This window comes from Girardinichthys multiradiatus, chromosome 8 (assembly GCF_021462225.1).
Source record: "Girardinichthys multiradiatus isolate DD_20200921_A chromosome 8, DD_fGirMul_XY1, whole genome shotgun sequence".
NCBI lineage: Eukaryota > Metazoa > Chordata > Actinopteri > Cyprinodontiformes > Goodeidae > Girardinichthys > Girardinichthys multiradiatus.
The window spans coordinates 36,551,920-36,835,451 of NC_061801.1; the positions used below are offsets into that span (position 1 = coordinate 36,551,920).

The following is a 283,532-nucleotide window of genomic DNA, read 5'->3' on the forward strand; positions in this document are numbered from 1 at the left end:
TTGATGTTTGTTGAGAATTATATAAAAAAAGCACATAGTTTCCAACCTAATGAAAAATAAATAATCTAAAAAGAAAAACCTGGTACTTTTAGTGTCATTCTGTTATGGAAATTCAATGCAATTATTTCATGAAAACCCTAAGAACTGTGAAAACCTACATGTTTTTATATTTATATCTAAAAACATTATTTTTTGCCAAAGGTATTATGAGCAATTTATTCTAACACATACGGCGGATCTGAAGTGTTCGCTTTTAGCTCTGGCTGCACGTTTAGGGTAGTTGTCCTTCTGGTCTCTTGAAGCCTCTCACAGGTTTAGCTCCATCTATCTTCCCACCAACTCTGACCGGCCTTTATGTCCCTGCTGAAGAAAAGCATCACCACAGCATGATGCTTCCAACACCATGTTTTACCTTGATGTGTAGTGTACATTGTTAAAGATTTTGTGGCAGTGGTGGCTTTCATTCACAGTTTCAGACAGGAAATGGGGAAAGAGACACAGATCCTGAGGTTAGGGTCTAATAGCCTCCATACTGGAGATGGGCCACCAGTAGAATCAGTAGAACAAAGACCAAATCTGCTGGTGGACTGACCTAAATCCAATACCAAACCTCAGAGAACATCAAGTCTGATAAAGTGAATACAAAATATTATTTGTTTCCCAAAGTATACAATTCACCTGTAAGACCAGCACTTCCGCCATCTAGTGGCCGTTGTCAGTATGCCTGGTCCTTGCAAATTGAACCATTTGGACCTCATCACTGCAGGTCGCCATGTTTACCTTTTTACCTTGAAACAGGCCAATTTTTCTGTGTGTTTGCTACATTATAACTAGGAGTGTAACGGTTCGGGACGCAGGTGTGCCAAACAGACCCAGCATTGTTCTTAAGTCAGTCAGTCATTTTCTACCACTTATTCCATAGTGGGTCGCGGGGGAGCTGGTGCCTATCTCCAGCAGTCTATGGGCGAGAGGCGGGGTACATCGTGGACAGGTCATCAGTCCATCGCAGGGCAACACACAAACAACCATGCACACACTCATTCATACACCTAAGGGCAATTTCGAGTTACCAATTAACCTAGCAGGCATGTCTTTGGACTGTGGGAGGAAGCCGGAGTACCCGGTGAGAACCCACACATGCACGGGGAGAACTTGCAAACTCCATGCAGAAAGACCCCCGGCCGGGAATCGAACCCAGGACCTTCTTGCTGCAAGGCAACTGCGCCACCGTGCAGCCCGTGTTCTTGTTCTGAAGTCATGCAGAAAAAAGCAGTAGTGCACAGACATGTGGTCCACTGCAGACCGGGTTCTGTCCCAGGAACCACGACAGACTGCTGTTTAAGGAACATTAGGGTTTCATTCAGCTAAAGCGAGAAGGGAAAAGGAGGACAGAACCAAAGCTTTGTCAGCATTTTTCAACTTAACTAAATGTAAAAACCACTGGTACTGGAAAAAAATATTGCTATGGTCCAAATCCTGCTGCCTCTGATAGAATTCAACCAGGCCTAAAATGCTGCACAACTTTTAAGATGCATTCAGGGACAACTCGTACACTGGATAGTCTATGTATTAAGAGCTTCAAAGTGATGTAAACATGTTTTTATTCTCAAATATCAGCGCCATCTTATTCTAGAATTCCTAAAAAACAAACTCGATCGTTCTCAGGTGGTTTTATTGTTGTGTAATTTATCCAGGCTGAGTCTCATTATCCTTAATTAATTAAAAAGAATCAAACCAGCTCTCCAGGCTGTTCTTTACTGGCAACAATTTGAAGTTTTAAAAGATGAAAGTATTTTCAGAAATTTGTCAAATTAATTGTTCACTACTGAATAAAGTAAAATATTTGTTTCTCTTGATCAAAGCGCACCAAAAACAAGCCAAACTGTGACCTTTGAACCAAGGCATGCAGTGAACCTTCATTCTAGTGCACCTTTACACCCGATAGCATATTTGCAAATGTTAGAGCTGATGGAAAACAAGAAACATTAAATTGTAGTGCAAAACATTGAAGACGATCTTTATTGTTCACAGTTAAACACAAGCCACTGCTTTATGAACTTCCTTTTTTTTTGTCGTTTTGTCCCAGGTTATTTCTCCAGCTCTGCTCAGAGTCCTGGTTGTGCTGATTGTACCTTCTGTTTGGGGTTTCCTGGACTTTCTACAGTTGGCATTTAAAGAGGATTGTTGAACATGCTTTAGATAGCGAGGCAGAAGGAAATGACAGCAGGAGATCCCAGTGGACAACAGGCTTTATGCAACTTTCATAATCAGTTAAAACTCAAATAAATGCAGGAAACCCATTGGACCTGATGTTTGGAATTGACATTATTGTATATGTGGAAGAATGTAGAAATGTTGTGTACCAGGGAGTATAAAACAAAACAACTGAATCCAGGAAAAGTGGGATATAGGTTTGTACATTCAGCTTGCTCTCAGGATATTTTGGCAACATTTTCTTCCTGACAATTAAAGCTAGCATGGAAATGTTTCAGATCAGCTCATTAACACTCCTACATCTTCAGAGCCAAGTCTGACAAAGCCAGAAGAGTCAACATTCGGAAAACCTTCAGACAGAACTCCTCAGGGAAGCTCAAAAGTTGTCGTCATGGAGATAATCGCGATCTCTGAAATGAGAGACCAGTTTCCTCCGGAGAGTCGGATCAGGAACTGTGATTTTTAAAAACAAAAGGCAGATTTCATTTCAGATTTTTTAGTTACTTCATTATTTTTTTTTAAAATGATAAATCCAACCTGAGCTTTCTTCAAGGAAATTTAAGAATTCCTTAAGTTATTCCCGGTAACTAAGCTTTTCCTGGTTGTATTTCAGCATTTTACTACACAAATGTTCTGCATGTTTTACAGATTTTTTACGGGAATGCTTTTTTTATTGAAAAGAAACAAGGAAAAGTGAAGCAGAGAAATCCTGTTGTCCACTCAGAGGACAAATAACACTGAATGCCAGAAGGTTGCAGACATTTGACTCTTCTGCTGATGTGTAGCTTTTCTCCATGGTTCGGTTTTAGTCTCTCAGTCTGTCCTCCGCCCCAGCTCAGTTCTGCGTCTTTAACTGTGCTCGTGATGCGTTTCACTGTAGTCCATGATCTTAAGCGGCTGCTGCGGAGGGCGACCTGACCCCGCCAGGCCCCTGCCACCGCCCGGCCCCGGCTTCCTGCGGGGGCTACCCTGGCCGGGGGGTCGCAGTCTGGGCTCAGACGGCAGCTCCTTGACGTGCACAGTGACGGGAGCGGCGTGGGGTAAACTCGGCTCCACACACAGCTCAGTTTTCAAGCTGTGGGCGAGGCCGGCGAGGCGTGGTGGCGGCTGTTCATCGTCGCACTGGCTCTCACTCTTGTTGCGGAACAGCTCGCGCGCCTTCATGCCCAGGAAGCTCTTGGCGCTGGGGTACGAGCCCACGGTAAGCGGTGCGTCTGTGGCCGGCAGGGAGGCAAGCGGGTTGGCGTGGGGGCAGGATGGGGACGGCTCCATCAGCCGGGGCGGGGTCAGATCCTGGCCTCCGTTCATGGAGTTGGCTGTGGGCTTGGAAGAGCTGCTCGCCTTTGGTTGCCCCGGAGATAAAGTGCTGCCGTTGGTCCCCCGAGGGGAATCGTGAGGTGATCTGATTCTCGGCTCCTCGTTGATGTGAACTCCACCTGCACCGGTGACACTGCAGGACAAAACCAGAAATCAGAAGGATCAGTTTTGACTAAACAACAGCTCCTCTTCTTATTTAAAGCCATTAAATGCCTTCTTTGGGATTTTTTTTTAAATCTATACAATAGAATTAAGGAATAGTTCAATTTTGCTTGTTTTCATTGTTCAGTTGGACTCTCAGTGAAAACATTTTGGAAAAGTTCAGTTTAAGGAAAAAAAAAGTTCATTTGAGGTTTTTTTCCATGAATTTTAATGTTTCAAACAAAGTTTCATAAACAGAAATGTGCCTTCATGAAGATAAACTGATCAGAAGAGCTTGATTCAATTAATTAACTACACGCAAAACAAAAACACAACGACAACGTAAACGACTTCACCGCAACCGAAGAAACTGTTCACTCACCGCTCACAAGGTGGGACACCTCTAGGTGGCGTTTGAAATCCCTAATGGTGTATTTAACTGTTAATTATACTGCTCGTTCTAGCAAAGCACAAGAGTATATGATGTAATGACTTGCCGTATATGTTTTTCTGTTTCAGGTCAGTTAAGCTTAAAATTATTTCTGTTTAATAAATGTTCCAATAATGAGAGACTGAATTTTTACTTTACCGTCACCATGGCAACAGAATACTAAGGGTGGCAGGATGGATGCATCCATCCAATGACTTGATAGATTAACAGATGATAGAAGGACGAATGGATGGATGGACGGATACATGGATATACTTAAACCAGAAATGTACAGTTTTATTGATGAAACGCAGGATTAAAACCAGGCTGACCTGAAGTCTGCATGAGTACGTGTCTTAGCTCTGCCCTCTGGTGGTGAACTGCTGCTGGTGGCACTGGACGGAGCTGCTGGAGTCTCCATCTCCACTCGGCTGTAGAGCTGCAGGAGCTCGGTCTGCAGCAGCTGAGTGATTCTCCTTTGAGCCTGAAACCTGCTGTCTGAAGCCTGCAGCTCCGCCCTGCAGAGAAAAACCGAGAAAGAGACAAGGTAGAAAGAAAAGGTGTAAAAAACGCTGCAGACTGACAGCACAAACATGCTCAGGAGAATTTTAAAATATGATGTCCCTTTGATTTACATCACATTAAAAGGTTCCTTTAATTACAACACATATAAAAGTGTCTTGTAGAAAGAACTCAGGATCCTGGCAGACTAATGCTCACTTCGCTTGGCATTTCACATCCTCCAGGAACTTCTTCTGCTCCGCGATGAGGTGCTCCTTCTTGGACAGGTGGGTCTCCAGCTCGGCCACTCTCTGCTGCGCCGCCTCCAGTTTCTGCCCCTGAGCCAGCAGACTCTGCCTCAGTGTGTCCATTTCTTTCATGTGGGCGATCTGCAGCATCTGGTTCTCCTGGGAGGTGAAGAACGCCACAGCAAAAACCAAGACATGAAGTAAATCGGCTTTGAATGTGCTGCTTCTGTAAATATTAAATAGATTTTTTAACTGGATGTGTCTTCGAGTGTTTCTGTGGTCAGACTAGTGTCCTCTAAAGAGACACAGAAAAGGGTTTGGTTTGAAAGGAAGTCCACAGGAACCACGTAAAATGTCCACAATGATGGTTCAGAAGATTATGAAGAAAAAAAGCTTTTTGAAAGCTGAAATCATGGCCGAGCAGTCAGGAGATCCTTAGTCAAGGATGCATAAGTTCATATCTTTTACTTTACCATAAATGGGATGATTATACCAAAATCTCATATCCCAAAAATAACGTGAAACTAACCAGAAATCAGAAAAGAAGCAAAGTCACAATCAGGAGTTTCCTCCTACATGGAACGCAGCTTTAAAGGTGAGCTTCACTGTATTAATTAAACTGGAGGCTACATGTTTATTTTCTCATCTATAAATGTTTAGTAGCTCATGCAAACCTAAAATCCAACAGGTTACTTGTCAGGATTTTCCAGAATTAACAAGCTACTCTCCCAGAACTTTACCGGAGCTTACAGGTAACTTTTTTCCAAACGTACCGTCTAGATTCCCGGAACGAACAAGATACATACCAAAATTTACTAAATTTACAGAACACATTCCAGATTCGCTTCAACTTACAGGCTACATTCTGGAATTCACAAGCAGTTTTCACAAACATTTCAGAACCTTACAGATTACAGTTCCAGAATGTATTGGTTACCATTGCAGAACATGCAGGTTTTGGAATCTACTGCCTATTTCACACAAATAGTTACTTCCTCTGAACCTTCCAAGTCAAGTACGTTTTAAAATGTGCAAGCCATTTTTCCAATCTTACAGCCAACAGCCAGGGGACTTACAAGTTATATTCCAGGTGGCTACAAGTTATAATCTAGAACTGGCAGGTTACTTTACTGATTTTCAGTCTACTTTCCAGAACGTAAAAGCTGCTTATTAAAACTTACAGGCTACATTCCCTGGAACTTAAAAAGGCTACATTCTAGGACTTCTAAGTCATTATCCCAGGTTCACAGGCATACAGATTACTATTCCAAAAGCTACAGGTTACATTCTGGACTTACAGGCAGCTTTCCCAGAACCGACAAGTTACTTGGCCAAACCTACAGGCAACCTGTATTTTGTATGAAGTTTAAGACATTGGGAAAACAAATGAAACCTAAAATCTGTATCTATAATTACTTTAAAAACATATCTAAAATAAATGAAGGATATTTGAGCACTTTTAACTAAATACTGCACTTTGGTTGGATATACCTGAAGTGATGTTAAATTGATTTGTAAGAAAAGTAAAATATTTATTTTATCCCAGTTCTCTGCATCTGACACACAAACACACTTGTGTCCAACATACCTTTGTGTTACTTGTCCCTGCATGCTGGGATTCCTGCATTGACAGCTTATGTGCCTCCCCCAGGAGCAGCAGCTGCTTGTTCAGGAAGCTCATCTGCTGCTGGGTGCTCTCGCTGTTGCTCAGCTGAAGGACGAAGGAGACAAGCCATAAGATTGAAGGACAAACAAGCAATTAGGCTACAAATAAAACCTGCCGAACTGTAACGAGGAATGTGTCGACTTTAAGGATGAAAACATAACTAGTTATTTGGTCGAGGGCACATTAACGGCTCTCTAAAAAGAGCAAACCTTTATGCACAAGTTCTGGGCTCTGAGACAACAATGCATGTTGAAATAGATCATTCAGGGACGTCAAGCCATTTTACAGAGTCTTAAACCGCTTTCTCTCTGTCCAATTGAGTTGTTGACAGGATTTCTCATAGAATAGTTAAAGAAATGGGACCAAACTGTGTCTCTGCAACTTTACCTTGACAGTCATCTGGTTGAGAAGGTGCCCTGTGTGGCAGACTCTGTTGTTGGCCCTCTGAAGCGCCGCCTCCAGGTCATCCATCCTCTTCTGACACTCCTGTAACTTACTCTGTGAAAACCATTCAGATTAAATCATAAACAAGGGATGTGATGCAAAACTACATTTATTTTGTATTATGTCGGTGCTAAAATACTCCTAGTGTTTTGCACCTGAAGCTCCTGGTTCTTGGTATAGTAATCGTCCCGGTTCTGCTGCAACTGTCGGATCTGACTGTGCAGCCTGGTCACCACCGTCTCGCGGTCTTCCCACAGCTGCCGGTACCGCTGCTGCTCCACCTGCAGGCTGTCCCTCAGAGACGTGATGTCCACGCTCTGCAGGTTCAGCTGATCCTTCTGCACAGGTGGACCCAAAAGCATGCACACAAATCCAAGCAGAGAACAAATGCAGCAGTTAAAATAACAGAATGGTGAATTTTTTCAGTACAACAAGTTAAAGTCATACATTCATTGAAGAGCTACAGGCATATCCAGAACATGGTCTACAGCTGATTGATTCCTGTAGACTGTGTGGCTCATGAAGAAGCAGTTATTAAACTGGGATTGCTGCACAATCTAGATTACCTACAGAGCTTTCATGTAAAATTCCAGAGTTTTCCAGGCTCAACTTTCCAGAATACTCAGTCCTTTATGTTCATTTACAACTAAAAAATACTAAAGCTCTCCATGCAGCTCATATACTACACTCAGGCTTTAAACATGGAGCCTGTAAAAAACAGAAACTAGAAGGAAGTAAAGTAAAAAGGAAGGACATAAGGTTGGAACGCACAACCTAAGAAAAGAAAGAAGGATGCAAGGGAAGAACATAGGAAAGACATAAGAAAGTAGGACAGCAAGGATGGACGGACACAGGGGACAAAGTAAGGACACGAAGAAGAAAAAACAAGGATCCAAAGGAGGATGGAAGGACAATGTGAAATAAAAAACAAAGGACACAAAAAGGTACTGAGGTAAGAAAAAGGGAAGCAAGGAAGGACAGGAGAAAGAAAGAACACATGAATAAAAAGGAATGGCAGAAGGAAGGAAGGAAGGAAGAAAGACTGAAAGAAAGAAAGACTGAAAGAAAGAAAGAAAGAAAGAGAGGGACAGAGGAATAATAAAGGATTGAAACAAGGAAGGAAAGAAGGAAGGAAAGACATAAGAGAAGGAGCAAGGACAGAACAAGGGAGGAAGGACACAACATTTAGGCCAGGAGTGCCCAAGTCCAGTCCTCCAGAGATACAGACCTCCAACGTTTAGATGCATCCCTTCTCCGAAACACCTGAACCAAATAATTAGCTTGTTACCAGACCTCTGCAGAGCTGAAGGACATTTGATTCAGGTTTGTTGATAAAGGTTGCATCTAAAAGCTGCAGGATGGTAGCTCTCCAGGACTGGACATAGACACACGAGCTGCAGCTCTAAATGCATCAGAAAGAGTTATTATTGATCATCCTGATGAACAAATAGCGGTTATTCCTATGTTTTACTTTTTAGGTTAGGTTTCTTGTTTGTAGGGAAGCAGGTAAAAAGTAAGGAAAAAAATGACGTTAGTTGCCACTATGGTGAAACTTGCCATGGCGTTGTTCTGCTCCTCCAGCGCGGTGGCGTTGATGATACGTCGGAGGAGGCGTCGGTTACGGATGGCGTGCTGCTCCCTCTTGTAGCGCTCGTACAGCAGCTGGTTGTGCTGCAGGAGCAGCTGGCTGCGCAGCGTCTGGAGCTCCTCCATAGGAGCCGAGCCTGAGAAAAAGTACGAAGCACATTTGTTGTTATTTAAAGAAGAGGACAGCAGGCATAAGACCAGGATCAGGAGGCTGAAAGGGTTTAGGTGGAAGACAGGAGCTTCGCTGGCCAAAACATTAAAGAACTATCTTCTACATTTTTTATCTACCTGTTTATTTTTAAGTCTGGTCTGCTTAATTTTAGACACTTTGTTACATTTTCTTCCTCTGCTGGTGATGTTTTCTCATGCTGAGCACCTTCTCTCCTTCCATATCAACCGGATTACAGAACCCTACAAAGAGGGTGTCCCTTTTTGTTGGATTTCTGATAGAAAAGGTGGTCCTGTTTTTGTTTCGACATTGTTGGGGTCACGGATGACGGGTCAGTTGGTGAGTCAGTCCCATCCATCCATTCCATGGCACAACTGCTATTCTACCAAAACATGCACATCCACCTAAATTGACAGGGCATGCAAGGAGAGCATCAAGGACAGCTGCAGAGACCCAGAGCTAAGGTGGGAGAATCTGTCCTCAGGACAACTATTAGTTCACTCCACAAAGTGTCCACAAATCTGGCCTTTATTAAGAAGCGCCCAGAAAAGGTCCTTATTAGGAGAAAGTTAAACAAAAGGCTATTTTGCAGCTTGCCACAAGACATTTATGGGGCGCCGCAGACATGTGGAAGAAGGTTTGCTGGTCAAATGGCATTCAAACCTTTTGCCTTGCATGCATAACTCTGCAGGTAGGAAGACTAACACTACAATCAACCTGAACGCACCATGCTCATGGTGAAAAGTGGTGGCACTATCTTGCTGTGGGGATTTTCAGCAGGGATACAGGTCAGAGTTGACAGGATGTTGGATGGGGCTAAATACGAGTCAATTCTTGAAGAAAACCTGCAGAAGCCTTGAGACTTTGACGGACATTCACCTTCCAGCAGGACAACAACCCAAAACATGCAACCAGAGGTATAATGGAATTATTTAGATCTAAGTATATTCATGTTTTAGAATGGCCTAGTCAAAGTTCACATCTAAACCTGTTCGAGAATCTGCAAGAAGACTTGAAAACTGATATCCACAGATGCTCTCCATCCAATCTGACGTAGCTTGATTCTCACCCCCTCAAATACTATTTTACAAATAAAATCCAAATAAAATACAGTAAAGTTTGTTTTATAGTGACAAACTGTTGAAAACATTAAGTGGGTAAGAATACGATTACAAGGCTGAAACAGCTCCTCACCTGCAGACCTACAGCGAAGAGAGCACACCCGTTTAGGTTCGGTAGAAATGACATGACTTCCACCAGGAAAACCAGGGATGGTTATTAAATTCCAGAGGACTAATTACACACGGGCAGAGAGTTTCAGTCTCTCTTTTTATTTTGTTCTGGGCTGCAGCAGGAGAAAATGAGATTCTTGTGGCCTGGCATCTAAACAAGAGATGCAAATGAATCTCTAAGTGTTTTTTTTCTTCCATTTCGGAGGTAGAGGGATTCATTTGGACTGTGGGATCTTTGTTTTGATAAACCTCAGCTGAAAGAAAACCTCCCTGTCCACCTTGGTGACATTACTGCTCATGTCTCAGAGCATGTGACAAATCACTGGTCCTCCTCTTATAATTCTCTAAATTCAGACCATAAAAAAACCTTTGAGTTGTGCATTAAGAGGCAAAGCGAATCACTTGAGCTAAAGGCTGAGGGTTCGGCTCAGAAAAGTCCTGATTTTTTTTCGATCAGTGAAGGTAACTCACACCTCTGCAGCTATGAAACGTCTTGCAAATCATCTATCTTCTCTTTCTTTTTCTTTCCTTCATTGCCTCCAGTAGGAGTAAACTATCCAACAATGTCAATAATGCAACCGCAATGCATTAGGAGTTTTTAGCGTCAGCGTTGCTCATTATCATCGTCAGATAAAAGTTTCTTTTCTTGAGAAATCAAACTCTACTGATCACCCTCCACACCTCTCTGGGGTTTAACTGGCATCGTTATCGAGCGTTTAAAGAGCATTTAGCTTTAAACAAACAGTATGAATTTACATTTAGAAACAATGTCGTTTTCATATTCAGCCATATTAATTGGAAAGTTGAGTGGAAGGAAAAAGTGTGGAAGAAAAAAAGATATGCAAGCAGCTGTCTACCTTCCCTGTGCTTACAACATGCCCAGATTGCCAAAAGCACCAATACCTGCTTCATGTACCATATTCTGTGGCATATCCGTATCTGGTGTGACCGGAACCCAATAGAAATCTATGGAGTATTGTCAAGAGGGAGATGAAAGACACTAGAGCCATCAATCCAAAGCAGCAACCTGGGCTTCCTGAATACCTCAGCAGAGCCACAGGCTGATCTCCTCCATGCCAAGCTGCAGTGATGCAGTAATTCATGTAAAAGGAGCCCTGACCAAGTACTGGGGGCATATACTGTACAGTACATAGATACAGTCGTTAATAGGCTGTCATATGTGGTATTCTAATTGACAGATGGACTTTTTTACAGATTAATCAAATGCATATTGAAACTTGTAACAAAAATGATGAAAATAATCTTAATTTGAGGTTTTTGATCCACTTTCGGCCTAAGGTGAGGATGGTCCTTTCCATTCAGCGCAGATGTCAGCTGGCCTCACCAGGTCCAAGAATGCCACCTGGATCATGAAAGCAGGAGTGACTACACATCCTCACAACATCCAACAGAGCAGTGGTTTAGTGCATAAAAATGTGCCGCTTCATTCTCAATACGTCACACAAGGCCCTGCAGGGGATAGTGAGGGGAGCTCCAAGGGCTGCTGGAGAGTCTCTACCCTCTGTCCAGGATGTGTTCAAGAGCCAGCACAGGAACTTTCAAACTGCTGCCATCAGGCAAACAGAACCACAGCATCAGAACCAGTGTAGTACTTCTTAGCTTGAGGCAGAAAGCTGTGAAGAACTGTGCTGGTTCTGCTAAACTGATTATTCCCTTTATATTTGGATCTATTTGATCCTTTTGAACAATGATCCGTTGAAGATCTCTGAGATGTTGCAGTGCCTTACCTCCAAAGTGTGTCCAGTCAGCTGACTTACTTGGCAAAGGTAATCTGTAAAAGGAGGACAAAACCAAAACAAGTTTAGAGTTTGATTGAATCCCTTTTTTTCAGTTTACATTCACTACGTCTAGAATAAATAAAACACACACAGCAGTTATTGATTTTGAAGCAGCAGAGGGACTGTTTAAAATAAAATAAAGGTACTGTGCAAAAGTCTTGGATGTATTTTATCTTCTCTATTATTCTCTATCACTATTTTCCTTCCCTGGAGGACTGGTTGTGCTGCTGCATCACACTGGTCACTGTGCTGGTCCCCCATGCAGGGTGGTGTACTGCATGTGGTTGTGGAGTTGGGTCCAGGGATGATACTTGGGACTTGGAGGCAGAGTGGCTGTGTTGAATCGGCTTGGGAGGACCTTCTGCCCTTTGTTCTTACTGGGATAGTGGCCCTGTGGTGGATTTGCTCCGGTGGTTGGGCAGAGTTGCCCCGGGTGTTTCGCAGCTTTAACAGTCGGGGTTCGCTTCTTGCTCAGGGATGTTTGGGGGGTTTAGTGAAGGGTGGGGGGTAGGTTCATTGTGACAGGTTCTTTGGGCTTTCAGGGGAAGTACATGGGTGTCTCCTGGCTCTGTCAACCTCGAATGGTGGCATGGGTGAGGTGGCCTGGCTTGGCAGGATGGTTGGCTGTCATGGAGCTATTGTGTCCAGAGGGGGTATGATCTTCATGGGGTGATGATTTTGAAGTGGGTAGGTTGAGGATGCGGACAGAGCCTTATTGGGTTGCCTGGTTCTTTGACCTGGAGTGTGGGGGCGCTGTCAATCTACTTGTATAACCTCAGGATTTTGGATCTTTTACAGGGGGTTCAGGACTGGCCTTGGGTCCTGTTGGGTCTTCTTTAGGGCCGGCACTGTAACCGTTTTGTCCATGTCTGTGACATTAGAATGCTGGTCCCAGGCTTACTGGCAATTTTAAAAAGGGAGCAAAGTCTCTTTTTCCACCTTTTGCGGAGCAAAGTCGCTGTGGGATTGGCTTTTGGGGCCTACTGGGTTTGGGCTTTGACCGACCCGCAGCATATGCTCTGTCTCTGGATCTTCCCCACACTACAGCTGTTTTGGTCCACTTTTGCAATCTCAGAAGGGCTTTTCCCGAGCCTGGAAGCCATTGTTCAAAAGGACAAATATCTCCTTTCCATCTTTGTGAAACAAGCATTGGGATCCTTCGGGGCCTTCTGCACCCTGGTCAGTATCCGATGCACAATGCGACCGTTTATGTCCATGTTTGTGACCTCGAGCACTGTTCCCAGGCTTGATAGCAATTGTGCAACATGAGGAATATCAAATTCTTGCTTTTTTTGTAGAGCAAATCTGTAACCGACACTAAAAGGCAACCAGACCCAACATACCGTTGCCTAAGCTGCCAGAACAGGACAGACAAAAAAAAAAAAAGACTGGACTGAAAATCTTGAAAATAAAATTTATTCTGGTTCTGTGATAACTGGCTATGGAAGGTCAAACCAGTTCTGTTTAAGCAAAGAACCTGTTTCAGATTAACACCTACTGCACAGGAACTGGACACTACAGCTTTTAACAAATAAAAACAAGCTGTTCATCTGCATCATAAAACTAACATTGATTCTTTATATTAGTTTGCAATGATGCACTAAAGATGAAAATCCTCAGCTGTGTCAATGTGAAGTGTCTCACCTCTTGAGAACTTTATCATGGGCATCACTCCCCTGCTGAACAAGGCGATCCAGCACCTCCAGTGGTGAAGCTGACACCACCCCTTCCTCGTCCCCGTCCTCCAGACCCTCCTCCTGCTGCAGCAGCCTCTCCACTGCTGCCTTTTGGACTGCCTCGGATGTTTTTTGGCCCACAAACAGCGAGGCAGCCCTTGGCAGGGCCAGGGCAAACAACGACTCGTAGGGGACTGGTGCCACTGTCTTAGTGCATGGGCTTGGCGAGAACATCTCGAACTTGGGTATCTCATCGTCGGGGGCCGAGAGGCTCCTGTGCAGGTGGTGATCGATAGGGGTGAAACCGGACTGAAAGGACCAGGACTGCTCGATGGTGGAGCTCCGGCTTTCCACACCTGCTGCTGCTACTCTTTCACTACCAACGCCGCTGCTACTGCTTGCGGTGTTTTCAGCTCTGTCCGGTGTCGATGCAGCGTAACGGGCTTCTCTGACGGGTCCTCCTGGGTGGGCGTTGGTGGAGGGCATCTGGTTTTGTGTCTGGCGGCCTGTCAGGGTCTCGGTGGTATCAAAGAAAGGAGAGTCATAGCCCCTGAGCCCTGGGAAATCCTGCTTATCTTCAGTGATTTTCATCAGTTCCTCTGTGATGGCAGCTGCAGCAGAAACACATGAAGAGGCTTATGATTATGGACACAAATAAGAGCAATCCTGGGCGGAGAGACGAAGGTTTTTTTTTCTGTTTAAACAGCCTCATTTAGAAAAATCTTTAAATAGTTCCTCAGAGTCGCTCTTAACTCCCTAAATGTCTTTATTTGCAGTAATACTGAGAAGCATACCAGAAATACGGAGATCCTACAGATTAAAAACCTGCTTTTCTTCTTTACTTTAAAACTAATTACCTTACTATAGAAAAGTCCATTTAATTTCAGTTATTTATTTCACACTAATGCTTTGGAAGATTTTAGTCAGGCCTGGGTGTTTTCTGTATTCTTCATCCAGATATATGGAGATGTTTTGTTAACCTTTCTCCAAACTATGGTTTTAGATAGAGGATATATGTAAAAACAGCAAGAAAATGTAAAGCATAACAATAAAGGACAGTTAAGCTTTCATTCAAATTAATCACGTGAATTCAGGAAGGCTGGAAATCTAAAATAACATTTTTGCTTTACTTTAAAATTTATGACAGAAATAATTTGTCATGGTCGCATCATTTTTTGCAACATTTCAACTGAAAACTCACCTTCTTCTCTTTCCTTCTCCGTTCTCAGCTGAAGGTCCAGCTCCTGCTTCTTCAGGAAAACCGACAGCTCCGTCAGTGTCATGGAGACATTCGCTGCACTTCCTGCGTCTGATGAGGAACAAACAGAGGTTTCAAGAAAACGCCTCCAGAAAACACAACAGGAATCTTATGGTTCATTTTACCAACATAGATGAGATCTCAAATAAAAACTCCTGATATCTACAGAAGTTTGGCCAAACAGACAGGTTGGCAGTGCTCAGTTCGTATGGGGTTCTACATGCTTCTCGGTACCCTGACCGGGTTGGATTTGTTACCCTTGTTTCATTTATTTTTGATGGATCTGGGATCTGAACCACCAGTGAGAACCTATAAAGAGTTTCACCTCTGTGTGTCGCTGCATCTCCACACTTCTCCGTCTCTCTGACTTGCTCCTGTCTCACCAGTCCAGGCTTGCTGGTTTCTCCTTGTCGACGATCCTAAAACATGTTCAATTTTTATGACTTCCTTTTAGTAGAACAATAACACTTTTATTACCTTTATTTCTACACCAATAATTATAGACAGCAACTTATAGAGTCAAGGACCAAATGTTTTGGCTGAATTGTAAAACACTGAGTTCTGATTAACTGTGTTTCTGGTGTATAATACATTTAATGGGTTTTATAACAAAACATTTAGCTCAGGTTGTGGAGTAGTATCTTGTTGTCAGTGTAGAGCTTTTCAAACACATTATCCATATTCTTCAGAAAACCATGTAACATGTACAAAAGAGCTAAACATTTTAAAGCCACAAAATACTTGTATCCCTGTCAAAACCTTTGGTCATGACTGCATTTCTGTTCCACAGACCCCTTTATAAAACAGACTGCAGTTATCATACTTTTCTCGGAGGACTGGACTGGACCGTGTTGGCTGGTAAGGAGATTACAGGGAAGTCATCTGACATAGTGGGAGGTGGGGATGAGGTGGCTGGAGTGCTGGAGGCAGGCGTTCCTTTTCCTCCTACTCAAGACGAAACAATTCACAGTAAACAAAACACAGCGAGGAACAGAGTTACAAGATTAAAATCAATGAGCGCAGTAACGTGGCCTCCATATATTTAGCCTGTACCTGATGTGCAGTGGAAGCGGCTGGTAAGGTGTGAGGCACTGTGGGAGAGCTCCAGGTTGGGCGACATGCCCCTTGAGGAAGGGGGCGTGGCCATGCCGCACAGCGAGGAGGGACTCCACAGAGGGTCCTTTCCCCCACAGGAAGAGTTCAGTTCACTGTTTGAGTTCTGCACAGACAGAAACGGGCCCCTGGTTTGACTCCAATAATAATTACTTTTGTAATAATATAACCCATAAAAGAGTGAGAATTTTATTTTGAAGGGTCTCGCTTAGCTTCATTTTGGAAGTCAAACTTTTTTCCATTACTGGTTTATACCTGTTAGTAATTTGAAACCAACTTTTATAATCCTCTAACATATGAAAGAGCAGATCTATGAGCTTTATTTTGAAAGGCAAGCCTTTTTTAAGGCTGGTTTAGCTCCATTTAGAACCTAGAGTTGTAAGAATGTAACTCATTAAAGGGTTAGACTATTATTTAAAAGAGTACCTGTGTGTTTTATTTTAAAAAGGACAACATTTCCCCTTTTTTTTCCCGTAACGAGGTCCATTAGTGATTGGAAACCTAGTTTTGTGATGGATTAAATAAACAACAGTGTATTTTAAACAGTATCTATGAGCTCTACTATGAATTTCAAACCTAATTCCTTTTTCACCATTAGGAAATTTGAACCTACTTTTGTAATAATCTAACCTACTGAAGAAGTAGGTTAGATTATTACAAAAGTAGGTTCAAATTTCTCTTATTCTCTTATTTTATTGTACTCTGTATCTTTAAGCATTACGTTCGAAGCCCAATCTTGTTTATATTGCTAGTTGAGGTCCATAAGTGATGTGGAATCCACTTTGACTTTTATTTTGACTAGTACCTTTAAGGGTCGTTGTGAAATCCCATTAGGGATGATCTCACCTGCCGTCTGGAGGTCTGTGGGCTGCGGTAGGACGAGGAGGACTGTGTCCCTGAGAGGGGTGGCAAGGACAGGGGCGGGGGGAGTGGCTGCCGCGGGGTCGAGAACGGGGTCGAAGAAGAGCTTCCTGTTAAGAAAGAACAGTATGGTCAATCTAGACATAAACGCAGTTAACGCAGGTCAGTGTCAACAGCTTCTTGTTTCTAATCCCTTAAATTGACCAGGCTTCGTGATCAACACCTACTATAATCTCAGATGAAAGAAACTTCAGAAGACTTCACTATGTTGATTTTATACATACAGGAATTGGCCCCTAATTCTTAGATTTTCCTTCCAAGCAGCCGCACTTTCTTCATCAATAGATCATCAGGCTTTTTGATGGTCTTCCAAAGTTATTATGCTTTATTGAAATCACCCTTGTCATTTAAAGAGCAAAATCCTATTTTAAACCCATAAACAATGAAAGCATAACTTAAAAAAATTATAAAAGGCTTCTCTATTGTCTTTAAAAGCAGATTTGTAATTTTGCAGCTTTTGGAACCACCACCCTCTAAAACAGAAAGCTGCTACCTGCATATGACCAATGAGCCTGACTGTCTATTGTAGGTAACAGAAAAAAAACACAATACTTGAAAAAAAAGGAATGGGTGTGTGGACACTTATTGGCAACACAGAAACGTTTGGAGTGAGCACTATTACTTTCCTCAAACTCCACACAGGAAAAGTGGGTCGAGATGCATGAAATTACACAGGTGACAAGGACATATTTCTCCTCATCCACCAAAAACAATCTTTTTGCCCTTTTTGCCCCATGGTTATAAAACAATATGTTAGCCTCAAGGGAACAAACAACTCAAAGTTTAGAATCAGAACCAGCTGTATTGGCCAGGATTGTGTGCACAAACAAGGAACCTTGCTTTCAAGAGCTCACAGTGTACAGACAAAGTATAAAATACAGAAAAAAAAACTCAAAACACTAAGTATGAGTGAGCCTAGTACCGAGGCGGCCATCCGCAGCTCCATCTTAAATGTAAGTTTATTAAGTGAAGAAGAGCCGAACAGTTTGTTGCACAGGGATGAGAGTCAGCAGCCAGACTATCGAGACAACAGTGGGTGTTGTTTGTGAGCATAAAGTTTCCTGGGTAAGAAAATATATTTTCCTTTTTGATCCCTAACCACTCAACACCTGCAAACTTCAGGAGTTTCACAGACAGGTCCACTGAAGCTTTAAGAGAAACTGTATATCTTAATTCTGGACTGGGAAATAAATACAAGTCTGGGAGGATACATGCATGAGCAAAATTCAGCAGGAAAATGTAGAAAGATGTAAAAACATCCATCACTGCTTGCAGTGTCGTATGTGGAGTTTTCTCACCATAGCTGCTGTGCAGGTCTGTGTAGGGGCTTGAAGTAGAGTCTTGGGGCCGCAGGTGGGTTTGGGGGTAGAAGTTCTCAGGCATGGTGGCGTAGCCCTCCTCACAGGACGCCTCCTTTGGGTCTAGGGACACTTTGGCACATTCAATGACGATATCATGGATTTCATACTTTCTCCACCTGGTAAGACAGCAGAGTATCATCAGTAAAAGAAAAAATGAAAAATACTAAAAGAGAATATTTTCAGGGAGAACAGGATGTGTTTACCTAGTCGGGTCGAGCTCATGGTCCTTGGTTCCCGTCACCAGCTCAGGATGTATGCGAACATGTTCAAGCATTGGCTGAAGGTTTCATAAAAAGTTATTAGAAGGTTTTCCACAATTTTACACAAGTAGCAGCAGCATCAGTCATGGTCTCACCTTCACCACCTCCTCAAAGGTTTCCATGTTCTCCTTCATGCTGTAATGGGAGCGAAGGTAGGACACGAAGTTACATGGATACATCCCATAGAGCCTGTGGAAGAGGGAGTAGACGCTGGCGTGCAGGTGGATCAGGTAAACCTCGGAAACATGGCCTGGATGGGAGGAAAATAATCAGGAATGTTAGCTGGATGAAGCAAACCCAGAGAGCAAAGAAAACGTCAACGGCAGTCTGTCCAACCTGGATTCTTGAGGTTCCACGATGCCAGACGGCCGAAGATATCAAAATACTCCCACAGGTGTTGCTTCCCGGCTTGAGGGATCATGGGAAGCAGGGTGATCAGCACCAGCACTCCAGTGATAAGTACTACTACATCTGTATCCGTCTGCAGGGAAAATACAAGTAAAAAGTACAGAATTCAGAGCTTGGAGACACAAGGCACCATTTTCTTTCTTTCTTTCTTTACCAAATTAGGGAAACAATTAAACAAGGTAATAAATCAGGTTAACTAATTAGTTATTAAAATGTTTTAATGGAGAAAATTTAGAGGCAGTAACGTCCGTCTCTTCGTCCATCCATCCACCCATCCAATCAGTGAATCTCACCATTCATCCAGCCATTTATTAAATCAGTCTATCCATTTATTCATCACCTCAGCGGACCTGTCTGATCCGGGACCATGATAATTCTGCATAGGGGGATCATCATGGCTGACCTTTCCTTCCATCCAAGACTTTTACAGGTCTAGGGTCAGGAAAAGGGCAGCTAAAATCTCTGCAGACCCCACACATCCTGGACACAAACTTTAGACCTTTACCTTCAGGTCGGAGCTACAGAGCACTATTTGTAAAAACCAGCCGCCACCTGATCTTCCCCCAGGTTGTCTCTCTGATGAACACAATAAACACCTTACAGCCTGTGTAGTCAGCTACTCGGCTGTGAAACAAGAATAGGGATATTTGCACTGTTCCAACCCGTCTTCAAAACATGGACGTACATTCACATTTGTACATATTTGTTCCTTTTTTTATTTATTTATTTATATTTAATGTCTGTATTAAACAGACATTAAATAAGTGTAAGTGTGTGTGAAACTGAAGTCAAATTCCTTGTTTGTGGACACAATCTTGGCCAATAAAGCTGATTCTGATTATACAACCCTCTGTCCTTCTTCTGTTCAATCAATTAATCCATCCATCCATCTATCCACTCATCTCTCCTTCCATTTCTCCCTGTTTATCCACATGTCCATCCATTGGTCCATCACTCAGTGTATCCATCCACCCATGTGTGTGTCCATTTATTCATCCATCACCCTGCAGTTGGCAGGCTAAGAAACTGACTTTAATAAAAGTGTCTTAGAGAACCAGGACTCTACAATTTGAAAAAAACTGGAAGGAGTGAATTGCATATTTAAATCAGTGTAAAAGGTGGACAGGGGGACACTCATTGCTACCAAAAATACATAAATCCGTGAGCGATTTGGATCATCAGTTACAAAAACTTCCAAACAGTCTCTGACTCTAACAGAAACCACTCCGGCTTTGTATAAATATGGCTGGTCACCTTGAGGCATTTCAGCAGAGAGAGTAACAGAGGGTAACGAGCGATCTTGTGGATCCAGGACGGCTGCTTGCGAACAACATGACCGAGCAACATGAGGATGGGCAGCCGGCAAGCTGGTTTGGCCATACAGTCGTTCATCTTGTCTAGAAGGTGCTGTGGGGCACGGACAGCAAGGTTGGTTATGTGTGCAACACGTTAGAAAATGGGGGAAAAAAACAGTTTTTTATTTCAACCAGGTAATAAGGTAGTTGGTTAAAAAAATGGGCTGGTTCTCACCTTATCATGTGGTTCTCTGACTGAAGAAAGGATATGCAAGGCCTGGGCGGAGTTGGTTTCCAGAAAGTAATCCACCAACCCGTTCAGCAGCATGGAGCCTCGCTCTGTAAGGAAAATACCAAGGACATATTTAACTGGCTTTATGGGAGATTATTTTATTTACTTTAAAAGGTTCCGTTTGACCAAGCCACATGTGTCTACCAGTGCTGAGCTGTTCGTTGATAAGGCTTCGGATCTCTTCTAGCTGTTGGAGGTCAGAAGTCTCCAAGAGCGGGAGGAGATCCCCGACGTTGGGCTGCTCCCTGGCCATGGTGGCGATGGTGGCAGTGCTGGAGGTGGAGGCTGCTTTTCTCTCACAGTGTCAGTCCCGGCTTGCCTGGAGGACTCCTGGGGGCCGCCCACCAACACAGTCTCCAGGCACCTCTGCCAATTCAGAAGGAATATCCAGAATTAGCCAATAGTTTAGACCAGGGACTTCTACTGATATGTAATTCTTCTTCTTTTGTCCTCCACTGTCCTCCTGTCTTTAAGTACACACATTTACAATATGCTGTAAAGGAAGGGTAAAGGACTGGACAGAAAATAACTGAAACACCTTCAAACACTAAGAACATTAAAACTAGAACAAAAAACTTCAGTTTTATTTAAAAATCTAAATTCAATTTAATTTCACAACACTTTAAATGTGGTGTACAATAAAGTTTATTCTCTATTACATCATTAAATTATTTTTAATAAATGATCCACCATGATTTACTGCAAGACAAGTTTAGCATAGTTTAAATATATCTTGTAAACAGTGAACGTGTTGTTTTAACTGGCAAGAAATCATCACTTTGAAAAAACAACCGGTGTACCCCAAGGCTCCGTACTTGGGCCACTTCTTTTAAGTTCAAACATAAATGATTTGCCTTGTTTGTTCCAGGTGAAAGTTCCCAGATGTTTGCAAATGAGAACGTTTCATTTGTAGTACAATGATTGATTTTTACATGTAGCATGTCAGGACTTTGAATTTATCTCAATACAAATGTCTGAAAGACTATTAGTTTGGAAAGTCATTCTTCACTTCAAAATTTTTAAAATAAAACCCATCAATCAGCTTCACTTCGAGGCCCTGATGTTTGCATCTAAAGATCAACTGCCACCTTATCAAATTAGTCTGAGACTGAATATCTTTGAGTGACATTTGACTGTCATTTAAAATTTGACAAGAATCTTAAGATATTAAGCAAAGTTGCAAAAGCCAATTTAAAATATAAATGACTATATTACTTCTTAGTCACCAGCAGCATCTACGGGAGCTAAGCCAATGAGGATGATGTATACAGGTCCTTCTCAAAATATTAGCATATTGTGATAAAGTTCATTATTTTCCATAATGTAATAATTAAAATTTAACATTCATATATTTTAGATTCATTGCACACTAACTGAAATATTTCAGGTCTTTTATTGTCTTAATACGGATGATTTTGGCATACAGCTCATGAAAACCCAAACTTCCTATCTCACAAAATTAGCATATTTCATCCGACCAATAAAAGAAAAGTGTTTTTAATACAAAAAACGTCAACCTTCAAATAATCATGTACAGTTATGCACTCAATACTTGGTCGGGAATCCTTTGGCAGAAATGACTGCTTCAATGCGGCGTGGCATGGAGGCAATCAGCCTGTGGCACTGCTGAGGTCTTATGGAGGCCCAGGATGCTTCGATAGCGGCCTTTAGCTCATCCAGAGTGTTGGGTCTTGAGTCTCTCAACGTTCTCTTCACAATATCCCACAGATTCTCTATGGGGTTCAGGTCAGGAGAGTTGGCAGGCCAATTGAGCACAGTGATACCATGGTCAGTAAACCATTTACCAGTGGTTTTGGCACTGTGAGCAGGTGCCAGGTCATGCTGAAAAATGAAATCTTCATCTCCATAAAGCTTTTCAGCAGATGGAAACATGAAGTGCTCCAAAATCTCCTGATAGCTAGCTGCATTGACCCTGCCCTTGATAAAACACAGTGGACCAAGACCAGCAGCTGACACGGCACCCCAGACCATCACTGACTGTGGGTACTTGACACTGGACTTCTGGCATTTTGGCATTTCCTTCTCCCCAGTCTTCCTCCAGACTCTGGCACCTTGATTTCCGAATGACATGCAGAATTTGCTTTCATTCGAAAAAAATACTTTGGACCACTGAGCAACAGTCCAGTGCTGCTTCTCTGTAGCCCAGGTCTGGGGAATGCGGCACCTGTAGCCCATTTCCTGCACACGCCGGTGCACGGTGGCTCTGGATGTTTCTACTCCAGACTCAGTCCACTGCTTCCGCAGGTCCCCCAAGGTCTGGAATCGGCCCTTCTCTACAATCTTCCTCAGGGTCCGGTCACCTCTTCTCGTTGTGCAGCGTTTTCTGCCACACTTTTTCCTTTCCACAGACTTCCCACTGAGGTGCTTTGATACAGCATTCTGGGAACAGCCTATTTGTTCAGAAATTTCTTTCTGTGTCTTACCCTCTTGCTTGAGGGTGTCAATAGTGGCCTTCTGGACAGCAGTCAGGTCGGCAGTCTTACCCATGATTGGGGTTTTGAGTGATGAACCAGGCTGGGAGTTTTAAAGGCCTCAGGAATCTTTTGCAGGTGTTTAGATTTAACTCGTTGATTCAGATGATTAGGTTCATAGCTCGTTTAGAGACCCTTTTAATGATATGCTAATTTTGTGAGATAGAAATTTTGGGTTTTCATGAGCTGTATGCCAAAATCATCCGTATTAAGACAATAAAAGACCTGAAATATTTCAGTTAGTGTGCAATGAATCTAAAATATATGAATGTTAAATTTTCATCATGACATTATGGAAAATAATGAACTTTATCACAATATGCTAATATTTTGAGAAGGACCTGTATTTGGAAGATTAAGATGGCCGACAGGAAGCCCATCAGCTCACATCACTGTCAAGTTCATGAGAAACTAAATATAATGAACGACTATGAGATCAGGGGGGGCCAAAGTGTGGTCCAGGGCCGTTTCCGGCCCCTGGGCTGATTTTGTGCGGCCCCCTACACTAACTCAAGAATGAAACAACTGTGGCCCACAAGGACAGGTGGTTGATGCAAATGGAGACTTTTTCTTCTTACTTAAAGCAAAAATTATTGCCAACAAATTAAAATCTTCTTAAGATGGATTTCTTTTGGTACAAACACAAAATATTTGTCTTTTATTAACCAGGCTTTCTACATTATCTCCAACTTCATAGTAAATAGGACCACATCTAGTGCATCTAAATCTACATTTAATTATTTTAGTAAATTTGGGAGCTGGAAGTACTTTTGACTAGATGATTCTGACCCACGTGGAAAAAGGTTTGGACACCAGTTCCACTCAGAATTACTGGTGGAGCGTTCAGTGGGAACACGGATGTGCCATTAGGCAAAGGTTCTCGAGGGTCTGACTTTTAAGCAGTTCACATTAAAACTGAAGCTGTTCCTTAAAAACAAACAACTATGTTGAACGTTTTTGTGTTTTAGAACCAATTAAATTGATTTCCAAAGTTATGAGTTTTGTTTTACTCTGCTTTGTATTAATATTTTTAACCTAATATATTTAATTTACCTAAAACATCTGCTAGAGAGATAGGTATTGCAAATTAGCTAAGACTATAACAGAGGAAGTGAATGATATCTTAAGACACCCCCCACAAATAAACGGATAAATAAACGAAGGCCAAGAATTGATTTTCATTCCAAAACATTCATTTTTCTTGTATTTAATTGCCAAATTTATAGTGTATTTTCTCTAATTGACACGGACTCCACTGTGGGACCCAACCTGTCTATTATTTACAGTATTATGATAATCCAGACCTGGACAAGGACAGTCAGGAATTCCAAACTTTTCAAGGCTGCTGAGGAACCCTGTTGTTAGCACAGCTGTTTCTTTACCGCTAAACTATTGCTGCTCGGTGGTGCAGTGGTTAGTGCTACTGCCTTGAGGCAAAAATTTCTCAGGTTTGAATCCCAGCCCTTCTGTATAGTTTGCGTGTCCTCTCCGTGCATGCGTGGGTTCTCTCCGATACTCTGGCTTCCTCCCACAGTCCAAAAACACAACCAGTTAGGTGAACTGGTTTCTCTAAATTGTCCTTAGGTTTGAGGGTGGGAGCAAGGTTGCTTGTCCTCTGTGTCGCCCTGTGATGGACTGCCCGCCGCCTTCAACCCAATGACTGCTGGAGATAGGCACCAACCTCTCCACGACCCCGCGACCCTTAAAGGATAAGCGGGTACAGATGATGGCTGGATATAGGTTCTACTTTCATCCTTGGAGTGTAACATCCATCCCAAGCTGTAGCCTTGGGCTATAGCTGGATATGAACATCCAGGACATTTACAGGGTCCAATCACACAGCACATCTAATGCTCCTTTTAAATTCAAGTCTCACTCAGGAGCAGTGATGGAAACTTAGGAGAAAACGAACCTATCTAAATGATCTAAATAATAGCCCTGAATCTTTCCTAAAAACAGCAAAGATGAGATATGATTGTTGTTCCAAGCAAAGGAGCTCTGCAAATCTCCGTCTGCAGCATATTTATAGTCTAATCCTGATGGGCAGGTCATTAATTCCAGGGTGTCTGCAGCCAACCTGGAACAATGAATCAGAACAAAGAGATTTCCTCAGCTCTTCAGATCTCACTTCAAAGGTCTCGCTGCAGCAGATAAAACTTTGGTGAATCTGAGTCTGGGCAGAAATATCTGCTTCAACCACACAGTAATAATAAACAAGACACTAAACAAAAAATGTCTTCATCTGGTGAAAGATGAAGCAAAACAAGTATTCATGCAACATAAAATTCCAGTCCTGTGATAGGAAACACACAGCTGTACTTCTTCCATTCCACTGATCCAGAAGTGTCCACAGCACAATTGTTCCACTGTTATCAATCAACTGCTGGCTCATGTGGTTGGACGTCAGGGTGTGGGAAGCAGACAGAGAGCGTCTTGCAGTCGCGGGACACAAATATGAGCAACATTCGACGTGATCTCAGGCAGGAATGCTCAGGACCGCACAAAGAAGCTTTATGCAGCCCAGGCGCTGCCATGTAGGCGCTGGAAATTACATTTATCTGTGTGCGAGATGTCATCTGTTACAGCCCGCTGTGCTCCTCTGGAGATATTCAAAAAGGAGCATCATAAAAAAAGATAAATAAGCTCGTTTGGGAATTTGAATAAAACTGCCCGGTTACTGAGCTACCAGCAAGCTGTTGCAGTGTAAGGGACACGATACTAAGGGAGCCTGAACTAGAGGTTCACCGATCGGGCCTTCTCTGGCCCGTACTAAGTTCTGTTGTAAGTCTGATATGAAATGCATCAAACCACATGTTTGAAATATCTGACTCAATACCCCCAGAAATACTCTCCTGCTATGTTAAGATGCACCCCTGGACCAACACGCCTCCTCAGTTGTCCTCATGTTCTGCAAAGGCCTGCTAATGAACCCTTTTTTGGACTCAGGTGTGCTGGAGCAGGACAGTGGCTGTGTTTGGCTGGAGTTTGAGAGCCCTGATTTGGATGCACATCTCATTTTCTCTGCGCCCGTGTGTGTTGATGTGCAGACTTTGTGCAGCAGACCACATCAATTTTACTTCATTCGATTTTGATGACATTAAACGGTGTAGATAACGTTAATATCTAAATGAATCAAATTAAACCAGACAGAGAATCCATTATATTTTATGGCTTTAACAGAAACAGATTCTGTATCCGTTTGAGTTGCACTCATGACCGAAGTCTATTTCTGTTTATTTCCAGGTTAATCTCATCAGTTTGAATTTTCAGGCTTTTTTATTTGTAAATACAGAAATAATGAAGGATTCATTTGATTTGCTTTTTTCATGCCGGAGGCGGCGATTTCTACGTATATTTCAAACTTTAAAGTGGACATCATTGCTTAGCTTTTATTTAGCGCCGTTACAGAAGTACATGACGTTTATGATAAAAAAGCGTTTAAATAAAATAACTTGTTTTAAATAAAAATTAATAAATTAAATTAATGAACTAAAGCTTAGGCTGTTTTCTTTTTCATTTTTATTGGAGGGGGGTTTAACGCTCTAATAGCAGTCCTAATGATATATAACTACACCCTCATGTTGATGTTGAGTCAGTTGTTTCATTTGCAGCCAAAACTTTCATTTATCAACGGGATATTCTGGTTTTAAAGGATACAAAAATCAAAGAACATCTTTGTTTTGGATCTTAAAGTAAAATAAATGTGGAATCAGTGTAATTTGCACGTCTACAACGAACACCTACACTAGTCTGTGGAAAGGATTATAAAATCTCCTTCAAGAAGGTAAATCTGCACAGAATGTGGCCAAAGATGCTGGTTGTTGCAAGTCAGCTGTGGCAAACATTTGGAGAGGTCCAAACAAATGGAAACATCCAGTTAGACAAAAGAAGGCATCAAAGCCCCCAGACAGACAAGTCAAAGCCAAGTGGCTTAAAATAAAAAATGAACGACAAAATTGTTAAACTGGAGTCAATGTTTGGGAGCAAACTGTATGAAATCAGCTAAAAACATTGGATTTATGTGCAGAAAAGCTAAAATACAAACAGTAATGGCAGAAAAGGAGGTTCCAGAGCTAAAGATACACAGCTATAGATTACAGATTGAATCTGATGCATTCATCCTGCAGAGCTGATCACCAAGAAGAGATCATTGGAACCTCTTGGATCAAGAATGTTTTCCCGAAAGGGACGTATAAACCTTATTGAGTTCATTAAGTTGACATTGCTGTTTGAAATCTCTTCTCCATCTTGTAAAAATGCTTAAATGATGGAAGCTCCACACGTTGACGTTTGGGCTAACATGTTACCTGTCCTTTTGAATTTTAAAGCCTTCATTGTTACTGACATTTTCTGTTTCTTGATAGGGGTTCATCCTGTAACCGGTGGGTTGCCGGTTCAAACCCCTGCTCTGTCTGTCTCAATCGTTGTGTCCTTGGGTGAGACACGCCCTGACTGCTGATGGTGGTCAGAGGGCTCGGTGGTGCCGATTGTATGGCAGCTTCACTTTTGTCAGTCTGCCCCAGGGTAGCTGTGGCTACAGTGTAGCTTACCACTCTCAGTGTTTAAATGGGTGAGTGACTGATTGTAGTGGGAAGGGCTTTGGGGTCTTTGCAGGCCATTCACCATCTGATAAATTATTGAGTATTGTTTTATTGTCCAGACCTAGTGATTCCAAAAGTTGAGTGATTCTGTAAAATTGACCTGATATGAAACAAAGCTGTGGCATTAATTACAACCTCATTTAAGGTTTTCTTTAACTGAGTCAGTATATTCAGCTGTTAATAGTTATTTCCTTCCAGTAAATGAAAAAGAACCAACTAAACCTCCATCTAAAGCATCGATTCAAGAGTGTTTTTCCAGGAACTGGAAATATCGTCAAGACTCACCCCGACGTGGACAACCTGCTCTTAGCAACCCAGCACATTCGGATTATTTTGTTTTTAATAACTCAAACATCTTGAGCGATGTTTTACAGTGTGCACAGAAGCACGTCTGAACGTTTCTCCGACATGCACCTTCCAGTGTGGGATTATGGGAGTTTGAGTCCTCAGACTGCAGTTATTACCAGGTCACTGACTGTAATCTCCACTGGAAATTGTTAACAGGTGTTGTGGACATTTGAAGTAATTCCAGAACAAGGGCAGTGTTGGGCCCAGCCATGAGAGGGAACAAGGACTGAACTTCACTCTAGGGTTTTCACGATACAGAAATTATAAACTCGATGCGATGCTAAGAAAAATACTCAAAACCCATTACCATGTACGATACCGCGGCAAGAATTTTTAAAGATACAGGATTTCTTCTTGTTATGATGATTAATTACAATTTGACAATGTTTTAACTTGCTTCATTAGGGCATAACCAATAAGTAGGGAACAATTCAGCCCTCCTTTAGAAAAAAACATATAACTTAAAAGTGTTTTGCAAAACAATAGACAAGATAACACGCAGTATAGCTGTTAATGTCCTTTATGGAAGTATGTACCTTTGACCCTTTAACTTTGTCACGTTACAAACACAAACTTTAGTGGATTTTACAAAGAAGGAGAAGATAAAATGATGTGCATTTTCTATATATTTTATTTACCAACAAAATTTTGGATATGCATTTTCTAATCAGAATCAATACACTATAGGACCAAATGGAGACAACTACATCTGCAGGTGTTAAGGGGTATGTCTCTACCAACTCTATACGTCTGAAATCTGAAATTTCTGCCCATTTGTCTTGACAAAGTAACTCAAACTAAGTCAGATTGGATGGAGAGAGTCTGCAAACATCAATTTTCAAAGTCTTGCCACAAGTCCTTCATTGGATTTAGGTTTGGACTTTGACATGGCATTCAAACACATAAATATGCTTTGATTAGTGTAGGTTTGGCTCTGTATTTAGGATCAGGGTCTTGGTGGAAGCAACCTCTCTCTCATTACATTAGGAACCTGCTGAACTGCAGCAGATCTACGTCAACTGGGAATGTTCAAAAGCCCATTCCATATAACGTCCTTTGCCCAAACGGCTCTATCTGCCAAAAGGAGGAAAACTCAAACATTCCCTGCTCAGGTCAAAATTATTGTAAAGTTGATTCTTTTCAGGATATCTAGCATGGTTTGGTTGGCCCTGACAACAAATGAGCACTCAGGTGCAGTTTTAAATGATTTTTTTATGTCCTTTATCCAGGTTTAGCATTACTTGAAAGCTGTATTTTTTCTTTTAACTTTTGTGACTTTACAGTTTAAAGTTGTGTGTATTTTGTCTCTTTTAGATGCATTTGGTAACATGTTAGTGGTTTAGTTTATTGTCCATTTTAAGAGAAAAACCTAAACAGGGACTGGGTCTGCAAATCAGCAGGTGGCTAGAAGGCAAAGGTTACTTTGTAACACTGACTGCGTGCTAACCCTGACCAAATGAATGACTGACTTAACTACTTGCACTTTATTATATTAAAGGGTATCACAGAAAAGGAAACTGAATACCAATCCATGGCACATTTCTATTTTGGCAAAATAGCAAAGCTACAAAGACATTGACGTCCATCTAACCTGACCATCTGGACAAGGGCAGCATGATTCAGAGAAGCAGGTTACTTTGGAGGTGCTGCAGAGGTCTACAGCTCAGGTGGGAGAATCTGTCCAGATGGTACTCTATAAATATGGTCTTTATTGAAAAGTCAAAGGAAGAAAGCAATACAGAGGACCCAGTTTAAGAGCCATTTGTCTAGTAGAGAGCCCTGATCTGATAGGGTCAACTTATCTAACAAACCCAAAACAAAACCCAAAAATTGCCTGTTTTTCTATTTTAGATTAACTTATTATATAGTAATATATATATATATATGAACAGGGGTTGGACAATGAAACTGAAACACCTGTCATTTTAGTGTGGGAGGTTTCATGGCTAAATTGGACCAGCCTGGTAGCCAGTCTTCATTGATTGCACATTGCACCAGTAAGAGCAGAGTGTGAAGGTTCAATTAGCAGGGTAAGAGCACAGTTTTGCTCAAAATATTGAAATGCACACAACATTATGGGTGACATACCAGAGTTCAAAAGAGGACAAATTGTTGGTGCACGTCTTGCTGGCGCATCTATGACCAAGACAGCAAGTCTTTGTGATGTATCAAGAGCCACGGTATCCAGGGTAATGTCAGCATACCACCAAGAAGGACGAACCACATCCAACAGGATTAACTGTGGACGCAAGAGGAAGCTGTCTGAAAGGGATGTTCGGGTGCTAACCCGGATTGTATCCAAAAAACATAAAACCACGGCTGCCCAAATCACGGCAGAATTAAATGTGCACCTCAACTCTCCTGTTTCCACCAGAACTGTCCGTCAGGAGCTCCACAGGGTCAATATACACGGCCGGGCTGCTATAGCCAAACCTTTGGTCACTCATGGCAATGCCAAACATCGGTTTCAATGGTGCAAGGAGCGCAAATCTTTGGCTGTGGACAATGTGAAACATGTCCACATCCTTCTCTGATGAGTCCACCTTTACTGTTTTCCCCACATCCGGGAGAGTTACGGTGTGGAGAAGCCCCAAAGAAGCGTCCCACCCAGACTGTTGCATGACCAGAGTGAAGCATGGGGGTGGATCAGTGATGGTTTGGGCTGCCATATCATGGCATTCCCTTGGCCCAATACTTGTGCTAGATGGGCGCGTCACTGCCAAGGACTACCGAACCATTCTTGAGGACCATGTGCATCCAATGGTTCAAACATTGTATCCTGAAGGCGGTGCCGTGTATCAGGATGACAATGCACCAATACACACAGCAAGACTGGTGAAAGATTGGTTTGATGAACATGAAAGTGAAGTTGAACATCTCCCATGGCCTGCACAGTCACCAGATCTAAATATTATTGAGCCACTTTGGGGTATTTTGGAGGAGCGAGTCAGGAAACGTTTTCCTCCACCAGTATCACGTAGTGACCTGGCCACTATCCTGCAAGAAGAATGGCTGAAAATCCCTCTGACCACTGTGCAGGACTTGTATATGTCATTCCCAAGACGTATTGATGCTGTATTGGCCGCAAAAGGAGGCCCTACACCATACTAATAAATTATTGTGGTCTAAAACCAGGTGTTTCAGTTTCATTGTCCAACCTCTGTATATATATATAGCAAGCCCAATGCAATCTGTTTCTCACTGTGAACATTAATGTGAAGAGTACACTAACACTCACATTATTGGAAATTCACAGGCTTGTTAGATTTAATCCACAAATGACCAAATTCTACATTATTCCACACGGAAATATCAGATATCAAAAAGAACATATGTTGGTGAATGTTGTGATGATCATAGGACTTGTCATAAATAAGCAAATGCCTAACTATATTGTTATAAGGCATTTCTTTGTTGCATTCCCTGCAAACATAGACCCCAGATATTTGTCTCTCCAGAAACTGGGAAGAAAATAGATGAAACATAGTCCTACTGAAAATCCTCACCTGCTGCTTTGGTAATAAAAACAACTAAGCTGCATAAAATAACTCAACCAGAAAGTCTCAATATATTCCAAAAACAATTTCTGCTAAAAGCATCACCAAATATATTACTAAAATACAAAACATGAATGCATTGTTAATATTTATTGCAGTCTAAGAAGTTATATTAATATTGCAAAAAGGATACATTTGCAATTTATTGTGCAGCGCTACTTCCACGCATTACTGTTCATTTCATTGTTATAGGTATATCCAATTTGACAATTGTATCCAGAGCATAAAACTTAAAAATAAGGCAGTTGCTGCTCTGGATGAGAATCACTTAAGATTCTGGTTTGAACCAAAGCATGTCCATTAGTTTGAATGGCCCAGTCAAAGTCCAGGCTTAAATCCAATGGATGATCTGCAGCAAGTGTGGAAAATTGACTTTCACAGATGTCCTCCGTTCAATCTGAAGAGGCTTGAGATATTTTGCAAACTTGTCTGTGTCTAGATTTTCAAAGCTTTTATTGACACACCCCAAAACACTTGCATGTATTATTACAGTTATGCACTAGTTTGTGTTGGTCTATCATTTCAAATCCTACAAAAACACATTTAAAGTCGAGGTTGCAACGTGATTGCTTTTGCAAGGCACTGTAGTCTCCATGTAGGAGTCAAGCAAAACAAGCCTGATAGAAATGATGGGTTTAACTTAACTGTTAGCTGATTGCATGTGCAAGATAAAGCTAAGCACTAAGATGCATTCAATGCAACATGAATCAGACAGGCAGAGGAGCAGCTGCTGCATGAAGACTGACCACTGGCTGCTGCTGCAGCTGCTGCTTGTCGTAAACAACTCGCAGAGAACAATGGGCAGGGTTGGCTTTACTTTACCCGCTTCTAACATCACAAACACTTCTTTTCTTTGCTACACCGATCAGCGCGTTTACACTTTCATAAAAAAATGAGATAAAAATCAAGATCCGATGTGTCAAACATCAACTCTATCCATCATCGGGTCTGTCCAGTAGGGAAAAACACAAGTCAACCCCAGCGCCGACAGCTAACGTTAGCTGGGAGCAGCGACCCACACTCGGAGCAACATTTATTCATCATGTCAGTCCGGCTCGGTCCAAGTTACCGCGCCCAGATCAGCTCAAGATTAACATAATACACCATCTGAGCTGGAACCCGCTGATAACAAACCGGATTATTCACAAATAAGTGGAGCTGTTTACCTGTTAGAGTAGATTCACTCCACAGGGCGCCGCCATCTTGAATACCTCACAGCCCATCCCACCGCAGTCAGCCTCCGCTGTCAGGCTGCGAGCAAACTAATCCCGCAAATTGAACCGCGTACGCGCCTCACAGCTGTGGCTTTTTCACCAGCCCCTCACCGGGACAGCTTATAAAAGTCATCGTAACCACGACACCTTAAACTCGCTTCGCGTTTTGTACACGAAGAATGGCTGATTTCTATCTCCGCCGCGCAGCTAAACTTTGTTTTTCCATCGCTGCTGGTGGAAGGCTAAACGGTGTGTAATACGGCTTCGCGTGACCCACATGCAGACAGCGCACGCGCAATTTGGTTTTACTCCCCCCCCCCCACCTAACATATTAGGGAAAATATGTTGATTTACATATTATATAATAAGAAATTAACTGGATTATAGTTCATAACTGACTCATAATTAATTTGATCATTGGAATGTGTTGCTTCACTAAATACGTTTTTATGTTCTTGTTTATGAAACAACATATTATACCCTCACAAATAAAGAAAAATAACTACCTGCGACCACATTGGCAGTTTTAGGAATAACATACATTCTGTAATTTATTTTACTAGAATTTTATGAGACAGACCAACACAAATTACTGCTTTGGTTTGTAGTGGAATTAAAATGTTTTACATGTATTTATATACAGCCACTCTGAGTAGAGACTAGGGATGCACCAATATGAATCTTTGGGCTGGTGCCAATATCTAATATTAATATTGCTACTATGGTCGATAGCCACAGTTGGTAGCACTGTTTCCTTGCAGCAAGATGGTCCTCGGTTCAATTCCCGGTGTGTCTTTCTGCATGGAGTTTGCATGTTCTCCCTATGCATGCGTGGGTTCCCTCCAGGTACTACGGCTTCCTCCCATAGTCAAAAAAAGCATAACTGTTATGTTAATGGTTGTTTGTACTGTGTGTCTCTGTGTTGCCCTGTGATGGACTGGCAACCTGTCCAGGGTGTACCCTGCCTCTCGTCCATAGACTGCTGGAGATAGCCACCAGCTCCCCCGTGACCCTATGTGGAAGAAGCAGCTATGGATGGATGGATGGATGGATGGAGCACATACTCAAACAGTAACAAGATGAAAATAAACATTGATTATTAATATAGACCCAGTTATACTTATCAGAATGATGCCGATATGTTAGAAATTGACAAACATCGATGCCGATATATTGTGCATCCCTAGCAAACACTTTGTGAAACTACCGTATTTTGCAGTTACAGCTGCCAGTCTTTGGAAGTGTGTCTTTGCCAGGTTTGCACATCCAGAGACTGTAATATTTTCCCTTTCTTCTTTGCAAAATTGCTTAAAATAATTCAGATTTGACTAATCTCACCACAAACTCTTAAATAAGTTTTTGGTTTAAACTTTGACTGGGCCATTCTTACACATGAACATATGTTAATCTAAACCACTTATAGGGTTTCTTCCATGAATACTCTATATTTAGCTCCATCTAACCTTCCATCAACTCTGCCCAGCTTTCCTGTCTGAGCACAATAAATAATCTCAGCATGATGCTGCCACCACCATGTTTGGGATGATGTGCAGCATTAGCTTTCAACACACATTTTGCATGTGTGCCTAAAAGTAAACTTTTGGTCTCATCTGACCAGATAGCTTCCCAACATGGCTTGTGGAGTACAGGACCAAAAGCTGTCCAGTCAACAGATGCTCCTACAGAGTTTAGGTGGACAGCCCTGTCTTGGTAGATTTGCAGCATTCCCATATTCTTTCCATTTTCAGATGATGGATTGACCAGTACTTTGTCAGGTGTTCAAAGCTTGGAGGAATTGCTATATAACCCAACCCTGCTTGAAACCTCACCACAACCTTCTCCCTGATCTGTCTGTTGTGTTCCTTGGTCTTCATGATGCTGTTTGTTCTCTGATGTTCTCTTAACAAACCTCTGAGGCCAGAAACAGAACAGCTGCATTTATACTGACATTAAATTACGCACAAATGTTCTCTACCTTCTGAGAAAGTGATTCTGAGGGCAACAGGTAGCAATGGATATTAGTTAGGGGTGTCAGAGTCAAGAGGGTGAATTACATTTGCACATCACATTTTTAGATTATTTTTGTGGTAAAAATCTTTGAATTTGAACCTAATTTTTTTTTCACTTCATCAGTATGCACTACTTTGTCTTGGTTTATTCACGTGAACTCCCAATAAAATACATAGAAATGAGTTTGTAATGTGACAAATGTAAAAATATGTAATTAATGTTTGCACAAATTTCAATAAACAGATCATAAAAAGTCAGAAAATACTTTTCTTACTTCCTGCTGCAGATAGCTGCAGATTGAGAATATATGCTTGAGGGACTGCTCATCCCTCCTGGTTTGGGAATGCCTGAGGAAGAACTCAAACTGAGCTGGACAGCACTGTTGGTGAGAGGGATGTCTGGGCTTCCCTGCTGGACCCGTTGCCCCACATTTAGCAGTTCCTCACTGGAACTGTCTTCCTGATGTACTCCAGGAGCTCACCGATCCTTGTCCTCCCTTCTTTCTGTAAGCACACAGTTCCGGGGCGCTGGACTTAGGTGGGAACTTTACTTCCATTGTGAGCACCTTTCCAGTCTTGACATCTGTTATGACTGGCTCAGGGCTATAACAGAAATGGGAGACCATGCCATAGGTAAAGTGCAGGAAATAAACATTTATTTAAGCATAAAGACAATCAGGACAAACTCAAATGTGCATGGTTAGGATGAGACACGGCCCAGCAGCAGGGTAGCCCACACACGTGCATCATGGCGCGTGGAGAAGACAAGTAGAGAGAGAGAGACCCCTTCCTGTCTCCCCCAGAGTAGAAAACAGACAGCTTATATACCCTGTGCTTCGGATCCACAGCAACCTGCACAGTGGAGGAGCAAAAGGGCAGACAAATCGCAACACACATAACCCAGCCCACAAGGCCCAAGGCCGTAACAATAACTCTTTCTTCTATCTGCCCCTTTTATTTTGCAAATTTTGTAAACGTAGATAGGGCAATAAAGAAGACACAGTAAAAGTAAAAAAAAAAAGTAAGATATCCAATAACATCCTGTATATTTTTATTACGTTTGGAGATGTGTGCATTTCATATCAATTTTGACAAAGCTGAAAAATTCAAGAAACAAAGATTTCTGTAAAATGTAATAAAAAGATAAGAGCTAAATCAGGACACCCTCACATTTCCCACCTGAAATAGCTACAATCCCACATCCGGCGCAAATGAAAATAGCATTATTACACCTGTTTAAACATGAGACATTTAGGTTGGTGTGCTTCTGATTGTTGAAGTGAGAGAGAACACCATGATGAGATTGAAAAAAAACTGTCTGAGGTCTTCAGAAAGAAGATTGTAGCAGCTTATGGGTCTGGTAAAGCATTTGAAGAGGATTCAACAGAATTTGAGATCAGCTATAGGAAAAATAACTTAGCTGTAGGAGAAATAACTTACAAGTGGAGGACATTCAAAACTGCCAACATGGCGGTGTTCTGACTGACCAAGAAAGTTCATACTCTCAACCCTAAAATGTCCTACAAAGAACCTATAAGTCTAACTTTAATTGGAGGGATGCAAAGAGGAAACCTTTGATGAAACATGAAGGCAGACAGAAGATTATATTGATTGTACTGAAGATTATATATATATATATATATGTATGTATTAAAAAGTTAGCAGCGCATATAAAAGCCTTTAAAGGGAAATTTTAATTCTTCCACAAGATGTCGCACTTGCACTCAAACTTCATCTTGTCTTTCTGACACCGAAACTCTATGTAATGATGATGATGAGACTAATAATGATGACGATAATTTTTAAATAAACCTTTCTTGACATTGACTGAATTAATTGTCTTTTTGTGTCACCAAAGCAACCGCCGGTGCAGTCAGTCAGGTGTGTATGTGCTTAGACAGCAGCGGGCCACAATGGTCTCTGTAAATCTCCCGGACTGGTTTGGTGTGTGTGTCTTTGGAGGTGCTGAAGTCACGAATATGTGAAGCCTTTAGACTTTTAAATCTTACACACAACTTTACTTTGTGTAAATCCTGTAGATCAAACAGAATGCGTTAAGGATTTTTAGTTACATTAAGGTTTTTTTGGTATGTTTCTGCATTTTAATGAATTATTATTACCCATATACATACAGACTGTTTTTAAATTCGCCTTTTTATGTAATTCGCGCACGATGCATAGAAATATAATGCAAGATACGTTTTCTGCCGTATGGCTCAGTCTCTCTACCCCGCAGAGTCCCAGCTGTTTTGTATAACTGTTCCGAGGGCCGCTGTTTTTCTAAGCAAATTTCTACCTGTAACTTGGCTCTTTCATTGGCTGAAACCACAGTCAGATTCCCCTGCGAAGTTATCTGATTGAAAATCAGGGAGGGGAGAAAAAGACCGAGCAGCCAGTATGATGATGCTTCTTAGTCTGCTTTGCTTCTCTAACTTTTAGGAAACGGATTTCTTTGTTTTTTTCCTGCGACGCAATTCAGATGAGACTGACTTCAGAGGGAATACATTTAATTATTTCTGTTTTAATTCGTGAGAGGACGACGCTCAGCTAAAAGTGAGTAGATGCCACCTGTTGCACTTTTTCATAAATTTTCTAGTGATTTCATAGAAAGCGCTGCAGCTAGTTATCATGCATCTATTAGTGTTTTTTTTTTTTTTAAGTTGAGAAACAATAAAAAGTCCTTTAAAATAATCCAACCTTCACATTTAACAATCTAAAAAAACACATTTAAATTTTTCAACTTTTTTTTAATTATAATTTAACAATTTAAAACCTTTATTTTAGTTTTTATCTTAAAAACTAATAGAAAATGTTGTGTATGATTTTTTTCGATGCAGAATCAACATGCCGCGGTCATTTTTGGTAAAAAACAAAAGATGCGCCTCATATAATATTCATCGCACATATGTGGAAGAGCCGAAGGCCTTTGAAGACGCTGGTAAGACTTTAATCTATCTGAATACGTGGGGAAAAAAAACTAAAATGCATGACTTTAACCTTTGCCAATGTTTAACAGACATTAATACAGCTGTTTTAATTATTTAAAAAAAAAGGGCCCTGACGTTATTTGTTTGTTCAGAAAAATGTGTTCAGCTTGCATGAATCCCACTTTTATTTCAGAAGTCCCATCTCAGCTTCAGAGCACAGACTCATCAGAGGGGCCTCTTTCTGAGGGGCCGTCCCCCTCTGGGTGCTCACCTCAGCAGGATTCAGAGCCTCTGTGTCCCTTACCTGTTCGCCCAGAGTCAACCAGCCCACCAGGGGCCCCCTCACAGCCCTACTACCTAACAGGTTAGTAGATGACGCAGGCCAGCTTTACATTAGACATCCACAACAGATGTTGAACTTGTTGTCTCTGTGTATTGTACCCTCATTAGACCCCCACATGGCTGAGTTCCCACCTTACTACAAGCCTACATACACCTGGAAGCCGGTGTCCTCCTCCTACGAGCTCCGGCAGCTGAGTTTTAGCCCCACGGTGCTGCAGCACACCAGCAGCATGTACGGCGGCCACATCAGCCGCAGTCCACCCCGGCAGCAACCCCTGGATTGCAGCACACACTACTCCCCCACCTCCAACACCTACCACTGCATCACCTGCAATAAAGTAGGCAGCCTGGCATGCAGCTTTTCTGAAAATTACAGGATATATCTTTAAAATAAAAAATAAAATGAGAGGCATAGAGCTGTGGAAATGTATTTACCTGCTTACAAACCTTTGCTTATTTTGCTTTTTTGTCACCTTTAAAAGATTGAGATCAACAAACAAAATTTTAATATCAGACAAATATAACGTGAGGAAATACAAAAAGCAGATTTTTAATGATGATTTAATTTATTAAAGAGCCAATCCAAACCAACCTGGCCCTGTGTGAAACAACTGGTTGTGCCACCCTTCCCAGCAAATGAATAAATATGTTTTAATGACAAGAACTAAAGAGTCAGGAACTGACTCAGAAGTGCAGGCTGTGGACAACATAGGATCTCACATGGAGTAACTGAACCAAGGAGTATTTATACTGGGGAGCTTGATTGCTGAATGGTACACAGGTGAGTAATTGACCAAACTGAGGCTCTAAGGTAAATGACTAACACTAATTACAGAAAAAAACCCATGAAAACACTGAAACATAAGATTTTACAAAGGGACCAAAATTATCACACTAAATTCCAACAAATCATGATAGCTGCATAACCGAAGTACACTGGAACTTAAAGTCTAAAACCAATGGCCGGTATTCTCCTTCAGGATTTCTGGTTGAAAGCAGAATTCATGGTTCCATTGATTAAATCACTTTCCAGGTCCTGAAGGAGCAAAGCAGCCCCAGAACATCATACCACCACCACAATCTTCTGACTGAAATGCTGAAATAGATTTGTGCCAGACATAACTGGGCACACACCTTTCAAAAAGTTCCTGTTATCTTGGGAAAACATGTCTATGTGTTCACATTAGTTGGTCCTGGTCTTTGCCTCAGAGCTCTCCCATGGATGTCAGTCATGAACGTTGAGGTGCAGTGGTCTGCAGCGCTCTAGATGTTGTTCTAGGTTCTTTAGTGACCTTCTGGAGGATTTTATTTTGGTAGGCTGGCCAGTCCTGAAAACATTCACCACTGTTACTTGTTTTCTACATTTGTGGATGATTGGCTCTGAATGCCTTGGAAATGGCTTCGTAACCTTTCAAAGTTGATGGATTTTAGTTACTTTGTTTCTCTACTGTTCATGAATTCTTCAAATTGGGGCATGATGCGTTGCTTTTTGCTTCTTTTACACTACTTTGTATGTCAACAGAAGTTCTACTTAAGTAATTAATCTTGCAGGTCTAGCCTTGGTTTGGCTAGTGACACTGAACCAAATAATGTGGGTAATCACAGTTAATTCTTGATTAAACAAGAGCCACATTGGTTTGGGTACTTTTTTCCCTCAATAATTGAAATCATCATTTGAAAACTGCCTTTTGTATTTACTAGGGTTATTTTGTTCGATATAAAAGAAAGTGTGATAGATGCTTTTTCAAAGCGATGTAAGTTACAATCCTTCTTGTGCAGGTTTTTTCAACTCCTCATGGACTGGAGGTTCATGTCAGGAGGTCACACAGTGGAATGAGACCTTTTGGCTGCAGCATCTGCAGGAAAACCTTTGGGCATGCTGTCAGCCTGGAGCAGCACATGAACGTTCACTCTCAGGTAAACATAAGCCCAAATTTCTTAACGATTCAAAGGGATATCACTCTTTATGAGGACTGATCACACTTTGTAATGCTTACTATTGCTCTTTTAGTGTTTTAATTTTATGTTGACTTTTATGCGTACTTCTTTCTAGGTCAAAAAAAAAATCAATTGGAGCATTAAATAAGAAATTGATTTGAGTTTATGGATATCTTATTAAATCAGGGGCATACAGAAAACTGCAACATCTGTTAGTGAAAGTGCTTATTTAAACCCCTATAATACAAAGACGCATAATCAGCCTCATTCATTTATATGGTTTTAATGCACAGTCCATTTTAAGACAATGATCTAGTTGTAAAAATATATTATTTCTAAAATAATTCAAAATCTACATTAAAGTGTGAACACCAAACTACAAAGCTTCCACCATATGACTATTGAAATTTAAAGTGGCTTAACAAGGCTTGGATTTGAGTTAACCAAATTAACCAAAACTGTCATATTAACAATAACTTTGACAACTGAAACCGGATTTCCACCTTCTTCCTAGCGTTAGCGCTAGCTGCTAACATTCCCTTCCTAGCTAAAACCGAGGAAAACAGTAAATAGTTGCCACACTCCATGTAGTCCAGAGGTCAGGGATCCTTTGTTTCATATTTAAAAAATCTATCTGATTTGACCCATCTAAAGGGAAATTTCTACTTAAAAAATAGGATGTTTTGAAGCACTTTACAAATTGATGACTGTCAACTAAGGGCTGTTCAGCAACCTCTGACTTTCCCAGTTGGAATTCCAACATCATGGGTGTTCCTGCTGTGTATCCAGCTTGAAACTTAAAAAAAAAAATCTAACTTCCAAACACAACTCCAGCAATTAAGAAATTGTTAATTGTTTACTGACTTTCAACAGGAACATGTACTGCGTTCAATTTTAGCTTGAAGTCTAATTGTTGATGGCAAAGTTAAATGATTCTTAGCAAGGCAACCTCTAAATTCAATATGGTTGCTGTTAGCATAAAACACAGTGATAAATGCAGTAATCAAGTCTTTATTTACACTCCTGAGAGTTTCTATATCATTAATTCAGTCAAACACAGTGCAGTTCAGTCTCAGTTGGTGAAAGTGATTCTAAACCTCGTACTCGTCGTCTTCTGCTTATCTGGGACCGAGTCGCGGGGGCAGCAGACTCAGCAGAGACACCCAGACGTCCCTCTCCCCAGACACCTCCTTCAGCTCCTCCAGGGGGAGCCCAAGGCGTTCCCAGGCCAGCCGAGAGACATAGCCCCTCCAGCGTGTTCTGGGCCGTCCCCTGGGCCTCCTCCCGGTGGGACGTGCCTGAAACACCTCCCGAGGAAGGCGTCCAGGAGGCATCCGGTATAGATGCCCGAGCCACCTCAACTGGCTCCTCTCAATGTGGAGGAGCAGCGGCTCTACTCCGAGCTCCTCCCGGATGGCCGAGCTCCTCACCCTATCTCTAAGGGAGTGCCCGGCCACCCTACTGAGGAAGCTCATTTCAGCCGCTTGTATCCGTGATCTCGTTCTTTCGGTCATGACCCAAAGTCCATGGCCATAGGTGAGGGTAGGAACGTAGACCGAGTGGTAAATCGAGAGCTTCGCTTTTCGGTTCAGCTCTCTCTTCACCACAACGGACCGGCACTGCGCCCCCATTACTGCGGCAGCCGCACCGATACGTCTGTCGATCTGCTGTTCCATACTTCCCTCACCCGTGAACAAGACCCTGAGATACTTGAACTCCTCCACTTGATTCTAAACCTTTGAATGCATAAAATATTTCGACATACATTATCCATTGTCCAGTGCGGCTAACCGTAATGATCTGTTTGCAGTGTGATAAGTCAGCATTTTGGCACATATTCGTTATAGTGAAACTGTTTGCAGAATTTGTGTTGCTGATGAAATTGCTGTAATATTTTTCTGATTAACAATCATCATGATAAAGGTTCCTTCAACAAAACATGCTGCCATTCTTTGTAGAATGTCTTGTTCTATTAAAAGGTCATGTTTTTAGGCCAGCACAGTGCCAGAGACATTTGCACAAGGAATATATATACACTGCTCAAAAAAATAAAGGGAACCCTTAAACAACACAATATAACTCCAAGTAAATCAAACTCCTGTGAAATCAAACTGTCCTCTTAGGAAGCAACACTGATTGACAATCAATTTCACAGCTGTTGTCCAAATAGAATAGACAACAGGGGGAAATCTTTGGCGATTAGCAAGACTCACTCAATAAAGGAGTGGTTCTGCAGGTGGGGACCACAGACCACTTCTCAGTATCTATGTTTTCTGGCTGATGTTTTGGTCAATTTTGAATGTTGGTGGTGCTTTCACACTCGTGGTAGCATGAGACGCACTCTACAACCCACACAAGTGGCTCAGGTAGTGCAGCTCATCCAGGATGGCACATCAATGCGAGCTGTGGCAAGAAGGTTTGCTGTGTCTGTCAGCGTAGTGTCCAGAGCCTGGAGGCGCTACCAGGAGACAGGCCAGTACACCAGGAGACGTGGAGGAGGCCGTAGGAGGGCAACAACCCAGCAGCAGGACCGCTACCTCCACCTTTGTGCAAGGAGGAACAGGAGGAGCACTGCCAGAGCCCTGCAAAATGACCTCCAGCAGGCCACAAATGTGCATGTGTCTGCACAAACGGTTAGAAACCGACTCCATGAGGATGGTATGAGGGCCCGACGTCCTCAAATGGGGGTTGTGCTCTCAGCCCAACACTGTGCAGGACGCTTGGCATTTGCCAGAGAACACCAGGATTGGCAAATTCACCACTGGCGCCCTGTGGTCTTCACAGATGAAAGCAGGTTCACACTGAGCACATGTGACAGACGTGACAGAGTCTGGAGACACCGTGGAGAGCAATCTGCTGACTGCAACATCCTTCAGCATGACCGGTTTGGCAGTGGGTCAGTAATGGTGTGGGGTGGCATTTCTTTGGAGGGCCGCATGGTCCTCCATGTGCTCGCCAGAGGTAGCCTGACTGCCATTAGGTACCGAGATGAGATCCTCAGACCCCTTGTGAGACCATATGCTGGTGCGGTTGGCCCTGGGTTCCTCCTAATGCAGGACAATGCTAGACCTCATGTGGCTGGAGTGTGTCAGCAGTTCCTGCAAGATGAAGACACTGAAGCTATGGACTGGCCCGCCCGTTCCCCAGACATGAATCCGATTGAGCACATCTGGGACATCATGTCTCGCTGTTGTGTGTGACTCCAAATCCAGGCCTCTATTGGTTAATAAATTTGATTTCCATTGATGATCTTTGTGTGATTTTGTTGTCAGCACATTCAACTTTGTACAGAACAAATTATTCAATGAGATTATTTCATTCATTCAGATCTACGATGTGTTATTTGAGTGTTCCCTTTATTTTTTTGAGCAGTGTATATATAGGATTTCCTTTTAAGTTAATTTATTCAAAATCTGAATTCAGCCTAAAGTTGTTTCCCAATGCTCCAACAGGATCCAAAAGAGATCCTGAAAGGACTGAAAACATTAAAAAAACAACAGAGAGAACAATACAAATCTTATTAATATATAAACTTCAGTTCTATTATCAATAAACCAGTTTATTGTCTATAAAAACTATTTACTGGATGCTAAACTGCTTGGAACTGATTTTTCTGGTTGTAACTTTTTATTCTCAGGAAAAAAGTTTTGAGTGCAAGATGTGCGGCAAATCCTTCAAGCGCTCCTCCACGCTCTCCACGCACCTCCTCATCCACTCTGACACCAGACCCTATCCCTGTCAGTTCTGTGGGAAAAGGTTCCATCAGAAGTCAGACATGAAGAAGCACACGTACATCCACACGGGTAATTATCATGGACATTTCAGATCCTCCTCAACATCTTACATTTTGGACTCAACTTATAGCTGCAGTCTTTGTGCCTTGCCAGCCATTCAAACATCAGCCATATTTTACTTTTATTTTTTTTTGTATCTAATTTTCAAAATATATTTATTCCTATTGAATTTAATAGGGCAAACTTTCAGAAAATTTAAATACTTGGGGCTTTTGGAAGGTTACCTGCTTCCCTTTACTTTCAGCTAAAATATCATTCAGACTTCAGCGGTTACCAAGTGCTTCAACTTTTTAACATCCTTACCGGTTTGTTTTTAAAATCACAGTTTAAGTTTCATAAAGTTTTCAATCAAATATTGTCTTTTCCTCCCTAATAACAGATAAAGACATCATGTTCAGCTGAGCTCCCATAGTGTCAAAAACAGTGTTTGCTCTCTGAAATATTTCTGCTGTCCTGATATTTATCCCGAGTAAACACAAAAACATTGTTTTTTAAATAATGGGTTAATTCGTAAACCAGGAAAGACCACTCATAACCAACCTGACCGTGTGTGAAAACGTACTTTCCACCTGAACCTAATAACTGTTTGTGCTACCCATGCCTGCAGCAACTGCCATCAAGTATTTGCGATAACATTTGCGTCGACATTGAAGAGGTTTAGCCCACTTTTCTGTCTTAAGTTTTTGAGTATGAATGGTCTGTTTTAGGGGATGCCACTCCGTCTCAGTTGAATTCATTTCAGACTTTAATTATGCCACTCCAAAATCTTTATATATATTTTTTCAGCCATACAGAAGTGCCCTTGCTGGTTTGGGTTGGATAATTATCTTTCTACGTTACCTAAATGATAGCCAGAAATGGCAGGAAAGGATTTTCTGGTACACAACAAAAATTATGCTTCCATCAATTATGGCAAGCTGTCCAGTTCTTGAAGCAGAAAAGCAGCACCTGAACATTACGCTACCACTGTTATGTTTGACTGTTGGTGTGATTTTTATGTCTGAAAGTTGCAGTTTTGTCTTGCCAGTCCACAGAATAATCAAAATGGTTTTTGGCAAACGTGAGATTGGTCTTTGTGTGTTTTTTAGTTAGCTCCAGTTTTCACTGCGGGACTTTCCCATAAATGCCATTTCCTACAATTGGTTTCCTCGATGGATTGTGTTTGAGCTTTTGAAGTAATTTTGGTAGATCAGCCACTCCTGGGAAGGTTCACCACCCTGCCATGTTTTCTCATTTTTGGATACGAGCTCTCACTGGGGTTCACTGGAGTCCCGCAGCCTTAAAAAGGGCTCTTTAACCCTTTCCAGACTGACTTCAGCCTTTAGATCTGGACATTACGTGTTGCTTTTTGAGATGTTTGAGACTCCTTCATGTTTTCAGACAGATTGTATTTTTATTTCTTGATTCTACTGATGGTAACAAAGCCTGGAGAAGTCAGTAAAGTGACGCATTCACGCTGGGATTTTTTAGAGCAAATGCTACATTTTCTAGTTTTCATGTGATTTACACTGTGGAGCTTGTGTCTAAAGATGCACTTGCTGGTATCGGCTACTTTCCAGGTGCAGCATGGGGGAATTGTTTCCAAGGGTAATATAACTGCTGATAAATCAGAAAAAGTAGCTTAAACAAATATCCAGTCAATTTACATGTCTGGTTTTCCTGCTTCGCCCTGAGCTCTATAAAAGGAAGTCTGTTCAGTTGGCATTTATTGACAGCATAGGTTTGACAAATCTGAACAATGGCACGATTCTTTAGGACCGGCTACTAATAGAAACTTTGACGCAAAAACATCTGATGCTGTTTTTATTGATGGCAACTCTGATTTTGCAGCCAAAAAACAAATAATCAAATCAGTTGAAAATCATACAAGATTTAGCTGCATGATTTTATTTTCTTCTTTTATTCCACAGGTGAAAAGCCTCACAAGTGCCAAGTTTGTGGCAAAGCATTCAGCCAGAGCTCCAACCTGATCACCCACAGCAGGAAGCACACGGGATTCAAACCATTTGGGTGCGATATTTGCTCAAAGGGCTTCCAGAGAAAGGTGGATCTGCGCAGACATCATGAGAGTCAGCACGGCATGAAGTGAAGGCGATTCGGGCGACCGAATGTTTGTACATATTAGATTTCTATTAAAACAATAAGCAGTCACTGAGTATCTGGTGTATCTGAGATGGTCAGGCTCATTCAGACAAACTGAAATGTATATAGGAAAACATCTTTTAAACATATCTATATAAATGTGAAAAATAGGGAAAACTCAAGTTGAAGTTTGTATTTATATTCGGCTGGGATGATTCAGGTTGCTGGGAATAATAAAGGATTTGATAAAAACTGTCATGTTGGAAAATCTTCGTTTCTTTTTGATACAGTAAGCAAAGTAATCTGGCTTTCATAACCACATGTGGCCTACTTGTTTTGTTGTTTTTTGTGCCACGTTCCCATCTAAAACAGGATGTGGAATTACTACGGAACTGTTAAGTCAGGTGAAAATCTGTTGCGTGACCAGAGTGATCCTGCAGTCAAATAACACACCTGGAGCGCCATGCAAATCAACGCTCAGGGCCTGATAGTGGACTAGAAAGCAGCTGGAAAGGAAAGCTGAGAAACCGTTCAGAAAATGTATCAGCACCAGCAGAACTAGCTCTTTTGCCTGTTGACATGTTTTACTGGGATTCCAGGGCTTAATGTGTGTGTGTGTGTGTGTGTGTGTGTGTGTGTGTGTGTGTGTGTGTGTGTGTGTGTGCGTGGGAAAAGGGATTCATTACTTTAGTTAACTGCCACCCCACCCTTCCAGGCTGTTGGATTTACTTACTACAAACAAACGTCAAAAACGCCACCTTCCTCAAACACCAAACCTGTTGGGACATTAAGTGGCTGGAGGCAAATCAGATCATTACATATGCCTATTAAATCTGAAAAGGATGATGGTGAGCATGTTTCTGAAACCAAGGGCAGAAACAGTGTTCACATTTTAACAATGTGGCTTCAGTAGGAGTGTCAGAAGGGAATGCTTGTCACTGTGTCTTTTATATGACCTAAGGAGTCACAGAGAGCTGCTTATAACATCTTGAGAACACACTGGAGGGTTTATGTGTGCCCTTTGGCCAGGGAATGTCCTAGGAACCCTGGCAATGAGATGGGAAGAGTAGCTGGGGCATGGTATACCTGGGTCAACATCCTGACCTTGTCACCTCTGTAGTCCAATCATGGAGAAGCGTAAGACAGTGGAAGACCATTCAAATTTTCAGATTACAGCCACAAACTTCCAAGTATTTCATTAGGAAGTGCAAGCAAAATGAAAAATTATTTTTTATATTTTGTTAGAAATGTTTTGTGCATTTGTATTGACTTTTCAGTGCATTTACAGCTGCAAGACTTAATGGGCATGTCTCTATCAGCTTTGAACATTTAAAGATGGAGATTTGTTTCCGCTCTTTGCCAAATAACTCATAGTTTAGTCACATTGGATGGAAAGTGTTTGTGAACATCAATGTGCTTGCCACAGTTTCTTGACTGGATTCAGGTCTAGACTTTGACTAGGCCATTCGAACACATAAACATGCTTTTATCCAAACCATTCTATTGTAGTCTTATGTCTTTTTTAGTCTCTAATATGTTTACTTTCAGGTTTCACCAGCTTCCCTGTTCCTACTGATCAGTAGCATCCCTACAACATGATGCTGCCACCACCATGTTTCAGCATGGGTATGGTGTGTTCAGGGTGATTACAGTGTTAGTTTTTCACCCCACAGAATGTCTTGCATGCAAGCCAAAAGGTTCAGTTCTGGTTTCATCGGAGCAGAGCCCGTTCTTCCACATGTTTGTTGTCCTCCCTGCACTTCTTGTGCCAAACTGCCAACATGAACTTTTTTGACTTTCCATCTGAGCTTTGGATTTCTGCAGCTCCTCGTGGCAGGGTTACCATGGGCCTTTTGGTTGCTTCTCTGATAAATGCTCTCCTGTCAGTTTAGGTGTCTTGGTGGGTTTACAACTGTGCCAAATGCTTTCCATTTCTCAGATGATGGGTTTGCAAGCTTACAAATTCTGAATGGATGCATGTCAATAGTAGAAATGAAACTAACAAGATAGAAACATGTAATATTCAGAGTTTGCACAGATTTTTTGTTTGTGTTTTTAAAATGTACAGTATTTGATTTGCAGTGCGGAGGAAAATCCTAGTCGATTTAGCAAATCTAAACTGAACTGTTTTTAGAATATCCTACAATGATACTAAGTTACAGTTGATCTTTTCATAGCTGAACATGGGTTTAAAGTAACAGGCCACATTTCTACAGGGTTAAGCTTTGCAAGTTACAATAAAAGGATACCAGGTTGCAGTGTAAAAGTGTTTGCACGACTGCAAACTACTGCTGCAGAAATCAGAGAAGAGAATGGACAGGAGGGCTTACTGTCTGACAAACAAATCCGAGGCCTCTGTATGCAAAATGTGTTGGCAAATACAGGCCATCGGGTCAGGGTTTTTATCCTCCAATACAGTTAGATGTGCTGCTGCAAAATCCTGGTGTGAGGAGACGGATCAAATCAAAACGGTGCACAGGTAACAAACAGAACAAGGCATAGGATCCTCCTGGGTGGGACTATATAAACAGGACGTAAGTCCTGGAAGAGGAGGGGCATTGCTGCTGGAGGTTGCCTGGGGAAAAATGGGAAAAACTGAGGGAAACGGGCTCCTCAGATGTTCCTTCAGGGTTAAAAGGTATAAAGCAGGTTTAAAACGTCTAGTTAGGTAAAATGATTGGTGATATTATTTAGATTCTGTTTAAAATGTGAAAGCTCAGTTTTGTGTTTTCAGTCTAAATACATCTTCTTTGTTGTTTTTTCAGTTTTTCAGAAAATGTATGTCAGAAACTACATTATTCTCATAAGAAAAGGACGTTTAAGATCAGCCAAACCACAAATATGACCGAAACCATCTCAGCGCAGAGAAAAACAAACACCACCCAAGTTTTGCTAAAGGCAAACTTTATGTTCTTCTATCTGGCAGAAACAGGTAAAGAGATAGAGCAGGATGGGCGACATTTGTTTTGCAAATCTCCATGCAAATGAGCCCCAGCCAGTACTTTGGAAACAGTGCAGGATTTGAAGGGTATCTGAACAAATGCCTGAGGCATCAATGATGCATTCATGGAGATTAGGATGGGAGATCCCCAACAGGAGCCGTTCTCCCTGCTGAAGACATCAAAGTCAGGCCATGGGAATCACTGTTTACTGTTGTAAAGCATCTGTCATCAAGCAGACCTTTCTGTCACAAGTTTCTATATCTGATTATCTCTGTTTTTCTTTTTTAGAAAATACATCCTGTGTATGAAAAACATTCTCCTGTTTTCAGATTTTTTTTCTTCTGTTTCTACAGATTCTAAAATGATTTCTGAGCTGATTTTCATTTGTTTGTTTTTTTCCAGATTTTGTACAAACGTCCAGACTTTTCTCATAATCTAATTTTTAGACTGATTTTCTACAAAACCAGAATATAAAGGTGTATCCCATGAAATCAGATTGTCATTGAAAAGCTAATTAGTTTCAGTAATTCAGTTTAAAAATGAACAGTCATGTCTTAAACAAATTTTTAAAAATGGATTGTAATAATGAAATGTTCTTTTATGGGCATATAATGGCCTACAGTACCATGGGTTGATTGCTGACCTGACTGTTGTACAGCAGACATTAACACATTCATAACAGTCATTAACACCCTCCTCAATTAAGGTAGGCCACCAGAGGTCATTGCTAAAAAACCCGGCTGTTCACAGAGTGATGTATCTAAGCATACATGGAAAACTGAGTGGAAGGAAAAAGTGTAGTAACGCACAAGCAACTGGGAATTCTACAGGTTTAAGAAGACTTTAAAGCAAAAGCAATATTAATATTTTTTTTTGACGACACTTGAGCCAGCAATGCAGACGAGCTTTAGGATGGTCTTAAAGCAACCTGCGTTTCCTTGACGCCTAATCAGTGCTGCTGCCTGATCACCTCCGGACCATGCACACTGGACTGATGCGGTGATTTATGCAAAAGGAGCCCTGACCAAGTGTTGAGTACATGGAGACACTTTTGAGTGAGTCAACATTTCTGTATTAAAGTGTACCTAACCTTTCACATAAGACCAATAAAAAGGCATTTACTGTAATAGTGGCCTTCAGCTCATCTGCATTGCTGAGTCTGGTGTCTGACATTCAACTTTTAAAAAGGCTATGCTTCTAAATCCTCCCAATGCTTCAGTTATAACTGTTGCTTGTGCCCCTTTTTTCCTGCCACACCTTTTCCCTCCACTTAATTTTCCAGGTTCTGATACAGCACTCTTTGATAAGCCAGCTTCTTTAGCAAGAACTTTCCGTGGCTTACTCTGCTTGTAGAGGTTATCAGTGAATGTGTGCTGGATGGCTGTCAAGTCAGCAGTCTTTCACATGTTTCAGACCAGTGACATATTCTTGTCTTATTTCGTTATTAGGTCATGTTATATTGAATTTTGGATTTTTATTAGTTGTCAGTCATACTCATCAATATCAACAAAACAAATGCTTGAAATATATCACTATGTGTACTCAAGCTATAGATCTAATATATGAGTTTCATGTTTTGAATTGAATTACTAAAACAAACTTTTCAATAATATTCTGATATTTATATTCCATAATTTATTGATATACATCTTTTAATGTGACTTTCAGCAAAAACAGAAGACTTTCTGAAATTTAAATCCATGAACTGTAATTAGAGGGGAAAAGCCCAGTAATTCCCAAGAATAATCTCCATCAGTCCATTGCCTATACACACTTTTCCATTTAGGGTCACAGGGTCCTGGTGGTCATGTGGAGAGAGGCAGGGGAGACACTGGACAGGTTGCCAGTCCATCACAGGGCAACACGGAGACACACAGGAGAAACAGTCCTGTTTTTGGACAGTGGGAGAAAGCCGGAGTACTAGGAGAGAAACTGTGCATGTACAGGGAGAACATACAAACTCCATGCAGAAAGACCCAGGCCAAGATTTGGAACCAGGACCTTCTTGCTGCACAGCAACAGTGCTACCAACTGCGCAAGCGTCCAGCCACTAAGAATAATATTCAACCCCTAAACCACAACAGAAGCAAATTTTTAAGTATAAAAATTTAAATTATAGAAAAAAAACACGAAATTATCTGATGTTAATAGCACAGATAATTAAAATTGTAAAAATAAAATGAGAGATAGCTCTAGATAAACAACAAAATGCAAAAAGTCTCAAATGATATGCCTGCAATCCATCACTCCTAAACAGAAAAAGTAACTGTCTGCAGATTTCCTTTGCATGACTGATCACAGGAAGATGCAGAATGATCAGTGCTGCTGCTGTCACACAGTACGGGGGTGTGATACAGTTTGATTGCCACAAACACAGTGTTGTGGTTCTGCCTTGCTACAGATAAGTGCAGTGGTGACGCCTGAGTGACGCAAACTAATGTCCACGCCTGAGTTGGACTGAAAAAAAGACAACAAAAACTAAAACTATCAATCATCATCTGTTAGTGATGGGTTTTCTTTAAAAATTAGCATCAGTTTTTGAGAGGTATATATTTAGGTATTGTAGCATAAATTAAAAAACAAATACAACTCAAATTAATTATGGTTTGTTAAGTTTTGATTGCTTTTTTTCAATAAATTGAGGCAAATGCATGTATAACAGAAATCCGTCTTCCATCTTGTTTTCTAGCAAAATATGGTCCTATCTATGCATCAAGTTAATATCAACAACAGCAGAATATGTGCATCCTTTTCTCTTTTTTCTCCACATAAGACCATGTCATAAAGGCAACATAAACTTTTTTTTTTAGGTTGCGTTGTTTAAGTAGGCCAGCCTGATGCTGTAAACCTCAACCATTAATGATGTTTTCTGTGTTCTTGGAAGCCAAAATTTCTGAGTTCCAAGTCAGAAAAACCAAGAACGCCTTCAAGGTAGGTATACAAACTTGGAAACTTCGAGTTTTCTAACCAACCCTGACTTCAAAATCCAATATGGCTGCCATACATGTAACAACTGTGAAACCAACAGTAGTAAAACATTTATTTACATTTCTGTCAGTTAGCATCTCATAAAATCAGTCACAAAAATATTACTTTATAACTCCTGCATGTGAAAGTGTTGCTGTGCAGTGCTTCAATGTTCATGATGCCGAGAAATCCATTGTTTTTTGGTTTTTATTTGTAGTGTAGCCTGTAGGGAGTATAAATGATCAAATCCAAATGGATTATGTTGGTTTACGATTCCCGGATCAGAGTTCTGATTTCCGAGACCAACAAAACGCAATACAATGTTTCAGTTGGAGGACCACCACTAGCTACTTTTAACTATCGAGAGCTTAACAGAATTATTTATTTTTAGCCTCCATCTCTATCTGTGGTAACAGAATTTGCAATTAGAGGCCATTTCTTCAGGTCATTCTCCCAGTCTTTGAAAGATAAAGGTAAAGCTATAATGTAAGTGAGGTAAAAAAGTATTTGACTCCACACAGATTTATTTTTTTACACACTTAAATGTTTCAGATCAACAAACTAATTATAATCAGATAAAGATAACATGAGTAAATACAAAAAGCAGTTTTCAAAAGACAAAATCTGTTATTAAGGGTGAAGAGCTATCTAAACCAACCCAGCCATATCTGAAAAAGTAATCGCCTCCCAGCGTGACAACTGTGCCTTTCTGGGTGGCAACAACTGCCATCAAGAGTTTGTGATAACTGACAGTAAGTCTTTTAAATCACTATGCAGTAATCTTGGCCCACTCTTCTTTGCAGAATTCTTTCAATTCAGCAACACTGGAGGCCTGTTAAAGTTCATCCTACTACAATTCAACCAGGTATAAGTCCAGATTTTGACTAGTTGAATCCAAAAAAAGTCACATATTATATTTATTCATTTCTTTATCCATTTAGAGGCAGACTTGCCGAATTCATGGTTCTATCAAATAAAGCAGGTAGTTCTGAACATGAAGCAGCAAAGCAGCCCCAGACCATCATACTATATAACAATGACCATCAGTGGGACCCTTTGTGGGGTTCCTTGAGACGACATTGTTGTAAATAAGCGCCGTTTAACTAAATAATCTGAACTGAAACTATCTGTGTAGTTATGCTGCTACAGGCTTAGGCTGCTGGAGGACATAATGACCACTTTCACCCTCTTCGCTACATTCTCACACTACTCTCCAATTTTGCATTATTTGCTGTTATTTCAGCTTTTAACCTTGTTCTCTCTTTTCTCTTCCTAGAAGCTACACCTGGCCTGGCTCTGTGTCTACCTGTGACACCTTTCTGGAGAGGGGCATCGTCCGAGCTTCTGCTGGCAACAACTTAATGCTCACCCTCTACCGATGATCCACATGGCCCTGTCTTTTAGTGTTTAACCCTTTCTCTCTCCTAGACATGGCGATTGACTGAGCTTAACTGTAACAAACTCTATGTGCTCTCTTTCAGACTCTAACCTTGAAAACTGGCTCAGAGTTTATCTGTTCTTTCTTTCTAGATGAAACGACTAAAGGAGCTACATCCATCAACATTTACTTTTCCTTCCCATAGAAAGGACTCCTGGATCAGTGCTTCTTTGTTCTCTTTGTGTCTCTGCTCTGTTCTCTCAAACCCCTAGTCGGTCGTGGCAGATGGCCGCTCACACTGAGCCTGGTTCTGCTAGAGGTTTCTTCCTGTTAAAAGGGAGTTTTTCCTCTCCACTGTCGCTACATGCATGCTCAGTATGAGGGATTGCTGCAAAGTCAACACCAGTGACTGTCCACTGTCTCTACATGCTCATCCGGGAGGAGTGAATGCTGCAAGTCACTGAGTGGATGCAATCTGCTGGGTTTCCTTAGACAGAAAAACTTTTTATCCAATTTGAATAAAAAGCTAACTCCGACTGCACGGTTAGGATTATACCTGACTGTTGTGAAGTGCCTTGAGACAACATGTGTTGTGAATTGGTGCAATATAAATAAAACTGAATTGAAAATTGAATTGAACTACTGCCACCATGTTTCACTGTTTTCTGAAATGCTATTAGTTTTATTTTAGCAGGATGCTAACCTTCCAAATTGTTATAATTTTGTCTAGACAGTGCAAATACTATTTTCCTAAAAGTCTTGGGGATCGTTCAGATGTTTTCTGGCTAATATGAGATGGGCTTTTATGAAGTATTTTGTTCAGCAGTGCTTCAGTCTTGGAGCTCTTTCATTGACCCAATGTTTCTCCAGTCTCTTCTTGTTATTAACAAACAATGAACACTAACCTTAAATGAGGCAAATGACTGATGAGTCATTAATGCACTTCCGGAGTAATTCTGGTAGGTTGGCAGCTGCTGGGAAGGTCCCCACTGTTCTATGTTTTCTACTTGTAAATAATGGCTATCACTGTGGTTTCCTGGAGTCCCGAAGCCTTAGAAATGGTTTTGTAACCCATATGTCTATGGACTTTTTCCTTATCTGTTGTTGAATGTCTTTAGATTGGGGCATGATGTGTTGCTTCTAAAGAATTTTGAGCCTGCTTCATGTTTTCAGACAGGTTCTGTTTGATTCCCTCTTTATACTGGTCTGGCAGTAATCCGGTCTGGGTGTGGCTAGTGAAACCTAATCACCTAATCTTCATCTGTAAAGGAGAAACATACTTTTTCCCAGTGGTGTATCTTTTTCTATTTAAGATGTATTTGCACAGCACTTTGTACTGCACTGGATTTTATTAAGACATATCAAAGAGAAAGAGGTTGAATACAGATGTGAATCACACTTTTCAGCTTGTTATTTGCAAACCATTTCGAAAACTATCTCAAGTATGCAGTACGTTAAATTGTCTTGCTGCTGAAATTGTCGGAGTTCTGGGAGTTTCTTTCTGTTCACCTGTTTTACCTGCTACTAACCTCATCCAACCTTTAGATGGCAAAAGACGCACGGTAGGAGTCCACAGGTGTTCTCCATCAGCCTCATCAGGAGAGGAGCTTAAGTACCTAGCATTGCCAACACTCTGGTGCCTGAGTGTTAACCTGCAGTGGTAACTCCTTCCTATCCCTCAACTGGTTTCTGCCATTAATGGTGAGAACCTTCAACACATCACACACAAGACGAAGCCTTTAGAAGTAATAATCTCTGGCAATCATCGTGAACTGATATCCTTCTTCGTGTTTTCTGTATCTCAGAACCCCCTAGTGTTTCACTGGCTACAGAAGCACAATCCACTCCTTAACTGGTCAAACTGTCAAATTAGTTCCTGGTCCACTAACTGCCTCTCATCCTGTTTACATTCAGGCGTTCTACCCAAACAACCAGAACCTGATCCTGGAACCTGATTTAACCTTAGTTCCCGAGGAGTACATTGCTCTAAAACAGGTCTTCAGTAAGACTAAGGCTCTGTCCTTACCCCTTTACAGGCCATATGACTGCGCCACTGACCTTCTCTCTGGGGCACCTCTGCCCTCCAGTAGACTCTATAAAGTCTCAAGCCCTGAACAACAGACCCTCGAAAAATATATCACTGAGTCCCTAGCTGCAGGCATCATTTGTCCCTCATCGTCTCCACTAGGGGCGGGGTTTTTCTTTGTGGGGAAAAAAGATGGATCCCTTCGTCCATGCATTGACTACAGGGGACTAAATCTTATCACAATCAAGAACAAATATCCTCTTCCACTCATCTCTTCCGCATTCAAACCTGTACAAGATGCTACCATATTTTCCAAACTCGACCTCCGTAATGCTTACCATCTCGTCTGAATCCGCCAGGGGGACGAATGGAAAACAGCTTTTAAGACCCCTTTAGGACATTTTGAGTATCTGATTATGCCTTTCGGCCTCTGTAACGCCCCGGCTGTATTTCAGTGAATGATGTCCTGAGGGACTTCATCGATCGTTTCGTTTTTACGTATTTAGATGACATCCTCATTTACTCAAGAAACCTCTCAGAGCATCAACAACACGTCCGCTTGGTCCTTCAACGCCTCCTAGAGAACCGTCTATATGTAAAAGCTGAAACGTGTGAGTTTCACAAGACCTTCCTCGGATTCATTGTAGAGGGTGGGCAGGTTCGTTCATATCCAGAAAGATTAAGGCTGTACTCAAATGGCCCACTCCTGACTCACGTAAACAGCTTCAACAGTTTTTGGGCTTTGCCAATTTTTATAGAAGATTCATCAGAAACTACAGTCAAACTGCAGCCCCATTAACCTCTCTGACTTCCACAAAACAACCTTTTGAGTAGACTCCACAGGCAGATGCTGCTTTTCATAAGCTCAAGGACAGTTTCTCTCAAGCCCCCATCCTCATTTATCCAAACCCATCAAAACAATTCACACTAGAGGTTGATGCATCTAAAATTGGAGCAGGGGCTGTGCTATCCCAAGTTTCTGACTCTGATTGTGCCTTTTTCTCCCACAGATTCAGTCCAGCCGAGAGAAATTATGATGTGGGAGACCGAGAACTCCTGGCAATAAAACGGAGTGGTGGAGGAGTGGTGTCATTGGCTGGAGGGCACTGAACACCCACTTGTGGTATGGACAGATCATAAAAACCTAGCCCACCTACAAGCAGCCAAACGCATTAAACCTCGAAGGTCCCTTTTCTTTTCACGTTTTAATCTCTCGATCTCATACAGACCTGGTTCCAAGAATATCAAGCCTGACGCCCTCTCTCGACAGTTCTCCCCAGACGACTCTGACACGGAGCCTGCACCCATCCTACTGCAAAGTTGTGTTGTTGGAGCCCTCACGTGGGATGTGCAGAATTTGGTATCCCAGGCCCTCAGAAATGAACCAGATCCTGGAACTGGACCCCCAAATCGGGCTTACGTCTCATCAACTGTCCGGTCCCGCCTGATCCACTGGTTCCATTCATCCAAGTTCTCGGCCCATCCTGGCTCTAGTCGAACCATCCCCCTCATCTCCAGAAGGTTTTGGAGATGAGGGGGATGTCAAAGAGTATGTACAAGCTTGTATGTACAAGCTTGTACTATTTGTGCTAGAAATAAGTCCTCTAACCAACCACCCGCAGGACTATTGCAACCCCTTTTTGTTCCTAAGTGCCCCGGGTCACATATAGCCCTCGACATCGACACCGGACTTCCCACTTCAAGAGGTATGACCACCATACTCACTATTATTGACTGTTTTTCTAAGACCTGTCATCTCATTTCCCTCAGAAAACTACCCTCTGCCCTTCAGACAGCACAACTTCTGGTAAAGCATGTTTTCAGACTCCATGGTATACCTATGGACATCCTCTCCGACCGCGGACCTCAGTTCACAGCTAAGGTTTGGAAACGATTCTGCTTAGCATTGGGAGCTAAAGTATCTCTGACCTCCGGATACCACCCTCAGTCTAATGGTCAAACAAAGAGGATGAATCAAGAGCAGGAATCCATCCTCCGTTGTGTAACATCAACCAGCCCCACAGATTGGAGCCAATTCCTGCCATGAGTTGAGTACGTTCATAATTCTCACACTCCTGCTGCCACAGGTTTCTCCCCTTTCGAAGCTTCTCTGGGCTATCAACCACCATTGTTTTCCACTGATGATAAAGAGCTCTCAGTCACTTCTGTACGTAATCACATCCGTAGATGCATAACATCTGGACAGCCACTGCACAAGCCCTTCAACGCACCGCTGAGCAGAACAAAAGGTATGCAGACAGGAAAAGGGTTCCAGTTCCCCAGTACCAGCCTGATCAGAAGGTTTGGCTCTCGTCACGCGACATCCCTCTAAAATCAATGTCCAAGAAACTCACCCCCAGGTTCATTGGCCCGTATGAGATTGAGGCAGTTATTAGTCCTTCAGCTGTCCGCCTGAAGCTTCCTTCGAGTCTCCACCCACCCGGGAAGGATTGGGGCATCCAGTCTATGCGGTCCAACGGATTGTGGATTCCCGTCGGCGGGATTGTGGTTGGCAGTATCTCGTCGACTGGGAAGGTTATGGTCCTGAGGACCGCACCTGGGTGCCCCGGTCTTTTATCTGCGACCCGTCTCTCTTCTCTGACTACCTCTCCTCGCTTCCTTCCACTTCTTCTGGGCCGCCAGGCGGCAGCCGTTGAGGGGAAAGTACTGTCAGAGCTCTGGGAGTTCACCTGTTTTACCTGCTACTAACACCATTCAACCTCTAGATGGCAACAGACGCACGGTAGGAGCTGAGTCCACAGGTGTTCTCCATCAGCCTCATCAGGAGAGGAGCTTAAGTACCCAACATCGCCAACACTCCGGCGCCTGAGTGTTAACCTGCAGTGGTAACTCTAGCTGGCCAAGACAAGTTTCCTTGTGATTATTTTTTGAGTTCTTACCTTCTCGTGTCCTCCTTCCCAGGTTACCTCCAGTTCCGAGCTTCTTATCCAGTCTGCGTTTGCAGAAGATCCAGACTCTCTCTCTGCAAGAGAACTTCACGGACTATCTTCTCAGTTGGCTGCATTCGGGTTTCAAGTCTCCTCAGGCTTCCTGTGAACAAACCTGGCTCACCCTCCACCGTGCTCCCCTCCAAGATCATCCACCTGGTGCCACCTCCACCTCAAGTGCAAGTAAAACAGAATTACCTGGACCTTTCACTTTCCCGACATGCTCCTGGAGTTTTCCATCATCTCACTTCTCCTCCCCCCTGGCGGATCTCCTCATCACCCTCTGTGAGCAAAAATATATCAAGATCAACAAACCCAAAATATTACCTGTCACTTACCATTGATCCCTTCTCAATACAGCGGCAAGTTCCTGTTTCTCTAGCAAACAAAATATTTCTTAAAAAACGATGACAGAAATGTGCTATACAAATAAACTTGCCTGACATTGTCATGGTTTGTCACATTAAATCGCAACAAAAGACATCGAAGCTTGCGTTTGTAAAATGATGCTCTGTGCTAATCTTTTTTTCAGGATGATGTGGCTGATATGTATTTACCTGAAGAAACCAGATGAACCAGTTCTTTATTACACTTCTTCACTTTTATTCTCCATTTGTATGGGAATGCAGTTTTGTGGTTGTGTTGGCCCCTCCATTGCTTTGCATCTAGTAGAGCTACACTGTTATGATTCATACGGAAGACTTGGTAATTCACTAAGATGCCATCATGTGGGGTGTTTTCCAGGTGCCTGAATATTTTGCATATTGTGTGCTGCTTTGCATAATGCATGCTACATGTTGACCAAATCAGTACAAATACAGCAAACGATTTCACTCAGAGCACTGCAGGAATAGCAGCTGCCTCAAATCCAGCTCTCCTGGTCTACGAAATATTTCTTCATTCACTCTTGTGAAGCAGATTTAAATAAACCCTGGAGATAAATCTAGTGGCCAAGATGAGTTCACCTCTGATTGTCAACTGTAGCAAAAGTAAATTATTTTTTTTAAGATCCTTAGGTCATTAGATGATTTTGCCACACATCAAAGCCAGGGGTTTAGCACCAGTAAACTGCAGGCTCACAGATCAGAGATGATAATCTCTCCGTTTGCCTACAGAAACGAGAGGATTGCAAAGTTATTACTGAAACTACGAGTCATGCATCCAAAAGCAGATTTCCTCATCAACTGATAAACAGCCAGCAGCTGAGAAAAAGGGTGGAACATGACAAGTAGAAGTCCAAATGAGTGAAAGGAGAAGGTTGAAATCTTCGGGCAGCAGACTTTTCCATAGCGAGCCGGCTGGTGGAGGCTGTCTGATAACCTTATCATGGCCTCTCCACACTGTAACGGCTGCAGCAGCAGCAGCAGCCAGACAGGGAGGAGTGGACAGGCCCTCGGCTGAGATAGTAACAAGAGCTGCAGGGACGTCTGATGAACGACGGCTGACCGAGACACAGGGAGAAGGTGCAAAAGATCAACAAAATCTTCATCACAGCCCACAACAGATTGTCAGTGACAACCTGTTGGGTCTCCTGTCAATCCTTTCCTGAGAAGAATTGAGTTTTTATTTTATATTTACATTTAGTGGTCTATGTAAATCACAATTTTCAACCACTTTGCTGAGGAACATGAGTAGAACTGTCTTTTTAGTGCATGTGCAGAATCACAAATAAATGTCTTTACTTTTTATTTGGATGAACTGATAGAAAAATGAATCAAATACATTCCTGGTAAAATAAAACACACTTTCCAAAATGAAGAAGTACACTCCATGATTATAGGATCACCTTCAACAGCAATAACTCAGCAGTGATGTTCTCTATGTCTTCATTGCTCGCTGTCACATCCTTATGCAGGACTATTGGTCCACTCTTCTTTTTATAATGTTGTTTTAGTTAGCTGAGGTTAGCAGATAGGTTTTTAAGGTCCCAACACAACATTTCCTTCAGGCCATAGTCTGGACTTTGGCTAAGCCAATGTAACACCTTGATTAGGGTTTTCAAAATAATCGATATGATTGATCCAAGAAAAATTAATTATTCAAAGATACTCATTTGCATCAAAATGAATAAAAACTGACCAATCCACACTTGCAAGAATGTTTGCCTTCATTTAGCAGCAGAGCTGCAATACCAGAAACACTCAACCCCTCCCCTCCCTGCAGCCTCACCTGACCACAACAAGGAGCTGCTACTGGAGGTTTTAAATGCTGCTAATGTGGGGAGTACAGCCAGGAAAAAAAACATATGCAACCTTGTTTAGCTGACAAATTAACCACAGACATGTTGTGTGGCTTCTATGAAAAGGCAAGCTTCATTCAACCCATTAAAACAAGCCAATCAGTGTTGTTCTAATCGTCCTGTCATGAACCTTAACAGTTAACATGCTAAGTGACCTGTAGAGTCTCTTGACTTTTCCATTTTGACACTCTGTCCTTGAACTGAATTTGATGGGATGTCCGCTCCTTGGAAGTTTGGCAGCTGCCTTAAATGTTTCGCACCTAAAAATAACATTTCTCCCTGAAGAATTACAAGCTTTAAATTGTTTGGAAATTGGCTTATAACTCTTCCCAAACTAATGGACAGCAACAACTGCTTTTCTAAGGTCACTGCTGATGTCTTTCCAGCTTGACATTGTGTTAACACACATGTACGCTCTACACTAACAAACTACCGAATCTCCTGCTTTTATAGTGGTGGTCAGACCAATGTTGGCTTCTCAAGTCTATTTAATACCAGCACCTGACTGCTATATTTACCTCTTAAATCCAATTGAAGCAGCACTGATGAACTTAGTCTTTCCAAACAGAGTTTTTTTTTCCCCCACTTTGGCTTTATTTTCCTTTCTTAATGACAGTTAGATTTAAATAGCATTTTATTTACTCATACATAAAGCCAAAAATGAATAGAGGGTAATTGTAGAAGGTCAAGTGTTCTTGTTTAAGTGACACAGTGGAACATAATGCTTGAAACATTCAACACAATAACCTCTGATCTCATTTTCTAATTACTACAAATACATCAAATCAGTGTTTAAATTTATTTCACTTACAAAAGTTAAGTGACATATTTTATGCAAGTCAAGGAAAATAATGTGTAAGTGTATGATGACTGTAAAAGAAGACAAACTTGAACTAAACTAAATAAGGTGGCAGATAGTTATCCAACAGCATCTTAAATAACTCCGTAAACACACAGGCAGTCTTAGCGTCTTCTTTCATTCCTGATGGGATGATAATCTGTTGACAGTTCCAGGGTGGGACAGTGGAAAAATCTTATTTACTTAGAAACCTTTTTAAAACACAGGATTTCTCAGATTACCTGTTTTACGAGCAACTGAAATCCCAAGTTACAAACCCATAATATTTGCATAAAGTATTCTAAAATAGGTTGGTAAAGACAAAACAGAAAAAACCCACTGATGTTGTTCAAGATGTTGTGTTGTGTGAGTATACTGCCATCATGTGGCCACAAACTGCAAAGCAACAACATAATTATCAGAAATACTTTTATAGTAAAAGATTTTAAAGAGAAAACAAGACGACTCAATAAAGCATCTACTTTTTTCTATATTTAATTAAAGAGCAGTATTTATATAAGAAATATTTGAATTGTTGAGGTGAACACGACACAAATGTTACTTTCACATTTGTGTCTTCAGGTTCAAGAACTGACCTTTAAACGAGTGAAAAAGCAGGAAAACCCTAAACTTGGAAAGATCTAAAGGAAAGCAGAGGCACTAATAACAAAATCAGCTGCGAAAGGATGAAAACAAAGCCTTCTTAGAAAAGAACTGTAGAAGAAGAAATAAATACAAGTCCTTCTCAAAATATTAGCATATTGTGATAAAGTTCCTTATTTTGCATAATGTAATGATGAAAATTTAACATTCGTATATTTTAGATTCATTGCACACTAACTGACATATTTCAGGTCTTTTATTGTCTTAATATGGATGATTTTGGCATACAGCTCATGAAAACCCAAAATTCCTATCTCACAAAATTAGCATATTTCATCCGACCAATAAAAGAAAAGTGTTTTTAATACAAAAAACGTCAACCTTCAAATAATCATGTACAGTTATGCACTCAATACTTGGTCGGGAATCCTTTTCTTTCTGTGTCTTACCCTCTTGCTTGAAGGTGTCAATAGTGGCCTTCTGGACAGCAGTCAGGTCGGCAGTCTTACCCATGATTGGGGTTTTGAGTGATGAACCAGGCTGGGAGTTTTAAAGGCCTCAGGAATCTTTTGCAGGTGTTTAGAGTTAACTCGTTGATTCAGATGATTAGGTTCATAGCTCGTTTAGAGACCCTTTTAATGATATGCTAATTTTGTGAGATAGGAATTTTGGGTTTTCATGAGCTGTATGCCAAAATCATCCGTATTAAGACAATAAAAGACCTGAAATATTTCAGTTAGTGTGCAATGAATCTAAAATATATGAATGTTAAATTTTCATCATGACATTATGGAAAATAATGAACTTTATCACAATATGCTAATTTTTTGAGAAGGACCTGTAATTGTGTTAAAGTAGACGAGCTCCATCTACAGAGTCTGCTGTTAGGTCATTTTACAGAAAATGCAAAAATGTATTTCATTAAAAATAAACAAAATGTATTTAATGTCATTTAAAAACCTAACTTAATTAATCTATGAAAGGTTTACATAATGTTTTAGTATTTAAAATTTTTTTATTAAAGAAATATTAAGTTGTTTATTTGTCATTTGTGTTACGGGCAACCAGGCAACAATAATAATGTTGGTTTATTTATTGTTTTCTAATAACAGTCTGAATATTTTGATAAAGGTAAAATAGTGGAACACTATTATCAACAAACAATATTAACTTATATATCAAATTATTTACTCAGCATAGCATAAAATAATTTAAATCTTAGTTCTAGTTTCCTTTAAAACCTAAAAAAACCAAAAAACATTTGTACAAACAATAATATAGCTGTTTCTTCAATTAAAATATAGATATCCAAAATATTGCAAGAAATAAAGCAAAAAAAAAATTTTTTAAGACAATTGGTATTAAATATTTCTAAAAGTACAATTTAACAGTACTTTAACTTTTTTGAATAACAATTATCCCCCGATTTAAAATTTCAGTTCTATCATTTCAAATGGTGCCAAATTTCACATGGATTTGGACAAAACCACTGACCTCTTTACCCTAAAAAAGCTTCAGTGCATTACTTCAAAATAAAAGCCATACAAATCGAAACAAACATAAGATAATTCTGGGTGACAAATATGAATTAATTAACAGTATGTACCATTTTTTTGTTAGTTTGTTTTCTTTTAAATGTTTAATCCATGTTGTGTGAGAATTAAATGAAAAAATATCTGTCAGTTTAAATAATTTGAACAGTTGTTGAAATAATAAAGTAATGTGATATAAATAAAAGTTAGCTTAAAGATAGCCACAACAGTTTAAATTTATGGATAATAAATGCTTATTAAATCAAATAATTGATTTACAGGCTTGTAAAAGTAAGGAACATGAGATTGAACCTTTTGAGTAAAATGACAGGAAAATATAAATATGCAAAGGAAAATACAATATGTGGAAAATACAAAATATGGCACATTAACTCTCTTGGTAAAATAAACCAATACAAAATTAGGGGCGCAGTGTGCCAAACAAAATTAAACAATAATCTATCTGATTTTATTTTCCTGTTTGTTGCTGAATCATGGATTTTGGCTGAAGAATTGGACGCGGAACCTGTTTTAGTGCAGTCATATTTACGCCCGAGCTTATTTTACGCCTTCACCGTACGCGTCCGACGTCTGTATGCTTCCGGCTACCTTAAACATCAACTGCTAGCTCCGGCTCGACTTCAACGGTCGTAATGGCGGAGGTGGGTGCTGCGGATCCCGGGGAGGTGAAGTTAAATTTTACTCTGAAAGAACTGAGTCTGTCCGGCCGGACCGGAGAGGCCGTACCGGGCGACTCGTCCGCCGTGGAGCTGCGGAACAACAAGCTGGTGTGCGTGGAATATCCTGCGGTGGTGACCAGCGTGGAGAGGATGCTGGAGACTCTGGGAGGAGAACAGGCAGTAGCCAAAGTAAGCAGAACCAACGGCTGGGATTTTCAAAGTTAAACATAGAAAATGTTCATATGTTTGAACTCTTTATGTGTTCCGTGAGATTTCTGAAAGTTTGTTTTTGTTTCTTTTTAATTTATTTTCAATTCAGCTCGTCTTTTTACAGATGCATTTTTTGGTTTGTTTTTTTTAGATAATTATCTCAAATTCATTGATAATTTAGGCATAAAAAGGTCCCTAAACTCAAGAGGAGAACATGAGTCTTGGGGTCTCAGAACAGACTTCTTAACAAGGAACAGATTTTAAACGGGATCTTTAAGTTGTTTTTGCCTTTTATTTAGTGGAATCTATATAAAATCCTAGTCTCTGTAGAAATCAATGTGTCAGTATTGAGAGGTTATGTGATGGACCAGTGGTGCCAAAGTCTGCATCCTTTCTCCAAAACACAGGAACTAAATGGTTGAATTCCCTGATCAGCATTCAGTCATTCATTTCTTCATTTGATTTAGGTGTGCTGGAGAAGGGATGCAGGATAGTAGGTCTGAAGGTCTGGAGTTGGGCCCCCGGTGATAGACCAACCCAACATAGAAATGAATGCTGAACATTGTAGTGTGTATTTGTAATCGGCACGTTGTACTTTTTAACCTCTTAATTAGATCAACCAAGTGCAACTAACTGCCTTTAGAAGTCACCTAATTAGCAAGCAGAGTCCACCTGAGTGTAATTTAATCTCAGTATAATTCCAGCTGTTCTGTGAAGGCCTCGGAGGACAGGGGAAAGTGAAACGTGTAACATGTCATGTATAACCGAAGCATGCATTTTTTGAGCATGCATGTCCTGATTTACACTCCTTACCAGCTGGAGGTAGTAATTGTTGTTTCACAGCTGCTATTACAAATCAAGAAGAAGAAGGCCTCCGAGGATTGCAGTATAGGGAATACAGCAAACATGTGGGAGAAGGTGCTCTGGTCTGATGATACTAAAATCGTAACTTTTTGGACACAACATTTTCACCCTAGGAACATGGTAGTGGCAGCATCATGCTGTGGGGATGCTTTCCTTCAGCCGTGGCAGGAAAGCTGGGCAGGGTCTCGAAAGACGTGAGACGGAGCGATAGGGGAATGGTTTAGATCATGGGTGTCCAGCTCCAGTCCTTCTGGGCTGGAGTCCTGTCGGTTTTAAATGTGTCTCTGTTCCAGCACAGCTGATTCAAATGGTCCATCTACCTCCTCATCATGTCATAAAGTTCTGTGGAGGCCTGCTATTGAACCAGGGAAAGAACCAAAACATGCAGGATGCCAAACCCTCGAGGGCTGACTTTGGACACCACTGGTTTAGATCAAAGTGTATTCATGGGAGAATGACCTGGACCTGAATTTAACTGAGGATTTTTGGCAAGACTTGAAAATGAAAATGTTCACGGACCTTTTCAGGTTCTGTGACAAATTTTAGCTGAATTTTAGTCCGGGCAGTTTAAAAGAGTCGGCAACTTTATTCCTAATTCAATTAAAAGTAAAACAGAAATGAGTTTTCATATTTTGTTTTCACATGACAGCTTTAATCTTGTCTTGATTTGTCTCGTAGCAGCATGAATGTTTGAGTTACTGAGAGAACCCAAAGATGAATGGAAACGTAGGACAAATCAAAAAAGCTGTTTTAGTTTTTTTAAAGATTTATTTGACACTAGTGGTCTTGAACAGTAATTTAACAGGAAAGAGTGTTAAGAGAGGAGGGGAAGACATGCAGCAGATGGCCCCAAATGAGGAATGGAACCCTGGACAACCGCGTTGAGGACTATAGCCTCTGCCACCCAGTGCCCCGCAACTTTCTTTGGTTTTAAATTGGATCATGGTATTGCATATTCCTAAATAACACAATTCACAAAAAACATTGTTTTAGCATATGCCCTTAAAAATATTTAGAAACCCTCCAGATCTCACCTCACCCTTGCAAGGTGCTTCACCCCATGATGTTACTCCTCATACTTGGTAGGGGGTGAATGGTTTCGACATCAGGCTCACATTGCAGTAGAAAATACTAGAGGTGGACCGATTGATCGGCTGGCCCCGATTTCCGTAATTTGAAATGATCGGACGATACTCACATGTGAAACCGATCTTATCTACCTCAAAGGTCTGAAAATCACCCATTGTCCCCTTTTGCTCTGTCGTGACAGTGGGCTGACTGACAGACCCGCCCACCAGGTCACATCTGCACTTACTTTGGTCACAACTGTTGACAACATAAGATTGGAACATTGAAGGTGTGTTGTGACCTTATGACCACCTGACAATATCAGTTATGAAGAAAATTGGCATCGGCCAGAATCGGAATCGGGAGGTCACTTTTTAAAGATCGTTGATTGGCCAGAAAACTTCCATCAGTGCACCCCTAGGAAAAAACATGGAGAAATGTTTTGAAATGCGTATCTGAGTCCAAATCCTCCGAATTTCAGACATGTATTTTACTTTCTGTGTTTTTATTTATTTATATTTGGTTTGTGAGGGAAAAAACACAATAAAAGCTATGTCTGCTTTTTATTTTGTGTCTTTTATTTAACTTTTTTCATTGTCATAAAATCATTAGGTACTAAAATGATCTGTTTACGTGTTTAAATGCACAAGTATTTTGGTATTGTGAGATTCCAAGCAGATTAATTCAGATATCATTGTTACTGTCTCGTTTTCTAACTGGCTGTCGGTGTTTGACCCACAGTCTTTCAGCGACCCCACCAAGCGTCTGGAGCTGCGCTTCCGACCCCAGGACCCCTTCTGTCATTCTGTGTGTGGAAACCGGTTACCGTCAAGCAACCTCCTTCTCAGGGTGCGCCGGCGGGTGCGAAAGAAAGACCCCAAGGACGTTCAGATGCAAATGGATATAGTGGGAATCATAGGCACAACATACAAGTTCCACGGTGAGATGAAAAACTGTTCTAAGGCGTGAAGTTTTTTAAATAATTAGAAACGAGGAGTGCTGTGATATTACTCATGTTTGGTTTTTCCTAAAATGTTGCCTAAAATGTTAAGAGAAATCCAAGTTTTAATTTGATTACATTTATTCAATGGGGAAAAGTCAAATATTAAGAAATATACAGAGGTTGGACAATGAAACTGAAACACCTGGTTTTAGACCACAATAATTTATTAGTATGGTGTAGGGCCTCCTTTTGCGGCCAATACAGCATCAATTCGTCTTGGGAATGACATATACAAGTCCTGCACAGTGGTCAGAGGGATTTTAAGCCATTCTTCTTGCAGGATAGTGGCCAGGTCACTACGTGATTCTGGTGGAGGAAAACGTTTCCTGACTCGCTCCTCCAAAACACCCCAAAGTGGCTCAATAATATTTAGATCTGGTGACTGTGCAGGCCATGGGAGATGTTCAACTTCACTTTCATGTTCATCAAACCAATCTTTCACCAGTCTTGCTGTGTGTATTGGTGCATTGTCATCCTGATACACGGCACCGCCTTCAGGATACAATGTTTGAACCATTGGATGCACATGGTCCTCAAGAATGGTTCGGTAGTCCTTGGCAGTGACGCGCCCATCTAGCACAAGTATTGGGCCAAGGGAATGCCATGATATGGCACCCCAAACCATCACTGATCCACCCCCATGCTTCACTCTGGGCATGCAACAGTCTGGGTGGTACGCTTCTTTGGGGCTTCTCCACACCGTAACTCTCCCAGATGTTGGGAAAACAGTAAAGGTGGACTCATCAGAGAACAATACATGTTTCACATTGTCCACAGCCCAAGATTTGTGCTCCTTGCAGCATTGAAACTGACGTTTGGCATTGGCATGAGTGACCAAAGGTTTGGCTATAGCAGCCCGGCCGTGTATATTGACCCTGTGGAGCTCCAGGCGGACAGTTCTGGTGGAAACAGGAGAGTTGAGGTGCACATTTAATTCTGCTGTGATTTGGGCAGCCGTGGTTTTATGTTTTTTGGATACAATCCGGGTTAGCACCCGAACATCCCTTTCAGACAGCTTCCTCTTGCGTCCACAGTTAATCCTGTTGGATGTAGTTCATCCTTCTTGGTGGTATGCTGACATTACCCTGGATACCGTGGCTCTTGATACATCTCAAAGACTTGCTGTCTTGGTCACAGATGCGCCAGCAAGACGTGCACCAACAATTTGTCCTCTTTTGAACTCTGGTATGTCACCCATAATGTTATGTGCATTTCAATATTTTGAGCAAAACTGTGCTCTTACCCTGCTAATTGAACCTTCACACTCTGCTCTTACTGGTGCAATGTGCAATCAATGAAGACTGGCTACCAGGCTGGTCCAATTTAGCCATGAAACCATACACACTAAAATGACAGGTGTTTCAGTTTCATTGTCCAACCCTTGTATATATATATCAAAATAGATATTTTGCTCATCTTTACCAGTGGTGACAATAAATGCTGTAAATTAACTGAAACCCAAAGCACTGATTGTTGCTTTGTGCTCTGCAGGGATGGCAGATTTTCAGTGCCTTGCTGTGGATTCCCAGGATGGAAAAAACGTGTCTCTTTACGACAAAATCATCCTGCGTAAAGCTGAGAATCAAGCCTTCTTCGAGCGGGACGTGCCTTACTTCCTGCCCCCGCCCATTTTCTCACGCCTCGACAGTCCTGTGGACTATTTCTACCGGCCGGACAGCATTCACAGGCTGACAGCGTCTCTGTAGGTCGACTTAAAAAAGCCAAAACATGGAACCTAAAGGTCTTTTTATAAACATTCTCTTGTTCTGTGTTTGTAGCCATTCACCCTTCAACAAGAACTTGATCGGTTTGAATCGAGCCCGGCGGCCTCACAATGCCATCTTCGTCACCTTCACCGATCCCACCGTGCCCGACGAATGCCTGGAGGCGGCCCGGGTTAACTGGGGTCGACAGTGCCTGACGGAGCAGGACCAGCAGGCCGAGGAGAAGGTGAAAAAGGTATTTGTTCAGCTGAAAACACAACATTGTTTTTGCTAGAGTCACATTAGAAAGTTGAACTGCATGATTCTGTTATGCAATGTTGAACAGGTGTGTTTTATCTTATCTCTGACCAAACATTTTGGTGCTCAGATGTTTGAGAGACGTCCCATCTGGTCCCGGAACGCCCTGAAGGCCAACCTGGACATTCACCCTGACAAGCTGAAGCTGCTGCTGCCTGTTTACGCCTATTACATGGTGAGCTAACGAGGCCCATCTCCGGTCAGGACGTTGATCAGGACGTGAATGGGATAGTTAAGCTGTAACACCTGTAACTGTGCTGGTTTGTGCTGCTGTGCCTCCAGTTTGCCGCCTTCCTACTTTTAATTCCATGAACTAAAAAAATCTGAAAACGGAGCAAAAAATATAATTACTGCAACCACAAGAGCATCTAAATTAGTTAGAATTCAATGACAGTTCGATTTATTTCATTAATTATATTCAGACTCATATTACAAAGATAAATTACAAACAGTCATTATTTCTAAAATCCGTTTCTCAAAAAGTTATATTACATGAAGATCAATGTACAGAAAGGTTATGAACTTCTTAATCATGGGAAGAACGCTGATGTGGCTGTTGTCCAGCAGGCTCATCCACACCCTCCGCAAGGAGGGTAAGCCACACAAGGTCTTTGCTAAAGAACCTGACTCTTCACAGAGGGCTGGATCCAATCATATCAATGGAAAGTTTAGTGGAAGGAAAAAATGTGATAGAAAAAGGTGCACATCACCAGGAATACCGGGCCTGGAAAGGATTGCGAAGCAAAGCCCATTTAGCAGTGCCTGGAGTCAGTCCTTCAGGCGTCACCACACATAGAAATGTGGCCAGGATGTGGGTTGCCACTGTCACAGTCTGTGTGTTGAGCTCATGAAACAGGGGTGGGGTCAGAAGCACCTGGGCTGAGGTGCAAAAGTGCTGGAGTGTGGCTCAGTGGTCCTACTTTTAGATGAAAGTAAGCTTTGCATTTGGATCAAGGTCCCAAAGTCTGGAGTCAAGTTGCTTGAGGTCCAGATTGAAGTTTCCACTGTCAACGCAGCTGTCTACCAGAACATTTTAGGGGACTTCATTCTTCCTTCTGTTGACAAGCTTTATGGAGATGCTGATTCATTATCCAGCAGGACCGGCCCACCCTGCCAATAGTACCAATGACAGGCCTGACCTAATCCCAATAGAGAATCTCTGGAGTATTCAGAGGAAGAAGAGGGACACCAGAGCCAACAATGCAGACTAGATGAAGGATGCTTCCAAACCAACCATGTCTTCCTTGTGCAGCTTTAGCTACATCCATCTGCTGCCAATCTTGACAAAACTCTGCTCTGGTGGCAACGTGGTGTAGCTTTCAATTCAGTTCAGTTTTATTTATATAGTGCCAATTTACAACGCACATCATCTCAAGGCACTTTCAAGTCAATTCAATGGAATCATACAGATTTCAAGTCAGGTACTTACATTCCAATTAATCCTGACTATCAAACAATGCAGTTGATTCTGTTCATTATTCATTGGTTGAAAAGTTTTTCTGTCTAAGGAAACCCAGCAGATTGCATCCAGTCAGTGACTTGCAGCATTCACTCCTCCTGGATGAGCGTGTAGAGACAGTGGACAGTCCGTGGCGTTGACTTTGCAGCAATCCCTCATACTGAGCATGCATGTAGCGACAGTGGAGAGGAAAAACTCCCTTTTAACAGGAAGAAACCTCCAGCAGAACCAGAACCAGGCTCAGTTTGAGCGGCCATCTGCCACAACCGACTGGGGGTTTGAGAGAACAGAGCAGAGACACAAAGAGAACAAAGAAGCACTGATCCAGGAGTACTTTCTATGTGAAAGAAAAGTAAAACATTAATGCCAGTAGCTCCTTTAGTGGCTTCATCTAGGAGAGAAAAACAGCTAAGCAGATAAACTCTTGAGTCCCTTTCAGGTCTAGAGTCTGAAAGAGAGCACATAGAGTTAGTCACAGTAGAAGCTCAGTCAGTAGCCATGTCTAGGAGAGAGAAAGGGCTAAACACTGAAAGACAGGGCCAAGTGGATCATTGGTAGAGGGTGAGCATTAAGTTGTTGGCAGCAGCAGCTTGGCCGATGTCCCCCTCCAGGAAGGTGCCGCATCTAAACATAGAGTCAGACCAAGGGTTGCTTCTAGAAAAAGAAACAGAGAACATAAAGTTAAAAGATGAAATAACAGCAAATAATGCAAAATTGGAGAGTAGTGTGAGAATGTAGCGAAGAGGGTGAAAGTGGTCATTATGTCCTCCAGCAGCCTAACCGTAGAGCAGCATAACTACAGAGATATCTCAGGATAACCTAAGCCACTCTAACTATAAGCTTTATCAAAAAGGAAAGTTTTAAGCCTAGCCTTAAAAGTAGACAGGGTGTCTGCCTCACAGACTAAAGCTGGGAGCTGGTTCCACAGAGAGGAGCCTGATAACTAAAGGATCTGCCTCCCATTCTGCTTCTAGAGACTCTAGGAACCACCAGTAAACCTGCAGTCTGAGAGCGAAGTGCTCTGTTAGGAACATATGGAACAATCAGATCTCTGATGTATGATGGAGGTAGATCATTAAGGGCTTTATATGTGAGGAGGAGAATTTTAAATTATATTCTGGATTTAACAGGGAGCCAATGAAGGGAAGCTAAAATAGGAGAAATATGATCTCTCTTTTTAATTTTCATCAGAAGTCTTGCTGCAGCATTTTGAATCAGCTGAAGGCTTTTAGCTGCGTTTGTGGACATCCTGGATGCCCTTAGATGTCCTGAAGCTTCTTCACCACAGCTGCATCTTTCACCTTGAAGTTCTTGATCCAAAAACCTTTTGTTTCAGCTGCAGTATTCTTTGTGTGTGTGAGGCTGGTTAGACATGACACCACAAAAAGTAAGGCTCCAAAGCTTTCAAAACATGTTTTTACCTAATCCGGAAAAAGAGAAAACTCTTTTTCCAGAATTGGGAATAAATATCGTGTATTTGTTTTAAAATGCCAGCAGCATGTCATCTTTCTCTGGCTCTGCTTCTACTCACTTCCATCCAAGATATGCACGCAGTTTGCTTTGAGGCACTTCTTGTGGCCAACAAACTGCAGAAAGCTGTGGTAACACGATGCCAGCCAAAGAACCACCAGATTTGCCTCTGCAGGTGACAGGACCCTGGAGGAGCCTGTGGGTCCGGCTCAGCTACGACCCCAGAAAGAACGCAGAGTCCAAGAAATACCAGTTGCTGGATTTTAGGATCCGGGTGAGCTCTAAGCACGGTGAGGGGAACAAAACAAACATTTGCACTAAACACCAGCATGTTTCAGATAAAGTGACAACATCTGAGGTCCTATCATCATGGCCGTGAATATCACATTTATGAATTTTGGGCTTTTAATGATTCATCTCCCGGTGTGGAATAACTATATGAAAAACAACCTGAATGAATTTTAAAAACAAGAGTTGTGCACAAGTTTGAATTTATGTGGATGTTGTCTAAACCACACGGGGTCACAATTATACATACAGGCTTAAATCTATCCAAGCAGCCCCACCAATGTTTGGCTGAATGTCATTCTAAGTTTATTTATCCATTCCAAACCCAGTTTCAACATGTTTTTAGTGTCATTGTACTACATTTCACTCCATTTTGTGCAGTCCAGCATTACCATGGATAAAAAGCACGATGCTGCCACCACCATGCTGGTACTGGCATGCTGGTACAGTTTTCTTCAGTTTGATAGCCTGACCCACCATATTTCTCCTCATGGTGGTCAAACGGGTACATTTTTGTCTCGTCTGACCAGACCACTCCAGAACCTTAATGTTAGCCTTTCTTATCCATTCCAAACGTTTCTGATGTGTATTTGGGATCATTTTCCTGTTGAAACATGGAAACAAGCTGATCCCTCTCAGTCCATGGCACACCACTGGTTCTCCAGCAGTTTCCAGTTCATTGCTGGGTTGAGATGTGATAGTTCCTGGAAGGTTCTCGAACATCCTAACCACAGTTTGGTTATTCGTCCTCATCTTGGAAAACTGGTGACAAATCTGAATAATTTAGCAAAAATGTTTGAACTGCTGCTCTTGGAATCAGGAATGAGTCAGGAATGAGCTTGTGCAGATCTACAGTTCTCCTTCTTAGATCTTCACTGTGTTTCTTGGATTTTCCCACTGTTCTGGGTATTGATAAATGCGGGCAAAGAGTTTATGCTGCTCTAGTCTGGCTTGATCAGACCTTCTTGATACTTCAGTATCACTGAAATAAAGATTTCTGTACATATTTAAGCCTGAATTTTTGAAGAACATTATTCCACCCTGGAGAAAGAATAATGCAAATAAACAATTTAAAGACAAAATTCATCGTAGTTATGATGGTTGGTTGGTTGGTTGGTTGGTTGGAGTTGAGTGGGATTTCAACACATTTCCTTCCTTTCTTTAAGGCTACACGCTACCCAACATACCGGTGAAGGCCAAGAGGAGCACCCTCAGCTACAGTCTGCCAACCATGTTCAACAAAACTGGTAACATATATGTTGTCATATGAATTTTAATCAGTTTTTCGCTGCAAATATGTCCAGGTTTCATGGTTAGAAACATAATTATACTCACAATAAGATAATCTGGAATCTAAAGCTACAACTAAACACTTCCTGCTAACATATGGAGGGAAATTAGCCACAAATGTGAAACAATATTAACATTTTACACAGATTATTACCTTCAGCATCACAAATGTGGCACTTCTCAGTTGTAATATAATAAGTAATAAACTATAGTTAAATTTGTTTGATCTTAAACATGTAAGTGTGAAAAAAGCAAAACAGAAGAAATCGGTAAGGTGGGCAAATACTTTTTCACAGCGCTGTAGATAGGGGGAGTTACTAAAAGTGACCAATTGAAGTCTAAGACCTACTTAGATGTTATTTCTTCTCCTTTCAGTTCCTCCTGCTGCTAGTCTGATGGATATTCCCACACCAGAGGCTCCTGGCACCAGTCGCGACCCTGCTCCAATCTCGCACCAGCTGAAGGTCGGTGAACAGAAAAGCAAGAATAAAACCAGACAAATTAGATAAACACTTTTTGGCTTCTTTAAACACTTTGGATGAACATAAAAGTTCAAAACAAAGCGATAAAGCGCGAGTTATCTGGTTTGTTCTAAAACCCACCTGTATTTTCATCTCGGTTCTACTTTTCCAGGAGTCTGCTTACATCTTCAGAGAAGGAATGCTGCCACCACACAGACAAATGTTCTACCAGCTGTGTGATTTGGATGTGGACAGGTACCAAACTGCCAAAGTTTCGCCATTCTTTGTGGCAGTGGTGGAAGAGTCCTCTGAAGGTCTCGCCATCTGATTTGGGTTGGGTAAAGTAGGTCTTTCTGCTTCTCCAGTATCAAAGAGGTGGTAAATCAGAACACCAATGAGGAGCAGAAGTGTGACGAGCGTGACGGCTGGTGTGTCGTTGGCACCACGGACAAGCTGAGGGACATCATCTCTACCATGATTAAGAGGGTGGTCAGGGTGCAGAAATCAGGTACAAAATCCTTTCTTCAAAGTATTTCCTTCGTTTATGATTGACTGAATTAAAAATCATTGTTTTTGATGTGTTCTGGGTAGAAAATAATTCCCTATTTTTCTTGTAGGCGAGTAACTATTTTAAGCATTCAGAAAACTTCCAGAGAGGTTGTCCTGGTTTATTATCATGGTGGGCAGCATACTGGGGTCCCGGGTGGGACATGAGGGATCCTGGTAGCAGGAAAGGTTTGTTTTGTCAAACTGGCAGTTGTCAAAGATCACCAACTACATGGTGTCCTGCTGTAGCTCTGGGCTTTATTCAGAAGGATCTTAACATGCAGCTGCATCAGTAAATGAGTGACCCCCTCAGGCCTAGTGCACATAGAAATAATCCCTGCTGGAGTGGGCTCCCAGCCAGGGGCCCCTTTCAGGTCATAGTTCCACAATAAACCTTCATCCTTTCACGTAATAAAAGTTGGTCCGTCGAGATCCCAGCTTCTGTGTCTTTACAGAGCTTGATGTGTGACCGCTGAATCCAGGGGGTGTGGTTTACAACTTACAGCCTTCACTCGAGCAATGTGTCAGACATGTGGGGAATTTCCTGGTGGGAAATCCTACCGAAGTCGTGTTAATGTCGTGATCCTCAAGCAAGCTCTAATCCATTCGTTGCTTTAAATGCAAGCACATTGGTTGTGCACCAGCCTCAGCATGTTGAGAATGATGCAGATCAACGATCTGAAAGAGGGTTGGAAGAAGCACACACACCCCCAAATTGCCCCCAGATTTATGTGTGCTAGTTGCTGCAACATTTACAGATAAGGATACAAAAGTGCTATGCGAGATATACAGGGATAAAGATGTGTTGAAAGGTAAAGGTCATGTTACAAAACAAGAGTAGCTAGAAGACACTGAAAGAAACCCCTATTTTCAGTTTTATTTGATAAAACAAAAGTTACATATGTAACTACGGTTCTATGAATCCCTACTGACTGCCAGAGAGCGGTGCTGAAAGCACTGAATGTTCCCTTTGTGCATGCACAGTTCGAGTAATTATACCAACAGTCAGACCTGTGACACACCGGATGACCACAGAGGCTATATATGCCGAGGCTCTGTTCCTACAGAATCTTCTCACGGAAGCAAGGATTCTGAGTGACAGAGAATCTCTGGCGGTCCTCCAGGATTCATAGAACCGTAGTTACATACGTAACTTTCATTCTACTTCATCCCTACTGACCGCCAGAGGGCGGTGGTGAAATCACTGAATGACTAATACCAACCATGTCATGAGGAATCTGAGCACATACCTCACTGAGAGGGCCCAGAAGAGCCTCGCAAAAGAACCTGGCCCAGGGGATGAGGGGGGGCCACATTAACATTGTAGAACCTGGCAAACGTGCTTGGGGAAGCCCATGATGCAGCAGCACATATGGCCTCCAGCGGAACCCCCCTCATAGCAGCCCAGGAAGCAGAGACGCTCCTGGTAGAGTGGGCCTTCACACGAACCGGCAGCGGACGGCGTCCTGCACTGTAGGTGTGGCAGATGACATTCACAATCCAGTGGGAGAGACGTTGTCTAGAAAGAGGACAACCCAGCCTGGGACCGCCATAGCACAGGAAAAGCTGGTCTGAGCCTCTAACAGCTTCAGTGGCCACAACGTACTGGGCACAATAACTCAGACCCATCCGCCGTGGCACCTGACTAAGGCCGAAATTGAGCCAACCTCAATGGCTGGTTATGGTGCGAACTAGACAACACCATAGGCACAAGCGCAGTGTTAGGCCAACAAGGCAACACCAGAATCATTTGGACCCCTTCAGAGACATGAGGGACTGACAGAAAGAGCATGCAGCTTGCCAACCCTCTTAGCCAAAACAATAGCTAACAAAAAGGCAGTCTTACACAAGAGCCACTTGAGGTCCGCCTGGACCAAAGGCTCGAAAGGAGAGCAGCACAAAGCCTCGAGAACCAAGGGCAGATCCCAATCGGGCACTCTCCAAACCAGCGGCGGGTGCAACCTACGCGCACCGCGCAGAAAAAGAGAGATTATGTCATGGCTCCCCACCATTCGGTCGTCAACAGATGCATGATGACATGAAATTGCTGCGACATATACCTTGAGGGTCGAAGGAGAGCGGCCCTTATCAAGCAGAGACTGGAGAAACTCCAGAATAGTGGACACTGGACAAGAAACCGGATCTTCATTGCGGCCAGAACACCACTGAGAAAAAAGACACCATCTGTTGTCATACTGCTGACGAGTGGAGGGTGCCCTAGGTCTCAATATGGTGCGCCTGACAGGGTCCAAACACCCAGTCAGCCTCCTGGTGGCCATGCCCACAGCTGGAGACGTTGAGGGTCGGGGTGCCATATCCGTCCCCCCTACTGAGAAAGCAGGTCCCTCCTGGTTGGAAGACACCACGGGGTGCTGTGACACAGACATCCGAAGCAGCGGGAACCACAGCCACGCTGGCCATGACGGAGCCACCAGCAACAACCTGTGGCCCTCTCCGAGAACTCTCCGTAGAGTAGGCCAAATTAACGAGGGGGACGGAAAAGCGTACAGGAGAACCCGAGGCCAGGGATGAGGTAGCGTTCCCAGCCCAGTGCGCCTGATGCCCCTGTAAGGGGATTCCACAGGGGGAAATGAGTTGACTCCTCCGTGGCAAACAGATCCACCTTCTCCTGACCAAAGCGGCCCCAGATCATGCACACCACATCGCAGTGAAGGTACCACTCTCCCGGAGCAGGGGCCTGGCGAGAGAGATAGTCCGCGACCTGATTGCTCTTCCCCGGTAAATAGATTTCTCGTAGGGTGGACAGATGAATAGAGGCCCACTCCTGAGGATCCCTGGACACCTCTAGAAGGTGCGCCGATCTGGTGCCTCCCTGATGGTTGATGTGGTAAACGACAGAGGTGTTGTCTGTTCGAACTAGTACATGCCGTCCCTCTAGGTCGGACAGAAAGCACCTGAGGGCCATGTGTACAGCCCGCAACTCCAGCACGTTTATGTGTTCGGAGCGCTCCCACTGACACCAGAGACCCTGGACCGCTCTCTGTTGCCACACAGCACCCCAGCCCATGGGGCTGGCATTTGTTGTGACCACCTCCCTGTGACACACCACTAACCCCCATAGGGACGCCCTTGGACAAATAATTGTCACCTCGCCATGGAGCTAGAGCACAAAGGCAAGTCCCCGTCACCGTGAGCCTGCAACGCCATTGCAGCTTGGCATCCTGGCGAAAGCTGTTGAGCCACCTCTGCAAAGGATGCAGAAGGAGCAAACCCAAGGGCACAACACAAGTGACTGAAGTCAGTTTGCCTAGGAGCTGCAGGAAGGTGATTGAGGGAAACCGCCTGCCCAGCCTGAATTGACTGACCAACTGGAGTATGTCGGCCACCCTGAGAACAGATGGACGAGCCCTCATAGTAGTCGAGTCCAAAAGCAAGAAAAGTGGTTGTCTGGGACGGAACCAGGCAACTCTTCGCCAAGTTGACTTTGAGGGCCAACTGCAACACATGAGCAAGAAGGCGGCACGTATCTTGAGAGGCACCTGCCCGAGACGGGGCACAAAGGAGCCAGTCATCCAGGTATGGAACAATCTTGCGGTGGGGCGACAAGGATCCCGGGTCTGTAACTGGGTGGCGGACTGGCTGACGAAAGTCCCTGCCGGGTCTCTGCTGCACCTCTCAGGGATAGAAACCCCCAGATCTAACACCAAGCCGAGGTGGCGGCCGAGCACTGGGGCTAACGGGAGGACGGCTCGAGCGCTGAGGAGGAGGAGGGGGCATACTCCTGCGGAGGCCAGAAAACTGCTGGCTAGTCCGGCGCGCCTGAACAGTTCGTTCTAGCGCCTCCACACGTGCTGATCCGGACAACTCCCCCAGCACGACTGGGACACCCCTGAGGGTCCGACGGCATGCTTCGGTCAGAGGAGACTGCACCAGCCAGACCTGTCGACGAGCTTGGAAGAGAAAAGGCATGACACGGCTGAGCTCTCTGGTCATCAGCGCAAAGGCCTGCAATGCTGCGTCGCTAAACCCAACTGCCGCAGTTGCAACACCAGGGTCCTGAAGGGATGCAGGGAGGGCAAACATGAGATGTGCCATGGAATTGCCAAGGCGGCCAGAACTCGCTCCTGCATTGTATGCTTTACACAGGTAACTCGACATTGAGTATGTGGGCATTGGACATCAAGACGCAGGGCTTCATCTGGTGACACGATCAGTGAAGCAACAGCGGGTTGAACTGCTGGCATACGGTCCAGGCCTGCCTTGACTGACTCGTGCATGGCAGCCAACACTCGGCCATCTGTGGAGAGACGTGACAATGCTCTTGGGTCCCGCCAACAGCCGTGCAACTCCCTCAGGTACTCCTCTGACGGAGGGACAGAAAAGGGAGTAGGAGCCCGTCCGTGCCTTCCTGAAGCAGACTCCTCTCCTAATGGGAGTTCCAGCTCCAGCTACCTCAAGGCCATACACACAACCTCCCTCATAGAGCCGTCACTGGGCACACCAACTGCACTTTGCAAAGAAAATGAGCCAGTCTCAGAGGCTTGGGAGGACTGCGCCTCCTCCTCATCTCTAAACAGAGAAGCCGACGCAGCCAGAGACAAAACATCCTCCCCCACAGAAAAATCAGGTATGGGTGGGTAAGAGAGCCCAACGGTTGGAAGTGAGGCATCAGAATGACGCGTTTTCAACAACGACTTCATCTCTGCTAACTCCATTGCTCAACCCTTGTGGCCAGGCCCTGGTCAGACTTTGCTCGCTTCCTCCTAGATGGGGGCACAGACACTGTGGTCTCACCACAGCTGTTGGAACCCTGAGGGGGGCCACCTGCCCAGAGGGTGGGATGTCAGCATCATCCTGAGGGCACAACTGGGCCAACTGAGCCACCCTCAATGCACGGGGCATGAAACTACAATTCATGCAGGTGCTCTCAGACAGCGCCTCCACCAGGTGATCCAAGTCCAAGGCAGGTAGGGCACAGGTCATACGAACAGCACAAGAGAAGAAATAGGGAACAGAGCCTTAGATGACATAGGCATATATAGCCTCTGTGGTCATCCGGTGTGTCACAGGTGTGACTATTGGTATAATTACTCAAACTGCGCATGCGCGAAGGGAACAATCAGTGCTTTCAGTGCCCTCTGGCGGTCAGTAGGGATGAAATGGAAACAAAATATTAGATATTTTATTAGATAAAACCAAAGTACATTATTTGTTGAAGGTTATAACAGACATGAGTAGGATGGCCCGGTCAAAGTCCACAGCTAAATCCAATTATGTGTGGGAAGCCTTGAAAATTGATGTACATTGATACAAAATGCATGAGGCACTACAGGTCCTTCTCAAAATATTAGCATATTGTGATAAAGTTCATTATTTTCCATAATGTCATGATGAAAATTTAACATTCATATATTTTAGATTCATTGCACACTAACTGAAATATTTCAGGTCTTTTATTGTCTTAATACGGATGATTTTGGCATACAGCTCATGAAAACCCAAAATTCCTATCTCACAAAATTAGCATATTTCATCCGACCAATAAAAGAAAAGTGTTTTTAATACAAAAAACATCAACCTTCAAATAATCATGTACAGTTATGCACTCAATACTTGGTCGGGAATCCTTTGGCAGAAATGACTGCTTCAATGCGGCGTGGCATGGAGGCAATCAGCCTGCGGCACTGCTGAGGTCTTATGGATGCCCAGGATGCTTCGATAGCGGCTTTTAGCTCATCCAGAGTGTTGGGTCTTGAGTTTCTCAACGTTCTCTTCACAATATCCCACAGATTCTCTATGGGGTTCAGGTCAGGAGAGTTGGCAGGCCAATTGAGCACAGTGATACCATGGTCAGTAAACCATTTACCAGTGGTTTTGGCACTGTGAGCAGGTGCCAGGTCGTGCTGAAAAATGAAATCTTCATCTCCATAAAGCTTTTCAGCAGATGGAAGCATGAAGTGCTCCAAGATCTCCTGATAGCTAGCTGCATTGACCCTGCCCTTGATAAAACACAGTGGACCAACACCAGCAGCTGACACGGCACCCCAGACCATCACTGACTGTGGGTACTTGACACTGGACTTGCATTTTGGCATTTCCTTCTCCCCAGTCTTCCTCCAGACTCTGACACCTTGATTTCTGAATGACATGCAGAATTTGCTTTCATCCAAAAAAAGTACTTTGACCACTGAGCAACAGTCCAGTGCTGCTTCTCTGTAGCCCAGGTCAGGCGCTTCTGCCGCTGTTTCTGGTTCAAAAGTGGCTTGACCTGGGGAATGTAGCCCATTTCCTGCACACGCCTGTGCACGGTAGCTATGGATGTTTCTACTCCAGACTCAGTCCACTGCTTCCGCAGGTCCCCCAAGGTCTGGAATCGGCCCTTCTCCACAATCTTCCTCAGGGTCCGGTCACCTCTTCTTGTTGTGCAGCGTTTTCTGCCACACTTTTTCCTTCCCACAGACTTCCCATTGAGGTGCCTTGATACAGCACTCTGGGAACAGCCTATTCGTTCAGAAATTTCTTTCTGTGTCTTACCCTCTTGCTTGAGGGTGTCAATAGTGGCCTTCTGGACAGCAGTCAGGTCGGCAGTCTTACCCATGATTGGGGTTTTGAGTGATGAACCAGGCTGGGAGTTTTAAAGGCCTCAGGAATCTTTTGCAGGTGTTTAGAGTTAACTCGTTGATCCAGATGATTAGGTTCATAGCTCGTTTAGAGACCCTTTTAATGATATGCTAATTTTGTGAGATAGGAATTTTGGGTTTTCATGAGCTGTGTGCCAAAATCATCTGTATTAAGACAATAAAAGACCTGAAATATTTCAGTTAGTGTGCAATGAATCTAAAATATATGAATGTTAAATTTTCATCATGACATTATGGAAAATAATTAACTTTATCACAATATGCTAATATTTTGAGAAGGACCTGTATATTACAAAAGGCTAAAAACCATTTTCTTTCTACTTCCCACTTATGCACTACTTTATTTTGGTCTATAACAGAAAATCCTCCTGAAAATCCGTTGGAACTTGTGGTTGTAATGTGATAAATGAATATGAATACGTTTGCAAGGCTCTAACCCTGGGTAAAACCCTGGCATCATGTCTAGCAGTTAGGAGAAATCAGACAAATTGATGCACCAAAAATCCAAACTCTGAGGAGAGGAAGAGAAACTTCTGAAACCAACTTCAGCCTGAAGATGATCAGATTTTGTTTTCAAGGGATCCCCACTGCACAGAAATCCCCTTCACTTGCATCCTGTCATGCTGCTGGTAGGTTCATAAAAATTATGCCGTCTACTCCTCAATAGGAAGGCTAAAACTAAGTGTGGATGTGCAGAAACCTCAGTAGTGATGACGAGGACCAGGCAACCATTCTTGCTGTGTTCCCCAGTCTTCTTGCATGTTCTTAGCTGCATCCTGATGTTTTGGGAGTTGTGAGAGATGATAACCGATATAACAAAGATGGTGACTTTCTCGCCTCTCAAAGCTGTGTTTTTGGGTTTGTTTGTTTGCTTTTGATTCTACAGTTCATTTTCTCTCCTTTTCTTTCAGAATTGCCAAAAAGGTTACCCAAAAGACAACGGAAAGGGCATTTGATGTGGATGGAGAAAGATGTAGACCCAGAGGATGAGGAGGAGGAGGAGGAGGAGTGTGAGAACAAAGAAGATGAAGAGGGAAATGAGGAAGAGGAATTTCAGCCATCTGAGGGAAGTGAAAATGAGATGGAGACAGAAATCCTGGACTATATGTGACAAGATTATCAATTATTTGTCCATTTATGTAAAATATGTTTTTGTTGAATGTAAATAAAGGAATGAAATACTTTCTAAAGGCTTGTGTTCATGAGCTGCTGAATCTTTACTTGAAATCAACACAAAAAAACATTTTCCGGTGTTCCCGTATCTGGATGAATCTAAATTTGTTCTCGGCGCCAGTCACATTTTATTTGACTTTATTATTTCAACAGTATGTCAGCGCCAACCTGTTTAAGAGCACAGTTCAGTTTGGCTGTTTGCAGAGTGCGTCATTTTTATTGTTGGCACCTTTCAAATGGAAGAGACAGAATGTAAAAGAGAAAATCACATTGTATGATATTTCTGTCAGGTTTAACCAACCTAACAATATTTATAACAACACAAAAAGAAAAGAGAGACAAAGTATTAGTTCCTTTTACTCGCTTTGCGAGGAGAAACGGTCAAGATTTGCTCAGTTACAGATCCCGCACCGCTCTGAAGCCTATCCGACCGCTTCCTCTTTTTATTGTCTTTCGGGGGTCCCTAGTTTACAAAAACATTGTTCTCTAAAGGATGGGGGAAAACAACAGCTGCATCGTAAACAGGTCATAAACAGCTTTATACATTAACAACACATTTCCACAGTCCCCTTCAACTGGTAGGGTCAGCTGTGACTTTTTGTCGAGTGTAATCAGCCTTCATCTTTATGACCTCCTCAACTGGACTGCTTCCTTCTCTGCTAGTTCAGCTCCATTTATGATCTCACACATCCTTTCTCACACATACATCATGAAAGGTTATATAATCAAATAGTTAAGTTAAAGAATAGGAGAAAATATAAGATAAATCTATATTCAATTATTCCAACAATTTCAATAAGTAATTTGTCTTTATTGCAGAAAATAATTGTTTGATCCAATAGAAAACTTGAACTTAAAATTTGGTGCAAAAACCTTTGTTTATAATTACAGAGGTAGTTCTTGATGAGGTTTGCACACACTGCAGCAGGGATTTTGGACCACTCCATACAGATCTTCTCCAGATCCTTCAGGTTTCAGGGCTGTCGCTGGGCAATATGGACTTTCCGCTCCCTCCACAATATGTTTGATTGCTGCCATGTAGTTCTGGACTGATCCCTCAGCCTTTCTCATGATCATTGATACTCTATAAGGTGAGATCCTGCATGGAGCTCCAGTCCGAGGGAGATTTACCGTCATCTTGAGTTTCTTCCATTCTCTGATAATTGCACCAGCAGTTGTTGCCTTCTCACCCAGCTGCTTGTCTATTGTCATGTAGCCCGCCCCAGGCTTATGCAGGTCTATAATAGTGTCCCTGGTGTCTTTAGATGGCACTTTGGTCTTGCCCATGGCGGAGAAGTTGGAGTCTCATTGTTTGAATGCATGGACAGGTGTGTTTTAGATGGGTAATGAGTTCAAACAGGGGCCAAACTCTTAATTCATGCAATAAAATGTGAATAAATTATTTAAATATACAATGTGATGTTTTGGATATTTATATTTTTCTTAGATTCTGTCTCTCACAGTTGAAGTGTACCTATTGATGAAAATTACAGACCTCTCCATTCTCTGTAAAACATGCAAAATCAACGGTGTATCAAATACTTATTTTCCCCACAATACATTGGGGTGTTAAACTCGACTAGAGACCAGATATGTTTTATTTGCAAAGGCGCGATCTCCCATGTTTGCAGGCTGGACTCATGAGACCAAAGGTTTTGGTTTGCAGACCCAAATATTTCCTGTTGGGAGTATTTTGATGTAGAAGTTCCTTCAGGCCACTTCATGTAGAGCCTGATAACCAGTCAAAAACATTTTAAGATTTATTCCATAATGAACTGGAAACCAATAACAGGATGCCAGTACTGGTGCATTGGATTGCGCCCTCAATCCAATGTCTTCCTCTTTTTAGAGTGCTGGTAGGTAGGGAAACCAAGGAATCTTTTTTTTCCATCAACACTGCAGCTCATTTTGATCCCTTTAAGTTTCCAGTCCAGAGAGGATATAGGCTCTCCAGCAGGTTTTCCTACTCAATTTCATAGAGTTTTATTTATATAGTGCCAGTTCACAACACATGTCGTCTCAAGGCACTTTACAAAGTCAATTTAATCGAATCAGACAGTTTTTTGTCAAGTACAAACATTTAAATTAATCCTAACTATCAAACTGCAGTTAGATTCAGTTTATTCATGGACTCATGAGACCAAAGCTTTTGGTTTGCAGACCCAAATACTTCCTGTTGGAAGTATTTTGTTGGACACTTTTAACGCCGACCTGCTGTTAAGATTTGTTTGTTGATTCGAAACATTTAAGCGTGACAGAACAGCAAAAACAGAAGAACCCTGTGCAAAGTGCTGCATGATGTTATTTTTAAATTAATGCAAATGTTACACATTAAAAAATCAAGTCGGTCTGAATTTTAAGATTGTTAAGGTAAAGTACTCCCAGCTTCTTTGTCTGTAATTTATCCTTGAAGATTGGGCTTCATGAGGACATTTATAGAAACATCGCGTCTGAAGATTAGCCTGGCAAATGTTTGTTTTAGCTAAATCCATTGCATAAGTCAATTTCCATGACTGGATCACATGGCAAGAAATGTTTGGCTCACCTTGAGTAACTAATAAGACATTCTGTATCTTTTCCAAACTTGGAAGATGAAGAAATTGGCGACTTCATAGTTATTTTAAAGTAAACTTTCATCCATGTTCAAAAACACCGATGAAACTTTACATGATTACTGAATTTCTGTCCTCATTTTCCAACTGTAACATTTAATCAGGAACCTGCATGTATGAGCTGGTTAATGATTATGTGTTATGTACGCACATGTGTGAGATGTTGCTTAAAAAGAGTGTGCCTGACAGTCATCCTGGTTTATTCCTGATGGCGGTCCTCAGGATTTTGGTGGCTCTCTCCATTTTGCTGGAGATCGTCTCTGCCACCTCTGTAAGTCTTTCTCACAAAGCAAAGCTGGTACACGAACAGATATCTTGTAAATGATGTAAAAATTTGTCTAAATGAGCTCAAACATTGGTAGCATTGATTGTGTACAGATGTAATGTATCTGCTTGAAGGGAAGATATTATATATTAAGGGAGGAAAAATTGTATCAAAAGCTTCTAATATTTTAGTTTTTCTCACAAAAAAAACCCAAACACTTAAGCATGAAACAATAACTGCTTGACTGATCAAGTCCATCTCTTCGTTTGTTTGTGTTTAACTCTTGCAGCTCGGGGTTGTGTCCACCGAGGGAGGGATGGTGGAGGGACAAAATCTTTTTCTTGGTTTCTTCCGGTACATGGATGTTTTCAGAGGCATTCCCTTCGCTGACATCCCTAAGAGGTTTGAGAAGCCAGTGCGTCACCCTGGCTGGAGCGGTGGGTAGCCATGACATACATCCTCCCCTCTTAAACAACTAAGGCTTTTATTATTTAGAGCAGCCAGATAAGTCCATTCACTTCCAGAAAGTCTTTATAAACCTGAGCATAAATCAATGGGTAGATCTTAGGACCTTAATGCACACTTTAAATTCAAATTGTCTCCTAATTACTGATTTATTTATTTTTTTTTTATTTTAGGTTATATACGTAGAATATTATTGTTTATTTTTATTGTGGAAATGCTGTAATTTATTGAGACTGTAATATTTACACTCATTTCAACATTACCTTAGGACAGGGGTGTCAAAAACGTTTTGTCACCTGAGCCAAAGTCTTCAAGTCAAGATAAAATTAAAAATGATTAAAAAAATAATATTTGAAATAAAAAATATATATAGTGAGCATTTTTTTACCTACCCAACAATAAACTAAGCATTCCATATTTTAATTCAGCAAAGAAAGTCGATTTCTTTGTAGGAAAGGGATGAGTAAATCATTATTCTAAACATAAAATGTGGTTTTGAATGTTTGCCTTCATTGAAAATGAGCCAAGCTTAATAAAATAATTAAAAGCTGATTTGGATGCACCAAATTGGGCTTTTGAGTAAAATTCAGTGAATACATGTGGTCCTAATGCAAGAAGACTGGTTATTAAAAGACAAATATTTTGTGTCGTACCTAACATTTTCCATTATAAGAAGATTTAAATTTTTCTGTAATCATTGTGCCCTAATTAAAAATAAAAAGTCTTGATCAGCTATATCCAACACTTCAGCTTCTGCTCTTCAGCATGTTTGCTCTGGACATCAATAGCAGATTTTGTTTCTATTTTCTAGTGTGTTTTTTTTTCTCATTTGTAAAAGTATTCCTGCTGGGACTCAATAGCTGTAGAGTGACTCACTGTCATGTTCAAGAAACCAGTTTAAAATTATTTAAAATTTGTCCCATGATGCATTATCCTGCTGGAAGTAGCCATCAAAAGGTGGATACACTGTGGTCAAAAACGAATAGATGTAATCAATGCTCGATTGGTACTAAGGGGCCCAATATGTGCCAAGAAAATATCCCCCAAACCATTAAGACACCACCACCAGCCTAAACCATTGATGGCAGTTAATGTAAATACCACATCTGAAACTAAGACTCGTTTTTTTAATTTATTTCTGCCATTTTTGAGAGTCTGAGCAAATTGTACCTTCAGTTTTCTGTTCTTAGCTGACATGAGTGACACCCAGTTGGTCTTCTGCTGCTGTAGACCCTTTTCTTTAGGGTTTGAAGTGTTGTGTATTCAGGCACTGGGAATAATAGGTGGCTGACCTGATAGATCCCCTTTTATTTTTATCAGGCCATCACATTGAGTTGATGCCATTTGATGTGATGATTTTCTATTTGATAACAATTAATATGTGTACCTGAAAAGCTGGTCAGTGTGTATATACTCTTTATTAAAAATGCCACCTTGTGCTTTTGTGTGTCTGATCAGGTACTCTTAAGACTACGAAGTACAGAGATAAGTGTCTTCAACTGGACGTTTTAATGACAAGCGTCTCTGGAAATGAGGACTGTCTTTACCTGAACATTTGGGTTCCTCATATAGGCTCAGGTAAATTCTTAGTTTTACTCATGTGATCAAAGTTTAACCAAAACTAACTGCAGTATTCTATTATTTTATTCAGTGGGCTCCAATCTTCCTGTCATGGTCTGGATCCACGGTGGAGCTTTCATGTTTGGAGATGCGATGGGAATTCACTTCCTGGATAACTATCTGTACAGCGGACAGGAAATCGCTGACAGAGGAAATGTTATTGTGGTGACGGTGGGATATCGTGTAGGATCCCTGGGCTTCCTGAGCACCGGCGACTCTACCATGCCTGGTATCCTTTAAAAAGATCCAGTTGTTCCATTTGTTTCTTTTCGCAATCTTCACTTTGTTGTATCTTGTTTAGGAAATTATGGTCTGTGGGACCAGCAAGCAGCCATAGCATGGGTGCACAGAAATATCCGATCATTCGGAGGAGATCCCAGCAACATCACTGTCTTTGGAGAGTCTGCAGGAGGAGCTGGTGTTAGTTTCCAGGTCAGAAGGTGTTCTAGTGCGCCGTTCAGCAAATTTTGTAGGAAGATGAATACTTTCCTCCAACAGATGGAAGTTATTCAAAATCAGGATGTGTTTCCTATTTCTCTCTCAGGCACTCACCCCTCACAACAAGGGATTTATTAGGAGAGCAATCTCCCAGAGCGGTGTCTCCCTTTGCCCATGGGCTGTCAACAGAAACCCTCGCAAGTATGCTGAGCAGGTACATAGCCAATTTTTTTAGGGATTGTTTTAAATGCAAACATTGAAACATGAGCCATGTGACATTTATGGAGCATTTTCTCAAGGTTGCTCTGAAAGTCAACTGCCCCACCGATGACAGCATGGCCGCCTGCCTGAAGATGACCGATCCCAAGGTTCTGACTTTGGCGGGAACTGTTCCCTTGACCAGCTCTGCTGACGGTAAGCTCTATACTTATTTCAGGCACTAAGTTTTGCTAATTTTACACTTTTTGCTAGACCAACACAAAATAAAATGAATCAAATAAATGATTTAGCTCATTTATTGTCTTCTGCAACAAAGATTGTATTTATGTGACAGAAAAACGCCAGTGGTTGGAGACGAAGGGTAATTATATGCAACTTGTTGATAACGTTTGGTCCAAAAACTCCTCCATATCCCAAATTTGTTAAAGTGTAATTAAACCCAATGTAAAAACATAACCCTGCCCCCTTTATCAGTTGGAGCCGCTGAATCAAGGTGCTGACTCAGCGATGCCCGAAGTTGTCGCTGCCAAGGCAGCGGAGGGCAGTGGAGGACAGAATGGGGGCGTCTGTCTTTTTTTTATTTGATATTAGATAGTTTTATACCCGAATGTGGTGCTATGACGTAAGCATGTACCAAGCTGTACCGTATGAACCAAAAGGAAAATTCAACTGCAGTAACCACCGTTCAACCCAAAGAGGGCAGCACTAAGATGGTTTTAGGACAAATATTGCAGAATTAAACAAGTTTACATTAAAATTTAAAACATTGTACAGTAACATCAAGATAGCATCCTTAAGGCCCTGTTCATACAGTTTATCTGCAAAAAAAGTTGATTTGGGGTTTAGTTCCACTTTAAGTGAATACACAAAGGTTCTGAATAATTTTAGCCTCGCCTTTATTGTTTTCAATGCATCAAAAGTGTGATTTTTAGAAAAGGTTAAAAAATCTTAAAATCCATTTTTTTTGTGAAGACAACCAAATACACTAGTTTTTTAAAACAGAGAAGCTTCTTGCTCCAACTGTCTGCCACCTTTTTTGTTTTTGTTTTATTTCTCCAGCAAGGTTACAATGCCACACACAGGCCTGGCGTAGTTACTACAGCATTTCCCTTTGGTGCTACATGAAGACATTTCTTGAAACAATTAAGTTTATGGATATTTTTCTTTAGAGGGCGGAAAAGACCCAAGTTTCCGACATTTTATTTATCCAAAATTTGCTCTAGGTTTAAAATTCCTGAAGAGGTTTAGAAGTTTTCTTAGATATTGTGAATACCCATTGTTTTACCACCTGGAAAAAACATCTCGACATCTCTGGTCTGTTCGACACTTTTAATTTGATTACACTTAATTAATATCAAATAGTGATAACACTTTCATTTGTTTTATAATGTATTTAGTATTTAAATAAACACTGATAAAGGCATAAGGATAAGTTGTATTGAGGTATTTTTTTATTGGTCATTAATGATAAGAATAACAATGTACCATTACAGTATTTGTATGATAACAGTTTTAAGACAAAAATGTTTCTTTTCTTGATTTCACCATGTATATTTTTAAAGTTTACAAATAATTACATTTAGGCAATTCCATGAGAATATTTGTATTATGTATTTATTTGCTAAAAACGTCTTTGACCTTTGTTACTTACGTTTACCTACTTACTTACATACAGCAAATTTGAGCTATCTGTTGTAAAATTAATGAATGGTACATAAGTGTAATTTTTTCAATATGAAAAGCCTTCCTCATGAAAAAGAATACTTCAGGTGAATATAAGGTGAAAATCTATGGTGTCATATATTTCAGACAAATATCTACTCTGCACTGTTAAAACTAATTTATCTGAGTCGGTATCTCCATTGGTCAGACCCTTTTGTCAACAACCTGGTTCTGTCTCCTGTGATCGATGGTGACTTCCTGCCCGATGAGCCGTCCAATCTGTTCCACAACGCCGCCGACATCGACTACATGGTCGGAGCCAACGACATGGACGGACACTTCTTTGCAAGTTACGATGTCCCATCAATCAACTTTCCGCTGCTGGCCACCTCTGTGTGAGTTCTAGTTGTATTTACTAGTATTTACTAGACTGATGGCACACTAGGCCAGTTGAAAACAGGTGCAGGATTATGTGAAAGGTTCAGCCACCTTTATAATTGTCTTTCTCTTGGTCTCAAGTGTTTAGATTTCCTTGTAATTATTTTAAAGTGGTCTTGATCAGTTCTATAAGCTTTCTGAAGGTCCTTTAAGAATTACTTTGGACTTTGGTTACCTTTTCTGCCTGTTACTTGCCCATTCTGCAGTTGCTAGTAGCTCATCTTGTTTGAAATAAAATAAGGAATTTTACTCTTGAACCAAGACTAAGTGATGCTTCTAATTTGTATTTTTATTTTGTCATGGATCTGCCTAAAGAATGGAAATAAAAAGTGTCTTTGTGACTTGCAGCTGGTAACAATGAGCCAAAATATAGCCAGGTTCTGGACCAAAATTGAGTGTAAAGGCATCCAAAAATGCAAAGACCTCACAGACCTTCACTAGCGCAGGGGACCTATTGATTAAGACCACTTTAAAATATCTCAAGAAGGTTGGACTCAAAACTTTTGCCACATAATTCGATTTATTTTAATCAGACCTAAATGTCAAACATTCTCCTCTTGACTAAAGTGATGAAGTCAAGGCGCTCTTGGGTGCCCTAACCAAGGAGAAGGGAACCGCTGGTTTGGAGAATGGCTTCTCTACATACACAATAGACTGGGGATCCAATCCCAGCTTGGAGACCATCAAGAAAACTGTTGTGGCCATCGAAACAGACTACATGTTTCTGGTTCCCACCCAGGCAACCCTTTATCTCCACGCCTCCAATGCCGGGTGAGAATGGGCTGTTTGTTTACAAAATAGCACTTTCAGTTCATCTAAATGTTTTAGGTTCCTTGCATCTATATAGTGCTACAAGAGGAACTTACCTTGTCAAACATATACAGTACAGACCAAAGGTTTGGACACACCTTCTCATTCAAAGAGTTTTCTTTATTTTCATGACTATGAATATTGTAGCTTCACACTGAAGGCATCAAAACTATGAATTAACACATGTGGAATTATATACTGAACAAAAAAGTGTGAAACAACTGAAAATATGTCTTATATTCTAGGTTCTTCAAAGTAGCCACCTTTTGCTTTGATTACTGCTCCACACACTCTTGACATTCTGTTGATGAGCTTCAAGAGGTAGTCACCTGAAATGGTTTTCACTTCACAGGTGTGTCCTGTCAGGTTTAATAAGTGGGATTTCAAGCATTATAAATGGGGTTGGGACCATCAGTTGTGTTGTGCAGGAGGTGGATACAGTACACAGCTGATAGTCCTACTGAATAGACTGTTAGAATTTGTATTATGGCAAGAAAAAAGCAGATAAGTAAAGAAAATCAAGTGGCCATCATTACTTTAAGAAATGAAAGTCTGTCAGTCCGAACAATTGGGAAAACTTTGAAAGTGTCCCCAAGTGCAGTCTCAAAAACCATCAAGCACTACAAAGAAACTGGCTCACATGAGGACCGCCCCAGGAAAGGAAGACCAAGAGTCACCTCTGCTGCGGACGATAAGTTCATCCGAGTCACCAGCCTCAGAAATCGCAGGTTAACAGCAGCTCAGATTAGAGAACAGGTCAATGCCACACAGAGTTCTAGCAGCAGACACATCTCTAGAACAACTGTTAAGAGGAGACTGTGTGAATCAGGCCTTCATGGTAAAATAGCTGCTAGGAAACCACTGCTGAGGACAGGCAACAAGCAGAAGAGACTTGTTTGGGCTAAAGAACACAAGGAATGGACATTAGACCAGTGGAAATCTGTGCTTTGGTCTGATGAGTCCAAGTTTGAGATTTTTGGTTCCAACCACCGTGTCTTTGTGCGGCGCAGAAGAGGTGAACGGATGGGCTCTACATGCCTGGTTCCCACCATGAAGCATGGAGGAGGAGGTGTGATGGTGTGGGGGTGCTTTGCTGGTGACACTGTTGGAGATTTATTCAAAATTGAAGGCATACTGAACCAGCATGTCTACCACAGCATCTTGCAGCGGCATGCTATTCCATCCGGTTTGCGTTTAGTTGGACCATCATTTATTTTTCAACAGGACAATGACCCCAAACGCACCTCCAGGCTGTGTAAGGGCTATTTGACCAAGAAGGAGAGTGATGGGGGGCTGCGCCAGATGACCTGGCCTCCACAGTCACTGGACCTGAACCCAATAGAGATGGTTTGGGGTGAGCTGGACCGCAGAGTGAAGGCAAAAGGGCCAACAAGTGCTAAGCATCTCTGGGAACTCCTTCAAGACTGTTGGAAAACCATTTCAGGTGACGACCTCTTGAAGCTCATCAACAGAATGCCAAGAGTGTGCGGAGCAGTAATCAAAGGAAAAGGTGGCTACTTTGAAGAACTTAGAATATAAGACATATTTTCAGTTGTTTCACACTTTTTTGTTCAGTATATAATTCCACATGTGTTAATTCATAGTTTTGATGCCTTCAGTGTGAAGCTACAATATTCATAGTCATGAAAATAAGGACAACTCTTTGAATGAGAAGGTGTGTCCAAACTTTTGGTCTGTACTGTATAATTACTTTTAAGGTTTTTAATCATACTCACTTCTCCATTAAAGGACTGGTCGCACCTACTCGTACCTTTTCTCTGAGCCCAACCGTTTGGCAGCCGTTACCAAGCCCTGGCTGGGAGCTGATCATGCTGATGACCTACAGTACGTCTTTGGAAAGCCCTTCTCCACGCCACTGGGATACTGGCCGAAACATCGTGACCTGTCTGGATACATGATCTCCTACTGGACCAACTTTGTCAAGACGGGGTATAATTACAACACAAAAAACGTTGTCAAACAGTGAAATAGATCACTACATTACTGACATTTTCTTTCTCTCTGATTGTGCACTCAGAGACCCTAATAGTGGAGATCTGAGGGTGCCTGCTATGTGGCCAACATTTACATCCACTGGAAACAGGTTCTTGGAGATCAATTCCAAGATGGACGCTGGCTACGTGGGACAGAAGCTGAGGTTGCGTTATGTGAACTTCTGGACCAGTGTTCTACCCAGCCTTCCCACAGTCTATTTAGAATAAAACTTGTGCTTGCAATAAACCCATTGATCAGTGGGGTTTGTTTATGAAAAATAAACACATTTATGAGCAATTCAAATACTGTTTTTTTTCTTTGTTTTTATTAATTAATTACTCATATCCTTTGATAGTTGGTACAATTTTTAGGTGGTTCTGTTTTATAATAGCTTTAACTACCTTATAACCTTGGAATGTTAATAAGAAACAACTGATTTTATGATTTAATAATAAAACATAACATTACACTAAAACAAAACAAAAAGATTTTTACCACAGAGTAAAGTACCTCCATCTAGTTTTTGGTATGCTAATTTTTACTACCAGTTTTTCTTTTAACTAAACATTTATGAGCACTCACCTAAAATGTATTTTTACCACAAATATAAGTATATAAGTAAATAAAACTAAGAACACGTTTCAAGAATACAAAATGTCCTGATTTTCTGATGCTTGCATTTTAGTTGGCCTTCACAAAGCTTTTGGTGCTTAAAAACTTGTAATGAGGTTAATAATTGGAGCTGTACCTGTGAAGAAAAGGCAAATAGTAAAAACATTAAGTACAACAGAGAGAACTTTATAACACTAAATGAGTATATAGTTTCCCTTAATACTGGAAAGAACTACAAATCAATTTTTGTGGCCTACGTTATTCTCCACTTACTAAAAAATAAATATTGGCAACAGAAAAATAAAAATAGGAGCATCAATAAAAATGTTTTGTGGCTTTTTTAATTTTAAAAAAGGTTGCAGGAATATGTGTGTTTTATATTTGACATTTAAAAAAGAACGACCTGCCACTGTTAGCTAGCTTGTAGCGTAGCTAGTGTAGAATATAACATATCTATGTGTGTAACTGCAATGTGTGGAAATAGGGGGGTCAAGCTTAGGGAGTGAAGCATAGAAAGGGCCTAGGGGAGTGAAAACATAGGGAGTGAGAAGCATAGAGAGTGCAAGGTCATAAATTAGAAGAGGACAAGGAAGGCCAGAGACAGGGGAGGATGAGTTGCATGTTACAATCAGAAGTATTCGTTATTTGGACTGTTATGTTATGTTATACCTGTGTGCCATGATATATGTATATGTTGACCACACCCTTGAGACTGAATAAAACTAGCTGGAAGCAAGAATTGATCAGAGTTGGGCTCGCAGATACTTGGCTGGAGTCTCCATCTCACTCTGCAGAGGCGAACATAAAGTAGATTGTACTTGTGTTTATTTCACCCTTTGAAACCTGTACCCAAATCAACGGACCCGGGGAAGCAGAGACGGCTTCAACAATTGGGGGCTCGTCCGGGATTTGGAACAACAGGCGAAAGAAATTCGGACCACTGACGAGGACCAACAGGCATCAGACACGGCTAGCCAAAAACTACAGAACAGGTAAGCAGAACCTGTTTAATCAAAACTCTGCTTTTGGATTTTCGATAGGCTAAATTAATATTGTGTCTGATGTCTAAGTAAGTCTGAGTCAGCCAAAACTTAAGAAAAAGGGTGTTATAAATGTTGACTAGGATTTAAACTGGTGAATAAGATGTTGTTTTAAGAGAATTACAAGACTTAGTGGTGGTATTGTGTGGAAAAATATAGTAGTTTCTTGAACGTGGCAGTTCAGAGTACGTCCTCGACGGAGGTCTACTGTTAGCTGGGTCAGAGGCCCGGGAGAGTGAGAAATCCCAAATTCTACAGAAAAGTTATTGTGTGGAGAATATAGTAGTTTCTCGAACGTGGCGGTTCGGAGTACTCCTTGACGGAGGTTTACTATTTGCTAGGTTTGCGGCCTAAGGAATTGAGAAACCTTAAATTCTATAGAAAAGTAAATACACTAAGATCAGGCAAAACACTTGGGTGTGAATGCCGTGTTTTACGTGAGTTCTGCCTCAGTAAAACCGGATTACAGACGTAATAAAAGCACAAACACATAGTCTGAGAATAAGTCCTGTGTAGTGATAAACTGTGAGTTGGAGGAAATAATCCAACGAGATCAGGTTTGTGATAAAATAAATGAACTGTGAGCTGAATACAGGAATTCAGCAAGACCAGGCTTTTTGGTAAAAAACTCTGAGCTGTGCGCAGAGGAAATAATCTGTGTTACAGACTTGTTAGGAGTGAGTGAAAATTTGTGTATGACTGGAGAAGCAGCTGTCTCTCATTGCGGGTGACTGACTGCAGTTTTCTATCTGGACACCTTACGGTGGCAACAGAAGGATAGACTGCTGATTGCTGTTTTTGATGCGAAACGAAATATCACAGAGGTCATTGTCCTTGATGGTTCGTTGGAATGCTCATCAACCGGCCACAAAGTTCTGAGCAGGTCCACAGATGTCCTCAGGGAAGGGAGGGGACAGAGGGAGCAGAGCGTCATGTTTACATAACTTCCAGGAGAAGTTGAAGATAACCAGCCATCAAGGCCGCGCAGGGGAGCCAGATTCAGAAAAACAATAATTATTTGGGTTAGGCTGACTCTTAATTTTCCGTCAGCCTTGAGAGTCTCACTGGTGCTTCTCAAAGGCAAATCCAAACAGCCAAATTCCTGGTCTTTCGCCAGATCCAAGCGAACAACTTTCTCCAAGATTTATCCCATTTCACCCCTGAGTCCAGGAACTGCAACCTGCTTGCGATCCTGTATAAGGATCACATCCAGTCTGCGATTCAGCTCACGTAACATCTCAGTCTGAGTGTTGATCGCTCTGAAGATCCCATCACACATGCCAGGCAGCCTTACAATGGGCAGAACAGCTGCTGACATTCTCCAAATTTCTCGATATGCCAGGTAACCGCTGACTCCAAAAAGCAGAAATACTGATATCAAACATCCAATTATATACACATCTTCCACATCCTCGACTGACATTATCGACAAACACACAATCCTCCACTTCTGCCAGGAGTCCATCGTGTATCCGGAGAAAAATGTGCCGTCCGGGCAAGCGGGCTCTCTCGACCCCTGTCTTCTCATCGAGAAAATTTGATCAATTGCATTGAGAGACCAGCTGACCAAATCCATATTTTGGAAGAATTTGGAAGATGTGCAAAAAGAGGCTCCAAAAAGACAAGACACAGAGCTGAAGCAGGGCAGATATGGGAGGGGTGCGGAGACAGAGGAAAAGCGTCCACCTCCACCGAGAGCAGGAAATAAGAGAGATCATGCTATGACTGAGAACAGAGACTGGAAGAGCAAACGGATTAAAGATAGCAGTACAGTTGAAATGCTGCCATCATATGACCTTCTAGCAAATCAGCCCATTTTATCACACCACAAGGCCCCCACCTCTCCTCTTACTGGTTTGTATCCTACACTGCAAGTAACTAGGGGAGAAGTCCGAGTGTGTGATTTACTGCCAGGAACTGCTCAGGCTCCTCCCGAACCCCCCTGCTTGGCCCCCACCTCTCTTCTCTCCTCACATTCCACTGATGGGTTTGTATTGTCAATTGGAGGATCATTCATATCACAGGCCCCACAAACTGATCCATTTGCTGACTGGGTATTACGGGACAAACTGCGGCCAGTTTCTTGCCCAATAAAGTGTTCCACCCTGTATATTTCCCATTCACCTAGTGATATGGAATTGGTCACACTTCTGAAAGCCGATGTAACTGAGGGCTCAGTTAATATGTCAGTGTCAGGGAAATGGATAAAAGACGAACCACTGACTGCAGTAACTTATCATATGCAGGCACCACCTATTACAGTACAGAATCAGACACCAATTGAAAATGAGGAAGCTATGTTATCTGCCTCAACCCCAATGCCACTAGTACCTGAGGCTATGCCTCCCCCTGCTGGACATGGCTATAACATGAGACCCCGAACTCAGTCCAAATCTCCTTATATGGGTCCACTGTTCCAACAACAATTTGGAGCAAATAGATACAAACCTTTTGCACTGGGAGATCTTACCACTTTGTGTGACAAATTGCCTCCCATCTCAGAAGGAGCGTCTATATGGTTACAGACTCTAGACTCCCTGACAGCAGGTACCACGTTAGCTCTAGGTGACTTTCGGGCCATTGCTGGACAATGCATGAAGCCACACAGCTGTAGGGACATAGAGCTTGCTGCAGGTACAACAACAGTACCAGATGAGGTCCTACTTACTGTATATTCCACTCATATAGGCACAGCTCTTGTACAAATGTATCCAGTATTTAGAGGACGTACCATTCCAAAATTTGAGTGGAACGCAAACACAAATCCTAGAGAATATTTAGATCAGTGCAAATCTGTGTGGCAAACACAGACAGGAACTAATCCAGACGGAGCTGGTCCCCAAAGGGACTGGTTCCGGGATGCTGTCCTACGAGGGTTGCCGCTGCAGGTTAAAACTAACATTGAGGATAATCCAGATCTGCCTGGATCAGAAATTGCAGTATGGGATCGCCACCTGATACATCATTTATCTAAACTCAAAGAGGCAAAACAAGATGAGGAGAGTGAATTAAAAACACTACAAACTCAGCTGCTGAAAATGCAATTAGCAGAAGCTAAACTGAAGGTTGGGGAAAAGAAAAAGGAGGGTAGAACATTTAAAATTATGTATGAAGGTGCAGTGTCTCAGTCCCCTCAGGCTCCTCCATTTCCTGGAAATCAAGAAACTGCAGGACAGTGGCATCAGGCCTCGGTCTCATATCAGGGACATGCTGGTCGTTTTGGGAGACGAGGAGGGCCAAGAGCAAGGGGATTTCAGAGAGGACTACAGAGGAGGCTGGGTAATGCTGATGTGTGTTATTACTGCAATGAGCCTGGACACTGGTCCCGAGATTGCCCCCATAAGAATGGTCCACCCGGAGGGTATGGGTGTTGTGGTCCCGCCATGGCTCCTCTGGCCCGTCCATACAGAGGCAGAGGTGGCCCACAACTCCAATTACCGGCCTGGGACGAGCCTAGTCGCTGGCCTGAGCACCACTGACGGTCCCCACCGAACCCAGAAGACAGCGGGACTGCGGACCCCCTGCTGTCTGTGACTGTGTCCGGAAATAGCCTTCCTTTTCTGGTGGACACCGGGGCCACATGTTCAACCATCAAACAGGCTCCTCCAAACACACTCTCCACCAGGACTACAACTGTCATGGGGTTCTCGGGGGCAAAGCAGGTCCTGCCATATACCAAGCCTTTAAAGACTGAAATTGGTGGACACACACTGAATCACAGTTATCTAATCTCCACTGACACACCAGTAAATTTACTGGGTAGAGACATGTTAATAAAACTGGGAGCAACCATTTTATGTGGGACTGATGGACTGCAGGTTCACCTGCCCAATGGCATCCGGTTATTTTGTGACAATAACACTTCTTTTTCACATGGACAGTATCTCCTCCAGCCACTGCAGGACTCAATAGCTGATATATACTGGGTTTTGCTGCAACCTGAAACCACCGCGCACAGAGGCATTCTCTCGGCTTTCCATCGGTGGAAATCCTGGGTCTCCACTCTGGCGCCCTATGTACTCCGCATGGGGGGTCAGGAGGAGATATTTCTATCATGTTTTATGATAGAAATATTTGTGAATGCTACCAGGAAAGCTTTGCTGACGAGTTAGAGGGTACACACTGGGACATTGCCACCACAGACATTTATGTAGCACCAGAAGGAGTGGTGGCTGAGGTTCATTTGACTAGAGAGCAGGAGGTGTGGTTTAGGATGTGGTCTGATGGCGTGCCTCATGTTTCTTTGGCTCTGCACCCAGGTCATGAAGCACGTGAACTTGGAGGCGTGTTAAAACGCTCCCTGAATCTACAGGATTGGCAGCCTTTGGCGACCCCTAACCTTTTTTATTTGCCCTCAGGGAACACTTATCGCATATTCAACCACTCCACGGATGTGGGCACACTGGAGCATGTTCAGTTAGACAGACACCATGGCAGGGAAAAAACAGACCATCCACTGGCAGCTGCTGTTGTGGAAAAAATGCCTTCCACTCTCTGGGCAGAGGGGCCCACGGAAGTAGGTCTGATTAAATGTTCCCCCATTACTTTTCAGTTGACCACCGACCAACCAATATGGAAGCCCCAATACCCTCACAAACCAGCAGCAGAACTAGGCATTAAAGATACAGTGGAAGGCCTCTGGAACTCAGGTGTTTTAGAGTCTGCACATTCCTCTTCATGGAACACACCCATTCTGCCGGTGGAGAAAAAAGGGACAGGTAAATGGTGCATGGCACATGATTTACGGGCCATAAATGCAGCTTTGGCCACCCCTACCGTTCCCGTGCCCAATCCGTATGTGGCTCTGACAAATCTGAACCCTGACCATTGCTGGTTTACCTGCATTGATCTGGCCAACGCATTTTTCTGCCTTCCTTTAGCTGAGGAATGCAGGGACATTTTTGCATTTACCTATAAATCTCATAGGTATAGATACACTCATTTGCCGCAGGGATTCGCACTTTCTCCATGGATTTTCAATCAGGTTCTAAAAGACTCTCTCCAAGATTGCCTATTACCACCAAACACCACTCTGATTCAGTACGTGGATGACATCCTTCTTGCAACGCCCACTGTGGCTGAATGCCTTGAGGCAACAGCAATTGTCCTGTCACGTTTGGCTAAAAAAGGCTACAAGGTTAGCAAAGCCAAACTCCAGATCTGCAGACGCCAGGTTGACTTTTTGGGCAGAGTTGTTTCCCAGCCTGGCACGGGATGTCCCCAGCTCACCAATCTGCAGTTTTGTCTCACCCAAAACCGCTCCTGGTTAAGAACATGTTGTCTTTCCTAGGACTCACAGGGTATAACAGATCTTTTGTGCCCGGCTACACCGACCTCACTGCACCCCTTAGAGAGCTTGTCAAAAAACAGGGCATGAGAAATCTCACTGCCCCGCTTGAATGGACCAGAGAAGCTGAAGAAGCATTCATTAACTTAAAAACCAGCCTCTCGCAAGCTACACATTTGGCACATCCAGATTACATGTTGCCCTTCCACTTGGATGTTTCTGTCACAGCACACACAGCCAATGGTGTGCTGTTCCAGAAAAAAGGGGGGGTTAGGACAGTCCTCATGTACATAAGTGTAATGTTGGACAACATGGAACAAAGACATCATGAGTGCACCCGACATGCAGCAGGGATGGCTAAAATAATCCAAAAAACAGCTCATGTAGTGATGGGACACCCTCTTAACATATTAACATCACATGGCGTGGTGGCCTTTGTGAACTCTCAGGCTTTCACACTCTCACCACTGAGACAACAGAGGCTGAGTAAGGTGCTGGAGGCCCCAAACATCACATACACACATGAGGGAATAAACATGGCAGACAGAATGACATCAGGAGAACCACATGTCTGCGCAGAAAAAGTGGAGTTTAATGAAAAAATCAGACCAGATCTACAAAGAACATCCCTAACAGACGTCCGAAACCTGTACACAGACGGGTGCTGCTTCAGACATGACACAGAAGGACTTAAGGCAGCATACGCGGTGGTGGAAGACACAGGGACGGATTTTGTCACAGTACAGGCAGAAGAACTGACAGACGCACAATCAGCGCAGAGATCAGAAGTTTTGGCTGTAATAGCTGCTTTAGAATTAGGAGAAGGACAGAAAGTAAACATTTACACAGATTCAGTATATGTCACAAGTGCAGTGCACGTTGAACTAAAGCAATGGTTGAGAACAGGGTTCAGCACAGCAGGACAGAAACCCATTAAGCATGAACAGGAAATGAAAAGGCTGGCTGAAGCTTTGTTGCTCCCTCAAGAAGTAGCCATCATTAAATGCAGAAGGACATGACAGCAGTAACACCAGAGTAGCCCAAGGTAATCAGGCCGCTGACCGGGCATCTAAACAGTGTGCAGGATATCAGCCCAGGCACATAATGCTGTGTTCAGAAGCAGGGTGGACACCAGAACCCACCCTGGAAGAAGTAATGAAATTACAAAAGGCGGCCTCTCCTGAGGAAAAATCAGTTTGGAAGGCACGAGGGGGCTCACAAGATCAGAATGGTCTCTGGAGAAGCCCAGATGGACGTCCCATCTTGCCACCAGGTCTTACCAAAGTAGCTCTAGAAGAAGCGCATGGAGTTGGACATGTGGGAACAATGCAAATGTTGAAAAATCTTGAACACTGGTGGCATCCTTTTTTGAAACCAAAGGCAGTGCATTGGATTAATTCATGTGAGATGTGCAGGCAGTTCAATACCAGACCAACCTTGAAGCCAGCACCTGGAAAGTTCCCAGGAGACCCAATAGCAGGAAAAGAGGTTATCATTGATTATACAGACATGACTGAGAGAGTGAATGGGTTCAGATATCTGTTGGTGTGTGTGGATGCATTTACTGGATGGCCGGAGGCGTGGCCTACAAAAAAGGAAGACAGCAAATCTGTGGTAAAGTGTTTGATAAATCATTATATCCCTAGACACGGTTTTCCAGCTAAAATAAGGTCTGACAACAGAACACATTTCAAAAATGAGGAACTCAAGGAAGTGGAAAGATTTCTGGGACTAAAACACTCATTTGGTACTGTGTATCATCCACAGTCACAGGGGAAGGTTGAAAGAATGAATTGAACCCTTATGTTAGGTATTATTTAGTCAACTCAGAGGTAAGAACGATACAGTCATAGTTACTTGCAGCAAGGGTAGCCCACTTTGCAGTGAAACTACAAAGGTTTTGACACCCTATCTCTTTATTTATATGCACAGTTCAACAGACAGTTCAGACAGGGTGTATGTGTGTGAGACAGAAAGGAGGCTGGTTCACACAGAGATAACAATGATCTCACACACACAGGGAGGAAGGCATAGTGCAGGTGCCTTGCAACACAAAGTTTTTACATGAGTGATAACAAGTTTTTGCACCCATCCAACAGTCCCTCCTTTTATCACAAGTAAAAACATTTAATATAAAAACAAGTAAAAAAAATACTTTGTATGAGCGAAAACCCACGGACGGTAAACAGATTATATTTTGTGGGAAATACTCATACGGCCCCGCCGCCCTCGGCGACCATTAAAAGTTAAATGTTGATTAATACTTGAAATCATAAAAATAAAAGAATGATACTTGAAATCATAAAAATAAAAGAATAATACTTGAAATCATAAAAATAAAAGAATAATACTTGAAATCATAAAAATAAAAGAATAATACTTGAAATCATAAAAATAATAGAATAATACTTGAAATCATAAAAATAAAAGAATAATACTTGAAATCATAAAAATAAAAGAATAATACTTAATGAAATCATAAAAATAAAAGAATAATACTTGAAATCATAAAAATAAAAGAATAATACTTGAAATCATAAAAATAAAAGAATAATACTTGAAATCATAAAAATAAAAGAATAATACTTAATGAAAACAGTGAAACATAATAAAGGAATTTAAAAATCTGCCCTGTTTATGTCATCATTGTACTTTTTCTCATTTCACTTAAGCAACAACTTCTTTCGATTTTCTGCTGTAAGGTCATTTTATGAAATACAATGTATGAGTACACTTCAGGCTTTTGATGTGATTTATTTACAACATGTCATCATAATCGTCCCCTTCATTTTCGTGCATTTCTACCTAGTTCAGTGTTGCATATGCCACCATGAACAATACCAGAAATTCTGTAGGAATGGATGTGCATCATGTCCTTCCATCAGTGTTCTGAGATGGGTCCCGTCTGATGTCCATCTCTTCTGGTTCGGTATCACCTCCTGTGGATCCTGCTTTAGATAGAGAAAGAGTCCTGCTACCAGAATTAAGCTCAGGCTTATCAGTCCTGTCCACATGTTACAGAGAGCCATTTTATAATTGGGCGCAGATCAGCTGTTTTCTTCACCGGTTTGAGACGCTGGGCCATCTTTGAACCCGGACTTCCTATGCTACCCCGTCGGTTGGTTTGGCTCCTGTAACGGCAAAACTGGCTTACAGTGGCTTTTATGGATCCAGGAAGGCCTCTCTGCTATTTTCAGAGCTGTGGGCGTTGTCAGGAGTACTTGAAACGGCCCTTTCCACCAAGGAGTGCTCCAATCCTTCCGGTGGAGTGTCTTAATCAGGACCAGGTCTCCAGGCCTCATTCTGTGGGATAGGAGCAGAGATTATCGGCAGACCACTGGACATTTGTTTTTCTTTTGTCTGCAACATTTTATTCATCCACTCAGCTAATGAAGTTTCCTGTTGTGCTTTCTCTATTTCATTCATGTCAGAAGGCAGAGAAAACGGTCTGCCATGTACTATTTCTTTGAGAATACAAATTCACATCAGCAACTTGGTGTCACGTGATCTCAGGCTCAGAACACAGTGGGTGGAGCCATACAATGATGTACAGTAGGTGGCAAATGGAGTAAGACCAGTTTGATTTGGAGTTATTCTCATCCATAATTAACCAGGGATAGGCATTCGGGCCATGGCCTCCCTGTTTCTTCCATTGTTTTCCTTAATCTTTAACTGAAACCCTAATGCATTAGAACTTAGTTCTATTAATTTATTTACAAAATGAGTTCCATTATCTGACCTTATAATCTGTGGGATACCATATGTGGGGATGAAATGTGTCACTAGGTTCATCTATTGCAACTAGGCAATATTTCTTCCCCCGTGTTTGCAACAAATTATGCATGATCTGCAAAAATTATTTGCATAGTCAGAAAAATTTATAGTGTAGCATTAATGCTTTACCAGATGTGACATATTCCCCCCTTGACACGTGGGTCTTCCCAATGTGTCATTGTAGCTGCTGTGTTGTATAAATGTTTTTGGGAGGATTGGTTTATCTTCTATCTGATAGATGTCATCTTTTTTCTGTGCTCCTCTCTTTAGCCAGGCCTTTATTTCTGTCTTGGGTGCTGACTGTTGGGCGTCTTTCAGCACGTCTGTGTCTATAAATAGCAGATCTGACATTTTCTCTTTAATAGGTTGAAATGAGTTAGTTCTGTCCCTGATGATGTTTAAAAACCTCTATTTTGCCAAATCTTAGCATGGTGTTGTACTGATCCGAAAACGTATTGGCTGTCTGTGTATATAGTAAGTATTTGTCCCTCATGTAATTCACGTGCTCTTACTACAGCATATAATTCTGCTGTTTGGGCTGAGCATGTATTGGGTAGAGATTTAGCTTCTATTATCCTATCGATGGTTGTTACTGCATAACCAACTCTATTCTTTCCATATTCATCTTTAGATGCTGAGCCATCTACAAACACAACACATGAATCTGGTAGAAGGGTTTGAGAAATGTCTTGTCTGGGTTTTGTGTCTTCTTCAACTTTTGCTTTCTAAGAATGTGGTTTTCCATCTTCTGCAGTAGGTATTAGAGTACTTGGATTTAAAGGGCACATCTTTTTAGAGTTATGTTTGGCTGTGATAATAATAGCGATGTCAGTGTGATATGCCTTGCATGTAGCGTCAGGTGCTTCTCTTAATATTCCTGACTTCAACATATCTTGTATTACTGGCTTAGTATCTTCTTCAGCTTCTGGCTTGAAGGGGTATTGACGGACTAATAGCCTTTTTTCAGATATTAGTTTAACCTTGTATGGTGGGAACCCCTTTATAAGCCCTACATCAGTTGATGATTGGGACCACAGTTCAGGTGGGACAGCAGCTAGGGCAGGATGCATGTTGCTCTCTTTGCTCTCAGCTAAGCCCTGTATTTGTCCCTCTGCCTCATCTAAATGTGTCCTTGGATGGACTTTGACTATCCACGCCAGAATGAGCTTCCAGATTCCTGTATTAGGATCTACCTTTGACAGTGTCAGTGCTGTTCCTGCAGAGGTTTAAAGCCTCTGTTTTTCCAAATTCTTATTATTCTTTTTTATCATATTTTATGAAGTAAGTCCTTATTACATTTAAAAATGAGATCAATATTTTTGGTAGTTGCTATTATTATAAATAATGCTTGGTTTAGTTATTATTAAAAATAAAAAATAAAAACTCACTCACTGATGAACACAAAAAATGAAGGGCATATTATATCTTATAATCTTAGTTTATCTTACCCAGTTTTATAGATACAACATACAGTTTCAGTCAGCTTTGTATTTAGTTCAAGTAACTAAAGTTTGTTTCAATTAACTCAAGTTTTCTCTATTTCAGTCCAGTCCAATAATTCTGTTAAGGTTAATTTCATCTTGTGTTAAGTTTGAGTCTAATTCGATCATTTTGAACCTGACTGGAAAAAGTCTAAACGTCTGTTAAAATCTTTTTGTTTTACCATAGAGAACTGACCTAATATTATTATGGTAATGTTGAAGACTCTAATTGTCACATAACATGAAACAGACATTTATTTCACAAAAACAGAAAATCAAACACAGACATTTGGCCACATGAAAGTTTAAATAACCTGTTTGTACAAGAATTGTGAAAAATTGAAGACGGGTCTATGAACTTTCTTATGGTTATCAGTATTTTCAATACAGGTAGAACCTTTGCCATCTTTATATGATTTTTCGAAAAAGATTCTGGAAACCTTATTAAGATATAAGTTTGGCAATGATCATCAGAACATCAGACCTTTATTAGCGCTTTTAAAGTCCCTGAAAGATGCATTACAATGAAATCAGTTATTCCCATTCACACACATTCACACACTACTTACTTATTTCTCTGTCAGAGTCATTTTATTTGCAAAAATTTGAACATAATTTGACTTCTATTATTCTTAAAATGCACATTGTTTCCTCATAACCCCTTTTGTTTCCACAAGGTCTGTTTTGAACGCTTCAATTCTTTTTTTTTTATTCACCAAGAATCAATAAGGTGGTCTTAGTGGGTCCACCTTAAAGGTGTTATCTGTTGGGTGTCATGTTATCATTGTCAGGTCAGTGAGGTTCATAAGTCAGCCAGAACCTTGGTCATTTGGTCTGTGCACATAATGTTTCATAGATCCAGCCTATGATTAGTCAGCAAAACTTCCACCTATAGGAGAAAAATTGATTGTTAATGAATGAGCTGCATTTCCTAGGAACACTGTCTTCCTCCTGGATGAGCATCACCTGTTGAAAAACTTTCATCATTGTTTGTTTCACATATTCAATCAGATCTTTATATTATACCAGTAGGTGAAGTTGTTAGTATCTCATGTAGACTGACATATACTGTTGCATTTGGAGAAGATCTCAGATTAAATAAACATAGTTAGAGCTTCAATCCAGGTTGATTTTGTGTCTGCAGACTTTAGCCGATTTTTCTTTTCTTTTTTTTTTATACATAAAGAGCAAGATTCAAAACATTTTCAAAAGGCAGATTGTGGCAGAATGTAGACAAAACTGCTTATTGATTGACAAAATAACATTCAAGCACACAATCACCATATTAAAAGGCTCTACTTCTAGAGAATCACTAAACTTCTGGGGTCCGGTTTTGGCCCGCGGACCTTGAGTTTGACACATGCAGGGTAGAGTTACAATTTTTTTTTTTTTTTTTTCAGACCTTTCAGCAGAGACAGGCTTCTGCTGTTTGCAGAAGTTTTATCTTTGTTTTCAGGCAGCTGCATCTCTTTGTCAAGGTCGTTTCACAGAGCTGAAATTTAACTTCTCTCAAAGAGGAAAAATCAAGAATGCACACAATCTGAGCCAAATATGGAATTATTTCCCTGTAAAATGAATCTTTTGCATTTTATCATGATATTGTTAGTAGTATAACACCATAGAATGATTTTTAAAGCACCTGTTTCTCACTAATGCTTGCCTACAAAATATTTTACTCTCAGATTACTTCTTTAACAACTCTAGTCATTGTTCACTGGGTTGTCCAGTTGGACAGTTTCCATGTTGTCCACATTGTCACCTCCTATTTTAACTTTTTTTACCATGTCCTCTAAAACCACCTCTTAGTCTTAATATTTTGGGGCTACCTTGGTATTCTAACCTGGGATGGGTGGCAGTCCGCCCCCCTTTATTTGTTTTCAGTTAAGCTGAAAGTTTTTTCCTGTGCTTTTCTTAAGGCCTCAGTATTATGGCTATGTCAGTTAAAAGCTGCTCTTATTGTTTTTTTTTTTTTATTCATCTTTTTGTTTTAATCTGTTTATCAACTGTGTGCACTCAGGGACTGAAAAGTCCCCTTTGAAATTATAATCTGGCAAGGTTTTTTATTGTCTCTTGAATCTTTTGAATGCATAATCTCCAGTTTAAGATCCCCGTGTAGTTTTAGGATTTCAGTGATAATTAAGTTACCTGAAAATCCGTATTTTTATGCCATCGTGTACATATTTCTGTTAAATCAGAGATTTTTCTCTGTTCTGTCCCCATTGTTCTTTGTTATTTTTCTCTTTTTAGTTTTCATTATTTCTAATTTTAGATCCCCTTGTAATTTTAAGACATCCTTTGTATCTAATTTGCCCAAAAACCCATGTTTTTTATTCCATCTATGACAGATCATACCTGCTCCTTTTACATAGTTCTCCATAAACTTTACCTCCCCTTCTAAGTCAATTAGTTTACTTTGTTTCTTCCCCATTATGTTTTATGTTAGTTTAATTGTAGTATAAATGTCCCAGATAAAAGGTCACTGGCATGAGACTTTAAGGAGAGGACATTAACACGCCCTTCTACTGCGACTAATTCGCAGCGGTGTTAATTTTCTGGAATGAAATCCGACCTGAATCTCCAAAGTCACCAGTACGTAGTTTTAATCTGGGCAAAAGAAAACACAGGACTAGCAGAATCCTGCTATGATTCTATTAAAATGCTTAGTCCTCCATACACACACAACACAGTCACACAGTTAGTTTCAGGTACCTTGTAATTTTTCTAAGTTAACTTGGTGTTATTTTATGAGCTCAATTTACGCCGTTCTTTTTACTTTTATAGCGCTTATTCTATTCCCTCGCAGGGGAATAACCCTTAGTCGTTTTATTTGGCCCCCTTCTTGGCGGGGCCCTACCTTAATTTGTCACTATTCCTTTCACGGTGGAATAAAACCATCCCAATGCAGCGTCCTTACCGGCGACGCACTACCAACGACTGTTAAGTACTTTTCCTATGAACTGTATTTTAAAACTGTCTCACCTCGGAGTTGACTTCTTGGTGACTCTCTGGACCCTGTGAGAGTCACCCCGCGCCGAGGAAGGCGATAACCCACTGGCCAGGTGTGAATTCACACACACCGGGACTTTCAGCCACTCCGGCTAATGGAGGCTGTGCAGCGGTGATTCGCTCGACGTCAGGCTTCCCCCACGGATCCCAGAGTCACTGTTAAAGCAAAGAGAAATAAGGTTATTGAATTAATCCGGCTACGAAGGACCAATAAATGTTAGGTATTATTTAGTCAACTCAGAGGTAAGAACGATACAGTCATAGTTACTTGCAGCAAGGGTAGCCCACTTTGCAGTGAAACTACAAAGGTTTTGACACCCTATCTCTTTATTTATATGCACAGTTCAACAGACAGTTCAGACAGGGTGTGTGTGTGTGTGAGACAGAAGGGAGGCTGGTTCACACAGAGATAACAATGATCTCACACACACAGGGAGGAAGGCATAGTGCAGGTGTCTTGCAACACAAAGTTTTTACATGAGTGATAACAAGTTTTTGCACCCATCCAACACCTTAAAACCAAATTGGCTAAGATCTGTGCACAGTCCGAAATGAATTGGGTTACGGCCTTGCCATTAGCTCTGATGTCTGTACGGAGTTCTGTAAATCAGAAACATGGTTTGACCCCACATGAGCTGCAAACAGGGAGGCCATTTCCAGGTCCACAAACAAGGTTACCGTTTCTCACTGAGTGTGAACAATCTATGTCTCATCGTGATTATTACAGATCTCTCCACAGTCTTGTTACAGCTTTCTCCAAACAGATCTCAGCAGAACCAGAGACCAGGGTTGGAACTAACACATCAGAAGCCGAGTGGGTCCTCCTGAAAGTCATCAAAAGAAAGTGGTCAGAGCCAAGGTGGACCGGTCCATTCCAGGTCACAGAGAGGACAACCCATGCAGTCAGGCTGAAGGGCAAAGGCGCTACTTGGTATCACTGGAGCCAGTGTGCAGGAGCAGAACCACCTCAACGATACCTTTCTCAGGTTCAGGAGGATCTGAGCGAAAACACAGGCGAAGGCAATCTCACTTCTCTCACCCAAGAAGGGGCAGAATAATCCCCGGGTGAGAGAATTTAGCTCTAGGTCAGTTTACACCTGAGAGCTGAAGATCAGATTTCTCACACCACTGAAGGGGCAGAATAATCCCCAGGTGTGAGAACGCAAGGCTCCAGGTCAGTCTATAGTCTACACCTGGGAGCTGAAGAGGAGAAAGAACAGCAGAAGGAGAGGCGGGAGTGATTGAGTTTCTCTCTCACTGGAAGTGGTGGAGCTCCCCCCCCCCCAACCCAGAAGACACCGTTTGGCGAACATTTTATATTTTATACTACATTTTGATTTTTTGTATCTTTTTCAGGTTATGATTTAACTTTCTATGTTTAGGTTTTAAGTTTTATAAGTTTAAAAAAAAAATTATGAGTACCCAAAGAAAGGGAATTAGACTCTCTAGGAGTTTTATCATAGGTGGAGTGTTAATCTCAGTATTCATTGTTACGTTTATCTTATGGTATTTTTGTGAACTTCCATTCTAGATATGTTCTGAAAACCACTCCGGGAAGGTGTCCAAAAGGACTAGGGTATCCGAGGACATATGCCTTAAGCGTTATGGGGGATTAGAATTAAATTACACGTTAGGAGCAACTACCACTTTTCGGTTTGACCTGTGTGATGTTATAAAGTGTGGGAAGAATCCGATTGCCTGGTTGGGGTATAATGTGTATTTGTGTGCCAATGTCAACGTGTCCACCCAATGCGCTGCAGGCAGGACCAGGAGTTTATATGGGGAAAACGAGCTTTGCGGAAATTGGGGTCACGCAGTGGGGTATACGGGTATGTGGACACCCACCCTGACATATATAAATTTACGGAATAAAGAAAAAGCCAAACAAATCAGCCTGGTACGAGCGTTGACGCATAGCACACTTGGGGGTGTCAATACACTATTTTTGTCTATAAAATCGTTACAAGAAGGTTTGCATCGCACCTCTCACAAGTGGGACGAGGTGATGTATTTCACTTTAGGAGTACAGGTAACAGGGACCGACCCCCAGGTATTAATCAAAGTCAATTTAAATAAACCAACTCCCCAGGTGCAGGCCACCAGCACTCCTACAGTTCCAGAACCAGAAGATCAACTAGAAGGGGTGATGAAAGTAGATTACTCCACCCTGCAGCCTCTAGAAATAATCCAGATGGCCACAGGTTATGCAGATGATAATCTTTGGCTGCAATGGATGACACAAACCGCAAAGGAACAAAGTAGGTCTGACTGCATTGCATGTGCATCTGCAAGGCCACACTTAACCACTGACCCAGCCCCTTTATATCCGGAAGATGCTTGGGGGTACAGTTGCATGTTACAACTAACTAAAGAAGCCACCCCAGCCAACTGTACCACGCTAGCTAGCATCTTTCCTCCCATTCCAAACAATACTAAGACAGGACCATTCCCTCCTCAGAGGCTGAATGGGACATATTTTTGTTTCGAGTTCACCTCAAACATCCCAAAGGTGAATGTAGGACAAATTCCCTCGGACTGGTGTAATACCACCACGTCTGGGAAAGTGATTGGACTCTGGGCACGATCAGGATTATATTATTACTGCGGAGGATATAGACTTCTCACTAATATACCAGATAACACCATAGGAGTATGTGCAATGGTCAGATTGCAGGCCCCGTTGATTTTAATTGGTCCTAATATTACCTCTATGACATATCAACAAGATAAGGCGATGGCACTCACTCACAGGAGGAGAAGACATATTATGAAAAGAAGCGCTTCAACCACTTTTGACCTGAGTCAGGGTTCCCCCACCTATATAGATGCAATTGGAGTTCCGCAAGGAGTCCCGAATGAGTATAAACTTGCAGATCAAATATCAGCTGGATTTGAAAACATCCCTATTATAGCTGCCTTGTTCCCAGTAACTCCCAATAAAAACGTAGACCGCATTAATCTAACAAATCTAACTCGAGACGCTGTAGAAGGTTTATCTGAACAATTGGCCCCAACTTCTCTCATGGCAGTTCAAAATAGGATGGCTTTGGATATGTTATTAGCTGAAAAGGGTGGCGTGTGTGCCATGTTTGGAGATATGTGTTGTACTTTTATTCCCAATAACACTGCACCAGAAGGTTCAGTGTCAAGGGCTTTAGAGGGACTTAAAACCCTCTCCGCCACCATGCATGAACATTCTGGAATTGATAATCCCCTGGAGGAGTGGATGTCAGGGATATTTGGACACTGGAAGGGTTTGATAATGTCTTTAATGATTTCTATTGCAGTATTTGTAGCTATAATGGTAACCTGTGGATGTTGTTGTGTCCCTCATCACCTCTGCAATTGAGCAGAAGGATCCAAAGACAACGATGCCACTGTTGCAAATTGACTATAACCAAGATGAGGACTCAGAGTGTGAATTCATGGACGCATAATATGATGCATGCATGTTGTTTAATGATTTTCTCTTTTACAGGTGGTACAGTAATATTTTTGCATTATTTCTACTTATCTTTAGAAGGACATTTTAGTTTGTGAACTCTTTTATAAGAGTTCAAAAGGGGGAATTGTAGAATATAAAATATCTATGTGTGTAATATGACTTATCTATGTATGTAACTGCAATGTGTGGAAATAGGGGGGTCAAGCTTAGGGAGTGAAGCATAGAAGGGGCCTAGGGGAGTGAAAACATAGGGAGTGAGAAGCATAGAGAGTGCAAGGTCATAAATTAGAAGAGGACAAGGAAGGCCAGAGACAGGGGAGGATGAGTTGCATGTTACAATCAGAAGTATTCCTTATTTGGACTGTTATGTTATGTTATACATGTGTGCCATGATATATGTATATGTTGAACACACCCTTGAGACTGAATAAAACTAGCTGGAAGCAAGAGTTGATCAGAGTTGGGCTCGCAGATACTTGGCTGGAGTCTCCATCTCACTCTGCAGAGGCGAACATAAAGTAGATTGTACTTGTGTTTATTTCAATCTTTGAAACCTGTACCCAAATCAACGGACCCGGGGAAGCAGAGACAGCTTCAACACTAGCCAAATAGCTACCTAGCTATTCAGTTAGCTAAACGTGTTGTAGTCTAACTTAATTCATTGGTTATATTTTTCATGTTTTACTGGAAAACGACAAATGGAATGAGATCGTAAGTTCATAATTTCTCAAAAAGCTAGTGTTGAGGTAAAATAATGCTATCACTGATATCCTTGCGGCCTCAACCTCACCCAGTCCAGATGTCATGAGAAAGAACAGATGAAGAGCAGGAAATTAAGATTAACGCAAGTTTAATTTGGAAGATAATAAGTCCAGTGATTTCCAATGCAAAATGAATACACAAAGAAAGAAAAGTACGTAAGGCCTTACGGAGAGATCGCGGGTTTCAGCAAAGCATGGCTGTCTCTACCCAGATGTCTGCCTCATTACAAATGCCAGCCCATCTTATACCCTCACTTCAAAGCTTACTGACTGTGCCTCCCCCTTATGCAGTCTGGTGTTGTAAATCAGCCAAGCTCCCTTGTGGTATCTATACCATGCCCAAAAGTCAACATTTATTGCTTTATTGTCCATACAGCCAGCATTTACTGCTTGCAGTTGTTGAGAACTTCCTAACCTCTGTTTCACCCTTGTTCCATCCTGACTCCTGCTGTGATCTGAGATTCCTCCTCAAGGCTCAGTCATGATAAATCTCAGTTTAATGTTCTCACATGCAAACTAAACTAATAGCATGAAAGTACATGATTTTAATTCTCAACAATTCCCCCTTTTGACCTCTGCAAAAGAGGTCAATATTCAAAAATGTAGGAATGATACGTAACAAATGCACAGCAAAAGATTAGTACTCTGCAAAGTGACAAAACTAAGCCATGAATTACAACTGGGCCATTAATTCCTAACCTTCAGTAACAACATTTTGCATCATATTATATGGAGTTGTATGAGTGCGTGCCCCTTTTTCAGTAGTTGACGTTATGAGTTGTACTGTAAGGGAGCGAATACATGGCACACAAAAACATCCACATGTTACTAGAATACAAACAAATACAGACAATAAAATCAGCAATGAGATACTTACCAAAGGTGTTGGTGAACCACTTCTCCAGTCCCCCGCCAATTCCTGAATATTCATGCATTTCCTTAGTACTCAAGCCTTCTAATGCTCGAGTCACTGAACCATCAGGAGCAGTATTGGAGCACATGTCACCAAACATTGCACACACACCCCCTTTTCAGCCAAAAACATGTCCAGAGCCAATCTATTCTGCACAGCCATAAGAGAAGTAGGCGCCAACTGTTCTGCCAATCCTTCAACCGCATCTCGTGTCAGATTTGCCAACCTTAAGACATTGTATGTATGTAATTGATCCTGTCTACATTTTTATTTGGGGTTACAGGAAAAACGGCTGAAATTACTGGTAAATTTTCAAACCCAGCTGCCACTTGATCAACTAATTTAAACTGTTCTGGAACTCCACGTGGAATACCAATTGCATCAATATAAGTTAATGAGCTGTCCATAAGATCAAAGGATCTGGTCTTCCTCACCATTCCTCCATGTGGTGATTTCTCCCCCCAGAGAAGCAATGGAGCCACTAGTCGCACCATTGCACAGCTTCCTTCTGCCTTAGGGGAAATTTGGGCTAGTAAAATACTTCCACCATAATAGTAATATAAACCTTCTCGGGTCCAGTGTCCTACAGTGCCAGCTGGGTAAGTTTTGTTACAACATGATGGAGAGATAGTTCCCAATTTTAACTGTGGTTTTTCAGTAACCACTGTAAAATTAAAACAGGGGTTATCATATCCCTCACACTGAGGAGAAAAGGGGCCTACCAGTGAGCTATTACTAATAACCGGAAACACCTTTGCTAAGGTATGACATGCAGGGTTTTCTTTACCATGAGTTAACAGAATCATGCATTTAAATCCTAGTGGATCCGAGTTCTCATATATGGGAGCAGGTAAAGTGACCAGAGCAGGTCTAGCAGCTGCACATGCTATATACAATTGCTCATGGTCTGAGCCATCCATGTTAACCACAAATCTGACTCTGTAAATCCCAGAGCCCCTTGGATAACATCTTCCGGGGTTAAGGTGTTATAGTCTATCTGAACCACAGGGGTTTTCACGTCACCACCTTTGGCCATGAAAGAAATAAGATTAATTCTAACAATTCTACCCTGATCTCGTGCGATCCATCCTGGCAAATCTACTCCTAAATACATATAAAATCCAGAACTCATATTTCCACATCTAAGAGTAGGTGGCCTTATTGTAATATTAGGATTGTGGTAGGGGTTGCTCTGTATTCTTCCAATACTGAGTAATATTGGATTAATACCTCCAGTGGTCAATTTACCCTTCACTTGTCCTCTAGCCAAGGTCACCAAATGCTGAAATGTATCTGCATATGGATTATCTGACAGTATTCGTCCCTGTTTAGTGTCCCAAATGACAAAATCCTGGGCTGGCATGCCGATGTTCTCCATACCATCCACCGCACCTTTCTGATAGATACTCAGATACACATTATATTTAGTCCAGGCTAGCTCACTACCTTCACATGTAAACACAGAACAGAGATCAAACTGAAATGTGGTGTCTGAGCCAAGTACATAATCTAGTTCAATACCTCCACGTCTTTTAATGCATGTGTCCGATATTTCAGTCATTTTCCGGAGTAGATGACAACGGCTGCGGAAATTGGGACTGGAGGGGTGCTCACCACTCTGGAAAACATCACAGGTCAAGAATACAATTATTCCCACAAGTGTCATTATTAAACCTCCTCCCCCACATTTCCATTTAAAACTAACATCCCAACAATGCATCACCATTTTCATTCTTTACATCAGATCAATCCCACTTAGCCCAGGAGCTTATAACCTTCACACACTGTGGGATTTACTCAAGAATGTTGATTCAAAGTCATACATCAAGTACATAAAACAACAATAGCATAACCAATGCTCCAAAGATTAATTGACAGGAAAAAAAAGAAAAACACCACATTCAATGATCACATAATCAAAATCAAGAGTCACATATGTTCCGATTCCCAGTCCTGAATTTATCTGTTGATTAGTTGAATGTAATGACTCCTTGTAGTGGATAAATCCTCTTCAGCCCAGTGCGATCACCTATGAGCCTCCAGGGGATTTATTATGCCCCTTTATGACACCTCTAGTGCTTGTGACTTTGTAGGCTCCTCAGCTGGTGCACACTGGCTCCAATGATACCAGGTTTCTCCTTTTCCTCTCAGACGAACTGCATGAGATGTTCTTTCCAGGACTTGGAACGGGCCTGTGAATCTGGGTTCCTGGCTTGATGATGACTTTGAGCTACACCCAATTGACTCCTGGTACCACAGGGGGCCCTCTTGTTCCCTAAGGTCCTCTGGAGAATTCTGCCACTAGGGTCTGCAACTCATTAAAGAACGTGTTAGAAGATAATTGTGCCGATTCACCTGTTTGTCCTGGTATCTGCTGTGCTGGCCCCAGTCTGTAGTTCATGTGGGGTGTAACCTGTGGACTGATTAACAGACATCCTGACAAACATCAAAGCAACTGGCAAAGCATTCACCCAATTTAATTTAGTCTGTGCACAGACTTTAGCTAATTATGTTTTCAATATTTGGTTCATTCTTACCACCTTGTCTTGTGACTGAGAATGATATACTGTACCGAAAGCATGTTTTAGTCCCAACATTTGTTCCACCTGCTGTAGATCCTTGTTCCTGAAATAATTTCCATTATCAGACCATATTTTTTCCGGGAGCCATGTCTGGAAATGTTATGATTAATTAAACATATTACCACAGAGTATCTCTTTCCCAGGTTGGGTGTAATTTGAAACTTACCTGGAGATGAATGCATCGTACGTTTTGGATTAAATTATCCAGAAATGGAACAGTTCATCATATCTTTTAAATATGGGTGCCACCATTGTTCTGGATTGATAGGCACCTGCAAAATACCTACATGTGATGTTCCATGTGTCTCTTCCGAAATGTGTTCTCTCATGTTTGGTGGCTTCACAACTTTTATCACCAGGGCCTTTTCTCTTCCACACAGTAAGTTCCTCAAGAGGAGAACCCCGTTTGTGATGTTTGATTTTTTCCAAGTTTAGATGTTCAAAGGTCTCAGCTTCAACACTTACTAAATTGAAGCTGCGTGCATAACCTGCTACCTTTTTAGGCAACAACAAGGCTCGAGCCATAAATCTCATTTAATTTTCAAGTTTGATTGGCTTTTGTGCTGCAGTCACAAATCCACTTCTCAACCATTGTTTCAAATCAACATGTCTTTTTCCATATTATCTAGCATACAGCTAACATCCCGAATCACCAATATATCCCTCTATATCTCTATGTCATATTAAATTAATCTGCGTGAAACATATAAAATAAATAAAAACCCAACTGGCAGGCAGCTATATGTTCATATAGATTGCATAACACCGGGCGTTATACAGTTGAAAATGAAAAGCAGAACAAGTAAATATGGACTAGACAACCAAACAAAATGATGAACCTAAAACGGCTACAAAGGAACACTGAATTAAAACAGTAAACAGTGTAATGGAGAACAAAATGTACAGGAAGCTAAAGTTGACAGATTTATTGATGGTTTGTAATTTATTGGTTAGCAGGCAAGTAATAACAAGCTAACGTTTGAAGTAACTTTTACAGTTTGGCTTCATTTTTTGTTTTGTAAATGTCAGTGTGGAATCTGGTGCATGTTGTCAGACTGAAAACATTTAAATAAATTTGGTACCTAGTAAAGACCAGATGAAGTTGCTTTTGTTTATCATGTCTATATTCAGCAAGACTGACTGCCATTGCAGCTTCTAGATGTAGAAGTAACAAGTATGGGCATTACGAACTGGGTACTGTTTTTAGACTTCGAGCTATGGCACACAGCTGTTTAAACTAAGTCTGGCTTCCTGATAAAGTTTTTTTTAGTTATCCTTGTTGCTGTCCCCTTGTGGCACCAGATCCCCCTCCTAAAAAGCTAAAAGGTTCTCCTGAAAAGATTATGACATGTGTTTTAAACTTAATAAAGCAATAAGAAATCATATTTCTGCCTTTAATTAAACAGAAATGTATCTATTTTACCTGAAAGACAAACAATTTTTGGACAAAAGTCTACAACAGAGTCAACTAAAAGCTATAAAGTTAGGACAAAGATGCACATTTTCTCTTAATTTAACCGTTGGAGTATCTTGCCAACATTTAAAGGTACACAATATCAAATGATTAGCCTATCTCGTGTAAATTCTTACATAAATTCATTACATAAGCCACTTTCTATGAGTGGATCACATGGCATATAATCTTTGACAAGATTTGGCTAATCAATATGATGTCCAGTATCTTTTTTTAAATTTGAAGCGTCCAAACATTGGTGACTTTTTTGTCCTGTTAGACCACTTTCATTCATATTCAAAAACTGCAAAAAAGAAGACAGGGATTAAACCTTAACCACAGTATTTGTCGACATTACACAGTAATATTTCCATTATTAAAGACAATCTTGAGCCTGCACACCTGAGCTCGGTAATGATTATGTAACTGTGGGAAAAGCTGCACATTGGGTGCATGTGACCCAGATGTTGCTGAGAGGTGTGTGGTGGGCAGATCTCCTTTATAAATACGTGGGTGACAGCCAGCCTGATGCTCACAGTTCAATGCGGATGACAATGCTGGGAATTTTGGTTGCTGCTACTGTTTTGTTGGAGGCCGTCTCTGCCATCTCCGTAAGTTCCTCTCCAATAACAAACTTCTCACGTCAGGGAATTCCAGCATCTTCCATGTCATGTTAGATTAAAAAACATAATCTAATTTACTAGTTTTTTGTCAATAAAACAGATATGTTAACAATTTGGTAAAATAATGCGTTTACCTTTTGCAGCTCGGTGTTGTCAGTACCGAGGGAGGAATGGTGGAGGGACAAAATATCAATCTTGGGTACCAGCGCTACATGGATGTTTTCAAAGGCATTCCCTTTGCTGGTGTCCCTGGAAGGTTTGAGAAGCCATCACGTCACTCTGGCTGGGATGGTGGGTAAACCAGTTATTGGCGTAGTTATCAGTCAGAGCTGACAGTTATGTCTGCTTATTTTCAAAAAGCTTTATGGTGCAGATCTTTCTGAATACATCCTGGGACTTTATTATAAGGGTTGATATCCAACGGTGTCCTGATTGGTCTGCTTATTTAGTACAGCATCATAAAGCGGCAGATTTACACACCTTGTACCCTACATGAATTATAATCCATTAGACTTTGAAGTAAAGCAAACAAATCACATTGGATTACTTCCTTCTTAATCCCCTTTTACTGCTTGAAAAGACTGCAGAAAATATTGTTATAGGAGGTAAAAAACCTGCTTCCATTTTTAGCCTCACGGCTTTTTGTCGTGTTCTTCTGAGCTGAAAAAAATTTACTAGGTGATATCTGGTAGAGATTATCCAACAAATTCTTCAAATAATAATTTAAATTAAGAACTTAAATTCCCTACCCATTATTTGATTGGCTGTGTTGACTGAAACTTGAATTCAGCTTTTTTATTCAAATGGTTTGCTTTTAATTTCTCTATGCTTTGAAATAAATTAAATTAATTTTAAACAATGTAATTGTATTTTTTTTTTCAGATAACACATGTATAATGTTTTGTGCTGTCTAATAAATATAGTTTTCCTTACTTTTTAAATGTATTAAATTTGATATCATTATTCTTATTCAAATCAGTATTTATGTGAAGTCTTTTGTTTTAACTTAGCCCTTTTAAATTTTGTATTTTTTAATTTATTGTTACAACAATTGTATGTTGTTTTTTTTTATTTTTCTTCTTGTGATTTTTCTAATCAATATTTAAAAAAATGCAAGTCAACAGTAGCAATATTCATATATTTTATTGACATTGCTTGTGGTGATATCATATTCGTCTAAATAGCATTCTAATTAGGCTTTCAATTCAATTTAATTTTCATTTTATTTTATTTAAACATTTTATTTTATAATAATGTGGAGGTGGTTTGGAATAATTTTAATTTGTTGAATTTTTTTTGTTTATATTTTGTTTGCTTTTTTCATACATAGATTTCTCTATCAATTATGCCCTTCATTATATTAATTATTATTATTGGATCTTTGTTCTATACTGGGATTATTTTAGATTCAGGTTGTGGATGTGTCATGATAATATTAGGATGCTATCATTTGGTTAAACTTGTCTCAGTTGAAATCTTTACTAAATGTAAATAAAATATATTTAAATAAAAAAGAAGACAGTATGCGTACACAGACAAATAAAGCAGAAACTTCACTTTGCTGAGAAATGTTGCTGCATTTGAGAATTCTATTCATATGCCTTTAGTCATCTTAAAATGCTCACCTTGTGTGTTTTTTGTCTCTGATCAGGTATTCTGAAGGCCACTAAGTTCAGGGATAGATGCCTTCAGCTGACTGTTCTCCTGAACGACGTCTACGGCAGTGAGGACTGTCTTTACCTGAATATTTGGGTTCCTCACAGCAAGTCAGGTAAATCCTTGGAATTACCACAGGGTGTGCCTGAATTTGGCCAATAGTAACTACAATGTTTCCGTAATTTTTCAGTGGCCACCAATCTGCCCGTCATGGTCTGGATCTTTGGTGGAGGTTTCTTGGTTGGAGCCTCGTTTGGTGCTAACTTCCTGGATAACTATCTGTACAGCGGACAGGAAATTGCAGACAGAGGAAATGTTATTGTGGTGACTCTGGGATACCGTGTGGGATCCCTGGGCTTCCTGAGCACCGGAGACGCTGGTCTGCCTGGTAGGTATCCTTTAAAAAAAAACTGATGTTCCTTTAACTGTTTTTGCAAACTTAAATTTGGATTTTGTTTAGGAAATTATGGTCTGTGGGACCAGCAGGCTGCCATAGCATGGGTGCACAGAAATATCCGATCATTTGGAGGAGACCCCAGCAACATAACCCTCTTTGGAGAGTCTGCCGGAGGAGCCAGTGTTAATTTCCAGGTCAGAAGCTGCCCAAAGTGAAAAGTCTAAATCAGGTTGAAGGTATTTAAATTTTTTATTTTTATTTTTTCTCACAGATCCTCACTCCTCACAACAAAGGATTTATTAGGAGAGCAATCTCCCAGAGCGGTGTCGCCATTTGCCCTTGGGCTGTCAACAAAAACCCTCGCAAGTTTGCTGAAGAGGTACATGTTTTATGTTTTTTATGGATTATCTGGAATACAAACATCAGTAATGGGATGTTTTTGTAACCTAACTATCCAGGTTGCCCTGAAAGTCAACTGCCCCACTGATCAAAACATGGCCAAGTGTCTGAAGATGACTGATCCCAAAGCTCTGACTTTAGGGGGAACTCTCAAAATGTCCGGCTCTCCTGATGGTAATCTTCACACTTATTTCAGGCTACATGTTGAGCAGTTTTGTCAGGTGTTGGGCTGATAAAACATTAATTATCTTGTTGTTTTACAGTCCTGTTGAGTACAAATTAAATTTATTTGATATGAAAAGGACAAAAACTGGAGCCAATAGGTAAATATGTACCAACTTTTTGACATCTTTAAGTCTAAAGGGGACACATCGTGCTTTTAAATCATTCCTTTTAACACCTTAATCATTCAGTTGTTGTCTGTGGAACTGCAATGCTTTGGTCTGAACTCCATGTTATTGTAGCTCCACAGGCTCCTCTTTTACTCCTGTTCTAAGGAGTGTCTGAGATCAACTCTTTTTGGTGCCATCTCTTTAAATGCTGCTGAGGCACTTCACAGCCCGCCCCCCTCCAGGTCAAAGAGCGTTTCACTTCACTGCAGACAAAAAAGGCAAAAACAATGCAAAACTGTTTCTGTAATAATGCTATCCTAAACAAAGAGGATTGGGCGGCGGACAAAGGTGGAGACCTCGGCGGCCCGATCCCCATATGCTTAGGCTGGCTCTAGGGACGTGGAATGTCACCTCGCTGGGGGGGAAGGAGCCTGAGCTTGTGCGGGAGGTCGAGAGATCAGTCAGTCAGTCATTTTCTACCACTTATTCCATAGTGGGTCGCATGGGAGCTGGTGCCTATCTCCAGCAGTCTATGGGCGAGAGGCAGGGTACACCCTGGACAGGTCGCCAGTCCATCGCAGGGCAACACACAAACAACCATGCACACACTCATTCATACACCTAAGGGCAATTTAGAGTGACCAATTAACCTAACTGGCATGTCTTTGGACTGTGGGAGGAAGCCGGAGTACCCGGTGAGAACCCACGCATGCATGGGGAGAACATGCAAACTCCATGCAGAAAGACCCCCGGCCGGGAATCGAAGCCAGGACCATCTTGCTGCAAGGCAACAGTGCTACCAACTGCGCCAACGTGCAGCCCGAGGTTGAGAGATATCGACTAGAAATAGTCGGGCTCGCCTCCACGCACAGCGTGGGCTCTGGAACCCATCTCCTCGAGAGGGGCTGGACTCTCTTCTACTCTGGAGTGGCCCACAGGGAGAGGCGGCGGGCTGGGGTGGGTTTGCTTGTGCGCCTTCGGGTTGGGGAGAGGTCTCTGACTATCATTTCAGCCTACGGGCCGAGTGGTAGTGCAGAGTACCCGGCCTTCTTGGCGTCCCTGTCGGGGGTGCTGGATAGCGCCCCTCCTGGGGACTCCATTATTCTGCTGGGGGACTTCAACGCCCACGTGGGAAACGACAGTGACACCTGGAGAGGCGTGATTGGGAGGAATGGCCTCCCCGATCTGAATCCAAGCGGTGTTTTGTTATTGGACTTCTGTGCTAGTCACGGATTGTCCATAATGAACACCATGTTCAAACATAAGGGTGTCCATCAGTGCACTTGGCACCAGGATACCCTAGGCAGGAGGTCAACGATCGACTTTGTTGTCATATCATCAGACCTTCGGCCGCATGTTTTGGACACTCGGGTGAAGAGAGGGGCTGAACTGTCCACTGATCACCACCTGGTGGTGAGTTGGATCCACTGGGGGAGGGGAAAGCCGGACGGACTTGGCAGGCCCAAGCGCATAGTGAGGGTCTGCCGGGAACGTCTGGCGGACCCCTTGGCCAGGGATGTATTCAACTCTCACCTCCGGGAGAGCTTTGACCAGATTCCAAGGGATGTTGGAGACATAGAATCCGAATGGACCATGTTCTCCGCATCTATTGTCGATGCTGCTGTCCGTAGCTGCGGCCGTAAGGTCTGCGGTGCCTGTCGTGGCGGCAATCCCCGAACCCGGTGGTGGACACCAGCAGTAAGGGACGCTGTCAAGCTGAAGAAGGAGTCCCATCGGCTGTGGTTGGCTTGTGGGACTCCTGAGGCGGCTGACGGGTACCGTGGGGCCAAGCGTGCCGCGGCCCGGGCGGTGGCAGAGGCAAAAACTCGGACCTGGGAGGAGTTCGGTGAGGCCATGGAGAAGGATTACCGGTTGGCCCCGAAGCGATTCTGGCAGGAATACTTCGAGGATATCCTCAACCCTGCCATCACGCATTCCCTGGTGGAAACAGAGGCTGGGGACTCGGGGTTGGACTCTTTCATCACCCAGGCTGAAGTCACCGAGGTGGTTAAAAAGCTCCGCGGTGGCAGGGCTTCGGGGTTGGATGAGATCCGCCCTGAGTACCTCAAGTCTTTGGATGTTGTGGGGCTGTCATGGTTGACACGCCTCTTCAACATTGCGTGGCGGACGGGGACAGTGCCTTTGGATTGGCAGACTGGGGTGGTGGTCCCCCTACATAAGAAGGGTGACCGAAGGGTGTATTCCAACTACAGGGGGATCACACTCCTCAGACTCCCTGGTAAGGCCTACGCCAGGGTATTGGAGAGGAGAGTCCGGCCGATAGTCAAACCCCGGCTTCAGGAGGAGCAGTGTGGTTTTCGTCCTGGCCGTGGAACACTGACCAGCTCTATACCCTCTACATGGTACTCGAGGGTTCATGGGAGTTTGCCCAACCGGTCCACATGTCTTTTGTGGACCTGGAGAAAGAATTCGACTGTGTCCCTCGTGATGCCTTGTGGGGGGTGCTCCAAGAGTATGGAATCGGGGGCCCTTTACAAGGGGCCATCCGATCTCTGTACAAGCGGAGCAGGAGTTTGGTTCGCATTGCCGGCACTAAGTCGGACCTGTTCCCGGTGCATGTTGGCAGGGCTGCCCTTTGTCACCGGTCCTGTTCATAACTTTTATGGACAGGATATCTAGGCGCAGCCAAGGGCCGGAGGGGGTCTGGTTTGGGGACCAGAGGATTTCGTCTCTTCTTTGTGCAGATGACGTGGTCCTGCTGGCCCCCTCTAGCCAAGACCTACAGCATGCACTGGGGCGGTTCGCAGCCGAGTGTGAAGCGGCTGGGATGAAGATTAGCTCCTCCAAGTCCGAGGCCATGGTTCTCGACTGGAAAAGGGTGGCTTGTCCTCTTCAGGTTGGAGGGGAGTTCCTGCCTCAAGTGGAGGAGTTTAATTATCTCGGGGTCTTGTTCACAAGTGAGGGAAGAACGGAGCGGGAGATCGACAGACGGATCGGTGCGGCTGCCACAGTAATGGGGGCGCTGTGCCGGTCCGTTGTGGTGAAGAGAGAGCTGAGCCGAAAAGCGAAGCTCTCGATATACCGGTCGGTCTACGTTCCTACCCTCACCTATGGCCATGAACTTTGCGTCATGACCGAAAGAACGAGATCCCGGATACAAGCGGCGGAAATGAGCTTCCTCCGGAGGGTGGCCGGGCACTCCCTTAGAGATAGGGTGAGGAGCTCGGAGTAGAGCCGCTGCTCCTCCACATCGAGAGGAGCCAGTTGAGGTGGCTTGGGCATCTATACCGGATGCCTCCTGGACGCCTTCCTCGGGAGGTGTTCCAGGCACGTCCCACCGGGAGGAGGCCCAGGGGACGGCCCAGGACATGCTGGAGGGACTATGTCTCTCGGCTGGACTGGGAACGCCTTGGGCTCCCCCCGGAGGAGCTGGAGGAGGTGTCTGGGGAGAGGGACGTCTGGGCGTCTCTGCTGAGTCTGCTGCCCCCGCGACCCGGTCCCGGATAAAGCGGAAGACGACGAGTACGAGTACTATCCTAAACATGCAGTATGATTATGTCTATAAGGAGCTAAAAGCAGCACACAGCACTAACATAAGCAGAGATACTCCTGCTATCAGAACAATGGGCAGAGCATCATATCAACACAATACATTCTTGTCTAAAATAAATTTTGTTGTTATTTTCACGTTACTTGCAGCTCACTGCTTTGCTGTGTCCATAGTTTCGAAGGAACTGAACCCTTAATCAGATGAAGTCTTTCAGCAATGTTGAGGATCATGTGAAGTTATACTTTAGTATTGGTTTCACAAATACGGACATTCTTAATCTTTTAGCACATCAGCATCAAATTAGTACCAGTTTTAGGACCTTTAAACAACTGTGCATTTGACTGTGTCTGTTTTGAAGAAAGAACCACACGGACTTGGAAGAAATAGCTTGTTTTGTGGAATAGGAGCTGTAATTACTTCATTCTCATTCATGTTGCGACATTATTCTCGTAAAATGACTTTATTCTCCTAATATTACGACTTTATTCTCATATTATGACTTTATTCTTGTAATTTAAAAATAAATCTCTTAGTCTAATACTTCGTTGTATGTTTGATCTTGGACTACAAAATGGCAGCAAGACATAAAAATGGCAGATATGTGAAATTGGTTAGCCGGAAGTCCATTACCTTGTTTCGCTGTGTTGCAGCAAATACTGTGACGTAATAGTTCAAAAAACGTAATAGAGAAATGAGAAAACTGAACGGATTGAAAAATATGACTCAAACAAAATCTAAAGATATCTATGCAGCACCTGGAGGGACTGAATTCAACTTTCAACTGAACTCCTACAGACTCCAAGTACACAACACAATGTATTTAAAAGGCTAAAAAGGTGGACTTTGCATGATATGTCCCCCAAGTTTAAGACCCTGTCCATATGGCAACATTATTCCGTGAATACGCAAAGTTTCTTAATAACTTTTTATCATGTTCAGCCCTGAAAGGATGTTTTTATGGAAAGTGTTGAGGTACTGGAGTGAAAAAGTCTAGAAAAATCCTTTTGCTTTAATTTAGATGCCTAATAGGCAACCTGTGGACTGTGGGAGGAGGCGGGACATTCAGGGAAAACGCACAGATGTACAGGGACAGAAATTAAAATATGTCCAGCTGCTATGAATCAGAAAAAGGCGGACCCAAGATTCAGCCAGACACAGTACTGAAAGTTTAAAAGGTTTATTCAGCCACAGGAAAACGTCACACAGGTAACACTCCTCACAGCTTCCAGGAATCACTGAGGCAGAAAGAGGGATTAGTGACTTGTAGTCCCTCCAGATTTTGCAGGGATCAGAAAAGCCACTAACCGGCTTTTGTCTTGAGTGGAACTTGAAACCCAGAGGGGAAACCCAGAGGGGAAACCTCAGTGGGCGGCAGGCGGTGATCTCCACAGCACAGGTAAGAAGTGACTCCAGGCTGAATAATCCGAGGGCTAGGCTGGCTCAATAATCCAAGGACAGAAACAGGGTCAACGATCGGAACAAGAGGCGTCAGACAAGGGGCAGGCAGAGGCATAAACCAGATGCAGGAAACAAGGTCGACAACCAAAATCCAAATAGTCCGAAGGGGGGGGCAGGCAGAGGCATAAATCCAAAAGGCAAGGCAAGGTCAAGAACAATTATCAGACTGGAAGAAACGCTGGATATCTACTTTCACGATGGCTTTCAAAAATCTGGCACCGTCTGCTTGTCACAGTCAGTATATATGAGGGAAGACACAGGTGCTTGGCATCCCACAGATTGCACTACACTGCAGCAGCCACCAGGTGCATCTAATCTGCTGATTGCATCCAGGGAGACAGGGTAGAGCAAACGTGCCAGAATCATAACACCAGCTAATAACTGTTAAATGAAGTACAATTAGATAACTTACTTTTAAACACAATGAAGCCTTAGATGTTTTCTTGTTTAATAAATAAATAAATACACAAAATACATAGACAATAACATTTTGTCTTATTTTGTGTTTTGCCAACAAAATACACAGGACATTTGATTAGTAACATTAAAGCAAATTTGGCTACATTTTGACAAGTGACCTTGTGGTCAGCAGTGACCTTGTGGTCAGCAGTGACCTTGTGGTCAGCAGTGTGCATGATGATTTATCTGACTACGTATCTCCATTGGTCAGCCCCTCTGGTGTACAACCTGGTTCTGTCTCCTGTGATTGATGGCGACTTCCTGCCGGATGACCCGTCCGAACTGTTCCACAATGCGGCCAACGTCGACTACATTGCCGGAGCCAATGACATGGATGGTCACGTCTTTACAGGCTTGGATGTCCCATCAGTCAACTCTGCCCTATTGGACACCCCTATGTGAGTTCAAGTAGACTTCCTGGACTCTCTAAACATTTAGTATGTTGGGAGCAGTTTTAAACAACCCAGAACTTCTTTCGCCTTTGCTTTCAAGAATCCAGATTTTCTTGTTATCTTCTAAAGTGGTCTTGATCAACAGGTCTCCTGGAGATCAATGCAAACCGCTTTCAAAGATTAAGAGAAATCTGGCTGTCTGGAAAGAAAAAATGTGTCATTAGATTTAAGTGTCAAACATTCTCCTCCTGACTGCAGTGATGAAGTGAAGAGGCTCTTGGCTTCCTTTACCAAGGAGAAAGGAACGCTCGGTTCGCAAAATGCCTTCTCCACATACACCTCAGATTGGGGATCCAACCCCAGCAGGGAGACTGTTAAAAAGACTGTTGTGGCCATCGAGACAGACTACCTTTTCCTGATTCCCACTCAGGCTGCTCTTTATCTTCATGCCTCCAATGCTGGGTAAGAAAAAGATCCGTATTAACAAGTATCACTCTTGGTTATTTTAGTAATTTCTACAGAAGTTGAAGAAGGACTCAATGTTGGATAATACTCTCACCTAATTGGTAAACGCAGTGCGCCTGTCTGTTATTTAATCTCAGCATAAATGCAGCAGTTCTGTAAAGGCCCAATAGGTTTGTTGGAGAACATTAGTGAACAACCAGCATCATGAAGACCAAGGAAGACAGGTCAGGGAGAAAGCTGTGGGGAAGTTTAAAGCAGGGTTAGAATATAAAACAATATTCTCAACTTTGAACATCTCACAGATCTCTGTCCAATCCATCATCTGAAAATGAAAAGAGTATGGCTGCAAACTGCAAACTTACCAAGACATGGCCATCTTCTTACTGACAGGCCAGGTAAGGAAAACATTAATCAAAGAAGCAGCAAAGAGCTCCAGGGTAACTTTGGTGGAGATGCAGAGTTCCACACCTCAGGTGGGAAAATCGGTGGACAGGACAATTAGCTCTGCCCTCCACAAGTCGGCCTCTGTGAAAGAGTGTTATGTTAATGTCAGGTCTCCCGTTGTTGTACATTTCTGCTCATAACTAAAGAATGGGAAGATCTAAAGATCTCAGTGGTAGCCACAAGATGTTGGTTTGTAGCTATGTAGAGGACACAGCAAACATGTAGAAGAAAATGCTTCAAAACTGAACTTTTTGTCCAACATTCAAAACGCTGTGAAGCTAACACTGTACGCCACCCCCTCTGTGGCACGGTGACAGTGGCGACGGTGGTAGGGGTTCATCCCGTGATTGGTGGGTTGCCGGTTTGAACCCCTGCTCTGCCCGTCTCAGTCGTTGTGTCCTTGTGCAAGACACTTCACCCGCCTTGCCTGCTGATGGTGTCAGCAGGCAAGGCGGTGGTGCCGATTGTATGGCAGCGTCACTTCTCGGGCAGCTGTGGCTACAATGTAGCTTACCACTGTCAGTGTGTGAATGTGCGTATGAATGGGTGGATCACTGTAGTGTTAAGTGCTTTGGGGGATGAAGTGCTATACAAGTGCAGGCCGTTTACCATTTACATGGTGGTGGCAGCATCATGCTGTGCAGAGACAGGAAAGCAGGTCAGAACTGATGGGAAAACGGATGGAGCAAAAGATAAAGCAATCCTGGAAGAAAACTCATGTACTATTTTTCTTTCTACACCACATTTATGCACTGCCTTATGTTCGTCTGCCTCACAAAGTAAAGTTCATTAAGGTTTGTTTAATTTTGTATACGTGACAAAATGTGGAAAGGTTTGAGGGTTATGAATATTTTTGTGAGGCTATATATTCCATAGCTTTAAGTGGTGTCCATTGATTTAATCTGTTGCATCCTCTTGTTCTCCACCAAAGAACTGGTCGCACCTACTCGTACCTCTTCTCTGAGCCCAGCCGTTTGGGAGGCATCCTCACACCCTACCCTACCTGGGTGGGAGCTGACCACGCTGATGACCTACAGTACGTCTTTGGAAAGCCCTTCTCCACGCCACTGGGATACTGGCCGAAACATCGTGATGTGTCTGGATACATGATTGCCTACTGGACCAACTTTGCCAAGACGGGGTATAATTACAACACAAAATACAGTATCAAACACAGAAATAGATCACATTACTGACTTTTTTTTTCTGTCTGGTTGTGGTCCCAGAAACCCTAACACAGGAGGTCTAAGCGTGCCTGCTTCGTGGCCAGCATTCTCATCCAATGGACACAAGTTCTTGGAGATCCATTCCAAGATGGATAGCAGCTATGTGCATGAGAAGCTAAGGATTCGTTTTGTGAATTTCTGGACCAGCGTCCTGCCCAACCTTCCCACAGTCTACTCAGAGTAAAGAGCTTGTGCTTGTTCTCAAGCCATCGATCAGTAGTGATGGTTTATAAAAAATAAATGAATGAAAACAACAAAAGATGTTCTTCTTTTGTTTTTTGGTAAAATTAATTGTGTTTAAGGTGGTGAGAAGATGTAAATGTTTCAGCATCTTGAGGTTTTTAGTGTTCGCAAACCAAAATAAGAAGAAAATTGTACTTTAACTCTTCAATATAAACAAATACAAAAAAAAATTAATATTAAAGTAATTTTTATTGCCACTTTTTATTGTACTAATCATAAATACGATAAAATAAGAATTCTATTGAATTTAATAAGGAATTCCACTATATTATTTTATTCATTATTAAGTTCACAAAAATAACAGCAGATGGCGCTGAAGATCTGTTTGTCTTTGCTTAGTTAATGTCTCGTTTCCTTTTCGTAATAAAGAAATACTGGTTGAGTTCCAGCAGTAGTTTTAAGCCCAACACGGCAAGTTACTGCTGTGTGAAATATGAGGGCTTTTATTTTGTAGAGCAAGTATAGGTCTTATTTTGAAAGATCAGCGTAGGTGTCCTTTCAGATCCTAGTTAGTTCCATTAGTTATATAGAACCTGCTTCCTATGCTAAATTCCCAGTGTACTATTTCATCAGCTTTAAATGTGGATAGTAACAATAGAAAATGTCAGCTTTTATGTTGTAGGGCATTCTTAGATCTTATTTTGAAAGTCCAGGATGGTTGTCTTTTAAGGACGGGTTTACTTCCATTAGTAATATACAACATTCTCTGTAATATGTAAATCTTAGAGGCTTCTTTATTTTTATATATATCTATAAAGTATCTATAAACTTTATTTTGAAAGTTCTAATGACAAAAACCATAGAGATCTGTTGTAGACCCACTTAGAACACCTTAGATATTAATTATCTGACAAGTATATTACAGTATTAGTCACTTTGACCTTGAAGGGCCAAGCTTTGGCCTTCTCCTCCCTTCCCTCAGACAGGCAGTATTCTGTAGCTATGGTGATCTGCTCCTCCACTGACAGCATAGGCATGTGACTGTCCGTGAGTGAACAGCTGCACTTGATTGTCTGCCTCTGAGCCTGCATATCTTACAGTTAAAAAAGGGTTCAAACAACCAAAGAGATTGTGCGAAAGCAGAGGCCTGGTCCTGCAATGTGACCGAAAATGATGATTTGTTAAAACAAAAATGCTCGAAAATATATCAATCTGGAAAATGATAAGACATCTAATCTCAGTCTGATCACCTCTCCTAAATTCAATTCAATTAAATTCAATAATAAATAATTTATTCACCCCAAAGGGAAATTAAATGTTGTTGTGGCTCATTATGCAGGTTTCTTCAAAGAGCCGTTGTAGATGCTGATGGCTGTGGGCAGCAAGGATCTCCTGTAGCGCTCCGTCTTACAGCACCTCTGAAGAAGCCTCTGACTGAAGACACTCTGTTGTTGTAGGACAGTCTCATGAAGAGGATGCTCAGGGTTCTCCATAATGTTCTTCATTTTATGAAGAATCCTTCTTTGCACAATGATCTCCAGAGGTTCCGGAGGAGTCCCCAGAACAGAGCCAGCCTTCTTTATCAGCTTGTTGAGCTTTTTTAAGTCCCTGGTTCTGATGCTGCTCCCCCAGCAGATGAGATCAAACTGTGGTCTCTTTGTCAGGTAGTCTTTGATCCAGGAGATCATTGAGGCGTCCACCTGAGTCTTCTGGAGTTTCTGACAAAGCAAATCAGGTTGAATTGTGTTAAATGCACTGGAGAAATCAAAGAACATGATCCTCACAGTGCTGATGGCTTTGTCCAGATGACAGTGGGTTTGTTGAAGCAGGTGTATGATGGCATCTTCAACTCCAACTCCACAGCGATAAGCAAACTGAAGGTGGTCCCGATACAAGGAGTATTTGCGCTCCAATTTCTACAAGCTCCCCCAGAAAAGATCATACGATTTCTGACACTTTTCTTGTACCAAAAACTAGACCAAACCCAGAGTTAGTTCAGTAAACCCTGTTACCCAGCAGGGCTGCTCCACAGGGTATGTTACAGGAGTAGATTGAAAATTCTGTTCAGTATTTGTATGACTTTAATTTGTAAAGTGAAACCAGTCAAAACAAATAAAATAAAATAAATTATAAATATTATATTTTGACAGCTTTCAAAATATTTTAATTCCACCTTGACACAACTCCCATTTGGTCAGTAAGTTTGCAAAAAAATAACCCCGGATAGTACCTGTCTTTATGCAACAATTCTTCAAGTGTTATAACCAATTTTTTTGCCATTAATGCAGAGATGTAAAGTTTGCACTGTTGTGATCCATAAAATCAATTACTAAGTGCTTAAATAGAAAGCAAATTAACTTCTCTTCTTTCTTCAAGATGTTTCACATCCAATCCAAAAGGGTTAGGAGTATCAGGCTTATAAATAGTAGCCAGAATGATCAAGTTTGTTTATTTAATACCTTGCACAGATTAAAAACAAACTGCTTGCAAAGAACAGCACGAAACTTAAAACATGAATAAAATGGAATAATAGTGATAATTACAAACTGATCAAATCTAGCGTTCCAAATCTCTTCGGTTTGTTCCATTTATGAGTTTTGCAACCGAAGGCAATCAAGAGCTGTTGTTTGTTGATACATGTGAAAAGTGCATTATAATTATTCAAAGGAAAGGAAATGCAAGCAAGAAAAACCATATCCAATTCGTGTTTTGACTCCAACTGTCTTATGTTGACTAATTTCTGAAATGATAACAGTTCTGGACCAGTTGTTTTGAGTTTAAGTGACACTGATAGGCTGAGACCTACAGTCATGAAAAACTGGGACACCCAGCAGTTGCCTGTGTGTTTTTCTTACCATCATAAAATGGCTTAAAGCACAAATAGGTGTTTCAGATCAGAAGCACATGATGAGAAGGAGGTTTCTCTTGTTTACAGCTCAGACCTTTAATTTAAAGTTTCCAACTGTTGAAGTAAGAGTAAACTCCATGAAATCCACGAAGAGTGTGGCAGCTTAGGAGTATGGTAAGAGACTTAAAGATGTCTCAAAAGAATTTGAAAACAGCCAATCCCCTTCATGGAAATAATCTCAAGAACATTCCAAAAAACTTCCAAAATACCCAGGTCTGGCCATCCAAGCATTCATCCTGCAAGCAGACCACAAGATACTAAAAGAAGTCTCCAAAAACCCTGAACCGGATGTATCAAACTCCAGTTCTCAGTTGCTGGTGTCCTGCTAATGTTATATCTGTGTCTGCTTCAACACAGTTGAATAAAATTATATGGGGAGTCGAATAAGTTTAAGGCTGAAGCTGTGACTAAAGGTACGAATAAACGATGAAATTTAGATGAAATCTTGATTCTTAATATTACCAACAAATCTAATAATTACTGGTGGTAAAATAATTTCAAATGCAGCCATATATGTTGTGTGATATTCTGTTTCATTGACTTGAAAAAACATCAAATAAACATCAGTGTGACAGTTCACAGTATATATTATATTATATTATATTATATTATATTATATTATATTATATTATATTTAAGTTCTCAGATTATGTAAAGTTAATTTGGGTAGCTGATTAATTGGTTGGCTGGTTGATTAGTAGGTCTGTCGGATCATGGGTGGTAGATTGAATAGTTGGTGTGTTGGTTGTTTGATTAACTTATCAAATGGCAGTTTAGTTGACTGGTCTGTTGGCTGGTTGTTTGTTTGTTTGTTTGTTTGGATGAATAATTGGTTGGTTGTTGGTTGGTTGGTCTGTAGGTTCATGGTTGGTAGGTTGAACATTTGATGTGTTGGTTGTTCAGTTTGTTGGTATTTTGGGAACTTGTTTGCTTGGTTTTTAACTGGTTGATTGTTTGGTCATTTGGTTTGTTTATTATCTAGTCTGTTGGCTGGTTGGTTGATTTGATGGTTTATGGACCATCTTTAGTACACAAAATATGGCACATGCAAAACAAGAAATACCCTGACATGATAAATATTGTTTTGTTGCAGACAAAATATTATTTGTACACAGTAATCAGCGCCTTTTCTCTTTATTATTTCTTGATTGGATATTACTGTTTTACAACAACAGAAACAGTAATTGTACAGTACTTTTAATTTAAGTGTTTCTGATGAAGTCCAGGTATCTTTTACCCACCAGGGGCAATTTAGTTTACGGCTGGCAGTAAAGGATGAAGGTATAAACATGAGCAAAAGTACACCTATTGTTCATACATGTGGCATATATAAAGGTAATAGCTGCTGGAATGAAATACCCTTTGAACCTGTTTGTCCTACTTCATAGCTTAAGACGTCTCCGACCTGAACTGAAAATATAACCTTTCTCCTTAATAAAGATGTTTCTAATGTCTCTGATGACCCGGGAAGAAGTCCCAGCAGTTTCGCACACCCTCACAATACCCTGGAGAGGATTTTTCTGTTTAACAGGGTAGGGCCGATTGGCTGATTGCCTGCTGCATTTGATTAGTTTCTTACCTGAACGTCTGGATAATCAACATTATAAAGGTTAATTAAAAGCTATTGCCAATGTTCTTTCAGATCTGAGTTGTAAATTACTTTTTAACAGGGAAAAACAGATAAGACATTATTTTAAGCAATAAATCAGGTCTACGTGCTGAAATGAGAGAAAGCAAACTTTTAAGGAGTGAAGTCTATTTGTCACTTCGATGAAAAACTGCACGCAGCATTTTTTTTAAAACTGCAAGCCTCTTTATTGCAAATACTGGAAGGTTATGAAAAATGCAACAAAATGTGTGTCTGAATTTTTCTTCCACCCTCTGTTTAACTGGTGCAAGTACAAAATAAACTACTTCTATTTGTGTCAGTAGGTAACTTTACATCAGAGAGCACAAAAATCACATGTGGCGTTCCCCAAGAGTCCATCTTAGGGCCCATCTTAGGACCCATCTACATGCTCCCCCTAACTCAGATTTTAATAAACAACAACGTAAGTTATCATAACTATGCAGACAACACACAGCTATACGTTACGATGTCACCAGGTGACCATGAACCCATTCAAGCGCTGGGTACATGCTTAGAAGAAATCAATGCATGGATGGGCCTAAATTTTCTTCAGCTGAATCAAAACAAAACTGAAGTAATAATCTTTGGACCAAAGGAGGAGCGGATAAAAGTTAGCACACAGCTTCAGTTAATACAGCTAGAAACCATCAGTCAGGCTTGAAACCTGGGTGTAGTGATGGACTCAGACCTGAACCTTCAGAGGCACATAAAGACAGTAACAAGGTCGGCCTTCTATCACCTAAAGAACATCTCCAGGATTAAAGGACTAATGTCCCAGCAGGACCTTGAAAAACTAATTCATGTGTTCATCTTTAGTAGAATTGATTACTGCAACGGTGTCTTCACAGGTCTGCCTAAAAAGTCGATCAGACAGCTGCAGTTGATCCAGAACGCTGCTGTCCTCACTAGAACTAAGAAAGTGGAGCACATCAACCCGGTTCAAAAGTTCCTACACTGGCTCCCTGTAGCTCAGAGAATAGACTTTAAAATACTTCTGTTAGTCTATAAATCACTGAATGGCTTAGCACCAAAATACATTACAGACTTGTTGTCAGTGTATCAAACACCCAGACCTCTCAGGTCATCTCGTTCAAATCTACTCTGCGTACCCAGAACCAGAACCAAACATGGAGAAGCAGCTTTTAGTTCTCATGCTCCACTAATCTGGAATAAACTGCCAGAAAACTGTAAAACCGCTGAAACCCTAAGTTGCTTTAAATCAAGATTAAAAACTTATTTGTTTAGAGTGGCCTTTGACTGTGCCATCTAGGCATGATTAGTTGGGTTTTCAGTCCAATTTTCCTTTCATTTTCTTGTCCATCATTCTATTCTGTTTATTTTATTTTACTTTTTTAAAGTACCTCTGTTGTTTGATTTTATCATTTGATTTGTTTTTCTGTGTCTGTATCTGTGTTTATTTGCTTTGTGATTGTATGTACAGCGCTTTGAGTGTCTAGTTGCTGAAAAGTGCTATATAAATAAACTTACCTTACCTATTCTGAAAGCATTACACTGTCTTTGCCTTCAAGTCTCTCTACAGATGTTGTCCTTGGGTGTGTCATTATAGGTCTGGCACATTTTGCCCTACAGCCAAAGGCAAAATTACATCAACTCCTTCAGTCTGGATTGGTTACACTAACCGGTCTTCTAGTAATATCTGTAAGTATCCATCAGATAAAACTCTGGACTTTGATACTGTGAAGTTTTGATTTATTCATGCATACAGGGCTGACGAGTTAATACCAGGCTGTATGTCTAGTAATGGACTAATAACTATTTTAAGAGAGATTACATGCAGCCTTAGACACAGAATTGTCCAAAAATCTCAAGTCGCTTGTTCCAGCCCCCCTCTTCCCCCCACCCCCAGCAGTTCTGACTCTCGGGGCTGGTAATAGACAGGGTTCTGCGGATGTTCCTAGGTTTTCAACGTGAACATGGTTATTAGTTCTCTAGCGTTTCTCAAGGTCTTTCTAGGTTTTTCTTTGGACTTTGGCTGCATCCAAGTCCAAGATGTTTAACCTTCATTTGAGTAACTTATTAAAACAAGTGTGTTTACTGATTTTCTAAGTTTTCAAAACATTTTCAACTGATTACAGTTATTCAGTGTAAATTGTGTGAAACTGCCTAGTTTACCATGGATAAGACATGAGGCCCCCTCTGTTATGTATCATTAATGATGATGGCTGTTCTTCCTCCACTCTCCAACTGACCTGCTCAAAATGTTCTACCATTGAAAATTATCCTGAATGGTTTTATTTTAATTCACAATTAAAACCATTTGCTGAAACAACTCAAATGTTTGTCTAGTTGCTGACAAATGATACCTTAAGACTAACAGAATGGCCAGTGACTTATACAATACTTATGCGATGACTTATACAAAGCCTGGAACTCACTTTTCAAAGAACATCCGAAGAAGCGGTTGGATGACAGATTTGGTGTCTTTGCAGCAACGAGAAGTGATCCTGGTGGAACCCCAGAAAGACATTTCTTTAAGAGTTGATTTAAATCTTTTTAGATGTGCAAACCTCCTTTAGGCCCCAAAAAATAATTCAAATAAATCCTGAAACCTTTGAATTAAAACATCATATTTGAATGATACACACAGAGAATCGCTGTTATTGTTGTTACTTTGAGTAAAGTTGTTTCTGTACATTGTTTCTATACTGTTATATTCATCCTGATGTTACTCAAAGTTTCCAAGAAGTTTTATAAGGACTGGATAATTAGAAATTTGAACATAGTTACCAATTATTAGCTAATGTAAGATGTTTTACTTCAGAAGAGGTGGGACAACATCATGGTAGAGAAAAGCAAGAAAGACATTAAACATTAAATTTAATGTTAATCTTATTTTACTCTTATTTTATTTTATTTAAGTTTAATTTAGTTTGTTTTATTTGATTTCTGTTTAGCCAGCAGTCTGGATTGACAATAATGAAGAATTATTTTTGTTAAACTGTGTGAGTTTATTGTTTTTAACAAAGGAAGACATTTTACTGTAATTATTTATTTCATTTTATGTTTGTAATTATTTTTTTATTTCTTATGCATTTACTTTTAAGCTTGCTATACAGGTCCTTCTCAAAAAATTAGCATATTGTGATAAAGTTCATTATTTTCTATAATGTAATGATGAAAATTTAACATTCATATATTTTAGATTCATTGCACACTAACTGAAATATTTCAGGTCCTTTATTGTCTTAATACGGATGATTGTGGCATACAGCTCATGAAAACCCACAATTCCTATCTCACAAAATTAGCATATTTCATCCGACCAATAAAAGAAAAGTGTTTTTAATACAAAAAACGTCAACCTTCAAATAATCATGTACAGTTATACACTCAATACTTGGTCGGGAATCCTTTTGCAGAAATGACTGCTTCAATGCAGCGTGGCATGGAGGCAATCAGCCTGTGGCACTGCTGAGGTCTTATGGAGGCCCAGGATGCTTCGATAGCGGCCTTTAGCTCATCCAGAGTGTTGGGTCTTGAGTCTCTCAACGTTCTCTTCACAATATCCCACAGATTCTCTATGGGGTTCAGGTCAGGAGAGTTGGCAGGCCAATTGAGCACAGTGATACCATGGTCAGTAAACCATTTACCAGTGGTTTTGGCACTGTGAGCAGGTGCCAGGTCGTGCTGAAAAATGAAATCTTCATCTCCATAAAGCTTTTCAGCAGATGGAAGCATGAAGTGCTCCAAAATCTCCTGATAGCTAGCTGCATTGACCCTGCCCTTGATAAAACACAGTGGACCAACAACAGCAGCTGACACGGCACCCCAGACCATCACTGACTGTGGGTACTTGACACTGGACTTCTGGCATTTTGGCATTTCCTTCTCCCCAGTCTTCCTCCAGACTCTGGCACCTTGATTTCCGAATGACATGCAGAATTTGCTTTCATCCGAAAAAAGTACTTTGGACCACTGAGCAACAGTCCAGTGCTGCTTCTCTGTAGCCCAGGTCTGGGGAATGCGGCACCTGTAGCCCATTTCCTGCACACGCCTGTGCACGGTGGCTCTGGATGTTTCTACTCCAGACTCAGTCCACTGCTTCCGCAGGTCCCCCAAGGTCTGGAATCGGCCCTTCTCCACAATCTTCCTCAGGGTCCGGTCACCTCTTCTCGTTGTGCAGCGTTTTCTGCCACACTTTTTCCTTCCCACAGACTTCCCACTGAGGTGCCTTGATACAGCACTCTGGGAACAGCCTATTCGTACAGAAATTTCTTTCTGTGTCTTACCCTCTTGCTTGAGGGTGTCAATAGTGGCCTTCTGGACAGCAGTCAGGTCGGCAGTCTTACCCATGATTGGGGTTTTGAGTGATGAACCAGGCTGGGAGTTTTAAAGGCCTCAGGAATCTTTTGCAGGTGTTTAGAGTTAACTCGTTGATTCAGATGATTAGGTTCATAGCTCATTTAGAGACCCTTTTAATGATATGCTAATTTTGTGAGATAGGAATTTTGGGTTTTCATGAGCTGTATGCCAAAATCATCCGTATTAAGACAATAAAAGACCTGAAATATTTCAGTTAGTGTGCAATGAATCTAAAATATATGAATGTTACATTTTCATCATGACATTATGGAAAATAATGAACTTTATCACAATATGCTAATTTTTTGAGAAGGACCTGTATATATTCATATATTTTTTGATTTTTTGAATGAAGACTATGTTTGAAAACAGATGTTTAAAAACACCGTCCACAAAGATTTTTTAAGATTTTCTTTAAAGCAGAGTAAACATTTTTCCTGTTTAAGTCCAATAAAATTATCAAAATTAGAGATTTTAATCAGAAGTTTGCATACACTAAGATTAATATGGCTTCAAATAATGTTGAAAAGTCCAACACATCTGTGGATGTATTTAAAGGCAACTCTTCCTACTGAACCACTGGAACCCATAAGTCTGATTCATCCTTAGATACAATTTACCAAGGATTGTACGCTAGTATTAACAGCATGGGAATGTCCAGCCGTCATACGGGTCAGGAATTAGATCGGTTCTGTGTCCTAGAGATAGATCAAAGTGTTTTGGGGTCAAATGTGCAAATGAACTCCAGAACTAAAGCATAAGATCCTGCGAAGATGTTGGCCGAAGCTGCAGACAGAGTGTCATCACACCAGTCTTGTACCTATGGGCTGAAAGAGCTAGTGCATTATGAGGAAAGAACCTAATGTGAAAATACTGAAGCAACATCTCATGACATCATCCAGGAAGGTAGAGTTTGGGCACTAATGGGTTTTCCAAATGGACCATTATCCAAAGCATAACAACATATTAGGTACAAAGTTGCTTGAGGACAAAAAGGTCAATGTTTTAGGGTGTCCGTCACAAAGCCTGGATCTCAGTCATATAGAAAATGTATGGGTAGAGCTGAGAAGGTGTGTGAGCAAGGCTGCTTGCAAACCGGACCCAGTTCTGTCAGAAGGAATGGCCCAAAAGTCAACCTTGTTTATGGAAACTCAAAACGTCTGACCCAAGTGGCACCATTTATATAATACACAAATATTATGCAAACTTTGGACTTGGAAGAAAATAAATTATAGATCTTAATAAATGTTACTCTCCTTATTCTGGAATTTAGCAAATAGAAATAATTTTGGTATTCCTAAATAACCTCAAACAGAAAATGTTTAGTGTAATTTAACGTCTTTTTTTATAGTGCATGTAAATATTTTATTTCATCTCTATGAATCTTTCCCACAGAAACTTTGAACCACTGATGTTCTCCAATCCAGTTCTGTAAAATATTGTGACACCTTCTGGTCAGCTTTCCTTCAAATGTTCTTTGGTGTTGACTTTCCTTCTTAACTCACCCACAACGCTGCTGCTGTGTTGAAGCAACAGCCTGTGGAAGATCATCCTTCCCAAAACCCGCGTTGACAGCTTCAGGTGTGGCTCACACACTCAGCTTAAGCGTCCACGCGTGTAAATCTACATCTGTGACGCTACCGGAACCTGAGCAGGGGAGTAACAGCTGCAGCATGTCCACTAATGCAGGTCTTGCTGTGGGACTGGGACTTGGAGCCGTCCTTCTGACGCTTGACTCAGGTGCTTTCCACCTGAGGTGGGAGTTTACGGGGCTCCGCGGTGCAGCAGAGGGGATTGTCCTCTGTATCGCAGCCGGAGTCACCGTCCTCGCCCTGGGCTGGCTGTACCGGCTGCTCTTCTGCCCCCTGGAGCTGCTCCGGACCCCGGAAGAGGTGGGATACATCGCCGAGGATGGGCGCACAAAGGCGCGGGCTGCGAACGAGGTGCGCCGCAGGCGGGATGCCGGGGACCTACCGCCGGTGTACCCCAACGGCTGGTACCGGGTTCTGGACTCCCACATGCTGGCCAGGGGAGAAGTCAAAAATATCTATATTCTAGGTATGGGACAACTTTTAAGACTGGAGTTGCACTTTTTATCCTGGAAATTGATAATGACACGAAATATATTGATCTTGTAATAATTATCCAACCAAAAGTACATTCTGATGACGAGTTTCTGTGATTTTGGAGGAAAAAAATAGACTATGCACCAAATGGTTTACTGATCGGGGGCACCTCCAAAAATGTCTTAAAGGGACGCAAGATGGGCCCCAGTAATAATCTTGGCAGGGTGCTCCAAAGTCAAAAGACATGGCAAGAGTTTTATTTAGGTATGTTTTTTTTTATGGCGAAACTTAGAATTCAGGTCCTATACATATTTTTTTCTGATAGTCTGCAAGTTCATGCTTTTAGGTTGTAAAATACCAAAAATCTGCAAATTTGATAGGTTGGAATATGCTTTTTAGGTTCCTGCAAAATGTAATGTTCCTTAATAACCAGGGCCGGATTTAGAGGGTTGTGAGACCCCTGGGCTCGAGTCTGTGTGGGTCCCCACTCCACACAAGTTTATTTTAATAATGCAAATTACAACAAGTAGATATATTTAGGTATCCCTACACAACAATTTCAAGGTTTACAAGTATTTCTCCATAAAAAAGAGAATGACTGAAAAGTTTATTTCAGTAGTTTATTTTAAAGAATGGTAATTCCTGTATATTCATTAAATGTAGTGATATATTTATAATAATGGCTTAAACCTAACTAAATTCACAGAAAAGTATATTATCACATAACACCAGTAAAACATTGTTTATGAAATATAGGATCTTCCATTAATCCATCCATTGATCCATTAATATATTTGGATACAGGATTGTGTAAATAGCTTCAAGCAACTTGGATTCTGTGCCTGTTCTTCCTAACTCTAAGACCTTAATTTCCAAATTAAATGGAAATAGTATTATCACTTGAGAGCAGGACTTTGGACCAGTGAGCAACAGTCCAGACCTTTTTCACCTTACCCCTACTAATGCCCTTCTTAGGTTTTCTTTAGTTCAGGAGTGGCGTGATGCAAAGAATGAGAACTTGTAGACCATTTCCTGGAGACGTCTGCGTGTGGTGGCTCTCTAAGCACCGATCAACTGTGGTTATCCCTGTTACTTGAGTATCTTTTTCTACCTCAGGTTTTCCTTCAACCCAACTTTCTGATAATATGCTTGCATACAGCCTTCTGTGAATAGCAAGTGTCTTTATCACTGAGCTTTTGTACCTTACTATCCTTGTGGAGCATGTTAATGACTTTCTGCTTGTCAACTATCAATCACCTGTCTTGCTCATGACTGTGTAGACAATTTAATTATGCTGTAAACCTGCCAGCATTTCATCATTATGTTCTTCTTTCATTGCAAGTTCACCCAGGTGAACTTTTAATTTTACTTAACTTTGTTCTGGCAGGTTAGTGGTGCCACTGAAATGCGTAGAGGTACATTTATACCGGTTAGGAAGCTCACCTTTGTACCCAGACTTTCCTCTCAGAAGCATTAAATGTGAAACTGAAAACACTTAATGGTTAAACGAGGCACAAAAATCATCCAAACTATCTAAAATATGCAGGAATCAATCTGATTTTTCAAGGGCATGTTAGCCCAAGCTATCAGCTTTAACTCTCTTTGTTAGTTTGTGCTTATTTCGAGCTAAATTCTTCAATATCTAAATTTTCCGCAGCCCTGGTTGTAGAGTTCCTTCCTTATTTGCTTTCCTCCTTCTGTTTGACCTGCTGCCAAGAAACAAGAAGCAGGCCTCTTACAACAATTCTTCCATCCATTAATGTGTATATGTATTTCACACACAATGGTCAGGTCCTATTTGAGTTATGGCATTTGTTTAAAGATGCCTTGAAACGCTTTCTTTATAAACAAAACTTCAAGTTAAACCTTTGACCTGCTTGTTTGACTTGAATGTGCCATGGAGGCAGGAGGTGTTGGGGTTACTTATGTAATGAAGAGGTGTGGCTGAAGGGCAATAGGTTTATTAAATCATATTACAAATCTTCTTGGCTCAACTAGTCACCAATTAACTATAGACTCTGAGGTTTAACTACTGCAGCAAGTTTTTCAAGGTTGAGTTCCTTTTTAATTTGCCATAATAATTTTTTGATCAATAATATAACTCAACTTAAAACAGCTGTTATTTTGCTAAAGCGCCTTGCAATTTTATTGTTATTTTATACAGTAAACCAACAGAAAGTGGTGTTAAAATGATCCATGGATTACATTTGTTCTGTGGCAAAGCAAGGCGTTGAAAAGTCTGGCATAGGGTGCGGCGCTGGTGGTGTAGGGGTTAGCGCACAACCACATGTGGAGGCTAGTCCTCAAAGCGGCCGTCCCGGGTTTGAGTCCTGGACCCGGCGACCTTTGATGAATGTCTCCCCCTCTCTTTGCCCCTCCTTCCTGTCTGCCTACTATCAAAAATAAAGGCCTCTAGTGCTGAAAAAATAAAAAGTCTGGCATACATTTGTATTGAGGTTATCGTGATAACGCTAAATAAAATCCAGTGCAACCAAGAGTCTCATGGTAACTCTGAAGGAGCTGCAAGAGAAATGGTTGAGAGCACACCTGCTCACATATCTGGCCTTTATGAAGAAGTGGTAAGAAGAAAAGCCATTGTCGAAAGAAAGCTTTCAGAGGTTATGTTTAAAGTCTGCACACAGCGAAAATCTGGAAGGAGGTGCTCTGGTCAGATAACACCAAAATAAAACATTTTGGCTAACAATCAAAACATTCTACAGTATATGGTGGAAAATTAACACTGCATGTATCCCTGAACACACCCTCCCTACTGTGAAACATGGTGGTGATAGTGTCATGATGTGGGGATGTGTTTCTTTAGCAGGGGCAGAGAACTGGTCAGAGTTGACAGGAAGATAGATGGAGCTAAATACAAGACAATCTTAGGAGAAAACCTGCAGAAGATTTGAGGCTGAGGGGCAGGTTCACCTTTCAGCAGGATGACATTTAACATACAGCCAGAGCTAGAATGGAACGGTTAGAATCAAAGCACATTCATGTGTTAGAATGGCCTAGTCAAAGCAAGACTAGAAAATTAATGTTCACATATCCTTCTATTTAATCTGAATTTCAGCTATTTAAACAAAAGGAATGACTCAGAAAGTTTTGTCTGTAGACTTGGAAAGCTGGAAGAGATATATGGCAAGACACTTACAGCTGTTATTACAAGAACATTCTACAAAGTATTGACTCAGGGAGCCTAAATACAAATGCACGCCACACAGGTTTTTATTTGTAAAAAAATAAAATAAATAAACATAATGTTCCTCCCACTTCACTACTATGCACTACTTTGTCTGTCACATATAATCTCAACAAGAATCCTTAAAGTTTGTGGTTGTAAAGTGACAAAATCTGAAAAAGTCAAAGGGTGGGAATACCCTTAGAAGCCAGTCTTTCCCGCTTGATGTGCAGCGGGAAATCCACCAAAAGAATGAAAATTTTCCCTTCTGCCCTCTCTCTCCGGTTTATTAAGGTTTGTGTTTCACATGTTGTTACTCTTTTCACAATTTGCAGGGAGGGCTGTTTGATCATCGCTGTTACTTTGGAATTTGGAATGAAAAGGCTTTCAAAGACGGTGCGAGGCTTTCATGTCTGTGTCGCATCATGTAGAATACATCACCAAACAAACTAAATATGAACGGGTTTCTGTGCCTGAAGCACAGCCACTAAGACCTGCTCAACCAGATTTCTTTATGCATGCAATTAATAGAATAGTCAGTAAAATATCTATAAAAGTATCTATAAAAAATCTATAAAAGGGAGATGTTTTCAGATAACTTGGTTTGTGTTAATGAATACATGTGACGTATAGTGATATAACTTAAAATTACATTCAATATGCTTCAGAGTTTGCCTTCAGTTGACAATCGGATGAAAATTTCTGAAGTCTGATATGTTTAACTGATCAGCAAAAAAGACACTGACATTTTTTTGAAAAAGTAATTGCCCCCCCTAAACCAAACTACTGCTTGTACCTCCCTTTGCAGACCATTAAGCCATTAAAAAACCTTATTAGGATTATTAGGAAACATTTGCACCCAAAAGTCTATGTCCCAACATCCTGGGGGAATTTTGGCCCAATCTTCACTGCAGATTTGCTTCAACTCAGCCACACTAAAGAGTTTTAGAGAATACAAAATCTGATTGAAGTCAAACTACAATCTAAGATTTAAGTTCGAACTTTGACTGGGCCACCTCAAAACCTTCACAAACTGATGGCCACACATTCTCCTTAAGGGTTTTCTGCTAAAGAGCTGAATTCATGGTTCCATCAATTTCCTCAAAGTCATTCAGGTCCTGAAATAGCAAGGCAGTCCCAGGCCATTTCACTACCGCCATGTTTGACTGCTGGAACGATGTTCTTTTTCCGGAATACTGTGGTAGTTTTAAACCAAATGTAGGCATCCCAGTTTGTTTGCCCATTTTTAGCCCACTGAATATCTTTTCAAAGTTTTGTGGATAATGAAGATGTTTTCTGGCTTTGGAGCCCAGTTCCTTTCTAATTGTTGAATCTTGAACTCTGGCCTTAACTGACACAAGTGAGGCTTGTAGAGCTTTAGATGTTCTTTTGATCTCCTGGATGGTATGTCAATGTGCTCTTATAAAGTTGGTAGGTCGGTCAATTTTGTGAACCTTCATCACTGTTCCATGTTTCTCCGTCTGTTTATTATGGCGCTCAATGTGGTTCGCTGGATTGCCAAGACCTTCAAAAATGAATTGTGATCCTTTCCAGTCTGATGGATCAGATCTGTTCTTGAGTTTCTTAAGATTGGGAAAGATGTGTAGTTTTAAGAGCTTGTTTAGCCTACTTCATGTTGTCAGACAGGTTCTAGTTAAGTAGTGTCTGGATTCTTTGGGTCTGGCAGTAATCAGGTTGGGAATTTGCAAGTGAAAATGAACTCAGCTTTCTAAAAATCGTTGAATTCATTCATAGTTTAACAATGGGGGGAGGGACCATCAAAGTTGGGAGGTGATAAATACACAGTGTTTTTTCCTCTGAAAACCTGAACCACTCCCAGAATATTTTTAAGCTAAGTGTTTCAATGGTTGAGCTCAAACATATAAAACACATAAGAGGTGACATTTTTCATAGTATGCTCTCTTCAAATAACATAGTTTTCGTGTCTTTTAAATCTAAATTGTTGCATTTTTTTTTCCAAATTACTGAATTTTTCCAATGCTTGAGTCAGACGTTTGTCATAACCAACTATTTATTGATTATATAACAAATAGTTTTATAAGTTGAATAACCATATTTACTGTACATCTAAATTAGTTAACGGACATCATGAATGCAGATTTAGATCTTACTGGTAAGCAGTGATGTTCAGATTTTTAGGGTTCCTGCTGCAAGTGGGATACAGAAACATAAATACCAATGTGAGGGATTGTGGGAAAACATGCAATTGTGTCTGCCTCTTGTGTTCACCCCACTTTAAACTTATTTCATTCTTTATACAGTCTTCTGTACTGCCTCTTTAGATCTTTGCAGGACATGTTTTCCCTGCAGCCTCTGTTACTTCCCTTTCCCATACTTTGCTGATGCCAGCTGGGAATTCCTTCTCTCATCGGTTTCGTGCAGTCATTCCGTTTCACCATATATCGGATTCTGCCTATAGCGCATATTTTCCTTGATGCTGTCATAACAGATTGATTGTGATGGACTCAAGTTCTGCCCTATAAAAGCTTTTGACTATGGCACGGTGCTGTGTCACTGTGCATTTGGATGACTCTCGGGTTGTGTTTGTTATACACCCACGATATCCTGACAAGGCAGCTGTCTCAGTGCTTATCCAGCTGTACTCAAAGATAGAAAAAGGTCACGACAAAAAGTATGCTACTGCAGTGGAATAATCTCACACTAAACCCTTTAGAAAATTCAAACTTTTGATTTTAGTAAATTATAATTCAGTCCTGGTTAATCTCCTACACACTTCTCTTCAGCTCACACCCCGGGTTCCTGTAGGAGCTTGGTTTGAGGGCTGTGATGGGCTGTCACTCTGTTTACTATCCTGCCATATATGTTAGCATGCTAACAATTATGTGTTACATGGGTCTGAACGTGTATGTTTGTTGGTTTTTAAGCACTCCGGGTTTAAATATTGCATGTTTATTGAATTGAAGGGTATAGAATTTATAGAATTCAACATCTTGTTTTATTGTTTTGATATCATCCTTAAAGTCAACTGACTATATGTAAATTAAACGTCAGTCCTCTATAAGTCCCCCAAAGCAATCAAATAATTATTCATCATTTTATTCAGAACGTAGGTCATGCTGTCAGCTTCACTTTCAGTTTTACCTATCCTCCAAGCTGAGTTAAGTAAATCTTAATTATAGCAGATAGTGTGTGTGCATGTTTCATTACATTGAGTAATCATGTTATTGATATTACTGATTAAAAATCAGACATTTGAGTAGAAATACAATGATATTTGGAGATTTATTCACTTCCTCTTCACTGTCCATAGTTACAAGATAATCATATGTCCTCGTCCAACCTTGTTTAATACAGTTCCAGTTGCTTTAAACTTTTAATTGATCTGATTGCAGAAATGGGCAAGTTTAGGCTATGTTCTCGTTGATATTATAAAAATTAACACACAACTTCCTTACTTGAAAGGGATGTTTACTTGTCTTTCCCATCATGAAGAGTGACTAAGAAACTTACAATGTATGCTTCTTAGCTGCTAACTAAGAAAAGTTTTCCAAGACTGTCACTTAAAAGAAATACTACAGGGGTTGGACAATGAAGCTGAAACACCTGTCATTTTAGTGTGGGAGGTTTCATGGCTGAATTGGACCAGCCTGGTAGCCAGTCTTCATTGATTGCACATTGCACCAGTAAGAGCAGAGTGTGAAGGTTCAATTAGCAGGGTAAGAGCACAGTTTTGCTCAAAATATTGAAATGCACACAACATTATGGGTGGCATACCAGAGTTCAAAAGAGGACAAATTGTTGGTGCACGTCTTGCTGGCGCATCTGTGACCAAGACAGCAAGTCTTTGTGATGTATCAAGAGCCACGGTATCCAGGGTAATGTCAGCATACCACCAAGAAGGACGAACCACATCCAACAGGATTAACTGTGGACGCAAGAGGAAGCTGTCTGAAAGGGATGTTCGGGTGCTAACCCGAATTGTATCCAAAAAACATAAAACCACGGCTGCCCAAATCACGGCAGAATTAAATGTGCACCTCAACTCTCCTGTTTCCACAAGAACTGTCCGTCAGGAGCTCCACAGGGTCAATATACACGGCCGGGCTGCTATAGCCAAACCTTTGGTCAATCATGCCAATGCCAAACGTCGGTTTCAATGGTGCAAGGAGCACAAATCTTGGGCTGTGGACAAGGTGAAACATATATTGTTCTCTAATGAGTCCAACTTTACTGTTTTCCCCACAACCGGGAGAGTTACGGTGTGGAGAAGCCCCAAAGAAGTGTACCACCCAGACTGTTGCATGCCCAGAGTGAAGCACGGGGGTGGATCAGTCATGGTTTGGGCTGCCATATCATGGCATTCCCTTGGCCCAATACTTGTACTAGATGGGCGCATCACTGCCAAGGACTACCGAACTATTCTTGAGGACCATGTGCATCCAATGGTTCAAACATTGTATCCTGAAGGCGGTGCCGTGTATCAGAATGACAATGCACCAATACACACAGCAAGACTGGTGAAAGATTGGTTTGATGAACATGAAAGTGAAGTTGAACATCTCCCATGGCCTGCACAGTCACCAGATCTAAATATTATTGAGCCACTTTGGGGTGTTTTGGAGGAGCGAGTCAGGAAACGTTTTCCTCCACCAGTATCACGTAGTGACCTGGCCACTATCCTGCAAGAAGAATGGCTTAAAATCCCTCTGACCACTGTGCAGGACTTGTATATGTCATTCCCAAGATGAATTGACGCTGTATTGGCCGCAAAAGGACGCCCTACACCATACTAATAAATTATTGTGGTCTAAAACCAGGTGTTTCAGTTTCATTGTCCAACCCCTGTAGATATAAAAGAAAGATTCCTCTTATTCACATACATTTATTACCTGACCCTATTGACTTTATCTAAGTATGTTCTAATGTGGGAAGCAGCAAGATATTACAGATGTTTCAAAATAATATTCTAAGGTAAAATTACTTTCAAAAATTAGTAGCTTAAATGGGCATTAAGCATATTTGCATGTTCATCATGTATGCAGCTCCATCCACCCACTCTGTTGACATTTCTGCATGTTAAATGTCATGTTACACCCTGGTGACAATATTTCTCTGGTCCTTTCCATCCTGATTAGCTCAGTAAATATCGGCTAATGTGAACATTTTCAGTTTTCATGCTTATTGGTGCCTGTTAAACTTAAATCACAAGAACCAGGATCAATATAACAAAAACAGTCACTCACAGCAAAGTGCTTCCAGTCCTAAACCAGGACTGGTTCCAGTACAGCTTTTATTTCTCCAACCTAAAACAGCGATTATGAACACAGTTTTGTACAGTACATTGAGCGTACTTTACAGTGTGATTGGTAATACCAAAGAAAACACTGGGTAAACACACTGCTAATGCAGTTCTGTTCTGTAAGTAACAACCTTTTGCACCATAAAGGTGCAACCAATGTGTGAAAAGGATTGTTGGCTCCAAATGATGCCATGTATGAGGGAAACAGAGCAAGACAACAAGAGTAGCAAATGATAAATAAGCAAACAATGACAAACTGTCAAGGAATTAGGACAGCCTGGTAGTATATTTACCGAGTGGTCCAACCAAACACATAACCCAGGTGTGTTGATCAGCAGGACATGAAGTTAGGCCAAAGCGGAAAGTAAACTAAGTAGATTTAATAAAGTGGCAGACAAATATTAAAATATAAAAGGAAGTAGGGTGTGCAAAGAAAATCGTAGTTTAAAAGTAAAACAAAATTAAACTTCATTAAAAAAATGTTAAAAAAGAGCCTATCAAAACAGAATAATACAATGTGAAATACAACTTGAGATATCAGTAAAGCTTAGACACATTGATAAAATGAACATTGGGGGATTTATTGAATAAAAACATACTACTTGGCACTGTATTTTCCCAACTCAATTTATCTACAAAGCCAAGAAATGTTGGACAAGATTATTTAGATACTTCTTCCTCACTGTGCAAGAGTTACTTGAGATTTATTAGAAGAAATAGCTTTTTTGCCTGTTATTATTCTTATCACTATGAAAGTGCATTAATATCCCATTAAATACTGTGACAAAAAGGTTTTCCTGGAGCTGATTTAACATAGCATTTCATGGCCTGTCTCTCCAATGATTTATTGTGTTAGGTCAACAGCTGGCAGTGTTTCGGGGCCACGATGGGATAGCCTATGTGTTGGATGCATACTGCCCCCACCTGGGAGCCAATCTGGCTGTGGGAGGACGTGTGGTAGGAAACTGCATCGAATGCCCTTTTCATGGCTGGCAGTATCGCGGAAGTGATGGCAAATGTGAGAAGATTCCCTATGCAGAAAAAGGTAAAGTTGAAGGTTGATCTCCAGTGAATGGTAAAGAAAGGGTTCCTATACAGTTTGGAGAAGTCTGGAATTTGATTTCAGTGTTTTCCAGGTCTGGATAAGCTGGAAAAATATTTCCAGACTCTTTTCCATTTTCAAAATACTCTATCCCCCCTTCTGTCCTTCCTTCTTAGTGTCCGTTCTTTCCTCATTCTGTCTCATCCTTGTATGTCTCTTTCCTCCTTTGTGTCTTTCATTTTGTTATTCCTTGTTTTCATCCTTGTGTTCTTCCTTTCATCCTCCCTCTCTTGTCCTTCATTTCTTCCCTGTGTTCATCTCATCTTTTCCCTCGTGTCCTTCTTTTCTTCCTTTCTCTTGCCCTTGTGTTCTATCTTCCTTCCTTTTTTCCTTCCTCCTACATGTCCTTCCCATTTTCCTTCTTTTCTCCCAAATTTCTTTCCCTCTTGCATCTTTCCCTTTCTTTCCTATTTCTGCTCTTATGGCAAAACCCCCTTCTTCCTGTCATTCCTTCCTTAAATATTTCCTTTCTTCTATCCATTTCTTCCTTTTCATGTCATCCCTTCTTTTTCTTTCCTTGTGTTCTTTTTTTCCTTGCATCCTTTCTTCCTTCCTTCTTTTCTTCTGTGTCCAACCTTTCCTTCCTTGCCCCTTTTCTTGTGTCCTTCCTTTTTCATTCCCCATGGGCTTTCCTTCCTTCCTTCCTTGGGGCCTTTTTCCTTTCTTTCATTCTGTCTTTCTTCATTCCGGAAAAGTAAAAATGTTTAGCTGAAAATACCACACCACTTTATGAAGCACATTAAAACAGCAACAAGGACAACCAAAGTGCTGCATAATAAAACAAACAAGCAGAGGACACAGAATGAAATACATAAAACAGTAGAAGTAAGAAATAATTAGAATAATAAACGCACAATGAGAAGAAGAAAAACTCACACTGGGTCGAAGGACAGGGAATAAAAGTGTGTTTTTAAACCAAACTTAATAGCAGTGAGAGAGGAAGCCTGCCTAACATGTGGTGGTAACTCCTTCCACAGTTTTGGACCTGCAACAGAGAAATCTGTAGGAAACCCGCTCTGATCAATAATTTGTCTGTATATTAAAATTACTAATATTTTTTGTTTCTTGTGTTTAGTACTTGAATGAAATTTGTCTCTCAGTGCCAGAGTTTGCCCAAATGCGCCGCTGGCCCAGCTGTGAGGTAAACCAGCAGGTCCTGATATGGTTTCACTGTGATGGATCAGAACCACAGTGGAGCATTCCGGAGCAACAGGAGCTCGCTAATGGCCAGTGGGTCTATAGAGGGAGAACTGAGCACTTTATCAACTGTCACATTCAGGCAGGTGTACAATTCTTTGTTTTAACTCCTCAATAATTTATTTTATGTTTAGCTTGCAAGTAGCCGGACCTTCCTGTAATCTTTTAAAGTGTTCTTGATCAAAACTTTTTAAGGCTTTCTGAAGACCTGGAAAAAGCCTTCAGAGTAGTTGTCTTTGGACTTTGGTTGCTTTTGTAGACCGTTCTTTAGATGCCCACATTTATTTTTTCTGCTCAATTTTTCTAGTTTTTCAAGATGTACTGCCTAACATGCTAACTTGTACCCTTTGCTGTTCCCTGGAGCCTGAGTAATACAAATATTATCTGCAACCATCCGGTCCTTCTGAGGCCGATCGAGGGCATAGCAAACAGTTCTAGCTGTGTTTGCTGTGACTACTCAGTCTCCCCTTCAGTTAAAAAATAACCAGATAAAACATGCAGAAAAAGAAGTAAAGCAGAATTGCTGTTGGTGACACCTCCAAGATGCACTATTTAAATAATAGAGATGTGAAGATCATTTCTGGCTTAGGAAAAAGGCATATCCAAATGCATTTGTATAAACCAAGAGACAATTAAGTCAAGTCTATTTGTATAGCGCTTTTCAGCAACAAGACACTCACAGTCTTAAGAAAGTACATACAATATATGCTCTCAGTACTTGATCTGGGCACTTTTTGCATGAATTACTGCATCAATGCGGCGTGACATGGAGGAGATCAACCGGTGGTTCTGCTGAGGTGTAATGGAAGCCCAGATTGCTTTGATAGTGGCCTTCAGGTCATCTTCATTGTTTGGTCTGGTGTCTCATCTTCCTCTTGACAATAGTCCATAGATTCTCTGTGGGGTCAGTTTGCTGGCCAATCAAGCACAGTAAAACCATGGCTTTTGGTACCTTTGTCAGTGTGGGCCGGAACCAAGTCCTGCTGGAAAATTAAATCAGCATCTCAGCATAAGGAAGTAGGAAGTGCTCTAAAATGTCCTGGTAGGCAGCTGCACTGGCTGTGGACCTCAGGAAGCACAGTGGACCAACACTAGCAGATGACATGGCAACAAAATCATCACTGGTTGTGAAAACTTTACACTGGACTTCAAGCAATGTGGATTTTGTGCCTCTCCACTCTTCCTTCAGATTCTGGGACCTTGATTTCCAAATGAAATTCAAACTTTATTTTTATCTGAAAATAGTACTTTGGACCAGTCCTGTTCTTTTTCTCCTCTGCCCAGGTAAGACGCTTCTGACATCACTGGTTCAGAAGTGGCTTGACACAAAGAATGCTACAGTTATACTCCGTGTCCTTGATATGTATGAAGCACTCTCTTCAGCAGCAGTCCAAGCTTTGCTTCACAATCCTCTCAGGGTTGCAATCATGCCTGTTTTTTTTGTGCAGTGTTTTCTTACACGCTTTTTTTTCTTCCACTAAATGTTCCATTAATATCTTGGGATATAGGGCGCCATGATATTAGGAAAACAAGAAATTGGATCTAAGTGTTTAATATTACTGTGACTATCAATAGTGATTAACCAACAACTTTATTTTCCTTCTTCATGATGTTCTCATCACCCTTCTTGAAATTTTCATCTTATTCTTTAGTATCTATTCTTTATTGGCTGTGCAAAGTCCATCCAAACGGACTATTGTGTTATTGGCAAGCTAATGTTGAATGCATCACACCTAAAATATTACAGCCTACTAAATATTGCATCCCATCAGTTGCTACTTTGATATTGCATCCATTGTAATTGTGATGATAATTAGGATTCAGTACTATGTGCAGATCTAGTAGGAACTTTTTATGTCCCTGAGGCGGCTGTCAGTGACTGTCTGCTGGGCAACTGTTGAGACAGCAGTTTTCCCCTTGACTGTGTAGGACAAAATGTACCATTTCTGTATTTAAAATCTTTTTAATAAGTGTTGAGTAATGTTTAAAATTTCTGAAAAACTGAATTAGTGGGTTTCATTATATGTCAAACCTTTATTTAGTTGTTACCAAATTCAAAAGAATAATTGTAGCAAAGAAAATTTGACGTGGTTTGTTGATGTGTTTACAGACCAAGAAAAAGTTGGAGTTTTTGGTTTTGGTTTTGATGCATTTGTTGAACTGGGAAACCTCGCTTTTTTGCTAATTACTGGTCAGAGCCAGTCAAAGCAGAAGTGGCTGATTTGTTGGTGCCCCTCTAATTTTAATAATGGTAGATGTGTCTGACAAAAATCCCATGGAAAGCTTCAGGGAACGTTTAGGAATAGTGCATTAATACAAGCAGAGAAACCTGTCAGAAAGGGAAGCTTGTGTTGCTAAAATTCATCGTCTCTTCAGGATATTCCTGAAAACGGAGCAGACATCGCTCACCTGGGTCACCTGCACACTCCGGGCATCCCAAGCGGAGTGGATCTGCGCTACACCAACAGCAAAACCTGGGAGTTTATTAGACATGACTGGAAGGTATGGACTTTTCTGTGGTTCAGATGCTTTACACTGGGGTTTCTTGTCAACTTCTTACAGTTTTTGTTAATGTTGTGGTTTTGTTTGGGTGATTATTAGGAAGCTCTTCACTCTTGCTTTAATTATTGCATATGCACTAAGCTTATTCTTTGGTTCCTCAGTATAAATATGGTTCCAGATACTCAGTCAATGTTGTCTCTCTGTGCACTTTGTGCCTGTTTATTTAACCAACGATGCCCTGTGGTGCCGTTTCAGTTTTATCTCGCCACCTTATCGGGGTGGATATGGGTCATTATACAGCTGCTTCTTTGACGTCCTTTAACCTATCCTCCAAATCAGTGCTACTTTTACAACACACCACTTTAAATTGTTCTCAATAAGCCAGGGCAGCCCAGATGTTCCTCTTAATCTGGACTTTGCTATGCCTGATTTAATTGTGACCTTTAAAGTGTGTCTAAAAGTATTCTTTTTCCGGTTTCTCCCTAAGGTTGAATGGGAACCAGAGCCAGAGCCCAACAGTCACTGCTCTCAGATGCGGGTGAATCATTCACTCACCTTGTTTGGATGCCACTGGCCTCTGCTGGATCTGCATGTTGTGGCCAGACAGGTACAATAAACCTGCAATGAGGAGGTTTGCACATACAGTTGAAACCAGATATTTACATGCACTAACTAATAAAAATCAGATTAAACCTGTTTTAGTTCTGTTGGGTTTATCAACATTATTTGTATTGGTTAATATTGTATTGTTTTATTTTAATCACTTTTGAAAGAAGGACTAGATCACGCTAGGAGCAGCTGCCCTTTTCATAGCAAAATAGGCTAATCAGTACAAGATGCCTCCCTTTCCCACAGATGGCTGTTTGATTACAACTGTTTAATCATTGTAGGAGATGTCAACAGCCATGTTGACAACCCTGAAGACAAAGGGGCAAAATAACTATGTGATACACTTAAAAATGTTGGTTTGACTCAACATGTTAAGCAACCAACACACAAAATGGGACATACTGTATTTTGGACTTAAACACTAGTAAGGGTCTGTACATTTCCAAGGTCCTTGTAACTGATGTTGCCGAATCTGACCACTTCTCTGTTATCTTTGAAAGCATCATTTCCATCGACTCAATTAGCCAAAGAGATATTTTAAGAAAACACTTCTTTAAGGACAGTGCAACTGAAATCTTTAACCAAGTTTACTCTTCCATTTCCACTTTGTCCTGTAACTCAGTAGATGAGCTGGTAGATAACTTCCATTTAAACATTTCAGACATGATTGCTCCCATTAAGGTGAAAGTTGCGTCTGGTACGAAGAAATCTCAGTGGAAAAAATGCTCCGCCAGTAAGAAGTGATAAAAGGGAGTGTCAAAAAGTTGAACGGAGGTGGCGAAAGACTGGACTCCAGGTTCACTATGACCTCTATAAAGATAGACTCCACAAATGTAACATACAACTGATGAATGCAAGGAAATTTTTGTTTTCTGAAATCGACATAGCATTAATAAAACTCCTGCCTTGTTTGTTACGGTCGACAGGTTAACAGACTCTCCTGTGTCTGTAGCATCTGAACTCCACTCCTTCAATGAATTCGCTAACTTTTTTACTGAGAAAATTCAGATAATTAGAAGAGTAGTCTGTACATCAAAACCAAGTTCAGCACCAATGTTTAATTCAATTTAGTTCAGTTTTATTTGTATAGCCTCACAACACATGTCGCCTCAAGGGACATTAGAAAGTCAGTTCAGTCAAATCATACAGATTTCGAGTCGGGTTCATAAATTCCAGTTAATCCTAACTATCAAACAGTGCAGTCGGATTCAGTTTATTATTTAAATTGACAAAATGTCAAAATTCTACCAAATCAACTAAAAGTACTAATAAGTAATTATTGATCAAGTAATCTCCTTTGCTGTCTCAATATTTTACCCACAATTTTCTTTAAGAATGTTCTGCCTGTCATAACGTCTGATTTAACTCAAATAATAAACTCGTCCCTTTTTTCAGGTGCTTTTCCCCAGGCCCTAAACACAGCAAATATCAAACCACTGTTAAAAAGAATAATCTGGACAAGCTGCTACTGCAGAGCTACAGGCCCAACTCAAATCTCCCATTCATCAGTAAGACTGCTCAAGTTCTTCTGGTTCACATCTACTCTGCATTCCCAGAACCAGAACCAAACATGGAGAAGCAGCATTCATTTTTCAAACATTTTGTTGAAAGTTTCTACTGGCGATAAAAGTTCAACAGGATTTTCCACCTTGGAACAGACAGCGTAAAGAACCTCGCTGTCCACAGTGAGAAGCTGTTTACTGTAAAGGACATCTACCCGTCAGACTGTGGTTGAGCTGGGCTCTCCTAGAAGAGGTTAGGAGGAAGGTACAGAGCACCAGTAAGTGTGTGACTCTCGGTCCAGATGTGGACCAGGTTTAAAAGGAATATTCCCCTATTACCCAGACACGTAATAGGCCAGAAGGGTTCTAAGGAGTTGCCTCCTCCCTGGGGAGAAATTTTTGATTTTATGTTCAGAAAATATGGGCCTAAAAGCATCAAGTGCATAAAATTAACAAAATATAACCAAAGGATTAAAAGGCAGGTGTCTCCAGGGGTCATTGGTCAAGAGGTGGGTTACACCCTGGACAGGTTTCCAGTCCATCTCTGGACAACACAGAGATGGAGTAACTGGAGATAACCTATGCATGCAGGGAGAACTGCAAACTCCAAACAGAAAGACCCCAGGCATGGATTTGAACCCAAGACCTTCTTGCTGCAAAGCAACTGTGTTACCACCTGCACCACCGTGCTTCCTGGCACTACATTCCACACAAGTACATGTAATATTCTGACACCAATACAGTTGAGGCAGGAACAATTTATTACATGTATTAATGACTATGTACTTATAAATCACAGCCCTACTGACAACAATTGATGGCTTTAAGACTAAATGCAGCAGGGAATATTTTATATTCTGTGTTCAGTGCATTATGACAGACTCGTAAATGTTCCAGGTGGGTCCAGGAGTGGTATTTCTGCAGTTCGACCACAGTTTCCTGGGCCGGGGGATAATGATGCACTGTGTGACACCCGTGGAGCCTCTGCTGCAGTGTGTAACTCACACCATGTTCTATCAGTCCAACATCCCAGCTGTGGTGCCCAAGTTCATTCTCAAAGGAGAATCCATTCAGGTGCAGTATCTCCTTGCTTTCTGTCAAATGTTTTTATATGATTTTATTTCAGCATTTTATTTATTATTTTAAGAAATATTAGTTGTTGTTTTTTTATTTTAATGCAAATGATTTATTTGTGATATAAATGTTGACATTGTTCTGCATTAGTTGTGAATTTAAGAAGTAAGATTTGTTCTAGTTTGAAAAGATTATTGACTGCATTTTTCAGCTACTCTGCCTTTGGTTTTTATTTTATTTTAATCGAGCTTATCTAGTCATACTTATATTTTTATTATTATTCAAATGCCAAAAATGCGCTTTATCATTTGCAAGTTTATAGTAAGTAAGAGTTATTCTAATTTTGAAAGATCATTCAGTGCATTTATTAATCACTGTGTTGTTGGTCTTATTCTGCTAATTGTTTTATTTATTTTATGTGGGTTTTTTTAATAAATTTTGCATTAATTTTAATATTAAAAGTGTTCCATATCAGTGGTGAGTTTAAGACGTAAGATTCATTGAGTGCATTTATCATCTAGTCTACCTTTGGTTTTGTTCTACCTTTTTATTTTATTTGTTTTTAATCTATTTATTATATAAGCTTAGTTATTTGTTGTAATTTAAATATTCTAATGTTAAAATCTTTGAAATTGCTGTTTATGTGTAGTGAATTTATAGATATTCTATTTGAAGGGAAAAAACAACAACAGTTTAGTTCTGCAACATTTTACAATTTTTATAATTGTTACTTAATTTTGTTCAGTGTTTCACATTATTTCTATATTAAGAGTTCTTTATCAGTGATGAGTTTTTAGTAGAAGCAGGATTTCATTGGGTGCAGTTATCAGCCACACCATCTTTGATTAAATTAAATTAAATTAGAAAATTTTGGACCTTCTTGCTGCAACAGTGCTACCAACTGTGCCACCGTGCAGCAAGAAGGTCCTGGGTTCGATTCCTGACCGGGGGTCTTTCTGCATGGAGTTTGCATGTTCTACCCGTGCATGCGTGGGTTCTCACCGGGTACTCCGGCTTCCTCCCACAGTCCAAAGACATGCCTGTTAGGTTAATTGGTCTCTCTAAATTGCCCTTAGGTGTATGAATGAGTGTGTGCATGGTTGTGTGTTGCCCTGCGATGGACTGGCGACCTGTCCAGGGTGTACCCTGCCTCTCACCCACAGACTGTTGGAGATTGGCACCAGCTCCCCCACAACCCACTATGGAATAAGCGGTAGAAAATGACCGATTGACCATAAAATGTTGGATTTGTAGTTTGAAACCAGTGTGTTTTTCCTTCAAAATGACTATAATTTAAATAGAATATTGAGTTCAAGTATCACCCACTCTTTCCTTGGTGTTTGCTCTGCATCCTCACACCACACAGTCACAAGAAAAGTGTAAATACTTCCTCATTAAAGCTGATAATTAGCTGGGTGGTAAAGAAACACTGTCAGCTGTTTCAGCCGAATGGAGACGCACAAATTGGCTTAAAAATCTAAGGAAATGTGTTGAACATTTCAAGCAAGGGTTAGTTTTCAAGCTGCAGTTAATAATCATGACTAAATAGTTTGATGAAACACAAATGTGTGCAGTTTCAGTTCCAGATATCATGGGTTTTTTTTTTCTCCATGTTACGCTGAATAGGATCAGTTGACAGTTACTGAAAAACAAAATGCCAAATCTCAGCAGCTGCTAAAGTTACTGTGGAGTGACATTTACCAGCACTTTCCACAGCAAATCTCCTGCTGGTGAGTCATGATTATTTAATGCAACCAGAGAGCATTAAACAACATAATAATCAGAATAAACTCCTGCTCCAACTCCAGTTAAAATGCAAGCATCACATCCTGTTTAAAGCAAAGCAACAGACGACATTCCCTCATTCTGCTGTTTTTGTTTGCATGCACAGTTTGAACGCGACGTGATGATCTGGAACAACAAGAAGTACATCTCCAAGCCTCTGCTGGTGAAGGAAGACTCTGCTGTTCGGAAGCACCGCCGCTGGTTCAGCCAGTTCTACAGCGAGAACAGCCCGCGGCTGCAGTATCAGCGGGATACTTTGGACTTTTGACCCACCTCTGGAGGTCTTCATTGGTCTGGATTGATGCAACCTCTCAGAGGAGGCAGACTGTGGATGATTTTTATCATGTTGAAATGACGAAGCTATGCAGGTTTTTTGACAGGAGGTGATGTCCTTTGTTTTCGGCCACGCTGATAAAATATCTTTCTAAGGTCATGAAAACAGATAAAGCTTTCCTTATAGAGTCAATTTATTCCTTTAATGTGAAACTTTACAAACTTCTACTGACAATAATCATTATGTAATAAAGCGTATTGCAGCTCATAAAATATAAAAGATTGTTTAAAAAGTATGAATTTGCAATAACCTTATTATGGGATGGTTTGAACTTTGTTCTGGAAGCTGTAGTAAAAAGTATTTATCTTCTGTTTTTACTTTTTTGTCACACTTAAACGTTTCAGACCATTAAACATTTTTCAATATCAGATAGAGATGAGCTGAATAAATACAAAAAGCAGTTGAAAATTGCATTTATTAAGAGAAAAACACCCTAAGAAGAATAATGGTTCCCCTTTGAAAGATTATTTTTAGTTCAATTCTACTAATCACTGCCAGACTGTAGAATCAAGTTACCACCTGAAAAGTACCTGTCTGACAACACGAAGTAGGCTAAAAGTTCTCAAAAGGTCTTTAGGTTAAAGTTACTTAGTTACTTTTTATGAGCAGATGAACGTCCCTCTCGTGCAATGAGTACTACATGGGTAATACACTGACGAGAAAAGTATCACTTAGAGCTACATTCAGTAAAAATAACTACATTATTCCTTTATTATTGCTACAGCTTTAACTATAATGTCCCTTTATATATTCAAACAATGTTATTTTTAGTGGGACATACATTTCTTCTGACAGCTGCTGCATTTGGGATTCTCTGCAGCTGATCATCTCCTCCATCTCAGCATCCTTCTCTGTCGCACCAAATCCTCTGCGTCCTTCACTACATCTATGAAACTTCTCTGTGCTTCTCTTCCCCATAACCTGGCAGTTCGGATCTTCATCCCATCCTTTGTCCAATAAATCCACTATCCCTCAAATTTAGTAGTTTTAAATAACGGGAACCAAAGTGCCTGAATCTGTTTTCAGCCAACATGAATTATAACTACAAGTACCAGATAAACTGCTATTATTTACATTTATTGCTAAAATATTATTTAGCATGTTTACATGATCGTAGTGTTGAACCGGATACTGTCCACTTACTGACTCCTACCCACAGTAATTGGATGTGGACCTTGTTATGCAAATGATGCCATTTTTAGCTTTAGATTCCATCGCTTTAGGCAGACTAAGTTTACACTGTATAATAAAGGTGTTGCCTTTACTGTACTTATGGCAATGGCTTTCCTTCTTTTTCTTAAAGGTCAACTTCGGCTGCACTTGATGATTGAGCTTTTGCAAACTACTTAAAAAAAGTAATTACAGGCAAACTGTACTTAATTACAGTTACGCAAGTAAATATAATTCATTACTTTCCAACCCTGCTGGCTTTAGGACATCTTTAGTACAAGTACATTTTGTTGCTGCACTTTCCTGGAGGCCTTTCTAGTTCTTTTATCTCTCAGCTGTTCGGTGACCCAGTAGCGCTGGTTCATGTGTTTACAGGTCTACTCCGCGGCCGCGCTGGCCAGATCTGCCTGACTGGAGGGAGGGGAGATAGAGAAGCTGCTGAGGCATTGTGGTGCTGCAAAACAAGAGCGTGCTGCAGGGCTGAGCACAACAGCACCTCCAAGGGCCGAGCCACCGGCCCACCGGGGACACTGGCTTCTAATTTGGCAAATCATTCTTATTGAAAAAGTGTACTTACCTTCTGATCTTGCCTTGGTTCTTAAACGTAAATATCCACATTGAACTGTCATGTCACGACATAATTTTTATTGCTTCCCTTCCTTTGTATATAGTTCATTAGTTTTCTTTATTCTTTCATTTGGCTTGGTAGTTTAGTTGTTTCTAGCTTAGTAGAGTTTATTAACTGAAATATGTTTAATGTGAAGTTGAATTGTTTCTTTTAATAAATTTGTATATTTTAAGAAGAATTTGTTGTGAATTTATTCCATATGTGTGCAGAATTAGCTGTTTTGAGAATGCCAATGCGCGAATCACCCTTTCATCTATTGTCCTAATACCACCGCCATATTGGGCTGCTATATTTACAGGACAATACTTAACAGACCAAAAGTTATTTATTTAAATATTCAATAACATTAGTATATTTTTGCGCACCGGAGACCTTAAAGTGTGACAAAAAAGCAAAACTGAAAAAAGGGGGGCAAATACTTCTTTACAACACAGTATAGTACGTGAGTGAATGAGGAGAACTCATTCATTTTTATCATATGTGAACCACTATAATAACAAGAATGGGATTCAGATGCTTTTATTACTACGAAGGCAAGCCACAGAGAGGAAGTGGATCAGAGATGACTCTCCTTCTTTCTGCAGTAATTAGGACACTATGTTGTTTGAAAGAACGACACAAAAAGCCCTGTGGTATATTAGCCAGTACATCCCTTGTTATGCACTCATGTCCTCTGTTGCTTCTGAATATTAAACTGTATTTTTATAACTCACTGATCCACAACTGTAATGTTTATTTAAATACCAAGATTAACACGGTCTCCCGTGCCCTTATGTGCTTGCTCATGCGTTTCTGAGCTGGTAGAAGCTTTCCGTTGAATACGTTAGCGTGTTAAATCGAGCAGAATTGGGGGGGGAGCTGATTGCATCACTTAGTCTGCTGCACGTCTCTGTGGCTCATGTTGTTGCTTTGTGCACCCAGTCTGTAAAAGTACTTTTCCTGTCTTGGTTTGTGAGAACATTTTGTTGGTTTGTGAAGCTGAAGCACCACATAAAAATGGACCTAATTGAATTTTGTTAAGGGAAAGAACACAGAGTTTTAATGGTTTATTAGGGATGTATTGGGTCTGTAAACAGACCTGGATGTTCAAAAGATGAACAATGATCTGCCAGGTACAGTAGATTATTTCAACATTGAATTAAATGTGCTTAACTACAAAACTGGTGCAGACTAGTAGTAAAGCATCTTTCTATAAGCATCAGGACGGCCATGATGAGCATCAGAAAGCAGACATAAACAACAGCAGATGGGGCCAATCATCAGACATCTGTTCCACAGGAGTTGGGTTTTGCCCGCAATCTGTCTGGCTCCAGTGGAAGTGTCTTTGATTTGTTGCAAACTGTGCTCCTGATTTAACTTGAACAACACGATGCACCACTCTCCTGTCTGGCCAACAGGACCAGCCGAGCTCGGTCCGTCTCCTATCAAGACACAACAACATTCTCTAAAAAGGAGCTGCTGACATACAAGGAGAAAATCCTACTGGAATGACTTCTGCCTGTAGTGTTTATCAGTCCAGGCTCACACTGTAAGGTCAGGATGTAGCCCCATGTTGTGGCAAACTGGGAGTCTTCTTTTAATAAACATGAGTGTGATTTACAAATGTCATGAGGTCAAGGAAAGGAAGCAGGAGAGATCTGCTGTGACATTTCTGCAGGTGTGTACTGTATAAAAACATTTATTTCTCACTATCTGACATTAAATAAGACTACACCTTTCTTTTTTAGGTTACCAAATTATTATTTGTGCTAATGGTCTTTTTTTAGCTTCTTCTTTAGCATGAGGGAAAAACATTATGTGGAAATATTGAAGCAACATCTCAAGACAGAAGTCAGGAAGTTAAAGCTTGGGTACAAATTGCTCTTCTAAATGGACGGTGACCCTAAGCATACAGCCAGATTACTTACAAACTGCTTAAGTCAATGTCTTGGAGTGGCCATCACAAAGATCTCAGTCCCAAAGAATATCTGTTGGAACAGCTGAAAAGGTGTGTGAGCAACGGAGCCTACAAACATGACCCAGTTATACCAGTTCTGTTTGGAGGAATGCAACCAAATTCCAGTAAACTACTGTGGGATGACTCACAATGTACCTGACCGAAGTACCACATTTAAAAAAATAAAGTTAATATGTTAACTTAGGTTTGGGAGCAGGTAAATGTCTCAACCACACCTCTAATCATCTAGCAGTTAACTTATACCCAGTTTATCCTTCTCACTGTCACGCTCTTTCAACCCCACCCTCCCTTACCTTCAACTGGACCTCATCTCATCTCTCTGCCTCCTCTTTATCCCTTCACCCTCATCCCTTTTCCTACTTACTGGTTTTATTATTCATTTCTATCCACTCCTCTTTGTTTCAGGTAACATCTGGGAGGGTCCTAAGTTGGCTCGGGAAAAGCCCGTTTCCCCCACGCTGAGTCTCCTCCACCCATGCCTTCATAAGCAAGTCTCCCCAAATGACCAATACTCACACCCAGTCCGTTCCCTCAACCCCCTTTCTTGACTAAACCTGTAAACTAATGGCCTTACTAGTGTAAGGCAATTCTACCAAATACAAACAAAATGTATGTAAACCTCTGAATTTGAAGAAAGTTTAAATCCAGTAGGATTGAAATTTTTCTCATTATTTGGCATTTAGCAAATAGAAATAATGTTGGTAATCCTAACTGACTTAAAACAGAAAACGTTTAGTCTGATTTAATGTCAGACGGTAAGAAAAAAACGTTATGTGTCTTTTCAGCCTGCGCAAATATCTTGCGTCAGCTGTATTTCACTGCTGGTGGCGGAGTTGAGATCTTGGCTTTGTTTCGCCTTGGGTCATTCGTGTTTTTGGACGCGTCTGTGACATGAACTCTATCACTTCAACAAATCCAGGCAGAATTGCACCAGAAGCTTGTTGATGGCTACAAAAACAACACTCTCTAAGGTGAAACATGATGGCAGCAGTATCATGCTGTGGGCTTGCTATTCTTTAGCACAGAAAAACCAAGGGTTAAAAAAAGACTTGAAGCTGGGGTGGAGGTTCACCTTCCAACTGGACCCTGAACATAAAGAGCTTCAATGGAAGGGTTTAGATCAACATATTTGCCTTGTTGGAAGGTTCAAAGCTAGTAGAGACATGCCTCAAAAGACTTGGCAGTTGTGCTTTCAGTGAAAGGTGGTTCTGAAAGTATTGACTCATCAGGGCTGAATACAAATGCATGCAACACATTTCGATTTTTATTTGTATGAAGGTTTTGCAAACCATGAGTAGTTTTTCCTATGGCCTCAGAGACAGGTCCTAGGTGGCAGCTCACAGCTTTTCTCTATATTCCCAGATCAAGTATCTTAAGTAAAATATCAGTTCCATCAAGTTTAAAATTCTCCAATGATCGCTGAGCATAAACAAGCTCTTTATACTATTGTCGCTCTCTTCAACCATTATATCAAGAGGTCCTTCTACTGATGTCATGATCTGTAGGACTTTTGAAGGTTGGTTTTTATGTTCTGCTTTATATGTTCTTTGATTTATTTCTGTCTTTTCTGCCGTTCTCCCTCAGTACTTCAGTTCATTGTGTCTCACAGCTGCTGCACATTCTGGTAATTACACTGATCTCTTCTTCGCTCCAGGAATCTTTGCCTCAGTGTTTATGCTCCCTCTTTTCAACCACTCCTCCGTGGATGGTCCTGTTGTTCCCCCATCATGGTTCCCTGTATGCCTCCTCCAGTGATCTTCATTTTTGTAAGTCTCTTTCTTATTTTATCAAACACCACTATAATTCTGCCTGCCTCCTTCCTTTATTTGGGTTCTCTGATTTAGCCACACAGCTGGATTATTTACTTTCCTTCCAGAATTTTGACTTTTTCTCATGTAATTTTCCATATTTACAACTAAGCTTGGCCATAAAAAACCTTTTCCTTATAATTCCCTCTTAATTTAATTGGGGGTCTCAGAAGTGGTACCACATAGCTGTAGCTAGCAGACTTTCTTCACTGTGACACGGAAAAATTATTAATATTATGAAACCCTGCAGCATCCCCTGGGGCTTTTCAGCTTTTTATAAGTAAAAGCTGGAATCTGGAAAAGATTTTCCATGTTCAGCTCAGCGTTAACATAGAGACAACCGGAAGAAGAGGCGGTGCCCACATCCATGATTTATGCAAGAACATCGCAATAACATGAGAAACACGCCAGAAAGGCAGGCATCCATCTGAAGACCTTATCATTTTTGTCAAAGCATTAGCAGAGTAGGGTCCGTGTTATGGGTGTCCAGCAAATACAGTCCAAAATTAACCTCTTTGCTTAACCTCACCTCTATATGTGTATGATGTGTTCGACTTTACCTCGTTCGCTTTCATTTGCTGTAAAGACCAACAGCAGAAGCTGAGGACAGGCAGTTTGCAGAGAAGCAAGCTGCTGTCATGTTGAGCGCTAAAGCATGTAGGCGTTGAAGTGCAACATGTTCTGACTGTTCTGTCCTTCACTTTACTCCCACTTTGAAGGCTTCAAACAAGGTTGATTTATCAGTCATTCACTCAGTCCTTCATTTTCATAAACAAAGGCAGTTTTTTTTAGGGGAGACGGAGAAAGGTTTAAAAATTGCCTGGGCTACTTTTCTTACAAATCCCTCATAAAGCATTGGAGATTATTTAAATACTCAAATTCTTTAGCAGCGATTTTAAAACCTTTAAGGAAATTTGTTAAATTATTTCACTTATATACCAGATTTTTTTAATGTAACTTGCCACAAAACTGTCTTAAATGTTGCACAGAAAATTTGGTTAACATTACAAAATTGGTTTACCCAATATTAGTACATCTTTTTTAACTATATTATTTAGTCTGATATTCACTCCATTTATTTTTCATTGAATATTCCACAGATATAAATTTTGTATGGACAAAATTAACTTATATGCATGCAAATGCTGTTCTGGTATGCTGCATTTGTAACTATTTTAAAAAAAAAAGCTGCTAAGACATAGCAATAGCAATATATAATGGTGGGCACAGCTAAGCAAAATGTTGCTAACCCATATTCCACAAACTAAAACAAATAGCTTCGCTAACGCTAAATAGATTTTTTTTTAAATAAGCGGACGCTAACGTTAACTGCTAATTGCTAACCGCAAAGAAGACTGTTACTCAGTCACATTTCCCTAACTCTGTGCGTGTTTTGTGGGGTATTGAACACCTGAGAGCCACAGCGCAGGTGTGCTGTGAGACTGGACTGCTAAAATAACCTCAGGGTGAAATTCCCCATTTTCTTTGTCTTCAACCTCACTGCTTGCTAGCTTGCCGCCAAAAGTTTTATAACTCTTTGTCTGCTCAGGAGTTGGGGGAGGTTTTATGACTGAGTATAACTGAGTTACAGTTGGAGCTGCGCCCCCACCCTCCACTCACCACCACACCCCTTTGTCATATTGTTATTTTTGCCATAACTGCTGGTTGATCCCACTGCTGTTTTGCTTTATTTTTGCTTAGTTAGATATTTTACCCCTTTTATGTAGAACTTTGCATGTTGAGTAGGTGAAGATTATTAAATCAGAAGAACGGATTGTATCAGGCTGTGATTTAATAAATATTCACATAGATGGTAACAGAAGGCGTTCTGTGTTTATTTTGTGCAAGAGTGATTCGTCAGTCAAGATAAGGTTAAAAGTTCCACACATTTCAGCAGAAACGGTCGATTAAACAGTGACATCTCCAGTAATAGTTATTAATTATTACTGAGTATTTAACAGTTGTAATTATCAAAGGCGTTGAGCCACAATTACAACACCAGAAGACGTCTCTGGTCTCGATTCATAAATGAGGATTTTGGTTAAGAAATTGATTTTATCAAATTATGATTTTTAATTGTAATTATTGATCAAGATTAATCAATCAATAACCATACTTCCAACATAGTTATCAAATTTAGTAAAATAATGTTTAGGGACTATTATTCACTACCTTGAAAACTAACAACCTTTCTGTTAAATATTCTGTAGCAGCAAGCATGTGTTCTTACCGGTTAGAGTTGAGCTAACAAAAGAAGCGGATAGCTTAGCACCAGAATCAACACATACCTTTTAAAATACCTCGGTTAATATAAGGGTTAAAATGCATAAGCGCGGACGGCGCGTTATGATCAATGTTCTGTGTTTAAAATCACCCTTGAAGTAAAGTTTGACTTAACTTTAAAAACACAAACACAGAACACAAACAGGGCACGTGTGCTGCAGATAGCCTGCAGCACACATGCCCAAAACCAAATTTCATAAAATGAAAAACGTTTAGATCATTTCAATCTAAATCTTTCTATTATTTTTCTGCTCTGCCCAAACACTTGACCTCATGAACTGTGGTGAGGAATGTTGTCCAAGCGACGATGAAGTTTGAAGAAGGTATTCAGAGTGAACACGGGTTAGCTTCCCGCTAACTACCAGCTGTGGATAAAAAACGGCTCGTTGTGTCCGCCAACCAGCTGTTCATTACCGTAAACATGGTGATGCAGGCCGTTGTCCTTCCTCCAGACTCGGCTTGTAGAAACAGCTTCTCTACTGGGGATTTCTCTGCGACACGGTTTCGGCAGGCCTCGGAGAGAAAGTAAGCAATGCTTATACCTTAATTTCCCCTCTTTATGAATGAAATCACCGGGTACACAAACAGTGCTTCACTCATACTTAACTTGTGCATATGATCGCATGATCTTATGACACTCTTGGATCCAGTTTGAAGAGTTTATGTCTGTTTGCCAGCAAAAGACATTAGTGCGCTTTGTCCCCCTCCTATCCCGATGAACACCGGTGTGGAAGAGGTCGGCTTGTTGGAGAGGGGGTACTCTTATTCAGACAGAGGCATCATGGGAAGTCTGCTGCTACCCCCCTTTCCTCAGTTGCTGGAAGTCAGTTAAATGCAATTTATTTTGAAAGTTCCGGAAAGGTCCGTACTGGAGTTTAATGTTGAAATCCATGGCTGGGTCCCAACAATGTGGTGTTATAGCCGGTAGTAGGAAGTACAATAGTTATAGTACAGTAAAGCACATAGTAGGGGGATTATACAAAATTATCCAAACAATACAAATCATACTGTATGAGCTAAAATTGTATCTCACTGGTTTAGCTCAAATAATACATATAGTATCAAAAATGGTATTAATTCATGTTATATCAATACAGAACAACTGTCTCAATGGAGGCGAATACATTTTTATATCATATTAGCATTTTATCATTTTTATATTGATTTATACATTATGATGTTGTAATATAATGTACCCAGCCCAATGACTGCTGGAGATAGGAACTGAAGGCACCACCCCCGTAACCCTGCAAGGGTAGGTGGGTAAAGACAGTGGATTGATATTCTAAAGCAAGGGGTGTCCAAACTTTTTGTCACATGGGCCAAAATTGCCAAGTCAAACTCATGGGTCCAAAAAATAACAAAAAAACTAAATTGCAAAAAATATATTGTTTTGCGGGCTGCACGGTGGCGCAGTTGGTAGCACTTTTGCCTTGCAACAAGAAGGTCCTGGGAATCAAACCTAGGACCTTCTTGCTGTAAGGGGTCTTTCTGCATGGAGTTTGCATGTTCTCCCCGTGCATGCGTGGGTTCTCACCGGATACTCCGGCTTCCTCCCACAGTCCAAAGACATGTCTGTTAGGTTAATTGGTCACTCTAAATTGCCCTTAGATGGTTTTGTTGTGTGTTGCCCTGCGATGGATTGGCGACCTGTCCAGGGTGTACCCTGCCTCTCGCCCATAGACTGCTGGAGATAGGCACCAGCTCCCCCGCGACCCACTATGAAATAAGCGGTAGAAAATGACTGACTGACTGATATTGTTTTGCATGTTTGCCTTATTAAAAGAAAAGCAGTTTACAAATTCTTTTGGGCTCCACTGAAAAAACTGAGAAGAAATAAGTCTATTTTCATCAATAAAAAAAGTATTTGGATAACTCTTTCTTAGAAAACAGTTGCCTTATTTGGCCAAGTTTAATAAATTAATTAAAAGCAGATTTTCCCTTAATTCGTGATAAAAAAGTTGCATCATTCTGGAATTGCAGTCAGGGGGCTGCAGAAAATGGCCGCACTTTGGACATCCCTGTTCTGATGTATACTGTATTGTTGTAGAAAAATTTGTTTTTACCAAGACAGAGAGCGATCATTGTCACTCAGAATCAGCTTTATTATAATCTTGAAAGAGAGAAGGATTTTTACAGCATTGGAGATGCGCTCAGTAGTGCTGCCAAATTGTTCTGCCTAGATGAAGCAAAGGTTCTCCTTATAAGCTAGAACAGTTTTCAAGGTAACTCTCATGAGACCCAGAGAGACAAGGTGAAACCTGTTGTCGTAGACATGTTGACAAATGGAAATGGAACCTTACATAGTGTGGCATACATTTTATCTCATACAAGTGAATAGAAGAAGGTTGAAAAACCCTCTCTGTAAGACTGAACAGAACCATTTGTCCTAACCCTGGAAGCAGAAGAGAATAACACAGAAGGGTTTGAATACTTTTATGAGATCCTGCAGAGTATTTAGTACAAAAGAAAGCAAGGCACCAAAATGTACAGTATCTTCCCATTTCATATTGTATCTCATCATGTTGTTTTGCAGACCTCAATAGAACCCATAGTTGTGACTATCTATGATTTTGGGACCCAAAATGTGGGTAACATCCACACAAACAAACACACACACACACACACACACACACACACACACACACACACACACACACAAGCATCACACATGCCCTGAGATTCTCCCCTCCCCTTGCTCTGTAGAGGGTTGTGCGTGGGCAGACTGTGTATTACTTCTGCATGCACAGAAGCTCAAAGAGTGTCTGTGTGTGCATCTTTCCACAATATGTGTGTATACTTCAAAGCTTACACTGGTCTGTGTGCATGGCTGGCTCTATTTATTTTTGTGTTTTATCCTCAAAGAACCGGAGAGTTCTTGTCTGACTCTGCTCTGAGTTGTTTCTGCAGCTAACAGGCCAGCTTCTTGCACAAAACCCGGGGAGTGGATTGGTCCAGCTTTATTGATGTGTGAGAAGTGGATGACTGGGCTGAAGGAGCGGTGAAGGAGGACTCATCTAGTGAGCAGCCTTCATGCTGCCGGGACCAAACTAGTTGTGACAGTCACGCTCAGGCTCAGAGGGTAATCATTTGGAACTTTGTTTAACATTAAAACTTATTTTTTCTGTTATTTTTAGGAGTTTGACATGAAAGAGAGACCTTGCTTCCTCTGTCTGAGTTATTTTTTAAAGATACTTTTACTCCAGGGTAATTGTTTATTCACTTTAATGAGGAAAATCATCTTTGAAAATAAATCCTACCAGATGGGGCCCCATGGGGACAATGTGGACTGAAATCCAGGACTCATCCTTGCTTTATAATTTATTCAAATGCTCTGTTCCTAAAAAGGACAGCACAAAAGTTTTTCCTCTTTGAAACTACATTTTCAGTCAGTTTCTTTCAGAAATGACGTTTTCTTCTGCATCTAATATTAACTACTTTTGCTTTGTTTTATTTTTACTGTCCAGTAACAACTTAGATGGCCATATTTGGGAGTTCTTTGGCTTTCAGTCTATATTTTAATGGAAAAATACAGACACAAAGGTCTTACAAGAAGTATTGGCTCCCTTACACAATTCTTCTTCTGTTTTTGCTTTTTTATCACACTTAAATGCGTCAAATCATCAATCTAATTTTAATATTAGACATGGATGCCCTGAGTAAATAAAGAAGTGTGACTTTCAAATGATTTTATTTGTTAATCTCAAAGAAACCTGTTGTGCCTTCCTTGCCAACAAACGTTTGTGGTAATTGATATGAGCTATAATGTCTTCCTACTAGTTTACATCTACATAGCACTAGTTATACATTTGCCCAAACTATTCAGTATTTTGCTGGAGTAGTTCAAAAGACACCATAACTAATAACATTTTTGTAAATTATTGGTACTGTTGTGTAACTAGTTGGAGAAAAAGTCCTACTAGTAAGCCAAAGTGCTCTTCTGACACACTAGTTTACAACTTTGCCTAACTAGTTGAAAACTGTCATACTAGTTAACTAGTGACACTCGTGGCCTTTATTTTGTAAGCTGACTGACAGGAAATGGAGGGGTGCATGCTTTACCCCTGCACCACTACCGCACCCCTAAAATGAGCACTAGTTAGTAGCTAGTCTTACCAGTTCACTATTGCAGCTAAAAATATCAACTACTTAACTGATGTTCCTAAAACCCCTGACTGTTAACTAGCACAGCTCAAAAAATGTCCAATAGTTTATATTACATTGAGCCTACATGTGAACTAGTAAAATGAGCACTAATTCACAAGGTGAAGTTGTTTTGGTCTTGCTAGTGAACTAGTACATAAACAAAACATCAACTAGTTAACTAGTTCACATTTTAGGGTCCACTAGTCAACTAGCTATGACTTTAAGCCATATTAACCAACAACTGCATTTAAAGGTTTAAAAATCACTAATAAAGGCATAACTAATTTTGCCTAGTTGTCAACTAGTGTGTCAAAAGGTCAGCTAGTTGGCAAGAAAACTCATTAGTAATTGTATTTTTTAAAACTAGTGCAAGTAAATATTGAACCATGGTGGGTCAAGCAACGGTGCAGATGCAAACTAGTGAACATACATGTTTGCTGATTTCAAGGATATTGAATAAATACAAATAGGGCTTGCCATACTCTTCCCAATTTCGGCAGAGTCACAGCTGCCCAATGAAGGACAAACGAGCAGAACTGTTCATAAACTGTCTGTTGCTGTAGCTACAAATTATTATTCTAAGAGTGGTGTTGGTGAAAATCATTTGTCTTTACAAGTTGGATTGTGACCTCATAAGAAGGTCCAGTCTATATTTCAACCTTCTATGTAGAAACACAAACCAACAATGGGCAGCTAAGCTTCTATAACTTCCTGCAGTAGCTAGCTGTGCTGCAGAGCTACTGCTAGCTTGTAAAATAAAACAGGATAAACCTGAAAAATGCTTTCTCTTTTCATTATTTCTGTTCTTTTGATTATTATCATAAACTGACAGGCTGGACAAAGGGATCATTTATCCAGGAAGCAACCAAGAGCTCCATGCTAACTCTGGAGGAGCTGCAGGGACCACAGCTCATCTGGAAAAATCTGTTAATGGGACAACTAAGAATGGCAAGAAGAAAGTCTTAAGAAGTCCCCTTTATTGTTTGTCACAAGCCAGAGCTGAAGATGGATGACGGCTTGTTAGACTCTAAAAGAGGTGATATTGAGGTGGAGATTTATCTTCCAGTACCCTAAACACACAGCCAGAGCTGCAATGAAGTGATCAAAGCATGTTTATGTGTTGGAATGGTCCAGTCAGGTCCAGACCTAAATCCAACCGAGAATCTGTGGCACAACTTCAAATTTATGTGCACCGGCGCTCTCCGTCCACGTTATCTGAGCTTGAACTCTTTTCCAAAAAAGAAACGAATCAGCTTCTAGATGTTCAAAGCTGGTAGAGATATACCACAGAAGACCAACTAATTACAGACTAATTACAGTGGAAGGTGGTCTCGACTCAGTGGCTGAATATAAATGAACAACCCACTTTTAAGATTTGTATTAGTAAAAACAAAAAATCACAAATCTTTACAGCTTTGTTTTGGTCTATCACAAAAATCAATGTAAAAAGATTAGAAGTTTTTTGCTGCAAGATGACATGGAAAAACAAAACAAAAAAACAAGGGTGTGAATACTTTTGGAAGCAACTGTTCTTTCCTCCTTTAATTTTTGGTTTTAACGGCGGTTTTGTTGCTGAACCCCATTTCACTGATTCCTGCTGGGATGAATTAACTCCTTGTATGCTCTTATTATTTCCATACTGTAGAGAGCTCCACCGAGGACACGCTTGTTGTAAAAGCTTGTTTCCAAGGCAACCAGGAGGCTGATTTGGTTCATATCTGCTGCAGGGATGATCCCAGCAGTAGCTTCAACAAAAGGAGGCAGATAATAGACTGTCGACGATACTCAGCACCTACACTGTTTATTGATTTTATTTTAGTTTACTTTATCTCAGAAGATGTGACTGAATGCTTTGGGAGAGAAGAAAGACAAAAAATGCTGACGTTTTGTGTGATTAAGGAGGTTTGGTCCATTTCACACATAGAAATGAGATTTTTTTTCCAGGAGTAAATAATGACTCAAATTAAACTTTATCAGCTTTAATCTTTCTGCTCTTTGTCCAAACTTTAAATCGAAAGCAGTAGTATTAAAAGAATAATATTTTTATGATGAAAACGATTTAACTGTCATGTGTGATTGGAGGTTTTCTGTATCTTTTGTTTATTTATATTTGAATTTATTTTATTGTTTGCATTTTGTTTTTCAGTTTTTTTATCTTTACTTTTATCTTTATTATTATTAACTTTATATTTTTCCCATGCACTGCATTATTGAGGGCCAAAAGTGCCACAATTCAATACATAGACGAGTTGAAATGACATAAATATTTATGTGTAACAATTTAAAGAAACTGAAAATAAATATTTAACTAATTGGTAGATAATTAATTCAAATTTGTTTAAATTATGTTAAAAGAAAAAAAAACGTATTTCATTTAATAATTTAATTGTTCTTTATTGCAGTTTATTATGAATTTTGTTTTCTGTACAACCTAATGATCAAAATCAGTGGGCGGGGCTAATACTGCTTAAGACAATGTGATTGGTCAGCTTTCCAGACTATAAAATGATTTTTTATTTATTGATTTTTCAGTGTTTAAATATGTGCTAGTGTTTTTATTGAGTTATTGGCACATATCAAAGTTGACATTGACAACCATTATACATTTTTAATTAATAAATCCAACATTTACTTATCATGTAATAATATGCTTATAATCGATTATAATTTAATTTATCATTTAAGAAATTATTTATTAGATTTTGGCACTTTTGGCCCTCTACACACCACAATGTGCCTGTGGTCATTTTTATGACCACTTGCTCTTTTCCCACTGGGCCTTTTTATTAACCACGCATAACACTGAGTAGCCAGAATACTTAAAGCATCAAAAGAGCGGAAACTACAACAAAGACTCCAGATTCTTGTCTGATTTTATTTCCCAGAATGCAATAATGCAGCATTTTCCCTGCATTTTGTGATTTTTGTCTCTAGCGTCGTGTTTCGAGCAAAACGTCTATGTTTTATATCAGCAGAATAGCTGCAGAAGCTGCTCGCCAACGCGCACCACCGTCGGAGTAAATGAAGCAGATTCTGCGGGAGCGCGCAGCAGCCCATCATCGCGGCGCGCATGCACAGCTGTTAGCACCAAGGACAGCACCCGCTCAACCCAAGACGCAGTTCGGGAGATCCGACTGGACGGAGGAACACAGCGGCAAGGAGAGTCGCCAATTGGAAGCTGGAGCGATGATTTAGTTCGTTTTTTGCTCTTTCTTTAAAGAGGCAGGAGGTGAAGGATGCAGTTTGGAGATTGACAGTCTGCTCCTGATACGATCATGCACATTCCTCCGCATTGCACATAACCAGCTTTTCTCTCCAGCCTTCCTCTTTCCTTTTTCGGGGCTTCCCCTCCCCTCGCTCTCGTCGCCCACCTGGATTGTGCCCGCCTTCTTCAGTCCGAGCCGAGCCGAGCCGCCACCGCGGAGAAAAGGGACCGGGCTGTGCTGTGCGGTTTGGCGCTCCACGCGATGCGTCTGTTTCTACTGGCGGTGCTCCTCTCGTGCTCCTGCGCACGGGCGGGCTGTGAGCCGAAGATCGTGAACATCGGGGCCGTCCTGAGCCAGAAGAGGTACGAGCAGGTCTTCAAGGATGCCGTGAACCAGGCCAACCTGGTCTATGGCCGGGATAAGTTCAAGCTGAACGCCATCTCCGTAACGCACAAGGCCAACGCCATCCAGATGGCTCTGTCGGTGTGCGAGGACCTCATCTCCAGCCAGGTAGGGCATCACTCACAGCTGCCTCATTCAGGTTCAATGTACTGCATGGGATCAGGATGTTCTGGTGGTGAATTACTGGTGCGTCTCAGTCAGCGGCGGTTCCTGGATTAATGACACTCAGGGAGCCCCTCTTTCTGCTCCCCAGAATGTGATTTAACATTTCACTTGGAAACTAGTTTGACAAATGTAGAAATGGGATTTGACGAATTTGTGAGCAACGCAGGAGAATTCCTTCATTATAGGTTATAGCTTGGTTATAATTCTGTTTTCCCGAAATTAATCAGTATTGTATGCATCGGAAACTCTGTTTTAGATTTTCAATCGATTTCAGTCCACACTCTTTAAAGAAAAGCAGTGAAATAGCCTTTATTTTAGCACTTATTGGAAACTTGAACCAACAGCAGCATCATTAGCCAGCTGCAGGGTACTGCCATGCTGTATTTTCTTTTACTGTGCAAAACATACAAAAATCCTTTGACTGACTGGGCTTAATAATTAGTTTGAGGTGCAACCAATACGTTTTTTGGAGCCACATCACCCAGGTCCAAAAACCGCTACTGGTCTCAGTAAATCAAAGTTAATGAATTTCTATAGCTCAATTCAAAGAGTGAAACTACAGAGAGAAATAACATGCATTCCACACCTTTATTTCTGTTGATTGTGATGATTACGTCTTAGATCTAATAAAAACTCAAACATTTATCATTTTAATATTACGTAAGAGCAACAAAAATGTCGAAAAATGTTTAAAACTTTGAAAACTGCTGACTTGACAGTTGTCCAGCAAACGTATCCTCACCTTCCACAAGGAGCCACAAAATTTCATTGCTAAACAAGAAGGCAGTTTGGAGTTCTGTATCCAATTATATTAATGGGAAGTTAAGTGGAAGGAAAAACTCAACAACCACCTCACACACACTCATAGCAATGTCCTCTTTTCAGATGAAAATAAATTTTGCAGAAATAGAGACTCCAGAGTCTGAAGTAAGAGAAGACTGGCACTTATGCTAGAAGTGTGTTTGTGAAGATTCTCTGTCATCCAGGACATGGCAAATCCAAATTAGGTTAACAAACAAACCAGCTGGACTTCAATTCTTGTCATTGAAGACGTTTTGCTCCTAATCCGAAGGGCTTTCTAAGTTCGAAGCCAGTGTGGGAGAAGTACCAAGCTGTTTGGGATGTGCCGTTCTGCACATCCAAATTCACATTCAGATTGGACTCCTCTAACAAAAGCGTGTCCTTAGTGCTGTTGTTGGCCTGATTACTGAGAGATGTTTTGGACACATGCAAGAAGGTGTTAATTGGTTTGTAACTGACTGGGTATCGGACTTAATGCTGAACTGTAAGTAAGATGCTTGAAGTCCAGTGTGAAGTTTCCACAGTCAGAGATGATTTGGGGCACCGTGTCATCTGCTGGTGTTGGTCCACTGTGTTTTCTGAGGTCCACAGCCAATGCAGTAATCATGCAAAATGAGCCCTGATCAAGTTCTGAGTGTATATGCTGTAATGTATATGGACATATTTTTCAGCAGGCTCACATTTTCTTTGGTAAAAATTATTTTTATTGGTCTTGTGTTATTTTCTAATGTTCTAAAAACCGAATGTGGGGTTTTCATTATATGTCAGCTGTAAACAGCAAAATTAACGGGAACAAACACTTTGTTTGTAATAATTATTTATGTTTTACAAGTTTCATTTTTAAATTAAATAACTAAAATACATTAAATTCAAAATAAATACATTAACTGAGAAAACAGGTACATCTGCATTTAAAAACGACATTTCCTTCCATATCCAATATGACAAACTCCCCATAGATCTTTCCGTCCAGGCTTTCAAAAATAGCCTTTGGTTTGAGGCGGATTCAGATGATAGGACAGCTCCACATTTCCGGGCACACAGCTGCAGATCTACTGAACTGCACAGGAGCAGGTCAGGGGTGAAAATCTGCAGAACTTCATCCAACAAGCACGCTGCATTGAAAAAAGAGGCTGCAGCTGCTCGCTGTGAATAGTTCAAGGAAAACTGGTTTAAAAATGTAAGAAAACATCTTTTCAGGGGTGATTTCTTCTGTTACTTCTGCACTACTGCATGGAATTCAAAGGTATATTTCAACCTTTCCACTTTTTATCACACTGCAGCCACACACTTTAATGTTCTTTAACTGGAACACGATGTGGCATATATTTATGAGGTAAAGGGAGATTAAGACGATATTTTTTTTTACAAATAAACCTTTGAAGAGTTGCAAGCTTTGGAGTCAGCAACGTTTACTCTGATATCCCTAGGGCAAGTTAAAGCACGGTTGAAGTTGTAAAGTGATATCCAAGCATTAAACATCTCACAAAAAGAATGGGACAACAGCAAACCCACCAAGATATGGTCGCCCATATAAACTGACAGGCCAGGCAAGGACAGCATTAATCAGAGAAGCAGCCAAGAGGTCCTTGGTAACTCTGGAGGAGCTGTAGAAATCTACAGCTGAGATGGGAGATCTTTCAACAGGACAACCATAAATTATACACTCCCCAAAACAGGTATTTATGGAAGAATTTGCCTGTTTGCAGTTTGATACAAGCCAAGTAGGAGACACAGCGAACAGGTGGAGGAAGCTTCCCTGGTCAGATGAGACCAAAATTAAGGTTTTTTTCCTGTCTTCAAAATGCAATAAATTAACACAACACATCACAGTGAAACACCATCCCTATGGTGAAACATGGTGATAGCAGTACCATGCTGTGGGGATGTTTTTCTTCACCAAAGATAGAGAAGCTGGTCAGAGATGAATGGAACTAAATGCAGGACAATCTTCTGGAGGCTGGAAAAGACTTGAAAATGGGGTGGATGATCACCTTCCAGCAGGAACACAACCTGAAATATATGGTCAGAGCTAGAATTGTTTAGATCGAAGCCTATTTGTGTTAGAAAGGTCCAGTCAAGGGCGTGGCACTGATGGTGTAGGGGTTAAGTGCATGACCATATATAGAGGCTACAGACCATATATAGAGGCTACATCCAGCGACATTTGCTGAATGTCTCCTCCTTTCTCTACCCCTCTTTCCTGTCTGCCTACTGTCAAAAAATAATAAAAAATAAAGGCCACTAGTGCTGAAAAAATATCAATAAAAAAGAAAGGCCCAGTCAAAGTCCAGACCTAAATCCAAATGACAATCTGACCTTCAGTCCAAGCTGGTAGAGACATTCCCCAAAAGAACTGCAGCTGTAATTCCAGTTAAAGATGCTCCCAGTATTGCCTCAGGAAGGTGAGGAAAAAGACTGCATCCTTATATGCATTTCAAGAGTTTATTTCTGTTACCTATGCCATGCTATTTCCTATGGTTACCAAAAAATAAAAAAAATTAAGTTTCTCTTAAGAGGCCAATAAAAAATGCGATGTTTTAGTCTTGTCAGGTTTTATTTAAAAAGGGGACACTGTACATTATTAAACATATAAGCTAGCCACAAGTATTGAACCCGAGTTAGCCAGCAGGCTAGTTTTCATCATTAGTCCCTGTGCCTGATGTAAATATGCATCCAGCATAAAAATCCAACAGTAACAACAACAATGTTAACAAGGTATGCATTATACCTGAACAAATACAACAAGTACGTGGTTAATTAAGAAAAAGAGAGAATCCGTGTCATGTAAAAAATAACTAATTCTGATTCTGAAAGGCATGTCTTTACATTGAAGGCAAGATAAGATGAAGTCTGTCTGACAGATTGTGGGGAAGAATTTCACTAATGTGATGCTTTCAAAGATGAAAGGAACCCAAACTGTTCACAGCTGATTTAGGATGAAATCTGACAGAGGAGGAGGAACAAGGTCATGCAGAATCTTATAGATTAGGCAAACACTCCTATACATTATCAAATTTTAATAATTACATACGGGGAAATGTCTTTAAAATATGAAAGTGATGAAAAAAAAATATTCTTATCTAAACATTTAAGAGATTACTTTGAAAGAGATTCCAAAGGTTTTAAAGCTGCAGAGTTTGTGTTAGACCAGCTTATCAAGTAACAACTAATGTGAAAGAGAAAGGTTTTGATACCCAACTCGAAACTTGAATTTTAGGGCAGTTTTCACAAAAGCTACTCACTATAGAAGCTGATTGTTCGCTGACTGCTGTCTCCAAGCAAATTAATGGAAAGTTTAGTGGAAGGAAAAACTGTGGTCGAGTCACAGAGATAACTAAATATACAACCAGAGCTATTAGATAAAACATAAAAGGGTGTTATGGTTATGTTGTGGCAATTGTCCAGCAGTGAAAGGAGGGTACACAACAAAGTAATTCTTAAGGAAACTGATTGTTCACTGACTGCTGTCTACAAGCATATTAATGGAAAGTTTAGTGGAAGAAAAAAACTGTCGTCGGATAATTAAGCATACAACCAAACCTTAAAATAGTTAAAATGAAATCATTTTCACATGTTAGAATGGCCTAGTTAAAGTCCAGACCTTAATCCATTTGAGAATCTGTGGTAGAACCTGAAAAGACCTGAAAATTGGTGGAAACAAGCACTCTCCACTCAGTCTGACTTGTACAAGTACTGACAGATGAATATAAATGCGTGCCACACCAACTTTTATTTTTAAAAACGTTTCTGAAAACCAAGTATCCTTTTCCTTCCTCCTAACAATTGTACACTAAGATGAGTCGATACATCACATCAAATTGAAAAAAAAAATACATTGAAGTCTCAGGTTGTAACAAGATAAAATGAGAAATGGTTTTGAAAGGTATAAATATTTCTGCATGGCCTGGTGATTTCTAGTGCATTTATGTATTGCATGATGTGCGAGTTGCAGCAACTGTCGTCAGACGCTTTAAAGAAGCACCAACGATATGTCACATCGAGCCGAGGCGTGAATCTCTTTCACTCCTTTCTTTCCCACACACATAATTAGAAAGAACACCCACAGGTTCAGTGGTGCTTTCATATCCTCTAGTTGGTTTATTGCCGCTAACTGATGCAGGCTTGTAGAATAACACTGTCCCATCTGATCACGAACACCACATGTTAACCCAAAACACCCAACAGCAGCTCTCTCACAAACACTCCTGATGTGCAAATGAGAACAAAGCCCATCTAAACTGGGCAGAAAGTCTATGGGGAGTTTAATCAGATGAGATTAGCTTGCAGGCGATGAGGACACAGTGGCAGATGGAGGAGAAGAGCTGCCTGTGAGCATTCCTTGGAAGAAGGACCTCGTTTTTGACCCAACCATACGGGCTGCTCCCATCCAATAATCCGTACCGGCACATCTCTGCCAACCTTCTCCCCCTTCCCTCCCTGTCTCCGAGGCATCTCATCCTCTTCTTGCTCTCATTTTTAAACCCGGACACCCACAATGATGAACAAAAGACTTTCTCCTGCATGACTAATATCCTTCCAGACATTTGCAGTTCAAATATGTTATTTTTAACCTTTTATGCAACATCTTAGAGCAGTTTTGACCTTAAAAACAGAAGACAAACATGATTTAAATGAGTTTAATTTATCTTCAGGTATAAAAACAGCAGTTTTAGTCATGCCTAACGTGGGTCAGGGCACAGGTCCTAAAGGATGTAAAGGTCCTAAATTTCTTATGGCAAGCAGTTTCTGCAAAATTGAAACAGTCTGGTATTTGTTGTCAATCATATAACATTTCATGCAGAACAAAACTAATGCAAAAATTAGGTCAAAATCAAAGTAAAAGTCAAATATTATGTGATGACATTTACTTAAAGCTGGCTGCAGTAAAGTAGGAAACTGAACTTTTTCATTACTATGAAAACAGTCAATCAAAGTACCACAAATTTGGTCCAGCAAATGACTTAGGTTACGAGATATCCTCGAAGGAAGGTTGATTTTATATCCAGTGAACCATTTATTTGTAGATTGGGCAAAATGTTCTGCATCATTAACATGCTGAAAGACGCAATGATGACCTGATTGTAGTTTTCAGACAGGATCCAGATTTCTGATCAAAATTTTCTGTTATTTAAGTAGCCATGATGGCATGGAAGAAAAACACACCCAAAGCATCACAGGACCTCAGCCGTACCTAATAGAAGAATCCCACTTGGAGTGTTTGTTGCTAAAAAGCCCAACGTTAGTCTCACCTGATCCAAACACATGGTTCCAGGTAGGGTCTCAGTGGAGTTTAATAAGCTCAATTTATTTACATTCAAGATGGTAGGAAAAAAATTATTTTCCTCAGCATGACTGCTCTCTCGTGTTTCCCATTTTAAAGTGGCTCTATCTATCTATCTATCTATCTATCTATCTATCTATCTATCTATCTATCTATCTATCTATCTATCTATCTATCTATCTATCTATCTATCTATCTATCTATCTATCTATCTATCTATCTATCTATCTATCTATCTATCTATCTATCTATCTATCTATCTATCTATCTATCTATCTATCTATCTATCTATCTATCTATCTATCTATCTATCTATCTATCTATCTATCTATCTATCTATCTATCTATCTATCTATCTATCTATCTATCTATCTATCTATCTATCTATCTATCTATCTATCTATCTATCTATCTATCTGTCTATCTGTCTATCTGTCTATCTGTCCATATCATGGAATGATAAATTCATGATGTCACAACACATCATGAGGAAATATTTAAAAATCATAATTTAATAGTTAAATAAACTGCCTGGACTGCCTTTAGCTTTGATTACGGCACACATTCGCTGTGGCATTGTTTCGATGAGCTTCTGCAATGTCATAAGATTTATTTCCACCCAGTGTTGCATTAATTTTTCACCAAGATCTTGCATTGATGATGGTAGAGTCAAAGCCATCTCCAGCACATCCCAAAGATTCTCAATGGGGTTAAGGTCTGGACTCTGTGGTGGCCAAGCCATGTGTGAGAATGATGTCTCATGCTCCCTGAACCACTCTGTCACAATTCAAGTCTGACGAATCCTGGCATTGTCATCTTGGAACATGCCCGTGCCATCAGGGAAGAAAATCCATTGATGGAATAACCTGGTCATTCAATATATTCAGGTAGTCAGCTGACCCTTTCTTTGAACACATACTGTTGCTGAACCCAGACCTGACCACCTGCAGCAACCCCAGATCATAGCACTGCCCCCACAGGCTTGTACAGTAGGCACTAGGCATGATAGGAGCATCACTCCACCTGCCTCTCTTCTTACCCTGATGCACCCATCACTCTGGAACAGGGTAAATCTGGACTCACACCATATGACCTTCTTCTGTTGCTCCAGAGTCCAATCTTTATGCTCCTTAGCAAACTGAAGCCTTTTTTTCCAGTTAGTCTCACTGATTAGTGGTTTTCTTAAGGCTGCACAGCTGTTATGTCCCAATCCCTTGAGTTCCCTTCACATTGTGCGTGTGGAAATGCTCTTACTTTCACAATTAAACATAGCCCAGAGTTCTACTGTTGCTTTTCTTCTATTTGATTTCACCAAACGTTTAAGTGATCGCCGATCACGATCATTCAGGATTTTTTTCCGGCCACATTTCTTCCTCAAAGATGATGGGTCCCCACTATCCTTCCAGTGCTTAATAATGCGTTGGACAGTTATTAACCCAATTTTGGTAGTTTCTGCAACCTCCTTTAGATGTTTTCTCTGCTTGATGCAGGCCAATGATTTGACCCTACTGAAACAGACTGACATCTTTTCTACGACCACGGGATGTGTCTTTCTACATGGCTGTTTAAGAAATGAGAAGCAACTCATTGCACCAGTTGGGGTTAAATAATTTGTTGCCAGCTGAAACATAATCGCCCATGCATTAATTATCCAATGGGAGACTCATAACTATTTGCTTAGTTAACTCCAGGTGGCAATTTTTTTTTTTTTTTGGCCAGGCAGTATATATATGATTTTATAAAAGGATACATCTTTTTTAATTAGTCACATATTTAATTCAGTGTACCTTTAGGGAATCATTTTTGGATTTGTTTCCTAATTTAAATAATTAATGATAGATTTAAATATTAATTGAATAATTGAATAATGTTGTTATTTATGGCACTTTTGGACCTCCATATCTTTGCTGGTTGAAAAAGTTGATACTGCAAAATACAAAATACTGCATAAATCGACTTTTATTATTTGAATAGATGTTAAAAAGAAAGAAAGAAATTTCAATGCTGGACGCACATAAAAATAAATGTGGGAGCTCTATCTGGTGTGTGGATCTACTTGCTGGTAAAAGAGGAAAGAAATAAAGAAATATTAGTGTTGTTGTCATTTAGTCCTGGCTGTCAGAATGACAGAGCGTTCCTCCTCCTCCTCCTTCTTGTCTCTGCAGGTCTACGCCATCCTGGTGAGTCACCCTCCTCAGTCCAGTGACCACCTCACTCCGACGCCCGTCTCCTACACCGCGGGCTTCTACCGCATCCCGGTGGTGGGGCTCACCACGCGCATGTCCATCTATTCCGACAAGGTGAGTGATGGATGAGAGGAATGGAAGCAGAGAGCTGGATGGAGAGTCAACACAGAGTGATGAATTAAGAAGCTCCCGGGGGCGTTTTCAAGAGCTTCCTAGATTAAATGTCTCATCAGTGTCCATTACGGGAGCTGTGATTAAATGGCTTTGCAAATAAAAGTTGAAAGACTGCCATTAATATTGACCCTGATAAAAAATGTTATGTTGCACAAAGCACAGTAATGAACTCTCAAATGCAATCAGATAAGTAAACAGAAAAGTCAGGCACATAAAACATTTAAAGGAGGCCTTGGAAGTTCTTCACATACACATTGGAGGAAGTATTTCACAACTCCAATGGAGTTAGTCACAGGATTACCAGCAAGAAACATTTAAAGAGATCATAAGTTCTCCTCAGCAATGTTCAGTTTTATTTAAATCACTCTAAAGAGTTTTAATAATGTGGAAAAACCCATCCTGTAAACAGAAAAAACTACAGACAATTGAGTAAATATATCATATATATGTAATCTTAAATGTTAGCATTGCATACCACAGCCTGTCCTTTTTCAAAGCGTACAGGTTACCTTACAGAGCTTACCACCAGAAACCGCAGGGGACTCTCTGTAACTGGTACTGGATATTTGGAGACAGAGCTGTAATAACAAGTCGCACATTTTTAACATGGTTGTACATTTTGTAAAAGTAACCTGAACATTTCAGACAGTAATCTGAAAATTCTGTGAAAGCAACCTCCAAGTTCCAGAAAAGTATTGTGTAAAATCAGTTACAGGAACATGTAAGTTCCAGAAAACTGTAAAATGCTTGAAATAGGATGAAAGAGCCATTAAAGAGTCTGGAAGTTACAGAAAGGTAGCTCCAGTAAAGTATCCTCTAGGTTCCCATTCATGCTTTTTGCTTTGTAAATGAGGCACTAAGACCGAATAGCACCTGGATTTAAGGTTGTGCTCATCCAGATGTACCAAAACAGGCGGCCTACCTTTACTACCTATTAATATCTATTTAGTTTGATGTTTGTGTCACATCTTCTTTGGTTTAACTAGAAAATATTACCTTTTTCATTGCTTTGAACCCTGCTTGTTTCTCCTCAGAGTATCCACCTGTCCTTCCTGCGGACAGTCCCTCCCTACTCCCACCAAGCACACGTTTGGTTCGATCTGATGCGCGAGTTCAACTGGAACCACATCATCCTGATTGTCAGCGACGACCACGAGGGCCGGGCTGCTCAAAAGAGGCTCGAGACTCTCTTGGAGGAGAGGGAAACGAAGGTGAGACGCCGGGGCTCTCTGGCCTTCCCTGATCTCCTACCTCCCCCTTTAAGGAGTGTGTGAGCTTGAGAGTGTGTTTCGGAGATCTTCTGTGTACCTAGCTGTTTCCCTTTCTGTTGTCTGAGCACATCTCTTTCTCACCATTGTGTAAACATTGGCTAACATTCCCAGAGACATCAACAGCGTCTAATGTGGTCTAATCTGACAAAAGTTTGTATGTTTATTTGCTCATCTTCACGTTGCTTTTCGCCATAGTCCAAATTATCTTGTGTCTATCCACACTGGGAGCCAAATAGTGGACTTTAATATGGGGCTCTGCAAACCATCACAGACAAAATGGTTTAAATGAGGTGAAAGTCAGGTGTCGCAAACATTTGAAGGGTTTATTGTTATTGTAATTTGCTTCTGCACAGTGAGTTACAATCGTATTTACACCCTTCAACATTTGCATAATTTGTCACGTTACAACAATAAATTTAATCGTATTTATATTTTATGTGAAAATATAATAAGGTCAAAAGTAAAACATTTTGGCTTTACTTGCTAAACATTATGCAAGGAAGACAAAAAACATTGCACATCACCCTGAACACACTATCCCAACAGAGAAACGTGGTGGTGACAGCATCATGCTGTGGGAAGGATTGACTACAGAATCGACAGGGAAGCTGTTCAGAGTTGATGGAAGGATGGATGGAGCCAGTTGCAGGGAAATCTTACTCAAAAAGCTGTTAGAGGCTGCGAAAGACTGGAGATTGAGGTGAAGGTTCACCTTCCAGTAGTAAACCACCAGAAACACACAGACAGCGCTACAGTGGAAGGGTTTAGATCAGAAGTGTACAGATTTTTCTGTGATATGGGCCAATATAGAAAGTTAAAAGCAGTCACAGGGAATAAAAATTAAATTTCTTTAGGGTTAAATAAACATGATATTTTAGCCAAATGAACATCAATCCATTGTCTATACCAGTTTATCCCTGCAGGACTGTTAGGTTGCTGGTCCTCATCTCCAGCAGGGTACACCCTGGACAGGTCATTCGTCAACACAGAGACACACAGCATGGACAACCATGCGCACAGAGGGAATTTATAGTAACCAACCTGCATGTTTGTTGACTGTTGGAGGAAGCCAGAGTACTCAGAGAGAACCAATGGGGAGAATATGCAAACTCTATGCAGAGAATATGCAAATCCCAGCCTGTGATTTAAACCCAGGACCTTCTTGCTGCAAGGCAACAGTGCTACTGTGCTGCCCGTGAAATGTATAGAGTAGTCTTATATTTGTACAAAACAGATTTGTGAGTCATTGTAGATCCAAAACCTTAAAATTGTCTTACATGCATGCCCTGTAAGAAAAGAAAAGTTTGCTGTTTCCTAATTTTCTGGGATTGATTGTTTTCTGATTTTGTCTAAAAGCTCAGCAACAAGAGCGGGACATGGGTAAATCTTCTAAACAGCTTCATGTATTTAGTTTCATTATCTGGTGCACACAAGTCTGATTTAATGTAAAATTGAGCTAAAACATGGGTAACAACTGACAAGTTGTTTGTGTTGAGTCTAATATTCTTCATTTCTAGAAGTTTGTTTTTTGTATAAAAAATCTTGCTTTTTTAAAAAAGTGACCATCTGCCTGTACTGGTAACGTAGGTTTGCACAAAATCGTTCAGAGGACAAGAAAAGGCCCTTGGGCCGCACTTTGGACCCCCCTGATTTGGATCAAAGCATATTTATGTGTCAGAATGGCCCAGTCAAAGTCCAGACCTAAATCCAGTTGGGAATCTGTGGAAAGACCTGAACACAGATGCTCTCCATCCAGTTTGACTGAGCTTGAGCTGTTTTTCAAATAACTGGTAGACGTTTCAGTCTCTAGATGTAAAAACAAATGGTAGACATACTCCAAAAGCTGCAGCAAAAGATGGTTTACTCTACTTCACAATTATGCATTACTTTGTCATTATATTTCCTATAAAGGCCAAATAAAACTCATTCAGGTTTGTTGTTGTAACATGAGAAAATGTGAAAAGTTCACGGTGTTTGAATACTGCTGTGATGCAGCGTAGATATGGGACATGTTTTTAAATTTTCTCCTTTAAATTTGCTCCTAGCGGGATTCTGAGTGAAAACATAACTGAGACAGTTATGATGTATGCCCTGTAGAAAAAGAGAATATTACAGTAAAAAAAAAATCCACTCCATCCATTTAATAAGATGAAATCACGCTGGGACGGGGGTTTTACTTCGCCATGCTTGCTCCTCTCTGGGGCTCTTTGCTGTAATTGTGTGGTCGAGTGAAATGAGTCCTGATTCAGAGGTTTAATTAAATCAGAAGCTGCAGAGACTCAGAGTTTGACATCCACCCGAGGCTGTTTGCGGAAGCAAGCCGAAGTTAAAGCGAAAGCTGCTCAGATTACTGGGATAAGGTTGTGCCACCAACAGGAAAAGTCTTCAGAAAAATCACGCTGGATTGTGCAGCTATTTGTAAAGCTCAAACACTGTGAGAGTCATTTCATTTAGTTGAGATTCATATTCTGCATTTATGGAGAAAAAACAGACAATTAAAAGCTTTTGATGAGAATCCAGGAAGCTTCTTTTATGCTTGCATGATCTCAAAATGAGTCCATCTGTGCTCTCCATTTATCTGAGAGAAGTTGCCGGAGCTCTTTTTCTCCTGTGAGGCTCCAGTTATGAGTGTATATTTAGACACAACTGCAGCGCCAGTTTGAACATTTGTTAGGTGCTGGGAGGCATTTATATAAAAATATATGAGAATTCAGGGAGTGATTATTGTGCGTAGGGCTCAGGGTAAAAGGGTATAGACTGAAAATCCCACAAACAGACAAAAGCAAAAGGGAAATTGATTCTAGGACTAATTGTACATCCCGGCCTGTATCTCCTGTACGTTCCCCCGCCGTGCCACCGGGTTCAGTGCTGTCAATATACTAATAAAGGTCAAAGCCCAGTGCTGTTACACCAAATGACGTATTCCATCACAAATGCAGTTTGTCTTTCTAATTCACAAACACATTGTTTGTCTTACTGGGATAACCAACAGCCCTGTCTGCTATTACTGCCTGGCACCCATAAAGCTTCAAAATCTTTCATTGCAGCAGCATAATCTGACACCAAAAAATAGGGAAAATCCACCCTTTGATTTGAATGGATTTATTTACAGGAGAAAAATCCAAATTAGCAAATAACAATGTCGACATGACTTTTTTGTCATCATTGTCTAACATCAGGCATACCAGACTAAACTTTTCCTGTTTTTGGTCAGTTAGATTCACCAAAATAAATTTTTGTGTCATGAATCACAGTGAAATTAAACCTGTACCGACATGGGCTGAAAGGCAGCTCAGAACAGAAGAAGCCAGTAGCAACATAAACAGCTAGATTACAGTTTACAAAAGCACTCAGGGACACAGACCTTAATTTCTAGAGACATGTCCTGAGGTTTGATTAAACTAAAATGTATTTTTTTGGCCATATTGTCCATCTTTACATTTGGATCAAAAATGTTTCAATCTTGAGAACCCCATCTCTACTGTAAAGCACGAAGGTGGCAGCGTCATATTGTGAGGCTATTTTGCTGCAGGAGGGACTGGTGCACTTCAAAAAGAAGAAGACATCATGATGAAAGAGCACTACGTGGAAACATTAAACAACATTTTATGACATGAGCAAGGAAGTCAAAACATAGGCACAATTGGGTCTCCAAATGGACAGTGACCTTAATCATACACCCATAATAGATACAAAATGTTTTAGAGTGGCTGTTGCAAAGTCCTTGATCCCATAGGAGATGTACAGGTCCTTCTCAAAATATTAGCATATTGTGATAAAGTTCATTATTTTCCATAATGTCATGATGAAAATTTAACATTCATATATTTTAGATTCATTGCACACTAACTGAAATATTTCAGGTCTTTTATTGTCTTAATACGGATGATTTTGGCATACAGCTCATGAAAACCCAAAATTCCTATCTCACAAAATTAGCATATTTCATCCGACCAATAAAAGAAAAGTGTTTTTAATACAAAAAACGTCAACCTTCAAATAATCATGTACAGTTATGCACTCAATACTTGGTCGGGAATCCTTTGGCAGAAATGACTGCTTCCATGCGGCGTGGCATGGAGGCAATCAGCCTGTAGCACTGCTGAGGTCTTATGGAGGCCCAGGATGCTTCGATAGCGGCCTTTAGCTCATCCAGAGTGTTGGGTCTTGAGTCTCTCAACGTTCTCTTCACAATATCCCACAGATTCTCTATGGGGTTCAGGTCAGGAGAGTTGGCAGGCCAATTGAGCACAGTGATACCATGGTCAGTAAACCATTTACCAGTGGTTTTGGCACTGTGAGCAGGTGCCAGGTCGTGCTGAAAAATGAAATCTTCATCTCCATAAAGCTTTTCAGAAGATGGAAGCATGAAGTGCTCCAAAATCTCCTGATAGCTAGCTGCATTGACCCTGCCTTTGATAAAACACAGTGGACCAACACCAGCAGCTGACACGGCACCCCAGACCATCACTGACTGTGGGTACTTGACACTGGACTTCTGGCATTTTGGCATTTCCTTCTCCCCAGTCTTCCTCCAGACTCTGGCACCTTGATTTCCGAATGACACGCAGAATTTGCTTTCATCCAAAAAAAGTACTTTGGACCACTGAGCAACAGTCCAGTGCTGCTTCTCTGTAGCCCAGGTCTGGGGAATGCGGCACCTGTAGCCCATTTCCTGCACACGCCTGTGCACGGTGGCTCTGGATGTTTCTACTCCAGACTCAGTCCACTGCTTCCGCAGGTCCCCCAAGGTCTGGAATCGGCCCTTCTCCACAATCTTCCTCAGGGTCCGGTCACCTCTTCTCGTTGTGCAGCATTTTCTGCCACACTTTTTCCTTCCCACAGACTTCCCATTGAGGTGCCTTGATACAGCACTCTGGGAACAGCCTATTCGTTCAGAAATGTCTTTCTGTGTCTTACCCTCTTGCTTGAGGATGTCAATAGTGGCCTTCTGGACAGCAGTCAGGTCGGCAGTCTTACCCATGATTGGGGTTTTGAGTGATGAACCAGGCTGGGAGTTTTAAAGGCCTCAGGAATATTTTGCAGGTGTTTAGAGTTAACTCGTTGATTCAGATGATTAGGTTCATAGCTCGTTTAGAGACCCTTTTAATGATATGCTAATTTTGTGAGATAGGAATTTTGGGTTTTCATGAGCTGAATGCCAAAATCATCTGTATTAAGACAATAAAAGACCTGAAATATTTCAGTTAGTGTGCAATGAATCTAAAATATATGAATTTTAAATTTTCATCATTACATTATGGAAAATAATGAACTTTATCACAATATGCTAATATTTTGAGAAGGACCTGTACAGGCAGAGCTGAAAAGGTCTGTGTGAACCTGACCCAGTTACTCCAGTTCTGTCAGCAGGAATAGGTCAGAATTCCAGCAAACTATCATAAGAAGCTTGTGGAAGAATACTGAAAATGTTTGCCCCAATTCATACAGTTTACAGGCAAATCTACCAAACACTAAGGAGATGTATGTAAACTTCTGAGCTTTAAGAAGGTTAAAATTATTGTCTCTCTCAATCTTCTGGCTGTTGAAATACTTGATAAAGTGATTTAAAAAAAAGGTTGTGTCACTTTGTAAAATGTGTGTGAACATCTGGTTTCAACAGTAAAGTGTTTAAACTAAATTTCCTTAATTATCGGCAACCCTCATGTCAGTACTTTGTACGACCCCCCTTTCAGTCAACAGGAGAACACCTGGTCTTTTCCTATGGCATTCCAAACGTTGGAACATGCAAAGAGACAGGTCTTTGACCAGAGTCCACTTCTGTGGTGATTTATAGTTTTTCTGTCATTGTTCTGTTGAAAGACCTGATGATTTTCAGCAGATGATTCTAGATTTTTATCTAGAATGTTCTGGTATTTCGAATACTTCATCAATTCATGAACTCCAACAAGGCTCACGAGGATTTTGGAAGAGAAATAGTATCTCTGACACTGGAGGATGCTTTTACTCTCATCTAATGTATTTCTTACCATAACAGAACCAGTTGCTGTGTAGGTGGCATCAAATACTTGGTGACCCTAAGATACAACTCTTTGCTGCAGCTTTCAGTGAAATGTCAGCATTTTTTACCTCCCTTACCCTCCTCCTAACTGTCTGTGGAGGCAAGATAAACTCATCCTGCCTTGTTTGTCACAGTTGCAGTTATTTTAAATGTCTTACTTATTGCTCTGACTGTAAATACAGGTGGATTTCTTTCCTAGTGAATTAAAGTACTCCAATTAAAGGTCGGGGTTTTCTAAATTTTTCATAGAGATCGTGCTACTGAAATAAAAGATTTATGTAATATAAGGCTTTTCCACAACTATACTTGAGGAATCACTAACTCTGGAGGACTCTGTGTACTTTTCTAAAATAAAGAGCATTTCAAATTAATCAAAACAGACCCCTGTTTCTTGAAATAAAAAAACAACTGATGCAACATCCTGTAGAAGAACAAAACAGCCCAGGGTCGACAGCCAGAGGAAAGTTGGAAAAGCTATAAATTATGAAAACATAAACTGCTGAAAAATAACACAAAGTGCCAGGTTTCTTCTGGCTTTTAAAGATCCACCTTGTAATTCTGATGCGACGCCACTTACGGTCTAACATCTCAGGGCAAAAAAAGGATTTAGGGATTTATTTTGGGCACTGTGATAAATAGAAATAAACAGAGAAAACAAATACTTCTGTTGTGTGAGATAAACTTCAGCTCATCGCCAGGGTAGCTTGTTCATTAAGACCCAAACTCAGTGTTATATTTCATTCCGCTCGCAGCTGGAAAGAACAAGAAAAACACATCTGGGTAGAAAAGGAAGGATTGGCACTAAAAAATAAAACAATTAAAAATTGGGCAGAAAAGTTTGTAAAAAAATTATGCTAATTGGGGTCGATGAGATCCATTGAGGCAGCAAGAATAACGGATAACAATTTGCTTCAGTAGGTACTTTTACAGATTCCAGCCTAATTGAATATGTGAAAAAGGCCTTTTTCCCTTTATCAAAGCATGTTGGAGGATCTGTGATGCTGTGGGCCTGTCAGAGAAAAGTAGGAACCTTGAAGAGTCCACTGTATCATGAACTCTTTGAAACACCAGGACATTTTAAGCATTTTCATCTGGTCCCCTTGATGAAGAATACAAATAAGATCGCTGATGTTTTCAACCTTGCTTGTTTGAATCAGAGTTTGAATCTGATGATGGCCAGTTCATGATGGATGCTGGAGTAGATGATGAACCTGAAGCAGTCATGGAGACAATGGTTGTCTTCAGAACTGTAACTGGTACAAATCTGTTAATATTATTTAAAATTTTGGATTTTACTACCTTATCTACTTACACAACATATCAGTATAACATCAGGGCTTGTAGCTCAGAATATAAATAGTATTATGAAAAAGTATTTATACTCCAACAGATTTATTTTGTTTTTGCATCTTTGCCACACTTTTTAATAAACAGACCCTGCGCGGTGGCTCTGGATGTTTCTACTCCAGACTCAGTCCACTGCTTCCGCAGGTCCCCCAAGGTCTGGAATCGGCCCTTCTCCACAATCTTCCTCAGGGTCCGGTCACCTCATCTCGTTGTGCAGCGTTTTCTGCCACACTTTTTCCTTCCCACAGACTTCCCACTGAGGTGCCTTGATACAGCACTCTGGGAACAGCCTATTCGTTCAGAAATTTCTTTCTGTGTCTTACCCTCTTGCTTGAGGATGTCAATAGTGGCCTTCTGGACAGCAGTCAGGTCGGCAGTCTTACCCATGATTGGGGTTTTGAGTGATGAACCAGGCTGGGAGTTTTAAAGGCCTCAGGAATCTTTTGCAGGTGTTTAGAGTTAACTCGTTGATTCAGATGATTAGGTTCATAGCTCGTTTAGAGACCCTTTTAATGATATGCTAATTTTGTGAGATAGGAATTTTGGGTTTTCATGAGCTGTATGCCAAAATCATCCGTATTAAGACAATAAAAGACCTGAAATATTTCAGTTAGTGTGCAATGAATCTAAAATATATGAATGTTAAATTTTCATCATGTCATTATGGAAAATAATTAACTTTATCACAATATGCTAATATTTTGAGAAGGACCTGTATTTAAATGTCTGACACAACACCTAGACTTATTGGGCTTATCGGACCGATACAGTAGAGTATTCATTGACGGAACATTGTATTGATGTGTAGACAGCCTCGTCTTAGTGAGAGGACAGACTCAGAACCGGACTGCAGCGATGTAGGAGCTTTGAAGCCAGGCAGCTGCTACGAACCCAGTGGGGCAAAAAGATGTCAGATTTTCAGATTTTTTTTATTTATTATTACTTTAAATGGTCTACAGAGCGTCTCTCCTCTCACAGGACCAGAAACTGGACTGGAAGCCAAAATGGAAGCACCTCAGGTGTCAACTCAGGCCATGTCCTACTTTCATGCAGAACAAATTAGCAGTTCTTGTGCAAAAAGAGCACAGTTAATGGTTGTGTTTTTAGACTTATAACATAGATTTATACATAGAGTTTAACTGAATGTCATCAAATTGGACTAATATTTATTGATTTGAACTGATTTGAATTTGACTGTATAATGACCAGGATTCATCTTTACAAGGTGGCTTACAGTCGAGGTACAATACTGTGCTACTGTGCCATACACGGCAAAGCCCATTATTTCCAAATTTACATACCTCCTGTAATACGTGTAGAATAAAGAGTTCTGGTATGAGATAGAGTACGTCAAAGTATTTTATGTAATAGACTAATATAATGCAGTGCATAGTTGTGGAATAAAAATGGTTTTCAAACTGTTTTCACAGATAAAAATCTAAACAGTGTGACAAGCATTTCTTGACAGTTCTATTTTTTTCTGTTACCCCTAAATAAAACTAGTTTAAAACAATTGCCATCTGAAGTCTGCAGCAATCTCCATATAAATATATACAAAGGGTGACCTATCCTGCTCTTTCAGAACCAGTATCCTGCACGTTTTAGATGCTCCCCTGGTCTAACGCATCTGAATGGATCCTTATGAGATCTCAGCAGAACTCGACACACTGAGGGAGGAATTCAGTTGTGTTGGAGCAGGGACACATCTTAAACAAGCACTAGAGTCAGCCACCTTGGCTACAAATCTAGCTGTTCTGTGAAGGCCTCGACCTGAGCTGCAGAGATCCCCAGCTCAGTTGGGAGAATTTGTTGACAGGACAACCGATAATCAAGCAATTCACCAATCTGGCCTTTATGGAAGAGTCGCAGGAAAACAGTCATTGTTAAAAAAAAAAAAGAGTTTCCGAACTTAGTAGGAAACACAGCAATCAGATAGAATAAGGGGCTCTGGTCAGATGAGACCAAAATCAAACTTTTCTACCAACCATGATATGTGTTTGCGGGAAAACTAACAGTGCACATCACCCATAACACACCATCCCAATGGCAAAGCATGGTGGTGGTAGCATCGTGGGTTTTCATCAGGGACAGGGAAACTGGTCGGGATGGATGGATGGATGGATTGATGGATGGATGGATGGATGGATGGATGGATGGATGGATGGATGGATGGATGGATGGATGGATGGATGGATGGATGGAGATTTTTCCTTTGAGTGCAGCACCTCTGCTTAAATACAATAAACGTTCCTGAATTGTATTTTTCAGTATATTTTTGGTGTATCTGATCATTTTGCTCTTTCCTTAAGCAGCCTTTGGTGATGTTCTTTGCAAGCCCCAATGTTAAAGGTCCCAATTTGAAGCAGAAAAGTGGAGATTTGTTGGAATGCTTTACTGCCCTCCATTTTCAACTGTTTATAATATTTTTCTGTGTCTGCATATTTTCTCTGTGCACATTACTCATCAGAATAAAAAAAGGAACTATGAAAACCTCGACCAACTGTCCTATGACAACAAGCGAGGACCTAAGGTATATTTGCATGGTCAATGCACGCCGCCCACCAACTTTCCAAACGTAGCAACTAGAAACCAGCCCAAACCAGTCACCAGCCGACCCAAAAATATCCCCTCTCTTGGTAGCACGTGTTTTCTTTGATTTTTTACTTTCAGACATTTCCCTATAATTTGAAAAAAGAATGATTTTGGTATGAAAAAACTACCTTTTTCGGTTGTAACAGGAAAAAAAAGAAGAGAACAGAGCCCCGCTTTTATCATTTTCATTTTTTCCGTCAATAAAGGAATGCATGTACTCAAAACACACACATTCACTCACACACACATGCACACATACAAAAAAAAAACTGTTTGCAAGTTCATTCCTTTGTGGAGAACCAGTAGTGTGGGACTCAGATATCCCAGATGCTACTTCCTCCCTCTCCGTAGCACTTCCCTGGTTTCAGCAGTTTATTTTTTTAATTTGATTTATCTTTTCGGAGGGATAACGCACCCCTCACTCCCCCTTCACCTGTTTTTAGTTACTGGTTGCATTGACCTTTTTCTCCCCCTCTACCTAACACATGCACGTTCTTCTTTGAAGCCTTGACATAACCCTCAGTTTGCATGCAGACAAATGCAAAAGTTTTTTTCCCTTCAAGCTTTTTCTTTTTTTAGTTCAGCCGGTTCCCCTGGATCGCTTTCCTTTTTAATCTCTGTCTCTCGTTTTTTCAAACAAAATTGGCCAAGCTCGTGCCACACAGGTAAAGAGGCAGCATGGTGTCTGTGGTCGGGATAAGTAGCTGGCTTGACCTTTCTTGTGCCCCAACCGCAGGCCGAGAAAGTCCTACAGTTCAGTCAGGAGACAAACTTAACCGCCCTGCTGCTGGAGGCTAAAGAGCTGGAGGCCCGAGTCATCATCCTGTCCGCCAGGTGAGACAAACTTTCATCCTTCTTCCTTATCCAGTAGGTAAAGAGGCTGCGTGGTGTTTGTAGAACCATTCACAAGAGAATCCACAACACTAATATGCAAAAAGTACAGTGACTTTTTATATAGCTTGAAATTTTTCACTTTGTGTCATCCTAGAACCACAATCTGTAGTTTGGAAAGGGTGTGCAGTTGTAGGTCCTGCGTCAACTAGGATATGACAATCCAAAGTGCAGAAATAAAAGTTGCCGTCTACTTCAGCGCTTAGGATTGTGAAAAATGAGATGTGACATCTCAGTGTTTTCAATCCCCAAAGATGCAAACGTTTTGCCCTACTTTTGCAGAAACGTAACACTGCATATCACCCTGAACACAGCCTCCCCAAGGTGAGAGAAAGATTGCAAAAAGCAACATATCATGTTCCATTCTAAAACAAATTCAAGAATAGATGAGAAACAGGTCATTGGCATCCATCAGTCACAAAAGCACTTTCCATGGCCTGATGTAGTAAGAGATTATTCACAAATACAGAAACCATGGAACACTGGTGAACCTTCCCAGGAGTGGCCGATCTACCAAAATTACTCCAAAAGCACATCGGTGACTCATCCAGGAAGTCACGGAACAACCCAAAAACACATCTAAAGCTCTGCAGGCCTGATTTACCTGGTCGCCCATGTAAGGTTCACCTCTGTTCCATGTTCTCTCTTGTGGAAATTGGCTCTTCCTATTTGCTAAAAGTTGAAGCCTTAGAAATAGCTTTTGAAATAACCCGGCATTCATTGTCGCAAGATCTTGCTACACTCCTACTGATTAGCTACAGTATTTCAGTTTACTGAAAAGTTACCAAAAACTACCAAATATGGATTTACAGTTGAATATTATCCATTGATTATCCATCTGCACTCAAAAGATGAAAAATAATAGCGAAAATGCTAAAAATTAGGAATGGAGTGTCAGTATTCGTGAATAAAGTGGATTTAAACATGGAACTGAGGAAGACGAAGTCTGATGAGAACAGAAAAGCATCCAAAAGCAGATTTTGTACCTTTGTAGTTTTTGTCTTTCTGTACTCATTTTTGGGTACAAGAAGGAGCTGTCTGCTCCAGGGCATTTCGTACATACTTTTACAACCGATGATTTAAAGTCGTTTTTTGTGATATACTCATACTCCACTACAAAGAAATGTGGTAAAATGTGGGTAGAAAATGGTTTGTTCACTGGTAGTAAATGGAAGCTGGGTGGAACGAAATGGCTCAAAAAGAGCCAATCACAAAACATATTCTGAGGAAAGTGCTGACCAGACCAAGAAAAGCTCAGCTCATGCCACATAATTACCTGAGAAACACAGGAATCAAAGTAAATCATGAAAATAACTAATCAAACCCGCTGAATAGGGGAAAGTGGCACACAGAATCTCAACTTGTCAAACTTTCAACCTGCATATTGAAGAAATTCTGTTTTTATCTCCAGCGAGGACGATGCTGCTGCCGTGTACAAGGCGGCCCGCTTCCTCAACATGACGGGCTCCGGATACGTGTGGCTGGTGGGGGAGCGGGAGATGTCCGGTAAAGCTCTGAGCGAGGCGCCAGACGGTACGTTTCCTGGCATGGGAATAACACCGCTCACCCTGGCTTTTGTTCCAGAGTCAAGCATAAACACATGAAGGATCACAGAGATTACCATGGATGAATCAGATAAATAACTGTATACCTGCATGTTGTGTTAAACCTTTAAGCATCCTGTAGTATGGACTCAAACACTCAGAACAAAATTAATTCAGTTGTTCTTGGTTTAAATGATATATAAAGTGAGCATTTTAAAAGCTTTTCTTGCCTTCGGAAATATTGTAATTTTGTTTAGAAAGCACAAAAATACTCCTTTGAATTTTAAAATGACTCAGGTCTGCTTGCAGAGGTGATAAATGGCTAATCCAATATTTAGTTTTGAACGTTGCGGTTGTGGAACATTTTGCTCCTGTTGGTGATCATCTCTGTTGTCCCCCGGGTCTAAGGTCTGATCGCACTCCAGCTCATCAATGGGAAGAATGAATCGGCCCACATCACTGATGCCGTGGCTGTGGTGGCTCAGTCCATCCAAGAGCTCTTTGAGAAGGAGAACATCACAGAACCCCCGAGAGGTTGCGTGGGCAACACAAACATCTGGAAAACAGGGCCCCTTTTTAAACGGTAGGTTTGATACAAATCATTTTTCAACTTAATGAAAAATTTGTTTAAGATGTTGGTTGTGAAAGCTTTCTATGAGGTTTAGTTCTAGGGACTGAGAGGGCCGTGGGTAAAGATGATTGGACAGATTGTGTCTGATGTACCATGCTGTGACTTGCAGACTTAGAGCACCATCAGATTTAGCAGAATTCAGTATCTTGCATCCTGCAAACAGAGCTGACCTAGTTACGAGAGGCTTCTCTGCAGCATCACAAAAAGTAAAAGCACTCTTTATTAAAAATGATGCAGCTGCAGATAGTAGATAACTCTGCAACCACTCGTTTCTGACATGTTGAATACATTTTCTACAAGAAATGTGCTGATTTACTCTATATGACACCCAGACTTAGCCAAGAGGAAACAATTCAAATTAAACTGAACGTTTAAACTCTGTGTGGGTGATAACATATCATGAGTACATTTGTCATTAAGAGACAGATACCTTTTATTTACTTAGTTTTTGGGGTTTTTTTCCACAGAGTGCTGATGTCCTCCAAATATCCAGAAGGCCTCACGGGACGAGTTGAGTTCAATGACGACGGAGACAGAAAATACGCCCACTACAGTATTCTCAACTATCAGAAGTCTCGTCTCGTTCAAGTCGGCATTTACAATGGCACACAGGTAATGCTCGCATGCTGGGACTAAAGTGGCTTTTATGCTTTTAGGATAAGAGAAATTTATCTTTTAACTCACTCGATTTAAATACGTTCACCCGGTCCATGAATATCATATTAATTTGGAGCTTTTGAAGAGTCATTTGAACCTCTTTCTTCAAATTATAAATTACACAATAAACAACTGCAATGATTTTCTTTGGATGTACAAGTATGAATTTATTTCTTCTCTGATCCTCACAGTCAAGATTATTCACACAAGGGCAAATATATATATAAACCTGGTAAATCTGGTGAAATATATAGAAAATCTCCATCTGTGAATATAGAACTCAAAGATGGCGGCGCGTAGGTAACCTCCGTCCTGTTCCTGGGAATGTATACGTCCAAGGACCTCTGCTGGACAGGCAATACATAAGGTCAAAACTGATCAAGAAGACAGAGCAGAGACTCCACTTCCTGGGAGTACTCTGAAGGAACCACCTGGAGGATATACTTTCTTTATATGCATCTGACAGTGGCAGCTGCCATAATTACATCTATAATGATAACAACAAAAGCATTCTGATTCTGATTCTTAGCAAGCTGCACCTCTACCAGATTTATTTTTAGCTTTCAACAAGTTATAAATCAGTGTATCTGACCAATCTTCTTGACACAATTGGTAGAGTCCATTTAAATTGGTTGGTTTTCTGGTACAAGCCCTTCTTTTAGGCATAGTTCATACATTTTTCAATAAGATGGATTTCAGGGCTTCAGGAAGGCCATTCTACAAGCATAGTGTGTGTCTACTTTATTTATCCTTTTATTCATTGTTTTGTTGAAACAACAGACTGAGTTCTAAATTTCAGAAATCTGACCTAAACTGTCCCTTAAGAGGCCAGGAAATTGGTTGAATGATCAGTAAAAACACAAGACCCATCAAGGTACAATGCCATGAAGCCAGGTAAACCCCAACAGGGGATAAAAGTAAAGTAAGTGAGTACAATTTTATTTCTAAAGCACCTTTCACAGACATATACAACACAAAGTGCTTCACAAGGGCAAATAAAATACAATACCAAACACATTAAGCAAAGGCATTTCTGAATAAAAATGTCTTTAGTTGAGTCTGTGGAGTCTGTGCAGCATATGGACAGTGGGAGAGAGTTCCAGATCCTTGAAGCCACCGCCTGAAAAGCCCGGTCTCCTAGGGTTTTAAAACGGGTTTGTGGTACCACCAGCAACATTTAACTTGAGGACCTCAAAGACCTAGACGGAGATAGAGGATCCAAAAGGTTCAGAATATATTTAGGGGCCTGGCAATGCTTTGCCATGAAAATTAAAAACAAAATTTTAAAATAAATCCTCCCTGGTAAGGCCTACGCCAGGGTATTGGAGAGGAGAGTCCGGCCGATAGTCGAACCCCGGCTTCAAGAGAAGCAGTGTGGTTTTTGTCCCGGCCGTGGAACACCGGACCAGCTCTATGCCCTCTACAGGGTACTCGAGGGTTCATGGGAGTTTGCCCAACCGGTCCACATGTGTTTTGTGGACCTGGAGAAAGCATTCGACTGTGTCCCTCATGATGCCCTGTGGGGGGTGCTCCAGGAGTATGGAATCGGGGGCCCTTTACTAGGGGCCATCCGATCTCTATACAAGCGGAGCAGGAGTTTGGTTAGCATTGCCGGCACTAAGTCGGACCTGTTCCTGGTGCATGTTGGACTCCAGCAGGGCTGCCCTTTGTCACCGGTCCTGTTCATAACTTTTATGGACAGGATTTCTAGGTGCAGCCAAGGGCCGGAGGGGGTCTGGTTTGGGGACCAGAGGATTTCGTCTCTTCTTTTTGCAGATGAGGTGGTCCTGCTGGCTCCCTCTAGCCGAGACCTACAGCATGCACTGGGGCGGTTCGCAGCCGAGTGTGAAGCGGCTGGGATGAAGATCAGCTCCTCCAATTCCGAGGCAATGGTTCTCGACCGGAAAAGGGTGGCTTGTCCTCTTCTGGTTAGAGGGGAGTTCCTGCCTCAAGTGGAGGAGTTTAAGTATCTCAGGGTCTTGTTTACAAGTGAGAGAAGAATGGAGCGAGAGATCGACAGACGGATCGGTGCGGCTGCCACAGTAATGGGGGCACTGTGCCTGTCCGTTGTGGTGAAGAGAGAGCTGAGCCGAAAAGCGAAGCTCTCGATTTACCAGTCGGTCTACGTTCCTACCCTCACCTATGGCCATGAACTTTGGGTCATGACCGAAAGAACGAGATCCCGGATACAAGCGGCAGAAATGAGCTTCCTCCGTAGGGTGGCCGGGCACTAAGGGAGTTAAGCTGAGGAGCTCGGCCATCCGGGAGGGGCTCGGAGTAGAGCCGCTGCTCCTCCACATCAAGAGGAGCCAGTTGAGGTGGCTCGGGCATCTATACCGGATGCCTCCTGGACGCCTTCCTCGGAAGGTGTTCCAGGCACGTCCCACCGGGAGGAGGCCCAGGGGACGGCCCAGGACACGCTGGAGGGACTATGTCTCTCGGCTGGCCTGGGAACGCCTTGGGCTCCACCCGGAGGAGCTGGAGGAGGTGTCTGGGGAGAGGGACTTCTGGACGTCTCTGCTGAGTCTGCTGCCCCCGCAACCCGGTCCCGGATAAAGCGGAAGACGACAATGACGACGGTTAAAAAGAGATTACATTCTGTATTTGTACAAGTACTTGTAGAAAGAAGAGATGGCGAAATATGCCATATGTTGATGTTCCCCTGGGCAAGGCACTTAACCTCAAGTTGCCTACAGATCTGCGTATCGGTGTATGAATGTGTGAGTGTTAGTGAGTGCGATTGGGCGCTATATAAGTTCAGTCCATTTACATGCTGAGTATGATTAAAATAGTCTGTAATGGAGATAAGATCAGCAGCTGCACAAAACATCATCAATGTGCTGGACAAAATCTCCCAGTATCAAAACTTTCTCCAGCTTAATGTTAGATGAAAGAAACCCCGTGAATTCAGATAAAAACACACTGGTCGCACCTGGAGGACGATAGACTAAAATAGAATAAAATTTTCAGAAAGCCAACTTTAATTGTTCGCACCTCAAAAGCAAAGGAACCTGCATTAACAAGTCTGCAAGACAAACAATCTTTAAACACAGCCTCTAAACCACCGCCCCGATGCACTTCACGCAGGGTCCAGAGCACAGAGCAGTGGTCTCGGGACCACTAAGAAAGAACCACCTGCTTTGTTGTCAGACGAGAAAGATATAGCTATATGGTCACAATGTCAAGAAATATAAGGCATAGAGGTGGTAGCATTATGTACTTGGTACTGGTGTACAGTACCAAGTACATAATGAATAAGGATGGCTCCCACCAAACTCTGCAATTTCACCTCAAGCTTGAATGCAGTTGCAGTTCTTGCATTAATGGCACCCTGAGCAAGCCCCTCCTTCTCCTGCCCAAACAAAATGCAGGGAATCATCTGAGATTCGGGGCGGGATAATTATATTGTTTGGACTGGACTGGACTGATTGGATGCTCTGTTGCTCTGGGTAACGTCACTTCCTGTTTTCGCTGTTGGTGAATTGTTTGGTGTGTGAAGCTCTCTCGTTTGATCTGATTTTTCTCTACTGTGATATCTCTTACTTGTTATAATACATAAGCACGTTAAAACACTTACTTTCTGTTGCTACTTTTAACGTTTGGGGACTCTCCGTGTTTACACGGTTTTTCTAGTAGTGGTAAGGGGTCGCTAGCTTAGCATTAGCTCCACCATGGCTACCCGTTCTACTGTTTCTCTCTGAGTCTTCTCCTCTCTCCTGCTCTGTGTGTCAGATGTTCAGTTACTCCTCTGCCTCCTTTAGTGATGATGGGACGTGTAATAAATGTAGCATTTTTGTAGCTTTGGAGGCGAGGGTGTCGGAATTGGAGGCCCGGCTCCGCGTTGTTGAAAAACCATCAGATAGCCGAGGCCCCTTAGCCAGCGCGGAGCCACCGAGGGTAGCTCCCCGTAGCAGTCCTCCAGCAGAGCCCGCGCAGCCGGGGCCTCAGGCCGGTTGGGTGACAGTAAGTAGAAAGCATAGTCCTAGATCCCAGCCCACAGGTCACCACCAACCCGTCTGCGTTTCTAACAGATTTCCCCCGCTCAGCGACACACCTGCTGAGAAGCCAACTCTGGTCATTGGCAGCTCCATAGTCAGAAACCTGGCACTTGAGACACCAGCGACCATAGTCAAATGTCTGCCAGGGGCCAGAACGGACGACATCAAATCATACCTGAAACTGCTGGCTAAGGATAAGCGTAAATACAGTAAGATTGTTATTCACGCTGGCGGTAATGACACCCGGTTACGTCAATCGGAGGTCACCAAAGTTAGTGTTGCTTCGGTGTGTAAGTTTGCCAAAACAATGTCAGACTCTGTAATTTTCTCTGGTCCCCTTCCTGATCTGACCAGTGACAACATGTTTAGCCGCATGCTGTCATTCAACCACTGGCTGTCTAGGTGGTGTCCAGAAAACAATGTGGGTTACATTGATAACTGGCGAACATTTTGGGGAAAACCTGGTCTTATCCGGAGAGACGGTATCCATCCCACTTTGGATGGAGCAGCTCTTCTTTCTACGAATCTGGCCGAATTTATTAGTTCTTCAAAACTCTGACAACCCAGGGTTCAGACCAGGAAGCAGGGTCATAGTTTAACACTCCTCTCTGCAGCTTCTGTACTGCTACCCACCCATTACCCTATTAAGACAGTGTCTCGCCCACGGCCAAAATTGAATAGATTAAAAAATAATCTAAAAGGAGGAAATCAGGAAAATCTAATAAAAATAAACACAACTCAGACTAAAAAGAAAAATACAACAATTAAATGTGGCTTACTGAACATAAGATCTCTCTCTTCAAAGACATTGCTAGTTAGTGACCTGATTTGTGACAATCAGATTGATTTATTTTGCCTCACAGAAACCTGGCTGCAGCAAGAGGTTTATGTTACTATAAATGAGTCAACTCCTAGTAATTATTTAAATTTTGACATTCCTCGAATTACTGGGCGAGGAGGAGGAGTAGCAACCATCATTCAGTCGGATTTATTGATTAGCCCCAGACCAATCAATAGCTACAACTCTTTTTAATATTTAATCCTTAGTTTTCCTCATCCAAATTGCAAAGCACTAAAACCTCTTCTGTTTGTTGTTTTGTACCGTCCACCAGGCCCTTACTCTCAATTTTTAGATCAGTTTTCAGACCTTTTATCTGATTTAGTGTTAAATACAGATAAAGTTATTATAGTGGGGGATTTTAACATTCATGTTGACGCTGAAAGTGATAGCCTAAATATGGCGTTTAATGCTATCTTAGACTCAATTTGCTTTGCTCAAAACATTAACAAACCTACCCACCTTTGTCTTCATTCTCTGGACCTTGTGCTGACATATGGCATTGAGTGTAAAGACATAACAATATTCTCTCATAACCCTGTCCTGTCTGACCATTTCTTAATAACCTTTGAGTTTAATTGAACCGAGTACTCCACACCTGAAAGAAAATTTCATTATAGTAGATCATTATCAGGCGATGCTGTAACAACCCTTAAAGAATCTGTTCCACTTTTAATTTCCTCATTATCACTGAAAAGCACAATGGAGGGCAATAATTCTGTTTCTGCCCCTTCACAAATTGATTATTTTGTTCATAGTGTTTCTTCATCATTGCGTGATGCATTAGACAATGCAGCCCCCTTGAAAAAGAAGGTAATCATTAATAGGAGGCTAGCTCCTTGGTTTAATTCAGAGCTGCGTACTTTAAAGCACAATGTTAGAAAATTGGAGAGAAAATGGCGCTCTACACACCTAGAGGATTCCTACTGAATCTGGAAAAATAGCCTACTGTTGTATAAAAAGACACTTAGCCAAGCCAGAACAGCTTATTTCTCATCATTAATAGAAGAGAACAAGAATAATCCTAGGTTTCTCTTTAGGACAGTTGCTAAACTTACACAGAGTCATAGCTCTGTTGAGCCATCCATTCCCTTAGCTCTTAGCAGCCATGACTTTATGGGATTTTTCTTAAATAAAATTGATTCTATTAAAAAGAAAATCTTTGACATACTCCCGAAGATGATTACTTCATCCTCAGCAAGTGAGACAACATTGGAAATAACTGCAGAACCTGATTTGTGTTTGGACTGTTTTGATCCTGTGAAGCTTCCTGAGTTATCAGAAATATTAGCTTCATCTAAACCTTCAACTTGTATGTTAGACCCAATCCCAACCAAATTATTTAAGGAAGTGTTCCCTCTGATTACCAGCCCCATTTTAGATATGATTAATCTACCTTTAGTAAATGGACATGTACCACAGGCTTTTAAGTTAGCTGTAATTAAACCTTTACTTAAGAAACCTTCGCTTGATCAAGATGACTTAATAAATTACAGACCTATATCCAATCTTCCATTCTTATCTAAAATTCTTGAGATAATTGTTGCTAATCAAATGTGTGAGCATTTATACAGCAATGACCTGTTTGAAGAGTTTCAATCAGGTTTCAGAGCTCATCATAGCACTGAAACAGCTCTGCTGAAGTCACTAATGATATTCTTATGGCCTCAGATAATGGACTTGTGTCTGTTCTGGTTCTGTTAGATCTCAGTGCTGCATTTGATACAGTCGATCACAATATTCTCTTAGAAAGGCTGGAATATGCTGTAGGGATCAGGGGAACAGCGCTAGGCTGGTTTAAATCTTATTTGTCTGACAGATTCCAGTTTGTTCATGTAAATGATAAATCATCTTTAAACTCCAGGGTTAATTGTGGAGTACCACAGGGCTCAGTACTTGGGCCAATTCTCTTTACTATATACAGGTCCTTCTCAAAAAATTAGCATATTGTGATAAAGTTCATTATTTTCTATAATGTAATGATGAAAATTTAACATTCATATATTTTAGATTCATTGCACACTAACTGAAATATTTCAGGTCTTTCATTGTCTTAATACGGATGATTTTGGCATACAGCTCATGAAAACCCAAAATTTCTATCTCACAAAATTAGCATATTTCATCCGACCAATAAAAAAAAAGTGTTTTTAATACAAAAAACGTCAACCTTCAAATAATCATGTACAGTTATGCACTCAATACTTGATCTGGAATCCTTTTGCAGAAATGACTGCTTCAATGCGGCGTGGCATGGAGGCAATCAGCCTGTGGCACTGAGGTCTTATGGAGGCCCAGGATGCTTCGATAGCGGCCTTTAGCTCATCCAGAGTGTTGGGTCTTGAGTCTCTCAACGTTCTCTTCACAATATCCCACAGATTCTCTATGGGGTTCAGGTCAGGAGAATTGGCAGGCCAATTGAGCACACTGATACCATGGTCAGTAAACCATTTACCAGTGGTTTTGGCACTGTGAGCAGGTGCCAGGTCGTGCTGAAAAATTAAATCTTCATCTCCATAAAGCTTTTCAGCAGATGGAAGCATGAAGTGCTCCAAAATCTCCTGATAGCTAGCTGCATTGACCCCGCCCTTGATAAAACACAGTGGACCAACACCAGCAGCTGACACGGCACCCCAGACCATCACTGACTGTGGGTACTTGACACTAGACTTCTGGCATTTTGGCATTTCCTTCTCCCCAGTCTTCCTCCAGACTCTGGCACCTTGATTTCCGAATGACATGCAGAATTTGCTTTCATCCGAAAAAAGTACTTTGGACCACTGAGCAACAGTCCAGTGCTGCTTCTCTGTAGCCCAGGACTGGGGAATGTGGCACCTGTAGCCCATTTCCTGCACACACCTGTGCACGGTGGCTCTGGATGTTTCTACTCCAGACTCAGTCCACTGGTTCCGCAGGTCCCCCAAGGTCTGGAATCAGCCCTTCTCCACGATCTTCCTCAGGGTCCGGTCACCTCTTCTCGTTGTGCAGCGTTTTCTGCCACACTTTTTCCTTCCCACAGACTTCCCACTGAGGTGCCTTGATACAGCACTCTGGGAACAGCCTATTCGTTCAGAAATTTATTTCTGTGTCTTACCCTCTTGCTTGAGGGTGTCAATAGTGGCCTTCTGGACAGCAGTCAGGTCGGCAGTCTTACCCATGATTGGGGTTTTGAGTGATGAACCAGGATGGGAGTTTTAAAGGCCTCAGGAATCTTTTGCAGATGTTTAGAGTTAACTCGTTGATTCAGATGATTAGGTTCATAGCTCGTTTAGAGACCCTTTTAATGATATGCTAATTTTGTGAGATAGGAATTTTGGGTTTTCATGAGCTGTATGCCAAAATCATCCGTATTAAGACAATGAAAGACCTGAAATATTTCAGTTAGTGTGCAATGAATCTAAAATATATGAATGTTAAATTTTCATTATGACATTATGGAAAATAATTAACTTTATCACAATATGCTAATTTTTTGAGAAGGACCTGTATATGCTACCAATAGGTCAAATTATTAGGCAGCATGGGATACATTTTCACTGTTACGCTGATGACACTCAGCTTTACTTATCCATAAATCCTGACGAGCCCAACCAGTTAGATAGGCTACAAGCATGTCTTGAAGATATAAAAACTTGGATGATGTAAAATTTTTTGCTTCTAAATTCAGACAAGACAGAAGTTGTCGTCTTTGGACCGGAGTCTTTAAAAAAGAAACTGTTTAGTCAATCACTTAATCTGGATGGCATTAAATTGACCTCCGGTAATAAAGTAAAAAACCTTGGTGTTATTTTTGACCAGGACATGTCATTTAAATCCCTGGCTCTGTGTCTGCCTGTGACACCTTTCTGGAGAGGGGAATCGTCCGAGCTTCTGCTGGCAACAACTTAATGCTCACCCTCTACCAATGATCCACATAGCCCTGTCTTTTAGTGTTTAACCCTTTCTCTCTCCTAGACATGGCGATTGACTGAACTTCTACTGTGACTAACTCTATGTGCTCTCTTTCAGACTCTAACCTTGAAAACTGGCTCAGAGTTTATCTGTTCTTTCTTTCTAGGTGAAACGACTAAAGGAGCTACATCCATTAACATTTACTTTCCTTCCCATAGAAAGTACTCCTGGATCAGTGCTTCTTTGTTCTCTTTGTGTCTCTGATCTGTTCTCTCAAACCCCCAGTCGGTCGTGGCAGATGGCCGCTCACACTGAGCCGGGTTCTGCTGGAGGTTTCTTCCTGTTAAAAGGGAGTTTTTCCTCTCCACTGTCGCTACATGCATGCTCAGTATGAGGGATTGCTGCAAAGTCAACGCCAGTGACTGTCCACTGTCTCTACATGCTCATCCAGGAGGAGGGAATGGTGCAAGTCACTGACTAGATGCTGGGTTTCCTTAGATAGAAAAACGTTTTATCCAATTTGAATAAAAAGGTAACTCCGACTGCACTGTTCAATTGTTAGGATTAATTGGAATGTATGTACCTGACTGTTGTGAAGTGCCTTGAGACAACATGTGTTGTGAATTGGCGCTATATAAATAAAACTGAATTGAATTGAATTGAAAGTATCTGGTGCTCATGCACCCCATTTCTACTGCCGCCCTGGGCAACCGTCCACATTGCTTGTATCAAAACCCGGCACTAGATGAATGTACTTGGATTTTCTAGCAGGATAAAGATCCCAAACACGCGTCAAAATTATCTTTGAAGTAGATAAAGTAACAACTTATTATGAAAGAGGAACCATGCATAGTGTGAAAAAAAAGTAACTTGCAATTTTACCAAGATTTATTGAGGTTCTCAAACTTTTGGTACTTTCTTTGCTCTGAATTATGCATTTTGTGTTTCTCCAAAAAAAATTATTTATAAAACGCCTACTGGTATGGGTTAAAATTAAAAGCATTCATATGCTTCAAGGAACCTGCAATATAAAGTGTGAATAAATAATAATGTTTATCCCTCTTTATCCAAACTCAAACTCTCAAATTAGAACCTGATTGCTTCTCGCTGTTGATTTGGTTTGAATTAAATCTAGTTTTTATACTCTGAGTGTCTGGATACATAATTAGTTTGAGCATTTCAATGTTGTCAGCAAATGGGTTATTTAGATTTACTTTCTGCACTACAAATATTAAAACCCAAATCTGTTAGAGTGGACTATAAATTCCAAATAAACATCTTATTACATCTTGGTTCTGGTTCTTATGCCAGCTGGAAGCTGTTTAAAGGAAGACAAACTGACCAGACTGCAAGGATCAGGACTTCAGCTCCCTGTAATGTTAATGACTTCCTGCAGGCCTCCAGTGTAACACACAAGGCAGAGGTGAAGGCAGTAAACAACAGATCTGCTGAGCTGTGGTTATGCAAAGCTGACTCATTAGTTATCCTCACCTGCAGTGTTTGGAGTCTCATCAGCAGCATGCTTTCTGTCAGCGCACACCTTTAATGCGGCTGCGTGTTCGCTGTCCCTGCAGGTGGTGATGAACAATCAGCGGAAAATCATCTGGCCTGGAGGGGAGACAGAGAAACCGCAGGGCTTCCAGATGTCTACTCGATTAAAGGTGGGCTGCCTTCACTTGGCCTGTCACATATACACATGTCCATTCGATGTTCTCACACTAGATGTTGCAATAAGACTTATTGTGCACATTGGAGGAAATTGAATCTGTTTAAAATAGTAGTGTTGATTGGAACTGCTGTACATCCTCATTTATTTGTGTCAGATTTTGTCTTTAGGTACTTTTTAGGGGATTCAATTAAAGAAATGATGGTCTTTTTTTGGTAAAATGTCTGTTTCGTGTTGACTCAGATGTTTTTTTTAATGCTTTTTAATGAACAAGAAGATAAAGTTTTATTCTGAAGGGTTAGGGACTACTGGTATGATTACAAGTTCAACAGCTCTCTGTCCTTTCTGCTGCAGATTGTGACGATACACCAGGAGCCGTTTGTATATGTGAAACCGACTACGCAAGAAGGGACATGCAAGGAGGAAATGACGCTAAATGGAGTGTTAATAAAAAAGGTTATCTGTACTGGGCCCAATGAGACTATTCCAGGTAACACTACAAATGTATTTCTCATTTAACAACGTATACAGATGTGTCCAAGTAAGTTAGAATATCATTACCCACATATTGATTTATTTAAAGTATTTATTTCTGTTCATTTATGATTATAAAAACCTAAAAAAAAAAATGTTTCTCAGAAGATTTTAGCCCAATAAAAGATATTTATAACACAGAAATGTTATGTCTCACACAATCTGGACCAGCAGGCAATCACTGACACCCTCCACAAAGAGGGCAAGGCACAAAATGCTATTGCTGGCTGTTTATGGACAGCTGTATCCAAGTATGTTAATGGAAGGTTTAGTGGAAGGAAAAAGTATGTTAGAAAAAGGTAGAACACAATAGAGAAAAATGTACCCTCGATAGGATTGTGAGCAAATTTAAATTTAAATTCAAATGCAGCATCTGTTTTCATCTGTACTCATGTAGCAGTTCAGGATGTACTTGATGTGTGCAACGAGTGAAGTTTTTCTGCAGTGAACCATATGTCTAACTTTTTGTTCAGTCCGTCTTCGACACTTTTAATTTTACATTACAAACTAAGAAATAAAATATTCAACCTGAATGATGGTGACCTGCTTTCCTTACAGGGCGCCCCACAGTGCCGCAGTGCTGTTATGGGTTCTGTGTGGATCTCCTGATTAAGTTGGCTATGACCATGAACTTTACCTATGAGGTGCATCTAGTGGCTGATGGAAAATTTGGAACTCAAGAGCGGGTACGTTTCATTTAAAAAGCCACATTTCATACAATAGTTTTGCATAAGAGACATACCTCGTGCTTTAAGATATTTCTGTTTTCTTTTATCTCGTCAAATGTAAAAACTGTACTAACTAAACTGAACGGAAGTTAAACGGAAACACAAACAAACTAAATAAACATTACTTTAGATGTTTCAAGTTTTTATAAAATCGTGTCGTCATTTGAAATTATTAACAATAGTTTTTTGTGAATTCCTGTTACACAGAGGCTAAATAGGATATGGGCAGCTCTGTAAGAGTCCCATTTTCATCTGAGTTGAGGTTACTGCACATATCAACAGAGGAGAAGAGGAGGAACACTGGGTGAACCAAAAATAACCTCTGTCCTTATTCATAAAGCATTAAAGTAGGGTATCCCACCGCAGTGTTGCAGTAGCGATAAAACACTCTGTACAATAAGCAGCAAAGACCGAATAAAATTATAATTTACTAAATGTATAAATATGTATTACCAATGATTAATTCAGTTCAGTTCAAGTGCCCTTTCACAGCAAATGTCATCTCAAGACCATATACAAGACAAATAGGTTCAATTCATATCCAGAATGCAATTCAGTACAAATACGGTCAGATTCTCATCTCTTTACATAATGTCCAATTCCGTCTAAATTATAGAACAATACAGACAAATTCAGTTATCATAAAATGCCTACTGATAAAAAACATTTGCCCAGCTCTATTTGGGATTTAGACATTTTATATTCATTGCAAACAACTTAGATTGGATAGTAGTTCTCAGTTTGTCCGTGTTTCTCGTATTTCCTCTTTAAGTTTTGTTATTCATGCTGTATGTGCTGTATACGAACATGAACACAAACACTAACTCACTCTTTACTGGTTAAAAGTAAAAAACGATTTAGTTACTGGTTGAATTATAAAGGAATGCATGATTTCCCAAAGTGGATTGGCTGCTGACAATCAGAGCTCGTAGTTGGGAAGATAATGGATGTTAGCCAGGATGTTTTGTCATAAGGAGTTGTTCTTTGTCATTGTGTTCACACTTGAGTTGCTCATGTTGTGTTTTACCTACCGTCATGTCAGATTAGCGCCGCTGTGACACCATGAGTACACACAGGGTTTCTGGGTTAATGCCACATTTTATAACACAGAAAGTGCTGATGGGGATGCAAAGCTCATTATTAAATAAAACAGTTGTGGAGATGCAAATTATGCTCTCACAATGCACACCCTGCAATGTGTTGTTCCAGACTGCCACAGACCAGTTTAATGCCTGGCTCTGATACTGTGGGATCATATATACAGACCCTAAGCACCGCAGATCTTCCCTCAGGGATTATTGATGACTCTCGAGTTGATGCCTTTCTTTTTACACTTCAGGTGAACAACAGCAACAAGAAGGAGTGGAATGGCATGATGGGAGAGCTCCTGGGTGGCCTGGCTGACATGATTGTTGCCCCGTTGACCATTAACAACGAACGTGCCCAGTACATAGAGTTCTCTAAACCCTTTAAATATCAGGGACTCACTATTCTTGTCAAAAAGGTGAGGAACACATGTTGTCCTTGGTCATGCCAACTCACCATGGCACAGTTAATTATATAGTTTTGTCATTGTACTCTCGAACGTCAAAGAAATCACCCAATTTTGCCTTTTATACTAGAGTCCTTACTGTGGAAGCTCATGTTAAATAAACGTGATGTTTTTGGTGCTTCAATGATGGTACAATTTCCTAATGTGGATATGACACTTATTGAATTGGAAGGTTAATTCAATTCAATTCAATTCAGTTTATTTATATAGCGCCAATTCACAACACATGTCATCTCAAGGCACTTCACAAAAGTCAGGTACATACATTTCAATTAATCCTAACCATTGAACAGTGCAGTCAGATTCAGTTATTTATTCAAATTGGATAAAAGGTTTTTCTATCTAAGGAAACCCAGCAGATTGCATCCAGTCAGTGACTTGCAGCATTCCCTCCTCCCGGATGAGCATGTAGAGACAGTGGACAGTCACTGGCGTTGACTTTGCAGCAATCCCTCATACTGAGCATGCATGTAGCGACAGTGGAGAGAAAAAACTCCCTTTTAACAGGAAGAAACCTCCAGCAGAACCAGAACCAGGCTCAGTGTGAGCGGCCATCTGCCACAACCGACTGGAGGTCTGAGAGAACAGAGCAGAGACACAAAAAGAACAAAGAAGCACTGATCCAGGAGTCCTTTCTATGGGAAGGAAAAGTAAATGTTAATGGATGTAGCTCCTTTGGTCATTTCACATAGAAAGAAAGAACAGATAAACTCTGAGCCAGTTTTCAAGGTTATAGTCTGAAAGAGAGCACATAGAGTTAATCACAGTAGAAGCTCAGTCAATCGCCATGTATAGGAGAGAGAAAGGGTTAAACACTAAAAGACAGGGCCATGTGGATCATTGGTAGAAGGTGATCAATAAGTTGTTGCCAGCAGAAGCTCGGACAATGCCCCTCTCCAAAAAGGTGTCACAGGTAGACACAGAGTCAGGCCAGGTGTAGCTTCTAGGAAGAGAAAAGAGAGAGAACAAGGTTAAAAGCTGAAATAACAGCAAATATTGCAGAATTAGAGAGTAGTGTGAGAATGTAGTGAAGAGAGTGAAAGTGGTTATTATGTGCTCCAGCAGGCTAAGCCTATATCAGCATAAATACACAGATAGCTCAGAATAACCTAAGCCACTCTAACTATAAGCTTTATCAAAAAGGAAAGTTTTAAGCCTAGCCTTAAAAGTAGACAGGGTGTCTGCCTCATGGACCAAAACCGGGAGCTGGTTCCACAGGAGAGGAGCCTGATAACTAAAGGTTACATGACAGTGTTTTTAAGTTCACACCAATATTACTATGAAAGCTTTATAATCACAACATTTTGAAAAGCAACACTCGTACTCGTACTCGTCGTCTTCCGCTATATCCGGGACCGGGTTGCGGGGGCAGTAGACTCAGCAGAGACGCCCAGACGTCCCTCTCCCTAGACACCTCCTCTAGATCCTCCGGCGGAGCCCAAGGCGTTCCCAGGCCAGCCGAGAGACATAGTCCCTCCAGCGTGTCCTGGGTCGTCCCAGCAGGACCACGTCATCTGCAAAAAGAAGAGACGAAATCCACTGGTCCCCAAACCAGACCCCCTCCGGCCCTTGGCTGCGCCTAGAAATCCTGTCCATAAAAGTTATGAACAGGACCGGTGACAAAGGGCAGCCCTGCCGGAGTCCAACATGCACTGGGAACAGGTCCGACTTAGTGCCGGCAATGCGAACCAAACTCCTGCTCCGCTTGTACAGAGACCGGATGGCCCCACGTAAAGGGCCCCCGATTCCATACTCCTGGAGCACCCCCCACAGGGCATCACGAGGGACACAGTCGAATGCTTTCTCCAGGTCCACAAAACACATGTGGACCAGTTGGGCAAACTCCCATGAACCCTCGAGTACCCTGTAGAGGGTATAGAGCTGGTCCAGTGTTCAACGGCCGGGACGAAAACCACACTGCTCCTCCTGAAGCCGGGGTTCGACTCTCGGCTGGATTCTCCTCTCCAATACCCTGGCGTAGGCCTTACCAGGGAGACTGAGGAGTGTGATCCCCCTGTAGTTGGAACACACCCTCGGGTCCCCCTTCTTATGTAGGGGGACCACCACCCCAGTCTGCCAATCCAAAGGCACTGTCCCCGTCTGCCACGCAATGTTGAAGAGGCGTGTCAACCATGACAGCCCCACAACATCCAAAGACTTAAGGTACTCAGGGCGGATCTCATCCAACCCCAAAGCCCTGCCACTGCGGAGCTTTTTAACCACTTCGGTGACTTCAGCCCGGGTGATGAAAGAGTCCAACCCCGAGTCCCCAGCCTCTGTTTCCACCAGCGTGATGGCAGGATTGAGGAGATCCTCGAAGTACTCCTTCCACCGGCCGATAATGTCCCCAGTCGAGGTCAGCAGCTCCCCACCCCCACTGCAAACAGTGTTGGCGAAGTACTGCTTCCCCCTCCTGAGGCGCCGGACGGTTTGCTAGAATCGCTTCGGGGCCAACCGGTAGTCCTTCTACATGGCCTCACCGAACTCCTCCCAGGTCCGAGTTATTGCCTCTGCCACCGCCCGGGCCGCAGCACGCTTGGCCCCACGGTACCCGTCAGCCGCCTCGAGAGTCCCACAAGCCAACCACAGCCGATAGGACTCCCTCTTCAGCTTGACAGCGTCCCTTACTGCCGTTGTCCACCACCAGTTTCGGGGATTGCCGCCGGGACAGGCACCGCAGACCTTACGCCCGCAGCTACGGGCGGCAGCATCGACAATAGATGCGGATAACATGGTCCACTCGGACTCTATGTCTCCAACATCTCTCAGAATCTGGTCAAAGCTCTCCCGGAGGTGAGAGTTGAATACATCCCTGGCCAAGAGGTCCGCCAGACGTTCCCAGCAGACCCTCACTATGCGCTTGGACCTGCCAAGTCTGTCCGGCTTTCTCCTCCCCCAGCGGATCCAACTCACCACCAGGTGGTGATCAGTGGACAGCTCAGCCCCTCTCTTCACCCGAGTGTCCAAAACATACGGCCGAAGGTCTGATGATATGACAACAAAGTCGATCATTGACCTCCTGCCTAGGGTATCCTGGTGCCAAGTGCACTGATGGACACCCTTATGTTTGAACATGGTGTTCATTATGGACAATCTGTGACTAGCACAGAAGTCCAATAACAAAACACCACTCGGATTCAGATCGGGGAGGCCATTCCTCCCGATCACGCCTCTCCAAGTGTCACTGTCGTTTCCCACGTGGGCATTGAAGTCCCCCAGCAGAATAATAGAGTCCCCGGGAGGGGCACTATACAGCAACCCCGACAGGGACGCCAAGAAGGCCAGGTACTCCGCACTACCACTCGGCCCGTAGGCTGAAATGATAGTCAGAGACCTCTCCCCAACCCGAAGGCGTAGGGATACGACCCTCTCATCCACTGGGGTAAACCCCAACACAAGACGGCTGAGCTGGAGGGCGACAAGCAAACTCACCCCAGCCCGCCGCCTCTCCCCGTGGGCCACTCCAGAGTAGAAGAGAGTCCAACCCCTCTCGAGGAGATGGGTTCCAGAGCCCACGCTGTGCGTGGAGGCGAGCCCGACTATTTCTAGTCAATATCTCTCGATCTCCCACACAAGCTGAAAAGCAACACTTTTATCAAAATGATCCAGTTCCTAGTTTTTGGTTTCAATTTGTATTTTTTGTTTGTTTCCATGAGTGGTCTGTATCTTACCTGCAGTAGACAGCAACTAGCGACCCTATAACTGTCAAGCTAACAGCTGCTCAAAGTCATGCTAATATTAGCTCAAAGTTAAGCAAACAGCTGCTCAAAGGCAAGCTAACATGCTCAAATTTTTACTAACAGAGAAACACTATCCACTGCTCAATAACAGGTTAACAGATGCACAGTCTGGCAAACAGGAGTCAAGCTAAAAACTGCTCAATGTCAAGCTAAAGGCTGTATGGAGTCAATTTAGCAGCTTCTCTGAGTCAAGGTATCAGCTACTCAGAGTCAAGCTAACAAGTGCTCAAACTAAGGCTAATAGCAGCTCATAGCCACGTTCACCACTGCTTGAATGCAAGATAACTCATGCCAAGTCAGTTTAACAGCTGTTCAGAGTCAAGCTAACACACACTCAAAATCAAGATAATAGCTGCTCAGAGTTGATTTAACAGCTGCTCAGATTCAAGCTAACTGCTAGTCAGAGCTAAGCTAGCAGCTACATAGAGTCAGGCTGACAGTTCATCATGTCAACCTAAGAGCTTCTCAGAGGAAAGCTAAAAGCTGCTCAAAGTCAAGTTACCAGATGCTCATAGTCTACCTATTAACAGCTCAGATCCATGCTAACAGCTGCTCCAAATCAAGTGTATAGCTTTAAAGAGTCAAGCTAACTCAGAGCTAAGCTAACAGTCACACAGATTAAGGAAATCAACTCCTCAAAGGCTCCAAAGTCAGGTTTGCAGATGCCTAAATTTAAGCTGACAACAGCAAATCAGATAAAGGACCATTTAAATAAATACCTACAATTACCTAACAAATCTCATAGAATTTAAAGTAAATGTAATAATTGTTATACCTAATATTTCTGTATATTTATGAATCACATTTCCTTTGAATTAGTTTCCTTATGATTCCCCAATATGAGATCTGTAGAAATTAGATTCACTTATTTTTATGTTACTAAAATTTGCATTCTGATGATCTGATTTCATTTTTTTGTTTGTTTTTAATATTGAAGCAATTAGTCCACATTGCCACAGTGCTTTCTTTGACAGAAATGCAATTTACTACGCTCAGGGAGCAATGACAAGTTTATGACCTACTAACATAAACTGTCAGAAATAAAAAATATACAACTGTTTAAAATTTAAGATAATAAAATTATACATACGTGATCAACTGATAACCTATTATAACGTATGTGTTTTTAGGAAATTCCTCGAAGTACACTGGACTCATTTATGCAGCCATTCCAAAGCACGCTGTGGCTGCTGGTGGGTCTTTCGGTGCATGTGGTGGCGGTGATGCTTTACCTTCTAGACCGGTTCAGGTACAAGGAGGGCATGTTTGTCCATATGTGTGCTTGTATACACAGTGTGGTGTATTTTGATATGCACTCCTCAGCACAGCAGATCTTCCCTCAGAGTGGAGTAAATGGCAGACAGAGGTGAAGATTGGCTCTGATCTTCCCACTGCTCTGTTCCCGTGCTGCCGTTTTTAGCCTTTTTCCTTTTTCTGAAATGTATCTCTGTCTTGCTTTGCTCACTCATGTTTAGTGCCCTTCTTTTTCTGGGATTGGCTGGGATTCATTCCCCTATGTGTTCTTAAAGATTTCTCATTTTATCATCTGCAACCCTTCTAATTTCTTCCTTCTAGTCCATTTGGAAGATTTAAAGTAAACAGTGAAGAAGAAGAAGAAGATGCCCTCACTTTGTCATCTGCCATGTGGTTCTCCTGGGGGGTGTTGCTGAACTCTGGAATAGGAGAAGGTGAGACCTAGTGACTTGGCCAATTTGCTGTTACCAGTTGGACAATTTTGCTATTTTAAAAGCATCGGTATCAGGGCTGTTTTGGAATCGTTTTTGGCGTAGTACCATGTTTGGTCTGTGATATTCTAGCAGAGGATATGCTGTTAAACCTTTATAATTTCATTTAATTATCTATTTCCTAAATTATCATATAATCTCTCAAAACATTTTCTGAAGGATGAATTATTTACCTATCCCTGGATACGGTTCAATCATCTATTTAAAGCAGCAAAGCGATTCTGAGTCTTTATGAGTTTAAAATGTATTTACCTATCTGTTTAATTAGGTCTATTTTGTTTTAACTGAGATCTATTTACTAATGATTTATTTTAGTAAAATAAACACCAAAAACAAACCAGATAAGGTATTACCACTTGAAATATTGTCTTGGCTGATACAAGGTTTACATTTATCAAAGGTTTTCTTGTTCTCTCTCTAAAGCTCAAAACATGCAGCATAATTTTAAGTTAAATTCAGAGGAGTTTGGCAGAGGAAAATAAAGAGTTCCATAAGAATTAAGCTAACATCTATTCAAATGCTAAGAAACAAAACTAGCATCAACTGGGGCTAACAGTTAAGCCCAACAGCAGCTTGGACTAAAGACACTTTAACATCAGAGCCAAACTTACACCAGTAGGTCAGACAATCAGACAAGGGTTTTCACCTTCTTGGAACCATGTGTGTTTCTGCTCTGTTGTTTTGCCACCTCAGTCCCTCTCTTGGCTGAAGAGACAGTCAGCTTAGCCTCCAACTGCTCGGACGTTTCTCCTACAAAGGCAAGCAGTCCAGGCCTTTCATGGGTACTGGCTTTTGGGATGTCTAGAGGTCCCTCATTTTGAATTCCTGACAGGCTGACACCATTGCAGAAAGTCACTAAGGAAGCTGTGTTTGCTAGGGAAGGGGAGGTCATGGGGGCCTAATCAACCAATCATAAGCGGACTACAGGAAAAGTACAGCCACGTCACACTAATCTGCTCAACAACATAAATGGAATCCATTTTTTTATCAAACATATTCTTAAAAATAGAGCGAGACAAGAATAAACAATCTGAGGGACGCGTATTTACTCAGGCATCACTCAGTCAAGCCAAAGGCAGATCCAATTAACAAGGCTAACAAAGTTCAAAACACTAACTCAATTACTAAGATGAAAACGTATCTTGAACTCAATGCAGGTGCACCACGCAGCTTTTCAGCGAGAATCCTTGGCATGGTGTGGGCTGGCTTTGCTATGATCATTGTGGCTTCTTACACTGCCAACCTGGCTGCCTTCCTGGTGTTGGACCGGCCTGAGGAGCGCATCACCGGCATCAATGACCCAAGGGTGGGTAAAACACCAGCCATATATATAATACTTTATCATCTCATATAGCGGAATTTAAAGAAAGTTTTTTTATTTAGCTGCCCCTTTGATGTCCTTTTCTATCCACAGCTAAGAAACCCATCTGACAAATTCATCTATGCCACGGTGAAGCAAAGTTCGGTGGACATCTACTTTCGACGACAGGTGGAGCTTAGCACTATGTACCGCCACATGGAGAAACACAACTATGAGAGTGCTGCAGAGGCTATCCAGGCTGTGCGTGACAAGTGAGTCTCGGCCAGGCTGGGCCGACCGGAGCATATGTCGGCCGGCTGCTTCACATAGATTAGGGTCAATCCAGTTTATGAAACAATGATAGGGGGTATGGACCTATGGACCAGATGGAAGTGGCAGGATTTACTGCAACCTTCATTCTGATTCAGGTCCATTTTTTAGGGTCAGCCATAGGCAGAGATGTGTCAACGAGCACTGACACGAGTGTGAGGTTGAGCTAATATTGAGTCCAGGAGCACCCTTTTTCAGGTCATACCCAGGCGAACATCTTTAAGGTTTGGACAACCCAGTGGGGGAGACGCCCTCACCCATCTGGTCTTGGATTTCATTTGGGCCATAAGCGGCTGTAGACATTCCTGGTAAACGCTGAATGACACATGATTTGGTGTGCGAGAAAGAGAAGGTTGGGAGCCGTAAATGTGTATGTAAATCATTGTACTGTTGCACCATAACCCTCCTCCTTCCCCTCCTCCTTCCTCCCTCCCTTCCTACCCATTCCCTCCCCCCACAGCAAGCTGCATGCTTTCATCTGGGACTCTGCGGTGCTGGAGTTTGAAGCCTCGCAGAAGTGCGACCTGGTGACCACGGGAGAGCTGTTTTTCCGTTCGGGCTTTGGCATAGGCATGCGCAAGGACAGCCCCTGGAAACAGAATGTGTCCCTGGCCATTCTCAGGTCTGTCCCAGCGGAAGCTGCGATTCTCGTTTGACTTTTTTTTGTTTTGTTTCTTTCTTTCTTATCCATATGGTTCTATAGTCACGCACTGACAGTTTACAGCCATTCAGTACATCAGCTTATATCACATCTTTTTATAGCTTCCCTCTCAGGCCATGTTTGTTTGTTTGACAATTTCTGTCTGTTTGTTGGACCATCTGTCTTTGTTCCATATGTGTTGGTAACTGGGAGTAAGCGGCTCGAACGTTCTGCCATTTGAGGCCTTATGTTAACTTTTGTACCTCTCTTCCCACCATCCCCAACCCCCTGCAGTTCTCATGAGAATGGCTTCATGGAAGACCTAGATAAAACCTGGGTGAGATACCAGGAGTGTGACTCACGGAGCAATGCCCCAGCCACACTCACCTTTGAGAACATGGCAGGTATGGTCCTTTAGGCGTAGAAAAAGAATTAAAAGTGATTGGACAAAAACTGCAGTGGTAAGGTACTGTAGGCCTTTTTTGTCCAATACCTTTGCCTTGCTGTTTTGGTGTCAGAGTGGGTGCTCTGTGAAAGTGTGGTTACAGTGAAAAGTATGTGATTCTGTGCAGCTGTGCTATTATTTTGACATTACGTTGTTTACAGCCGCTGTCGACAGTAGGAGCTGGTGAAGAGAACTGGTGCGACCACTGAGCATCACGAGTGTTAATGTTCAGTGGGAGCGGCATAATTAAAGATCAGCTGCTCACAAATTTCTGTTTTTTTATGTTTCTCAACACCAGGGGTCTTCATGCTTGTGGCTGGAGGCATTGCAGCAGGGATCTTCCTTATATTCATTGAAATTGCCTACAAACGCCATAAAGACGCCCGCAGGAAGCAGATGCAGCTGGCCTTTGCGGCCGTCAATGTTTGGAGGAAGAACCTGCAGGTAGGAATGATTTTCTTTTCCCTTTAACATCCGGGATGAAATATTCTAAAATGGGGTATAGCCGTAACCCTTCATCCTGAGTAGTTTTCCAGTGGTAGCGAACGGATAACCACCAAAGGAACAGTGATCTCCTATACATAAATATAATTTAAGGGATCTCCAGTGGCCACTTTCAGGGTCCTAGTTGTTTTCAGGAGTCGAACTGCACCCATATCTCTTGTGTGTGCCTGCAGGACAATAAGGAAGCCTCTGGAAGTCAAGCGGTGACTGGGACACCCTCTTTAGTATGTAGCACTCCTACGTCACCGCTTGCTGTTAGAAGATAAGTCAACTAAGTAGCCTCTAACATAATAGATATTACATTTAAACTTCTCTTTTCTTCATGGCATGATGCAGTATTTTTTAAGCTGATATGCTTCATAAGGTCAAATTAAATTTAGAAACAGCAGTAGGAATGGTTATAATACAACTGATGTTTTGATTGTCCCAACATTGACCTTTTCTTTTGCTCTCACAGCAATGCAACAGCCAGGAGCTAAACACACAAATAGAGCATAAAGAGCAAAATCAATGCTTTGTCTCAGTTATACAGTAGCGACCCATTTTTACTGTTAGAAACCATGTCCATGACATGCAACACTGCAGCGCACCAAAGAAATCTTCATGAACCTTTGTGAAACTGTCATGCACGAGGTTTGCAGAACATCACACTTGTATAAATTCAATTCACACAAAGTTTCAAAATGCATTTCTAGAATAGAGGTTATTGGAATATCAGTTGTGCCTTTTTAGTATCCATGTACTGTACTGTGCATAAATTGTAAAGCACCAATCATGTCTTCATATTTGGTTTCCAAGAACTCAGACTCTTTTGCAATCATTTAAAACTTCTGTAGCAGGTACAGTTGTTTAGGTAGAGGGGTTAGCCCTGTACCTCTACTTGGGGTTATTAGTCCTTGACCAAGCCATACCAGGTCCATTTACCAACCTTGAGATCCTAGCTGCTCTCTCTACCCATTTCCTGTCTGATTACTGTGAAAAAATGCCAACAGTGCCACAAAAAATAATTTAAAATTGGTTGTAGTAATTGATAAAGGCTACGGTAAAATATATTAAAATTTTAAAAAATGAGAGATTCAAAGTAGAAAAACCTGTGGGGTCTTGCATGTTCAAACAGCAGAAAACAGTCAACAATTGCCTTGTTGATAAATTAGTCCTGCTAGAGCTGCTTATTTCTTCAACGTTTCACACACTAGTAATTAAAAGGAAAACAACTATGCCTGAATTAATTAGAAATCATTTTAAAAGCTCATTGTGTTCTAAACGAGTAAAATAATATAATTCAGTTTAATGGACCCTACAGGCAGTATTGACATGCATAACAAACATTGCACATATTTTAAAGATCCCATGAACTTCACTTGCCAAATAAAATCTAATTTAAGCTGAGTTTACAGTCATAGAAAAGGCCTTTTGAAAAGAGCGAGAGAAAATAGTGAAATGTGCTGAATTGATGTGAAAATTCTGATTCCTAAGGGCTCATGGTTGCTACAGGGCCATGGTCAATATTTCTCAAGATTTGCTAAGGCAAATATGGTCCAAGGACAAACTTTGAAAGACTTGTAAAGCCTGGAGAACTACTGATCGAGACTAGTTTAAAAAAGACAAGAAAGTCTAGCTTCCTGGAATCCAAAGAAAGAACTAAAGCATGACCCAGCAGTTTTGCACAGTACTGTGGCAATCTGAATGTTTTTTTTATTTGAGTGAATTGATTTCAACTATAATCAAGCATTAGCAGCAACTTCCTTTTCTCGGTCAATCAAGAACATGATTTGCTCCTGTACTCCAGTGCAATCAGTGCAGCTGTGAGGTGTCTAAACTTTACTCATGGCTCGGAGGTACAGTTTTTCTGTCATTAACGGCTGATCACACTGAGAGTCTGTGATGAGGCCCTGGCAGTCTGTCCGCTGTTTGTCTGTGTTTGTCCCTGCTGAAATGAGACAGCAGGGGCTGGAGGAAGGTACAGTATGAATATAAGTGCCTGTCCGTTAACCACTGTTGTTTAATGGCGTCTACGTTAAACTGACAAATGTAACTGTTGTGCGTGTCCTCATATGGGTGTACGAGATTCAGGCACATGAAGCAGATTGAATGCATGCAGGGTGGCATCACTGAGAAAGGAGAACGACACATTAATGTGCCTGCAGAGCATTGACATTTCGAGCCGTGTTGGTGTGGATCACATTCTCTGAGAGACTGGACAAAGATGGCTCATGTTGCTTATTGAACATCCCTGTGGAACCTAGAGCTTAGACAATGGACACATAATTGCAACTGCATCTCATGGAAGAACCTCGGAGGAAGCCTGTAGAGTTCAACTAATTCAATTAGTTTAGCATGAATGTTATTCTGAATTCGTTCTGGGTGCACTGATTGCTCTCCATGATCTAATTTTTATTAACTTGCTTATGTAGGACACAAATCATCATGACTGAGAATATAAGAACACAGTTTATGTGCCCTTCTCCTTTCTTAGTAAAGCAGGCATAAAAATCTGCAATTTCATCATTGGCATCATTTTGACTGCTTGTATGTTCTGATATTATGTGCTTGTACTGCCTCAGGTTGGTGTATTACTGTAGACACAGCGTTATGGAGGACTGTGCACCCACATGCCTTCAGAAAGAAATGTAACTTCACAGAGTGGGCACATCTGACTAAATCTGTGCAAGATGCTGTGATAAGATGCTGCTTTTTTGCAAAAGCTTTAAAGTGCTCTGGTAATGCATGATTCAAAAGCTAACCTCTTTTTCTATCCTAATAGTGATGTAGATTTTTATGATGTATTTATTTTTGTCTACTTTTTAAAAATTAGTTCAATACACATTTAATGAAAACTGGTGTGCATTTTAACTTAAACATAATACATGTTTTTAATGGTAATCAAATTCTTTGAAGGCAGATGCATGGATGTTACCACTGTTATTTTTTGCTTTGCATTTGTAGTTTACAACTGTTAACGTTTCATCTTGAATAATGATGTCTTTTTCCAACAGAGTTTAAGTGATCAATATAAGTTATACAGAAGATGAAGCTAAACATTTAAAAGGAAATCTTTTTAATTTTATCTGTCGGGAGTAGTTATAAGCAGTCAGTATCAGGAGTTGAATAGTTAGAAAGATACTCAAATGGAGGAGTCTCATGCTGAGATTCAAGCTAAAAGCTACTCAGTCTGAGCGTCTAGCTTGCAGCTACCCAGGGAAACAACAAACTAACAGTTAAAATTAATAAATCTAACAGCTACACTGGCTGAAAGTCGAAATAAGAGTTGCCTAAGCTAAAGGCTCCCACAGAGTCGGTCGTACTGTAAACGGACTCCGCGCTCACTGTTAACAACAGTCTAACACGAAAGCAGCGCGCTGTCATTTGTTACAGCATCTACTCAAAACATAAAAACTTAGATCCTCTTCTTCTGTGGGTCTTAGCGTAAAAAAGATAATTTTTTTTTCGTCTACACACCAACGGAGACCGGTACATGTTCAGACCACTACAGGTCCTTCTCAAAATATTAGCATATTGTGATAAAGTTCATTATTTTCCATAATGTAATGATGAAAATTTAACATTCATATATTTTAGATTCATTGCACACTAACTGAAATATTTCAGGTCTTTTATTGTCTTAATACGGATGATTTTGGCATACAGCTCATGAAAACCCAAAATTCCTATCTCACAAAATTAGCATATTTCATCCGACCAATAAACGAAAAGTGTTTTTAATACAAAAAACGTCAACCTTCAAATAATCATGTACAGTTATGCACTCAATACTTGGTCGGGAATCCTTTGGCAGAAATGACTGCTTCAATGCGGCGTGGCATGGAGGCAATCAGCCTGTGGCACTGCTGAGGTCTTATGGAGGCCCAGGATGCTTCGATAGCGGCCTTTAGCTCATCCAGAGTGTTGGGTCTTGAGTCTCTCAACGTTCTCTTCACAATATCCCACAGATTCTCTATGGGGTTCAGGTCAGGAGAGTTGGCAGGCCAATTGAGCACAGTGATACCATGGTCAGTAAACCATTTACCAGTGGTTTTGGCACTGTGAGCAGGTGCCAGGTCGTGCTGAAAAATGAAATCTTCATCTCCATAAAGCTTTTCAGCAGATGGAAGCATGAAGTGCTCCAAAATCTCCTGATAGCTAGCTGCATTGACCCTGCCCTTGATAAAACACAGTGGACCAACACCAGCAGCTGACACGGCACCCCAGACCATCACTGACTGTGGGTACTTGACACTGGACTTCTGGCATTTTGGCATTTCCTTCTCCCCAGTCTTCCTCCAGACTCTGGCACCTTGATTTCCGAATGACATGCAGAATTTGCTTTCATCCGAAAAAAGTACTTTGGACCACTGAGCAACAGTCCAGTGCTGCTTCTCTGTAGCCCAGGTCAGGCGCTTCTGCCGCTGTTTCTGGTTCAAAAGTGGCTTGACCTGGGGAATGCGGCACCTGTAGCCCATTTCCTGCACACGCCTGTGCACGGTGGCTCTGGATATTTCTACTCCAGACTCAGTCCACTGCTTCCGCAGGTCCCCCAAGGTCTGGAATCGGCCCTTCTCCACAATCTTCCTCAGGGTCCGGTCACCTCTTCTCGTTGTGCAGCGTTTTCTGCCACACTTTTTCCTTCCCACAGACTTCCCACTGAGGTGCCTTGATACAGCACTCTGGGAACAGCCTATTCATTCAGAAATGTCTTTCTGTGTCTTACCCTCTTGCTTGAGGGTGTCAATAGTGGCCTTCTGGACAGCAGTCAGGTCGGCAGTCTTACCCATGATTGGGGTTTTGAGTGATGAACCAGGCTGGGAGTTTTAAAGGCCTCAGGAATCTTTTGCAGGTGTTTAGAGTTAACTCGTTGATTCAGATGATTAGGTTCATAGCTCGTTTAGAGACCCTTTTAATGATATGCTAATTTTGTGAGATAGGAATTTTGGGTTTTCATGAGCTGTATGCCAAAATCATCCGTATTAAGACAATAAAAGACCTGAAATATTTCAGTTAGTGTGCAATGAATCTAAAATATATGAATGTTAAATTTTCATAATGACATTATGGAAAATAATGAACTTTATCACAATATGCTAATATTTTGAGAAGGACCTGTACACTCTGGAAGCCGTTCTCCAATTGTGGCGCTTTCAGAAAAAGCGTGTGCCGTTGTCATGTAAACGAACAGTAGAAACATAACTGAGCTTTTCAGTTTTCACCAGAAAACTGGGCCTTAGTCAAGCTAATTTTCTGAGTGGCAGTTAACTTTACCCAGAGTCTAAGTAAAATTTCACTAAATGTATTTTTTTAAAATACGCCAGAGCACAGAAACTGTAACTTGACTATCTCAAAGCTATCTCAAAATTATAATTGTAATATGTTATAATTTTGATATAAAAATTTCTGTTTTCCACAGCGCCAGAAATGGGCTTCCATGCTATCGTAAGAGTTTTACAGTGAATAAAAAATAACTCTTTCAATAATGGATACTATGTCACATTCTAAAAATGTACATCACTGTTATTATTTTATATGCTGCAGCGCTTCCTTTCTGGCATTTAGCTTCACCTTTTTAAGCAGATCTTACTCAGAGGTGCACTCTCTAAGACAACACTACAACTGGTCCCACTTTGAAATAACCGCAAGGCTCTGAAACTCCACTGTGTGATGATAACAGTGGTGGAGTAATGCTGGACTTTGGCAGTTTGCTTCCAGTGTGAAGCAGGCGGTTGCCGTAAATTGTGCATAAGTCCCATTCCTTGCTTTATCTGATGGCTCAGCATGCCCAGCATGGCCGAAACTGTGCACACGCAGCACCTCATCAGGGCTCGGAGCAGCCAGGCGGCTCTCCTGCGGTCTCAGACGTGCTTGAAAAATAAATGCCTAAAAGTAAAGGTTACTAGAATGGATTTGTCATCACTAGGCCATTGCTTTTTTTTCTCTGAAGCAAAACAAACTCTTTGCATTGTAATTTACCAACATGAGGTCTCATCTTTCAACAGGAAAAAGATTTTGTTCTCTTTACCTTCCATTAATCAAGTAGTGTCAAGCGCCGATCACCCCACTGTCATCTATACCTGCTAAGAGAGAAAAGTCCTGGTTGGCAGAGGGGGATGATGGTACAAAAAGAAAGAGCCAAGTCATGTGACCTGATGAAAGAGGATATTCTGCGGGGCCAGTGCTGGCCAGGATCGATCTGTCCTGCTATTTGTTTTATGTTTAATTATTCTATGTTTTCCTCCCTTATAATGCCCCCTCCATCCATGAAACGTTTTGGCATGTTGAAATTCACACCACACTGCCCTGCCCAACCCCAAGGGCCTCCCTTGTTGCTGCTACTCAGCTAACATCACATTTGTTTTTTGTTTTTATCAACATCCATCTTAGAGTGCTTTTTCAGGAAGGAGCATCTTTTATTTACCATTTGCTGATCCCATCTTATAGTTAGTTATAAAAATCTGCTAAGATTTTCATTTTTATTTGCAATTTTTTAGAGTAAGAATATGGGTTTGCTGCTACATTAGGTAACCATTCCACCTCAGTCATATTCCATCACATTCCCTTGAGTGTGGGGTGAATTTCCATTATACCGCTTTACGGTATAATGACATTAAATGGGCTTCAGTTACTGACTTTTGTCGCTATTGTTTTCCCTCTTCGATATGCATCCAAAACTGTAGCTTCTCAATTTTTTATATATCTGCCTGGCTATGGATGTGAATGTTTGCTTTGCTAGCAATTTTTAAATAAATATCCGCCATTTTTTTATTTTTCTATTTATTTTGGTTCCCTTCGCTTTCGCTTAAGGATCTTGTATAAAGTAATGATCAGGTGGATGGAAATTTATTTTATTTTTCTTTTCTCCTCCCTATGCAGCCCTCTTCCTCTGTAGAGACTCAGGATGTAAGAATACATTAATATGAGTTATTTTGGTTTTGTTCCTTTTTGCACACAAACCATGCAGTCACTGTGAGAGTAGCTGTGGGGCACACTGATGGTGTGAGGGAGTGAGGGCGCCAAACTGGCTTTCCATCGTGTAAGAACACTGTAAAGTTAGCCTTTTTTTCCATAAATTTTCCACTTTTGTTTTGAAAATAAATGATTTGCTAGAGCTTTCCATCGCAGTGTAGTATTTGGATACAATGAATATGAAAAGTCTACGCACACCTCTGAAGATGATAGGTTTTGGTGATGTAAAGAAATGACCTCATGTTAAGTCATATCAGAACTTTTTCCACCACAGCAAAAGCCATGGTCCTCAGAATGCTTCAAAAACATCAGTGAAATCTTATTGTCAAAAGTATCAGTCAGGAGAAGTGACAAAGTAATTTCAGAGGCCTTCGATATACTATAAAACACAGTGAAGACAGTCGCCATCAAGCTGTAACAGTGAAAATTAAAAAATAACTTGATGTCCCCAAAAAATTGATAGAAATGCAAAAAGGAAATTGGTCAGGGTCAATATCATGTATCCTTCATATCCCTGGGCTTTCTCATTAAGAAAAACGTCCAAGTTTGGCCAGACTGCAAAACACATTTGAATTCTCCAAAGAACTGGTGGGGAAAATATGTTTTGGTCTGACGAAACCAGGGTAGACCTTTTTTTGGCCATAATTCCAAAGGGTGTGTTTGGTACAAAAACAACTACACATCACTTAAAAAACAGTATACCCAAAGTGAAGCATGGTGGTGGCAGTAGCATGCTTTGGGGATGTTTTTTAGCTGGGACGTTATACAAGGTGGAGGGAATTATGAACAGTCAACGTTGAACAACATTTTCATGCTTTTGGTAGAAAGTTGAAGAATTGCGCAACAACGACCCGAAACCTACAGTGGTATGAAAAAGTATTTGCCCTATATGTCACTCTACATGTTTTAGATCATCTCCATAAACTTTAATATCAGAGAAGGATAACCAAAGTAAAAACAAGTTTTAAAGATTTTGGGACTCCACTGATCCACAATGAGAGCCGTTACCACCACATAGAAAAAAACATGGAACAGTGGTGAACCTTCCCAGGAGTGGCTGGTCCACCAGAATTACAAGAGCACATCTATGATTCATCCAGAATGTCATAGACAAAAGTATAACTTTCCAGAAAGTATGTGTTCCGTTTGGTGTTAAAACAGTTTTCAGAAAGAGAACATCATACATAGTGTCATTTTCTGGGGATGCTTTGATGCTTCAGGACCTAAACGACGATGGAACCATACATTTTTCGGAAAATCCTTAAGGAGAATGTCCAGCTATCGGTTCATAACCTTAAGATCAGGCACACGTGGGTTATGCAGCAGGAGAAATGATCCGAGAGACAATAAGTCCACTTCTAAATAACTCCACAAAACCAGAATAAAGGTCTGGATTTAAGTCTGAGATGCTGTGAGATGACCCTAAACAGGACCTTCATGCTTGAAAACCCTCTGATGTGACTGAACTAAAGCATTTGGCCAAGATAAGTGGAACAGTCTCATCACAATCTGACAGATTTGGAGCCTTTTTGCAAAGAAGAGTGGATATTTCCAAGTTAAGATGCTGATGTACTCCAACCCATAAAACACAGCACTGAAATAAAGTATTAATAAAACTTTGCAATTTTTCTATTTAGGTGTGCAGATTATATGTCACATTAAAGGTGGTGGACATTCTGGCACAATGTATGTTGGTTTAATTTATTTAAATCACAAAAACCAAGCCTTTTTAACAGGGGTGTGAAAACTTTTTATATCCACTGTACCTTATAAGGTCATATTTAGCATTTTCCTTTATCCATTTCAAATCTACGATCACTTGGGTGTTGTTTTCAGGCAGCAGTGATTCATTTAGATAAGTTAAGTAATATAAGTATCACAATCACTGACATCTTTTCTAGTCATCACTCATTCCAGTGTATTTCCAAGGTGCTGAGTGAATGTGTGTGAGCACATTTCTGAAGGACAACTCCACCGTCCTGCGCTGTCAGAGAGATATTGTTGCTTCAAACCTAGAAAAGTGCCCTCATATCAGACTGAACAGACTTATTTCCACACACATCTAACAAGCTTTATCCCTTTCTTTCTCCCTTCTTTCACTTTTTTTTCTTTTTAAAATGCTCTAGTCTTTGTTTTACAAGATCCTTTCAAATAAGTAGACAATAAGGTAATTTAAGTGGGGTGTCGGGTGCTGGTGGTATAGAGCGACTGGGTGAGACTGAATCGCACAGTCGTCACCCTGGCCATAGATCGTGAATAATGTGTCTACATATATTTATTTTAGGATAGGAAAAGTGGTAGAGCAGAGCCCGACCCCAAAAAGAAAGCCTCTTTTAGGTCCATCAGTACCACCCTGGCTTCCAGCATCAAGAGACGTAGGTCCTCCAAAGACACGGTAAGGAGATGAAGGATCAACGACCTCCACTTGTATACTTCTCCTTCTCTTTTCTCTCCTCCTCTGTCTCTAATTTCCCCTTCTCTCCTCTGTCCTCTCTGCATACATTCCCCATATCTGAACAAGTCCCATGTTCAGCCCATTCATTTCCACGCAACTCTGCGCAGCCTCTGCCAAGTGTATGTCCCTTTCGCCATCGATCAGCCATCACCATGTAGGGTTTACAGCTCCATTAGTTTCAATGAGTGAAGGATCCATGGTCAGGGCAGCTAAGTTTAGGAGCTGGGTTCTGATTCTCGGAGGAAAAGCCTCCCAAATAATCCAGGGTTTCTAGGGGTTTTGGCAACAGTGTGGTCTTCTAGAGGAGGGGGGCGACAAAAGCCAGCAAGCCGTGTTTTGTCTTGAGCTGCTCTTCCCTCCGAACTCTGGTTATGATGTGGATTATGGCAATGGTATTCCTCTTGTTCAGTGGTGGCATTGTAGTGTGTAAGAGCTGTATATGAGCCTGTGTCTGTTCATATGATTGTGTTGTGTCTGTTTGACTGCTTGATCCTGTATGTATCCAGAGTACCTTTGCAACCAACCCTGCACTTTCCTGAGTTTGTGTTTTGCTTATGTTTTGTCAAGCATGTGCTAGTGTTCAATAATTTTGTTTTATGTTGTTTTTTTTCCCAAATTCATAATCAAGCAGTTGTGATGGCCAGTCCTCCTAAGAAGAAAACCAACGTGTTGTCTGATTTAACAACATGTCTATTTTCAGGATTAAACTCATGGATTTTTATTATGAATCTTTTGATTTCTCATGTTTTCTTTGTCACAATTGTTGTTTAATTTTCTTGTGGTCTGAACTGTGCATGCCACTTTCAGGTTATATTTTCAGGTGAAGGCGGCAGTCTTCTTTTCTGTTTGAATTCTTTTTTGTAATCATGCAACAAACTTTGAGAACTGTCAGACTCTCATTCTATCACAGGACAAGCATAAAACAAAATGTGTTTTTACACATTTTCTGCAACTACAGCTATGTTTTAAATGTGAATGTCACTCAATCACTATATTTTCTTCACGCTATAAGTTCATTAAGTACAACGGCTCTTTTTTGTGCTCTGAGAATTTACCGTTAAAAACCTGAAGGGCAGAATTTTGCTGTGTTTTTTTTTAGCTAAAACATGTAATAACCAACATCATCTGTCTTCAAAATACTTGCACATAACACATAACAGTTACATTTCTTTGTACTGCATCACCTCTACTGTACTGGGGATACATAAAAGAAGGAATAAACTGCTTGAGCTAAACAGTCTAAACTCAGACAGACAGGGCTACATATACCCTCAACGTTTAGTGGCATTATAATGATTTCGTGTAGCCTTCACACCGACATTGCATCTATTTCTCAGTTGGAACAAATGTTCAAGTTCATGTCTTTGTAAATAAATGTTAGTGCTCCAGCACAGGCTAACAGGAAGACCCGCCACTTTACAGTTCCGGATGATTCCAGAGGATTCTGTATTAATTTATCGGAAACATTAGTGTAAACATGCTAACATAAGCTTTGGCATGCTTAAGTTTGGTTGACTCAGGTCACAGTAGCCTACCTTATGCTTTATTTTAGCTAATATGTACAACGTTTGTACACTACAATCATGATTAAAAAAAGATACACTCTGGATTGTTGGGCTTTAAGGTCTATCTGAACTTTAGCACGTTAACAATAGCGTTAACATGCTAACATTATGCGTTAACATGCTAACATTATGCTCTATTGACTTGACCAATAAATAACACTTCTTAATAACAAATACCATGTACAGCATCTTTACAGTGCATTTGCTGTGCCATGAAACTAATTTCTGGTTCACTATATCTACCTTATTCCTAGATCGTGGGATACAGTGGGATTTTTTATATATAAACAAATGGTCTTTGCAGAGCAAATACGTGAAAGAAATATGGGAAAATCCACTTTAACATCTCAAATGGGATGTTATCAAGCTAGTTCTTTATTTTTAAAAGATTGGTTGTATAACCTGAAGAAATTTACAAATTACATAGACTTGCATATTTATCTGCCTCGTCAACTCCACTGCTACACACAAAAGTAAAGGTTTAATTCTGCAGTTATTTAGCATTTTCTATGCTTTTGAATAACTGACATTGCAGTAAAAATGTATTTGACTTTATTTAAGTGGAATTTCTTCTGTTGTAGGTTAAAAAGGCAGTAAGGGAGGAAATGATAGGGTTATCCTACACTAATGAATTATTACCGATCATATCATTGTTCCTGAAACCTAAACTTTTACCTGAACTGCACTCATTAATGCTGTTGATTGTTTGGCAGTCAGTCAGAGCCCCAGAACAGGGAAGGATTTTTCTCCTCCCTTGGCTTTTGTTTATAACTCAAAAGAGAACAACTGGTAGGCTGTCGATGATCACTTTAAAGTTAGATTATTCAGCAACATTGAGCTAGATTCCCCTTATGTTGGTAAAACATCTGACTGATTGTCGGAATAATCCATCTTATACGTGCACCAGCTGAAGCCACAGGTTAAGCTTCATCTAATGAAAGATGCAGCCACAGACAGCGCAAGAAGTAGGTATGTACAGACATGCCAAAGCTACAAAACATCTGTGGGTGTGTGATCATCGTAAATGACAAAAAAGAAGAAATTTAGCTAAACTACAAGCCAAAAAAAGACTGCTCGCTAGATACCAAAACAAACCACTTAACTGCAACTGGTGCTAACATACCGGACGTTGCTAAATCTTTAAGCAGCAAAGCCAGGAATAAAGTGGAAAGTAGATAAAGAAACATGTGTTGATAGTTTGCATTAGCATGCTAACATTATGGTTGGCCCAGGCTGCACTAGATGATACTTGTTAACTGATGCAGTGCACAATTTCTATGGAGTGCATTTACTGTATATCTTCTCAAATTTTTTGTGCACTATAGTATAGGTAAAAAAATATATATATATATATTATTAGTGCTATCGTGGTCTGTTTGCTCTGGAGCACTACATTGCACTTCTTGATAACTGATGCAATGCACAACCTCTTTACGGTACATTTACCTTACCATGAAACTAATTTCTAGTGCGTCCTATAGAGAATGAAAAAATACAGTTAAACATTAACATTTTCCTAGCTAACATCATTACACTACATTACACTTCTTAATGATAGTTGTAGTCCACAAGCTTCTTACAGTAAATTAATAGTACCATGAAACACACTTGTAGAGCAGCAGGGTTGATGATCTCTTAAATGATTGGTTAAACATGACTGCATTACAGTTATTCACAGATTCAGGGCATGGCTTCTCTATTGCTACAGCATATTTAATATACCAAGTAAATACCAGCAACGTACAGCACCCCATTGTCCCTAGTGGGACTTTATAAATTAGATATTTGCCCAAAATGCTAGCCTGCAAAATGACCACAGGAAAAGTTGGAAGAAAGCACCTTTATGGGATTTCTTCGATTATAACTGCAAGAGAGATAAAAGTGAATGTCTTGTTGTAGAAACAGAGGATAAAATGTGTGGAATACTTCTCAAGGGAAGAAGTTGCGAGTACCTTGACAAGCTTGCCTCTCTGAGTAGCTGCGGCGAAAGAGAAACCACATTACGGCCAGGTTGCACCAGTAAGGAAACAACCATAATGGAGTGCTGTCACTGTCGACCAATCTGCTGGCCAGTTAATACACAAGAACACTCCAAGCAGGAGGATGTGTTATGTTTTTTAAGTCTGGGTTGTCCACACAGCTATGTGATTGAGATTACATTTTATTGCGTAGTATTATATTAGTTAATGTTATGTTCACATGTGTCCTTAGTCTATGGACTATTTTCAGCAGCTGCAGTATAGTATTAAACACGTTTTGCACTTAAGGCTGCTATCTTGTGAACTGTTGGTTTTTGTGGACAGTTGGTGGTCCAACAACAATTGGAAACATTTTTTGAAAATGGTATCTTGTGTTGTGTTTTTATAAACCAATACATATATACATAATTTCATAAATATGATCCTTTAACCTTTTTGAATCCTGCACCTAAAAATTAACCCAAGTATGAATAAACCTAAAATAGTACAAGAACTAATGAAACGGAACTAAAACTAAGCATTTGTTCAAATAATAACTAATAAAAACTAGCAAATCCAGTCTAAAACTAGCTGAATTAGACTAAAACAAGTTCCAGCGAAATAACACTAAACTATAATGAAAAATCCAAAACTATTATAACCTTTGTACAGTGCTTTTAGTGTGACATTAATGTTAACATGCTAATGTTCTGTTGACTTAGAAGTATAAAGTACTGTTCCCTAACAACTGACACAGTACACAAACTGTACATAGAATATATCCTGCATCATCAAATACAGGTCCTTCTCAAAATATTAGCATATTGTGATAAAGTTCATTATTTTCCATAATGTCATGATGAAAATTTAACATTCATATATTTTAGATTCATTGCACACTAACTGAAATATTTCAGGTCTTTTATTGTTTTAATACGGATGATTTTAGCATACAGCTCATGAAAACCCAAAATTCCTATCTCACAAAATTAGCATATTTCATCCGACCAATAAAAGAAAAGTGTTTTTAATACAAAAAACGTCAACCTTCAAATAATCATGTACAGTTATGCACTCAATACTTGGTCGGGAATCCTTTTGCAGAAATGACTGCTTCAATGCGGCGTGGCATGGAGGCAATCAGCCTGTGGCACTGCTGAGGTCTTATGGAGGCCCAGGATGCTTCGATAGCGGCCTTTAGCTCATCCAGAGTGTTGGGTCTTGAGTCTCTCAACGTTCTCTTCACAATATCCCACAGATTCTCTATGGGGTTCAGGTCAGGAGAGTTGGCAGGCCAATTGAGCACAGTGATACCATGGTCAGTAAACCATTTACCAGTGGTTTTGGCACTGTGAGCAGGTGCCAGGTCGTGCTGAAAAATGAAATCTTCATCTCCATAAAGCTTTTCAGCAGATGGAAGCATGAAGTGCTCCAAAATCTTCTGATAGCTAGCTGCATTGACCCTGCCCTTGATAAAACACAGTGGACCAACACCAGCAGCTGACACGGCACCCCAGACCATCACTGACTGTGGGTACTTGACACTGGACTTCTGGCATTTTGGCATTTCCTTCTCCCTAGTCTTCCTCCAGACTCTGGCACCTTGATTTCCGAATGACATGCAGAATTTGCTTTCATCCGAAAAAAGTACTTTGGACCACTGTCAAGCCCAGGTCAGGCGCTTCTGCTGCTGTTTCTGGTTCAAAAGTGGCTTGACCTGGGGAATGCGGCACCTGTAGCCCATTTCCTGCACACGCCTGTGCACGGTGGCTCTGGATGTTTCTACTCCAGACTCAGTCCACTGCTTCCGCAGGTCCCCCAAGGTCTGGAATCGGCCCTTCTCCACAATCTTCCTCAGGGTCCGGTCACCTCTTCTCGTTGTGCAGCGTTTTCTGCCACACTTTTTCCTTCCCACAGACTTCCCACTGAGGTGCCTTGATACAGCACTCTGGGAACAGCCTATTCGTTCAGAAATTTCTTTCTGTGTCTTACCCTCTTGCTTGAGGGTGTCAATAGTGGCCTTCTGGACAGCAGTCAGGTCGGCAGTCTTATCCATGATTGGGGTTTTGAGTGATGAACCAGGCTGGGAGTTTTAAAGGCCTCAGGAATCTTTTGCAGGTGTTTAGAGTTAACTCGTTGATTCAGATGATTAGGTTCATAGCTCATTTAGAGACCCTTTTAATGATATGCTAATTTTGTGAGATAGGAATTTTGGGTTTTCATGAGCTGTATGCCAAAATCATCCGTATTAAGACAATAAAAGACCTGAAATATTTCAGTTAGTGTGCAATGAATCTAAAATATATGAATGTTAAATTTTCATCATGACATTATGGAAAATAATGAACTTTATCACAATATGCTAATATTTTGAGAAGGACCTGTATAATTCTAGTGCACTATATACTAGATATAAAATATAGTTGAGCAGTTGGATGCCGACATCAGCATCAAAATGCTTAATATTATATCTTCCTCTCTTAGGCAGCACTACATTACATTCTTATTACCTGATAAAGTGCACAACTCCTTACTCTACATTTATTTCACTATATGACAAATTTCTAGTGAACTACATAGTAGATCAAAAATAAAATTAAACATGTTGGCATGGTAATATAAGCACTAGTATGGTAAAGTTGCTCTGTTGCTGTAGGAAGTGCCTTTTTTCATTTTGAGTAATATAGATCTTCACAGGATATTTGCTATTCTATGTGACTAATATCTGGTGCACTATTTAGTAGATAAAAACAATTACAATGGAATATTTGCATGAAAATGTTAGCATAAGCGTTGCTGTCACATTCTGCGGCGGAAGTGGACCAATACGCAGACAAGAGCTGGGCACCAGCATGTTAAAGGACGGCTTCATCTTTATTCAAAAGGTTTTCCAGAAACGTGCAAAATGTAGCATAAGTCACGGCAGGAAATTACATGAGCTTAGCCAAAACTTCATAGAGCAGGAGCGTAGCACAAACTGAACATAATCATGGTAGTGAACGGGAGGAACCAGCGACCAACAATGAAACTAGAACAATTAATATACAGAGGGTAAGACAGGGCAGGTAATCAAAAGAACTAGGAACAGGTGTGACATGGAACCAGGGAGGCTAAAGGAACAGGTGAAACTAATACAAAGACTAAAGCATGGGAGAAAGGACTAATAAACAATACAGAGAACAGACCTAAGCAAAACTATAGACAAAGATAAATAACCAAATGAAGCATAAGAATCGGGAATAACCATGAACTAAAGGAAACTGAGAAATTGGAGGGAACAGAAGAAACACAACAACCTAAGATCTAAGAAACTGGCAAAATATGAATTAACAAAAGAAACCATAAAGAAACCCTAACCGCAAAAGTAAGCAAACCTAAACCAACACTGACTGAACTAACTGAGAAGGAAGCAGAGAACGTGAGGACTAGAATAAATGTAAACCAAACGTAAACAATAACTAAAGCTAACCTATAAGGAGGGACTGGAGCAAAAGAGACTAAACCGAGGAACTAGACTAGGAAAGAACTACAAATAAAAAGAGAAACGAACACCGAGCAAACAACCACAGAAGGGGAACCAAAAGACAAGAGGAGGAACAGGAAAAATGAACTAATAAACTAGAAGAGTGCAAAGAGAACAAATACCTAACCATAAATAAACACAGATATACTAAACGGGAAACTAAACTAGAGAATCCTAGGAAGCCAAAGAACTATAATAATAATCATAAGAAAACCATACCAAGTAATAAGAAAACAACCACTAAAGGAACCAAGAGCGATGGGAGAGAAAACAACAAACACTAGGAGGCAGGAGAGAGAACAAAACTAATAGGGAGTAAAAAGAAATAAACAAACATGACTACAAAACCCAAAATAGAAACATCTAGACAAAAAGTAAACAAACACAAAACAACAAAGTCCAAAATGTCGAAACTCGACACTTACCACACAGCATTATGCCTAGTTGTTTTAAGTAGCCCAACATTACACTTGGTAGCTGATGCAGTGTGTAACTTCTGTACAGTGTATTAACTGTACTATGTGCAACATTTTCAGTGCCCTACGTTAAATTAAAATGAAAAGTACTGTTGAGCATTAGCATGCTAATGTTAGCGTTGACGTGCTAATGTTATTCTTTGTTGTCTGAGGCAACACCACTTCACACATAAACAAAATAGGTGGAACATTAATGTTTGTGCTTGCTAACAGTAACATTGACATGCTAACAATATGCTTTGATGGACAGGCCGCTGTACATGGTGATCGACAGACGTGATTTGGATTAGTCAGTCAGTCATTTTCTACCGCTTTTTCCATAGTGGGTCACGGGGGAGCTGGTGCCTATGTCCAGCAGTCTATGGGCGAGAGGCAGGGTACACCCTGGACAGGTCGCCAGTCCATCGCAGGGCAACACACAAACAACCATGCACACACTCATTCATACACCTAAGGGCAATTTTGAGAGACCAATTAACCTAATAGGCATGTCTTTGGACTGTGGGAGGAAGCCGGAGTACCCGGTGAGAACCCACGCATGCACAGGGAGAACATGCAAACTCCATGCAGAAAGAGCCCCAGCTGGGAATTGAACCTAGGACCTTCTTGCTGTAAGGCAACAGTGCTACCAACTGCGCCACCGTGCAGCCTGTGATTTGAATAAGACAAACCAAATTTATACAATAAACTTACATCTATCTGTTAATAGTCAACCCTATTTAAAGATGATTAAAGAAAGTACATTTTTCACAGTTTGCATCTAAATGCAAAGAGTCAGATGTTGCAACTGACCCCAGGCCCGGGGACAGTTGTAAATTTGCTTGGGGATGTTTGCAACATTAAATAAATACAATATATTTCTCTGTTAATAAAATAATTTGTATTATATATTGTATTGATGTTTTTATTAAAAGTATGTTATAATATTATTACAGTTTTATTTGTCAGCTTTGATCAGATGACAATTATATATTTGCCTAGATGAGTAGGCCTTAAATGCAGATGTCAAATTCATATAAAATACAGTAGGCCTTCAGTGACATAGGAAGCATTTGTGAACTAATTAACTTTCATTTAGTCAATTGTCAGTACATACATTTATTATGTATTATTTACCTTGGGCTGAGGAGGATACTAATCTCTGTATCCTCCTTAGTACATAGACACACAGTTGTAAAAAGGCATGGACACAGACACACACACATAAACCTCCTGTCCCTGCTCTCACCGGATGAACTGTATTATATTTAGGTAAACGCCAATGAACAGATCTTAAAAATACTGTAATGTGGTCTGTTTTATATTTATGTCAGTCCTGTCAGTCATGATAAAACCTTATCACTTGTTTAAACCATATAGGTTTGAGCTAAATCACAAAAACACTGAGAACAGTAGCAAAAAAATACTTTCACACCCTAGAAACTGTTTTCTTCCAATAAATCCTGAAGCAGCTCTTGAATCTGCTTGCTTTTTCTCTGCAAGGGGGGACATCTAATCAAGCATGTGCAGTATGAGTGTCATCACTCTAGCTTGTTTCTGATTGGAGAAAAATGATATGTTGCCACCATACCCTGTTGCAACTGTCCCCACTCTCCCACCAGCAGATGAATTTATTATGCACTATATAGTTGTTACAGTAATAATTTCTAACACCCATTACAAAATTGATAACTCACTGTATAGTGCACAATATAGTGAATGAGTGGCCAATTCACCCAAAGGATATGCTTGACACAATGAGAGTTTCCGGGGGGATTTTTTGCATTTATTTACAACTGAGCTAAAAATCTGTCCACTTTGAGTTTGGGGAATAGAACAGAACAAGCTTGAAGTGACAAAGCATTGAACCTGAAGTCAAATATAGCTGCTGCACTTCACCAATTCTTTTTATCTGAACATCTACAAAGAAAAATAAAATAGACTGAAGCACAGAAAAGGTTTTAATCCAGCATTACATTTTGGATGTTTATCAAGAAAAATATATCTTAAAATATCTTATAAATCCAGCTTGAAGCTTATAGGATTCTAAAAAGGTTTAAAATATGATTTGTCTGTTATTTTATTTCTTATCTCTTTTTCTTCTGCTGACTGTATGATTGCTGTTTATCAACTGAAGCAAACAACCTTTGTTCTTCCTTGGCAGTTTCCTTCTTGAGTTTTTTTGTCTCAAGAAAAGAAGATTTGAATCTCCATTGATAATTTGTATGTTTGAGGTTTGAGCGTTGGTTCTGGAGCCCTGTTTGGGAAAAATGCCTATGAAGAGAAAATTAAACAGGATATAGTTAAATTTTAAAAAGCACTCCCAATATAAAGACCAACCATCTTCAGTCTTTGACCATTATTTTAATTTTATATCAATGTTCTTCTTTTTTATATTAATGGATATTAATGGACTTGAGTGTCAGTGTCCCTCACCCACATGCCACACCGCTCCTCTCTTCCTCTGCAAGCATGCCGATTCCTTTACCTGTCGTAGCTGTAGTAACAGTAGAAACAGTGTGTAGATTGTCCTATTGAGTAAATAGCCTTATAAGCCTTACCTGTGCTTGTGATGTCAGTAAAGTGTCTTCATTTTACCGGTCCACTTGACCCCAGTGGGGTGCCCTCCTTAAAAAAGCCCTCAAGGGAATAAAATAAATATAAAGAAAACAAATGGGGGCTGTAAGCTATATGATGATGCAACTTGTGGGTCAAGGGGATGAGGAACATCCACACTGACTTCTGCTGATTGAAAAAAAAAAATGCTGTGCAAAAGTCTTGAAGTATTTCTTTATATTTGCTTCTGAGGAGCCATATATTCTTGAAACCTTTTAAGTTGACCTGATCAGTAGTTCTCCAGCATTTTCTTTGGCCTTTGACTGCTTTTTCATTCATTTTAAAGCCCAGTACCTGACAAAAGTTGTAAGTTTTGTTTATTGCTGTACTGCCTCTGGCCTAGGAATCATTCAACCATAAAAAGTCTCTTATGCTTAAAGGATTAACCTTTGTTGCGTGGAGACATGACAGAAATACAGATAAAATTTTAGATTGGATTGTTAGGTACTTTTTTTTACCATTAGCTGGTCGCAAAGACATAATAAGTTACAAGTTTTAGTGGAGATTTAAAAATAATACTAAATAGTTGGACCCAACGAGGTGACCCAAAGAACTATTGGATAAAACCTTGTCACACCGTACAAGATCAACTGAAGTGTCACGCAACTCTTGGGTCCTGTGTTGGGTCTTCCTGGATTTCTTTCCCTATTTCTTGTTCATCTGTGGGGATGGATGGATGGATGGATGGATGGATGGATGGATGGATGGATGGATGGATGGATGGATATATTAAACATGTCTATGCAAATCTTTAATTTAAAAAACACCATTAAAAGAGCTTTACAAACTCAATCTTAGACATTCATATGTTCTGGCTGACTGTAGAACAGGGAAGAAAGCCTTTAAATACAAAACAAAAACAAAAATCCAGATTTATCCAGACCTGAAATATTTAATTTAATCAAATTCCACATTTTTCTAGCCTTTTCAATACTGTGGTGAAATGTTCTTGAAAAAGCTGCCAAAATTATATAAAACAAAACCCCAAACATCCAAGTTCTCCAAAAAGCCTGAAGAACTATTGACCAAGATGATCAAGAGTAGAAGGTCTGGCTGCTCTGATGCAAAATATAGGTTTCTGTTGTTTGCGCAGAAGTGCTTGATACTCAGTCTGGATGTTGCTCTTTCTGTTAGCATGCTAGCTGCATTATAAGATCAATCGCTCGAATGTATTGGCTTCATTAGCTCAAGGTAAGAAGCAGTTAAGCAACTTAATCAGCTTGAATTAGAAATATGATAATTAAACATGAGACGGGCACACCTTCCCTCATTCACTTAATTAGTTTCGCCATTAACCTGCAAATAAAAATGTTTTTCCTGCACAGTGAATGTGACGATTGGGATTATGGTTGAGTTTATGTTTGGCGGACAAGTTTTTTTCACACTAACTGTGCTCCAAAACAAGACAAAATTACACAGAAACCTGTTTCCTTACACCTCCACAGATTACGATGGGATCCTGTTTCCCCTCTCAGCTTTGGATAATGCTGTAATTTAAGAGCAGTAAAGGAAGGACTAGACGTAAGAGTCTGACGCAACAGCACTTCGAAATCTGTCAATAATTAATCTGTTCTTCCTAAAATGCTAAAATTAGAGACTGCCTTTTCTGTAACAATGCAAATAACTACAGAGATAAACGACAAATGTGTTTGGTTTATAGGAGGAAATGATCTCTCACTCATTCACCTGAGGTTAAAAGATAAACAAAGCATTAAACTTGCTGTTGTCCAGCCTCTCGTCTGCTCCTGACTAACCCATCTCAGGCAAAATCAAATACCCAAAAAGAAAATTGTGTTATTACATTGCCCTGCAAAAGTATTAACACCCCTTGAACCTTTGACACATGTTGTCACATTATGACCAGAGGCTTCAGTGTGTTGTGTTGGTACTTTGTGAGGTAGACCAACACAAAACAGTGCACAATTGTGGTTTGAAAGGCAAATGATCCATTGTTTCAAAAAGGTTTTACAAATAAAAATTGGAAAACTGTGGCATGTTTATGTATATTTCCCCCTTTATTCTGATACTCCCTAAATAAAATCCAATGTAAATCCAAAATGTGAACCTTTGCAGCCTCTTACAGGTTTTCTGAAAGGACTACCCTGAATTTGTTCCATATTCCCATCTGGTCTCATGAGCTTTCTAATCCCTGCTGAACAAAAGGCATCCCAGTATGAGGCTGTCACCACCATTTTTCACCATGAAGATGGTGTTTTCATGGTAATCTGCAGTATTAGGCTACTGTCACAATGTTTTCTTTTTTGCTATATGCGGTTTGGAAAAATACATATTGGGAGGAAATGAAGAGAAGATTTTATGGAAAACCCACACATGCCAGGGGAGAACATGCAAACTCCATGCAGAAAGAGCCCCAGGAGTTGAACCCTGGACCTTCTTGCTGCAAGGCAACAGTGCTACCAACTGTGCCACCGTGCAGCCAACTATTTATTTAGTTGTTTTGTTGTGTTGTTGTTTATTTTGTTTTAAATTATGGATTAGGTAACTATCTCTTGATGAAAGTATAATGCTCTACTGATGCCCCCAAATGGTCAAATTATTAGCCAAATTATCTTAACTTTTACTTTCAGTTTCCGCCATGCCACATCTGCATCTGAGGAAAACATCTGAATTGCATAGTAAAAGATTGAATGATGCTATTATTGGGTCATGGCTGCAACATTCAAGTCGCGGTTGCATTTTTTTTGTACCGGTGTACATGTGCAGTATACCCTATGTGTGAGAGCTTCAGCGCTCATGGCGTAATTTTTCTACATCAAACTGTGGGTGATTTCATGGCATTATTTTTCTTTGACACAATTACTTTCAATGCTATTTAAATGAAATGCTATTAGTTTTGCTTAATGAGATCCTTTTCTTCCAATCTAACCAGAGCACATTAAGCTCCATCTAATACAGCCCTCAGTTAGCAGGTTAAATATTTATTTTCAAAACAGAACAGTCAGAAAAAGACTGATCAACTTGTTTGCCACAAGCTATACTGTTTCGTTGGTCTTATTGACAGAATTTCCCTGTATAAATATGAGAGGTTTCTGCACCCGCACCATAAGTTTCAACCTTGCTTTTGAGAAGGGAACAGCATGTGCATGTTCATCAGCTTGTCAGGAACATGAGAGCCCAATGAGCATTAGACCTAATTTAAAGCTTTACCTATAGACCTGAGTTAGACATGACTCAATGATTCATCTATTTGAATCCAGAATTCAGACCAATGTATTTTGTCTAGGTTTAGACCAAGGAACAGTCTAGTTTAAAAGAGTTCTAAGCTTGGACTAAAATTTTTAAGATCCACACAAAAAAATCTAAGCAATTCAAAAATGCCAGAAAGCATACATTGAAATTAGAAGACACTAAGGTTGGATGACTGGATGAATTGATTGATTGATTGATTGATTGAACAAAGATCTTATGGAGGAAATTTGTGCACTGTACTTAGGGGCAACATAGCCAAGGGGGCGGAATACAAATCTGTGCCACACATTTCTGGTTTTATTTGTGAAAAAATATTTTAAAACATGGATTCATTCCCTTCACCTTTAAAATAATGCTCTACTTTGTGTTGGTCTGTCACGTGAAATCCCAGCAAGCCAGTGTAATTCTACCTGAGAGGGGTTAGATTTTCCTCTTGCTACAGTATGATTAACAATTAGGTAAAGAAAAATCCCCTTTTCTCACTAAATGACTCCCTTTTATGTGTTTCTTGTCATCCTCTGCTTCCATTTTTCTTCACCTTTGCAGCAGTACCCACCCACTGACGGCACGGGCCAACTCAACTTGTCTGACCCGTCTGTCAGCACTGTGGTGTAAATTAAAAAAAACAGAGAGAGAGAGGGAGAAAAAAAGAAAAAAGCGACGCTGAGGTCCGTTCATGATGGAGAGAGGAATCAGGAACGTGGGAGAACAAATCAAAAGGAGAAGACTCCATGTTTCCCTTCACAGCTGAAGCTGCTGAGCTCCGAATGAAAACCTCTGCTGAAGAAGCGGCTGACGACACTGAACTTTGCACCTTTTTAGAAAAAAACAATAAAAACAGGATTATCTATCTGTTCTTAGATGTTTTTAGGATCGCTAAGCATGCACAGAAGAACCCATCTTACCCACATATACAATGTTTTTCTTCTGTATATTACTACCTTGACTTACTTAGCCTTGTTTTGTCCTTTTACTGGCATAAACTTAATGTTTAATGTTTGATTGTATGACCTAAGCATAACTTTTAAGGGACCAGGCATAGTTCGGTTCATTTTAGGGATAAAAATCTGTCTTTGGTACAAATATTTCACAAGATTTTTGTCTTCCAATTAAGTCTAAAAAAAGAGCAGAAGGATCAAGTGTTTCTTAACAACTTATAGTGCAATACAGAAAGTGCTAGAGATTACTTTTTTTAATAGGAATTATATATGAGTTTTTATCAACATTTTTAATCTTTTTAGTGATTTATTGGGAATAATGGCACTTAAAACGCATATATGGCTTCTCATGTCCTCTGGTGAAAATGAAAGCATGTGTGTGCTTGTTTATGAAAATGTAAAAGCTTTATGTATTTGAATGATGATAATGATTAATGCAATTTTTAGGAAGATTCTCTAAATGTTAAAGTTCTTAATTTTGCACTTACTTGCCCAAGGCAGTTATTTTAAATGTTAGCAAGAGCTTCAACTACTTAGTTTTATATATAGAAAGCTAAAATACAGCAGAATAATCAAGTGTTTCCTAAAAACTTACAGTGCAATCAATTTAAATTTGATTGGTGTTTTTATGCTTAGACGTCCTCTCTCTTCCTCTCTCCTGCAGCTGCAGTCTTTCTCATTTCCAGCTTCTGAAGGGGTTGCATCAAAGGGCTACGTTTTTCATCCAACCAGCACTCAGCCCTTCGTGCAAAACCTCGGAGACCTTTTGCACGAACGGACGAGAGTGAATTGAAACCTTTGTGCACGTCTTGGTTAGTTGCAAAAACGGGCCGTTTCCCATTTTCTGGAGATGAGAAACATCTGTTGTCACAAGCTGGGACCCTCTTTAGTGTTTGGCACTGCATTGCACTTTATGCTGAGGGGTCTCTGTAATTACGTCTTTCTAAAAACAAACTGAATTACAAAGGAACTATAGCAAAGACCCAAACGTATCACCCAGAAATGCTACCTTTTTACCCCATAAATCATTTTATTTTACTTTATAATAGAATCAAGCTGCTTATTAATGCCTCATTTAAGCCTCTGTATGGTTCTGTATTAATAAAACAACATAGTGCTTTTGTTTGTTTATGGATATGTGATGTTGGCATGTACAGTTAGATGAGCTGTGTGACTAAGCACTTAAATTGAACGAAATGTAAATAGGTGAGGAGGTGAAACTGCACTTGTGCTGCAGCAGAGAATGTCTGATCCTACAGGTGTAAACTCACAGGAGTTTTGTAACACAGGCATGCACTGACTCTCAAACATGTATAAACATGCACAAGAAGCTTCTGCTTGCTTTTTCCTACATTTTCCAGTAAAGATCATGCTTTAACCCATCATGTTTTTACTGCTGTAAATAAAGTATTCTGGCATTGCCATGTCAAACCTGTTTTGTGTTATTGTTTTACAGACAGATTCCGGTGTACAGACAGAAATTACATAGAAGCAGTGATACAAAATCCAATAAAGCAATTTAATATATAATGATTTTTGCAACCTTTCTCCCATATCTTATTTTTGGCTCACAATGTTTATGAGTTTCCTTGTCATAAATAGATATGTAAAAAAAATAAATACAAATAAGAGAACACAGCCGGGAGTCGCAGAAGAGTGATGGCGTTATGTTTGGATCAATTTCAATCATAAATGCATAACATAATGTCCACACAAGGAAAAAGTTATGATAGTAAAGTCTGCAGCTTGATAGGGAGTTCGTAAAGTGAAGACTTATATGGTGGTTTCTACAAAGTTACTTTTTTAAAAATTGATAATCCTTTACATTGTTCTATCTTTTGAGGGATGTCCGTTTCATTTCCTATCAGAAGATCTTGGTTGAATGAAAACGGTTTTTAAATCAAAATATGCATGGGGTGTGAATAATTTTGGGCTTAACTGCATGTTTCACTGAAACTAAATTTACATAAATGCTTTGCCATGGTAGCAGTGATCGGATTATGGCGTTATTTAAACAACTGCTATGCAGTGCAGACGCTCTGTCAGCACTGATGAAGATTCACTCATCTCTGCAAATGCTCAAAATTGCTGACAGAGGAGTTGGACTTGTGATTTGATTAATTTAGCAAATGGCTTTTAATCACTTTGAGGCACTCAGATTGAGAAAAATCTCAAAAAGATATGTGTCCCAGAAGAAACATATAAAGAAATAACCTAACAGTCATGTGGGTGGAAGCAGGTACCTGGAGGGGACCCCTGCACGCAAGGTGGGACCCTGCATAGTCCAAGCAGAAGGAGGCCAGGCAGCAATTTGATTAGTGTCTGTCTGTGCATTCTCAATATAAATCCAGCTGTTCTGTGAGCCTGCAATTATTTAGTGTTTTATTTTTAATTTTTGTCCTTCACAGCATTCCTTAAGCAGTTTCCTCTTTGTTCTGTGATTGTTAGCTACATCTCATGTCATGCTCTTTGTGCATCTATTTAGATTCTTATTTTAGTGTGAGACTTAAGCTTTTGGTTTTGTATCCTTATGGTGTCCTGTTGCCCTTAGCTCCTGTGTTCAGGTTCTCACTCAGCTGCACTAGATTTACAGTGATTGGTCTCACCTGGTTTGAATGTTACTTAATCACCTCCCGAGCAGTTAAGAGACAGTCAGTTACTTTAAATCATTGTCAGATCATTGTCAGTTTGCCTGTGCTGCTCTATTCATTTGCATTGTTGTTCAAGTCAGTTGCCTTCCAGTTGATATTGTTCCTATTACTGGTTCTGTAAGTATTTTGCTTCTGCCCCACCTACCTCACTGGGTTTACTCATTGCAAACACCATTACAGCCTCAGGGGGTGTAGCAGTACATTAGAGAACAAACAGCATCATGTAGACCAAGAAACACTGCAGCAAGGCCAGGGAGGACGTAGTGGAGAACAGAGCTAAGTTATAGAACAACATATCAAACTTTGAACAACTCACAGAGCTCTGTTGGGACCCACAGCCATGGATTTCAACATTAAACTCCGGTACGAACTCTTCTGGAACTTTTCAAAATAAATTGCATTAACCTACTTCCGGCACAGCTTAGGAATCGGGGGTAACAGCGGACTTCCCGTGATGCCTCTGTCTGAATAAGAGCACCCCCTCTCCAACAAGCCGACCTCTTCCACACGGCCTCCAGTGGGACCGGTCAGGGGAGGCCCAGCGCGCTGATGTCTCTTTGCTGGTAAACAGACATAAACTCTTCAACTGGATCCAAGGATGTCATACGATCATCGATCATAAGCAAAGATAAGTACGAATGAAATACTGTCAGTGTATTCGGTATTTTCATTCATGAACGGGGAAATTAAGGTGTAAGAGTTGCTTTCTTTTTCCTCTGAGGCCTGTGAAGAAAATTGTCCCAGAGAAGTTCCCTACAGAAACGTGCGGTCTCTATAAAGCCGAGCGGAGCGGTCTCCCAGTCTGGAAGGAAGACAACAGAGACCCCATCACCGTGCAGTGTGGTTGGCGGACACAACGAGCCGTTCTTCATCCACAGTTGGAGGTTAGCGGAAAGCTAACCCTTTGTTCACTGTGGATACCTTCTTGAAACTTCATCGTCTTTTGGGCAACATTCCTCACCACAGTTCATGAGGTTAGGTTTGGGCAGAGACAGATTTAGACTGAAATGATCTAAACGTTTTTCATTTTATGAAGTTTGGTTTTGTGTTGAACTCAGCTATCTTGGTGCTAGCAGAATATCTGCAGCACACGTGTTTAGGTTGTGTTCTTTGTTTGTGTGTTTTCAAAGTTAAGACAAACTTTACTTGTAGGGGGATTTTAAACACAGAAGATCGGCCATAACGCACCGTCCGCATTTATGCATTTTAACCCTTTTATTGATGGTATTTTTAAAGGTGTGTTTGATTCTGGTGCTAAGCTATCAGCCTCCTTTGTTAGCTTCAACTGCTAACAGGTAAGGACACTTGCTTGCTGCCAAATAATATTTACCCAGAAAGGTTTATTTTTCAATCCAGTAAATAATGTGTCCCTAACATCATTTTACTAAATTTGATAACTAAGTAAACACCATTAAGCCCCATTTCTCCAGAAAGATTTGGCTCTTTTCCAAAATACTCCCTTAATATTTCTTCAAATATTATTTTAATAAATAAAGGCAGCTAATTAGACACTGTTGAGAAATTATTCATCCAGAAGGTTGGTTTTATTCAGCAGATAATTATTTAAAGCATTATTTTAATAAAATAATATTTTATCTGATCTTGCATTGTGAAGGGTTGTCTAAACGTTGCTGATTATTGCCTAAGTTGGTTCAAAGACTAACTTCACGTCACTTCCAGATTCTTCAAGATAATCCTTGGTTCTCAAACATAAACATTGCATGGTAATGTTGCATCACTCTTTTTGGTCATGATTTTCAACCATCTTTAATCAACTTGTTTATATTGTACATAGTCCATTAGTCTTCCTTATTCTTTAATTCTGCTTGGTAGTTTAGTTGGATTGTTTTAGCAAAGTAAAGAGTTTGTTGATTGAAATATGTTTGACTTTAAGTTGACTTATTTTTGTTAATAAATTCTTGTATTTTAAGAAATTGTGTGAATTCATTCCATATATGTGCAGAGTTTATGCTGTTCAATAATGTCAGAGCTCATCTCACACCTTTCTATTTTGTCCTAATACCATCGCCTTACTGGGCTGGTATTCACAGGATAACCCTTAACAGACCAAAATATTATTTGATAAAATATTAAAATATTAAATATTAAATAATATTCTCAGATTCATAAGTCCAACAGTTCTGTTCAATCTATTATCTGAAAATGAAAACAGTGTGGTGTAAGAACACATACAAAGATGTGGCTATCTACCTAAACTGACAATTCAAGGAGAATGAGATTATTTACAAAAGAAGCCACGAGACCTAGTTGTATGAAAACTCTGGAGGAGCTGCATAGATCCACTGCTCATGTGAGAGAATCTGTCCACAGGACAACTAGTTATGCAGTTTCCAACTTAGGACTTTATGGATGTGTGACAAGAAGAAAGACATGGTTGAAAGATAGTCATAAGAAGTCCTTTGTACAGTTTACCGCAGCCATATAGGTGACACAGAAAAAGGTGCTCTGGTGAGTGTACATCAAATTTAAACATTATGGCCATGTGACACACCCATGGACGTACTACAGTAAAGTCAGCAGCACTCATGCACCTTCTTTTTATTGTTAGAGTGCACATTTAGTTCACTTCTGTTTTTTCTCAACTCCTTTGGTTTGTGATTTCATTATTAATTCTTGTTTCTTTTGCCGATTCAAACAAAATATGGCAGCCAGTGCTCAGAGCAACTAAATACATGGAGGTTTAATAGGACTTCACCACTGGTTCCTGCTAAAGAGAGGGAATTGGATATTACTTAGTCAAAGCAGCTTTTTGTATTTTGCCACATATTTGTATTTAAAGTTCAATATATTTAATTTCCTTTACAGGTGCTTAGTTTATTAACAAACTTAACTGTACTGTTTATATCCTCTGTAGTCAGTATCTGTCTTGTGTTTAGTTACCCCTATTATGTTGTTATGGTCTGATCAGCCAATATATATATACCCTTTGTGTCTTTTTTTTTGTTAGATCAATTATGCTTTGTTTGTGTTGATGTTTGGGTTGGAAAACAATTCCACACCACCCCTATGGTGTAACTTTTCATAGGTTTCTAGAAGAAGTTACACCTTCTCCTAGGATTTTCCTCTGAAAGACCCCGGATCCAGGTACCATATGGCCTCTACATTCCGTAGAGTCAATTTAAATGTGTTTACCTCGTTTAATGCTGATCACCTCACTGATGGAACCAAAACTAGCTGACAACCTACTGAAGATATTAAACCTAATTACAAAATATATAAATAAAACATCAGCCTGATGTTTTTAACAGTTCTGAAAGCAGAACAAAACAGAAGCCAAAGTTCAAAGGCACTCCTGATGTTCCTAACTCTTTCATGGGTTAACCCACCGCTGTGTGCTTTCAAGTAACAATCGCAGCTAAGATAAAAGCCAAAGGAAACCACTGCGGCTTAGCTGACCCGTGCAGAAAATCTCTTAGACAGTGACAGCACTATTTTCTGACTTCCAAACACATAGACAGCATTAATGACTAATGTGCAAAACCTGCTTCAGAAGACTGTGTTATTGTCCTGCTCAGCCTGTAAAAACAGATGACAACAATGGGAGGTTTGTGTTGTCTGGAACATATAAATCACTGGGATTATTTTTTACTCAGATGTGTGGGTTTTTACATAATCTCAAGTGTGTAGATAAGGAAATTGCTCCAGAAGACTGAAGACTGCATTCCCAAAGACCAGTTCAACGTCTGCAGAAGCATTACCAAAGGTCAGCGCCAGCGTCATCATGTTGTTACTGTACTCATTGCTTATTTACACACTGTAGTAATCATTACTACTTTATTGTAGAGAAGGTCACTCAAGCAAAGTGTGCAGGAAGTTCACTGAAATGTATAGAAAGGAGGAATTTTCATCGATTTTAAAATGCTTTGTCATTTGTCAGAAATATTAAGTCATGCTTTGTGTTTTTCTTCCAATTAGCCAGACTGGTAAAAACACACAACGCATCCGGATATTTTTTGTCCTCCAGTTTTCACATTTTTTTGGCGTAGTTTGAATTTATCCGTCAAACAGAAAAACAACCACTTGTTACAGTCTAATGAGAACATCCAATCAGTAAAACATGCATGGACCCATACAAAAGCTCCACCCTCGCTCTAACTGCTGAATGTAAGCCGGCAGTAGGTCCGTGTTTCCCCACAGAATAAAGGCATTGCTCAGTGACCGCCTCCGGTAACCTTGGAGCTGTTCCGTTCACTGGTACCGAAACTGTGCTCAGGACTTTGAACATTAATCTGAGTCAGAATTAAAATATCAGCTCTAGGCAGGAAGCCAGCAGGTGAAGCGTGAGGAGGAGGAGGAAAAGTTGGGGATCCCATCAGGATCTTCTGTCACTGCGCTGGTATTAAGTGAAGGTTTATATTTCCAGAAGCGGATCGGCTCACTTCCCATTTTAACTTCATGGCTCAGCGCTCCGCTCTTCCCATCATTCCCATCGCGCTGCTGCTGTTCGGACTGGTTGGCATCCTGCTGCTCACCATTCCCACCCAGGACGTCCGGGACGCCCCGGGGTTCATGGTAAGGTCCGTTCCTCGGGGTGCTTCTAGGCTGGATGAGAGCTGGCATGATGTGCAAAGCACAGTTTTGTTTCTGTAATATGGAAGTCAAACACTGACAAAATGAAGACGGCTTGATAATTAATTAGTGAACAGTCATGTCAGGGAGAGTTATTGTACCACATTTTTAGAAGACAAGAAACCACTTGTTGGGAAGTAATATTCACCTCAGTCAAGTTTAATCTACTAGACACTCCAGAATAAATAAGAATATTATCCAAAGGTTCATTAATTCAGTTGAAAAGGTGAAACTTAACATTTTAAGCACTTATTTCTGTTATGGCTTACACCTAATGAAAGTTTAAAAATTGGTTTCTCAGAAAATTTAAATGTTCTATAAAACCAAAAAAAAAAAAGAATGTTGTATTCTGGTTTACAAGACGGCTGACATGACCATTGTCCAGCAGGCAGTCACTGATAGGCCACATAGTCAAGCTAGTCGCTGTAGAACCTGGCTGTTAATAGAGTGCTGGATCTAAGCATATTAATGGAAAGTTTAGTGGATGGAAAAAGTGTGTTGTACAAAAAGGTGCACAAGCAACAGGGATAATCACAGCCTTGAAAGGATTGTGAAGTAAATCCTGTTCCATATTTTGGGTTTTGGGATATTTCTGAGAACTCAGAATCAGAAACATAAGGCTGAAGTTGACCCTCAGAAGGCTGAGGAGTAGTTCCTGGAAACAGTACAGAAGAGATCGATGATGCAAGACAGCGCACATGAGGAAGATGACAATGGAGTAGATGGACAATGTTGATGTAACAGGAGGTGTAGATGACAACGATGACGATGATGGAGCAGGATATATACAAAAGGATGGTTGGGCTGAAGACTGCACAGAGAAGATTTTTGTGACCTTTGTCACAAAATTAGATGTGGATCTATGTGCTCTGTCAGCCGTACCCTCCGAGGTAGGAGTGAAGGTCTTGTGACGACGACAGCATCATATGTAAGACAGAGCAACAGAAGGAACCAGTGAAGAACAATGAAAACCAGTGAGCTAATATACTGAGGTAAGAGTGGAAGATAGGATCCAAGTGAGCTAATCAAGGGAATGTTGAGCAGCTGGGTACCGATAGTGCTGAGCAGGGAAACTGAAAGAAGATAAATAATAGGCACAGGAAACTAAACTAGACACAAAGGAAAACTACAAACCAAGGTGGTAAATAAACTAACACTAGTCTAGAAAATAAACTAGAAAACACAGAGAAGAGAACAAAAGAAATAAGTAGGAACTAGACCTAACGGAATTAACTAATATGGCAAGATCTTTCAAACATAAAGAAACAACAAGGAAATGATCAAAATACAAATGAAAAACCAAAACCCAAACACCCAAGGATCATAACACTGGGTTGCATAATATTAGAAAATTATGCATGATCATATTATCTAAATATTGAATATTGAATTGATATCAGTTCCAGTAAATCCACTCCTCACTCATGTTTTTTGTGGTTCCAGAACGACTAGTGACGTTTAGCATCTTGAAACTTATCTGTGTCCGGTGTGGGCATCTACAGCCATGGGACTTCATCCAACAAGCTAAATATCTTATTCACATACAAAATGTGTATTCTTAACACTTTGAATATATTAACCAACTATTATGCCCTCCAGTTGTGATATTAATATTATTCTTCACACTAATGCAGCAATAATGATTTATTTGCAATATATTATGCAGCCATAGCATAGAATCTGGTTGGAGTCAGAGCTTTAAGAGCCTCCACACACAGATGTATCAAGGAAATGAGTTACATTTCACATTTCTTCTGTTAAAACGTTTCTGAACCAAAAACAACATCAGTAGCATATTACCTGGACTACCAAAAGATGGACTGGACTATCCTCTTTTTATTCCACCTGGAAATCAAGACCACCAGAGTGGAAAGGCACAAAATCCATATGGCTTGAGATCCAGTTTGAAGTTTCCACTATCACTGTAACTTTTAGAGCACTTCTTGCTTCCTTCTGCTGACATGCGTTGTGGAGATGGGGAGGCTGATTTCATTTTTCAGCAGGACTTGGAACATGCCCACACTGCCGACAGTAGCACTACTAGTACCGCTTTAATGACCATTGCACAGTTTTTAATGAAAGTAAAAGCACCTCTTACTTTTTAGTAAATATTTTCTTTTTATGGTACAACCCCAAAAACACTTTTGTAAATGCTACTTAATTGTATGTCAGTAGTAGAATTTCAGTGCTTGAGCTTTTCACAGTGTTGACAAATGCTTGCAGCATTTGACTTTTTGCCTTATCTGCCTAAATAGCAGCTAACTGGTGCAACATTAAAAAAGAAGTAATAAACTAGTAATAAAATAGCTCACCTTTGCTTCAGTGCTAATGCTACCTTTAAGTAGCCGCTAGCTGTGTTTTTGGACTAGTGCTAACTTTATGTAAAAACTAACTGTACTGCATTGCTAACACTTACTTGCTGCTATGATTTGGTGCTTATGCTAACTTACTGTATCTGATAGCTGTGCCTCAGTGCTAATACTAACTTCCTGCTGCAAATAGCTGTACTGCAGTTGTAACACTTTTTGTAGTAGCTCGCGATGCTACAGCTAACTTTTTGCACCAGCTAGCTGTATGTCAGTGCTAATCTTAACTTCATGTAACAGCTAGCTGTACTTCAGCACTAAGACGAACTGAATGTTGTAGCTTGTCTGTGCTTTAGTGATGAGAACTTTCTGTGCTGCACCGCTAATACTATTTTTATATTAACAAGATTTTATCACAGCTGGTTGTTTTTATTTCTAGACTCCTTTAAAACAATCACAGTCAAAATATTGGTTAATATCCCTACTTATGAAAGATACAATGCTCTTTGCTGCTGCTTTTATAAAGGTAATGTCGAGTTAAGTTGGTATTCTTAAGCAGCTTTATAAAAATCTTCTTACCTGTATGTTGGATTTTGTGTTCCAGCAGAATCACAACCCAATTACTTCTTAACCATATACTATGAACATTAAAACTACTAAGCTAAAACCTATAATTTATAGGACCGAATAATAATGTGGTAAGGCAAATTGATAAAACCACAGTATTTGTATGTTTAGATTTAAATAACTTAAGAATGGACTATAGAACTTTTTTGGTTTTTATGTGTTTACTACTCAACAATGGCTAAAAGTGACTCATTCGTGTCAGTATCCATTTCAGGTGTGGCCTGTGTGTCCTGCTGATAAACGGCAGTACACTCATTTTGGCGACAGTTAATTTTCAAAACTTTACTGGCGAACTGAGTGATAATAGCAGCAAATCTGAAACCAAGGAAAAAATAACTTACTGAGATATTTTTTACCTTTGTTGAGAAAGTTGTGTCTTCAGAGACATGACACCCTTTTGCAGTGCTGTTCAGAGCTGGATTTCTTCACAGTTTAGCTCACATTTCTAGCCCATTGTTGTGTCTGTCTTAATTATGCCACCAGACTGAGATCCCATGGTTCCCATTTTAAAGTTTATTAAAGCTGCTCTATTAGTCAGACTGGCTACACAGAAACAAAAAAAGCAGAATAAAAAAGGGTTTTCTTATCATTTACTGGGAGACAAATTCAGCTTTGTTTCCTAACAAGTGAAAGGACAAAACAGAGCGTGAAAGCTCATTGTGTTTTCAGTAAGTAGGTTGTTACAGCTGACTGCACAGCAGAAATGAGAAAATATAAAAAAAAAAAAAAAAAGGTGGACATGTACACATGCTCAAACATTTATATAGATTTAAGAGGTTGTGTGTTTACAGGTACATGATTGTGCATGAATATGTGTGTTTTAAATTCTGCATTTGGAATTACTGTATATGTGTGAAAAAGAGGACTTTAAAGCTATGGAAGATTCCAATTTTGCTCCAATAGCCTTTGATGTGTCTTCGGTGTCAATAAGCCTGCCGTCACGCTGTTACCTATTTTGCCATTTCTGTTGGTGTATTGAAAAATGCATGTTACTAAAAGTAAGGAAACAAGGGGTTTTTGAAATCATAAAGTCCTGCTGTAATGAAGAGGTCTTCATTACGTGGACTATCCCTATTTAAGTAATTCATAGCACTTTAAGAGCACCTTTGCACTTTATTTGCTATGAATCAGAAAAAGGCAGACCCAAGATTCAGCCAGACACAGTACTGAAAGTTTAAAAGGTTTATTCAGCCACAGGAAAACGTCACACAGATAACACTCCTCACAGCTTCCAGGAATCACTGCTTTTGTCTTGAGTGGAACCTGAAACCCTGAGGGGAAACCTCAGTGGGCGGCAGGCGGTGATCTCCACAGCACAGGTAAGAAGTGACTCCAGGCTGAATAATCCGAGGGCTAGGCTGGCTCAATAATCCAAGGACAGAAACAGGGTCAACGATCGGAACAAGAGGCGTCAGACAAGGGGCAGGCAGAGGCATAAACCAGATGCAGGAAACAAGGTCGACAACCAAAATCCAAATAGTCCGACAGGGAGCAGGCAGAGGCATAAATCCAAAAGGCAAGGCAAGGTCAAGAACAATTATCAGACAGGAAGGAACGATGGATATCTACTAACACAAATGGCTTTCAAAAATCAGGCACCTTCTGCTTGTCAGAGTCAGTATATATCAGGGAAGACACAGGTGCTTGGCATTCCACAGATTGCACTACACTGCAGCAGCCACCAGGTGCATCTAATCTGCTGATTGCATCCAAGTCGGGGGCTCCACGAAGGGCTTGACCTGAGAAACGTGGAACGTGGGGTGAATCCTCATGGAGTTGGGTAATCTCAGTCGTACAGCGACAGGGTTGATGATATTAGAGATTGGGAAAGGTCCAACAAATCGGGGTGCCAATTTCCGGGATTCTACCCTTAATGGGAGGTCCTTGGCGGAGAGCCAAACTTTCTGCCCCACCTGGTACTTAGGGGCAGGGATCCGTCTCCAGTTGGCCGTTCTTGACTGAATCAGTGACATTCTGATCATCGACCTCCTGGCCTTTCTCCATATTCTTTGGCACCTTAGGGCATCGTTCCTGCTCCTGACCTCATTCTCTGCAGTTTTCTTAACCTTCTCCAGTTCATGAATTGTCTTTCCTGCTTCATTAATATGCTCAGTCAATTCACTTATTTCCTGTTGCAGGTTCTTGTTCTCCCTCTTCAGGATCTCCTGGTGGTCCAGAGCTTCTTCATAGGAGTTTTTTATTTTGAACATCTATGTTCAAAGCACGTGCCTCCTTCTGAGCTCCTTCCAGCTCGGCTTGACTCTCTTCATACTTAGTTCTGCACTGAGTCACCTCGCTGTTAGCCTTGGACATAGCACGCTGCAGCTCAGGTTTGGCCTCCTGCTCCTCCTCATACTGCTCTCTGAGCAGATCACAGTCATGATGAGCCGACTGAACAGCATGAGCCAGAGCGTTCTTGGTCTTAATCTTATTAAATACTTCTTTTAGATCATGGTCTTCTTGAGGTACCTTGGATAAATCCGGGTGTGTCTCCTTGACCTCATTCTCCACACTGACCTCCATAGCAGCAGACAAAAGGCAGGGAGTGGAGCATGACTCAGACCAACCCAGAATTTCTTTCTTTTTCCAGTCAATGTGAGGGTTGTGTTTCTGCAACCAGGAGGCCCCTAGGACTACAGGAAGTTCAGGTGAATTTATGATCATGAAGGTTACATTCTCTTGATGATTACCTCCAACTGTTAAGGTAATTTCCTCCGTCCTGAGGTGTGAATTGTTCATGCTGTGACCATCCAATGCTAGCACTTTACGTGTGTCAGCTGACGGAATGAGCTTTATGTTGTTCTTATTGGCGAATGCTTCATCCATGAATTCAGTGTCTGCTCCTGAATCAATAAACACGGCCCCCTGGAAAGACTTGGAAGAAGTTCGAAAATGAGCAGGAAACAAGAAGGAGGAGGCAGTTAGCTGACTTCGGCTCAGTAGAAAACTCTTGGTTCTGCCCAACTGCATGGGCTCACAATCCTCATTTTCCTTAGTGAGAGGTGACCGACTCCTTCTCTCATGCCAGAGTGCAGGACCCTGAGTTAATGAGGAGTGACCCTCCTCATGTCGCTTCCCCCTCCCTCTCTCTGCCAGCCGAACTTCAATGCGAGCAGCCAGGTCCTCAAGTTGTTTCAAGGAAGAGGGGTAGTCACGGGTTGCTAACTCATCCTTGATGTCTGCGTTTAGTCCTTGCATAAATGCATCAATCTGTGCTGCCTCATTCCAAAGGCTATCTGCGGCGAACAAATAGAAGTCAATTATATAAGACGAGACAGACTGATCACCCTGTTTGAGGGACAGTAAGCCTCTTGCGGCTTCACGACTTGGAAGAACAGGGTTAAAAACTCGAAGGAGTTCCTTGGAAAAAGTTTCATAGAAGGTACAAGATGCAGACCTGTTCTGCCATTCAGCAGTCCCCCACTGCTTCGCCCTTCCTGCCAGCAGAGATATAACAAAAGCCACCTTAGAACGTTCAGTGGGAAAGGATGACGGCTGAAGCTCAAAATGAATTTCACACCGAGTTAGGAAAGCTCGACACTGGTCTGGGTCTCCCCTAAACATCTCAGGCGGAGATAGGCGTGGCTCCCTTTGTGACGGTGGCGGCTCGGAGACAAGATTGCCAGAACGTAATGTGGAAAATATTTCCTCCATGCTGGATCTCAACCGGAAAAAGGTCCCATCAATGTGGGTGCGCCTCTGCTGTGCTGGCGATGGGTCCACCATCTGCTTGTCAGAGTCAGTATATATCAGGGAAGACACAGGTGCTTGGCATTCCACAGATTGCACTGCACTGCAGCAGCCACCAGGTGCATCTAATCTGCTGATTGCATCCAGGGAGACAGGGTAGTGCAAACGTGCCAGAATCATAACATTATTAAAAGCACTTTATCTAGCACTTTAACAAATACTTTATTTAGCACTGCACTTTAGGCATGGATTTGCACATAATCATTTGCACACAAGTTTAACTTTTTATTTAATATTTATTAAGTATTTTAGTGATGAGCATGTAGCCTTTTGTTCCAGGCTCTGCACAGCTGCTCCTTGTTAAGAAGTGGCGTGGGTGTCTGTGAAAGGAGAATTGTTAGTGTTGAGGTAAAATAATGCTATCACTGATATTCTTGCGGCCTCAACCTCTCCCAGTCCGGATGTTGTGAGAAAGAACAGATGAAGAGCAGGAAATTAAGATTAACACAAGTTTAATTTGGAAGATCATAAGTCCAATGATTTCTAATGCAAAATGAATATACAAAATAACACAAGAAAGAAAATTAAATAAAGAAAAGAAAATTTCATGAGGGCCCTTATGGAGAGAGATCGCAGATTTCAGCAAAGCATGGCTGTCTTTACCCAGATGTCTCTGTCATTTCAAGTTCCAGGTACATTTTTATACTGTGGAGTTCAAAGATTACTGACTGTGCCTTCCCTTTTTCCATCAGGTGTTGTAAATCAGCCAAGCTCCCTTGTGGCATCTATACCATGGCCAAAAGTTGAAATTTATTGCTTTATTGTCCCTACAGCCAGCTTTTACTGCTTGCAGCTGCCGAGAACCTTCTAACCTCTGTTTCACCCTTGTGCCATCCTGTCCCCTGCTGTGATCTGTGCTCTCTCCTCAAGGCTCACTGATGTTAAATCTCAGTTTAATGTTCTCACATGCAAACTAAACTAATAGCATGAAATGACATGATTATAATTCTCAACATTAGTCAGAGCAAATAAGGTCTACTGTTGTGAAACTTGAGCAAGTGTTTGTGTAAAGTCTGTTTAAAAGTATCAGTGAAGGAGAAGTGTTGTGCTAAGGAAGTGACTCACCTGTCTTTTCTGTGTCCTCTCCAGGGTGTTTGGACAAATACTTCCCCGGGGGTCCAGACACCATTTATAGGTTCCGGGAGAGACCATGGAAAATGTGGGGGATTTGTGCATTTAATATTTGTGAGGTTTTATGGTGTTTGGGTGTGTAGGTTTAAAAAAGTATAAAATATTTATAAAACGTAAAGGGGGATATGTATATATTTGATAAAATGTATGTTTGAGTTGGAAGTTGTGAGATGTTAAATTCCATGTAGAGAATGGTTTAGTCCTTTTATCAGCTGTGCCTATTTAAGGCTGCAATTGTGTCTTGTTAAGAGGCTTGATGCTGTTAGGCTTGATGGTGTGCGCCTGAATAAATCAACTGCTACTTCCACCTTCCTCTGCCGTTACTATTATTTCTCACTGGTAATCCAGCCGCAAGGCCTCTAGTTAACACCTGCATATCTTTAAAGTATGTGTGATTCTGCACTCTCAATTTGAATAGTACATGTGTATTTGGATCAGAGGTGTGGAATTTACCTTGTATGGCTGTGTCAGGATGGGCTGGGTTACTTTTTCTGTGACCTTCTCGTTTTCATCAGTCAGTCAGTCATTTTCTACCGCTTATTCCATAGTGGGTCGCGGGGAAGCTGGTTCCTATCTCCAGCAGTCTACGGGCGAGAGGCGGGGTCACCCTGGACAGGTCGCCAGTCCATCGCAGGGCAACACACAAACAACCATGCACACACTCATTCATACACCTAAGGGCAATTTAGAGTTACCAATTAACCTAACAGGCATGTGTTTGGACTGTGGGAGGAAGCCGGAGTACCCGGTGAGAACCCACGCATGCACGGGGAGAACATGCAAACTCCAGGCAGAAAGACCCCCGGCTGGGAATCGACCCAGGACCTTCTTGCTGCAAGGCAACAGTGCTACCAACTGCGCCACCGTGCAGCCTACCTTCTCGTTTTATTTACTTTTCTCCATATTTAGTTATCAGCTGGTCATTTGGAAAAGAAATTCCTAAATGAACGTCCCCATGTAGTCATATTATTTTTAGCCGAAGTGAAAAACTAAGTCATGCCATCAGTTTCAAGCATCTGGCATGCAGGTGAGTAACTCTTCAGCGAAGACAAAGCATAGTTTGGCATGAAATTAGGTGTTATTATTGGTTTATTGCAGCAATATTTGAGTTGCAGCATCAGTTCTGTAGTTTGGTGCACATGTGCTTAGTAACTGTGGCATCCTGGCTTAACTGGTTATCAAATTATGTATGCTACAGTGTTACATGCACATGAATGCAATGCTAGAACAATATTTACCTAAGCCATTGTATTATCCTACAATATTAAAATGCAAGGCAGATATGCCGTAGTGTGATGGGGTATTAGTCATTTTCTTAAAGGGCATTTCCAAATTGGTTCCAAATGCAGAGCAAGAAGCACCAAAACATCCATTAACTTGGGCCAGAATCTACAGCCTTTAAGTTCAAGAATGTTCTTGAACAAAAGCTGTTTGGTTCCTAATTTCCCTACCAGGCAAGCTAACAGATTGGGTTGTGGGAACCATATGACCAAAGTCCGGTTGGTTTCTTACATGAAGCAACCGTCTAATTTTGGACCATAATGAGGAGCTCAATACTTTCTTTGTTGGCAGTTCTGGTACTGTGAACTGACAGGTTCAGGTGGTTCCAGAACTTTTTCCCTATTCTTTTCCTTTTAAAATCGGGATCAGAATAAAAATAAGCCATTGACCCCTTTTTTAGGGTAGTGAGAAATCAATAAACTCTTTATAAATGCCAGATCTTTAATCAGCAGGCATAATATTTTGAACATTTATTTATAAAACTGTCTTTAATTAGTTGTTGCAGAATTAGTTGTTTGCTTTCATTTTGTTTATCCACCACTTTGTCCATCCGTCCGTCCGTCCATCCATCCATCCAGTTTGGGGTTTTAGTATGGTCCCTATTTAAAGCCGTGGCCCAAAATTTGACTGAGAACTATGGAACTGTAAGTCTCAAAAACGAATGTAGTTTAACCATGCTACACTAGTCTACTGGCTTCCTGACACCAAAGGCCAATGTCCCACTCTTTAGACTAGAAATGTTCTAGTCTGGCTGGACCTAGTTTCAAAATCACCTTCTAAGAATTATCTTTCAACATTTAAGCCTTGTCCTTATTGTGTTTTCTTTCATTTGTTTATTCCCTGCAGTATGGGATTGTCCTGGATGCCGGTTCTTCGCACACATCTTTATATATTTATAAGTGGCCTGCAGATAAGCAAAATGGCACCGGTGTGGTCACCGAGCTCAACAAATGTCACGTGGAAGGTAAGTATCAGCATCTTCTCCACCAAAACCAACGCTTTGCATGTCAAATACAACTCAGGCACAATCCTACCCTACTGGGAGACAGATCAAACTGCCACAAAGCTTCTGCATCGAGATGTTAGGGAGAAAAAAAACTAGTACAAGAAATAAATATGTATATGTTTTTGCTTTTACAGTTTTACACACACTTTATTTGATCAGATCTGCATGCCGTGAAATAAGTATAGCTTCATTGAAACATAAAATGTTCTTAAATTATCCAATTCCTCTTTTTTAATTTAATTCTTACTTGTATTCAGAATTTTCACATTTCTGAACCTTATTCTGCTGCTTTCCATTGAGGAGCAGCCAGTTTTCCTGATCCTTTATATCCTTAAGCGAGGAGTTCACCATCCTGCTCTCTCTGGTGCTAACACTAGCCTAAATAATTGGCTGTAGGTTAATAGGTGAGGTAACAGCTACACTATAGGAGGGTTGGAAAAATTTATTTAAACTCAGTGACACTTCACTGATTCACATGAAATGGTGTTTTACAGCACTTTAATAAAGCATAGCTTTGCTTGTTGATGTTTTTGATTTATCACTCTCCATTTTGTCAAAGTTCAAATATTTTTTCTTGTTGGATCAAAAAAATGTGTTTCTTATTTATTCTGAAAGAAAATTTTCACATTGTTTTATAACTGTAAAATGCCCTGGTCAGCAGAAATGCTCTGAAGAAGACTGCCTATGCAGGCAGATGGCATTGTAACCATCAATTCTAGTCTTATGGGTGTAAACAGATCTTAACAATGACATAACAATAGAGACCTGCCATAACCTGACAGCTTTTTATAAATATGATGCAACAGGTTGATGTGAACCAGATGATTGTTTTGTCTGTTTCTCTGCTCAACCCTCACCAAGGCGATGGGATTTCCAGCTACATGGGTCAAAACGGAGCAGCAGGGAGGAGCTTAGAGGCGTGTCTGGATCAGGCTGTCAAAGATATTCCCAAAGAGAGACACCAGAACACGCCCGTGTATCTGGGAGCCACAGCAGGCATGAGGCTTCTGAAGTGAGTCACTCTGTATGTGTTTACAGCGTTATCATCGTTTTGGTTCTCTACACCGTTGAGCTGTTAATTTTTGTTTACGGTTTTTAAAATTATCCATTAAGAAGCTAAAGTCTAAAGAAAAACATTGAAACACATTTAGAAATCCAACGGTACTATTGAAGAAGTTGAAATTCTATTTGTAAGAAAATTATAAATAAAGTTGCATTTTGTGCAGTACTGTAGCTAAGGTTCTGTCTTCTATGTGTTTTTTATTCAAGTAAAATCAGAAGATTATCATACCCACAGCATGATGCTGCCACCACCATGTTTCAGGTGTGCAATGTTAGTTTTCTGCAACACATAGATGACTTCTAAAATTGGACCGAATCTTATTTAGGGGTATCAGAGTAACAGAGGGAATGGCTTTGTGCTCCAATTATTTTATGTTTGTGAAAGTTCATCACTTTAAAAATTCCTGGAATGATACAAATGTTTCACATTCCAGTTCCTGTTGGTTTTTATTCATCTTAAAGGATGGTAAACTCCTCCTATTAATCTGAAATACTATTAAAATTAGGTTTTTCATTCAGTATTTCCAATCCAGAGCAGTCGGCTCAGATTCTGGAAGAAGTGGGCCAAAAAATCAAGTCATACCCTTTCAACTACCGTGGAGCTACTATTTTGAGCGGACAGAAGGAGGGAGCATACGGCTGGGTCACTGTCAACTATCTCTTGGAGAACTTCATCAAGGTACGTCATGTGGAGATGACACATTTCTGACCTTAGAAAAGAAAATACTTTTTGTAAAAACATATAAACCCATTGGTTTTACACTGATTGTTTTCCTGATTCTGTTTGTCCAGTATGGGTTTGTTGGGCGTTGGTTAAGCCCTGGCAGATCAACAGTGGGAGCACTCGATTTTGGCGGCGCGTCCACACAGATAACGTTTGTTACTCAGGAGACGGTGGAGGACATACAAGACATGATGAAGCTGCGTCTTTACGGCCACGAGTACTTCTTATACACCCACAGCTTCCTGTGCTATGGCCAGGACCAGATTTTAAAGAGACTGCTGGCTCACATTGTGAAGGTAGTCATGCAGTTTCTACTCTCAGTGAACTGTGTTCAGTTATGTTTTGGCTCTGAGTATTGGCAAGTCCAAAGAGTGCTGCCAAACAAATCATTTTTAAGTCACCAATGTAAAAACTAATATTTGAATCATTCAGGATCATTGTTCAGATGTTATTGGACACTGGCTTTGAAGACATTCTAGAAGAATGCAGGTATATATTTAAAAAAAAAATCAAGCTTGTGCACTCAATGCCTGTTTATAAATCATTGAAATTAAAACTTGTATATGTATTCAATACATGTCCAGTGTAGTCGTGCATATTTACTTATCAGGATCCTTTATACAACTTGAAGGTGAGTATTTACAGCATCCTCTGCTGGACAATGTGAGCAACAGCAACAGAATATTATTGTCTACCTTCCACAGCCTCATGTCTTATCTTGATTCACCTTTTGCAATCTTAAAGTTCAGTTTGAAATTTCAACTTGTGCCCTGTTGAGGTTAGATGTTATTGTAGTCCTAATAATGCATTTACTTTACACTAAAGCAATTTGTTTTCTCTGTCTCTTTCAGTCTCAGGGTTACTCTCAGGTGGTCACTCATCCCTGCTTTCCTGCAGACCACAGCAAGACACTGAAAATGGTCAATATCTTCAACTCACCCTGCACCGTTAAGGACAAACCTGAGACCTACAACCCTCAGAGGAATTTAACATTACAAGGCAGCGGACATTACGAGCATTGCATTGGGAACGTTACCAAACTCTTCTCCTTCAACAGCTGTCCCTTTTCGCACTGTTCGTTTGACAAAGTCTTCCAACCAAATATCACCGGCAGCTTCATGGTAAGAAAGACAGAAGGAAACATCAATATGCTATCGTAAGAGTAGTAAAGATGTTTAGCCTTAAAACAAAGTAATTCAGCGCCACGACCACATTATGGTAGACAAGGTCCCAATCCGTCTATCCATCTGCTCATCCAGATACTAAAACTCTTCAATTTGAGGCAAACATTGACCGCTGGGAGCAATCTACTGACACACCTCTTGCTTTTTGATATACAAGCATTGGACAATCCTTATAAGCATCACAGGCACCCGGTACTCCGACAGCACCCCCCTCAAAATACCTAGGGAGGCACGGTCATAAACCTTTTCCACATCCAAAAACACAGCTAAAAACCAGACAACCAAACTTGCATGACCCCTCTCTCTGCAGATCCACAATGGCAAACATCAGGTCCACCGTTCCAAGGCCAGGACTAAAACCACACAGGTCCTCCGCAGTCTAAGGTTTGGAGTCCCTTTTCCAACACCCTAGGTAGGGGTGGGCAACCCTGGTCCCTGAGGGTGGGTGTCCTGCATTTTTAAGATGTGTCTCTGCTTCAACACACCTGAATCAAATAATTAGATGATTAGCAGGACTCTGGAGAACTTGACTGCATACCGAGGAGGTAATTGACCCTTTTGATTCAGGTGTGTTAGACCAATTACACCAGTCCTCGAGGACTGAAGTTGCCCACCCTTGCCCTAGAGTAAGCTTTTCCAGGGAGGCTGGAAGTGTAACTGACGTCTAATAGATATTATTGACTGTAGATTATTTATTGGCCACACCTTTTTGTTCCTACAAAGGTCTGAGACAAAGACAGAAAAACTACATTCTATTTGGTTTGTGTACCTGAAATCGGCTGGTGTGTTTGTGTGTTTTTCTTTTAATTAGCATTTTCAAGACTTCATCTGACTGTTAAATTACACAGATCAGTTGCCTGGCAACATTCAAAGCCTATAAACTTATTGTCCCTGGCAGGAAAATTAAGTACCACATAGCCCTCTGTAGAACAAGGAAGATGCCATTAGCCCTCAAGCTGCAGATTAAAAGTGCACTGAGATGCCTGCATTATGTACACGTGTATTAAAATGAGATGAGGGAACCATTCAGCCGTGTAAGTCTAAAATAACATGCAAGTCCTTGTGGAGCTTAAGTAAGCTGTGTTCAGCCCTTAGGTGCACAGAAAAACACTGGTGTGCCATTGTGTCCTTTGATTTAACCAATTTTTGCATCTTTACCCTGTTTTTATCTTTAGGCGTTCTCTGCTTTTTTCTACATTCACTCCATCCTGCAGCAAATTACCGGGGTCACAGTAAGCACCCCTCAGCAGCTGGAGGAGGCCACCGAGAAGCTTTGCGGCATGAAGCACAGTCAGGTAAAGAACAACCTTTCCAGAATCCAGAAATATTGAAGCAGGCAATTTGGGAGCGGGCGGTCTGATCACTGAGCTAAGATAATAAAACACAGAACTCAGAGAAATCTCTCATCAATCAGTCCTCACGGGCGGAACTTTTATTCTTCAAAAAGCGCACAGAATCATCTTCATCAAAAATTCCAGAAGTCTCCCACCCTCAGTTTTTACGGGGCGGTTTTTATACAGATACAAAACATTAGTGTGTATTTGGATCCTCTTGACCAATTGAAATGCATCATATTCATTTACGTAATACATCTTGGCACTTTACAACATTGCATGTGTGCAGGCACACACACACACAACATTGCTTTCTCTACTTCTCCGAGAATACACTCTGGCCCAACATCTGGAAAACATCAAATTGGGCTACGTGACATTTTATAATAACGTTCTCATGACCTATCTGGATGCTGAATTCCAATGTCACAGTGACCTGGCTGCAGTCATGAGATTTTGTGACTGAACTGCACTAACAAGCCCATTAGTCTTTTTTCCTCTCGCCAAGAAGTTTCCTTAATGTAATCAGCTTGTATGTTTACTCAGAGTGAACAATTCTTCACATCTTGTGATGGTAAAAACAATAAAAACACTTTAAGCTTTAAGCCTCAACCCTCAACAGCAAATAGCATTATAAAATTCAACTGTGCCTTTTTGTTACAGCTGATGACTCTGGCTCCGAACGAAATGGCTCGTCTGGAGAACCTCTGTGCATGCTCTGTGTTCATCAAAACTCTCATACTGAAAGGATATGGCTTTGATGACGCTTCGTTCCCTCGCATTTCCTTTCAGAAGAAGGTAAAAAATGAGAGAAAAGCACCTAACAGATCATTTGTGTGGGTTAAGAAAATATGCCTCATGTCAGAGTCTTGTTGGTGTTTGTGCAGGCAGGGGACACGTCGCTGGGCTGGGCTCTGGGCTACATGCTGACTTTGAGCAATTTGCTGCCAGCAGAAAGCGTCGAGGTGAGGAAAACCCTCACCATCGGCGCATGGGGGACGCTCCTCTTTCTCTTCATCTTTCTCCTCATAGTCATCTGTGCCTTCCTTCTGCTTCGAACTCGAGACGGGAGGAAGAAAGCAGGTGATGAAAGCACCATCTAGATACCACAACCACCTCCCGAGCTGTGGAGAAAAAAACTTACAGGAAATTTGGATTTTGTGGTTTTGTCTGTTTTGCATAATTCCTCCTTCCAGCAACTTATAAAACAAACAAAAAAGATATACTGTGTCTGCTTTAACTTTCTGTTTTATGGATCATAAATACAACATAAACTTTCAACGGCATCAGAGAGCCAATGAATTTGAATTTACCATGGATTATTTCCCATATATATATATATATATATATATATATATATATATATAGATATATAAACCCCCATTCATATTTGCATAAATATCCTCTGACACGTTGCAGAGAAACCACATGCTTTCCTGTAACCTTCAACAAACTATCTGATTTAATTCTGATTGGATATTTGACTACGCTTCTTGGCAGAACTGGAGTTTATTTAAACTGGTTCCTGTCTTGGTTGTTTATGCAATTATTTCTCACAAATGTGAGATCAGGGCCGTTGTAGAAGCCTAATGTCAGCCAGCTTTATTCATCTCCAAACCAGTTTCATGCTTTTTGGGCATTGTCTTGCTGCAATATCCAACTGTGTACAAATTTTAACCAGCTAGCTTTTTCTTCGAGGGGAAGTTATAAACTTTGTTGGTAATTCTGCCTTTCTATTCCATCTGCTTTCTGTAATGCACCAACACCACTGGTAGTGAGATGGTTCCAGAGCATGATGCAGTCACCACCATGCATGATAATGTAATGTGTTGGACTCTGTGTTTATTCTCTTATGTACTTGGATTCACTGAAATGTTTAGGTTTTGAGTTGTAGTCTTTACTGAGCTTCTCACTGTAGCTCTTAGTTCCTGTTTTATTTGGGATTTCTAATTCCTTTTGTGCATAGTCTTCTGATAACTTCCTGTGTCTTTGTCACAGCTTTAGTTACATTTGGAGTCTTTCTGATGTTGGGTGAAGTTCTTGTTTGACAGTGGTTGGTTTTCTGTTTTTTGGGTGCTGGTCTCTGTTAAACCAGTCCTCCTGTTAGTCTCCCAATATCTCAGTCTTTTGGTTCTCACTTGAGCTGTCACCATTCAGTCATTACCTCCACCCAGTCCCAATGGCATTTCCATTCTCTTTGTGTGTTTTTTCTTCTGGTTGCTTTATCTCATTGAAACACCCAGCTGTTGTCCATGCTGCTGGCTCCTGCTCTGCTGCTGTTCATCTCGTTTAGATTTTCTATTTGTCTGGGACTCAGTCTTGTATGGTTTAATTTTTTTATATAACTACTTTGCATTGAACTCTGCCTCCTCTCTGCCTGCCAGCATTTGGTTCCTCAAACAAGCTTCTTCATGTGGTCAAACAGTTCAGTCGTTGTTGCTTGGTCAACACCCTCTCAGTCCATGTTGATGGAAAACTGGCTTCACTCTGGGCACTGATACTGGTCAGGCTGGAGATTCTCAGTTCATTGGAGGTTTGACCCCTAATGATTCTTGGGTTGTTACAGAACATCTGAACCAGTTCCCTTTCTTTGAGGGGGGCAGATTGGGTCAGATGGTTAAAACGTGTACCCATTTTTCTTTCAACAACTATTCCAAACACACATGAAAATTAATTTTTGAATTTTAAGCTTCTAGAATAGCCTTCACTTCAACCCGGTTGAAAAAGTTTAGACTGTCTTTGAAGGTTGGTTCCGTGTCCAACAACTTATTTAACGGTTGAATATCCAGCCAGAAGTTTGCCAGAAGCTCGCTTATGGTGACAAAAAGCATGTGCAACTTGCTAAGAGACATTTACCCAAATATTAGTGGGGGTGTATGTAAATATTTCAGCCTGTATGTTTCATTTTGACCCAGTGCGAATTAGAAAAAATCCACAATAAATTTTAATTTGTAAAACCAATTCTTGTTTGTAAGAAATGTTAAAGCTGTTTCTATAATCATTCCCCATGAGGAGTGGAGGTAAAATTGGAGAATATGTGTACAAAACCCACTTTAATTATGCTGAGTCTAACCGAAGGAAAGGGACTAATTTAATGAACATTTTAAATGTCAGTGCTGAAGTAGAAGGAGGTAAACTGTATTTATATAGAACATTTAAATACAGTTCAGACTGCCCAAAGTGCTGTGCATTATTTCAAGAATTTTAAACAGCAACAATAAATGAGAAATAGTAAAAATGTGAACTTGTCTGATTTCCACAGATGAGAGGGAATAAAAAGCTTTGTCTCCTTCATGCTTGTGATTGGATCTAAGGACAGGCAGAAAAAGTCTGTCTGTGGATCTGATAGCACTTGGTGCTTGATAGTAATTTACAAGTTCAGTAATATATCACGTGACGTGCCATGTTATGGGTTTAAAACAATTACCAAATTTTTTTTTACGTATTCTGAATTAACCAGGGAGCCAGCCCTGGAGTGATGTGCTCAAGTTTTTTTTTGGTACAAGTAGGAAGTCTTGCAGCTGCTGTTTGAAAAAGCTGCAGAGGTTGATGCTTTACGTTTGAGGAAGTCCCAGGTATAAAGCCAAGACGTAACAAAGGCATGAGTGACTATTAGGAAAAAATGAACATGTAAAACATTTATGTAGTCCACATAACACAAAATGAGCTCCTCAATGAACACTCACTGACAAAAATAACGGAGCTGACTGGGAACTGAAACAGCACATTCAGAAAGGTCTAATGACTGTTGCACTGATTATAAAATAGGATCAAACATAGGTTAGCACAATAAATTACAAATAAATTGGAATAATAGTGTGCACAATATTAATATAGCAAACAACTGGTTAGAATTTTTTGGCTATTAAATTCCAAGTATCAGCAATTCACGTCAGTATTAAATTTTACAATCAGCTTTATTGGCCAAGAGTGTCTAAACAAGCAAGGAATAAATTACTTTCACATGTTCTCAGCGTACCGACATTTAAATATTAATATATACATTTTACAGGAGAAAACATTGTAAGATTTTGTTTTAGCTTGACTAGCCCTAACATTGACCACCAGGCCCCAAAATCAAAATGGACGCACCATTCCCATTCACCGCCAGGTTGCACTGACTGCAACACTCTTTAGCGTGGAGGTTGTTACTGAGTGAAGGCGAACATCAGTCCGTAAGCACCTAGGGAACATTTTTATTAAATCTGTGATGGAGTGAAGTGACCAGGGGCCAACTCCAGCAGATAACAGGAAGGTTGAACATGTTACAGGAAATGGCTGTCAATTTAAAAACCTCAGATCAGAATATGTCCACAAACTTCTGCTAGGTGTGTTTCTATACTTCACCTGATAATGATTTATTATAGGAAGACTGTATAACTTACACTTTGTTTCTTTGATGAAATTGTGAAGTTTAGCACAGATATTTTATACATGTCTTTGTGCATTAAATTTAACACCTTTAATGTTTGTTTTTTTTAAAGGTGTTAATAGGTGTATGACAGTATTTTTATGTGATGTGGTGGTGTATGACCTGTTGGTTACAAAGTGACTATAACTGGCTAGTTTATATTTTTAGTTTGCAGTTTAGTTTATAGATTTGTTTATATTACTTGATCAGTAGGTCAAATGCTAAAAAATCGGATTTTTCTTTAGTTCCTAAAATGTATCAAACCTGAAAACTGCCACTTTCTTTTGGTCTGTTTTGGTCTTAAAAAACAACAGGCTCTTTCATGCAATATGTTTAAGCATACGTGATTTGATGTAAAAATTAGGGTAATCTTGTAATAATCTTTCTTTTGTAACAATCTTTTTCTGTTTAACTTTCTTAAATTGTTCTTGTTTGTTACATTGAGTTGCTGAATCAAAACAAATTGGACACAGATGACTTTGAATGTGTAATAATAGGAAAATCTCAATCGACCGGACTGGAAATCTCTTCAGCCAATCAAAAAACCTGATTGGTGCATTTCTAACATCATCATAAGAGCTAATATAAAACTTGCATTGCTAATATTGCTCCTTCTCTTGTGCACTTAAGCACAGTTTAGCCATTTCAACCAAAAGGGGTGGCAGAATTTGTCTGTATTGAAGAAAACATCTGATTGTGACCATTACTGTAAATCTTTCCCTTTCTAAGATCTTGACTGCTGTGCCCTAAATGTTTAGCCTGCAAATAGATTACAGGAGTGCATTCCAAGCATGATTGTTGGTGTTTTATTTACGCTATTTTGAACCATGGAAGTACCCTTTGCTTGAACCTGGATCAGAGAAGCTGCAAGGAGTAGTCGTACTGAAAGGGTGAAAGTTTATGAGTTTAAGTGCCACTAAGAGAGTTGGACTGGAGGCACAGCTGAAGATGTTCAAATTTTACATTTGGAGTGACCCACATTGACGGGATCACAAATGAGAACATCAGTGTGACAGCTCAGGTTAGAGACAAAGTCAAAGAGACGAAAATGAGAGGGTTTGGGGAAGTGCAGAGCAGGAATAGCAGAAGGATTTTGCTACAGGAATTCTATAATATTTTTAGTTTAAAATGTTATATTTTATAGAGACTCTTTTTTCGATTTTTCCATCATTTTATGCTATTTACAGCAATCTTAATTTTGGCCTGCAATATTCTTATCAAAACCAGTTTTTGCATGTGTTTGGAATCATTATCCTGCTGGAACATCTGAATTTCGTAAAGTTACATAAACTAAGTGTTGATTTGAGGTTAAAGAATAGTTCTCTTTCTTCACTTTGTGCAATGAATGCAAAAGGTTTACTTGTAGAAAAAGAGTCCCTCAGTATGATGCTGCCAAAGCCATCCTTGACAGTTGACAAAATGTATTTTAACTTGAAAGCCTTGCTTTAATTCCTCCCAGTATACTTGTCATTGTGTCCAAAAAGCTGAATCTTTGTCTCCTTTGACAGAAAAACCGTTTATTACAATGCAGTTTTGTTGGGCTGTGTGAGAAGCTGCAAAGGTGACCATTATGGAGCAGAAACTTCTTTCTTGGTTATGACTCTCGAAGTCAATGGCAACGTAATTAAAGACAGATTAAATTAAGTGGCGTGGCATTTTCTCTTACGTAAATTAGGTACTTCATATTAATTTTTGTCTAAATGATCACCATAATTAGAAGTAACTTTAAATCAAATCATTGTATATAAACGTCATTAAGTTATTTTAACGCAAACTTTAGTTCTAGTGTTGTACGCATTCCACTCACAATATGGCGGACGCCTTGACGTATCGTTTCTACAGGACAGCAAAGTCATAGCAGTTTCTGCAGCAGCTTCCACACCAAGCCTATTTGCCTTCAGAATAATAGCTGAATAAACAAAATAGATGCTTTTTCCTTAACGTTTCACAAAATAATGTAGGTTATTCATAATTTAGGTATGTAATCCTGTTTTGCACGGTGACTGTGTAACTTACATTTCTCTGTTAACGCTTAACGTTTTCAACATCGTCTCACTTTGAAAGCCCAAACCGGAAGTGAACCTGTTCTTGCTAGTAGCATCATGGCGGCGCAGTTTTGAGAGCAGAGAAACCTCTTTCTTTTCTGTTAATTTCTCCTGTAACATTCAACTAAAATCACAAGAGTCAGCCGGGGTTTTCCTCGCAGGGCAGCAGGGGTTGGAGTTTGACGAGAAGGTCCGAGGTTTCGGTCTGCTGCTTGCGTTGCTGCTCGGTTTCCTAAAGAGTTTGAAGATGTGTTCCCAGACCAAGGCAGCGGCTCTCATGGCCAACATTCCGCGGGCAGATATTGACCCTTCTGGGGTTTTTAAATACGTCCTGATCCGGGTCCACAGTCGAGAGGAGGGAGACGACTCGGAGTTGGATATAGTCCGAGGATACGGCTGGGCTGAGTACCACGGTGAGTCCAAGAACAGATGAGAACTTCATGTCGTGCTCCTCCTGGGCTCCTATAAATGCTCTTTTTATATTGCGACCAAAATATTATGTATCAGCACATTTCCTGCTGCTGGGTATTTACTCTATTACGCTATTTACAGACAAATAAGGTTTTTCATAAACGCTAAATATATATTTTTGTGCAGTTTGGGGCTCATTGGGTTGTTCTTTCAGCTAATGGCATGTTTTAAAGTCTGCATACTCAAGTTATAAATTCTATTAATTGTTTCAGCCTTACTTCACACCAAAAAAGGCTATTTATGAACGGTCTAATTTTGTTTTAATTCCATAAATGCCCGTTTAAAAAAAAAAAATGTAATCATTATTTTTCAGATTTTATATATGAGATTTTTTTGGGGGAGTGGGGTTGTTATTCGAGCCTGGGACAGTCAGAAGTTGACACCAACATTGATTTTGATTTATTGAATTTTTTTCATGCAAAGCTGTATGTAAATAAATTGCTCAACTTAGATTTCTTAAAAACTAAATTGTATTTAAAGACAAAGATTATGAATCAACATATTTTTTTGCTGTATTTTATGAATGTGGCTATAAACTCTAGTTTTCCACCACACATAACAAAATATTCAGGAATTTTCTGAACTTTAAAATCCTTAAACAGCAGTTTTAGCAGTTTCAGTCTCATTGTTTACATAACGACACAAATAATTATTTCTTTTTTTATTTATTTGTCCTGCAAATTGGAGGTTTTTGTGAGCCCAGGAGCACCAAAAACTGGCAGCAACATGTGATCTGATTTTACTCGATCCTTTGGGAATAAATTGCTCTATTCGTGTTGTTTGGACACAAAAATCCTTTTCTAAAGATTTCAACTTGAATATTGTATGTCAAAAATGTTTGAGTTTTTCCTGAATTCTAATATGACCTATAGCCCTCGACAAACATAAGGTATATTCCTGAATCTTCTTAATTTGACTCCTTAAATGTGTGTTTCAGGTTTTAAAGTTTCAACGTCTTTTTTATTTTTATTTTTTTTAAATTTCCCCTTTCCATTGATTCAGATTTTATTTAATTTTATTTTTTGGCTTGTTTTTTAAGGCGTTAGGGTTATCCAGTCTGAAGGTTTCAAAAGTTGGCATTAACAGTGACTCAGATATGTTTTAGTATTTCTTTCTCTTGTGCATATCCATCAAAATATTAATATTAATTTTCATCCGTTTCTTGACAATTTGAAGATGTACTTGACAAAACATTTTCACCTGGTCGAAAACATCAAAACATGAAATTCTGAAGAGGGCATAAAAAAATAACATTTCTGTGTTTTCTATATTAAAATGTAAAACTGCAAAAGTGATGATTCCTTTTATGTCTTTATGCACAGACCCACCGGTCGTTTGAATCTGCCTGGTGTTGCCTTTGGGACATTTTTATAACTCCATATTTCAGTTTGCACATAATATTTGATATAATTTGCTCATGGGTGTCGTAGTAATGATGAATAACGTCCGGAGGGAGAGTTTAACCGTGCTGATGAAGTGACCTCTTGTCACAGGTGATATCTATGATAAGGTTTCAGCCGAGCTGGAAGGAGGAAGCCTGCTGGACTGCGAGTGTATCGGGGGAGGCAGGATAAAACACGACCCAGATGCCAAGAAGATCCATGTGTACGGATACTCCATAGTAAGTAGAGACCCCCTGAATAAAAAGTGTGCTAGCTTGAATGAAATGCTTTGTTTTTTATTGTGACGCGGTTAAAGTTTCACCTGTTGTCACAGGGATATGGAAGAGCAAACCATGCGGTGACCACAGAGAAACTGAAGGAGCAGTACCCAGACTATGAGGTGACCTGGGATAATGAAGGCTACTGAAATAAGCAGCAGCTGGACTGAGCTGTGCCTGTTGTTCTGGACTGCCATGGCCTCTGTTACTAACAGAACAAACCTGCCCTTCAGTCTGATAGTTGAAACCCTCCCGAATGTATTGCAAGAACAACACTGACTGAGAAGATACAAGGTTTTGTTCCCAACTATTCACTGCATCAAAAACTAAAACTAATGCACAACTATCATTGTATGACTTTATACATCACACCGTGAAATCTCATTAAAGTACCTGGTGGATTATTTCACAGCCTCATTGAGCTGAGCCAATAATCAAAACAAAGATTTTCCACTCAGTCTAGGATAGCAGGGAACTATATCTGGATTATGGAGAAGAAAAGATTTAATGTTAACAAATTTAAAGAGTGAACATCATGTTTTATTGTAATTGAGAAAACGAGTTGAACTCCTGTGATAAAGGTTATTAATAGAAAAATAAAATAGGTTGTTTTTTTGTTTAGATCTCATGTAAGTGTTCTCTGCTATGTTTTGTTTTTTGCAGCTTTCTATTTCTGAACGTAAGAAAGACATTTTAATGAACATTACATGGATTTTGTTACTTTAATGTAAAAATCTCAGGAAAAATCAGCAGAAATGTGATGTGGAAATTTGATTCTTGAAAAAACGCACATCTTAAATTGAAAAACATATGTGGAACAAATTTGTATCCTTATGTAGGTTAAAGTATTTCTCTTCTTTCTATGCATTCAAACATTTAACATAAGATTCTCAGAAATATGCACAGCAGCTGGTATAGTCGGTGTAAGATCCTCAACTTTCCCAGTAAGAATTCTGACTTCGGGGGACGGTTTCTGTATTTCAGACTGGGAAATCAGCGGAAAAAGACAACTTTCATATACAAACTGAACACAGCAATAAAAGCCACGAGGTGCTGAATAGACCATGTTAAAACGCTCGCCCCACTTTATCAATGATTGATTTTTGTCAAAGTAATAAAGTCCAAACATAGTTCCATAAACACTCTTTTTATTGCTTACCAAGTATTCCAACTTCCACATTCTGGTTTATACATCCAAACATTGTCCAAAGACTGTTTTGTTCTTATCACAAACATCTGATGTCTCAACTAGAGTTCATACTAGTTGACCAAAGCGACACCTAGTGGTGTAACCAGCTACCTGCATGAAATGGAAAAACATCCCAGATGTAAAGATTATGATCGCAGCCCAACATCCTGTTGAATCAATGTTCTTTAATCTCTGGTCATCCAGAAGTTCTGCGTTTATATTTTTAGACACTTTAATGTCCGGCAAGACAAAAGGAAACTTCAAAGCCCCGTTTAGTCCAACATTTATAGTTTCCATCCAAGTCCAAAGGCAAGTCGAGGTGTGCAGAAGAATCAGCTCCTCCTACCTCAGTCACAATACGTTATGGAGACCTGATAATTAATATGAAGAAATCATCAATTCTTCTCAGCCAGAAGTTTTAGGTTTGAAACCAAATCAGTTTTTGACGAGAGAAACAAAAAAACGACTTATCCGGGAATGGGTCGCGGGGGCAGCAGACTCAGTAGAGACACCCAGATATCCCTCTCCCCAGACACCTCCTCCAGCTCCTCCGGGGGGAGCCCAAGGCGTTCCCAGGCCATCCGAGGGACATAGTCCCTCCAGCGTGACCTGGGCCGTCCCCTGGACCTCCTCACGGTGGGTCGTGCCTGGAACACCTCCAGAGAAAAGTGTCCAGGAGGCATCTGGTTTAGATGCCCGAGCCGAAAAAACGACTTAGTTCAATTCCATAGTTTGTAAATTAAAACAAAACTCGAATGACCACCTGTTTTTGGTCCAGTTACTAAAATAAACACACAAACTGGACATTTAGCACACCAAACATTGTTGAGAAGATTATTTCATGCTGTGCCTTAAATGTCATGATTACTTCCAGTCAGAAGAAACATGCTGGTGAAATTAAAATAGTATTTTAAACATAAATATGCCAGTGGTATGAATAATTGTGGCCTTCACTGTGGAGAGCATCATCTAGTGAAAAAGTCGCGAGTCAGAAAGACTTTCTTACAATCCTTTAAAGAGAATCGCAGATTAAGCCAAGGAGATTCTCGAGCAGCTGAGAAAAGACTTATTGGCTGTTTCTAAAAAAGAATCTTAGAACATTTATGAGCTGAATCTCAGCACCAAGACCCTGACGTTTGTTAAAGAAGTCCAAAGAACGTCTTTTGGAACAACTCAAGCCAAATTAATAACTTCATTTAAAAAGACGTTGCTGAACATTTAAAAAGGAGCACTGGCCACAAAGCGGTACCTGCTGTTGCACAACGTGGGAACCAATCATAATCCTGGAACGTTTCCGTTAATAAATACCAAGTTTAGCATGTTATTTCATGTTTATTATGTTACGTTCGCTTGCAGCATGTCAAGCATATCTCTTGTGCAATATATGGATGTCTGCTGTCTGTTTTATGGTTGTTAGTTGCATGGTGGGTGATTTTAAAGTCCGCCGGTTATCTCTGGGAGTTAAAGGTCAGAGTTGGCTAGTGAAATCTTCACAGATGGCATTCAGACTGAGATGTGACTGAAGGGAGAAGATGCCACGTTTTTGGAGCTCAGCCCTCCTGTTGCTGTTGACTTTGCAGTATGGTAAGAGCAAGTTCTAAAATCAAAGCTGTTGAATCACACTGTTTTCATATCTAATGTCTTAGGTGGTTGAAAACGTCTGAAACCCTTGAAAAAACATTCAAAAAATTGGGAAACGGAGTCAAGGCAGACATTTTTATGTTGTCTTCAAATAATTAAAAGCAAGTAGAATCAGATTCTTAGAAGTTTGATTATGAGCCACATTCTTCCATCCTGGAAGATTTAGGGGCCTATTTAGGCTGCCATTGCTTCATTGCACCATTGATATCATTCATTATGGACTTCTATCTGTTGGTTACATCTGAGCCAACATTACCTATACCAGGGTTTTAGAGTCCTAAAAAGTCTTAAATCATCTCAACTTTAGGCTTGAAAACATCTAAAATACACCCAGATTGTTTTCATACAACAGTAAGTCTTAATTGCTTTTTAAATATGTATGTATTTGTTTTTATTTTTTGAGAAATTCTTTGCCGTCCTTCTTGTATTCTGTGTGCTGCGGTCCTGACAGAAATTTAGACATTAATATCCTTTGAAAAATAGTCCAAAGGCCCTGATCCACAGCAGGAAGCAAACCAGTAGGAAGCTTTCCAGTTTAGCCCTCTGCAAAAACTGGCTTATTGTTGCTTCTTTAGGGAAATAAATCAAAACATTCCTGTTATTTATCCAGTACCCACTGTCATTTCTTAAAAAACATGTATATTTAACCAGACTTGGGTTGAAATTGCTCAAACCAATACTCATTAAGAAGCCAATAAAGGTAAAAAGACTGAAGAAACAAGTCTGAGTGGAAATGCCCAACACAAATGTAAACATGTAAGATTTAACTTTCTTACTTTGTTAATTGAAATGTTAGCTATTAGGTAAGTAAGCTAATAGTTTGACCAAATTACGGTGTTGTAATTCATATAGGTCAAATAATAGGTTAAATAATACTAGTCTTAAAAAGTCTTAAATTTAACTCACTAAAACTTGTAGGAGCCCTGTATACAGATCAAATACTACACAGTTATATTCAATAAATTAGAATATTATTGAAAAGTTCATTTATTTAAGTAACTCAATCAATAAGTAAAACACATAATAGATTAATTCCTCACAGACTGATGTTTTCAATCCTTTATTTCTCTTAATGATGAAAATGTCCACTTACAGCTAATAAAAACATGACATTTAGGCTTAGAATATTACATCAAACCAATAAATGAAAATAATTTTGATACAGAAATGTGGGCTTAATGAAAAGTATGTTTAGTAGCTGGTTAAAAACTTTTTTTCTTTCAAAAAGTACTTTTATGCTGACAAACAAGCCTCATCAGACCTATATTCGAATTAATTGAATATTACTGTATTTTTTGTTTTAATATTTATATATAATCCCTCATGAACCCTGTTCAGTGAAGTGTGAGCTTCGATTATTTTTTGTGATCTTGATTCTTGTTGTAAGGGTGTTGGGGTGCTCTCCCATGGCAAATGTAATGTTTAATTTAATGCTGTTTGGCATTTTAAACCTCTTGACCCCTAATCTAGAACCTTTGGTTAGACCGATGCCAAACTGAGTGTTTCTCTCTGGCCTTTGAGCCTGTTGTTGTATGGTGGGCCATAAATCTTTGGAAATATCCTGATTAAGAGTTTGAAAGTGATTCATCAAACAGAAGCACACATATAACAATTACCCCTGTGATTATGATCATTCTTCTTTAATGAGATTTACCTTAAAGCAAAGTATAGCTACAGCATCCAGACAGATCTCTGTTCAGAGAATCATGGAAAAATCGAGGAGTTAGCTTAACACTGGAAAACTAACCTAACAGCTGCTCGGAGCTGCAATTAAACTAGCGGCACCTCTCTGGAAATACAATGTATAATATTACCAATCCAGAATAACTAATTCTTAAAACTTGGATTTCTTGCAATCCAAGCAACCATCATATTATCAGTTTGCTTCTGTTCTGTACCTATCCTTAGGATTGTAAAAAACACACTTTAGTTGCTAATATGCTAACTGCATACACTGTAGATGCTAAAATATTCGACCACCAAGCAGATTAGTCCACATAATAGTTCTGCTATTATAACTTTTCTTTCTTTTTATTATTAGTCTCATACGTACAGTACAGACCAAAAGTTTGGACACACGTTCTCATTCAAAGAGTTTTCTTTATTTTCATGACTATTAATATTGTAGCTTCACATTGAAGGCATCAAACTATGAATTAACACATGTGGAATTATATACTGAACAAAAAAGTGTGAAACAACTGAAAATATGTCTTATATTCTAGGTTCTTCAAAGATTTGATTACTGCTACACACACTCTTGACATTCTTTTGATGAGCTTCAAGAGGTAGTCACCTGAAATGGTTTTCACTTCACAGGTGTGCCCTGTCAGGTTTAATAAGTGGGATTTCAAGCATTGTAAATGGGGTTGGGACCATCAGTTGTGTTGTGCAGGAGGTGGATACAGTACACAGCTGATAGTCCTACTGAATAGACTGTTAGAATTTGTATTATGGCAAGAAAAAAGCAGCTAAGTAAAGAAAAACGAGTGGCCATCATTACTTTAAGAAATGAAGGTCAGTCAGTCCGAACAATTGGGAAAACTTTGAAAGTGTCCCCAAGTGCAGTCGCAAAAACCATCAAGCGCTACAAAGAAACTGGCTCACATGAGGACCACCCCAAGAAAGGAAGACCAAGAGTCACCTCGGCTGCAGACGACAAGTTCATCTGAGTCACCAGTCTCAGAAATCGCAGGTTAACAGCAGCTCAGATTAGAGAACAGGTCAATGCCACACAGAGTTCTAGCAGCAGACACATCTCTAGAACAACTGTTAAGAGGAAACTGTGTGAATCAGGCCTTCATGGTAAAATAGCTGCTAGGAAACCACTGCTGAGGACATGCAACAAGCAGAAGAGACTTGTTTGGGCTAAAGAACACAAGGAATGGACATTAGACCAGTGGAAATCTGTGCTTTGGTCTGATGAGTCCAAGTTTGAGATCTTTGGTTCCAACCACCGTGTCTTTGTGCGGCGCAGAAGAGGTGAATGGATGGACTCTACATGCCTGGTTCCCACCGTGAAGCATGGAGGAGGAGGCGTGATGGTGTGGGGGTGCTTTGCTGGTGACACTGTTGGGGATTTATTCAAAATTGAAGGCATACTGAACCAACATGTCTACCACAGCATCTTGCAGCGGCATGCTATTCCATCCGGTTTGCGTTTAGTTGGACCATCATTTATTTTTCAACAGGACAATGACCCCAAACACACCTCCAGGCTGTGTAAGGGCTATTTGACCAAGGAGAGTGATGGGGTGCTGCGCCAGATGACCTGGCCTCCACAGTCACCGGACCTGAACCCAATCGAGATGGTTTGGGGTGAGCTGGACCGTAGAGTGAAGGCAAAAGGGCCAACAAGTGCTAAGCATCTCTGGGAACTCCTTCAAGACTGTTGGAAAACCATTTCAGGTGACTACCTCTTGAAGCTTATCAACAGAATGCCAAGAGTGTGCGGAGCAGTAATCAAAGCAAAAGGTGGCTACTTTGAAGAACCTAGAATATAAGACATATTTTCAGTTGTTTCACACTTTTTTGTTCAGTATATAATTCCACATGTGTTAATTCATAGTTTTGATGCCTTCAGTGTGAAGCTACAATATTTATAGTCATGAAAATAAAGACAATTCTTTGAATGAGAACGTGTGTCCAAACGTTTGGTCTGTACTGTATATCCTCGAAGGTGAATAAACATGTATTTTTATGGAACTGACTAATTTAACCAGTTATGGTAGTTTAGCCTCCATAGAGCATGCTAGGCTATAAATTGTTTTACTAAATTGTCCTGATGGAGAAAGTGTCGTTTGTTTTAATTAGATTTAATTCAAATAAGGAAGGGAAACCTAAAACTAAAGCTGGGCCTGCCAAGTCTGTCCGGCTTTCTCCTCCTCCAGCGGATCCAACTCACCACCAGGTGGTGATCAGTGGACAGCTCAGCCCCTCTCTTCACCCGAGTGTCCAAAACATGCGGCCGAAGGTCTGATGATACGACAACAAAGTCGATCATTGACCTCCTGCCTAGGGTATCCTGGTGCCAAGTGCACTGATGGACACCCTTATGTTTGAACATGGTGTTCGTTATGGACAATCCGTGACTAGCACAGAAGTCCAATAACAAAACACCACTCGGATTCAGATCGGGGAGGCCATTCCTCCCGATCACGCCTCTCCAGGTGTCAATGTCGTTTCCCACGTGGGCGTTGAAGTCCCCCAGCAGAATAATGGAGTCCCCGGGAGGGGCACTATCCAGCACCCCCGACAGGGACGCCAAGAAGGCCGGGTACTCTGCACTACCACTCGGCCCGTAGGCTGAAATGATAGTCAGAGACCTCTCCCCAACCCGAAGGCGCAGGGATACGACCCTCTCATCCACTGGGGTAAACCCCAACACGAGACGGCTGAGCTGGGCAAACCCACACCAGCCCGCCGCCTCTCCCCGTGGGCCACTCCAGAGTAGAAGAGAGTCCAACCCCTCTCAAGGAGATGGGTTCCAGAGCCTACGCTGTGCGAGGAGGCAAGCCCGACTATTTCTAGTCAATATCTCTCGACAATCCCGCACAAGCTCTGGCTCCTTCCCCCCCAGCGAGGTGACATTCCACGTCCCTAGAGCCAGCCTAAGCATCCGGGGATTGGGCCGCTGAGGTCTCCACCTTCGTCCGCCACCCAATCCTCTTTGCACCGGTCTCTCACTGTTCCCCCTGCAGATGGTGAGCCCACTGGGGGATGGCCTCACGTCTCTCATTCGCGAGGAGCAACCCGGCCACCAGGCGCTCTCCGGCGAGTCCCGACCCCAGGCCTGGCTCCAGGGTAGGACCCCGGCTCCGCCGTACCGGGCGACGTCACGTGCCTCGATTTTTTCGTCCTCATGAGGGATTCTTGTACCGCTCTTTGTCTGACCCATCACCTACATCCTGTTTGCCATGGGAGACCCTACCAGGGGCATTTAGGCCCCAGACAACATAGCCTCTAGGATCATTTGAGCACTCAAATCCCTCCACCATGTTAAGGTGGTGGTTCATGGAGGAGAAAAATGAAAATCAACATTGTTTATTAATACCGGGGTCAGTTTTACCTATCGGACTATGTTAAAAGATGTCTTAACTTTTGGCCGACCCTAATGAGAATTTCCACCTGGTTTTCCAAACCAGTGTTGTTTTGACAACTGACTACTGCTGGAAAAATAAAACAAATACACATGATTTTAAATAATTCCAGTTACAAAATCTGTTTAAAAATAGCGCATATATTTTTAACTTGAATAAAGTAGCTGATAAAAAAAATTCTCTATATCGTCATGGTTTTTGACAATGTCACAGCCAAGATTATCACAGCTACTGACGAATTGGCACTTGATATTTGATCTGAATTGCAGTTTATGCTTCCTGGCCATCACGGTGTGAGACTGCTGAGGGAAAATGTGACTTTGTGTGTCATTGTTCTGACTGTGGTGATGAACAAAACTGCGGTAAGTTTAAATGGTGGTTAGAGATCCTGCTCAAATCTATCTGAAGTGAATCAGTTTTATAAGACATGTTTGTTTTTTTTACTTAATTCTCTCAAGGCTACTCTGGAAAATCATTTGAGTGTGACTTCGAGGATGCGGGAGTTTGTGGATGGACGATCAAAACTTCTGGTGGAGAATACACATGGCAGAGAGATCAGAGTGGGGACCAGCTGCCAGACAGCGGACCATGTTCTGACTACACCACCGGCACAGCTGCAGGTGTAAAAAGTTTTCATTTCTACATAACACAGACAATATAGTTACAGTACAATAAGTTGGCACTCGCACAATTTTTGCCAATAGTGCTTTAAAAATGATTTTAAGATTACAAATGCTTTTTTTCTGTAATATCTTTAATCATCTCATTTCTAAATCTAAATTTGTTAATAATCTATGTTGGCTGTGTGCAGACCTCACAATAATCTTTTCTCAGTTTGTTTATCCCTTACTACTGTCTGCTATTGATGTACTGCTGTGTACAGTGCCCTGCAAAAGTATGTCCACCCTGTAAACATTTTCACATTTTCTCACAATACACACCTTTATGATTAGCCAGTAATTAGCTCCATCCATCTGACCAGCATTATCCTGTCAGCACCAAGCTGTTGTATGACTTATCTGACCAGAACATGTTTGCTATGTCCCATCTGAGGCCTCCATACACTGGCCTGTATTTATACTTATATTAAATTCACATGTGGACTTCTTTATGCAGTTTGTTACAATGGATTATACTGGATTATATGGATTAAAAGGAACTGAATACATATCCACATCCTACTTTTCAGCTTTTTATTGTGAAAAGATTAGAAACCATGTATCACTTTACATCTACTTCCCAATTATGCATAACTTTGTATTGGTCTACAATATAAAATGCGACTAAATGTTCAAGAGGTAAAATACTTTTGCATGGCACTGCATCTAAAGTAGGTTGCTGTTTATACAACATTAGTTCTAACATGAAAAGATAATGATAAAAAACATAAATAATGTGCATTTAAGTGATGTTTGGCATTCAGTGTCCGCAAACTCTAACGTAGTTATTTTACATAAACCTTGAATAAAGATTGTATAAATTCCTATCTTTCAAAAGTGTGTCCGATGGTACAGAGGCATGCTTTCACAGCAAAGATAAATGAGATCCTGTACTAAACTACAATCTTTACAGCTTAAATGAAGATATTTATTATCTCCTGTCATATAGGCTGGTTCATGTCAGTGAGTGCAGTGAGGGCAGAGTCTCTTCAGAGTTCAGTTTTAATCTCTCCGGAGATAAAACACTCTTCACCAACATGTCGTCTGCGTCTCAGATACTTCCTGTGGGACTCAGGTAACAGCTGCAAACTGACAGGACTGGTTTGTCCCGACTGGTTGTCCTGTGGAGGGCGCTTTAACAATGAGTAAAGCACCCTCCACAATTGTTGGCTTCCTGGTTGGAGATCTGGGGAAAGCTTTAAAGCTAGTTATATGTTTACTGCAGTAAAGTTTTCTTAAAATAAAGGATTTGGAGAAACTAACCTTTAATTTTAGTGCATTAAATGGGGAAATTTGTTTAGAAATATATGTTATTAAAAGTCAGTGGTGCTACAGTTAGTGGCTTCCCAAACATTCCTCTAAACTTAGTTCCTATGGAGTCTGAAATAGTCATCCATCCATCCATCCATCCATGATTTGGGACCAAAGATGGAAGAAATTCTGACCCATCTCTATGATATTATGGACTGATTCATTGACTGTTGCTGACTTTGGTGAGATGGTCACATAGAAATATTGATTTGTTTGTCATCAGCAGACATATAGTAACAGATGTTGTAGAACCCTTTAATTTGAGCTAGAGGGAGCATGTAGAAACACTCCAGGTGGATCAGACATAAAACAATGGATGGATGTGGGGAAAAGCATCTAATTCCCACTATTAGGTATGGTGGAGATCTGTGATGCTGTGGGCTTGTTATTCTCTCTAAAATACTATAATAATTGGGTGGTCTCTGCCAGAAAATCGAAAATGAGTTCTCATTGAGTCTGAGTAGTGATGCACATCTTTGCCAGGGTGAT

At 40.8% G+C, this 283,532-nt stretch overlaps 10 protein-coding genes and 1 long non-coding RNA gene across 24 annotated transcripts in view; 9 read left to right on the top strand and 2 right to left on the bottom strand.

Annotated features, from left to right (window-relative positions):
* Window positions 1-1,990: 1,990 nt before the first annotated feature.
* Window positions 1,991-32,803, bottom strand: tsc1b (TSC complex subunit 1b). Of its 2 annotated transcripts, XM_047372926.1 has the most exons (22): window positions 32,497-32,803; window positions 20,477-20,698; window positions 20,276-20,379; window positions 20,000-20,152; window positions 18,674-18,818; window positions 18,433-18,587; window positions 18,281-18,354; window positions 18,015-18,193; window positions 16,642-16,766; window positions 15,736-15,901; window positions 15,506-15,627; window positions 15,008-15,101; window positions 14,626-14,733; window positions 13,393-14,035; window positions 11,698-11,741; window positions 8,519-8,685; window positions 7,117-7,299; window positions 6,905-7,015; window positions 6,440-6,562; window positions 4,823-5,010; window positions 4,435-4,620; window positions 1,991-3,664 (listed from the first exon to the last, which is right to left on the bottom strand). In XM_047372926.1, exons 2-22 carry the CDS (start codon window positions 20,583-20,585, stop codon window positions 3,064-3,066), a joined length of 3,780 nt encoding a protein of 1,259 aa, XP_047228882.1. In that variant the 5' UTR covers window positions 20,586-20,698; window positions 32,497-32,803; the 3' UTR covers window positions 1,991-3,063. The 2 variants fall into 2 exon arrangements, with proteins under 2 accessions (XP_047228882.1, XP_047228883.1); XM_047372927.1 differs by lacking the exon at window positions 20,000-20,152.
* Window positions 32,804-36,804: 4,001 nt separating this feature from the next.
* gfi1b (growth factor independent 1B transcription repressor) lies at window positions 36,805-45,892 on the top strand. Its single transcript, XM_047373221.1, has 7 exons — window positions 36,805-37,106; window positions 37,391-37,491; window positions 37,674-37,844; window positions 37,931-38,160; window positions 39,602-39,739; window positions 43,398-43,563; window positions 45,465-45,892. The coding sequence occupies exons 2-7, from the start codon at window positions 37,398-37,400 to the stop codon at window positions 45,641-45,643; spliced, it is 978 nt and encodes a 325-aa protein (XP_047229177.1). The 5' UTR covers window positions 36,805-37,106; window positions 37,391-37,397; the 3' UTR covers window positions 45,644-45,892.
* Window positions 45,893-63,684: 17,792 nt separating this feature from the next.
* On the top strand, window positions 63,685-93,071 carry LOC124872502 (bile salt-activated lipase-like). Of its 2 annotated transcripts, XM_047372593.1 has the most exons (15): window positions 63,685-63,978; window positions 66,673-66,871; window positions 68,426-68,636; window positions 68,713-68,893; window positions 69,026-69,130; window positions 85,411-85,558; window positions 87,045-87,164; window positions 87,238-87,435; window positions 87,508-87,638; window positions 87,751-87,858; window positions 87,944-88,058; window positions 89,734-89,920; window positions 90,531-90,734; window positions 92,523-92,723; window positions 92,812-93,071. In XM_047372593.1, exons 1-15 carry the CDS (start codon window positions 63,763-63,765, stop codon window positions 92,993-92,995), a joined length of 2,508 nt encoding a protein of 835 aa, XP_047228549.1. In that variant the 5' UTR covers window positions 63,685-63,762; the 3' UTR covers window positions 92,996-93,071. The 2 variants fall into 2 exon arrangements, with proteins under 2 accessions (XP_047228549.1, XP_047228550.1); XM_047372594.1 differs by lacking the exons at window positions 63,685-63,978; window positions 66,673-66,871; window positions 68,426-68,636; window positions 68,713-68,893; window positions 69,026-69,130 and adding an exon at window positions 83,048-85,127.
* Window positions 71,519-82,261, top strand: gtf3c5 (general transcription factor IIIC, polypeptide 5). The gene is made up of 6 exons (XM_047372595.1): window positions 71,519-72,174; window positions 73,339-73,419; window positions 73,838-73,926; window positions 74,096-74,178; window positions 74,289-74,431; window positions 81,983-82,261. The coding sequence occupies exons 1-6, from the start codon at window positions 72,024-72,026 to the stop codon at window positions 82,180-82,182; spliced, it is 747 nt and encodes a 248-aa protein (XP_047228551.1). The 5' UTR covers window positions 71,519-72,023; the 3' UTR covers window positions 82,183-82,261.
* A 24,520-nt stretch (window positions 93,072-117,591) lies between the features above and the next one.
* On the top strand, window positions 117,592-128,738 carry LOC124873051 (bile salt-activated lipase-like). Its single transcript, XM_047373528.1, has 11 exons — window positions 117,592-117,733; window positions 117,889-118,036; window positions 119,397-119,516; window positions 119,592-119,789; window positions 119,862-119,992; window positions 120,070-120,177; window positions 120,257-120,371; window positions 126,169-126,355; window positions 126,608-126,811; window positions 128,190-128,399; window positions 128,485-128,738. The coding sequence occupies exons 1-11, from the start codon at window positions 117,665-117,667 to the stop codon at window positions 128,666-128,668; spliced, it is 1,674 nt and encodes a 557-aa protein (XP_047229484.1). The 5' UTR covers window positions 117,592-117,664; the 3' UTR covers window positions 128,669-128,738.
* LOC124873054 lies at window positions 126,858-139,155 on the bottom strand. The gene is made up of 3 exons (XR_007039425.1): window positions 139,034-139,155; window positions 127,177-127,339; window positions 126,858-127,051 (listed from the first exon to the last, which is right to left on the bottom strand). It is a non-coding gene; the product is annotated as an uncharacterized LOC124873054 (long non-coding RNA).
* Window positions 139,061-160,671, top strand: zgc:92275 (cholesterol 7-desaturase nvd). Its single transcript, XM_047373529.1, has 7 exons — window positions 139,061-139,586; window positions 148,913-149,101; window positions 150,259-150,437; window positions 152,732-152,857; window positions 153,345-153,464; window positions 155,866-156,042; window positions 157,934-160,671. Exons 1-7 carry the CDS (start codon window positions 139,202-139,204, stop codon window positions 158,093-158,095), a joined length of 1,338 nt encoding a protein of 445 aa, XP_047229485.1. The 5' UTR covers window positions 139,061-139,201; the 3' UTR covers window positions 158,096-160,671.
* Window positions 160,672-173,069: 12,398 nt separating this feature from the next.
* Window positions 173,070-242,590, top strand: grin1a (glutamate receptor, ionotropic, N-methyl D-aspartate 1a). Of its 12 annotated transcripts, none has more exons than XM_047371923.1 (23): window positions 173,070-173,869; window positions 182,177-182,311; window positions 183,406-183,582; window positions 193,479-193,541; window positions 194,340-194,437; window positions 195,906-196,027; window positions 196,447-196,621; window positions 197,137-197,281; window positions 207,628-207,714; window positions 208,074-208,209; window positions 208,812-208,939; window positions 210,321-210,485; window positions 215,404-215,522; window positions 215,849-215,961; window positions 217,176-217,324; window positions 217,433-217,590; window positions 218,109-218,270; window positions 218,583-218,692; window positions 219,032-219,177; window positions 219,411-219,461; window positions 226,099-226,125; window positions 228,476-228,586; window positions 242,523-242,590. In XM_047371923.1, the coding sequence occupies exons 1-23, from the start codon at window positions 173,621-173,623 to the stop codon at window positions 242,586-242,588; spliced, it is 2,892 nt and encodes a 963-aa protein (XP_047227879.1). In that variant the 5' UTR covers window positions 173,070-173,620; the 3' UTR covers window positions 242,589-242,590. The 12 variants fall into 12 exon arrangements, with proteins under 12 accessions (XP_047227879.1, XP_047227878.1, XP_047227881.1 ...); XM_047371922.1 differs by having other exon boundaries at window positions 173,071-173,869; window positions 242,520-242,590; XM_047371925.1 differs by lacking the exon at window positions 193,479-193,541 and having other exon boundaries at window positions 173,075-173,869; window positions 242,520-242,590.
* A 6,771-nt stretch (window positions 242,591-249,361) lies between these two features.
* On the top strand, window positions 249,362-269,757 carry entpd2b (ectonucleoside triphosphate diphosphohydrolase 2b). Its single transcript, XM_047371664.1, has 9 exons — window positions 249,362-250,095; window positions 260,094-260,211; window positions 261,115-261,265; window positions 261,835-261,994; window positions 262,108-262,335; window positions 262,891-263,160; window positions 264,399-264,518; window positions 265,221-265,355; window positions 265,445-269,757. Exons 1-9 carry the CDS (start codon window positions 249,979-249,981, stop codon window positions 265,658-265,660), a joined length of 1,515 nt encoding a protein of 504 aa, XP_047227620.1. The 5' UTR covers window positions 249,362-249,978; the 3' UTR covers window positions 265,661-269,757.
* A 1,310-nt stretch (window positions 269,758-271,067) lies between these two features.
* On the top strand, window positions 271,068-274,284 carry phpt1 (phosphohistidine phosphatase 1). Its single transcript, XM_047371668.1, has 3 exons — window positions 271,068-271,426; window positions 272,978-273,105; window positions 273,201-274,284. The coding sequence occupies exons 1-3, from the start codon at window positions 271,261-271,263 to the stop codon at window positions 273,291-273,293; spliced, it is 387 nt and encodes a 128-aa protein (XP_047227624.1). The 5' UTR covers window positions 271,068-271,260; the 3' UTR covers window positions 273,294-274,284.
* Window positions 274,285-275,770: 1,486 nt separating this feature from the next.
* The window catches only part of mamdc4 (MAM domain containing 4), a 26,946-nt gene continuing 19,184 nt past the window's right edge, over window positions 275,771-283,532 (top strand). The window contains exons 1-4 of the mRNA XM_047371662.1: window positions 275,771-275,917; window positions 281,343-281,435; window positions 281,532-281,693; window positions 282,682-282,807. Coding sequence (XP_047227618.1) covers window positions 275,866-275,917; window positions 281,343-281,435; window positions 281,532-281,693; window positions 282,682-282,807 — 433 coding nt within the window. The 5' untranslated portion in view covers window positions 275,771-275,865. The remainder of the gene's footprint in view (window positions 275,918-281,342; window positions 281,436-281,531; window positions 281,694-282,681; window positions 282,808-283,532) is intronic.

Coding starts and splice junctions, on each gene's coding strand:
- entpd2b (XM_047371664.1), top strand. CDS start 249,979: ATGGCTCAGCGCTCCGCTCTTCCCATCATTCCCATCGCGCTGCTGCTG. Junction 262,336..262,890: donor TGCTGGCTCACATTGTGAAG/GTAGTCATGCAG, acceptor TGTCTCTTTCAG/TCTCAGGGTTACTCTCAGGT. Junction 265,356..265,444: donor GCATTTCCTTTCAGAAGAAG/GTAAAAAATGAG, acceptor GTGTTTGTGCAG/GCAGGGGACACGTCGCTGGG.
- LOC124873051 (XM_047373528.1), top strand. CDS start 117,665: ATGCGGATGACAATGCTGGGAATTTTGGTTGCTGCTACTGTTTTGTTG. Junction 117,734..117,888: donor AGGCCGTCTCTGCCATCTCC/GTAAGTTCCTCT, acceptor TACCTTTTGCAG/CTCGGTGTTGTCAGTACCGA. Junction 119,517..119,591: donor GGTTCCTCACAGCAAGTCAG/GTAAATCCTTGG, acceptor GTAATTTTTCAG/TGGCCACCAATCTGCCCGTC.
- LOC124872502 (XM_047372593.1), top strand. CDS start 63,763: ATGGCGGAGGTGGGTGCTGCGGATCCCGGGGAGGTGAAGTTAAATTTT. Junction 69,131..85,410: donor CTGTTTACGCCTATTACATG/GTGAGCTAACGA, acceptor TAACTCTTGCAG/CTCGGGGTTGTGTCCACCGA. Junction 87,436..87,507: donor CGGCGACTCTACCATGCCTG/GTATCCTTTAAA, acceptor TATCTTGTTTAG/GAAATTATGGTCTGTGGGAC.
- gtf3c5 (XM_047372595.1), top strand. CDS start 72,024: ATGCCAGCCAAAGAACCACCAGATTTGCCTCTGCAGGTGACAGGACCC. Junction 73,420..73,837: donor AACCATGTTCAACAAAACTG/GTAACATATATG, acceptor TTCTCCTTTCAG/TTCCTCCTGCTGCTAGTCTG. Junction 74,179..74,288: donor TGTGATTTGGATGTGGACAG/GTACCAAACTGC, acceptor CTGCTTCTCCAG/TATCAAAGAGGTGGTAAATC.
- tsc1b (XM_047372926.1), bottom strand. CDS start 20,585: ATGGCCAGGGAGCAGCCCAACGTCGGGGATCTCCTCCCGCTCTTGGAG. Junction 16,767..18,014: donor AGACCTGCACAGCAGCTATG/GTGAGAAAACTC, acceptor CTTTCTTAACAG/GAAGCTCTTCTTCGACCCCG. Junction 8,686..11,697: donor TGACTGGACACACTTTGGAG/GTAAGGCACTGC, acceptor ACTTTTTCTCAG/GCTCGGCTCCTATGGAGGAG.
- phpt1 (XM_047371668.1), top strand. CDS start 271,261: ATGTGTTCCCAGACCAAGGCAGCGGCTCTCATGGCCAACATTCCGCGG. Junction 271,427..272,977: donor CGGCTGGGCTGAGTACCACG/GTGAGTCCAAGA, acceptor CTCTTGTCACAG/GTGATATCTATGATAAGGTT. Junction 273,106..273,200: donor ATGTGTACGGATACTCCATA/GTAAGTAGAGAC, acceptor CTGTTGTCACAG/GGATATGGAAGAGCAAACCA.
- zgc:92275 (XM_047373529.1), top strand. CDS start 139,202: ATGTCCACTAATGCAGGTCTTGCTGTGGGACTGGGACTTGGAGCCGTC. Junction 139,587..148,912: donor CAAAAATATCTATATTCTAG/GTATGGGACAAC, acceptor TTATTGTGTTAG/GTCAACAGCTGGCAGTGTTT. Junction 149,102..150,258: donor GATTCCCTATGCAGAAAAAG/GTAAAGTTGAAG, acceptor TTTGTCTCTCAG/TGCCAGAGTTTGCCCAAATG.
- gfi1b (XM_047373221.1), top strand. CDS start 37,398: ATGCCGCGGTCATTTTTGGTAAAAAACAAAAGATGCGCCTCATATAAT. Junction 37,845..37,930: donor ACAGCCCTACTACCTAACAG/GTTAGTAGATGA, acceptor TACCCTCATTAG/ACCCCCACATGGCTGAGTTC. Junction 38,161..39,601: donor ACTGCATCACCTGCAATAAA/GTAGGCAGCCTG, acceptor CTTCTTGTGCAG/GTTTTTTCAACTCCTCATGG.
- grin1a (XM_047371922.1), top strand. CDS start 173,621: ATGCGTCTGTTTCTACTGGCGGTGCTCCTCTCGTGCTCCTGCGCACGG. Junction 219,462..226,098: donor TGACTGGGACACCCTCTTTA/GTATGTAGCACT, acceptor CTCCCTATGCAG/CCCTCTTCCTCTGTAGAGAC. Junction 226,126..228,475: donor CCTCTGTAGAGACTCAGGAT/GTAAGAATACAT, acceptor TATTTATTTTAG/GATAGGAAAAGTGGTAGAGC.